Genomic DNA, 286,632 nt, shown 5'->3' on the forward strand with positions numbered 1-286,632 from the left:
GCTGAGGGGGTGCCGCCCTGTCGGGGTGTCAGCGCTGAGGCTGTGGGCACTGTTGGAGGGTCAGTGCTGAGGGAGTGCTGCACTGTCAGAGGGTCAGTGCTGAAGGAGTGGGCACTGTCGGATTGTCAGTGCTGAGGGAGTGGGCACTGTCGGAGGGTCAGTGCTGAGGGAGTGGGCACTGTCGGAGGGTCAGTGCTGAGGGAGTGCCGCACTGTCGGAGGGTCAGTGCTGAGGGAGTGGGCACTGTCGGAGGGTCAGTGCTAAGGGAGTGCGGCACTGTCGGGGGGTCAGTGCTGAGGGAGTGGGCCCTGTCAGAGGGTCAGTGCTGAGGGAGTGGGCACTGTCGGAAGGTCAGTGCTGAGTGAGTGGGCACTGTCGGAGGGTCAGTGCTGAGGGAGCGGGCACTGTCGGAGGGTCAGTGCTGAGGGAGTGGGCACTGTCGGAGGGTCAGTGCTGAGGGAGTGCGGAACTGTCGGAGGGTCAGTGCTGAGGGAGTGCGCACTGTCGGAGGGTCAGTGCTGAGGGAGTGCGCACTGTCGGAGGGTCAGTGCTGACGGAGTGGGCACTGTCGGAGGGTCAGTGCTGAGGGAGTGGGCACTGTCGGAGGGTCAGTGCTGAGGGAGAGCTGCACTGTCGGAGGGTCAGTGCTGAGGGAGTGGGCACTGTCGGAGGGTCAGTGCTGAGGGAGTGGGCACTGTCGGAGGGTCAGTGCTGAGGGAGTGCCGCACTGTCGGAGGGTCAGTGCTGAGGGAGTGCGGCACTGTCGGGGGGTCAGTGCTGAGGGAGTGGGCCCTGTCGGAGGGTCAGTGCTGAGGGAGTGGGCACTGTCATAAGGTCAGTGCTGAGGGAGTGCCGCACTGTCGGAGGGTCAGTGCTGAGGGAGCGGGCACTGTCGGAGGGTCAGTGCTGAGGGAGTGGGCACTGTCGGAGGGTCAGTGCTGAGGGAGAGCTGCACTGTCGGAGGGTCAGTGCTGAGGGAGCGGGCACTGTCGGAGGGTCAGTGCTGAGGGAGTGGGCACTGTCGGAGGGTCAGTGCTGAGGGAGCCCCGCACTGTCGGAGGGTCAGTGCTGAGGGAGCGGGCACTGTCGGAGGGTCAGTGCTGAGGGAGTGGGCACTGTCGGAGGGTCAGTGCTGAGGGAGAGCTGCACTGTCGGAGGGTCAGTGCTGAGGGAGCGGGCACTGTCGGAGGGTCAGTGCTGAGGGAGCCCCGCACTGTCGGAGGGTCAGTGCTGAGGGAGCGGGCACTGTCGGATGGTCCGTGCTGAGTGTGTGCCGCACTGTCGGAGGGTCAGTGCTGAGGGAGTGCCGCACTGTCGGAGGGTCAGTGCTGAGGGAGTGGGCACTGTCGGAGGGTCAGGGCTGACGGAGTGGGCACTGTCAAAGTGTCAGTGCTGATGGGGTGCCGCACTGTTGGAGGGTCAGTGCTGAGGGAGTGGGCACTGTCGGAGGGTCAGTGCTGAGGGAGTGCGGCACTGTCAGGGGGTCAGTGCTGAGGGTGTGGGCACTGTTGGAGGGTCAGTGCTGAGGGAGTGGGCACTGTCGGAAGGTCAGTGCTGAGGGAGTGGGCACTGTCGGAGGGTCAGTGCTGAGGGAGTGGGCACTATCGGAGGGTCAGTGCTGAGGGGGTGCCGCCCTGTCGGGGTGTCAGCGCTGAGGCTGTGGGCACTGTTGGAGGGTCAGTGCTGAGGGAGTGGGCACTGTCGGAAGGTCAGTGCTGAGGGAGTGGGCAGTGTCGGAGGGTCAGTGCTGAGGGAGTGGGCACTGTCGGAAGGTCGGTGCTGAGGGAGTGGGCACTGTCGGAAGGTCAGTGCTGATTGAGTTCGGCAATGTCGGAGGGTCAGTGCTGAGGGAGTGGGCACTGTCGGAGGGTCAGTGCTGAGGGAGTGGGCACTGTCGGAGGTTCAGTGCTGAGAGAGTGGGCACTGTCGGAGGGTCAGTGCTGAGGGAGAGCTGCACTGTCGGAGGGTCAGTGCTGAGGGAGTGGGCACTGTCGGAGGGTCAGTGCTGAGGGAGTGCCGCACTGTCGGAGGGTCAGTGCTGAGGGAGCGCCGCACTGTCGGAGGGTCAGTGCTGAGGGAGAGCTGCACTGTCGGAGGGTCAGTGCTGAGGGAGTGGGCACTGTCAGAGGGTCAGTGCTGAGGGAGTGGGCACTGTCGGAGGGTCAATGCTGAGGGAGTGCCGCACTGTCGGAGGGTCAGTGCTGAGGGAGTGCCGCACTGTCGGAGGGTCAGTGCTGAGGGAGTGGGCCCTGTCGGAGGGTCAGTGCTGAGGGAGTGGGCACTGTCGGAAGGTCAGTGCTGAGGGAGTGCGGCACTGTCGGAGGATCAGTGCTGAGGGAGTGGGCACTGTCGTAGGGTCAGTGCTGAGGGAGTGGGCACTGTCGGAGGGTCAGTGCTGAGGGGGAGCTGCACTGTCGGAGGGTCAGTGCTGAGGGAGTGGGCACTGTCGGAGGGTCAGTGCTGAGGGAGTACCGCACTGTCGGAGGGTCAGTGCTGAGGGAGCGGGCACTGTCGGAGGGTCAGCGCTGAGGGAGACCCGCACTGTCGGAGGGTCAGTGCTGAGGGAGCGGGCACTGTCGGATGGTCCGTGCTGAGTGTGTGCCGCACTGTCGGAGGGTCAGTGCTGAGGGAGTGCCACACTGTTGGAGGGTCAGTGCTGAGGGAGTGGGCACTGTCGGAGGGTCAGTGCTGACGGAGTGGGCACTGTCAAAGTGTCAGTGCTAATGGGGTGCCGCACTGTTGGAGGGTCAGTGCTGAGGGAGTGGGCACTGTCGGGGTGTCAGTGCTGAGGGAGTGCGCACTGTCGGAGGGTCAGTGCTGAGGGAGTGGGCACTGTCGGAGGGTCAGTGCTGAGGGAGTGGGCACTGTCGGAGGGTCAGTGCTGAGGGAGAGCTGCACTGTCGGAGGGTCAGTGCTGAGGGAGCGGGCACTGTCGGGGGGTCAGTGCTGAGGGAGCCCCGCACTGTCGGAGGGTCAGTGCTGAAGGAGTGGGCACTGTCAAAGTGTCAGTGCTGATGGGGTGCCGCACTGTCGGAGGGTCAGTGCTGAGGGAGTGCGGCACTGTCGGGGGGTCAGTGCTGTGGGTGTGGGCATGTCGGGGGGTCAGTGCTGAGGGAGTGGACACTATCGGAGGGTCAGTGCTGAGGGGGTGCCGCCCTGTCGTGGTGTCAGCGCTGAGGCTGTGGGCACTGTTGGAGGGTCAGTGCTGAGGGAGTGGGCACTGTCGGAAGGTCAGTGCTGAGGGAGTGGGCACTGTCGGAGGGTCAGTGCTGAGGGAGCGGGCACTGCCGGACGATCAGTGCTGATTGAGTTCGGCAATGTCGGAGGGTCAGTGCTGAGGGAGTGGGCACTGTCGGACGTTCAGTGCTGAGGGAGAGCTGCACTGTCGGAGGGTCAGTGCTGAGGGAGCGGGTACTGTCGGAGGGTCAGTGCTGAGGGAGCCCCGCACTGTCGGAGGGTCAGTGCTGAGGGAGTGGGCACTGTCGGATTGTCAGTGCTGAGGGAGTGGGCACTGTCAGAGGGTCAGTGCTGAGGGAGTGGGCACTGTCGGAGGGTCAGTGCTGAGGGAGTGGGCACTGTCGGAGGGTCAGTGCTGAGGGAGTGGGCACTGTCGGAGGGTAAGTGCTGAGGGAGTGCGGCACTGTCGGGGGGTCAGTGCTGAGGGAGTGGGCCCTGTCGGAGGGTCAGTGCTGAGGGAGTGGGCACTGTCGGAGGGTCAGTGCTGAGGGAGTGCGGCACTGTCGGAGGATCAGTGCTGAGGGAGTGGGCACTGTCGGAGGGTCAGTGCTGAGGGAGTGGGCACTGTCGGAGGGTCAGTGCTGAGGGGGAGCTGCACTGTCGGAGGGTCAGTGCTGAGGGAGCGGGCACTGTCGGAGGGTCAGTGCTGAGGGAGACCTGCACTGTCGGAGGGTCAGTGCTGACGGAGTGGGCACTGTCGGAGGGTCAGTGCTGAGGGGGTGGGCACTGTCGGAGGGTCAGTGCTGACGGAGTGGGCACTGTCGGAGGGTCAGTGCTGAGGGGGTGCCGCACTGTTGGAGGGTCAGTGCTGAGTGAGTGGGCACTGTCTGTGGGTCAGTGCTGAGGGAGTGGGCACTGTCGGATGGTCAGTGCTGAGGGAGTGGGCACTGTCAGAAGGTCAGTGCAGAGGGAGTGGGCACTGTCGGAGGGTCAGTGCTGAGGGAGTGGGCACTGTCGGAGGGTCAGTGCTGAGGGAGTGCCGCACTGTCGGAGGGTCAGTGCTGAGGGAGTGCGGCACTGTCGGGGGGTCAGTGCTGAGGGAGTGGGCACTGTTGGATGGTCAGTGCTGAGGGAGTGCGACACTGTCGGGGGGTCAGTGCTGAGGGAGTGGGCATGTCGGGGGGCCAGTCCTGAGGGAGTGGACACTGTCAGGGGGTCAGTGCTGAGGGGGTGCCGCCCTGTCGGGGGGTCAGTGCTGAGGGAGTGGGCATGTCGGAGGGTCAGTGCTGAGGGAGGGGCACTGTCAGAGGGTCAGTGCTGAGGGAGTGGGCACTACCGGAGGGTCAGTGCTGAGGGAGTGCGTCACTGTCGGAGTGTCAGTGCTGAGGGAGCGGGCACTATCGGAAGGTCAGTGCTGAGGGGGTGGCACTATCGGAGGGTCAGTGCTGAGGGAGTGGGCACTGTCGGAGGGTCAGTGCTGAGGGAGTGCGGAACTGTCGGAGGGTCAGTGCTGAGGGAGTGCGCACTGTCGGAGGGTCAGTGCTGACGGAGTGGGCACTGTCGGAGGGTCAGTGCTGAGGGAGTGGGCACTGTCGGAGGGTCAGTGCTGAGGGAGTGGGCACTGTCGGAGGGTCAGTGCTGAGGGAGTGCCGCACTGTCGGAGGGTCAGTGCTGAGGGAGTGGGCACTGTCGGAGGGTCAGTGCTGAGGGAGTGGGCCCTGTCGGAGGGTCAGTGCTGAGGGAGTGGGCACTGTCATAAGGTCAGTGCTGAGGGAGTGCCGCACTGTCGGAGGGTCAGTGCTGAGGGAGAGCTGCACTGTCGGAGGGTCAGTGCTGAGGGAGCGGGCACTGTCGGAGGGTCAGTGCTGAGGGAGCCCCGCACTGTCGGAGGGTCAGTGCTGAGGGAGCGGGCACTGTCGGATGGTCCGTGCTGAGTGTGTGCCGCACTGTCGGAGGGTCAGTGCTGAGGGAGTGCCGCACTGTCGGAGGGTCAGTGCTGAGGGAGTGGGCACTGTCGGAGGGTCAGGGCTGACGGAGTGGGCACTGTCAAAGTGTCAGTGCTGATGGGGTGCCGCACTGTTGGAGGGTCAGTGCTGAGGGAGTGGGCACTGTCGGAGGGTCAGTGCTGAGGGAGTGCCGCACTGTCAGGGGGTCAGTGCTGAGGGTGTGGGCACTGTTGGAGGGTCAGTGCTGAGGGAGTGGGCACTGTCGGAAGGTCAGTGCTGAGGGAGTGGGCACTGTCAGAGGGTCAGTGCTGAGGGAGTGGGCACTATCGGAGGGTCAGTGCTGAGGGGGTGCCGCCCTGTCGGACGTTCAGTGCTGAGGGAGTGCCGCACTGTCGGAGGGTCAGTGCTGAGGGAGTGGGCACTGTCGGAAGGTCAGTGCTGAGGGAGTGGGCACTGTCGGAGGGTCAGTGCTGAGGGAGTGGGCACTGTCGGAAGGTCGGTGCTGAGGGAGTGGGCACTGTCGGAAGGTCAGTGCTGATTGAGTTCGGCAATGTCGGAGGGTCAGTGCTGAGGGAGTGGGCACTGTCGGAGGGTCAGTGCTGAGGGAGTGGGCACTGTCGGAGGTTCAGTGCTGAGAGAGTGGGCACTGTCGGAGGGTCAGTGCTGAGGGAGAGCTGCACTGTCGGAGGGTCAGTGCTGAGGGAGTGGGCACTGTCGGAGGGTCAGTGCTGAGGGAGTGCCGCACTGTCGGAGGGTCAGTGCTGAGGGAGCGCCGCACTGTCGGAGGGTCAGTGCTGAGGGAGAGCTGCACTGTCGGAGGGTCAGTGCTGAGGGAGTGGGCACTGTCAGAGGGTCAGTGCTGAGGGGGTGGGCACTGTCGGAGGGTCAATGCTGAGGGAGTGCCGCACTGTCGGAGGGTCAGTGCTGAGGGAGTGCCGCACTGTCGGAGGGTCAGTGCTGAGGGAGTGGGCCCTGTCGGAGGGTCAGTGCTGAGGGAGTGGGCACTGTCGGAAGGTCAGTGCTGAGGGAGTGCGGCACTGTCGGAGGATCAGTGCTGAGGGAGTGGGCACTGTCGGAGGGTCAGTGCTGAGGGAGTGGGCACTGTCAGAGGGTCAGTGCTGAGGGAGTGGGCTCTGTCGGAGGGTCAATGCTGAGGGAGTGCCGCACTGTCGGAGGGTCAGTGCTGAGGGAGTGCCGCACTGTCGGAGGGTCAGTGCTGAGGGAGTGGGCCCTGTCGGAGGGTCAGTGCTGAGGGAGTGGGCACTGTCGGAAGGTCAGTGCTGAGGGAGTGCGGCACTGTCGGAGGATCAGTGCTGAGGGAGTGGGCACTGTCGTAGGGTCAGTGCTGAGGGAGTGGGCACTGTCGGAGGGTCAGTGCTGAGGGGGAGCTGCACTGTCGGAGGGTCAGTGCTGAGGGAGTGGGCACTGTCGGAGGGTCAGTGCTGAGGGAGAGCTGCACTGTCGGAGGGTCAGTGCTGAGGGAGCGGGCACTGTCAGAGGGTCAGTGCTGAGGGAGCCCCGCACTGTCGGAGGGTCAGTGCTGAGGGAGCGGGCACTGTCGGAGGGTCAGTGCTGAGGGAGTACCGCACTGTCGGAGGGTCAGTGCTGAGGGAGCGGGCACTGTCGGAGGGTCAGTGCTGAGGGAGCCCCGCACTGTCGGAGGGTCAGTGCTGAGGGAGCGGGCACTGTCGGATGGTCCGTGCTGAGTGTGTGCCGCACTGTCGGAGGGTCAGTGCTGAGGGAGTGCCACACTGTTGGAGGGTCAGTGCTGAGGGAGTGGGCACTGTCGGAGGGTCAGTGCTGACGGAGTGGGCACTGTCAAAGTGTCAGTGCTAATGGGGTGCCGCACTGTTGGAGGGTCAGTGCTGAGGGAGTGGGCACTGTCGGAGGGTCAGTGCTGACGGAGTGGGCACTGTCGGAGGGTCAGTGCTGAGGGAGTGGGCACTGTCGGAGGGTCAGTGCTGAGGGAGAGCTGCACTGTCGGAGGGTCAGTGCTGAGTGAGCGGGCACTGTCGGGGGGTCAGTGCTGAGGGAGCCCCGCACTGTCGGAGGGTCAGTGCTGAGGGAGTGGGCACTGTCGGAGGGTCAGTGCTGACGGAGTGGGCACTGTCAAAGTGTCAGTGCTGATGGGGTGCCGCACTGTCGGAGGGTCAGTGCTGAGGCAGTGCGGCACTGTCGGGGGTTCAGTGCTGAGGGTGTGGGCATGTCGGGGGGTCAGTGCTGAGGGAGTGGACACTATCGGAGGGTCAGTGCTGAGGGGGTGCCGCCCTGTCGGGGTGTCAGCGCTGAGGCTGTGGGCACTGTTGGAGGGTCAGTGCTGAGGGAGCGGGCACTGCCGGACGATCAGTGCTGATTGAGTTCGGCAATGTCGGAGGGTCAGTGCTGAGGGAGTGGGCACTGTCGGACGTTCAGTGCTGAGGGAGAGCTGCACTGTCGGAGGGTCAGTGCTAAGGGAGCGGGTACTGTCGGAGGGTCAGTGCTGAGGGAGCCCCGCACTGTCGGAGGGTCAGTGCTGAGGGAGTGGGCACTGTCGGATTGTCAGTGCTGAGGGAGTGGGCACTGTCAGAGGGTCAGTGCTGAGGGAGTGGGCACTGTCGGAGGGTCAATGCTGAGGGAGTGCCGCACTGTCGGAGGGTCAGTGCTGAGGGAGTGGGCACTGTCGGAGGGTAAGTGCTGAGGGAGTGCGGCACTGTCGGGGGGTCAGTGCTGAGGGAGTGGGCCCTGTCGGAGGGTCAGTGCTGAGGGAGTGGGCACTGTCGGAGGGTCAGTGCTGAGGGAGTGCGGCACTGTCGGAGGATCAGTGCTGAGGGAGTGGGCACTGTCGGAGGGTCAGTGCTGAGGGAGTGGGCACTGTCGGAGGGTCAGTGCTGAGGGGGAGCTGCACTGTCGGAGGGTCAGTGCTGAGGGAGCGGGCACTGTCGGAGGGTCAGTGCTGAGGGAGACCCGCACTGTCGGAGGGTCAGTGCTGAGGGAGTGGGCACTGTCGGAGGGTCAGTGCTGAGGGGGTGGGCACTGTCGGAGGGTCAGTGCTGACGGAGTGGGCACTGTCGGAGGGTCAGTGCTGAGGGGGTGCCGCACTGTTGGAGGGTCAGTGCTGAGTGAGTGGGCACTGTCTGTGGGTCAGTGCTGAGGGAGTGGGCACTGTCGGATGGTCAGTGCTGAGGGAGTGGGCACTGTCAGAAGGTCAGTGCAGAGGGAGTGGGCACTGTCGGAGGGTCAGTGCTGAGGGAGTGGGCACTGTCGGAGGGTCAGTGCTGAGGGAGTGCCGCACTGTCGGAGGGTCAGTGCTGAGGGAGTGCGGCACTGTCGGGGGGTCAGTGCTGAGGGAGTGGGCACTGTTGGATGGTCAGTGCTGAGGGAGTGCGACACTGTCGGGGGGTCAGTGCTGAGGGAGTGGGCATGTCGGAGGGTCAGTGCTGAGGGAGGGGCACTGTCAGAGGGTCAGTGCTGAGGGAGTGGGCACTATCGGAGGGTCAGTGCTGAGGGAGTGCGTCACTGTCGGAGTGTCAGTGCTGAAGGAGTAGGCACTATCGGAAGGTCAGTGCTGAGGGGGTGGCACTATCGGAGGGTCAGTGCTGAGGGAGTGCCGCACTGTCGGAGGGTCAGTACAGAGGCAGTGGGCACTGTCGGGGGGTCAGTGCTGAGGGAGTGGGCACTGTCGGAGGGTCAGGGCTGTGGGAGTGGGCACTGTCGGAGGGTCAGTGCTGAGGGAGTGGGCACAGTTGGAAGGTCAGTGATGAGGGATTGCGGCACTGTCGTAGGGTCAGTGCTGAGGGAGTGGGCACTGTCGGAGGGTCAGTGCTGAGGGAGTGGGCACTGTCGGAAGGTCAGTGCTGAGGGAGTGGGCACTGTCGGAGGGTCAGTGCTGAGGGAGGGACATTGTCGGAGGGTCAGTGCTGAGGGATTGGGCACTGTCGGAAGGTCAGTGCTGAGGGAGTGCTGCACTGTCGGAGGGTCAGTACTGAGGGAGTGCTGCACTGTCGGATGGTCAGTGCTGAGGGAGTGCCGCACTGTCGGAGGGTCAGTGTTGAGGGAGTAGGCACTGTCGGAGGGTCAGTGCTGAGGGAGTGGTCACTGTTAAAGAGTCAATCCTGAGGGAGCGCCATACTGCGGGAGGGTCAGAGCTGAGGGAGTGCCGGACTGTCAGAGGGTCAGTGCTGAGGGGGTGCCACACTGTCGGAGGGTCAGTGCTGAGGGAGTGCCGCACTGTCGGAGGGTCAGTGCTGAGGGAGTGGGCACTGTCGGATTGTCAGTGCTGAGGGAGTGGGCACTGTCAGAGGGTCAGTGCTGAGGGAGTGGGCACTGTCGGAGGGTCAGTGCTGAGGGAGTGGGCACTGTCGGAGGGTCAGTGCTGAGGGAGTGGGCACTGTCGGAGGGTCAGTGCTGAGGGAGTGCGGCACTGTCGGAGGATCAGTGCTGAGGGAGTGACGCACTGTCGGAGGGTCAGTGCTGAGGGAGTGGGCACTGTCGGAGGGTCAGTGCTGAGGGAGTGCCGCACTGTCGGAGGGTCAGTGCTGAGGGAGTGGGCACTGTCGGAGGGTCAGTGCTGAGGGAGTGCGGCACTGTCGGAGGATCAGTGCTGAGGGAGTGGGCACTGTCGGAGGGTCAGTGCTGAGGGAGCGGGCACTGTCGGAGGGTCAGTGCTGATTGAGTGCGGCAATGTCGGAGGGTCAGTGCTGACGGAGTGGGCACTGTCGGAGGGTCAGTGCTGAGGGAGTGGGCACTGTCGGAGGGTCAGTGCTGAGGGAGAGCTGCACTGTCGGAGGGTCAGTGCTGAGGGAGCGGGCGCTGTCGGAGGGTCAGTGCTGAGGGAGCCCCGCACTGTCGGAGGGTCAGTGCTGAGGGAGCGGGCACTGTCGGAGGGTCAGTGCTGAGGGAGTGGGCACTGTCGGAGGGTCAGTGCTGAGGGAGCCCCGCACTGTCGGAGGGTCAGTGCTGAGGGAGCGGGCACTGTCGGAGGGTCAGTGCTGAGGGAGTGGGCACTGTCGGAGGGTCAGTGCTGAGGGAGCGGGCACTGTCGGAGGGTCAGTGCTGAGGGAGTGGGCACTGTCGGAGGGTCAGTGCTGAGGGAGTGCCGCACTGTCGGAGGGTCAGTGCTGAGGTAGTGGGCACTGTCGGAGGGTCAGTTCTGAGGGAGTGCGGCACTGTCGGGGGGTCAGTGCTGAGGGAGTGGGCACTGTCGGAGGGTCAGTGCTGAGGGGGAGCTGCACTGTCGGAGGGTCAGTGCTGAGGGAGTGGGCACTGTCGGAGGGTCAGTGCTGAGGGAGAGCTGCACTGTCGGAGGGTCAGTGCTGAGGGAGCGGGCACTGTCAGAGGGTCAGTGCTGAGGGAGCCCCGCACTGTCGGAGGGTCAGTGCTGAGGGAGCGGGCACTGTCGGAGGGTCAGTGCTGAGGGAGTACCGCACTGTCGGAGGGTCAGTGCTGAGGGAGCGGGCACTGTCGGAGGGTCAGTGCTGAGGGAGACCCGCACTGTCGGAGGGTCAGTGCTGAGGGAGCGGGCACTGTCGGATGGTCCGTGCTGAGTGTGTGCCGCACTGTCGGAGGGTCAGTGCTGAGGGAGTGCCACACTGTTGGAGGGTCAGTGCTGAGGGAGTGGGCACTGTCGGAGGGTCAGTGCTGACGGAGTGGGCACTGTCGGAGGGTCAGTGCTGAGGTAGTGGGCACTGTCGGAGGGTCAGTGCTGAGGGAGCCCCGCACTGTTGGAGGGTCAGTGCTGAGGGAGCGGGCACTGTCGGAGGGTCAGTGCTGAGGGAGTGGGCACTGTCGGAGGGTCAGTGCTGAGGGAACGCCGCACTGTCGGAGGGTCAGTGCTGAGGGAGTGCCACACTGTTGGAGGGTCAGTGCTGAGGGAGTGGGCACTGTCGGAGGGTCAGTGCTGACGGAGTGGGCACTGTCAAAGTGTCAGTGCTGATGGGGTGCCGCACTGTTGGAGGGTCAGTGCTGAGGGAGTGGGCACTGTCTGTGGGTCAGTGCTCAGGGAGTGGGCCTGTCGGATGGTCAGTGCTGAGGGAGTGGGCACTGTCGGAAGGTCAGTGCTGAGGGAGTGGGCACTGTCGGAGGGTCAGTGCTGAGGGAGTGGGCACTGTCGGGGGGTAAGTGCTGAGGGAGTGGGCACTGTCGGAGGGTCAGTGCTGAGGGAGTGCCACACTGTTGGAGGGTTAGTGCTGAGGGAGTGCCGCATTGTCGGAGGGTCAGTGCTGAGGGAGTGCCACACTGTCAGACAGTCAGTGCTGACGGAGTGTCACACTGTCAGAGGGTCAGTGCTGAGGGAGTGCCGCACTGTCGGAGGGTCAGTGCTGAGGGAGTGGGCACTGTCGGAGGGTCAGTGCTGAGGGAGTGGGCACTGTCGGACGATCAGTGCTGAGGGAGTGCGGCACTGTCGGGGCGTCAGTACTGAGGGAGTGGGCACTGTCGGAGGGTCAGTGGTGAGGGAGTGGGCACTGTCAGAGGGTCAGTGCTGAGGGAGCGGGCACTGTCGGAAGGTCAGTGCTGAGGGAGTGCGGCACTGTCGGAGGGTCAATGCTGAGGGAGTGGGCGCTGTTGGAAGGTCAGTGCTGAGGGAGTGGGCACTGTCGGAGGGTCAGTGCTGAGGGAGCGGGCACTGTCGGAGGGTCAGTGCTGAGGGAGTGCCGCACTGTCGGAGGGTCAGTGCTGAGGGAGAGCTGCACTGTCGGATGGTCCGTGCTGAGGGAGCGGGCATTGTCGGAGGGTCAGTGCTGAGGGAGCGGGCACTGTGGGAGGGTCAGTGCTGAGGGAGTGGGCACTGTCAGAGAGTCAGTCCTGAGGGAGCGCCATACTGCGGGAGGGTCAGAGCTGAGGGAGTGCCGGACTGTCAGAGGGTCAGTGCTGAGGGGGTGCCACACTGTCGGAGGGTCAGTGCTGAGGGAGTGCCGCACTGTCGGAGGGTCAGTGCTGAGGGACTGCCGCACTATCGGAGGGTGAGTGCTGAGGGAGCGACGCACTGTCGGAGATTCAGTGTTGAGGGAGTGGGCACTGTCGGAGGGTCAGTGCTGAGGGAGCGACACACTGTCGGAGGGTCAGTGCTGAGGGACTGCCGCACTGTCGGAGGGTCAGTGCTGAGGGAGCGACGCACTGTCGGAGGGTCAGTGTTGAGGGAGTGGACACTGTCGGAGGGTCAGTGCTGAGGGAGTGCCACACTGTCGGAGGGTCAGTGCTGAGGGACTGCCGCACTGTCGGAGGGTCAGTGCTGAGGGAGCGACGCACTGTCGGAGGGTCAGTGTTGAGGGAGTGGACACTGTCGGAGGGTCAGTGCTGAGGGAGTGCCACACTGTCGGAGGGTCAGTGCTGAGGGACTGCCGCACTGTCGGAGGGTCAGTGCTGAGGGAGCGACGCACTGTCGGAGGGTCAGTGTTGAGGGAGTGGATACTGTCGGAGGGTCAGTGCTGAGGGAGTGGGCACTGTCAGAGAGTCAGTCCTGAGGGAGCTCCACACTGTGGGAGGGTCAGTGCTGAGGGAGTGGGCACTGTCGGAGGGTCAGTGCTGAGGGAGCGACGCACTGTCGGAGGGTCAGTGCTGAGGGAGTGGGCACTGTCGGAGGGTCAGTGCTGAGGGAACGCCGCACTGTCGGAGGGTCAGTGCTGAGGGAGTGCCACACTGTTGGAGGGTCAGTGCTGAGGGAGTGGGCACTGTCGGAGGGTCAGTGCTGACGGAGTGGGCACTGTCAAAGTGTCAGTGCTGATGGGGTGCCGCACTGTTGGAGGGTCAGTGCTGAGGGAGTGGGCACTGTCTGTGGGTCAGTGCTCAGGGAGTGGGCCTGTCGGATGGTCAGTGCTGAGGGAGTGGGCACTGTCGGAAGGTCAGTGCTGAGGGAGTGGGCACTGTCGGAGGGTCAGTGCTGAGGGAGTGGGCACTGTCGGGGGGTAAGTGCTGAGGGAGTGGGCACTGTCGGAGGGTCAGTGCTGAGGGAGTGCCACACTGTTGGAGGGTTAGTGCTGAGGGAGTGCCGCATTGTCGGAGGGTCAGTGCTGAGGGAGTGCCACACTGTCAGACAGTCAGTGCTGACGGAGTGTCACACTGTCAGAGGGTCAGTGCTGAGGGAGTGCCGCACTGTCGGAGGGTCAGTGCTGAGGGAGTGGGCACTGTCGGAGGGTCAGTGCTGAGGGAGTGGGCACTGTCGGACGATCAGTGCTGAGGGAGTGCGGCACTGTCGGGGCGTCAGGACTGAGGGAGTGGGCACTGTCGGAGGGTCAGTGGTGAGGGAGTGGGCACTGTCAGAGGGTCAGTGCTGAGGGAGCGGGCACTGTCGGAAGGTCAGTGCTGAGGGAGTGCGGCACTGTCGGAGGGTCAATGCTGAGGGAGTGGGCGCTGTTGGAAGGTCAGTGCTGAGGGAGTGGGCACTGTCGGAGGGTCAGTGCTGAGGGAGCGGGCACTGTCGGAGGGTCAGTGCTGAGGGAGTGCCGCACTGTCGGAGGGTCAGTGCTGAGGGAGAGCTGCACTGTCGGATGGTCCGTGCTGAGGGAGCGGGCACTGTCGGAGGGTCAGTGCTGAGGGAGCGGGCACTGTGGGAGGGTCAGTGCTGAGGGAGTGGGCACTGTCAGAGAGTCAGTCCTGAGGGAGCGCCATACTGCGGGAGGGTCAGAGCTGAGGGAGTGCCGGACTGTCAGAGGGTCAGTGCTGAGGGGGTGCCACACTGTCGGAGGGTCAGTGCTGAGGGAGTGCCGCACTGTCGGAGGGTCAGTGCTGAGGGACTGCCGCACTATCGGAGGGTGAGTGCTGAGGGAGCGACGCACTGTCGGAGATTCAGTGTTGAGGGAGTGGGCACTGTCGGAGGGTCAGTGCTGAGGGAGCGACACACTGTCGGAGGGTCAGTGCTGAGGGACTGCCGCACTGTCGGAGGGTCAGTGCTGAGGGAGCGACGCACTGTCGGAGGGTCAGTGTTGAGGGAGTGGACACTGTCGGAGGGTCAGTGCTGAGGGAGTGCCACACTGTCGGAGGGTCAGTGCTGAGGGACTGCCGCACTGTCGGAGGGTCAGTGCTGAGGGAGCGACGCACTGTCGGAGGGTCAGTGTTGAGGGAGTGGACACTGTCGGAGGGTCAGTGCTGAGGGAGTGCCACACTGTCGGAGGGTCAGTGCTGAGGGACTGCCGCACTGTCGGAGGGTCAGTGCTGAGGGAGCGACGCACTGTCGGAGGGTCAGTGTTGAGGGAGTGGATACTGTCGGAGGGTCAGTGCTGAGGGAGTGGGCACTGTCAGAGAGTCAGTCCTGAGGGAGCTCCACACTGTGGGAGGGTCAGTGCTGAGGGAGTGGGCACTGTCGGAGGGTCAGTGCTGAGGGAGCTCCACACTGTGGGAGGGTCAGTGCTGAGGGAGCGAGCACTGTCGGAGGGTCAGTGCTGAGGGACTGCCGCACTATCGGAGGGTGAGTGCTGAGGGAGCGACGCACTGTCGGAGATTCAGTGTTGAGGGAGTGGGCACTGTCGGAGGGTCAGTGCTGAGGGAGCGACACACTGTCGGAGGGTCAGTGCTGAGGGACTGCCGCACTGTCGGAGGGTCAGTGCTGAGGGAGCGACGCACTGTCGGAGGGTCAGTGTTGAGGGAGTGGACACTGTCGGAGGGTCAGTGCTGAGGGAGTGCCACACTGTCGGAGGGTCAGTGCTGAGGGACTGCCGCACTGTCGGAGGGTCAGTGCTGAGGGAGCGACGCACTGTCGGAGGGTCAGTGTTGAGGGAGTGGACACTGTCGGAGGGTCAGTGCTGAGGGAGTGCCACACTGTCGGAGGGTCAGTGCTGAGGGACTGCCGCACTGTCGGAGGGTCAGTGCTGAGGGAGCGACGCACTGTCGGAGGGTCAGTGTTGAGGGAGTGGATACTGTCGGAGGGTCAGTGCTGAGGGAGTGGGCACTGTCAGAGAGTCAGTCCTGAGGGAGCTCCACACTGTGGGAGGGTCAGTGCTGAGGGAGCGAGCACTGTCGGAGGGTCAATGCGGAGCGGGCGCCGCACAGTCGGAGGGTCAGTGCTGAGGGCGCCACACTGTCAGAGAGTCAGTGCTGAGGGAGCGCCGCACTGTTGGTGGGTTAGTACTGAGGGAGTGCCGCATTGTCGGAGGGTCAGTGCTGAGGGAGTGCCACACTGTTGGAGGGTTAGTGCTGAGGGAGTGCCGCACTGTCGGAGGGTCAGTGCTGAGGGAGCGGGCACTGTCGGAGGGTCATTTCTGTGGGAGCGTCGGACTGTGGGAGGGTCAGTGCTGAGGGAGTGCTGCACTGTCGGAGGGTCAGTGCTGAGGGAGTGGGCACTGTCGGAGGGTCAGTGCTGAGGGAGCGGGCACTGTCGGAGGGTCATTGCTGTGGGAGCGTCGGACTGTGGGAGGGTCAGTGCTGAGGGAGTGCCGCACTGTCGGAGGGTCAGTGCTGAGGGAGCGGGCACTGTCGGAGGGTCATTGCTGTGGGAGCGTCGGACTGTGGGAGGGTCAGTGCTGAGGGAGTGCCGCACTGTCGGAGGGTCAGTGCTGAGGGAGTGCTGCACTGTCGGAGGGTCAGTGCTGAGGGAGCGGGCACTGTCGGAGGGTCATTACTGTGGGAGCGTCGGACTGTGGGAGGGTCAGTGCTGAGGGAGTGGGCACTGTCGGAGGGTCAGTGCTGAGGGAGCGGGCACTGTCGGAGGGTCATTGCTGTGGGAGCGTCGGACTGTGGGAGGGTCAGTGCTGAGGGAGTGCCGCACTGTCGGAGGGTCAGTGCCGAGGGAGCGGGCACTGTCGGAGGGTCATTGCTGTGGGAGCGTCGGACTGTGGGAGGGTCAGTGCTGAGGGAGTGCCGCACTGTCGGAGGGTCAGTGCTGAGGGAGTGCTGCACTGTCGGAGGGTCAGTGCTGAAGGAGTGGGCACTGTCGGAGGGTCAGTGCTGAGGGAGCGGGCACTGTGGGAGGGTCATTGCTGTGGGAGCGTCGGACTGTGGGAGGGTCAGTGCTGAGGGAGTGCGGCACTGTCGGAGGGTCAATGCTGAGGGAGTGGGCACTGTTGGAAGGTCAGTGCTGAGGGAGTGGGCACTGTCGGAGGGTCAGTGCTGAGGGAGCGGGCACTGTCGGAGGGTCAGTGCTGAGGGAGAGCTGCACTGTCGGATGGTCCGTGCTGAGGGAGCGGGCACTGTCGGAGGGTCAGTGCTGAGGGAGCGGGCACTGTCGGAGGGTCAGTGCTGCGGGAGCGGGCACTGTCGGAGGGTCAGTGCTGAGGGAGTGGGCACTGTCGGAGGGTCAGTGCTGACGGAGTGGGCACTGTCAGAGGGTCAGTGCTGAGGGGGTGCCGCACTGTTGGAGGGTCAGTGCTGAGGGAGTGGGCACTGTCAGAGGGTCAGTGCTGACGGAGTGGGCACTGTCAGAGGGTCAGTGCTGAGGGGGTGCCGCACTGTTGGAGGGTCAGTGCTGAGGGAGTGGGCACTGTCGGAGGGTCAGTGCTGACGGAGTGGGCACTGTCAGAGGGTCAGTGCTGAGGGAGTGCCGCACTGTTGGAGGGTCAGTGCTGAGGGAGTGGGCACTGTCGGGGGGTCAGTGCTGAGGGGGTGCTGCACTGTCGGGGGGTCAGTGCTGAGGGAGTGGGCACTGTCGGGGGGTCAGTGCTGAGGGGGTGCCGCACTGTCGGAGGGTCAGTGCTGAGGGAGTGCCGCACTGTCGGAGGGTCAGTGCTGAGGGAGTGGGCACTCTCGGATGGTCAGTGCTGAGGGAGTGGGCACTGTCGGAGGGTCAGTGCTGAGGGAGTGGGCACTGTCGGAGGGTCAGTGCTGAGGGAGTGGGCACTCTCGGATGGTCAGTGCTGAGGGAGTGGGCACTGTCAGAGGGTCAGTGCTGAGGGAGTGCCGCAGTGTTAGAGGTTCAGCGCTGAGGGAGTGGGCACTGTCGGAGGGTCAGTGCTGTGGGAGTGGGCACTGTCGGGGGGTCAGTGCTGAGGAAGTGGGCACTGTCGGGGGGTCAGTGCTGAGGGGGTGCCGCACTGTCGGAGGGTCAGTGCTGAGGGAGTGCGGCACTGTCGGGGGGTCAGTGCTGAGGGAGTGGGCACTGTCGGAGGGTCAGTGCTGAGGGAGTGGACACTGTCGGAGGGTCAGTGCTGAGGGAGTGCCGCACTGTCGGGGGGTCAGTGCTGAGGGAGTGCCGCACTGTCGGAGGGTCAGTGCTGAGGGTGTGGGCATGTCGGGGGGTCATTGCTGAGGGTCTGGGGACTGTCGGAGGGTCAGTGCTGAGGGAGCGCCGCACTGTCGGAGGGTCAGTGCTGAGGGAGGGGCCACTGTCGGAGGGTCAGTGCTGAGGGAGTGGGCAGTGTCGGAGGGTCAGTGCTGAGGGAGGGGCCACTGTCGGAGGGTCAGTGCTGAGGGAGGGGGCACTGTCGGAGGGTCACTGCTGAGGGAGTGGGCAGTGTCGGAGGGTCAGTGATGAGGGAGTGGGCACGGTTGGAAGGTCAGTGCTGAGGGAGTGGGCACTGTTGGAGGGTCAGTGCTGAGGGAGTGGGCACTGTTGGAGGGTCAGTGCTGAGGGAGTGGGCACTGTCGGAGGGTCAGTGCTGAGGGAGTGCCGCACTGTCGGAGTGTCAGTGCTGAGGGAGTGGGCACTGTCGGAGCGTCAGTGCTGAGGGAGTGCCGCACTGTCGGAGGGTCAGTGCTGAGGGAGTGGGCACTGTCGGAGGGTCAGTGCTGAGGGAGTGGGCACTGTCGGAGGGTCAGTGCTGAGGGAGTGCGGCACTGTCGGAGGATCAGTGCTGAGGGAGTGGGCACTGTCGGATGGTCCGTGCTGAGGGAGTGGGCACTGTCGGAGGGTCAGTGCTGAGGGAGTGGGCACTGTCGGAGGGTCAGTGCTGAGGGAGTGCGGCACTGTCGGAGGGTCAGTGCTGAGGGAGTGGGCACTGTCGGAGGGTCAGTGCTGAGGGAGTGGGCACTGTCGGAGGGTCAGTGCTGAGGGAGTGGGCACTGTAGGAGGGTCAGTGCTGAGGGAGTGGGCACTGTCGGATGGTCCGTGCTGAGGGAGTGGGCACTGTCGGAGGGTCAGTGCTGAGGGAGTGGGCACTGTCGGAGGGTCAGTGCTGAGGGAGTGCGGCACTGTCGGAGGGTCAGTTCTCAGTAACATCCCCCGGATTGTCTGAACTCATTTCTCTCTCTTTGTCGATCGAATCGTTGTGACATTATTTGAAGTTCGGACTCTGTTCACAGCCATGATCCTTTTGAATGGAGTCAATGTTGTGATATCTGGTTAAATATTGACTGTCATGAGGCAGGTTAGCTTCTGGGATGTGGATATGGTCAGTGGGCATCGTGAAGAATTAGTGTTGTTTTCTGTCAGTGCAGTCTTGATGGGCCGAAGGGCCTGATTGTACTTTTTTTTAGAATAGATTACTTACAGTGTGGAAACAGGCCCTTCGGCCCAACAAGTCCACACCGCCCCACCGAAGGGCAACCTCACGCTATGGCCAATTTAGCATGGCCAATTCACCTGCACATCCTTTGGACTGTGGGAGGAAACCAGAGCACCCGGAGGAAACCCACGCAGACACGGGGAGAACGTGCAAACTCCACACAGTCAGTCGCCTGAGGCGGGAATTGAACCTGGGTCACTGTGCCACCGTGCCGCCCACAAACACGGTGTACTATGTGATCCCATGAACATGTATGAGACAGAGCATAGACAGGAATGTGCTGCGAACATTTCTCTGGTCACTCAGTGTTGACAGTAATGTACCTGTGCTCAGATCGTCACAGCTCCTGACATCTAATCAAAAACTCAGCAGGAAATCAAACATGAAATCAAATGATTCCATAAACTGTGCCGACTAAGATTCCACGTGCTGCGACTGTCATGTTAAACATGTTCTCATCAGGTTTGAAGGTGAGAGTATGGAGTAATCTGATACTCAACTGATGCTGTCCCTGTCCTGGGAGTGTTCGATCGGGGACAGTGTAGAGGGAGCTTTACTCTGTATCTAACCCCGTGCTGTCCCTGTCCTGGGAGTGTTCGATCGGGGGACAGTGTAGAGGGAGCTTTACTCTGTATCTAACCCCGTGGTGTCCCTGTCCTGGGAGTGTTCGATCGGGGACAGTGTAGAGGGAGCTTTACTCTGTATCTAACCCCGTGCTGTCCCAGTCCTGGGAGTGTTTGATGGGGACAGTGTAGAGGGAGCTTTACTCTGTAGCTAACCCCATGCAGTCCCTGTCCTGGGAGTGTTTGATGGGGGGACAGTGTAGAGGGAGCTTTACTCTGTATCTAACCCCGTGTTGTCCCTGTCCTGGGAATGTTTGATGGGGACAGTGTAGAGGGAGCTTTACTCTGTAGCTAACCCCGTGCTGTCCCTGTCCTAGGAGTGTTTGATGGGGGGACAGTGTAGAGGGAGCTTTACTCTGTATCTAACCCCGTGCTGTCCCTGTCCTGGGAGTGTTAGATCGGGGGACAGTGTAGAGGGAGCTTTACTGTGTAACTAACCCCGTGCTGTCCCTGTCCTGGGAGTGTTCGATCGGGTGTCAGTGTAGAGGAAGCTTTACTCTGTATCTAACCCCGTGCTGTCCCTGTCCTGAGGGTGTTTGATGTGGACAATGTAGAGAGAGCTTTACTAGGTATCAGCGGAGATGAGGTGGGGTGAAGTGAGTGAAAGTGTGGGAGGTGTGAGCAGGTGAGGTGAGAGGCGGTGTGAGGAAATGAGGGAGGTGAGGTGGTGGGGAGGTGTGTGAACATGAGGGGAGTGGAGTGATGAGGTGTCATGAGGTTGGAAAGGGAAAGGAAGGTGGGGAGGTGTGGGGAGGGGAGGTGAGGGTATGGGAGGTGAGCTGGGGGAGGAGAGCTGAGGTTATCACTGACCATGGGACCTGTTAATAATTGCACATGGAACTGATTATATCACGTTGTAAAGTCACAAGCCCCAGTTCCTGAGTGGGTGACCAAACCCTGAGTTCACCCAGACACAGCCGCCTCATGTTGACTGACATTGATTGCAGGGTCAGGAATTTGAATGACCCCCCCCCCCCCCCCCTCTCTCTCTCTCTCTCTCAGAGACTGCCATCTCGTCACATACACAGGGGCTTGTTATCTCTCAGTTCAGAACGTCATTCACTCTCTCTGAAAGGTACAAAACACACCTTCAACTTCATTACACAGGCCAGCTTCAGACAGCACCTTCCCAACCCATGGCCACTTCCATCTAGAAGGACAAGGGGCAGCAAATACACAGGAACACCACCCTCTGCACGTTCAAGCCCCTCAGCTTTTCCCATGTCCCAGAATTCCCAAAACTATTGGCTTTGACCTGGAATCTGATCAATGCTGCACCATTGACCAGTGCCTGGGACAGAGAATTCCAACAGTTCCCAATCCTGAGTGAGGAACATTCTCCTCATCTCCATCTGCCTGACATCCCGAGGCCATGTGTTGCTGAAACCTGGCCTCAGATTGTTTTTGTAAATGTTTGCCTGTTTGTGTTTGATTCTGGATTTCATCAGGCTTTTGCCCGAAACGTTGATTTCGCTGCTCCTTGGATGCTGCCTGAACTGCTGTGCTCTTCCAGCCCCACTGATCCAGAATCTGGTTTCCAGCATCTGCAGTCATTGTTTTTACCCTGTTTAGTTTGGTTGTGAACATACCAGATTCACACACTTGCCTTAACTGGTCATGTCCATGGCTGTATAAGGAGCAGAAAATGTGTTGCTGAAAAACGCAGCAGGTTAGGCAGCATCCAAGGAACAGGAGAATTGACGTTTCGGGCATAAGCCGAAACGTCGATTCTCCTGTTCCCTGGATGCTGTCTGACCTGCTGCGCTTTTCCAGCAACACATTTTCAGCTCTGATCTCCAGCAACTGCAGCCCTCACTTTCTCCTCCTGTATAAGGAGCAGTAAGCACAGTCTCTCCCACAGTGCTCTGGAAAACAGGAATGTGAATTCTGAAGGATTTGGACTAAACTAAAATCCCCCAAATCAAACTGGTGACTCTTCTTGAGAGTTCAAAATCCAGCCTGGGGTATCGACAGGGAGGCAGGGGAGGGGAGGAAAAGGAAGGACATCTTTCACCTGAAGGATATTGGAATGTTCACGAAGTAACAGCTGTTACAAAACGGCAGTGAATCCCCCACTAATTAAACCAAACCCCCAGTAAAGCTCATTTCACCTCATAATCTGTTAAAATGAGTGACAGAGAACTCTCCAAATTCTACTATTTAAAGAAAATAATCTCAATTTATTCCTTAACTTTAAAAGTGAACATGAAACAACAACTATTCACAACTCTATCCCCCCATTCTCGTATTATCTGTCTCCAATTCTATAGGAATATACTGTTCCAATAAAACACTTATTAAAATTACATCAATTTAATTTCAGAGCCACACAGCGGCTATCATCTTCAGGGTCTTTTTTCTGGCTGAAGACTTCCCTGGGTCAACTTCTTTCGTTTTACTGCGAGTATGTTTCATATGAAATGGTCCCTTTTATAGAGAGCGTTTCCTACTTTCTTCGAGAGCAGGATGTTACCTCTCCCTACAATTTTCTCTCTTAATGGCAGTTGCTCTCTGACCACTTTTCAAAATGTCTGCATTTTATAGCCCCCCCACATCGCATCATTTCATTGGTTCGATGTTGGCAAAACAATAAATTCAAACCCATTTGGGTTTTAGCATCCTGGGGCATAATTTAAACTGATTGGCTAAATTCAAATTGTTGTCAAAACAGCAACAACTCATTTCACAGCCAAATATTATATATTTTCAATTTTCCAGTACACTCCGAGACTGCCATCTAGTCATATACACAGGGGCTTGTTACCTCTCAGTTCAGAACAGCATTCACTCTCTGTTAAAGGTACAATACAGGCCTTCAACTTCATTACACAGGCCAGGGACAGACAGCACCTTCCTAACCCACGGCCACTTCCATCTCGTAGGACAAGGGGCAGCAGGTACATGGGAACACCACCCCTTGCAAGTTCCCCTCTAAGCCATTCCCCATCCTGACTTGTAAATATCTCACCGTTCCTTCAGTGTCACTAGGTCAGAATCCTGGAATTCCCTCCCTAAGGGCATTGTCGATCTATGTACAGCACATGGACTGCAGCGATTCAAGGTGGCAGCTCACCCCCACCTTCTCAAGGTGGTATCTGGGGATGAGTAATATATACTGGCCACATCCCGAATACCCACCGTGCCGCCCACCGTGTGGGCGGCACGGTGGCATAGTGGGCGGCACGGTGGCACAGTGGTTAGCACTGCTGCCTCACAGCGCCTGAGACCCGGGTTCAATTCCCGCCTCAGGCGACTGACTGTGTGGAGTTTGCACATTCTCCCTGTGTCTGCGTGGGTTTCCTCCGGGTGCTCCGGTTTCCTCCCACAGTCCAAAAGATGTGCAGGGTCAGGTGAATTGGCCATGCTAAATTGCCCGTAGTGTTAGGTAAGGGGTAAATGTAGGGGTATGGGTGGGTTTCGCTTCGGCGGGTCGGTGTGGACTTGTTGGGCCGAAGGGCCTGTTTCCACACTGTAATGTAATCTAATCTACCCCACATCCTGAAAAATAATTGTTAAAAATGCTTCTGTAACCTGAGATTGAATTGTGGATGTGACCCTCTGCAGTGATTGTAATAAGGTCAGTCAGGTGGAGAACTTACAATATGAGATCCCTGATTGGGGCTGTTAATCTGGTCCAATCAGGGAGCCCAGGCTGATAGATATAAACAGGAGTGTCAGAAGTTCTGTTCACTGGGAGTTGGCTCTTAGCTAGCTGGACAGGACTCTATTGCTGGGTATGTGTGAATGAAGGATGGCTCACTAATGGGATACTGGCCTCAATGGAGTTACTTCACCCTCTCACTGACATTGAGGACTCTTTGATTTGGAACGAAATTCCATGGGAATTTTCACATGGGAAGAAAAGGCAGCCACAGTGTTAAGGGTTTAGACGGAGAGGAATTTGTTAAGTGCGGTCAAGACAATTTTCTGATTCAGTATGTGGATGTACCAACGAGAGAAGGTGCAAAACTTGACCTACTCTTGGGAAATAAGGCAGGGCAGGTGACTGAGGTGTCAGTGGGGAGCACTTTGGGGCCAGCGACCATAATTCTATTAGATTTAAAATAATGATGGAAAAGGATAGACCAGATCTAAAAGTTGAAGTTCTAAATTGGAGGAAGGCTAATTTTGACGGTATATGGGAAGAATTTTCAAAAATTGATTGGGGGCAGATGTTCGCAGGTAAAGGGACGGCTGGAAAATGGGAATCCTTCAGAAATGAGATAACGAGAGTCCAGAGAAAGTATATTCCTGTCAGGGTGAAAGGGAAGGCTGGTAGGTATAGGGAATGCTGGATGACTAAAGAAATTGAGGGTTTGGTTAAGAAAAAGAAGGAAGCATATGTCAGGTAAATACAGGATAGATCAAGTGAATCCTTAGAAGAGTATAAAGGGCAGTAGGAGTATACTTAAGAGGGAAATCAGGAGGGCAAAACAGAGACATGAGATAGCTTTGGCAAATAGAGTTAAGGAGAATCCAAAGGGTTTTTACAAATACATTAAGGACAAAAGGGTAACGAGGGAGAGAATAGGGCCCCTCAAAGATCAGTAAGGCGGCCTTTGTGTGGAGCCGCAGGAGATGGGGGAGATATTAAACAAGTATTTTGCATCAGTATGTGGGGAAATAGATGGTGACATCTTGAAAAATGTCCATATTACAGAGGAGGAAGTGCTGGATGTCTTGAAATGCATAAAAGTGGATAAATCCCCAGGACCTGATCAGGTGTACCCTAGAACTCTGTGGGAAGGTAGAGAAGTGATTGCTGGGCCTCTTGCTGAGATATTTGTATCATCGATAGTCACAGGTGAGGTGTGGAAGACTGGAGGTTGGCAAACATGGTGCCACTGTTTAAGAAGGGTGGTAAGGACAAGCCAGGGAACTATAGACCGGTGAGCCTTACGTCAGTGGTGGGCAAGTTGTTGGAGGGAATCCTGAGGGACAGGATGTACATGTATTTGGAAAGGCAAGGACTGATTCGGGATAGTCAACATGGCTTTGTGCGTGGGAAATCATGTCTCACAAACTTGATAGAGATTTTTGAAGAAGTAACAAAGAAGATTGATGAGGGCAGAGCAGTAGATGTGATCTATATGGACTTCAGTAAGGCGTTCGACAAGGTTCCCCATGGGAGACTGATTAGCAAGGTTAGATCTCAAGGAATACAGGGAGAACTAGCCATTTTGATACAGAACTGGCTCAAAGGTAGAAGACAGAGGGTGGTGGTGGAGGGTTGTTTTTCAGACTGGAGGCCTGAGACCAGTGGAGTGCCACAAGGATCGGTGCTGTGTCCTCTACTTTTTGTCATTTACATAAATGATTTGGATGTGAGCATAAGAGGTCCAGTTAGTAAGTTTGCAGATGACACCAAAATTGGAGGTGTAGTGGACAACGAAGAGGGTTACCTCAGATTACAACAGGATCTGGACCAGATGGGCCAATGGGCTGAGAAGTGGCAGATGGAGTTTAATTCAGATAAATGTGAGGTGCTGCATTTTGGGAAAGCAAATCTTAGCAGGACTTATACACTTAATGGTAAGGTCCTAGGGAGTGTAGCTGAACAAAGAGACCTTGGAGTGCAGGTTCATAGCTCCTTCAAAGTGGAGTCACAGGTAGATAGGATAGTGGAGAAGGCGTTTGGTATGCGTTCCTTTATTGGTCAGAGTATTGAGTACAGGAGTTGGGAGGTCATGTTGTGGCTGTACAGGACATTGGTTAGGCCACTGTTGGAATATTGCATGCATTTCTGGTCTCCTTCCTATTGGAAGGATGTTGTGAAACTTGAAAGGGTTCAGAAAAGATTTACAAGGATATTGCCAGGGTTGGAGGGTTTGAGCTACAGGGAGAGACTGAACAGGCTGGGGCCGTTTTCCCTGGAGTGTCAGAGGCTGAGGGGTGACCTTATAGAGGTTTACAAAATTATGAGGGGCCTCCAACATACACCCGTGCTGGCCTCTTCCCCTCCCTTGACCTCTTTATCGCCAATTGCTGCTGTGGCATTGACTGCCTGAACCTTCCCACCCCTCTCCCCCACTCCAACCTCTCAATATGCAGCCCTCCAGTCCCTCTGCTCCAACCCAACCTCACCATTAAACCGGCTGACGAGAGGGACGCAGTGATACTGTAGCACACTGATCTCTACCTTGGCGAAGCCAGACGCCAACTCGCATATACCTCCTCCTACCACCCCCCCCTGACCACAACGCCACCTCCCATCATCATCTCCTACACCATCCTCAACCTCATCACCTCAGAGGATCTCCCATCCACAGCCTCGAACCTCCTCATTCACCAGCCCTGCACCACCAGATTCTACCTCTCACCCAAAATCCACAAACCGGATTGCGCAGCTTGACTGATTGTCTCCACCTGTTCCTGTCTCACCAAACTCATCTCCTCATATTTCAACTCCGTCCTGTCCCCCCTTGGTCCAGGACCTGCCCACAGATGTTCGGGACACCACCCACACCCACCACCTTCTCCATAACTTTCGATTCCCTAACCCCTTACACCTCACCGTCACCATGGACATCTAGTCCCTATACACATCCATCCCCCCTGACCAAAACCTACAAGCCCTCTGTTTCTTCCTCTCCTGCCAAACCAACTAGTCCCCCTCCACTGACACTCTCAATCAATTGGTGGAACTGGGCCTCACCCTCAAAAACCTGTCCCTCGAATCGTCCCACTTCCTCCAAACCAAAAGGGTAGCCATGGGCACCCACATGGGCCCCAGCTATGCCTGCCTCTTTGTCAGCGACGTGGAACAGTCTAGCTTCCAAAGTTATACCGGCACCACCCCCCACCTTTTCCTCCGCTACATCAATGGCGCCGCCTCATGCTCCCACAAGGAGGTTGAACAGTTCTGGATGTAAGTTTGCTCGCTGAGCTGGAAGGTTCATTTCCTGATGCTTCATCACCCTAACTAGGTAACATCTTCAGTGGGCCTCAGGTGAAGCACTGCTGAAAATGCCTGCTTTCTATTTATATCTTTGGGTTGGTGATGTCATTTCCTGTGGTGATGTCATTTCCTGTGGTGATGTCATTTCATGTGGTGAAGTCACGTCCAGTTCCTTTTCTCAGGGGGTGGTAGATGAGGTCTAACTCGATGTGTTTGTTGATAGAGTTCTGGTTGGAATGCCATACGTCTAGGAATTCTCGTGCGTGTCTCTGTTTGGCTTGTCCTAGGCTGGATCTGTTGTCCCAGTCGAAGTGGTGCCCTTCCTCATCTGTATGTAAGGATACTAGTGGTTGTAGGTCGTGTCTTTTTGTGGCTAGTTGATGTTCATGTATCCTGGTGGCTAGTTTTCTGTCTGTTTATCCAATGTAGTGTTTGTTACAGTTCTTGCACGGTATTTTGTAAATGACATTAGTTTTGCTCATTGTCTGTATAGGGTCTTTCAAGTTCATTAGCTGCTGTTTCAGTGTGTGGTGGGCTTGTGGGCTACCATGATGCCAAGGGGTTCATCAACTTCACCAACACATTTCACCCCGACTTTAAATTTACCCGGATCATCTCAGACACCTCCCTCTCCTTCCTGGACCTCTCCATCTCCACTAACAGTGACTGACTCAACACTTACATCAACTTCAAACCCAACGACTCCCACAACTACCTGGACTAGACCTCCTCCCACCCTCCCTCCTGTAAAAATGCCATTCCTTATTCCCAATTTCTCCACCTCTGCTGTATCTGCTCCTGGGAAGAGCAATTCCACCATAGAACACCCCAGATGGCCTCCTTGTTCAAGGACTGCAAATTCCCCTCCCACATGTTCGACGATGCCCTGCAGAACATCTCCTCCACTTCCTGCACCTCCGCCCTCGAACCTCACCCCTCCAATCGCAACAAGGTCAGATCACCCCTGGTCTTCACCTTCCACCCCACCAACCTCCGCATACAAACATCATTTCCACCACCTACAAACAGACCACACCACCAGAGATATATTTCCCTCCCCACCCCTATCCGCATTCCGCAGAGACCATTCCCTGAGTGACTCCCTTGTTAGGTCCATAGCCCCCACCAACCCACCCTCCACTCCTGACACCTTCCCCTGCCACCGCAGGAAGTGCAAAAGCTGTGCCCACACCTTCTCCCTCACCTCCATCCAAGGCCCCGAAGGATCCTTCCACAACTGAGAGATTTCCTGTACTTCCACCCGCATCATCTACTGTGTCTGTTGCTCTCGATGTGGTCTCCTCTACATCGGGGAGATAGAATGCCAACTCGCGGAACGTTCAGGGAACGTCTCTGGAACACATGCACTAACCAACCCTCCGCCCTGTGACTGCACACTAACTCCCCCTCCCACTCCGCCAAGTCCTGGGCCTCCTCCACCGCCAAACTCTTGCCAGCCGACGCCTGGAGGAAGAATTCCTTATCTTCCACCTTGGGACCTGCCAAGCACACAGGATTAATGTAGATTTCACCAGTTTCCTCACCTTCCCTCCCACCACCTTATCCAACATTCCAACTTGGCACTGCCCTCTTGAACTGTCCCATCTGTCCATCTGCCTTCACATCTATCTGCTCCTCCCTCTGCTCTGACCTGTCACCATCACCCCGCCCCCCCCACCTCCACCCACCTATCGCACTTCCAACTACCTTCCCCCAAGTCCCCCCTCATCCCCCTATTAATCTCTCAGCCCCTTACCAATAGAAGAGGGTAACCCTCCAATGACACAGTTAGTATCCATGGAAACTGACATCAATCACAGTCAATGTGCAAACAGCTCCAGTTAACCCTTTCACTACAATCCTTATAAGTCACAATAATACTTGGTCTGGTTGGGATGTTGACATCGCTATTGGGCTAATAGCATCATCTCCAATTGTAAAGTTAGAGGTGATGCAGAGAGATGGTACTTTCTATTCACTAGCTCGATAATCCTACTATGTTTTGGCCGGGTCAGAATTGCTGGGCTCCCAAGGCCGGCTGTGTCTGATAACCAGGCCTGCTGCATCCTTTCGTTTTATTTATTTATGTTTAACTTTGACATTTATCTTACCATCGTTTAATGGCTTAGGTGGGGTTAGGCATTTTTGAGAGGCTCCTACAGTGCCATAAATAGTGTAGATAGAGTCCATTCCTTGTGGTCCTTGTAGCTGCGGCCTGGTCCTGTGGAGTGATGGCCAAGCTGTCACAGAAGCAGGATTCTTCGTTTTACCTTTCCCCAGTTATTGCTGGGGTCTCAGCAGGATTGGGGTGCTGGAAATCTCTCATGGCTGCCACACTCTCTCTGAGATTTTTTCTCAGAATTGTCTTTTGATGTTCTTTCCTCCTGGATTGGAGAACTGCATGTGAGACAATCTGTTTCCTGAATTTGTTTTTTGACAAGTGTCTGTTTATAGGATGTTACCTGATGAGGAGCTTATGCCTGAAATGTCGATTCTCCTGCTCCTCGGATGCTGCCTGACCTGCTGCGCTTTTCCAGCACCAACTCTTCAACTCTGATCTCCAGCATCTGCAGTCCTCACTTCCTCCTCAGATTAGGTTGAGACTCTGCCCTCTGTACAGGAATCAATGATGTGGCCTCTATGTGGTGGGAATGTTTCAAAGACGGGTTTGTTCATTGGAATAGACCCCTACTCCTGAAAACTTTATCCATACTGTCCTGTATCAAGCTCCACCTTGATCCCACCCCCTCACTAATAGCTTTATCTTGTATAAATGTCCTCTTTCCTTCCTTCCTTGTTTGCCTTATCAACGTTTCCTCTGCCTCAAAAGAATTATTTTGCCTTTTCAGTGAGTTGTGGGTATTGTTGGGTATGTCAGTGTTTACTGCACGTTCCGTAATGGCCTGGAGAAGGTTAACGTGCTAAAGGTGCTCTCTCAGTCTCACGTGGATCAGAAAGCTTGATGAACAAAGATCCAATAATTTAATTTCAAAATAATATCAGATAAATACTTCAGGTGGGAGAAAATGGCAGGGCTCTGGAGAAAGGGCAGGGGGAGTGTGACTATTCGGAGAGCTTTTCAAAGAAGCAACGATGGGTCAAATGGCCTCCCCCTGGGCTGAATGATTTTGTTACAGTTCAACTTCCAGGCCTGTAGCTTTAAGATACGATAGAGGCATTTTAAGGGACATTTAGATAAGCACAGGGACATGGATTAAGACCCGGAAAAAGGTATGTGTTTCATTTCAAGACATATTCAGCACAACATTGTGGGCCGAAGGGCCTGTTCCTGTGCTGCACTGTTCTGTGTTCTCTGTTCTAAGACAGTTCCACAATTAGTACAATGTGATGTCTAACTTTGTTCCTTTAGTTTTCCAGTCGATATTAAGAAGGACTTTAATGTTAACTATTGCCTGATTTATTTGCTTTTCTACTCTTTCTATGAAGGTAATGCTTAACTTTTTTAACTTTGTCCCTAAGTTTTTTGTAACTTAGACGGCACCAGGTGGTGACATTAGACACTTTTCACTATAATCCTGTAATCATGACAATAAAATCTAAATCTGCAATCTAAATAGAAATGTTCTGGTATAACGATCAGCACATTGCCTTCAGGCACTCTGTCTAATGGGGGATGTGTACAAACAGTTATAGGGCCAAACAAAACTAGAGTGATATTGACAAAATGTCACGTTTTGGAGACAGGAAGGGAACGTACTGTAGCCAATTTACAAACAACACGAAAATAGGCAAGTTACAACCAGGATGTACGTAGCTAAAAATATTCACATGCTAAATGTAAGGGGTGAACATATTGGCAAAAGGAGTATAGAATCCTCTACAGCGTGGCAGTAGGCCATTCGGCCCATCGAGTCCACACCACCCCTCTGAGCAGAATCCCATCCAGACCCACTCCCTTAGCCTAACCCCTGCATTTCCCACAGCCTGACCTGCACATCTTTGGACTGTAGGAGGAAACTGGAGCACCCGGAGGAAACCCACACAGACACGGGGAGAACGTGCAAATTCCACACACAGTTCCACGAGGGTTGAATTAGACTCAGGTCGAATTAGACTCCGGTCCCTGGCGCTGAGGGGCAGCAGTTTTAGACACTGTGAGACCCCCAAATAGACATATAATGTGGGAAACTATGGAGTTGTTCAGTTTGGAAGGGAAACAAAACACCAGGAGTATTATTTAAACAGAGAAAGACCACAGAAAGCTGCAGCACAGCAGGACTTGGAGGGACATGTGCATGAAACACAGAAAGCTAGCACACGGGGGCAGCAGGGAATCAGCAAGAGTCATGGAATGTTGACCCTTATTTCAGGAGCTAAAAATGTGTTGCTGGAAAAGCGCAGCAGGTCAGGCAGCATCCAAGGAACAGGAGAATCAACGTTTCGGGCATAAGCCCTTCTTCAGGAATGAGGAGGGTGTGCCAAGCAGGCTAAGATAAAAGGTAGGGAGGAGGGACTTGGGGGAGGGGGGTTGGAAATGCGATAGGTGGAGGGAGGTTAAGGTGAGGGTGATAGGCCGGAGTGGGGTGGGGGCGGAGAGGTCAGGAAGAAGATTGCAGGTTAGGAAGGTGGTGCTGAATTCGAGGGATTTGACTGAGACAAGGTGGGGGGAGGGGAAATGAGGAAACTGGAGAAATCTGAGTTCATCCCTTGTGGTTGGAGGGTTCCCAGGCGGAAGATGAGGCGCTCTTCCTCCAACCGTTGTGTTGCCATGGTCTGGCGATGGAGGAGTCCAAAGACCTGCATGTCCTTGGTGGAGTGGGAGGGGGAGTTGAAGTGTTGAGCCATGGGGTGGTTGGGTTGGTTGGTCCGGGTGTCCCAGAGGTGTTCTCTGAAACGTTCCGCAAGTAGGCGGCCTGTCTCCCCAATATAGAGGAGGCCACATCGGGTACAGCGGATGCAATAGATGATGAGTGTGGAGGTGCAGGTGAATTTGTGGCGGATATGGAAGTATCCCTTGGGGCCTTGGAGGGAAGTAAGGGGGGAGGTGTGGGCGCAAGTTTTGCATTTCTTGCGGTTGCAGGGTAAGGTGCCGGGAGTGGAGGTTGGGTTGGTGGGTGGTGTGGACCTGACGAGGGAGTCACGGAGGGAGTGGTCTTTTCGGAACGCTGATCGGGGAGGGGAGGGGAATATATCCCTGGTGGTGGGGTCCGTTTGGAGGTGGCGGAAATGACGGCGGATGATATGCTGTATATGGAGGTTGGTGGGGTGGTAGGTGAGGACCAGTGGGGTTCTGTCCTGGTGGCGGTTGGAGGGGCGGGGCTCAAGGGCGGAGGAGCGGGAAGTGGAAGAGATGCGGTGGAGGGCATTGTCGACCACGTCTGGCGGGAAATTGCGGTCCTTGAAGAAGGAGGCCATCTGGGTTGTACGGTTTTGGAACTGGTCCTCCTGGGAGCAGATGCGGCAGAGACGAAGGAATTGGGAATATGGGATGGCGTTTTTACAGGGGGCAGGGTGGGAGGAGGTGTAGTCTAGGTAGCTGTGGGAGTCGGTCGGTTTATAGTAAATGTCCGTGTTGATTCGGTCGCCCGAGATAGAAATGGAAAAGTCTAGAAAGGGGAGGGAGGAGTCTGAGACGGTCCGGGCGAATTTGAGGTCGGGGTGGAAGGTGTTGGTAAAGTGGATGAACTGTTCAACCTCCTCGTGGGAGCACGAGGCAGCGCCGATACAGTCATCGATGTAGCGGAGGAAAAGGTGGGGGGTGGTGCCAGTGTAGCTGCGGAAGATGGACTGTTCCACATATCCTACGAAGAGGCAGGCATAGCTGGGGCCCTTGCGGGTGCCCATGGCTACTCCTTTGGTTTGGAGGAAGTGGGAGGATTGGAAAGAGAAGTTGTTCAGGGTGAGGACCAGTTCAGTCAGTCGAAGGAGGGTGTCTGTAGAAGGGTACTGGTCGGTACGGCGGGAAAGGAAGAAGCAGAGGGCTTTGAGTCCTTCGTGATGGGGGATGGAGGTGTACAGGGACTGGATGTCCATGGTGAAGATAAGGCGTTGGGGACCGGGGAAGCGAAAATCATGGAGGAGGTGGAGGGCGTGGGTGGTATCCCGAACGTAGGTGGGGAGTTCATGGACTAAGGGGGACAGGACCGTGTCGAGGTATGCGGAGATGAGTTCGGTGGGGCAGGAGCAGGCTGAGACAATGGGTCGGCCGGGGCAGTCAGGTTTGTGGATTTTGGGCAGGATTTTGGGTAGGTGAGGACCACAAACCTGGTCCTCACCTACCACCCCACCAACCTCCATGTACAGCGTATCATCCGCCGTCATTTCCGCCACCTCCAAACGGATCCCACCACCAGGGATATATTCCCCTCCCCTCCCCGATCAGCGTTCCGAAAAGACCACTCCCTCCGTGACTCCCTCGTCAGGTCCACACCCCCCATCAACCCAACCTCCACTCCCAGCACCTTCCCTTGCAACTGCAAGAAATGTAAAACTTGCGCCCACACCTCCCCCCTTACGTCCCCAAGGGATCCTTCCATATCTGCCACAAATTCACCTGCACCTCCACACACATCATTTACTGCATCCGCTGCACCCGATGTGGCCTCCTCTATATTGGGGAGACAGGCCGCCTACTTGCGGAACGTTTCAGAGAACACCTCTGGGACACCTGCACCAACCAACCCAACCATCCCGTGGCTCAACACCTCAACTCCCCCTCCCACTCCACCAAGGACATGCAGGTCCTTGGACTCCTCCATCGCCAGACCATGGCAACACGACGGCTGGAGGAAGAGCGCCTCATCTTCCGCCTGGGAACCCTCCAACCACAAGGGATGAACTCAGATTTCTCCAGTTTCCTCATTTCCCCTCCCCCCATCTTGTTTCAGTCCCAACCCTCGAACTCAGCACCGCCTTCCTAACCTGCAATCTTCTTCCTGACCTCTCCGCCCCCACCCCACTCCGGTCTATCACCCTCACCTTGACCTTCCTCCACCTATTGCATTTCCAACGCCCCTCCCCCAAGTCCCTCCTCCCTACCTTTTATCTTAGCCTGCTGGACACACTTTCCTCATTCCTGAAGAAGGGCTTATGCCCGAAATGTCGATTCTCCTGTTCCTTGGATGCTGCCTGACCTGCTGCGCTTTTCCAGCAACACATTATCAGCTCTGATCTCCAGCATATGCGTCCTCATTTTCTCCTTATTTCAGGAGGTTTGGAATATGAGAGTAGAGGCTGTAGAAGGAGCTGGGGAGACAATACCTGGAATACTGTGAGCAGTTGTGGTCCCCTTATTTAAGGAAAGATTTCATTGGAGGCAGCTCAGAAAAATGTTCATTCAGATGATCCCTGGTATGGAGGGATTGTCTTAGGGGCAAAGTCACTGAGGCATAGAGATGTACAACACAGAAACAGACCCCTTTGGTCCAACACATCCATGCCAACCAGATATCCTAACCTAATCTAGTCCCATTTGCCAGCACTTGGCCCATATCCCTCTAAACGGCACAGTGGTTCAGTGGTTAGCACTGCTGCCTCACAACACCAGGGTCCCAGGTTCGATTCCAGCCTTGGACGACTCTCTGTGTGGAGTTTGCACATTCTCCCCGTGTCTGTGTGGGTTTCCTCTGGGTGCTCCTGTTTCCTCACACAGTCCAAAGATGTGCAGGTCAGGTGAATTGGCCATACTAAATTGCCCGTAGTGTTAGGTGCATTAGTCAGAGGGAAATGGGTCTGGGTGGGTTACTCTTCAGAGGGTCGGTGTGGACTTGTTAGGTCGAAGGGCTTGTTTCCACACTGTAGGGAATCTAATCTAATCTAAACCCTTCCTATTCATATACCCATCCAGATGCCTTTTGAATGTTATAATTGTACCAGCCTCCACCACTTCCTCTGGCAGCTCATTCCATACACGTACCACCCTCTGTGTGAAATAATTGACCCTCAGATCTCTTTTATATCTTTCCCCCTCACCCTAAACCAATGGGACTAGATGAATTTAGGATATCTGGTCAGCATGGAAGAGTTGGACCGAAGGGTCTGTTTCTGTGCTATACCTGTTTCTGACTAAAACATAGTACTGCCCCACCAACCTTCGAATCCAACGGGTCATTCTCCGACATTTTGGCACCTACAATCAGACCCCACCACCCAAAAGATATTTCCTTCCCATTCCGTCAGTTTTCCGTGAGGAACATTCACTCTGTGACTCCCTTGGCAGCTCTACACCCCCACCAACGTGTACACCCCACCCAGTACCTTTCCCTGCGACCACAGGAGGTGCAGCACCTACCCCCACACCTCTGCCCAAGACCCCAAACAATCCTTCCAGATCCGACAGAGATCCACCTGCACATCATCCAACCTCATCTATTATACCCGCTGCTCCCGATGTGGTCTCCTCTATATCGAGGAGACCAAACGCAGGCTCGGGGACTGGTTCATGGAGCATCTGCGCTCCACACTCATTAACCAACCCGACCTTACAGTTGCCATCCATTTTAATTCCCTTTGCCACTCCCCTGGCGACATGTCCATCCTTGGCCTCCTCCACTGTCAGACTACAAACAAACTACAGACCAAACAAGCTAGAGGAACACCACCTTATATTTCCCCTGGGAAGTGTACAGCCCAGTGGCCTCAACATCCACTTCACCAGCTTCAAAGTCCCTCCTCCCCCAGCCTTACCCCATGTTCAGCCCTCCCTGTCCCTCCTCACCTCCCTGACCTGCCCATGTTCCTACTCACCTAGCTGCTCCACCCTTCCCACTGACCAATCACAATAACCCCCTGCCTGCATCCACCAATCACCATCCCAACCAACCTTCCCACCCACCCCCCAGCCACACCCCCTCCCCCTATATACCTCTGGGCTCCCCTGCCCCTCCCCACTCCTGACGAAACATTGATGTTCCTGCTGCTCGGATGCTGTCTGACCTGCTGTGCTTTTCCAGCTTCACATCTATCAACTCTAACATAGAAAACTACGATTCGGAGGTGCCGGTGTTAGATTGGGGTGTACAAAGTTAAAAATCACACAACACCAGGTTATAGTCCAACAGGTTTAATTGGAAGCACACTAGCTTTCGGAGCGACGCACCTGATGAAGGAGCGTCGCTCCGAAAGCTAGTGCTTCCAATTAAACCTGTTGGACTATAACCTGGTGTTGTGTGATTTTTAACATAGAATCTCATGGCATTTGTAGTTTTCTATCAGCTAATTTTGTATTTAAGAATTGTTGTAGCCCACCCTTTAGCCCCAGAAACTGAAGGCTTCTGTCTTACCATATCCCATCCATTTCTAACATTATACAGGCCTGTCACGTCACCCTGCCTTACTCTGATGAATGAAGAGGGGTTTTAACCTTTTCCCAAATTCTCCTCCCAGGGAGTAGTGTTACCTCCCCACCCTGTACCAAGCCTGTAACATGAACTGTGTCACATGTGAAAGGAGCAGACGTTCAGAGGCATTGCTAACTTGAGTTAAAAGTCTTTATTTTTGAAACAAGTACAGGACAGAGAACTGCGAAGCAAGATCTTTCAATCCTTCTGACCCTCCACACCCTGTCTTTTGTTAAAATGCTCAATCGGCTCTCTCTCAAGGTGTTTACCCACCACAACAATGAAAACAATTAATACAAGTTCCCAAAAACATCAGGGACCAATATCAAATAGCTTAAGGTGAGGCAGGAATATAAAACACCTAATTAAAAAGTGATCCTTGCAATTAGAAGGTAGTTTAAGATTAAATTCAGCCGAGTCATGCTGATGTGACACTGATTTTGAAACTACACGCCTATTGCACCAACCCTACCAGAGACAGAAGTGAAAACTGGCCCCAGCGATGACTAAGACTGCTCTGTGTGGACACAATACACCCCCAAATGTACTTGGTACAGGACAGATTTTGAGCAGTGATTGGGAACATTAGCTGTTCTCCACTCTCCTGACTGGAGTTGCTCCAGCACACTCTGCGTTTATTTTGGACTAACAGCAGCTTATCTACTGCCTCTTGCTTTCAGACTAAATGAACTCTCCTCGGATTAGGTCTCTATTGATTATCGTGTGAGACAACAAAGCCAATTCAAGTTAAACAGCTCCATTTTGGAAATCCACCACAAATACTGCTGTCGCTGCTCGCTGTTCACAACCAACAGAGAGAGAAAACAGAACTTAGCCAAGGCACTCAGGGATTGATCCTCAAACCTGGTGGATACATCTGAAAATAAAGGCTTCATGAAGAATGATGGTGTTCAGGATTAATCCATTGGTTCATTCAGGGTCACAGCATGTCTCACAGACAATCAACACCCCCCTTAGTAAATCTCATCATAAGACCAACTCTCCCATATGGCATCCATGACCTCTGACCTGGGGCATGACCCAAGATGAGCTGTGAATCTTGGTCAGGAATGGGTCAGTTAGACTCCAGATTGGTCCCGTAGGTTTGGAGTGGTTGTTATATTAGCTTCCCTTGTGTCTCCCGTGAAGTGAAATTCCATTGCTGTTTTGGACTTTCAGATAAAGGGGAGGTCGCCAGTTCATGGTGTTCCCCTTGTGCACCAAACATGACATGGGAGTGTGTCCAGCTCACCCAATCCAATCAAGGAGCAGAACTACACAAGGGAGCTGTGTTCCATACAACCCGAAGGTGAGTTGGTAACTGGGAGGCTTCACGTTAGGGTACTGACTGACTGACCCACTGCTCTTGTGAATTACAGAAGTTTAACTGCATTCGTTTTGTGTCTATCTTGTGTTCTGAGTACCACCACAGTCAGAAGGTTGGCTGTTAATGTCACTCAGTGGCACAACTGGAATATCAGCAGCTTCTCACCCTTCACCCAGGCACACCGCCAGGAACACCGTCAGGAACACCTATAGGCACTCCGACAGGAACACAGACAGGAACACCTATAGGCACTCCGACAGGAACACCTACAGGCACTCCGACAGGAACACCTACAGGAACACCTATAGGCACTCCGACAGGAACACCTACAGGTGCTTGGACAGGAACACCTATAGGCACTCCGACAGGAACACCTATAGGCACTCCGACAGGAACACCTATAGGCACTCCGACAGGAACACCTACAGGAACACCTATAGGCACTCCGACAGGAACACCTATAGGCACTCCGACAGGAACACCTACAGGAACACCTATAGGCACTCCGACAGGAACACCTACAGGTGCTTGGACAGGAACACCTATAGGCACTCCGACAGGAACACCTATAGGCACTCCGACAGGAACACCTACAGGCACTCCGACAGGAACACCTATAGGTGCTTGGACAGGAACACCTACAGGCACTCCGACAGGAACACCTACAGGCACTCCGACAGGAACACCTACAGGCACTCCGACAGGAACACCTATAGGTGCTTGGACAGGAACACCTACAGGTGCTTGGACAGGCACGCTGCTGGTTCTCCGGGCTCAGGATCAGAAATCTTGGCTCTAATCCTCTGGCACTGAGGCCTGTTGTCTTGCTCCCACCTCTTTGTTGAGGATTGGCCATGTCTGAACTCCTAGCTTTTAACCCAAGTCTGAATCATTGCTTAAAACTGGTAACTTTGGACAGTACCGGCGAAAATCCTCAACGACAATTAATATTTAATTCTGCAATTTCCTTGGTCCTGATGCAGAATATTAATGTAAAGTCCAAGATGAGATTGTTCACAGAGGGAGCGATCCCCTCAACGAGGATCACAGAAAATTGCTCCTGTTGCAGATACAGACCATGAGGAAATCAGACAGTTCCAATTACTTCATCCTAACTTTGAGATTATTGCATTGTTAACATTATAGAGAATCATCTTAGATGGTTTTCTTGATCATATCTGTCCCTTCCCTCCCATTCGTTATCCCTTCACCTAACGATGTGTTTGATTGGTTCTAGGGCAGATCATTTGTTTTATTGATTTGCATTGCACCCCCCCCCCGCCTCCCTTGCTGAAACATCGAGATGTACACTGTATGTGTGTACGTTCCTATTGCTAGCACATTTGATAACCTGACAGGTTTGTCCCTGTGCACTCCCGCAGGGCATGGAGTTGGGGACAGACTCTGATGGTTAGGAATACTGTTGGGTGAATTCCTGGTAGAATTTCTTCAGCTTGCTTAGAAGCACCTTCAGCTTCTCAGTCTTGGGGAGGATGGTCATCCTGTGAAGGAGCAGAAATACAGCAAAGGACAAAGAGAATCAAAACCAAAGGGAATACTCCAGCGAAACACCCAAACCCAACCATCGCCACCACAATCATCGCATTACAGTGTTCACCCTTCCATATCCTCATCCCACTGCCCCATTTCTCTATCTGCCTGTACAAATCCAGAGTGCGGTTCCCTGATAATCCACTCGCATTGCTGCACGATCAGTGGCAGTGCTTTCAACAGCCTGGCTCTGAGCTCTGCAAACTCTCTGACCCTCTTTCTTCCTCAATGATACTCCTCAAAATCTACCCCTCAATAAAGAAGGCCTTTGGCCATTGGTACAAATACATATATCGTTTTGCATTCTCATGACTTACAGTCATTGTGTTACAGAGATGTACAGCATGGAAACAGACCCTTTGGTCCTACCCGTCCATGCCGACCAGATATCCCAACCCAATCTAGCCCCACCTGCCAGCACCCACCAACCCCTTCCTATTCATATACCCATCCAGATGCCTTTTAAATGTTGCAATTGTACCAGCCTCCACCACATCCTCTGGCAGCTCATTCCATACACGTACCACCCTCTGCGTGAAAAAGCTGCCCCTTAGGTCTCTTTTATATCTTTCCCCTCTCACCCTAAACCTATGCCCTCTAGTTCTGGACTCCACCATCTCAGGGAGAAGACCTTGTCTATTTATCCTATCCATGCCCCTCATAATTTTGTAAACCTCTATAAGGTCACCAGTCAGCCTCCAACGCTCCAGGGAAAACAGCCCCAGCCTGTTCAGCCTCTCTCTGTAGCTCAGATCCTCCAACCCTGGCAACATCCTTGTAAATCTTTTCTGAACCCTTTAAGTTTCACAACATCCTTGGACATCTCATTACATTGCAGGTGTTGCAAAAGTTGTTGGAATATTGTACTTGCTTTCAATTTTGCTATTTCTAAACTTGATCTAACTCTGGATTGCTGGGAACACTAATGTCCCAGCCACTCCCTATCCTGACTTGGGAAATATCTCACCGTTCCTTCACTGTCACTGGGTCAGAATCCTGGAATTCCCTCCCTCAGGACATTGTGGGTCAACCCACAGCACACGGACTGCAGCGGGTCAGGAAGGCAGCTCACCCCCACCCTCTCAAGGGGGCAACTAGGGACAGGCAATAAATGCTGAATGAATGAATGAAAGTGGGTCGGTTGCTGTAACTCAGACAGAACTCTGAGTGAAGCTAGCTCTCTCGTCAAGGAGGTTGTTGGATTCACACAATGAAGTTACATTGTATTCTCCACATTGTCAGTCAAAGCCAAATCCTTGATTAAATAATGAACTAACTAGCTTCCAAAACAGCACCCAGTGAACCTCACCAAAGCTCCTGACATCACTGTAAAGCCTCCCTTACTCTCGCACTCAGTGTCCTCGAAGTAAACAGGAATATAACCGATCCTTCTGTACTGTTTGCTCAGCCTGTTTACTTTGCCAACAAGGACACACCAATTCCTCAAATAGGAACATTTACCCACTCCCTCACTGTTTCAAACAGATCCTGACTTTTTTTTTATTTTTACAAGAGGAGAACCTCACACATAAAACCATAGGACTATAAGAACCAGAAGGAGGCCATTCGGCCCCACCAACATGTTCTGCCATTTGACAGGCTCATGGCTGATCCCACAATCCTCACGTCCCCTTTCCTGCCCTTTCTTCTCAATTCCCCGACTGATCAGGAATCTCGGTCTCAGCCTAAAATATCCACAAGGACTCTGCCCCCACAGCTCCCTGTGACGGGGAGTTCGGAGAGAAGGGATTCCCTCCCCACCTCAGCCTCCAGTCGGTGCCTCTTTATTCTGAGCCAGTGCCCACTGGCCCTCGACTCTCCCATGAGGGGAGACACCCTCTCAGCATTGACCCTGTCAAGCCCCTCAAGAATTGGGCATGTTTCAGTGAGATCCCCTCTCATTTTTCTCCAGCCAGCAGAGTCCCAACCTGTTTAACCTTCGCTAATAAGACAATCCCCCCCCCCCCCCCATCCTAGGGACCATCCAAGTGAACCTCCTCTTCTGAAAGAACATCTCTCCTTTAATAAGGGGAACAAACTGCCCAGTAGGTGTGCTCTCCCCAGCTCCTTGTACAGCTACAGTAAACCTCCCTAGTTTTATACTCCGACCCCTTTGAAAAAAGGCCCAACATTTTGTTACCCTTCCTGATTACCTGCTACCCATGTGCTAGCTTTCTGTGTTCCAAGTCTCCCCCCCAAGTCTTTGTGTGTTGCAGCTTTCTGCAATTCTTCTCCATTTCAATAATACTTCCTTAAAACTGAACAACTTCACTTGAGCGTGTATCAGACTCCAGTTGCTAACTTTCACCCACTTACGTAACCCATCAATTTCGTGGTTTCCTAACCTGTCTTTCAACCATTCCGCTTATCCACATGATCCTCTGTCTCGCTTACTCTGTCTATATGTCTTTGCTGCCAGTCTCACCTATCTTTACTCCATTAACAAACACGGATATATTACTGAGTCTTCACCCAAGCCATCAATATAGATTGCATACAGCCAAGGTTCCAGCACCAATCACTGCAGCACCCACTGGGGCACAGCCTCACACCTCGAAAATAACCCATTTATTCCCAGCAACCCTCAAACTGGGCAAATAGTTTACCCTCATTCCCACTGGCCCTGAAACGAGTAAGTGGTGATCAAAGACATTTTCACACTCTGCCCAACAGGCTAAGGGTGAGGGGATGGGGTGTGAAACAGACAGATTTCAAGCAGCTGTGCAAGGAGTGCAGTGAGTGGGGGGCCAGAGGAGGTCAGGTGTCACATCCAGACACTAGGCCCCAGTCAGTCAAACCCAGACTGGTCAAAGGTCAGACAGAAAGGACCTCATCACCCTGTTCTTGTAATGCAGAAGGAATTTAAATTTAACAGTGACAGGCATGTTCATGGGATTTGAATACAGGATATCAACAGTCAAGTCAAACATTCATCCACATGCTACTGACAAACAGCAGAAAACAGACCACGAGAAAGAGAGGAGAGCACAGCTCTCTGCTCAGATTCACAAATTTCTGGCTTCAATCCCAACTTCACAGCCACGTGCAGGTAATTCAGACTAACACCCCAGTGCATTGCCAAGGGAGCGCCGCACTGTCAGAGGGTCAGTGCTGAGGGAGTGTGCACTGTCAGAGGGTCAGTGCTGAGGGAGCGCCGCACTGTCAGAGGGTCAGTGCTGAGGGAGTGCCGCACTGTCAGAGGGTCAGTGCTGAGGGAGTGTGCACTGTCAGAGGGTCAGTGCTGAGGGAGCGCCGCACTGTCAGAGGGTCAGTGCTGAGGGAGTGCCGCACTGTCAGAGGGTCAGTGCTGAGGGAGTGCCACACTGTCAGAGGGTCAGTGCTGAGGGAGTGTGCACTGTCGGAGGGTCAGTGCTGAGGGAGTGCCGCACTGTCGGAGGGTCAATGCTGAGGGAGTGCCGCACTGTCGGAGGGTCAGTGCTGAGAGAGTGCCGCACTGTCGGAGGGTCAGTGCTGAGGGAGTGCCGCACTGTCGGAGGGTCAGTGCTGAGGGAGTGTGCACTGTCGGAGGGTCAGTGCTGAGGGAGTGCCGCACTGTTGGACGTTTCAGCCTTAGGTGAGCTAAGCTATGATTTGAGCTCTCAGATCGATATTAAGGTTTCCATAGTTATTGTTTGGAAGAAAAGTATGGAGTATGTTCCCTTGTGCCCTGAAGCCTCTCTAATAATTACCAAAACTGCCGATAGGTGCCGCCTGTTTGAGCTTGCTGTGCATAAATTACTTGTCCCAATTCCAGCCATGACTACGTTACAGAGGTATGTTACATCCCTAACTTATGATAGGTGCTATAGAAATGTAAATTCTCTCTCCTTGTACCTGAAATGATGAGTGTCCTCTTTCTGTCCAAAGCCACTCCCTGGAACCACACAGATGCCAGTCTCCTCCAGCAGCTTCATACAGAAGAACATGTCTGGGGTCTGCCCTGCAGCCTGGTGGGGAAGGACACTGGGGTTACTGCATGTTCATTACAGGGTTCGGGTATCTCATCCAGGGACCCCTCACTGGCTTACGGGATCCACTGAGGTCTGATTCCATCTGGACAGTTCGAGAATCTGAACTCTGTTAAAATAATCAGGATATAAAACACTAGTGTCATTCAACGTGATCTTTAGCTGACATAGAACTCCAAAGTGATCTTTTGCTTAGAACATGACCGGTCTTACCCAGTCTGACCTGGATCAGACTGCGGACATGCAGAAAGGTGATCAGCTCTTTTGTGCCCTGTGAAATAACCCAGCAATCCATTCAATCGGCTCTGTCAGAACTAATCGTTGTGATGGCTTTACCTTCATTGCCTTGTATATGGCCTTGAATTTGAAGGGTTGTGTAGAAGGTTAAGACCTGATTGAAGTCTTCAAGATATTAACAGGAAAGGACAGGGTAGAGATAGTTTGTCTTTATCCACCGGTTGGGGATTCTAGAACAGGATGTGAGAATTAGGGACAGTCTGTTCAGGAGAGATGTTGGGAAGCACTTGTACACACACAGGGTGGGACAGGTTTAGAACTCTTTTCATGGACGTTCGACAAGGTTCCCCATGGGAGACTGGTTAGCAAGGTTAGATCTCACGGAATACAGGGAGAACTAGCCATTTGGATACAGAACTGGCTCAAAGGTAGAAGACAGAGGATGGTGGTGGAGGGTTGTTTTTCAGACTGGAGGCCTGTGACCAGTGGAGTGCCACAAGGATCGGTACTGTGTCCTCTACTTTTTGTCATTTGCATAAATGATTTGGATGCGAGCATAAGAGGTATAGTTAGTAAGTTCGCAGATGACACCAAAATTGGAGGTGTAGTGGATAACGAAGAGGGTTACCTCAGATTACAACAGGATCTTGACCAGATGGGCCAATGGGCTGAGAAGTGTCAGATGGAGTTTAATTTAGATAAATGCGAGGTGCTGCATTTTGGGAAAGCAAATCTTAGCAGGACTTATACACTTAATGGTAAGGTCCTCGGGAGTGTTGCTGAACAAAGAGACCTTGGAGTGCAGGTTCAAAGCTCCTTGAAAGTGGAGTCACAGATAGATAGGATAGTGAAGGCAGCGTTTGGTAAGCTTTCCTTTATTGGTCAGAGTATTGAGTACAGGAGTTGGGAGGTCATGTTGCGGCTGTACAGGACATTGGTTAGGCCACTGTTGGACTATTGCGTGCAATTCTGGTCTCCTTCCTATCGGAAAGATGTGAAACTTGAAAGGGTTCAGAAAAGATTTACAAGGATGTTGCCAGGGTTGGAGGATTTGAGCTATAAGGAGAGGCTGAGCAGGCTGGGGCTGTTTTCCCTGGAGTGTCGGAGGCTGAGGGGTGACCTTATAGAGGTTTACAAAATTATGAGGGGCATGGATAGGGTAAATAGGCAAAGTGAGTGGTTAGTGTTTGGAACACACGTCCCGAGAGTGCTTTGGAGACAGGTCCAACTGAATGGGACTGGCATCTGCACCATTATGGGGAGAAGGGAGGAATAGCATGAAATGAGGAGCTCCTTCAGAGAGCTTACAGGCTGAATGTCCTCCTTCTGTCCTGTAACCTATCTCTGCTGCGTTCCAGTTCCAGGATGGACTCTTCAACAATGAGAGCAGCACTGTTCAGTGATAAGTTCAGGTTACAGTTCCTTAAAGAAAAGACAACAAATTTGGAACCAATCATTTCATACAGCCATGATTTAGAAACACCTCTACTCAGATCGAATGCAGACATTTACAACATGGTCATAGGTTCATAGAGATGTACAGCACGGAAACAGACCCTTCAGTCCAACCTGTCCATGCCGACCAGATATCCCAATCTAGTCCCACCTGCCAGCACCCGGCCCATATCCCTCCAAACCCTTCATATACCCATCCAAATGCCTTTTAAATATTGCAATTGTATCAGCCTCCACCACTTCCTCTGGCAGCTCATTCCATACACGTACCACCCTCTGAGTGAAAAAGTTGCCCCGTAGGTCTCTTTTATATCTTTCCCCTCTCACCCTAAACCTATGCCCTCCAGTTCTGGACACCCCGACCCCAGGGAAAAGACCTTGTCTATTTACCCTATCCATGCCCCGCATGATTTTATAAACCTCTATAAGGTCACCCCTCAGCCTCCGACGCTCCAGGGAAAACAGCCCCAGACTGTTCAGCCTCTCCCTATCATTCAAATCCTCCAACCCTGGCAACATCCTTGTAAATCTTTTCTGAACCCTTTCAAGTTTCACAACATCTTTCCGATAGGATGGAGACCAGAATTGCACGCAATATTCCAACAGTGGCCTAACCAATGTCCTGTACAGCTGCAACATGACCACCCAACTCCTGTACTCAATACTCTGACCAATAAAGGAAAGCATACCAAACGCCTTCTTCACTATCCTATCTACCTGCGACTCCACTTTGAAGGAGTTATGAACCTGCACTCCAAGGTCTCTTTGTTCAGCAACACTCCCTAGGACCTTACCATTAAGTGTATAAGTCCTGCCCTCATTTGCCTTTCCAAAAAATGCAGCAGCTCGCATTTATCTAGATTAAACTCCCTCTGCCACTCCTCATAACACAGAATGCAATATTTCACACAATTCGAGGCTGCTATCAAGGTTGGGTTAGATTTCAGGAGTTTACCTCAGCTGCCTCAATGGCTTTGGGTGGGATAGCAATCCTGGGAAATGAGTACATTGCTCCTTGCACTGGGTTACACCGGATTCCTGGAGTGTCATTGAATATTTCCTCCGTCAGACGCGCCCTCTCTGCCAAACAGTTCAGCACATTTCGCTTCTCCTGCACACAGAGAAAGGAAGAAACAGAACATCCTCAACATATGGCCTCACTGACTGAGAACGCATTAGGAATAATAGGACCAATGTTAGGTACAGAGTAAAGCTCCCTCTACACTGTCCCCCGATCGAGCACTCCCAGGACAGGGACAGCACGGGGTTAGATACAGAGTAAAGCTCCCTCTACACTGTCCCCCGATCGAACACTCCCAGGACAGGGACAGCACGGGGTTAGATACAGAGTAAAGCTCCCTCTACACTGTCCCCCGATCGAGCACTCCCAGGACAGGGACAGCACGGGGTTAGATACAGAGTAAAGCTCCCTCTACACTGTCCCCCGATCGAGCACTCCCAGGACAGGGACAGCACAGGGTTAGATACAGAGTAAAGCTCCCTCTACACTGTCCCCCGATCGAATACTCCCAGGACAGGGACAGCACGGGGTTAGATACAGAGTAAAGCTCCCTCTACACTGTCCCCCGATCGAGCACTCCCAGGACAGGGACAGCACAGGGTTAGATACAGAGTAAAGCTCCCTCTACACTGTCCCCCGATCGAGCACTCCCAGGACAGGGACAGCATGGGGTTAGATACAGAGTAAAGCTCCCTCTACACTGTCCCCCGATCAAACACTCCCAGGACAGGGACAGCACGGGGTTAGATACAGAGTAAAGCTCCCCCTACACTGTCCCCCCATCAAACCCCCCCAGCTATAGCATAGGTTATGAAGTGAAGAAATAGTAGTGAGCCGTTGATGTTGATAATAATTTAGGAGAATCTTATTGTGATTTCACTTACATTACTATTTGGACTTTTAGACTAGATTTAGACTAGATTTCCCTACAGTGTGGAAACAGGCCCTTTGGCCCAACAAGTCCACACCGACCCTCCGAAGAGTAACCCACCCAGACCCATTCCCCCCTGACTAATTCACCTATCACTATGGGCAATTTAGTATGGCCAATCCACCTGACCTGCACATCTTTGGACTGTGGGAGGAAACCCACGCAGACACGGGGAGAATGTACAAACTCCACACAGTCAGTTGCCTGAGGCTGGAATCGAACCTGGGACCCTGGCGCTGTGAGGCAGCAGTGCTAACCACTGAGCCACTTAATTTGAAATTCTAATGGAAACAAAGATGGCAGGATCTGGAGTAGGCCTATTGGCTCCTCAGGCCTGCTCTACTATTCAATAATGATCATGACCGATCATCCAACTCAGTTTCTTATCCCTGCCTGCACGCAGACAGTTTGATCACTTTAGTCTGGAGAACATTCGGGTTTGATAGGGCTCCTGATCCCAAGGAAGATTAGCTGCTGTTGGAAAGTCACTCACTCTCATGAACCTCTCATATGAGGGTTCTTCGGGCCGAGGAGGGTCTGTGATCACTCCGAGCACTGCCTGCCCCGACACTGGGGGGCAGAGACGGACAGAGACCAGTTTGATCAACTGCATCCTGACCTCAGGATCCAGGTTGACGAGTTCCACGTAGCCCCCCCGGTAACCACACCTACAGAGAGAAAGGAAAACAAACACTAACATTAGGAACATAGGAATGGAGGCAGGCCATCCAGCCTGTCCAGACTCTTCCACCATTCAATAAGATCAGGGCTGATCTGTGGCCTAACTCCATACATCTGCCTTTGGCCCATAACCCTTAATACTTCTGCTTAACAAAAATGTATCTCTCTCAGGATTAAAATTAACAACTGATCCAGTACCTATGACCATTTTTGGAAGAGAGTTCCAAACCTCTCCCATCCTTTGTGTGTGGAAGTGCTTCCTAACATCTCTGCTGAACGCTCTGGCCCCTAATTCTCGGAATCTGTGACCTAGTTCCAGAATCCGCAACCAGTAAAAATTGTTTATCTTTATCTACTCTGTCTTTTCCCATTAATTGGGAAGATTTCGATAAAATCACACCTTGACCGTCTAAATTCTAGAGACAACAGAGGCCTAATTTGTATAATCTCCCCTCATAACTTAGCCCCTGAAAACCAGGTGTCGTTCCTGCAAACTGACTCTGAACTCCCTTCCAAGACCATTCCAGGCTTCTGGAGGTGGTAGTGACCAGGTCTGCTGCAGAGGAAAGTGGGCTCGAACCAAGGGTTCGGTATTTCAGCAGCATAACCACTGTTTTCTTTGTACTCCAGTGCTCTAGATAGAAAGGCCACCATTCCATTAACTGTCTGGATTAGTTTCTACACCTGACTGTGACAGTTTAAAGATCGAGGCACCTAGACCCCCAAGTCTCTCTGGGCACCCATTATATTTAACTTCATACCATCTGGAAGTTTTTTAAAAAAATCATTCACAGGATGAGGGAGTCACTAGCTAGGCATCATGTATTGCTTGTCCTGAATTACCCAGAGGGCAGTAAAGAGTCACCCACATTGCTGTGGGTCTGCAAGTCACGTGTAGGCCAGACCGGGTAAGGGTGACAGTTTCCTTCCCTCAAGGATATCAGTGACCCAGATGGGGTTTCCGACAATCGACAATAGATCCAAGGCCATCATTAGACTCTTTAATTCCAGATTTTTATTGAACTCGAATTCCACCTTCTGCCATGGCAGCACTCAAACTGGGGTCCCTGGAACATTAGGAGAAAGTGAGGACTGCAGATGCTGGAGATCAGTCGAGAGTGTGGTGCTGCAAAAGCACAGCAGGTCAGCCAGAATCCGAGGAGCAGGAGAATTGACATTTCGGGCAAAAGCCCTTCATCAGTCATTTCCTGATTCATTAAGACTCATTCATAAAGTCAGGAAGTATGGGACACAGGGAGATTTGGCTATCTGGATTCAGAATTGGTTGGCTGACAGAAGGCAGAGAGTGGTTGGAGATGGAAAGTATTTTGCCTGGAGGACAGTGTTGAGTGGGGTCCCGCAGGGCTCTGCTCTTTGTAGTTTTTATAAATGACTTGGATGAGGAGGTTGAGGGGTAGGTTAGTAAATTTGCAAATGTCACAAAGGTTGGAGGTGCCGTTGATAATATAGAGGGCTATTGCAGGCTGCAGCGCGACATAGACAGGATTCAGAGCTGGGCTGAGAAATGGCAGATGGAGTTCAACCTGGATAAATGTGAAGTGATCCATTTTGGAAGGTCAAACTCAAATGCTGAATATAGGATTAAAGACAGGATTCTTGGCAGTCTGGAGGAACAGAAGGATCTGGGTGTGCAAGTACATAGATTCCTCAAAGTTGCCACCCAAGTGGATAGGGTTGTTCAGAAAGCATATGGTGTTTCGGGTTTTACTAACAGGGGAATCGAGTTTAAGAGCCGCGAGGTTTTGCTGCAGCTCCACAAGACCCTGGTGAGACCACACTTGGAATATTGTGTCCAGTTCTGGTCACCCTACTATAGGAAAGATACAGAGGCTTTGGAGAGGGTGCAAAGAAGGTTTACCAGGATGCTGCCTGGACCGGAGGGCTTGCCTTATGAAGAAAGGTTGAATAAGCTCGGACTTTTCTCGCTGGAGAGAAGGAAGAAGAGAGGAGACCTGATCGAGGTGTACAAGGTAATGAGAGGCATGGATAGAGTCAATAGCCAGAGACTTTTCCCCAGGGCAGGATTGACAGGTATGAGGGTCATAGTTTGAAGATATTAGGAGGAAGGTATAAAGGAGATGACAGAGGTAGGTTCTTTACACAGAGAGTTGTGAATGCATGGAATGCGTTGCCAGCGGTGGTGGTGGAAGCAGAGTCATTGGGGACATTTAAGTGACTGCTGGACATGCACATGGATAGCAGTGAGTTGAGGGGTGCGTAGGTTAGGTTATTTTATTCTAGATTAGGATTAAACCTTGGCACAACATCGTGGGCCAAAGGGCCTGTTCTGTGCTGTACTTTTCTATGTTCTACGTTCTAGAACACCTCCCTAGAACATTACCTGGGTCTCTGGATAAACCATTAGGCCAAAATGTGACCTCAGTCCAATATGGATAAACTCACACTTGCTTACATTGAACTCCATCTGCTACAGTTTTGCCCATTCACTCAATCTATCAATATCCCTTTGGAATTGTATGCTGTCATCTACATTGTCTTTAATGTTACCCAACTTTGTGTCACCAGCAACTTCAGATACATAACTTACTACTCTTTTGAAATAAAAAAAAGCTTCCTTGACTTTCCTAACTGAAAATAAAATCTGTATTCCTCTGGGGAAAACAAAAATAAACAAACAAAACATGGCTCTCCCTTGACTCTATTACCAGGGGCAGGGGCCATAATGTTAAATAAACCTTCCTCGACTCATTAAAAAACAAAGGAAATGGAAAAATAAATCCCCTCTGCTCTGTCCCCATCCTGATGGTCCTGAGACAGGGTCAACAAGGGTTTCAAGTCCAAAGAAAAATTCCTCTAATCATTTCAACTAAAAATAGAATTCCCCTCACACTGACCCCATGAAGCACATCTGGGACAGGGACAGTCCGGGGGTGAAACTACCCCCCACCCCTGACCTTCCAAAGGGTCCAAATCAATACCAAAGGAAAATAAAACAGCCCTTTTCTGACCAGAAAACCAACAACAAACACAAAGTTAAACCATCAAACAGGAACTTCATTCAACTAGAATATCATTGTCCAAACTGATAATGCCCTCCAGCCCCCCACTGGTCACGAGAGGTCTCCACGGAATCTTGGAGCACTGTGCTCTCCTTCTCTTGGGATATCCGAGCAGGGATGTAACCGGGAAAGAGGGGCATTCCGAGCTCCACGACTACCTGGTGAGGGATGCACTAAAGCTTGGACAGTGGGGAAACAGCACCGCCTCAGGTCCTTCTGTCAAAGTTTAAGGGAAGTCTGTTCAGTTATCAGACCCTCGCATTGCCTTGATGTATAAAAACACGCTCCGCCATGAATTAGAATTGCCTTGGGACATCTGTGGGGAACTTCAAATTCCAGTGTTTGTTTTCCTGTACAGACTGTACAGAATTGTTACAATACCGGTGAGTGTTGACAAAAATATTTTTAATTAAAGTTTACTTTTGCAACAGAATAAAGCCCTGGGTGAAGGGAGGGTCAAAGTCAATACACATAACTTGGAAGGATGGATGGGTTACCAGGGAGCAGGCAATTGTCCCATTCACTGAAGGTGCCTCACCCTTGCCCTTCCACTCCCCTCCCTGGCCCAGTGACCCATCTTCATTCCACACACCTCATCCAATCCACCCAACGTTCATACTCCTGCGTCACTCAGTGTACTCACTCTCCCATATAACCCTTGGAGATGGAGTGGAACGAAGCCAATTCAACAATGTTGGAATACTCAGGACCCATCTCAAACAAAACCTTCTTAAAGGAATGGAACTGACAGCCCTCAGCGTAGACATTGTCCTGATAGACCTGTTGGAAGAAAAGGTAACAGGTTTGGAGTCAGAATACGTCTGCTGCTCACTATACTAATACGCACACACCAGCACATGGCAATCCTTTCATCATAAAAACCCACTTTAATTCTTGCCCACATTCCTCATCTGTTTCTTTACAGAGTATCCCTCAGGAAGCCAACTACCACTCCAAAACCACCCCCCCCCCCCGCCAAGCACTCTCCCTCCAAAATCTTCCCCCTCCCCCCAAATCCCCCCTCCGCCTGAAGTCCTCCCCGTCCCCCTCACCACCCTCCCCCAAAATCCTCCCCCTCCCCCCCAAACCACCCTCCTCCCCCTCCCCCTTTGGTGAAGTTCTGCAGTGCATCTTTCGAAGTGTACAGAAGAGGCCCTTTGGCCCATCGAGTTGGCACTGAGAAATCTACTGAATTATAATCTCACTTCCCTGGGCTAGAACGATGAACAGTCCAGCACAGGAACAGGCCCTTCAGCTCTCCTAGCCTGTCTCGACACAAGACACCTTCCTAAACGATATCCTTTTGCCTCTACTCAGTCCATATCCCTCTATTCCCTGCCTTGTAATGTCTCTGTCGAGATGCCTCTTAAACATTGCTATTGTATCTGTCTCCAGTACACTCCAGGCACTTCCCATCCTCTCTGTGTGTAAAAGACCCTGCCTCTCACATTGCCTTTAAACTTACCCCCTTTTACCTTAAACCTGTGTCCCCTCCTCATTGACATTTCTACCCTGGGAGAAAGGCTCTGACATTAACATACAGATGGATCTGGGCGTGCAGGTCCACAGGTGGCCAAGGTGATGAAGGCACAGGGCATGCTTGTCTTCATCAGGTGGAGCAGGGACTACAAGACTTGGCAAACCATGCGACAGTGATATAAAACCCTTGTTAGGCCGCATTTGGAATATTGTGTACGGTTTTGGTCGCCACACTACCAGAAGGACATGGAAGCTTTGGAGAGAGTGCAGAGAAGGTTCACCAGGGCGTTGCCTGGTCTTGAGGGCATTGGCCAATGGGGAAAGGTTAAACAGACTGGGATTGCTTTCACTGGAAAGACAGCGGCTGAGACAAGACCTGATAGAGGTCTACACAATTATAGAGGCAGAGATAGGGTGGATAGTCAGAGGCTATTTCTCAGGGTTGACGTTTCAATTACACGGGGTCACAGGTTCAAGGTGTGTGGGGGGAAAGTTTAAGGGAGATGAACAAGGGAAGACTTTCATGCAGAGAGTGGTAGGAGGCTGGAACACACTGCCAGTAGAGGTGGTGGAAGCAGGCACGGTGAAGAGGCATCTGGATGGTTACAGGTACAGGGAGGGAATAGAGGGATACGGACTGAATAAAGGCAGAAGGTTTGTTTATTAGTTCAGTTAGAGCATGATGATCGGCACAGGCTTAGAGGGCCGAAGGGCCTGTTCTTGGGCTGTATTTCTGTTTGCTCTTTTCTCCATTCTATCCACGCTTCTCCCAATTTTGTAATCTTCTGCTAGGTCACCCCTCATCCTTCGACGTTCAAGTGAAAAACAAAACAAGTTTGTCCAATCTCCCCTCATAACCAACACCCTCCAAATCAGGCAACACCCTGGTAAACCTCTTCTGTACCCTCTCCAAAGTCTCCACCTCCTTCAGGTAGTGTGGTGACCAAAACCGTACACAATATTCCAAATGCGGCCTAACTAAATGTGGCCGATACAGCTAGTCCCATATTTGAAGTGTTCTGCCACTTCAAGTGCTCACCCTGGTTTTTTTTTTAAAAAAAGATTGCGAAGTTTCTCACCAGACCGACCCTCCCAGGCAGTGCATTCGAGACCCTCACCCCTTTTGGGTCCAAAAAACATAATAAACTTGGCAGTAAATAGTTGGCACACGCTGCTGCGACTGAGGGTGTGGAGGGAGTGGGTCTTTGTGGATCGGGTACCAATCGAGTGAGCTGCCTCCTCCTGGATGGTGTTCAGCTCCTTGATTGTTGTAGGAGCTGTCCCCACAGGAGGACCATTCTGCTGCTGTAGATGGCCCACGGTGCCTCATGGATGCCCAGTCTTGAGTTGCTAGATCTGTTCAATTTCTGTCCCATTTAGCATGGTGACAGTGCCATACAACACAATGGAGGGTATTCTCAATGTGAAGGCAGCACTGTCCCTACAAGGACTGTGTGGTGGTCAAACTTACCATTTGCAGATGACACCAAAATTGATAGTGTAGTGGACAACGAAGGTGGTTGCAATGGGACCTTGGTCAGATGGGCAAATGGGCCGCAGAGTGTCAGATGGAGTTTAATTTAGATAAATGTGAGGTAATGCATTTTGGAAAGGCAAATCAGGGCAGGACCCATACACTTAATGATAAAGTCTTGGTGAGTGTTGCTGAACAAAGAGAACTTGGAGTGCAGGTTCATAGCTCCTTGAAAGTGGAGTCGCAGGTAGATAGGATAGTGAAGAAGGCGTTTGGTATGCTTTCCTTTATTGGTCAGAGTATTGAGTACAGGAGTTGGGAGGTCATGTTGCGGCTGTACAGGACATTGGTTAGGCCACTGCTGGAATATTGCGTGCAATTCTGGTCTCCTTCCTATCGGAAAGATGTTGTGAAACTTGAAAGGGGTTCAGAAAAGATTTACAAGGATGTTGCCAGGGTTGGAGGATTTGAGCTACAGGGAGAGGCTGAACAGGCTGGGGCTGTTTTCCCTGGAGCGTCGGAGGCTGAGGGGTGACCTTACAGAAGTTTACAAAATCATGAGGGTCATGGATAGGGTAAATAGACAAAGTCTCTTCCCTGGGGTGGGGGAGTCCAAAACTAGAGGGCACAGCTTTAGGGTGAGAGGGGAAAGATATAAAAGAGACCTACGGGGCAACCTTTTCATGCAGAGGGTGGTACGTGTATGGAATGAGCTGCCAGAGGATGTGGTGGAGGCTGGTACAATTGCAACATTTAAAAGGCACCTGGATGGGTATATGAATAGGAAAGGTTTGAAGGGATATGGGCCAAGTGCTGGCAAATGCGACTAGATTAGGTTAGGATATCTGGGTCAGCATGGAGGAATTGGACCGAAGGGTCTGCTTCCGTGCTGTACATCTCTATGACTCTATGACAGATGTACCTGCAGCTGGCAGCCTGGTAAGGATGAGACTAAGTATGTTTTTGCCACTTGTTGGTTCCCTCACCACCTGCCACAGTCAAGCAGCTATGTCTTTTAGGACCTGACCAACTCAATCAGTTGTGTTCATGCTAATCCCCTCTTGGTAATAGTCATTAAAAATCCCCCAGCTTTCATTACAAGGTGAAGTTGGACAAGCTGGAGCTCCTGGGATGGTCAAGGTTACTAGGCTCAGTGTTAGTCAGGGGTGGAGAAGCCTAACTCATCACCGAACCCTCTCCAGCAGCTTCTCAAGAACAAACCCAGAATTCCCAAAGATCCAGGGGCTAGTATATGGCCATTCACTCCACCCAGAATTCCCAGAGCTCCAGGGGCTAGTAAATGGCCATTCACTGAGCAGAGTTGCCCAATAGCAGCGACTTGCAGGAAATTACCTCGTCTGCCATCAGGAAAAGACCCTCTTCAGCAGCGAATCGAATCACATCTTCGATAACCTGCCGGCTCTGGACCTGGCCTATAGGAAAAGAACAAAGAATGGATGAGTTAACAGGAGGTGGAGGAGTAGGTGGGGAGGAGGAGGACGAGGAGAGTGAGGAGGAATCCCCTCCCCCCATTTCCCCCCCCGACCCCTTCACTGACCCAACATCCCTCCCTGTGCCTGAAGCCCCACCTCTAAACCTCTCCCCAACTTGAACCCCAAATCCCTCCTCCTCTTTCTCAACCCAAACCCACCCCATGAGATGAACCCCCTTGACCCTGAACTCCACCCCAACCCCTGACCTGAATTTTCTGTCCCCATTGAAGCTGGGAAATTGTTTACCACAGAGGGCTGTCGAGGCTGGGTCCTTCAGTATGTTTCAGGCTGAGACAGACAGAGTTTTCATCAGGAAGTGGACTGAGGGTTACGGGGGAAAACGCAGGGAAGTTGGGTTGAGGGCTATCAGATCAGCCCTGAAGGGCAGAACAGACTTTATGTGCTGAATAACCTACCTCTGCTCCTTGTAGTCTTCAAGAGAGACCTTGATCCAGATTCCAGCCGAATGAGGAGATCGTGCCCTGACCAACCCACATCCCAATCACAGCAACAGGAATGACCACTTGCTGACTATCCCTAACTCGCCCCACCCATCCTGCCTGGCTGTGCCTTTATTTACCTGTGGGGTTCCCAGGGTTAATAGCACAAAGTACTTTTGGGGTGCAGTAGCTCCTGGCTTCATTGAGTGCCCTTCGGAGCTCATCGATGTTCAGTGCCCAGCAGTTCTCCTCATCGAGGTAGTAATTGACCTGGACTCCATTCAGCTCTGCAATCGCTGCTGAATAGAGCGGGTACTGTGGGATGGGGATCATTATTCCAGTCCTTGACCGCCCCTCGCCAGATACCAGGAGTTTCAGAGTGGTCTGTGAAGAGAGAAATGTTACAAATGCTGGGCTTTCAAAGGTAGTTGATTTAAGGATGAATGGAATACTCTGAAAGAGGGTTTGGGATCTGCCTGGGGACAAGCCCATGTAATGTTCCCGTACACACACCACCCTCTGTGTGAAAATGGTGCCCCTTAGTCTCTTTTATATCTTTCCCCTCTCACCCTAAACCTATGCCCTCTAGTTCTGGACTCCCCCACCCCAGGGAAAAGATTTATCCTATCCATGTCCCTCATAATTTTGTAAACCTCCATAAGGTCACCCCTCAGCCTCCGACACTCCAGGGAAAACAGCCCCAGCCTGTTCACAGCCTCTCCCTCTCAACATCTTTCCGATAGGAAGGAGGCCAGAATTGCACGCAATATTCCAACAGTGGCCTAACCAATGTCCTGTACAGCCGCAACATGACCTCCCAACTCCTGTACTCAATACTCTGACCAATAAAGGAAAGCATACCAAACGCCTTCTTCACTATCCTATCTATCTGCGACTACACTTTCAAGGAGCTATGATTACGCTCAGGAGGTTAAATAAAGGCAATTTGTTTAAGACGCTAAGATTCACTCTGACCAGGACAGTGATCATGTGATATCTGGGAGAAACTTTGTCAATCATGATCTCAGTGAACGGTGGATGAATAGATTCATACAGAGGCTCTGTGACCCCTCCAGTCTGCACCAACGTAACCACCATTAAAAATGCACTAATCCCAATTCCCTGTAGTTGATCCATTTCCTTGAATGTTACGATATTTGAAGCTCATCCAAAATTTATTTTCAAAGTTGTAAGACTTCCAGCTTCCACAACCTTCCCAGGCTGTGCATTTCATTAGGCTCGAGGGACTGAATGGCCTACTGTTCCAATGTTCTTCCATCCGAAACAGAAGATGAGTGATCCATGAAGAATGTGTGCAGTATATACACGTGTGGTTTCCGCGCTGTAAGCTTTAGGGGAAGCAGTGTTCCAGTGGCTTTGTGTTTGAGGTGCCCACAAAATAATGCTTGGTCAATGCTGGTGTGTGTTTACTGCAGCCAGTCTTCAAACTGGATTAGCTTGCCTTCTTCATTGTTTGCATCAGGCATGGAGGAATTCACTCCTTTTACAACACATCAATCTCCAAAAGTACAATGACAAATTGGGAATTCCTGCAGGATATAAATCCAGTGACAGGGAACCAGTACAATGGAATTTGCCAAATTGAAATAGAAAATTCACAACTATTCAACCTCTAACAGATAGACAAACAGAGAGAGAGAGAGAGAGAGAGAGAGTGCACATCAGACAGGGAGACAGAGGGCGAGACGGGGAGACAGTGAGAGAGAGGAGAGAGAGATAGAGAGAGAGAGACAGACAGAGGGCGAGATAGGGACACGGGAGACAGAGGGGGAGATGGGGAGACAGAGGGCGAGACGGGGAGACAGTGAGAGAGAGAGGTAGTGAGACAGTGAGACAGAGAGAGAGAGAGAGAGAGAGAGAGAGAGAGAGAGAGAGTGAGAGAGAGAGAGTGAGAGAGTGAGAGAGTGAGAGAGTGAGAGAGTGTGAGAGAGAGAGTGTGTGAGAGAGAGAGAGAGAGTGTGAGAGAGAGAGAGAGAGTGTGAGAGAGAGAGAGAGAGAGAGAGAGAGAGAGAGAGAGAGAGAGAGAGAGAGAGACAGACAGAGGGCGAGATAGGGACATGGGGAGACAGAGGGGGAGATGGGGGAGACAGAGGGCGAGACGGGGAGACAGTGAGAGAGAGAGGTAGTGAGACAGTGAGACAGAGAGAGAGAGTGTGAGAGAGAGAGAGTGTGAGAGAGAGTGAGAGAGTGTGAGAGAGAGAGAGAGAGAGAGAGAGAGAGAGAAGAGAGAGAGAGAGAGCGAGCGAGCGCGAGATAGGGAGACGGGGGAAGGACGAGATGGGAGATAGGGAGACAGTGAGAGAGAGAGATATAGAGAAAGAGAAAGAGAGCGAGATAGGGAGACGGGGAGGGACGAGATGGGGAGACAGTGAGAGAGAGTGAGAGAGAGAGAGAGAGAAAGAGAGAGAGAGAGAGAGAGAGAGAGAGAGAGAGAGAGAGAGAGAGGCTGAGACAGGGAGACGGGGAGGGGCGAGACAGGGAGACAGTGAGAGAGAGACAGACAGACAGACAGAGAGACAGAGGGTGAGATAGGGAGACGGGGAGGGGCGAGACAGGGCTGAGATGGGGAGACAGAGGCGAGATGGGGAGCGAGACAGAGACAGAGAGGGCGAGACGGGGGGGGGGGGGGGGGGGGGGTGGGGCTCGATATGGGGAGACAGGGAGACAGGACCTGTGTGCACATGTCTTGCAGTTGACTGGATTAGATAGAAATGGGTGCAGAGGAACTTGGAATAAAACCAAAAATAAGGCAGACAGCATTGGAGCAATCCCTCAATACCTAAAAACACGAGGGAGGCAAACCATGATGATGATAATAACACTCAGACCTGAATTAACTGCAATTTAGCTGCAAACAAAACAGCTGGAAATGGAGAAACAATATTTTAAAAATGTAACAGAAGAGAGAGAGTAAGAGGCGAAATTTGAACTTGTAGTCTAAAGTGCAAGGGAAAGAAAAACTTCAAGCTGCAGGGGATTAGAGAGAAAAAAAGCAGAAGATAGAACAAGGGAAAGAAAGTAAAAACATGAATTTCAAAAAGAGAGAGAGACTGGAATGAAAAACCGAGAAAGGAAGTATAAAACTGGACTGTTGACGTAAACTTTTGGCAGGAACAGAGGCTGATGATTCAGATTTAATTCCCAGTTTTGCTTTGTGATGAAATCTTCACCAACATCTAAAAGGAGAGAGGAAGAATGGAATTGTGAAACTATAATAAACTGAAAACTATAATAAAGCTGCAATGGCCAGAGGAGAGCTACACTTCCCTCCTGAGAAAAATCGTAGTCTCACACCAATCTTACTCCAAAGCAGCTCAGTGCAGAAGGCCCTCAGAATTTTACTCAACTCTGTGGGAAGATGACACTGTGAACAAGACAATTAAAGGGTTAAAGCTGCTTTTCCCAATGCAGGGTTATGGAGCGGAAAGCAGAGACTTAAGGAAGAGATAGTTCCTTGTGCAGTTTGCAAGGGAAAGGAAATGACATGTAAGTGGCACAGCTGGTTTTTCAAAGATTATAAGAAACAGGTGCAGGAGTCAGTAACTCCAAAGCTGGTAGATACCAAAAATAGAGGAAATATAGGAATAAAGGCCCCACTTTGATTACCTGTAATACTGACCCTCCAATAGTGCGGCATTCCCCTCAGCACTGACCCTCCGACAGTGCCTACTCCCTCAGCACTGACCCTCCGACAGTGCGGCGTTCCCTCAGCACTGACCATCTGACAGTGTGGCACTCCCCTCAGCACTGACCCTCCGACAGTGTGGCACTCGCCTCAGCACTGACCCTCCGACAGTGTGGCACTCCCCTCAGCACTGACCCTCCGACAGTGCGGCACTCCCTCAGCACTGACCCTCCGACAGTGTGGCACTCCCTCAGCACTGACCCTCCGACAGTGCCCACTCCCTCAGCATTGACCCTCCGACAGTGCTGCACCTCCTCAGCACTGACCCTCCGACACTGTGGCACTCGCCTTAGCACTGACCCTCCGACAGTGCCCACTCCCTCAGCACTGACCCTCCGACAGTGTGGCGTTCCCTCAGCACTGACCCTCCGACAGTGCCTACTCCCTCAGCACTGACCCTCCGACAGTGCGGCACTCCCTCAGCACTGACCCTACGAACAGTGTGGCACTCCCCTCAGCACTGACCCTCTGACAGTGCCCACTCCCTCAGCACTGACCCTCCGACAGTGTGGCGTTCCCTCAGCACTCCCCCTCCGACAGTGTGGCGTTCCCTCAGCACTGACCCTCCGGCAGTGTGGCACTCCCTCAGCACTGACCCTCCGACAGTGCGGCACTCCCTCAGCACTGACCCTCCGACAGTGCGGCACTCCCTCAGCACTGACCCTCCGACAGTGCAGCGCTCCCTCAGCACTGACTGACAGTTCTGAGGAAGGGTCACTGGACTGGAAACTTTAACTTTGATTTCTCTTAACAGATGCTGCCAGACTTGCTGAGCTTTTCCAGCAATTTCTCTTGTTGTTCCATATGGACAACTCTGGTGGAAGGATTGTTGAGAATACTTCACCCTTCTCTTTTGCACTGATGTGCTGGCCTCTTCCATCATTAAGGATGGGGATATTTGTGGAGACTCCTCCTCCAGTGAATTGTTTCATTGTCCATCACCATTCCCAGGACTGCAGAGGTTTGATGTGATTGTTTAGATGTTTCACTGCAAATCGAGAGGGAGAGGGAGAGCAGACAGACAGTGTGATGTACAGAAAGAGTGAGTGCATTAAAAGAGAAGGGAGACAGAGAGAGAGAGGACAGTACTATCATTGTTTGAATGCAGTCACATCTCAGTTGACAGTAGTTGAGTCTTGCTGCCAACATATGAACAATGATTCCTGTGTTTTCATGGCCTTGGCAGATTCTGACCAACTCCGGGAAGCTCGCAGGAACACCTGAGCTTCCCACGTATCTGCAGCTTGGCCCAGATGGAGTTAACTCTTTCACAACACAGCATCACTAATTCATTGGGAGCTACACAATGTGTCTGGAGCACATCTGCACAAAATCTGATGTTTTCTCACAATGCAATTAATTTCAGTCAAATAACAAACCGAGAACAAAGAAAATCAAGTGTTCCCAATGTGACACTAAACAATAGGACTTGAACCACAGGAGTGATTGGACTGGCAACTAACTGAAGGGTTCAGTGTGGTTTATATTCAGAATAACAGTTACCCGGGAGGGAGGTACACACTGGAATCTCCAAAGTCTATCAGGGTAACAGAGCAGAGTGCAGAATACATTGTTACGGCCACAGAGGACGTGCAGAGAGAGATCAGAAGTAATATTTGAGATGTCCAATCAAAAGTCTGATAACAGCACAAAAAATGCTGTTCTTGAATCTATTCGTATGTGTATTCAAATGTTTGCATGTGCTGCCTGACGGAAGAGATTATAACCGGGGTGGGAGGGTCTATGATGATGGCTGCTTTCCCTCGGCAGTGGGAAGTATAGGCTGAGGCAACGGATGGAAAGCTGGTTATCCTGATGGACTGGGCTGGGTTCACACCTCTCTGGTTTGTCGTGGTCTTGGGAAGTTGCCATACCGTTCTGTGATTCATCTGGTATGGATCCTTTCTATGGTGCATCTGTTAAAAAGGGGTCAGAGCCCCTGTGGAAATGTTGAATTTCCTCAGCCTCCTAAGGGAGTAGAGGTGTTGTGCTTTCTTGACAATAGTATCAAATGTGGGTGGTGCTGAAAATGTGTTGCTGGAGCTGAAAATGTGTTGCTGGAAAAGCACAGCAGGTCAGGCAGCATCCAAGGAGCAGGAGAATCGACATTTTGGGCATGAACCCTTCTTCAGGAATGAGGAGAGTGTGCCAAGCAGGCTAAGAGGGTGGGCCAGGGCAGGCTGTTGGTGATGGTCACTCCCAGGAACTTGATACTCACGACCATCTCCACCTCAGCCCCATTGATCCAGACAGGGACGTGCCCTCCACTCCACTTCCTGAACTCAGTGACCAGCTCCTTCCTTTTGCTGACATTGATGGGGAGAGTTTTTATCTTTACACGATGCTGCTAATCACTCCACCTCCTCCCTGTACTCCGTGTCATTGGTGTTTCTGATCTGACCCACGGCAGTAGCATCGTCAGCAAGCTTGTAAATGGAGTCGGTGTGGGATTTGACCACATGGTTATGTGTGCATCAGGTGTATAGCAGGGGGCTGAGTACATACTCTCTGGGGCACCGCTGTTGAGGATTACCATGGAGGAGGTGTTGTCCCCTATCCTCACTGATGGCGGACTATGGGTCAGGATCCATTTCCAGAAGGGGGGAGCTGAGACCGAGGTCTCAGAGTTTGGGGATGAGTTTGTTTGGAATGATGGTTTTGAAGGTGGAGCTGTAGTCACTAAACAGGAGCATGATGTAGGTGTCCTTGTTGTCCAGATATGAGTATAGGGTCAGGGAGATGGCATCTGCTGTGGACCTGTTGCAACGGTAAGTGAATTGCAAAGGATCAACGCAGGTTGGGAGGCTGGAGATGATGTGAGCCATGACCAAACTCTCAAAGCACTTCATAGTCACATAATGATGGAGGTGAGAACCACCAGGCACGTTGCATGTTTTTTTCTTTGGCACTGGGATGATGGTCGTTTCCTTGAGGCAGGTGGGAATGTCAGATCAGAGGAAGAAGAGGTTAAAGATGTCAGTGAATACTCCCACCGGCTGGTCCATGCAGGACCTGAGTGTACGGCCAGGGTCTCCATCTGGGCCTGTCCCTCTCTGTGGGTTCACCCTCAGGAAGGCTGATCTGACTGTGGGTCCAGGGCACCTGGGGCTATTGGGGCAGGTGACATCATTTCACTGAGCTTCTGTTCAAAGTGAGCACAGAATGGAATGGTCTCATTGGGGAGGGATGTACCATTGAACTCATTGGGGAGGGGGGAATGTACCATTGAGCTCATCATGGAACACATCCATCCTGGGACAGGCTAAACAGAGACATGCACAGGAATTCCTCGAAAATTCAAACCCAAACTCCATCAATAAACACATCAATTTGGACCCCATTTACCATCCTCTGAGAAAAAGAACCGGAAGTGATACCACCCACCATAACAGACCAAGATACATAAACAGAAAGTGGTACAGAATACCAGCACTTCACCAGAGGCTCACCGATAATGTTCCCTAGTACAGTGACAGAACATCAGAGAACAAATCTACCAGCTCAGCAAGCAAACGTACAACTTAAGGGGGAATTGGTTGAATTGACATTGAAGCTTTATTGATGACTGGTTCACCACTGGTTTGAAGAATATGTTTGCTGTAAATACCTTGTTAGTTTAGAATCTATTGAGAAACCTGGTCACAGTCCCTTCTCTTCACCGGAGACTCTCACTGATGATGTTACCTTGTCATGGTGACGAAACATCTGAAAACAAACCTTCCAGCTCAGCGAGCTAGCTTACATACTTATCATTAACCTGAGCTACAAATCTTCTCAAAACTTGCTGACACACTCTTCTATAAGAGATATACGCTGATCATTCTTGGTGAGTGAACAAGATTGTTGCACATTTGCTATGGCTCAACCGGTGATGGGATTGGATTCCCATTTGTCACCGTTCCTTCACTGTTGCTGGGTCAGAATCCTGGAATTACCTCCCTCAGGGCATTGTGGGTCAACCCACAGCACATGGACTGCAGCGGTTCAAGAAGAAAGCTCACCCCCACCTTCTCAAGGGGGCAATGAGGGAGGGTCAACAGATGTTGGCCAGCCAGTGATGTCCAAAACCCATCAGTGAATAAAACAAATCCAGTGTCTCCAACTGTCTCTTAATATCACATGGAGTGAATCGAATTGGCTGGAGACTGGTATCTGTGACGCTGGGATCACTGGAGGAGGCCAAGATGGATCATCCACTCGACACTTCTGACTGAAGATTGCTGTGAAAACTTCAGCCTTGACTTTTGCCCTGATGTGCTGGGCTCTTCCATCATTGAGGATGGGGAGCCTCCTTCTTCAGTGAGTTGGTTAATTGTCCATCACCATTCACGGCTGGATGTGGAAGGACTGCAGAGATTAGATCTGATCCATTGTTTGTGGGATTGTTTAACTCTGTCTATCTCTTGCTGCTTATGCTGTTTGACATGTAAATAATCCTGTTTGGTATCTTCACCAGGCTGCCACCTCATCTCCAGGTCTCCCTGGTGCTGCTCCTGGCATGTCCTCCTGCAGCTGGTTGCCAATAATCACCATTGGGGTAGCTTTTGAATTTCGGGCTTTGTTCAAGTTTCACCATCTGCCACGGGAGGATCCAAACCCATATCCCCAGTATATTTCTGAACAAGAATTGAGAATTAACTCTATTTCTCTACCAACCGATGCTGCAGGCCTGCTGAGTTTCTCCAGCATTTCCTGCTTTAATACCCCAGAATTCTGGATTACTGGCCCAGTGACCATAGCAGTGCAGCACTTCTCCAAGTTTGTAAACTGTTAACTATACTCACTACAGTAGCAGGGTCAGCAATATTCACAGCCCCAGCAGTACTCACCGCATGTCAGCAGTTGTCAAGGTGTGACACCCTGCTGAATGTCACCACAGGAGCAGACACGCTTTGGTGCAGTTTACAGTAGTGGGATTTTAGACGATCAATTCCTTACTGGCAAACCGCCCGGGAAGTACTGAAAACTTTCAAGGGAGGACTGTGTAACTTGCTCGAGGCAAGACGTGGACACAATTACTGACACAACCAGCTCAGGCCCAGCCCTTCATTCAATCTTGCAGCTTTCTCACTGCAACAGATTGTATGCAAAGTCCATCAGAGGAGGAAATGTTGAAAACATAAAACATTCTGGATGTCATACAATGACTCTGCAAACAGATACCATTCTCCCCAGTGCCTTGCTGTGTGTTAACCCTCTCCAACTCAACACTGCCCCCAAAAATAACCACTTCCCATTGACAGCTTATTCCCCTCCTCCTTCCCCATTATACTCTGTGGGGACATGGTGTTACTCCCCCAGAGAGTCAGAGCTTCAGATATTCAAAACAATGACCTAGAGCAACTCTTCCTCTGGGTACCAAGGTGAGGGGTGGTGGGGGCTTTGGGGGTGACACTGAGTGGGAGGGCTACCGGGCAATCTGAGGTGCCATCTGCTCAGAGAGTAGGTACACAGTATTGAAGGAGAGAGTGCCTATAGATATAGACCATCTGGTCACGATTACATTCCCGATTGTGTTCCCTACATTACAGGAGGAGCTACCTTCCCGAGGTATTTCTATCAGCCTGTGAAGATCATCAGGAGATGTTAACGACGCTGTACTCACCACAATGGCGTCGCTGGCTCCAGTCGAGAGGAAGATGTTGTTCGGATCAGCAGGGATTCCTCCATCTCGAGTCTCTATGTATTTAGCCACAGTCTGTCGAACACACTCCAGACCCTGACTGGCCGTGTAGGCACCTGGGTGAAGACATTGAGAATGTTCAGTCGGGCTGTGATTGGCTCCCAGACTAAAGCACGGTGATTACAGGATCCCGATCCCACTCCTGTATTGGTGTCTTGGAAGCTGAGGTACACTATTCTCTGACAATCTGATGTCTTGTTATTAGATCCCCGTAGCACAGTGGGTAGTGTCTGTGCCTCTGAGTAAGAAGCTCTAGATTCAAGTCCCATCTCAGTGGCCAAGCAAGGGGTGTTAATAACACCAGCCGAAAAGCAGCCGGTCAGGCAACATCTGAGAAGCAGAAGAGTCGACATTCTGGGCATAAGCCCTTCATCACGAATGTGGAGGGAGAAGAGGGATGAGAGATAAATAGGGGGTGGGGTGGGGTGGGGCTAGGGGGAAGGTAGTTGGGAAGGCAAGAGGTAGGTGGGGGTGGGGGTAATGGTGATAGGTCAGTGGGGAGATTGCAGTGGATAGTTGGGAAGGAAGATGGACAGGCAGGACAGATCATGAGGGCAGTGCCGAGTCAGAGGGTTGGATCTCGGATGAGGTGGGGAGAGGGGAGATTTGGAAACTGGTGAAGTCAATATTAATGCTGTGTGGTTGGAGGGTCTCAAAGCGGAAGATGAGGCGGTTTTCCTCCAGTTGGCAGGTTGCTTGGATTTAGCAGTGGAGGTGGCTCAGGACTTGTATGTCCTTGGGGGCATGAGAGGGGCAGTTGAAGTGGTGAACCACAGGGCGGTGGGGTTGGTTGATGTGTGTTCCAGAGATGTTCCCTGAAATGCTCCAGGGAATGCCCTGTCTCCCCGATGTTGAGGAGACCACATGCAGAACAACAGATGAGGTGGATGTGCACCAATTCATGCCAACGGTGGGCGGTGGGAGTGGGTGGGACTTTTGCCTGGCCATGTGATGGAAGCAAAGCTTTGCACATTCTCCCCATGGTCTGTGTGGGTTTCCTCCGGGTGCTCCGGTTTCCTCCCACAATCCAAACAAAATGTGCAGGTTAGGTGAATTGGCCGTGCTAAATTGACCGTAGTGTTAGGTGAAGGGGTAAATGTAGGGGAATGGGTCTGGGTGGGTTGCGCTTCGACGGGTCGGTGTGGACTTGTTGGGCCAAAGGGCCTGTTTCCACACTGTAAGGATTCCTGAAGAATGGCTTATGCCCGAAACTTCGATTCTCCTGTTCCTTGGATGCTGCCTGACCTGCTGCGCTTTTCCAGCAACACATTTTCAGCTATTTCACCTTTCTGCCCATCGACCCTGCCACCATTTAATGACGTGTCCAGTCAGAACAGAGCCATTTGGTTCCTCGAGCCTGTGATGGCTCTTTGAAAGAACGTATTTTGTTTGTCCCATTCTCCTCTCAGAGTCATACAGCATAGAAACAGATCCTTCACTCCAACTCTTCCATGCCGACCAGATATCCCAACCCAATCTAGTCCCACCTGCCAGCACCCGGCCCAAATCCCTCCAAACCCTTCCTATTCATATACCCATCCAAATGCCTCTTAAATACTGTAATTGAACCAGCCTCCACCACTTCCTCTGGCAGCTCATTCCATACACATACCACCCTCTGCGTGAAAAAGTTGCCCTTTACGTCTCTCACTGTAAACCTATGCCCTCTAGTTCTGGACTCCCATACCCCTGGGAAAAGACTTTGTCTATTTATCCTATCCATGCCCCTCATAATTTTGTAAACCTCTATAAGGTCACCGCTCAACCTCCGTCGCTCCAGGGAAAACATCCCCAGCCTGTTCAGCCTCTCCCTGTAGCTCAAATCCTCCAACCCTGGCAACATCCTTGTAAATCTTTTCTGAACCCTCTCATGTTTCACATCATCTTTCCGATAGGAAGGAGGCCAGAAGTGCACACAATATTCCAACAGTGGCCTAACCAATGTCCTGTACAGCCGCAACATGACCTCCCAACTCCTGTACTCAATACTCTGACCAATAAAGGAAAGCATACCAAACGCCTCCTTCATTATCCTATCTACCTGCGACTCCACTTTCAAGGAGCTATGAACCTGCACTCCAAGGTCTTTGTTCAGCAACACTCCCTAGGACCTTACCATTAAGTGTATAAGTCCTGCTAAGATTTGCTTTCCCAAAATACAGCATTTCGCATTTATCTGAATTAAACTCCATCTGCCACTTCTCAGCCCATTGGCCCATCTGGTCCAGATCCTGTTGTAATCTGAGGTAACCCTCTGCGTTGTCCATTACACCTCCAATTTTGGTGTCATCTGCAAACTTACTAACTGGACCTCTTATGCTCATATCCAAATCATTTATATAAATGACGAAAAATATGGACCCAGCACCGATCCTTGTGGCACTCCACTGGTCACAGGCCTCCAGTCTGAAAAACAACCCTCCACCACCACCTTCTGTCTTCTACCTTTGAGCCAGTTCTGTATCCAAATGGCTAGTTCTCCCTGTATTCCGTGAGATCTAACCTTGCTAATCAGTCTCCCATGGGGAACCTTGTCGAACGCCTTACTGAACTCCATATAGATGACATCTACCGCTCTGTCCTCATCAATCCTCTTTGTTACTTCTTCAAAAAACTCAATCAGGTTTGTGAGACATAATTTCCCACACACAAAACCATGTTGACTATCCCTAATCAGTCCTTGCCTTTCCAAATACATGTACATCCTGTCCCTCAGGATTCCCTCCAACAACTTGCCCACCACCAATGTCAGGCTCACTGAGCTATAGTTCCCTGACTGAAGGGAACTCTGAACTCTGAAGATGGACAAGGGAGATCCAGTGGATATAGTGCACCTGGACTTTCAGAAAGCTTATGATAAAGTCCCACATAGGAGGTTAGTGAGCAAAATTAGGGTGCATGGTATTGGGGGCAAAGTACTAACTTGGATTGAAAATTGGTTGGCTGATAGGAAACAAAGAGTTGATAAATGGCTCCATTTCGGAATGGCAGGCAGTGACCAGTGGGGTACCGCAGGGATCAGTGCTGGGACCGCAGCTTTTTACAATATATATTAATGATATAGAAGATGGTATCAGCAATAACATTAGCAAATTTGCTGATGATACTAAGCTGGGTGGCAGGGTGAAATGTGAGGAGGATGTTAGGAGATTACAGGGTGACCTGGACAGATTAGGTGAGTGGTCAGATCCATGGCAGATGCAGTTTAATGTGGATAAATGTATGGTCATCTACTTTGGTGGCAAGAACAGGAAGGCAGATTACTACCTCAATGGAATCAATTTATGTAAAGGGGCAGTACAGAGAGATCTGGGTGTTCTTGTACAGCAGTCAATGAAGGTAAGCATGCAGGTACAGCAGGTAGTGAAGAAGACTAATAGCATGCTGGCCTTCATAACAAGAGGGATTGAGTATAGAAGCAAAGAGGTTCTTCTGCAGCTGTACAGGGCCCTGGTCAGACCATACCTGGAGTACTGTGTGCAATTCTGGTCTCCAAATTTGAGGAAAGACGTTCTGGCTATTGAGGGAGTGCAGCGTAGATTCACGAGGTCAATTCCTGGAATGGCGGGATTACCTTACACTGAAAGACTGGAGCGACTGGGCTTGTATACCCTTGAGTTTAGAAGACTGAGAGGGGATCTGATTGAGACGTATAAGATTATGAAAGGATTGGACACTCTGGCAGCAGGAAACATGTTTCCGCTGATGGGTGAGTGCCGAACCAGAGAACACAGTTTAAAAATACGGGGTAGACCATTTAAGACAGAGATGAGGAGAAACTTTTTCACCCAGAGAGTGGTGGCTGTGTGGAATGCTCTGCCCCAGAGGGCAATGGAGGCCCAGTCTCTGGATTCATTTAAGAAAGAGTTGGATAGAGCCCTCAAGGATTGTGGAATCAAGGGTTATGGAGATAAGGCAGGAACAGGATATTGATTAAGGATGATCAGCCATGATCATATTGAATGGTGGTGCAAGCTCGAAGGGCAGAATGGCCTACTCCTGCACCTATTGTCTATTGACTTGTCCTTACCTCCTTTCTTAAACAGTGGCACCACGTTAGCCAACCTCCAGTCTTCCGGCACCTCACCTGTGACTATCGATGATACAAATACCTCAGTAAGAGGCCCAGCATTCACTTCCCTAGCTTCCCATAGAGTAGAAGGGTACACCTGACTAGGTCCGGGGGATTTATCCACGTTTATGTGTTTCAAGACATCCAGCACTTCCTCCTCTGTAATATGGACATTTTTCAAGGTGTCACCATCTATTTCCCCACATTTTATATCTTCCATATCCTTTTCTGCAGTAAATATTGATACAAAATACTCGTTTAGTATCTCCCCCACCTCCTGCGGCTCCACACAAAGGCAGCCTTGCTGATCTTTGAGGGGCCCTATTCTCTCCAGAGTTACTATTTGTTCTTCAGGTATTTGTAAAAACCCTTTGGAGTCCATGCTGAATATAATCCCAAACTCAACTGGTTCCAGCGGCCTGCTCCTGGTCCATATCCCTCCAAATTGTTCCTATTCATGGACTTATCCAAATGTCATTTTAACTCTAATTGTAACAACATCCACCATTTCCTCAGGAAGTTCATTCCCCATGCAGACCACCCTCTGTGTAAAAGATTTGTCCCTCATGTATTTTTAAAATCTCTCTCCTCTCAGCTTAAAACTATAGCCCCTAGTCTTGAAATTCCCCTAGGGAAAAGACAACTCCCATTAACTGACCCATACCTTTCGTGATTTTATAAACTTCTGTAAGGCCTCCTCTCGACCTCCTACATCCCAGCCCATCCGACCTCTCCTTATAACTCAAACCCTCCATTTCCAGCAAGGTCATGGGAAATCTTTCCTGAACCCTCTCCAGTTCAATAATGCCCAAAATTGGACACAGTATTCCAGAACAGGTCTCACCAATGTCTTGTACAACCTCAGCATTGAAAACTTTCTCTCAAACTACTCCTTCCAAAAAGTGTACCACCTCACACTTTTCAGGGTTAAATTCTTTCTGCCACTTATCTGCCCATTTGACCATCCCTTTTATATCTTCTTGTGGCCCAAGATACCGAAACTCATTGTTAACCACCTGACCAAACTTTGGGTTAATCTTACTAATCCAATCCCTGACAGAGTCATCTATATCATTTATATAAGTGATGAATAACAGGGGACCCAGCACAGATCCCTCTGTCACGCCACTGGACACCAGTTTCCAATCACTAAAGCTGCCTTCTGTCAACACTCTCTCGGTCTCCTACAACTGAGCCAATTTTGAATCCACTTTATCGAATGACCCTGTATCCCATGTGCATTGGCCTTCTTGATAAGTCGCTTAGGGGGACCTCACCAAAGACTTTTAACTACATTTCAACTCCACTTACCCGCATTCTCCCCGTAGCCCTTAATTCCTTGTGACATCAAGAATTTATCAATTTCTGCCTTGAAGACATTTAGCGTCCCAGCCTCCACTGCACTCCGCGGCAATGAATTCCACAGGCCCACCACTCTCTGGCTGAAGAAATGTCTCCGCATTTCTGTTCTGAATTTACCCCCTCTAATTCTAAGGCTGTGTCCACGGGTCCTAGTCTCCTCGCTGAAAGGAAACAATTTCCTAGCGTCCACCCTCTCCATCACCTCCGCTTTCTTAAACTCCACCCCATTCTTTCTGTACTCCACTAATGCCTCTGCTATTTGCTCCTCTTGTACCTGCTAAAAGTGTCTCTTTTCCTTCTCATTATATCCGGACCATCATTGGGCTTGTCACTCCTTCTGATCACCCTAAGAGGGAGCAAGCGGAGTTTGCTCATTCCCTCCCCATTTCCTTTTCGAAGCCCTTCTGTAGACTTCCCCACTAGCAGCTGTTCTCAGGCTGCCTTGTCTTACTAAAATCTGCTCTCCCCACTCCAAAATGTGGTTTTGCCTTGTCTATTTCTTTGTCCATAAGAAGTTTAAATTGTACCGTGTTGCCATCACTATCACTAAAATGCTCCCCCTCCTCCTCCACCACCATCACCTCAACTGCCTGTTCAGTTTCATTCCCAGAGTTAGGTCCAAAACATCTCTGTCCCTTGTTGGACCCTGCACATATCGCCCTGAAATGTTCTCCTGTACACATTTCTGGGATATCCAGGCCCTAAACACTATGTCTATTTGCTTGCCCTGCCTCTCAGACTGCACATTCCAGATCACAACAATTTCAAATCTAAACAAACCTTTCCCCTTGTCATCGCTGGCTCTTTTCCTAATTATCAAGCCTCCTGCTACGGATGACAGCTTTCCCATTATAATCTATCCAAACCCTTCGCCATTTCAAAGATTTCTGTTCATGTTTCTCTTAACTTTCTCGGGTTCACAAGGAACTATCCTAGCTTCTCTCATCTCACTCAGCATTTTCAACAAAGGTTAATCCCTTTTTGGTACCTCCCCATGCTATCCCTGAATGACTCCTTCTCCAGGGTGTAGGAATCACTGATGCTTACAAATCAGGGCTTATCTTTCTCTTCCTATTTCGGGAATAATTGATACACGTTGACTGATTGTTGATTTGTCTCAGAGTACAAGAGATGTACATAAGTGGGAGGATAACTCCAGCGTGAGAAAGCTTTCTCAACACTGCCACAAAGCTACCTCAGAATGACTAGTTCTCTGTACAAGAGGGGTCAGGGTTGGTGGACATAGTAAAGAGGTATACAGAGAACAGAAGAGAGAGAAAGGGAGCTGAAAGGAAGAAGGAGACGAGGTGAGACAGGTTGGCAGAGGAAGTGGGTGCAAGGATGATGAGGGAGACAGAGCAAAAAAACACAGGACAGAAGTAAGAAGAGGAATGGGAGTGGCAGGGAAATGGGGATAGTGAGTAAATGGGGATAGTGAGTAAATAGGGATAGTGAGTAAATGGGGATGGGAGAAGAGGAACTGAAATAGTGACAAAGTTGAAAAGCAGCAGGGAGCTTACAGAAGAGAGCGAGAAGAGAGAGGAGAGAGACAGAGAGAGAGAGACAGAGAGAGAGAGAGAGAGACAGAGAGAGAGGGAGAGAGAGAGAGAGACAGAGACAGAGAGAGAGACAGAGACAGAGACAGAGACAGACAGAGAGAGACAGAGAAAGAGTGAGAGAGACATAGAGAGAGGGAGAGAGAGAGTGAGAGACAGACACAGAGAGAGAGAGAGACAAAGACAGAGAGAGAGAGAGAGACAGAGGCAGAGAGAGAGAGAGAGAGAGAAAGAGAGAGAGAAAGAGAGAGAGAAAGAGAGAGAGAAAGAGAGAGAGAAAGAGAGAGAGAAAGAGAGAGAGAAAGAGAGAGAGAGAGAGAGAGAGAGAGAAAGAGAGAGAGACAGAGAGAGAGACAGAGAGAGAGAGACAGAGAGAGAGACAGAGAGACGGAGAGACAGAGACAGAGAGAGAGAGAGAGTTGAGAAGTGAATGAGGGACAGAGGTAGATTGTAAGTGTGTTAACAACGGAACAGCATCACCTCATTTCATACTTTTTATACTCCCATTGATATTATCAGCTGCATGTTTCAGATAAAATATTTCCGAACCCTCCTGTAGATTTGAACAAGCAAGAAGGGAAGGAAATGGCCTAGTGGTATTATCACAGGACTGTCAATCTAGACCCAGATATTGTTCTGGGGGTGGGCTTGAAACCTGCCAGAGCAGATAATGGAATTTGAATTTAATTTTAAAAATCTGGAATGAAGAATCTAACGGTAAACCATGAATCTATTGTCGATTGTCGGGAAACCCCATCTGGGTCACTAATGTCCTTTAGGGAAGGAAACTGCCATCCTTCCCTGGTCTGGCCTACACGTGACTCCAGACCCACAGCAATGTGGCTGACTCTTAACTGACCTCTGGGCAATTAGGGACGGGCAATAAATACTGGCCTAGCCAGTGACACCCTCATCCTGTGAATGGATAGAAAGAAAAGGTGGCCTTTGTGTCAGCTTCAAAAGTATCTCTGATTCCATGCATTTCCAATGTTGGCTTTTAGTGAAGAGGAGAATGTGTGAGAAAGGCTGTTTGCCATTGAAAAATCAAGCTTACCAATAGATTTTCCTCCACATGCATCTAAAATTCTCTTTGCTCTGCTTTTGGCATCTTCAGGCACACTGTGGTCACAGAGAAGGTTTGGATTTGTACAGATAGTGAGAACCTGGGAGACAGGAGACCTGCTTAATGCATCAACCAGGACAACAAATAACACGCATTTACCGAAAATAAAATGCTGCAGATGCTGGAAATCTGAAATAAAAACACAAAGCTCACTATGTAGTGAGCAGGTCTGGCAGCATCTGTGGAGAGAGATACTGAGTGAGTGTTTCTGGACAATGACCTTACACCTGAACTCAAAAATTAGAAATAGGTTGATTTTGCTAAAATGACAGAAACAGCTTTACCTCCTGAACCAATCAAGTCAAGAATGAGAGAATCAGATGTGGAGAAAGGAACACTGGTTTACCCAGCATGGCAACAGCTTGCTGATTGGATGGGCCTTTGTTAACATGGAGATGTAGCAGGGACAGTTAACTACATCTGGAGTTCTCAGACCAGGTGGTCAGGGGGTTGCTATAGGAATGCAGCAGAGATCAATAGCTTTCATGATTGCTATTTTTGTGTAATGCTGGTGAAATTCCTTTACCCCCACGACCCTGTGTTAATAAACCAGCTTCACACAGAGCCTGACAAAAACCTTAAACTGGTTTTGTTCTTGTAATTCTTAGCACCGTCTAGATTTCTGAATGAATGATTTCCAAAGTCAGAGACACAAGTGACTTTTTTGGAAGTCGAAACCAGAATGGAAATCGGGCACTGTTATGGTGCTAAAATACCAGAAGAGAATTGCAATTTGGAAAGATCTAGTGACATACCCTTTTTTGAACTGCATGAGCTACTGCAGAAAATACGGAGATATGGCATTGAGGGTGAGTTGGAGGTTTGGATTAGGAATTGGCTGGATGGAAGAAGACAGAGGGTAGTAGTTGATGGCAAAGTTTCTTCATGGAGTGCCGTCACTAGCGGTGTTCCGCAAGGATCTGTTTTGGGACCATTGCTGTTTGTCATTTTTATAAATGACCTGGAAGAGGGGTTAGAAGGTTGGGTGAGCAAGTTTGCGGATGATACGAAAGTCGGAGGAGTTGTTGACAGTGAGGAAGGATGTGGCAGGTTACAGCAGGATATAGAGAAGCTGCAGAGCTGGGCAGAAAGGTGGCAAATGGAATTCAATGTAGCTAAGTGTGAGGTGATTCACTTTGGGAAGAATAACAAAAAGATGGGGTACTGGGCTAATGGTCGGATACTTGGTAGTGTGGATGAGCAGAGGGATCTTGGTGTCCATGTACACAGATCTCTGAAAGTTGCCACCCAGGTAAATAGTGCGGTGAGGAAGGCATATGGCGTACTGGCTTTTATTGGTAGAGGAATTGAGTTCCGGAGTCCTGAGGTCATGATGCAGTTGTATAAGACTCTGGTGCGGCCGCATCTGGAATATTGTGTGCAGTTTTGGTCGCCATACTATAGGAAGGATGTGGAGGCACTGGAACGGGTGCAGAGGAGGTTTACCAGGATGTTGCCTGGTATGGAAGGAAGATCGTATGAGGAAAGACTGAGACACTTGGGGTTGTTTTCATTAGAGAAAAGAAGGTTTAGGGGTGACTTGATTGAGGTGTACAAGATGATTAGGGGGTTAGATAGGGTTGACAGTGTGAACCTTTTCCCGCGTATGGAGTCGGGTATTACAAGGGGGCATAGCTTTAAATTAAGGGGGGGTAGATATAGGACTGAAGTTAGGGGTAGGTTCTTCACTCAGTGAGTCGTAAGTTCATGGAATGCCCTGCCAGTAGCAGTGGTGGACTCTCCCTCTTTATGGGCATTTAAGCGGGCATTGGATAGGTATATGGAGGATAGTGGGTTAGTATAGGTTAGGTGGGCTTGGATCGGCGCTACATCGAGGGCCAAAGGGCCTGTACTGCGCTGTATTCTTCTATGTTCTATGTTCTATGAGTGGGATGTTGCATGGTTGCTGGCTGGATCTGTATTTATTTCCCCATCTCTAATTGGCGTTAGCTGTAGACTCTTTCACTAATGGGGTAGCTGGACTTTAGCAGCAATGTTCATCAGATTGTTAAGTTGGCGCCTGAGAGACCAATTGGTTACGTGGAAGTGAAAGGTCCCACCAACATCATCAGATTGAACAGAGTGAGAATTGGTTAGTGCTGGCTCAGAGATACCGTTGAATATACAGAACTGGACAGGAAAGTAAACCAACTGTGGAAACTGCAGAGCTTCCAAGTTCTGTGTGTTAACTTTTTTCTCCTGCTCTTAAATACCAGGCACTGTCTGCCCCTTAACCCAGCCTCCAGCCACTATGAAAGAGAACGTACCTGTCGGATGAAGGTGATTGGCTTCTGTCCCATGGCATGTGCATCTCCGATATTCGCTTTGATAACCTCAGAGAAGGGTTTGCTCACACCCTGTGGGGGAGGACAGAGAAACAGTCTGAGTGAGAGAGTGAGAGGTTGAGTGAGATTGCAATCAGAAAATCTTACTGGGCCTCTGATTCCCTTCCAATGTATTGTACACTCATGGTACCATCAACCAAGAGTTGGCTAGTCCTCTCATAGTGCAATAGTATGTTGCAGCCAGTAACTCAGCTCCTGGCTCTCCAGGGCCTGCCCACCACTGAGAAAGCAACACTTCAGGAAATGTACAATGGAGAATTCTACATCAATGTTTAAAATGGTGTTGTTGCACATGCAACACTGGAAACAAGAGGCAATGAAGGCGGCAAAAGATTACACTATTTGCTTGTGAATTTTCCATTTTTATTTTCATTACAAATTGTTTTGCAATTTAAAAGAGACTAAGTGAGGAGGGATGTCCCCGTCATTACTTTCTGCTGCGATGTGAATCCCAGGGTTTGTGCATGCCAGCAGCTTTTGGAAGCAGAAACCATTCATTGGAATGGCAATCACTGTCGGTGCAGCTTCCCAGTGGCTCTGCAGCTCAGGAGGAAACACTGGTCTTCCTGAACCACTCCACTCCATGTGCTGTGGGTTGACATCCCTGAGGGATTCCAGGATTCTGACCTAGCTACAGGGAAGGAACCAGGTGGTGTGTGGTTCGGAGGAGAACTTGCAGGGGGTGGTGTTCCCATGTATCTGCTGCCCTTGTCCTTCTAGATGGAAGTGGTGGTGGGTTTGGAAGATACTGTCTGAGGATCTTTGGTGAATTTCTGCAGTGCACCTTGTAGATGGTACACACTGCTGCTACTGAGTATCGGTGGGGGAGGGAGGGGATGCAGCTGCTTTGGCCTGGACATTCATACAGTCAGAGATGTACAGCACAGAAACAGACCCTTCGGTCCAACCTGTCCATGCCAATCAGAAATCCCAACCCAATCTAGTCCCACCTGCCAGCACCCGGCCCATATCCCTCCAAACCCTTCCTATTCATATACCCATCCAGGTGCCTTTTAAATGTTGCAATTGTACCAGCCTCCACCACATCCTCTGGCAGCTCATTCCATACACGTACCACCCTCTGCGTGAAAAAGTTGTCCCTTAGGTCTCTTTTATATCTTTCCCCTCTCACCCTAAACCTATGCCTTCTAGTTCTGGACTCCCCCAACTTGGATATAAGCTTAAGAGGTACAGTTAGTAAGTTTGCAAATGACACCAAAATTGGAGGTGTAGTGGACAGCGAAGGTTACCTCAGATTACAACAGGATCTGGACCAGATGGGCCAATGGGCTGAGTAGTGGCAGACAGTTTAATTTAAATAAATGCGAGGGGCTGCATTTTGGGAAAGCAAATCTTAAACACTTAATGGTAAGGTCCTAGGGAGTGTTGCTGAATAAAGAGACCTTGGAGTGCAGGTTCATAGCTCCTTGAAAGTGGAGTCACAGGTAGAAAGGATAGTGAAGAAGGCGTTTGGTATGCTTTCCTTTATTGGTCAGAGTATTGAGTACAGGAGTTGGGAGGTCATGTTGCGGCTGTACAGGACATTGGTTAGGCCACTGTTGGAATATTGCGTGTAATTCTGGTCTCCGTCCTATCGGAAAGATGTTGTGAAACTTGAAATGGTTCAGAAAAGATTTACAAGGATGTTGCCAGGGTTGGAGGATTTGAGTTACAGGGAGAGGCTGAACAGGCTGGGGCTGTTTTCCCTGGAGCATCGGAGGCTGAGGGATGACCTTATAGAGGTCTATAAATTCATGAGGGGCATGGATAGGATAAATCATTTGTATAAATGACAAGTAGTGGACCCAGCACCGATCCTTGTGGCACTCCACTGGTCACAGGCCTCCAGTTTGAAAAACAACCCTCCACCACCACCCTCTGTCTTCTACCTTTGAACCAGTTTTGTATCCAAATGACTAGTTGTGTCAAGCTTCTTGAGTGTTGTTGGAGCTGGCCCTATCCAGGCAACTGGGGAGTATTCCATCACACTCCTGACTTGTACCTTGTGTTATGAAATCAAAAGTGTGTATATTCACTTTGAGAGAGTGTGTTCTGAATATTGAAGTAAACTTGATGTGCAGGCTCAGCTGCTGAAATGGAAAGGCTGTTCCAAAATAGGTACGTGTAATAGTTGGCTGTTAAATAGATAGGTGAAAGTGCAGACTGCAGATACTGGAGATCAGAGTCAAGATTAGAGTGGTGCTGGAAAAGCACAGCAGGTCAGGCAGCATCCGGCAGGAATGAGCATTCCTGGTGAAGGACTTTTGCCTGGAACATCGATTTTCCTGCTCCTCGGATGCTGCCTGCCCCTGCTGTGCTTTTCCAGCACCACTCTAATCTTGATTGTTAAATGGATACCTGAGTTTTGGTTGCTGTTTTGACAACAACTCAAATTTAACCAAATACTTTAAAGTATGCCGAGGATACTAAAACCCAATCGAGTTTGAAATTATTGTTTTGACAACATTGGACCAATGACAGGAAACCATGTTGGGGGGGTATAAAAAACAGGAGCATTTTGAAAATTGGACAGAGCAACTGCCGTCGAACCGGAGAGCTAACTGCCCATCTAAAATCTTGCTCTCAAAGAAATTAGAAGGCACTGTATACTAAAATGTACCTTTTCCTGTGAAACATACTGGCAGTAAAAAGAAAGATGGCTCAGAGGGACCAACAGATTGATGACAGCGGAGAAGACAGAGACTGTGGACTTGAGATTAAGTTAATGTAATGTTTAATAAGTGTGTTATTGGAACATCATGTTAATAGGATTATGTTCAGTTAGGGGAAAGAATGTTCAGTTTGTTAATAGTTTTGTTTCGTGTTCTGTACGGAAAATAAATTGTGATTTATCTCTTTCACTCCCTCTCACTTCTATCAGATTACAAGGCAAGGCGAGCTTTTCTGGGTGTTTGGTTTTAATTAGCAGAGAGATTTGACCTCCGTCTCGTAACATTTGTAGATGGTGGACATGCTCTGGGAAGTCAGGAGGTGAGTTAATTGCTGAACTGTTCAGTCTCTGACCTGCTCTTGTTCTCTCTTTACCCACATGGCTAGTCTCGTTTCTGAGACACCCTCCAGGGAATTCTCCTACTGTCTCCCACAAACCTTCCCTCAGTGGTCAGTGAACACATGGGGATACCTATGGTTCCACGTGCTGTAAGAATGATCTGATCAGAATCTCTAAACTGAGGCCCAGGCCGTTTGTTCTCTCTGTGATTTGATGCTGAAAGCCACCCTTGGGATCATGGCTATTCCGATTGGAGCATTCCTCATGGACACTGCACAGACTCATGGAAGCCCCTAAGTGGTCACACCTCATTCTGAAAAGGACCCAATCTAATTCAAAATAAGATAGTGGCTGGAAATGTGAAACAAAACAAAATTCTGGAGAAACTCAGGAGATCTGGGGAGAAAACCAGGGTTTAAAGTTTTCAAGTCCAGTGATCCTTCTTATGTTTGGAAGGTCACTGACCTTGAAATGTTAACTTTGTCTCTCCTGTCACAAATACTGCCAGCTCTGATAGTCTCCCCAGAACTATGCTTTTCTCTTGTTCCAATCTACGTCAGCTTACCCTGGAGGTTATAGGCCTAAACAACATAACGAGATACAAAATGAAGCAGACCAAGATGGCGAACAAAAACACATCCCTCCCTGCTGCGCTCAATGCTTTTTATGCTGGGGTTGAGCAGAATGCCAGCTGTGCTGTGTCACCCAACTCGACAGCCCCAGATGCACCTGTTTCCTCCATCACCGCTGCAGATGTCAGATCGGTCTCCCTGAGAGTCAACCCAAGGGTGACAGGGTCCCCGGCCATGCACTGAGATCTTGTGTGGACCTGTTGGCAGAGGTACTCACTGACATCATCAACCTCTCCCTCCTCCAAGCTGAAATCCCCCACCTGCTTCAAGAAGACCACCATCATCTCAGTCCCAGAGAAAGAACATGTAATGTGCATTAATGACTACCACCCGGTGGATCTGCTCTCTCTAACCAGGAAGTGCTTCGAGAGGCTGGTCATGGCCCACATCAACTCAAGCCTCCCAGCCTGCCTCGATCCGCTGTAATTTGCCTACCTGCACAACAGGTCCAAAACAGATACCATTTCCTTGGCCCTGCACTCATTCCTGGATCATCAGATCCCTGCACATTGACTACAGCTCCACCTTCAACACCATTATCCCCTCCAGACTGATCTCAAAACTCTGCGACCTTGGTCTCAGCTCCGCCCTCTACAACTGGATCCTCAGCTTCCAGATCCACTGCAGTTGGTAAAGATAGACAACAGGACCTCCCCCACAATAACCCTCAACACTACAGCCCCCCAAGGATGGATTCTGAGCCCCCTACCATACCCCCTGTACACCCACACTGTGTAACCTAATCCCAAACAAACACCACCTCCAAGTTCACTGATGACATCACCATGGTAGGACGGATATCTAACGACGACGAGTCAGAATACAGAAAGGAGATCCAGGGCTTGGTGACGCGGTACAACAGGAACTACCCGTCTCTCACCGTCGGTAAAACTAAAGAACTGATCATTGACTTCAGGAAGAAAGGAGGACATACCCCCATCTACATCAACGGAGCGGAGGTGGAGAGGGTGGAGAGGGTCAAGTCCCTCAGAGTGACGGGAACTGACAACCCGTCCTGGCCTTCCCACGTAGGTGTGACAGTCAGGAAGGTACAACGACACCTCTTCCTCCTCAGGCAGCTCAGGAAATTCAGTGTGTCCATAACGATCATCACCAACGTCTCCAGGTACACCATTGAGAGCATACTGTCCAGGTGGATAACGGCCTGGTACGGTAACTGCCCTGCCCAGGACTGTAAGAAACTACAGAAGGTTGTGTGCACAGCCCAGACTATCACAGAAGCCAACCTTCATCCATGGACTCCATTTACACAGCTCACTGCCGCAGAAAGGCTGCCAACATCATCAAAGACCCATCGCACCCTGGTAATGATCTCCCACACCCTCTTCCATCAGGCAGAAGGTACAGAAACCTGAACACACGCACCAACAGGTTCAGGAACAGCTTCCTCCTGGACTCTCTAGTCACCAATGCTGACCGAGATAACATGCTCTCGCCTAATGCACACCCTGTCCAATGTAACAGTATACCTCTGTCTCAGTCTCTGATCCATCCAGCCTTGTTTACTATGACCTGCCTGTACTGCTCACAAACAAAGCTTTTCACTGTATCTCGGTACACGTGACAATAAATCAATCAATTGATCGTAAACCTTTCATAGAGTCATCAAGATGTACAGCACGGAAACAGACCCTTTGGTCCAACCCGTCCATGCCGACCAGGTATCCCAACCCAATCTAGTCCCACCTACAGCACTTGGTCCATATCCCTCCAAACCCTTCCTATTCATATACCCATCCAGATGCCTTTTAAATGCTGTCATTGTACCAGCCTCCACCACTTCCTCTGGCAGCTCATTCCACACATGCACCACCCTCTGTGTGAAAAAGTTGCTTCTTAGGTCCCTTTTATATCTTTACCCTCTCACCCTCAGCCTATGCTCTCTAGTTCTGGTCTCCCCCACCCCAGGGAAAAGACTTTGTCTATTTACCCTACCCATGCCCCTCATGATTTTATAAACCTCTATAAGGTCACTCCTCAGCCTCCGATGCTCCGGGAAAACAGCCCCAGCGTATTCAGCCTCTCCCTATAGCTCAAATCCTCCAATCCTGGCAACATCCTTGTAAATCGTTCAGCAACAGGTATAGCTTCTTCCCTCCATCGTAAGGTCTGAAGTGGGGATGTTCGCTGATGATTGTACAACATTCAGCACCATTCACGACTCCTCAGGTACAATATTCAAATGCACCATTATCTGGATAATTTCCAGGCTTGGGCTGACAAGTGGCAAGAAACATTCCCACCACACAAATGCCAGATAATGACCACCTTCAATAAGAGACAATCTAACCAACACCCCTTGGCATTCAATGGTGTTACTATTAACATCCTGGGGATTACCATTGACCAGAAATTTCAACATAAACGCAGTGGCTACAAGAGCAGGCCAAAGGCTAGGGACACTGCAGTGAGTAACCCACCTCCTGACTCCCAAAGCCTATCCACCATCTAAAAGGCACAAGTCAGTTGCCTGGACGGGGGCAACTCCAACAACACTCAAGAAGCTCAACACCATCCAGGACAAAGCAGCCGCTTGATTGGCACCACATCCACAAACATCCCCTCCCTCCCCCACCGATGCTCGGTAGCAGCAATGTGTACCATCTACAAGATGCACTGCAGAAATCCTCAGACAGCACTTTCTAAACCCACGACCACTTCCATTTAGAAGGACAAGGGCAGCAGATACAAGTTCCCTTCTGAGCCACTCAGCATCCTGACTTGGAACTATATCGCCGTTCCTTCACTGTCACTGGGTCAGAATCCTGGAATTCCCTCCCTCAGGGCATTGTGGGTCAACCCACAGCACATGGACTGCAGCGGTTCAGGAAGGCAGCTCACCACCACCTTCTCAAGGGGGCAACTAGGGACGGGGCAACAAAAACTGGGCTCAGCCAGTGACACCCAGGTCCCACAATTTAATAAGAAAACCTGCTAATCATCATTAATTGGTGCTTTCTCTATAGCCATGAGTTTGATTGGAAGTGATGTTGCCAATCAGTACTCTCCTTTCATGCAGAATAAAAGTGGATTTTCCCATGGAATTAATGTGCTTGCAAACATGTACTCTTGACGAGTCAAGATAAAAAAACTGCAACAAAACGTATCTCTTTTCATCAAAGTAAATTTGTTCTGACCCTGAGCTAATTGTTAGTTGTGTTTACTGGGCAGTAGTTCGGGGAGCTATGAGAGACTGACCAGGAAGACGAACCATGTCTAACAGTCTTTGGCAAGACCAAGGCCACAATCAACAAGCATTTCATCATTCTGTTCCAACTCAAGGATTGGTCAGTTTCGACTTCTCGTCCATTTAGTAAGTCAGACAGTTGAATAGCATGAGTGCAAACGACAGGATTACTGAATGCCTGTAGTACTGAGCGAAATAATAACTGATGGACACGTATGTTAAAACGCACAACACACAAGGAACAGTCAGGGGTCACATAGAGGAGGCTGTGTATCTAACCCCGTGCTGTCCCTGTCCTGGGAGTGTTTGATGGGGGGACAGTGTAGAGTGAGCTTTACTCTGTATCTAACCCCGTGCTGTCCCTGTCCTGGGAGTGTTTGATGGGGGACAGTGTAGAGGGAGCTTTACTCTGTATCTAACCCCGTACTGTCCCGGTCCTGGGAATGTTTGATGGGGACAGTGTAGAGGGAGCTTTACTCTGTATCTAACCCCGTGCTGTCCCTGTCCTGGGAGTGTTTGATGGGGACAGTGTCGAGGGAGCTTTACTCTGTATCTAACCCCGTACTGTCCTTGTCCTGGGAGTGTTTGATGGGGACAGTGTCGAGGAAGTTTTACTCTGCATCTAACCCCATACTGTCCCTGTCCTGGGAGTGTTTGATGGGGACAGTGTTGAGGGAGCTTTACTCTGTATCTAACCCCATGCTGTACTGGTCCGGGGTATATTTGATGGGGACAGTGCAGAGAGAACTTTACTCTGTATCTAACCCTCTGGGGTACTGGTTTCAGAGTTTTACTGTGCCTTAATTGTCTGTTATTAAAGTAGAGAGTGCTGAAGCTGAGCTGACAGTGAGGCCACATTGAAAATCCTACACAAACATCCCCTGTCTTGGTCTCAATAATTTCAAGCATTGAAATGGACATTATCCAGTGTTTCAGTCAGTGTGGTAACTGCATTTACTGATGGATGGTCCACCCTCCAGAAACTGTATATACCTGTCCACCCCATTAGCACAGAGACATTAAAATTCAGTCGTGTCAGTCAGCCATCACAGGATAGGCAGCACATGCTGGCTTCAGTCAGCCACGGTCTAGGTCCAGTTCCTGGTTAGAGGCAGCTCACTCACATATGCCCTCAATAAGCAGTAATTCAGGACGCTTTATTGGCAATGTCTGCAACATTCCTCAACCCCAGCACGGGGAACCATGACTGCACTATCTACTGCGTACAGGAACATGTCCAGGGTTATAGACAACACCTTTGGAAGTTGAAAGCTAGCAGAGAGGCTGTAGGATACTGAATGCTCATTAGCATGGAGAACGAGGCACCTACACAAGAGGTGAGCTAACAGCCACCACCTGACTCAATGTTACACTGACATCACAGCGAGTTGTACATTAATATTATCCTGGTACTTTCCCCCTCTCTCTCTCTCTCTCTCACACACACTCTCAGTACAGGAATCCTGCCAAATCATTAACACATTGACAGCCTGGTTCTGAGTGAGCTCTGATTGCAATAAACAAAGCATTGCCACAACAACTGAGGGCATTTAGAGTCAGCCAGACCAACAACAAACCAGAGACCAGCCTGCAGGGAAACAGTGTGGCTAATTCACACAGCACAGAAAAAGCCCTTCAGCCCATCAAATCCGCAATGACATAATTATCACATAGGCTCACTAATCCCGATTCCCTGCACTTGTCCCATATCCTTGGATGTTATGATATTTCAATTGCTAATGAAGATATTTGTTAAAGGCTGTACTGTTTCCAGCCTCCAATACCTTCCCAGGCAGTTGATTTGGATATCACTTTATCACAGTCCGTACGGAATAACAGGGCTGAATAGTCTCCTTTAGTAATGTATAATTCTAAGACAGAGAAAACCTAGAGGACAGGCTGAGAGGAAACAATAACTCACCTTTAAATGATTTTTGACTTTATTTGTGAGCGAGCACATGGTGAGCATGCAGCACCGTGTTCAGACAGGCCCAGGAGACTGGGACTGAGTGCAACAAGATTCAATCCAGAAGGTGTGTAAGGGGACAGGAGCTGAGCGGGCTGGGGGAGGGGGGTTCAGAGGCATGGTGATTACTGAGGATCTGTAGATATGACCACACATGCACATACACACACACACACACACACACACACACGTCCTGGAACCTGTGGCTATTTAACTGCAGGAATGATGTGGTTCCTTTGTCCTGGACGATATTTCTCCCCCGTCCAACATTACCACAGCGGATTAGCTGTTCATTCCCCACCTCAGTGTTGTGGGATCTTGCTGTGTGCAAATTAGCTGTCCTATTCCCTACATTCCAACAGTGAATAAACTTCAAGGGGCAACATTTAAAAGGTATTTGGACAAATACTGGATAGGAAAGGGTTAGAAGGATATGGCCCAAGAGCAGGGAAATGGGGTTAGTGCGGACGGACATTTTGGTCAACGTGGACCAGTTTGGGCCTAAGGGCCTGTCTCTGTGCTGTACGACTCTATGACTCCACGACTTCAAACAGTATCTTATTGGCTGCAGAATGGTTTCCAATGTCCTGAGGAGCTGAAAGATCCCAATAAAGTTCTTTGATTCTGAAAGATTTACACTTTCATGACAGCCGTGATTAGGGATTTGTTCATTCAGAGTTTCTGTGGCTGTACATGTGACTGCAGGATGGTAGGTTGCCTCTCTGGTGACAGGGTCAGGGCCGGCTGCAGGACACTCTCCTGTGGGAGACAGTGGTCATTCGGAGGTCATGGTCCACATCAGTACCAACATCGATAAGAGGAGTTGGGAGCTAGGTAGAAAGTTAGCAAGCAAGCCCACAAATGTAGTAATTGCCAGATTACACCCAGTGACGCAAGTGAGTGCAGAAATAGCAGCATAAGGCAGAGGAACAGTAGAGCTGTAGAGAGGGCTTTAGAACCTCAGGACCCTGAGACTGGCTCTGGGGAAGAGGATGGCACCTTACAAGCCAAACAGGTTACACCTGAACAGAACTGGGACTGGGGTCAATAGACAATAGATAATAGACAATAGGTGCAGGAGTAGGCCATTCTGCCCTTCGAGCCTGCACCACCATTCAATATGATCATGGCTGATCATTCCTAATCATTATCCTCTTCCTGCCTTATCTCCATAACCCTTGATTCCACTATCCTTGAGAGCTCTATCCAACTCTTTCTTAAATGCATCCAGAGACTGGGCCACCACTGCCCTCTGGGGCAGAGCATTCCACACACCCACCACTCTCTGGGTGAAGAAGTTTCTCCTCATCTCTGTCCTAAATGGTCTACCCTGTATTTTTAAGCTGTGTTCTCTGGTTCGGCATTCACCCATCAGCGGAAACAGGTTTTCTGCTGCCAGAGTGTCCAATCCTTTAATAATCTTATATGTCTCAATCAGATCCCCTCTCAGTCTTCTAAACTCAAGGGTATACAAGCCCAGTCGCTCCAGTCTTCCAGTGTAAGGTAGTCCCACCATTCCAGGAATTGACCTTGTGAACCTACGCTGCACTCCCTCAATAGCCAGAATGTCTTTCCTCAAATTTGGAGACCAGAATTGCACACAATACTCCAGGTGTGGTCTCACCAGGGCCCTGTACAGCTGCAGAAGAACCTCTTTGCTTCTATACTCAATCCCTCTTGTTATGAAGGCCAGCATGCTATTAGCCTTCTTCACTACCTGCTGTACCTGCATGCTTACCTTCATTGACTGGTGTACAAGAACACCTAGATCTCTTTGTACTGCCTCTTTACCTAAAATGAATCCTTTTAGGTAGTAATCTGCCTTCCTGTTCTTGCCACCAAAGTGGATAACCATACATTTATCCACATTAAACTGCATCTGCCATGCATCTGACCACTCACCTAATCTGTCCAGGTCACCCTGTAATCTCCTAACATCCTCATCACATTTCACCCTGCCACCCAGCTTAGTATCATCAGCAAATTTGCTAATGTTATCACTAATACCATCTTCTATATCATTAACATATATTGTAAAAAGCTGCGGTCCCAGAACTGATCCCTGCGGTACCCCACTGGTCACTACCTGCCATTCCGAAAGGGAGCCGTTTATCACTACTCTTTGTTTCCTGTCAGAGTCTCTTGGGGTATTTGTCTCATACTATTGCAGGGAGTTTAAAATAACTGAGCAAGGTCTTAAGAATCAGGGCAAGATATTAAACAGGGTGCACAAAATACAGGGAAATGCAGGCAGCTGAAGAATAGAGAACAAATTAATAAATGGAGTTAGAGAGAGGGAGAAGGTAATAAAGTGTCAATCCAGGTTCTACTGTTTATGTGTAAATATACAGAATGCAGTAAATAAGGTTAGGGAGTTACAGGCACAGATTTCCTTGGGGAAACATGATGTTGTGGTGATAACACACTTGGCAGAAGGAACAGCAAGTCTGGGTATGAAACATTCCTGATTACAAGGCTTTCAGGAAAGGAAGAAAAGGAGATGGACAGCAGTAAGTTGAGGGGTGTGTAGGTTAGGGTGATCTTAGATCAAGATAAATGTTTGGCACAACATTGTGGGCCGAAGGGCCAGTACTGTGCTGTACTATTCTACGTTCTATGGTCTTGGTTAACAGAGAAACAGGATATTTCAGAACGTCCAAGGACGGAATCCTTTTGACTTGAGCTAAGGAACAAAAAGGTGCAAAGACATTGCTCACTGTAGTCTATAGATTAGTGGAAAAGATGTAAGAAACTAATCTGCAAGGAAATTTCAGAGAGGTGCAAGCATTATAGGCTAATTATAAAGGGGGGGGGGCTTCAATTTCCCAAAACTATATATTGGGATAGTGGTAGTGGGATTGTGAATTACGACTCCTAAGTCCCCTTGTGCTTCAGATTGCCAAAACCTTTTCCCATCCAGAAAATTAGGAGAAAGTGAGGGCTGCAGATGCTGGCGATCAGAGCTTAAAAATGTGTTGCTGGAAAAGCGCAACAGGTCAGGCATCAAAGGAGCAGGAGAATCGACGTATTGGGCAGAAGGGCTTATGCCCGAAACATTGATTCTCCTGCTCCTTTGATGCGGCCTGACCTGCTGCGCTTTTCCAGCAACACATTTTTGAGCGGCACGGTGGCACAGTGGTTAGCACTGCTGCCTCACAGCGCCAGAGACCCGGGTTCAATTCCCGCCTCAGGCGACTGACTGTGTGGAGTTTGCACGTTCTCCCCGTGTCTGCGTGGGTTTCCTCCGGGTGCTCCGGTTTCCTCCCACAGTCCAAAGATGTGCAGGGTCAGGTGAATTGACCATACTAAATTGCCCGTAGTGTTAGGTAAGGGGTGAATGTAGGGGTATGGGTGGGTTTCGCTTCGGCGGGTCGGTGTGGACTTGTTGGGCCGAAGGGCCTGTTTCCACACTGTAATGTAATCTAATCTAATGTAATCTAATCTAATTTTTAACCATCCAGAAAATTGTCTTCACCTCTATTCTTCCAACCACAGTGCATAACTTCACATGAGCATGTCCAGGAACCAGATTTACAGTGGTGTGCTAAAGAAGCAAGGATGATGTGAGAGAAACCTTTTTCATGGAGTAGTCAGGGTCAGGGTCTGGTAACCTGATGGATACAGCTTCAGATGAGGCATTCGGGAGGGGCATTGGATGATTATTTGGATAGAAATGGTGTGTGGGGGTAAAGTTAGGAGATTTGCGCCAAATTAAAATGTTCAGAAAGCTGGTACACATGCTGGGTGGAATGAGCTGTTTCAGTGCTGTAACAATTCTATGATTCAGTGATGAAACCAGCCACAGCTGAACAACGAGCTAAAGCAGAGCATCGGGACAGAGGCACTGTCACACTCCCCACCCCTGGACCTACAAGAGAACCTCATCCCACTGACAACAGGACACAGCATTGGGGATTAGAAAAACAATATTGACAACAAATACTTAGTGCACTTGCTCGAAGAGTTTGTCAGCACAAGCAGGAAGCAGTGTCAGCGCAATCGCAGATTGAGGAAGCGAACTTTGCAAAGCAGTAGAATGACGAGGCAGAGTCAGCTGTTGATTCCACGGCAACCACCATCAACAAGGAGCCCGCAAGGCTTGGCACTGGATGACAGGGGTCAGTGCCTGACCCAGGGGTGACATGATACTGTGCGGGGAAACTCCCTTGCCCACTGTGCTAGCTGGTCTCTCACGGGATGTGAGTGGTCACCCTGAGATGGGGCCTTTTGTTCGCAAGGAGCATGAAGAAAGGGACTTTGATTACTTTTTCTCGTTCACGCTTTGAGGGGAACGAACATTCCCTTTTTACAAACAGCTCTAACCTGCATGTCTGCGTGGAGACTCAACCCAACCCTTTTAACCCTTGCCCAGACGAGATGGTAAAGAGTAGCAGCAGAAACTTTTGTTACTGATCTAACATCCAGGGGACATCAGTTCACATCCCACTCCTGAAGAGCGTGTTGTTGGAAAAGCACAGCTGGTCAGGCAGCATCTGAGGAGCAGGAGAGCTGATGTTTCAAGCATAAGTAGCATGGTGGCTCAGTGGTTAGCATTGCTGCCTCACAGCGCCAGGGACCCGGGTTCAATTCCAGCCTTGGGCCACTGTCTGTGTGGAGTTTGCACATTCTCCCCGTGTCTGCGTGGGTTTCCTCCGGTGCTCCAGTTTCCTCTCACAGTCCAAAGATATGCAGGTTAGGTGAATTGGCCATGCTAAATTGCCCACAGAGTTAGATGCATTAGTCAGGGGTAAATGGGTCTGGATGGGTTACTCTTCAGAGGGTCGGTGTGGACTAGTTGGGCCGAAGAGCCTGTTGCCACACTGTAGGGAATCTAATCGAATTAGGAATGAGGCTTGTGGTCCAAGGGGGCTGAGAGATAAAATGGGAGGAGGGTGGGGCTGGGGGGAAGGTAGCTGGGAAGGCGATAGGTAGATGAAGGAGGGTGGAGCAGATAGGTGGGAAGGAAGATGTACAGGTAAGAGAGGTCATGAGGGTGGTGCCGAGTTGGAAGGTTGGATCTGGGATAAGTTGGGGGTGGAAAATGAAGCAACTGGTGAAATCCACATTGATGCTGTGTGGTTGGAGGGTCCCACAGCAGAAGATGAGGCATTCTTCCTCCAGGCATCGGTGGCTAGAGTTTTGTCTTTGACTCTGACCTTCAGCATCTGCAGTCCTCTCTTTCTCCTCACATCCCACTCTGCCAATCTCAGATCAGTTGGAAATGAGAGACTGAAGTCAGCAATGAGATTACTGAAAAAACCCAACTGTGCCTTCGATGATGTCCTTTCAGTTCTTCTCTTCCAGTGAGAGGGCAGGCCATGAGCTGGGAGGCAGGGTGAGGAATGGACCCAAGCCCCCGGATGGGGCTGGTGCTGGAGCTGGAGCTGGTGGGGGGAGGGAAGGTAGCACCAGTCAAGGTAGGGAAGAATTAGAAGGTGAGTCACAATTTTTTGTAGGTGGGGAAATTGGTCAGGGTGGCGTTAATAGTGAGTTTATTCACCATGTGTGTATCGCAGAATGACTGACAGGAAGCAGATGTTCAACTCAGTGAGTCGGTCTTGATTTTCTATAAAGCTGTTTAAAACATTCTTTACCCATGAGCACTACTTCATTTCACCCAAGGTTATAATTTATCTAGTGTTACGTAATGTTCCAATTTGCAGATCACTAATCTACTCAAAAAGAACATGCAAACATGGGAAAGAGGAGCAGGAAAATGCCGTTCTGCCCGAGTCTATCCCACAAGTCTATGTGATCATTGCTGATCTGCCCTCGTCCTCAATGCCTCATTCATGACAACCTCTCATAGCCCACAACTCCTCAATATTTATATAGTCTGTTTACCTCCTCTTCCAATACTTGCAGTGATCTAGCCTCCACAACTCTCTGGGTGAGATCTAGGAACACAGGAACAGAAGTAGGCCATTCTGTCACTCCACCATTGGTCTATATCCCTTAATATCTTTGCTTATCAAAAATGTATCTACCTCAGATTTAAAATTAACAAATGATCCAGCATTCACTTCCTTCTGTGGAAGAGAGCTCTCCCACCCTGTGAGTGTCGAAGTGCTTCCTAACATCTCTCCTGAATGGTCTGGTCCTCTTTCTGAAATATTGCCCCTAGTTTTAGAACCTCCAATCAGCAGCAATAGTTCATCTTGACCTACTCTGTTTTTTTCCTGTTAATATTTTGAAAATTTTGATTAGACCAACCCCCTTAAACCTTCTCAATGCTAGAGCACACAGGCCTAATTTGTATAATCTCTCATCATATCTCCATCCCTGAAGGCTGAGTTTCATTATTGTAAATGTGTTCCTTCTAATCTAAAGTGAGATGCCTCAATCTGTTCACAGTACTCCAAGTGAGGTCTAACCAGGATTTTATATAACTGCAGCATAACCTCTGCATCCTTGTACTCTCGTCCTCACGATTTTAAGGTCAGCATTCCATTTGCCGCCTGGATTATTTTCTGCACTTATTTCTAACCTTTTAAATATCTGTCCACCTGAATTCCTAAGGTTCTTTGGACATCCACTGAGTTTAACGTCACGGCATCTAGAAGGTACCCTGGTCAATCCTTTTTCAGTACAAAATGGACAACCTCAGAATTGATTATACTGAACTTCATCTGCTGTGCTTTTTGCCCATTCGCATAGCCTATCAATATCACTTTGTAATTTTATGTTATCATCCACATTGTCAACAGTGCCATCTAACTTTGTGTCATCCGCAAATTTAGATATATGATTTCCCATGCCATTATCAAAGTTGTTAGTAAATAATGTGAATAATTGAGGCTCTAACACCGATTCTTGTGGGATATTGTAGGATCCTTGTGGAACATACTAGTCGGCATATTCTGCCGATTTGAGAACTACCCATTGTTCCTCCTTTCTGGAACCCCCGACTGAGTCAATTTCCCACCCATGTCAGTAATATGCCGGAATTCCAGACATTCAGTGCCCTGTGGGAGAAAGAAATTCTCTTGTGTCGCAGTATTAAATATGCGTCCCCTTATTCTGTAATTCTGTCCTAGTGTGTGACAGCTCCAATAATGAAAAGTCCCACCTCCTCAACATCTAATACATCCATCCACCCCAGAATCTTGTATGATCCTTCAATTAAACTGTTTTGAGAATTACAAACATAAATAAAAAGGAATTATACCTCATGGACAACCTACAAGTCACAGAACAGTCACTTTAACTTCAGTGGTGGGGATACTTTCCGAAACAATTATTTAGGACAGAATTAACAACTACATGGAAAATGGTGGGTTAATTTGGAAGAGTCAGCATTGCTTTCATAGCCACGGGCTTCAGTCAACTCAATTCACTCCACATGATATCAAGAAACAACTAAAGGCACTGGAGACTGCAAAGGCTACGGGCCCTGACAACATTCCAGCAATAGTACTGACGATATGTGCTCCAGAACTTGCCGTTCCCCTAGCCAAGCTGTTCTAGTACTGTTACTACACTGGCATTTACCCGACAACGTGGAAAATTATCCAGGTATGCTGCATGGACAAAAAACAGGACAAATACAACTCAGCAAATTCCTGCCCATCGGTCTAATCTCGGTCAGGGATGGGAGGCATCATCAACAGTGCTATCAAGCAGCACCTGCTCAGCAATAACCTGCCCCAGATATCTCTGCAGGGGTTCCTTAGGATACTGCCCTACGCCCAACCATCTTCAACTGCTTCATCAATGACCTTCCCTCCATCATAAGGTCAGAAGTGATGATTGCACAATGTTTAGCACCATTCCTGACTCTTCAGATACTGAAGCAGTCCATGTTCAAATGTGAGAGTGGTGCTGGAAAAGCACAGCAGGTCAGGCAACATCTGAGGAGCAGGAGAATCAATGTTTCGGGCATAAACCCTTCATCAGGAATGAGACTTGTGGGCCGGGGGCTGAGAGATAAATGGGAGGGGGGTGGGGCCAGGGGGAAGGTAGCTGGGAATGTGATAGGTAGATGAAGGTAGGGGTGAGGGGAGGGGGAGGTGATAGGTCAGAGAGGAGGGTGGAGTGGATAGATTGGAAAGACAATGGACAGGTCAAGAGGGTGGTGCTGAATTAGAGAGTTGGGACTGGGATAGGTTGGGGGGGGGAGGTGGAGGGGAAATGGGAAATTGGTGAAATCCACATTGATCCCGTGTGGTTGCAGGGTCCCAAGACTGAAGATGAGCCATTCTTCCTCCACGCATCGGGTGGTAAGGGTTTGTCTTGGTGGAGTGGGAGTGGGAGTCGCCCTCCAGCGCATCACCTCCACCTCTGACCTTGAATCCCACCCTTCAATCGCAACAAGGACAGAACTCCCCTGGTCGTCACCTTCCACCCCATCAACCTCCAGATACATCTCATCATCTTCCACCATTTCTGCTACCTACAAACAGACCCCACCACTAGGGATACGTTTCCCTCCCCACCCCTGTCTGCGTTACAGACAGACCATTCCCTCCGCGATTCCTTTGTCAGATCCACACTGCCCACCAGCCCACACCTGGCACCTTACCACCGCAAGAAGTGCAAACCCGGTGCCCACAGATACGTGGGAACACCACCCCCTGCAAGTTCCCCTCTGAGCTACTCACCATCCTGAGTTGGATATCTCACCATTCCTTCAGTGTCGCTGGGTCAGAATCCTGGAATTCCCTCCCTCAGGGCATTTTGGGTCAACCCACAGCACATGGACTGCAGTGGTTCAAGAAGGCAGCTTACCCCCACCTTCTCAAGGGGGCAACTAGGGACAGGCAATAAATGCTGCCTAACCAGTGACATTCACATCTCATGAGTGAATTTTTAAAAATTAGTATGTATATGGGGTGGCAAGATCGCTCAGTGGTTAGCACTGCTACCTCACAGCGCCAGGGAATCGGGTTCGATTCCTGCCTCGGGCGACTGTCTGTGTGGAGTTTGCACATTCTCCCCATGTCTGCATGGGTTTCCTCCGGGTGCTCCGGTTTCCTCCCACAGTCCAAAGATGTGCAGGTTAGATGGGTTGGCCACACTAATTTGCCCGTAGTGTCTAGTGATGTGCAGGCGAGGAGGATTAGCCATGGGAATTGCAGGATTGTTGGGGTAGGGTTGGGGTCTGGCTGGGATGCTCTTCGGAGGGACAGTTTGGACTCAATGGGATGAATGTCCTGCTTCCACGCTGTTGGGATTCTATGATTGCCCAGTAAACCACTGCAAGGACGTTGGCACATTGCTGGTCATTGCCCAAGGAACACATTTTTCACTTCATTCCCAGAATAAGGGCCAGCATTTATTGCCCATCCCTAATTACCGAGAGGGCAGTTAGGAGTCACCCACATTGCTGTGGGTCTGGAGTCACATGTAGGCCAGACCAGGTAAGGATGCTAGTTTCCTTCCCTAAAGGTCATTAGTTTTTCCCCGACAATCGATAATGGATTCAAGATTATCATTCGATTCTTAATTCCAGATTTTTATTGAATTCAAATTCCACCACCTGCCATGGCAGGATTCAAACCCAGGTCCCAAGAACATGACCTGGGTCTCTCGATTAACAGCCCAGCGATAATACCACTAGGCCATCACCCACCCCTGAGAGGCATGATATTCATGGTGGTTGGTTGAGCCACTTTAGCTCACACTGTGATGGGTCCCACTGCTGTCACTGTACACCTGCTGTGGGAGGGAACGAATCATTGCGCTTTGATTTCCTGGTAGGCAAATGTTTTGCCTTATTGTATGGAAAGGAATAGACATCACCCCCTTTACCAATACAGCTAAACCACAAACTCCATTGAATGTCAGACGTGTGCACTCCTCTTTCCAATCCAAACATACTCTGGAATTAATCACTGCAACTCAAAGTGTTTTACAATTTCACTGTGCTCGATCCAGAACTAACCGAATGTTCAACCTGATCTCACCTCCCCCACTCATGACTGAACAAGGCAAAGGGGCCATGTTCTCTTTTCATGGTCCTGACCCAGGTCAGAATGGTAAACCAATATGCTTTGGGGGGGGATGAAGAACAAGACCAATAAAAATGACCATAAGGAGCAGAATTTAGGCCGTTCAGCCCATCGAGTCCACTCCATCATTCAATAGTCACAAAGCTGGTCTCTTTTTTCTAAAAGCTGTTCCTTTTCTCAAGGATACCGTGTCCTTGGGTTTTTTCAGTGGGATCATAAAACTCTCCCAGTTCTGATTAGACTGGTTTGGTACAGAGATTAAAGGGTAATGAGAGGCATTTTTGTTTATATAGTATCATAGAATCCCTACAGTGTGGAAACAGGCCCTTCAGCCCAACAAGTCCACACCGACCCTCCGAAGAGTAACCCACCCAGACCCATTCTTCTACATTTAACCCTGACTAATGCACCTAACCTACACATCCCTAAACACTATGGGACAATTTAGCATGTCCAATCCACCCTAGCCTGCACATCCCTGGGCACTATGGGATAATTTAGCATGGCCAATCCACCCTGAGACTTCAGGCCAAAATGATCATGTTTTAGAAGTGACCTGTACAATGGAAGGGGAGTGGTCAGCTCTCTAGCTGAGCAGTTCAGTCCAGGACTGTTTGGGAGTTCAGCTGTGGACTATGTGAACAGGCTATCTCTCTCTCTCTCTCCTTTTGCCCTTCTAACTTCAACCTGTAAGCATTTGTTCCTTTTGTACTGTTCTTTAAGGGGGGTTTGTTTATTGGGACTATTGTGTATATTTGGAACAGTATAATTAAGTCTAGTTTGGACAGACTGAGCTCTGTAGGGGTTCTTTATTCTGTTTTTTGTTTCCATTGTGTAATTTGTGACTACATTTTTGTCTGTTTTAAAACCTGGTAATCAACCTCGCTAACTTACTCCGGGTAATTTTCACTGAACACTTACCGAAACAGATCGCAAAGTTATGGTCTGGGCTGCCTGCTTAAGAATGTTTTGAGTGGTATGGCCTAGTCCATAACACAACCATGGCTGACAAGTTTCTCAACCCCACTGTCTTGCTTTCACCCTGTAACCTTTGATCCCCTTGGCAATCACAAACTTATCTATATCTGTTTTAAATATACTCAATAACCTGGCCTCCACAGCCTTCTATGGCAGTGAATTCCACAGATTCCCCACTCTCTGGCTAAAGAGGGTTCTGTTTATCTCTTTTCTAAAAGCTCTTCCCTTTACTCTGAGGCTGTGCCCTCAGGTTCCTGTTTCTCCTGCCACTTTCCCAAATTGTATTCCATCTGACACTTCTTTGCCCACTCTCCTGTCTAAATCTTTCTTCAGCCTCCCCGCCTCCCCAATGCTACCAGTCCCTCTACCCATCTTTGTATCGTCTGTAAACTGAGCCAGAATGCCTCAGTTCCTTCATTGAGATCATTAATGTATAAAGTGAAAGGTTGTGATCCCAACACTGAGCCTTGCGGAACACCACTTGTCGCCGGCTGCCATCCTGAGAAGGACCCTTCCAACCCCACTCTCTGCTTCCTGCCAGAAGGCCAATCCTCTATCCACGCTAGCACCTTGGCTCTCATACCAGAGGCCCTTATCTTACTCAGCAGCCTCCTGTGCGACACCCTGTCAAAGGCCTTCTTGAAGTCCAGGTAGACAACACACTTTGGCTCTCCTTGGTCTAACCTGCTCATTGCTTCCTCAAAGATCTCTGGGGTGGAGTCCATCTGGTCCAGGTGATTTATCCACCTTCAGGCCATTCAGTTTTTCTAGCACCTTCTCCTTGGTGATGGCCACCAGACTCAGCTCTGACCCCTCTCTCTTTAATCTTTGAGATATTTAATCTTCTTCCTCCTTATTTTGTTTTTTGTTGCCCTCTGTTGGTCTTTGTAAGCTTCCCAATCCTCTGGGTTCTCACTGCCCTTCACCACATTATCTGCTTCCCCTTTTGTTTTTATGCTGACCCTGACTTCCCCAGTCAGCCACGGTTGCCTCATCCTCCCTGTACCTTGATTTCTTTTCCTCGGGATGAATCCCTGCTGTGTCTCCTGAATTGCTCCCAGAAACTCCTGCCATTGCTGTTCCACTGTCTTTCCTGCTGGGCTCCTCTCCCAGTCAATTCTACCCAGCTCCTCCCTCATGCCTCTGGAGTTGTGTTTATTGAGGCTGCAATGGTATGTCTGGGTGAACATTGCCAGGCAGTCACAAGTAAAATTACCACTGGCAGCATGACCCCTTTTGTCAATTGTACCTCATCCACTTCAGACACACTTCTCCAACACGCACTCCCCATGCTGGGTCATATGTGAGGAAGTCATTCTCTGCTATTCCTAACCCTATCAGCCACTCTGTCTTACACATGTTCCTGTATAAAACGCCCAGCCACTTCATCAACGCCCCCTTTACTTATACACAATCAAACAAAGAATCGCAAATGCTTAAGATCTGAAATAAAAGCAGAGAGCACGGGAGAAACTCAAAAGAGGAGTCACTGGACTTGAAATGTGAACTCACTTTCTCTCTCCACAGATGCTGCCAGACCTGTTGAGTTTTTCCAGTGCTCTCTGCTTTCATTTCTCCTTTCATGCTTATCTTTCTTGTTGAGAACAAAGTGAACTCTTTTACTGAAAGCAGAAGTTGATATCTCTCAGGGAGTCAGATTATAATCCAACAAGGATTTTTACATATACCTCAGTGCTGTGTGGGTAAAGCTACCCTCAGGACTGTAGCCTGTTGGCCAGGAAACCCGCGAGGAAGGGGACTGTGACACTATGTGGTGACAAGAGGTTCCCTCTGCTTGGCAGGCAGTCAGGAACATTAAAGTGGTCGGTTTTAAAGGAACACTGGTCATGGCCTCTTGTATCAGTCACTGGCATTCCCCTTGGAGATTGGTTTGGGAATGGAGTTCTGACCCATCTCTTGTTTTTCAGTGGAATCAGATCTGCGTATGCAGCCAAATATTTATACAGCACCTTTACATAATGAAATGTTTACAAGAACTTCACAGCAGCAAGTATAAAGTGAAATCTGACACCAAGACACACAACATACTAGGGCGGATGGCCAAATACTTTGTTAAAGGACTAAGCTTTAACAAGTTTCTGAAAGGAGGGAAGTGAGGTAGAAATGGAGAGGGGCAGCAGTGGGGTAGGCAGGGTGTGGGAGAAAACAGTGGTTTAGGGAGAGAAGTTTTTTTTTAATACATTCACAGGATGAGGGTGTCACTGGCCAGGCCAGCATTATTGCCCATCCCTAATTACCCCGAGGGCAGTTAAGAATCAACCACATTGTTGTGGGTCTGGAGTCACATGGAGGTCAGTCTAGGTAAGGATGGCAGCGTCCTTCCTCAACCTCAAAGGACATCAGTGAACCAGATGGGGTTTTCCTGACAATCGGGATTTTGAAAACACAATTTTAATAACCAATATTTGCTTGACTGGGAGCCAGCTGGAGGTTAGCAATTTCCTGACATTGTCACACTCTTAGTTTAATGATTATTAAATTCAAATTCCACCACTTGCCAAGGGGAATGACATGGCGGGATTCAAACCCGAGACCCCAGAACATGGGGTCTCTGGATTAACACATCGTTCATAAGACTAAGAGGCCATCATTTAGTCAGACGTTGAATCCAGACAGCGGAAGAGAAACTCATCAAAGGAGCAATTAAAATCAGAGGTACATCCGGCCAGAATTGGAGGGTGCAGATATCTTGAAGGTGGAGAGAGGCTGGACGAGTTTCCAGAGATAGGGAAGGATGCAGGGGTTGAAGGGAGTTATCAGTTTGGCATTATCGAAGTGACTGGTGAAGTATGCTCAAGAGGTCTCTTCCTTAGGCTAAGTCCAATGTTCATCTGTTCAAAACCTGTTATAATAAACTTATAATGATTGCACTAGAAATGGAGATGGGCAGCATTATAGAGATCATTTCCAACTTGTCCAAATTGATTGTGATTCATGCTAACCACACTGCATCTGTAGACAGCTCTTCACATACCCATAAATCCCTTTGGGAAGGTCATGATGTAGTGGCAGTGTCACTAGACTAGACCCAAACTAATGCATGGAGGTCTCAGGTTCAAGTCACACCCCAGCACCACCTTAAAATAGTACTTTCAAACTCACAGCCACTTCCATCTTGAAGGACAAGGGCAGCAGATACATGGGAACACCACCCCCTGCAAGTTCCCCTCCAAGCCACTCACCGTCCTGACTTGGAAATATATCGCCGTTTCTTCACTGTCACTGGGTCAGAATCCTGGAATTCCCTCCTTAATGTCATTGTGGGTCAACCCACAGCACACGGACTGCAGCGGTTCAAGAAGACAGCTCACCCCCACCTTCTCAAGGGGCAACTAGGGACAGGGCAATAAATGCTGGGCCCAGCCAGAGACACCCACAAACCATACAATCCACTTGGTCTATATCAAAGCTCACATTACAGCAAATCCATGGCTTGTGTATTTAGTCCTTTGTGTCTCAACTTGATCTCAATTCCTTACTTAGCATCCTTACACAGTTTATTCTGTGTACATGTATGTGTGGAACATATGGAAACCAGAGCGTGTGTAGATAAACTACCTCGAGTGTACAGAAAATACCACACATACACGACCCCCTCAGAATCCTTGCTAACATGCAATTCTTAGAATCTGTGGAGACATTGGGTCAGACCTATCGAGGAGTGGGAATCTCGCTCAGGTTCTCACATTGGCCCCTCTTTTTTAAACATAAGGAAGAGCTCAGTGTTTCTCGGAGGAAATTCCACTCAGGCCTCCCTCAGGAATCCAGCACTGTACTTTCATTCTGATATTTCACACTAACACAGAGCTGTCGGGGGTGGGGGAAGGGCGGGGGTGGAGGGAAACCACATCCCCTTTTCCCCAGCAGTCAGCTGCTGTATTCTGACGAGTCCAAAATCTCAGGCAGTCACTTTGACAGCTGGCTGTTAAACATTAAATATATCAAGTAAGTGTGAGGTTAGAGTGCTGGGAGAGTGGGGTACCAGTGGGAGGATGCCACAGAATGCTGTCAGGAGTGTGATGGAATACTCCCCACTTGCTCTGGATGGGGGCAGCTCCAACAACACTTGAGAAGCTCGACACCATCAGGACAAAACAGCCGTTTGATTGACACCAAATCCACAAGCATCCACTCCCTCCACCACCCACACTCAGTAGCAGCAGTGTGCACCATCTACAAGATGCACGCAAGAAATTCACCAAAGATCCTCAGACAGCATCTTCCAAACCCATGACCACTTCCATCTAGAAGGACAAGGGCAGCAGATACATGGGAACACCACCCCCTGCAAGCTCCACTCCGAGCCCCTCACCATCCTGACTTGGAGATATATCACTGCTCCTTCAGTGTCACTGGGTCAGAATCCTGGAATTCCCTCCCTAAGGGCATTGTGGGTCTACCACAGCACATGGACTGCAGTGGATTAAGAAGGCAGCTCACCCCCACCTTCGCAAGGGGCAACTAGGGATGGGCTATCAATGCTGGGCCCAGGCAGTGTCACCCATGTCCCTTGAGTGAATATTAATACAACAGGAGGGTGTCAGGTCAGATGAAAGATGACAAGAGTCCAGATAAATGAAGCAGTGTACAGGGTAGGTCGTAGTGAGTGGGATACAGGGTCAGGTGGGGAGGGGGGAAGAGAGGAATGGAGTCAGGCATGGAATGGGGTGGGAGAAAACAGAGTTAGGAGCAGAGTGGGGGGTGGAGTTGGGTCAGGCATAGAATGAGGGTAAAAATGGGGTAAGGTGGGGAGTGGGGGGGAATGGGGCTCTGGAAGGTGGAGGAGACAGTTTCAACTGAGAGATTCAAGATGGCATTGGATGGTTATTTGGTGTGTAAAGATTTGGCAACAGGGCAGGTGACTGGCCCTAGGAAATTACTTGTTTGTGAGCCAGTATACATGTAATGTGCTGAATGGCCTTTTCCTGTGCCCTCACACTTCTGTCATTCTGTGTGCATGCATATGCACTCACTCCTCCACGCATATACACACTGCTTGGCGTGTTTGAGCACACTGCTCTGTGTATGCGCCCCACTGTGTAAATGCAGTCTTTGCTTTGGGTACATGCAAACCACTCCATATACATTGATGGATTTATTTATTGTCATGTGTACCTAAGTACAGTGAAAAGTTTTGTTTGTCAGCAGTACAGGCAGATCATACTAAGCAAGGACATACAGACCATAGGGTGAAAAAAGCATTCGGTGAATAAGCATACAGGTCACACAGCACCGGATGTGTGCAAGGCAAGATCAACATGCACTCTTTGTTTCATTTTAGGTGCACCGCTCCATGTATATGTACACACACCACCCCAGGTATATACATACTGCCCTGCGTATACACACACTGCCCTGCATAAATACACCGCCCTGGGTATACACACACTGCCCTGCTTTTACACACCACCCTGTGTATACATGCACTGCCCTGCAGAAACACACCGTCCCAGGTATATGCGCACTGCCCTGTGTATACACACCACCCTGCGTATACGTATACTGACCCACGTATACATGCACCACCCTGCGTATACATGCTGCCCCACATATACACGCACTGTCCTGCATAAACACACTGCCCCATGTACACATGCACCACCCTGCATATTCACACCGCCCTGGGTATACACGCACTGACCTGTATATAGACGCACTGCCCTGGGTATACACACTGGTCAGTGTACTGTACATACATGGAGAGTTGGGGAAGGGGGAGACAGAAGGGGCTCCTACCTGTTGCAGCTCTTTCTCGATCTCCATGGCCCGGAGCACAATGGGGCCCCTCACTGCATACTCCACCTTCTTGATCTGTTGGTTCATGGACTCGAGAGTGAGCACCTTGTTGGGGCCACGGGCCACCCCGTTCAGCTCCTCACTGGCCATGCTGTCCTTGTGAGAGGACTGCTCCCTGTGGAGAAGGAAGAGAGAGCTGAGCAGAGGGCTCCTCCGGGGAGTGAGCAGGCGAGAACAGGGGGAGAGAGGGAGCATCGGAGCCTGGGGGAGAGAGAGAGAGACCTCAGAGAGTGCCCCGTGGCATCAGCTGGGGCTGAGCTGGAGGAGGAGGAGAGAGTTCAAGACTGATTCCAGAAAGTGCACTGACACTCCTGGGGGTGTGGGGGTGTGTTCAGGGCTGTCGGGATGTTGTTGGCAGTACACACGGACCTTGAACTAAGTCCAGAGTCTGAGGGATTTAAAAAAAACAGGACACGTCAGAATATTGTTGGGGGGGGGAATGAGGAGACCAGAGGATGAACACGTCCCTGCAACTTCCCAACCAGGACAACTTTCCAGTTTATAGCCAGTGTGTTCTGCTCTAGTCTGGGGGGGTTTGGAGAGAGAGGGAGGGGAGGGGAGGTAGTTTAGACCAGGGCACCCACCTCTGGCTTCCTCACAGACCGGGACACACGAGCTGCTGGGAAATGAGTGCCTCTTCCTAAAACCAGCTGGGAACAGCTCACATCTAACCACAGCGCTGCACTTCGCAATTGGTTCCCAGCGGGACCTGATGTGTCCCCACCCCACACACACACACACACACACACACACAGAGGAGTCGATGAAATTTATCAGAAAGACAGAGAGAGCCAGCCCCTGGCTCTTGGCTCGGACTCAGGTGAAAGTCACCTCCCGGAGTTGGGGAGGTGTCTCCTTAACTTTGGGGGGGGGGGGGGGCTGGGTTACAGACAAACCGGGACGGGACGGACCGGGAAAACGTCAGCTCTTAAACGGGAAATGATAGCCCGAGAGAAGAGTGTGAAACAGCGACCTGTCTGTGGGCTATACCCTGGTAACAACTCACCAGAGGGGGGACTGGGGGAATCTGGCATTTATGACCCCCCTCCGGGATGGTAGTGTCTACTGAGGTGGCCACTTGAACAGGATCACTGAGGAGAGAAAGCATTCAGCCCATCATGCCAGCACTGGCTCTAGTACACGGTGCTGATATCCTGACTTTTCCCATATCCCTGCACACTGTTCCCATTCACACCATACAATCCCGAGCGTGCAGGAAGAAGCTGTTCAAGCCCATCAGTCCATCTACATAACCCACAGAGGGTTTATAACCATGGCTAACCCACCTAGCCTGCACATCCCTGAACACTACGGGCAATTTAGGACGGCCAATCCACCCTAACCAGCATATCTTTGGACTGTGGGAAGAAACCAGAGCACCCAGAGAAAACCCACACAGACAGTCGCCCGAGGCTGGAATCAAACCTGAGTTCCTGGCACCGTGAGGTGGCTGCGGTAACCACTAGAACATAGAACATTACAGCGCAGTACAGGCCCTTTGGCCCTCGATGTTGCACCAGCCTGTGAAACCAATCTGAAGCCCATCTAACCTACACTATTCCATTTTCATCCATATGTTTATCCAATGACCATTTAAATACCCTGAAAGTTGGCGAGTCTACTACTGTTACAGGCAGTGTGTTCCACGCCGCTGATACTCTCTGAGTAAAGAAACCATCTCTGATATCTGTCCTATATCTAACACCCCTCAATTTAAAGCTACGTCCCCACGTGCTAGCCATCGCCATCAGAGAAAAAGGCTCTCCCTGTTCAAAGTTTGTGCGAAGATTTGTAGCTCGGGTGCTCGTTGTTGTGGTTCTGTTCGCCGAGCTGGAAGTTTTTGTTGCAAACATTTCGTCCCCTGACTGATGATGTCACCTAGCCAGGGGACGAAACACTCTCCCTGTCCACCCTATCTAACCCTCTGATTATCTTCTATGTCTCTATTAAGTCACCTCTCAATCTTCTTCTCTCCAACAAAAACAGCCTCAAGTCCCTCAGCCTTTCCACATAAGACCTTCCCTCCATACCAGGTAACATCCTGGTAAATCTCCTCTGCACCCTTTCCAAAGTTTCCACATCCTTCTTAATAATGTGGTGACCAGAACTGTACACAATACTCCAAGTGCGGCTGCACCAGAGTTTTGTACAGCTGGAATGTGATCTCATGGCTCTGACATGCAATCCTGCTACCAATAAAAGCTATGCCTTCTTACAACCCTATCAACCTGGCTGGTAACATCCTAGTAATCTATGTACTTGGTCACCGAGATCTCTCTGCTCATCCACACTGCCAAGAATCTTACCATTAGCCCAGTACTCTGAATTCCTGTTGCTCCTTCCAAAGTGAATCACCTCACACTTTTCCGCATTAAACTCCATTTGCCACCTCTCAACCCAGATCTGCATCTTATCTGTGTCCCTCTGTAACCTGCAACATCCTTCAGCACTATCCACAACTCCATCGACCTTAGTATCATCTGCAAATTTACTAACCCGCCCTTCTACCTCCGTGTGCAGATGATTTATAAAAGTGACAATCAGCCACCCCATCTAATAACCATCCTCTACCTCTTGGGGGCCCTGCAGCCCTCCAAACTCAAGTTCAATCATTTTAAGGCCTGAACTCTCCCATGTCCTAGCCCACTACCCTAAGCACCAAGCCTCGTTACCACACAGTTAGCCACTAACCGTCTCCGTGATCAGTGATTGACCATCCCAGCCGGATCATTATTCATTCCTTTGTCTGTCCAACTGTTCTCTCTCTTTAGGCTCTGTTTATTCCTCACCCCAACCTGACCTTCTGTATATAAATCTACATTTTCCTAGCTACCATCAGTTCTGAGGAAGGGTCACCGGACCCTAAACATCTGATTTCTCTCCCCAGATGCTGCCAGACCTGCTGAGCTTTTCCAGCAGTTTCTGTTTTTGTTTGTGATTTACAACATCCGCAGTTATTTTGGTTTTTAATCTCATGAGTGCCTCTATTGAACCTGCTTCCATCATATTTCAAGGCAGTGCACTCCAGACCCTAACTACTGACTGAGTGAAAATTTTTTTTTCACATATTACTTCCTGCGCCTTTTGTAAGTCACTTTAAACCGATTGCCCCTCTTGATCTTGTTGTTTGACTGAGCAGGAGCAGCTTCCCCCATCTATTTTGTTCAGTCTCACTCATAACTTTCGAAATCTCTATCAGGTGGAAACATAGAAACTAGGAGCAGGAGGAGGCCATTCGGCCCCTTCAGGTCTGCTCCACCATTCAATACAGTCATGGCTGATCGTCCAGCTCAGACCCCTGCTGCCAATTTCTTCCCATACCCTTTGAACCTTTTAGCCCAAAGAACTATATCTAACTTCTTTGTAAAAATATTCAATGTTTTCTGAGGCAGTGAATTCCCCAGGCTCCCCACTCTCTGAGGGAAGAGTTTTCTCTTCATCTCATTCCTAAATGGACCGAGATTTGTAAACATAAGTGGGGAATTACAGGAGCAGATTCCACGACATTGTTGTGGTGATGAGAGGGCAAGATGCGTGTTAAATATTCCTGGCTATTTTGTATTCATTCACGGGCTGGGGGCATTGTTGACCAGGGCAGTGTGCCCATCCCAAATTGCCCCTATCATTAGACTGTGACCCCTGGATCGGAACTCCCTGGTTATCAGGAACACTCTTCCCTGCCAAGTCCTGTTAGAATTTTATGGGTTTCTATATGGTTCCCCTTATTTTTCTAAACATCAGTGAACTTAGTCCTAACCAATCCAGTCTCTCTTCATACCTCAGTCCTGACATCCCAGGGATGAGTCTTACAGCATAGAATTGTTCGGCTCACGATGCTGTGCCAAACATGATGCCAAATGAAACTAAACCTTTCTGCCTGCCCTTGGTCCAAATCCCTGCATCCCTTTCATATTCATGTGTTTAGGTTAGATTACCTACAGTGTGGAAACAGGCCCTTCGGCCCAACAAGTCCACACCGACCCTCCCAGACCCATTCCCCTACATTTACCCCTTCACCTAATACTATGGGTAATTTAGCGTGGCCAATTCACCTGACCTGCACATTTTGGATTGTGTGAAGAAACTGGAGCACCCGGAGGAAACCCACGCAGACACAGGGAGAACGTGCAAACTCCACACAGACAGTCGCCTGAGGTGGGAATTGAACCCGGGTCTCTGGTGCTGTGAGGCAGCCGTGCTAACCACCGAGCCACTGTGCCACCCAAAACTAAAAGCCCCAAAACCCCCCCTTGTCGTATCTGCCTCCATCACCAGCCCTTGCAGCATGTTCCAGTCTCCTACCACTGTGTGTGTAAAAACCTTGTCCCTTTGAACTATCCCCCCCCATAATAAAGTGTTGATCCTGTCTCGCACACCTCCTGTGCTGTGTAACCTGTATGCCTTACTCTGTACAAGTTTCCTCTTCACCTTATTATCTGTATTTCCGAGCTTACTCTGATCTGCCTGTACTGCTTGTAAACAAAGCTTTTCACTGTACTGTGGTACACATGACAATAAATCAACTCAAATGAAATCAAATGCTGCCTAGTATTAGACATTTCAACTCTGGGGAAAAACATCTCATAATTTTACAGACTTTGATCAAGCCTTCCTTCAGCCTCTGCATCTCCAGGGAAAACAACCCGAGTTTTTCTAGCCTCTCCTTATAGCTCAAACCCTCTAATCCAGGCAGCACCCTGGTAAACCCCTTCTGTACCCTCTCCAAAGCCTCCACATCTTTCCTGTAACGAAGGACTGGAATTGAACGCAATTCTCAAAGTGCGGCCTAACCAAAGTCTTAGAAGGCTGCATCATGACATTCTGACTCTTGGACTCAATGCCCTGACTAATAAATGCAAGCATGCTATACGCCTTCTTTACCACCCTATCTACTTCAGTGGCCACTCTCAGGGAGTTATGAACTTGAACCCCAAGATCTCTCTGCGCATCAATGCTGTTCAGGATCCTGCCATTAATTGTTTACTTTTCCTTAACATCTGATCTCCAAGGGTGCAGCACCTCACACTTACCCGGATTAAACTCCATCTGCCATTTCTGCAACTGATCCAGATTCTGCTGTATCCTTTGACAACCTTCTAGACTATCCACAACTGCAATGATCTTTGTATCGCCTGAAAACTTACTAACTTGCCCATCTACGTTTTCATCCAAATAATGTGGTTGTGTCTTAACTGACCTTGGAGCAATTTGGGATGGGCACACTGCCCTGGCCAACAATGCCCCCAGCCCGTGAATGAATACAAAATAACCAGGAATATTTAACACGCGTCTTGCCCTCTCATCACCACAACAATGTCGTGGAATCTGCTCCTGTAATTCCCCACTTGTACTTACAAATCTCCGTGCTTTCACACGGTTGCTCACAATGACTCAGATTTAACTTCATTTCATTCTTTCTGACGTTGACTTTGATTAACTTGTCATCTTACCGGCTTAATGAACAGATACACAGGTTCAGATCCCACCCCAACAGCTGAGGTCAACCACATTGTCAGGTGTTACACACACATCAGGCTGGATAAAGATGGCAGATTTGAACTCATTTTTCCAGAGCATTAACTGAGTAATATGGGCATAATTTAACATCCCCAACCACCTCTAACAGCATAATGCTCCCAAAACACTGACACTGCCCGCTCCCTCCGCACTGACCCTCCAACAATGCGGCGCTCCCTCAGCACTGACCATCTGACAGTGCGGCACTCCCTCAGCACTGACCCTCCGACAGTGCCCACTCCCTCAGCACTGACCCTCTGACAGTGCGGCACTCCCTCAGCACTGACCCTCCGACAGTGCGGCACTCCCTCAGCACTGACCCTCCGACAGTCCGGTGCTCCCTCAGCCCTGACCCTCCGACAGTGCGGCACTCCCTCAGCACTGACCCTCCGACAGTGCGGCACTCCCTCAGCACTGACCCTCCGACAGTCCGGCGCTCCCTCAGCACTGACTCTCCAACAGTGCGGCGTTCCCTCAGCACTGACCCTCCAACAGTGCGGCACTACCTCAGCACTGACCCTCCGACAGTGCGGCACTACCTCAGCCCTGACCCTCCGACAGTTCAGCACTCCCTCAGCACTGACCCTCCGACAGTGCGGCACTCCCTCAGCACTGACCCTCCGACAGTGCGGCACTCCCTCAGCACTGACCCTCCGACAGTGCGGCACTCCCTCAGCACTGACCCTCCAACAGTGCGGCGTTCCCTCAGCACTGACCCTCCGACAGTGCGGCACTCTCTCAGCACTGACCCTCCGACAGCACAGCACTCCCTCAGCACTGACCCTCCGACAGTGCGGCACTCCCTCAGCACTGACCCTCCAACAGTGCGGCGTTCCCTCAGCACTGACCCTCCGACAGTGCGGCACTCCCTCAGCACTGACCCTCCGACAGTGCGGCACTCTCTCAGCACTGACCCTTCGACAATGTAGTGGTCCCTTCATCACCAGCCTGTCTGAAATCCAATTGGGGTTCAAAAACATCGCCCATTTAAAGATCATTGTTCGGTTTGAATCTGGATATGTTTTCCATGTACATAAAGAGCTGGTTGTTTTCAGATGCTGAACCAGTGCCTGCCCCCTCCACAAACATCATTGGCATCATCACTGGCTGTTCCTTCTTTGAAATCTTGAAAGCCCGCAGTGTTCATTCCCTAACTACAATTCCATTGATATTATCTTACACACAACATCTTGGCTACTTCCACATGTCCCCAATAAATCAAAGTACGAACAGGAGAAGGCAATTCAACCTCTCCAGCCTGTTTGCCTGACACTTACTTCAATCATGGCTGATCTGTGGCCTACCATGTATCTGCACCTCTTGTGCCTGCATCCCTTAATATCTTTGCTTGTCAAAACTTATCTCTCTTAGACTTAAAGCAAACAACTGATCCTGCACTCACTGATGTTTGTGAAAGAGAATTCCAACCCTCTCCCATGCTCCCAAAGTGCTTCCTAACATCTCTCCTGAGTGGTCTGGTCCTCAATCTCAGACTATGGCCCTATTTGTAGAATCCCCAACCCATGGAAATAGTTTACCTTTATCTACCCTGTCATTTCCTGTCAGTATCATGATGACCTCGATCAACTCACTCTTTAACATTCTCAATTCCTAGGCCTAATTTGTAATACATCTCCACATAACTTAACCCTTGGAGTCCAAATATCACTGCTGTAAACCTATATTCTGGTCCCTCCAAAGTCATTTTTCCTTTGTGTGGTGCTCAGACCTACTCACAGTATTCCACGTGAGGTCTAAGCAGGGTTCTGTATAAATGCAGCATAACCTCTGCATCCTTGTACTCCAGTCGGCAAGTTAAAATGGCCACCATTCCATTAGCATTCTTCATTATTTTTGTGCGTCGGTTTGTAACATTTTAAAGATCTTTGCACCTAAACCTCCTACTCTCACAGTTGCTAGTCTTTGGCCAATACAATTCATCCCATGTGATATCAAGGAACAGTTGGGTGGCACGGTGGCACAGTGGTTAGCACTGCTGCCTCACAGCGCCAGAGACCCGGGTTCAATTCCCGCCTCAGGCGACTGACTGTGTGGAGTTTGCACGTTCTCCCCGTGTCTGAGTGGGTTTCCTCCGGGTGCTCCGGTTTCCTCCCACAGGCCAAAGATGTGCAGGTCAGGTGAATTGGTCATACTAAATTGCCCGTAGTGTTAGGTAAGGGGTAAATGTAGGGGTAGGGGTGTGGGTGGTTTGCGCTTCGGCGGGGCGGTGTGGACTTGTTGGGCCGAAGGGCCTGTTTCCACACTGTAAAGTAATCTAATCAGACCTACTCACAGTATTCCACGTGAGGTCTAACCAGGGTTCTGTATAAATGCAGCATAACCTCTGCATCCTTGTACTCCAGTCGGCAAGATAAAATGGCCACCATTCCATTAGCATTCTTCATTATTTTTGTGCGTCGGTTTGTAACATTTTAAAGATCTTTGCACCTAAACCTCCTACTCTCACAGTTGCTAGTCTTTGGCCAATACAATTCATCCCATGTGATATCAAGGAACAGTTGGGCGGCACGGTGGCACAGTGGTTAGCACTGCTGCCTCACAGCGCCAGAGACCCGGGTTCAATTCCCACCTCAAGCGACTGACTGTGTGGAGTTTGCACATTCTCCCCGTGTCTGCGTGGGTTTCCTCCGGGTGCTCCGGTTTCCTCCCACAGTCCAAACATATGCAGATTAGGTGAATTGGCCACGCTAAATTGCCTGTAATGTTAGGGGCAGGGGTAAATGTAGGGGAATAGATCTGGGTGGGTTGCGCTTCGACGGGTCGGTGTGGACTTGTTTCCACACTATAGGGAATCTAATGATGTTGTGGCCGTAACAGAGACCTGGGTTTCTCAGGTGCAGGAATGGTTGCTGGATTTAGAGCATGGTTTAGAGCATTTAAGAAGAATAGGGAGGGGGACAAAGAGGAGGGAGTGTAGCACTACTAATCAGAGAGGGTATCACAGCTACAGAAGCTTCCATTGTCAAGGAAGATCTGCCTACCGAGTCAGTATGGGTGGAAATTAGGAACAGCAAGGGAGCAGTCACCTTGTTAGGGTTTACTACAGGCCCCCCCAATAGCAGCAGGGAGATGGAAGAAAGCATAGGTCGGCAGATTTTGGAAAAGTGTGGACATAGTAGGGTTGTTGTAATGGGTGACTTTAACTTTCCCAATATTGATTGGAACCTCCTTCGAGCAGAAGATTCGAATGGAGCTGTTTTTGTAAGGTGTGTTCAGGAGGGTTTCCTAACTCAGTACGTTGACAGGCCGACGAGGGGAGAGGCCATTCTAGACTTAGTGCTCAGAGCTGGGGCAGGTATCAGATCTTGTGGTGGGAGAGCATTTTGGTGATTGTGACCACAACTGCCTCACATTCTACATAGCTATGGAGAAGGAGAGGATTAGGCAAAATGGGAGGATATTTAATTGGGGAAGAGGAAACTATGATGCGATTAGACATGAGTTAGGAAGCATGGATTGGGAGCAATTGTTCCATGGTAAAGGCACTATAGACATGTGGAGACTGTTTAAGGAACAGTTGTTGCGAGTGATGAATAAATATGTCCCTCTGAGACAGGCAAGAAGGGGTAAGATAAAGGAACTTTGGATGACGAGAGCGGTGGAGCTTCTCGTCAAAAGGAAAAAGGTAGCTTACGTAAGGTGGAGGAAGCTAGGGTCAAGCTCAGCTCTACAGGATTGCAGGCAGGCGAGGAAGGAGCTCAAAAATGGTCTGAAGAGAGCCAGGAGGAGGCACGAGAAAGGCTTGGCAGAACGGATTAGGGAGAACACAAAGGCATTTTACACTTATGTGAGGTATAAGAGAATGGTCAAAGAAAGAATAGGGCCAATCAGGGATAGCATAGGGAATTTGTGTGTGGAGTCTGAGGAGGTAGGGGAAGCCCTAAATTAGTTTTTTGCTTCTGTCTTTACAAAAGAAATGAACTTTGTAGTGAATGAAACCTTTGAAGAGCAGGTGTGCATGCTGGAATGGATAGAGATAGAGGAAGCTGGTGTGTTGAAAATTTTGTCAAGCATTAAAATTGACAAGTCGCCAGGCCCGGACCAGATTTGTCCTCGGCTGCTTTGGGAAACGAGAAATGCAATTGGTTCACCAATCCTCGCTCTCCACCGGAATCGTACCTGAGGACTGGAGGGAGGCAAATGTAATTCCTCTCTTCAAGAAAGGAAATAGGGAAATCCCAGGCAATTACAGACCAGTCAGTCTCACGTCTGTCGTCTTCAAGGTGTTAGAAAGGATTCTGAGGGATAGGATTTATGACCATCTGGAAGAGCATGGCTTGATTAAATGCAGTCTACACGGCTTTGTGAGAGGCAGGTCATGCCTCACAAACTTTATCAAGTTCTTTGAGGATGTTACTAGACAAGTTGATGAGGGTCGAGCTGTGGATGTGGACTTCAGCAAGGCATTTGATAAAATTCCCCATGGTAGGCTCATTCAGAAGGTCAGGAGGAATGGGATACAGGGGAACTTAGCTGTCTGGATACAGAATTGGCTGGCCAACAGAAGACAGCGAGTGGTAGTAGAAGGAAAATATTCTGCCGGGAAGTCAGTGGTGAGTGGTGTTCCACAGGGCTCTGTCCTGGGGCCTCTACTGTTTGTAATTTTTATTAATGACTTGGATGAGGGGATTGAAGGATGGGTCAGCAAGTTTGCAGACGACACAAAGGTTGGAGGTGTCGTTGACAGTATAGAGGGCTGTTGTAGGCTGCAGCGGGACATTGACAGGATGCAGAGATGGGCTGAGAGGTGGCAGATGGAGTTCAACCTGGATAAATGCGAGGTGATGTATTTTGGAAGGTCGAATTTGAAAGCTGAGTACAGGATTAAGGATAGGATTCTTGGCAGTGTGGAGGAACAGGGGGATCTTGGTGTGCAGATACACAGATCCCTTAAAATGGCCACCCAAGTGGACAGGGTTGTTAAGAAAGCATATGGTGTTTTGGCTTTCATTAACAGGGGGATTGAGTTTAAGAGTCGTGAGATCTTGTTGCAGCTCTATAAAACTTTGGTTAGACCGCACTTGGAATACTGTGTCCAGTTCTGGTCGCCCTATTATAGGAAAGATGTGGATGCTTTGGAGGGGGTTCAGAGGAGGTTTACCAGGATGCTGCCTGGATTGGACGGCTTATCTTACGAAGAGAGGTTGACTGAGCTCAGACTTTTTTCATTGGAGAAAAGGAGGAGGAGAGGGGACCTAATTGAGGTATACAAGATAATGAGAGGCATAGATAGAGTCGATAGCCAGAGACTATTTCCCAGGGCAGAAATGGTCATAGTTTTAAGCTGGTTGGAGGAAAGTATAGAGGGGATGTCAGAGGTGGGTTCTTTACACAGAGAGTTGTGAGAGCATGGAATGCGTTGCCAGCAGCAGTTGTGGAAGCAAGGTCATTGGGGACATTTAAGAGACATGCATAAGGTCACAGAAATTTGAGGGTGCATACATGAGGATCAGTGGTTGGCACAACATCATGGGCTGAAGGGCCTGTTCTCTGCTGTACTGTTCTATGTTCTATGTTCTATGTAGAAGTGGGGAAGTCAACTGATGACTGAGCAATGTTTAGCATCATTCATGATGCCTCAGATACAGTAGCGGTTCATGCCCAAATGAAACAGGATCTGGACAATATTCAAGTTTTGGTTGAAAAGTGGCAAGTAACACTTACACGACATAAATGCCAGGCAATGGCCATCTCTAACAAGAGACAACCTAACCAGCTCCCCTTGATGTTCGAGGGCCTGACCATTATTGAATTTCCCACCATCAACAATTGGGGGGTTACTATTGACCAGAAACTGAAATGGACTCATCACATTGCTCCGAGCCACATAAACCTGACATCAGTTGTCCGTAAACTAGTGGATAAAATTCTGAAGGAGAGAATTAATCTTCATTTAGAGAAGCAAAGTTCAATTAGAAACAGTCAGCATGGGTTTGTCAGAGGGAGATCATGTGTAAGAAATCTGTTTGAATTTTTTGAAGAGGTGACCAAGTGTGTAGATGAGGGTATCACAGTCAATGCTGAATCATAGACTCACAGAGTCACAGAAACAGGCCCTTCAGCCCACCATGTCTATGCTGACCGACAAACACCAAACTGCACTAATCCCATTTACATTGCTGAGCGTGCCCTGGCATTTTAAGTGCGCGTCCATTTTAATACAAGTTAAAGGTTGTGAGAGTACCTGCCTCTACCTGTGTTTCAGGTAGCATGTTCCATACATCCACCCACCACTGTGTGTGAAAGTACATTTCCTCAGATCTCATTTCAACTATTTACTCCTTCACTTTAAACAAATATGTGCTGACGATCCCTGATCAAGCCTGACTTTCCAAGTTTTGATTAATCCTGTCCTTCAGAACTTTTTTCAACAATTTCCTGAACACTGACATCAGACTAACCAGTCTGTAATTATCTGCCTATCCCTGCAGCCCTTCTTGTCCAAAGGAACCACATTAGTCACCCTCCAGTCATCTGGCACTTCACCTGTGGCCAGCAAAGTCTTAGAAATCTCCACTGGGCCCCAGTAATCTCCTCCCTTGCCTCCCATAGCAGGCTGGGTTACATCTCATCAGGTCCCCGGGATTTACACACCTTTACGCCCGTAAAACAGGTCATACCTCCTTCTTTTTAATCTTAAATTCTAGAACCTCACTACCCCAACTGAAATCACAGAGACAGGCCCTTTGGCCCAAACTGCTCCATGCCGACCAAAACGTCCTTCCACACTAACCCCATTTCCCAGCACTCGGTCCATATCCTTCTAATCCTTTCCTATCCGTGTATTTGTCCAAATGCCTTTTAAATGTTGTTAATGTACCCGCCTCAACCACTTCCCCTGGCAGCTCATTCCATATGCGTACCACCCTCTGTGTAAAAAACGTTGCCCCTCAGGTTCCCTTTAATTCTTTCCCCTCTAACCTTAAACTGATGCCCTCTCGTCCTCGATTCCCCAACCCTGGGAAAAAGACTGAGTACATTCACCCTATCCATGCCTTTCATGATCTTATACACCTCTATAAGTTTCCCAAACCCCCACCCCTCAGTCTCCTACGCTCTAAAGAGAAAAGTCCTAGCTTGTCCCACCTCGCCCTATAGCTCTAACCATTGAGTCCTGGCAACATCCTTGTAAATTTCTTCTGTACTCTTTCCAGTTTAATAACATCCTTCCTACAGCAAGGTGACCAAAACTGAACACAATACTCCAAGTGTGGCCTCACCAATGTCCTGTACAACTGCAACATAACTTCCCAATTTCTATACTCAATGCTCTGACTGATGAAGGCCAATGTGCCAAAAGCCTTCTTCACTGCCCTGTCTACCTGGGACTCCACTTTCAGAGAACCGTGCACCTGAACTCCAAGGTCCCTCTGTTCCACTACACTCCTTAAGGCCCGAACATTCACCATGAAACTCCTACCTTGATTTGACTTTCCAAAATGCAAGACCTCGCACTTATCTATTTAAAGTCCATTTTAATGTTGTGCCTTTATTTAAGAAAGGCTTTTTGAAGCAGCCTGGGAACTATAGACTGGTCAGCCTGATAATGAGCTGTAGGTAATTTGTTGCGGTAGATTCTGAGATATTGGATTCTCATTTGGAGAGGCAAGGACTAATTAGGGATAGTTAGCATGGCTTTGTGTGTGGGAAATAGTCTCTCAAACTTGACTGAGCTTTTTTGAGGATGTAATCAAAAAGACTGAGGGCAGGATGATTGACGTTGTCTACATGGACTTCAGTATAGTCTTTTACAAGGATCCACGTGGTAGACTGAATAGTAAAGTCAGATCACATAGGAGTCAGGGAAAGCCTGTAGATTGGACACAAAATTGGCTCAATAGTAGGAGATAGAGGGTGGTGAGGAAGGGCTGTTTTTCAGACTAGAAGCCTGTGCCATGGTGTTCTGCAGGGATTGGTGATGGGTCCACTGTTTGTTTTATCATTTATACAAAACATTTGGATGAGAATTTAGGAGGAATGGTTAATAAATTTGCAGATGGTACTGTTAACAATGAAGAAAATCAAAGATTACAGAGGAATCTTTAGCAAATGGGCCATTGAGCTGAGAAATGGCAAATGGACTTTAATTTGGATAAATGTGAGATGTTGCATTTTAGTATAGCAAACAAGGGCAGGACCTATAGCATACAAGTTATGGTGGGGCCCTGGTAGCATTGTCAAATGGAGACAACCAGGGGTTCAAGACATAGTTCTTTGAAAGTTGTGTTAAAGGGAGACAGGTTGGTTAAGATGACATTTATCATTGCTTCATTGCTCAGGCCTTTGAGTATAGGAGTTGGGATATCATGTTAAGGTTGTACAAGTTGTTGGTGAGGCTACATTTGGAGTATTTTGTGCAGTTCTGATTGCCCTGCTGTAGGAAGGATATTAAATTAGATCTCGGTGTCCAAGTACATCGATCCCTGAAAGTTGCTACACATAGGTTTGTTAAGAAGGCATACAGTGTGTTAGCTTTTATTGGTAGAGGGATTGAGTTTCAGAGCCATGAGGTCATGTTGCAGCTGTACAAAACTCTGGCATGGCCGCACTTGAAATATTTCATACAGTTCTGGTCACCGCATTATAAGAAGCTTTGGAAAGGGTTCAGAGAAGATTTACTAGGATGTTGCCTGGTATGGAGGGACGATTAAGGGACCTGAGGCAGTTTTCGTTAGAGAGAAGAAGGTTGAGAGATGACTTAATTGAGACGCATAAGATAATCAGAGGGTTAGATAGGGTGGACAGGGAGAGCCTTTTTCCTCGGATAGTGATGGCTAGCACGAGGGGACATAGTTTCAAATTGAGGGGTGATAGATATAGGACAGATGTCAGAGGTAGTTTCTTTACTCAGAGTAGTCGGGGCGTGGGATGCTCTGCCTGCAACAGTAGTAGACCCGCCAACTTTAAGGGCATTTAAATGGTCATTGGATAGACATATGGACGAGAATGGAATAGTGTAGGTTAGATCAGCTTCAGATTGGTTTCACAAGTCGGTGCAACATCGAGGGCTGAAGGGCCTGTACTGTGCTGTAATGTTCTATGTTCTATCAGGACTGATACTACCTGATCTGCAGTGCCTTTTCCAGCTCCACACTTTATTCACTCTGATCCACCTGACTGACCTTGTTACAATCACTATAACCACCTCAGGATCTTTCTCACTAATGTAACTATCCTCAACTAATGCTTTTCTGAAGGATCATTTTATACCTATTGTGACAAAGTTTAAAAATATAAAATGATAATTTATGCACTGAATTGCTTTGTACCAATTGAACTGTAAGATATATTTGGTTTTGGAAAATCATATTTGATTAAAGGCAGTCAGCATGGCTCCGTGAGGGGCAGGTCATGTCTCACAAACCTTATTGAGCTCTTTGAGGATGTGACGAGACAAGTTGACGAAGGTCGAGCAGTGGATGTGGTGTATATGGATTTCAGTAAAGTATTTGATAAGGTTCCCCACAGTAGGCTCGTTCAGAAAGTTAGGAGGTATGGGATACAGGGAAATTTGGCAGTTTGGATACCGAATTGGCTGGCCGATAGAAGACAGCGAGTGGTAGAGGATGGAAAGTATTCTGCCTGGAGGTCAGTGACAGGGATATGTTCTTGCATCTCTGAAATAGAATTAGAATTCCTACAACATGGAAACGGGCCCTTCAGCCCAACAAGTCCACACCACCCCTCCGAAGAATATCCCATCCAGACCCATTATCCTACATTTACCTCTGACTAATGCAACTAACCTATACATCCCTCTACACTGTGGACAATTTAGCATGGCCAATTGACCTAACCTGCACATCTTTGGACCATGGGAAGAAATCGGAGCACCCAGAGGAAACCCTCACAGACTTGAAGAGAACATGCAAACTCCACACAGACAGTCGGCCGAGGTTGTAATCGAACCCGGGTCCCTGGTGTTGTGAGGCAGCAGTGCTAACCACTGAGCCACCATGCCGATCCTCTGCTTTTTGTAATTGTTATAAATGACTTGGATGAAGAAGTGGAAGGTTGGGTTAGTAAGTGTGACGATGACAGTGGTGTTATAGATAGTGTTGAGGGCTGTTGCAGATTTAGACAGGATGCAGAGCTGGGCTGAGAAGTGAAAGATGGAGTTCAACCTGGATAAATGAGAAGTGATTCATTCTGGAAGGTCACATTTCAATGCTGAATACTGGATTAAAGACAGGATTCTTGCAGTGTGGAGGAACAGTGGGATCTTGGGGGTCCACGTATGTAGCTCCATCAAAGTTACCACCCAAGTTGATAGGGTTGTTAAGAAGGCATATGGTGTTTTGGCTTTCATTAGCGGGGGATTGAGTTTAAGAGCCGCGAGGTTTTGCTGCAGCTCTATAAAACCCTGGTGAGACCACACTTGGAATATTGTGCCCAGTTCTGGTTGCCTCATTAGAGGAAGACGATGCTTTAGAAAGGGTGCAGAGGAGATTTACCAGGATGCTGCCTGGATTGGAGGGCTAGCCTTATGAAGAGAGATTGAGAAAGCTCAGGCTTTTCACTCTGGAGAGAAGAAGGAAAAGAGGTGACTGGATAGAGGTGTACAAGGTAATGAGAGGCACAGAGAGTAGATAGCCAGAGACTTTTCCCCAGGGCAGAAATGGCTGTCACGAGGGGTCACAATTTTAAGGTGATTAGAGGAAGGTATAGGGGAGATGTCAGAGGGAGGTTCTTTACTCAGAGAGTGGTGGGTACAGGGAATGCACTGCCAGTGGTGGTGATAGAGTCAGAGACATTAGGGACATTTAAGTGATTGCTGGACATAGACGGCAGTAAATTGAGGGGTGTGTAGGTTAGGTTGATCTTAGATTAAGATAATCCTCGGCACAGCATTGTGGGCTGGAGAGCCTGTAGTCTGCTGTACTGTTGTATGTTATATATCAATTTTTAAAAATTCTTATATGATAATATTATTCAAAATTAGCTTCATTACTTTTGAATATCAGAAATACAAATGATGAGCTGGATTTTTCAATGTACTCAAGTCTTATTTTTATATCCATTTATGAAACTGAAGTGTAACGTTCATGAATAAAAGTCTACATTTGATTCATGACGAGCAATTCAGTGAAAACGCGCAACATGTTTCTCTGACACTCGCCAAGCATTTCTGAGTTTATCGTTTTAATTCCATTTTATAACCGTCTATTTTCTTCAAGCACCACTTAATCCGAAAGTTTGGGTCATGGCCATATTGTCTCTATTTATAGCTCCATCTTTCCCTGCCCTTTTGACCTCCCAAAATGTATCTCCTCACGCTTGTCCAGATTAAACTAAATTAAGCTCAGAGACTCGGAATAGTTGTTATGGGGGACTTTAATTTCCCCAGTATTGACTGGGAATACTAGAGTTCAACTAGTTTAGATGGGTCAGTTTTTGTCCAATGTGTACAGGAGGGTTTTCTGACACAGTATGTAGACAGGCCAACAAGGGGCAATGCCATATTGGATTTGGTACTGGGGAATGAACCAGGCGAGATGTTAGATTTGGAGGTAGGTGAGCACTTTGGTGATAGTGACAACAATTTGGTTATGTTTACAGTAGCAATGGGCAGGGAAAGGTATATACCACAGTGAAAGAGGTATAACTGGGGGAAAGGCAATTATGATGCGATTAGGCAAGATTTAGGATGCATAGGATGGGGAAGGAAACTGCAGGGGATGGGCATACTTGAAATGTGGAGCTTATTCAAGGAACAGCTACTGTGGGTCCTTGATAAGTATATACCTATCAGGCAGGGAAGTAGTTGTCGAGAAAGGGGGGCCATGGTTTACTAAAGAAGTTGAAGCTCTTGTCAAGGAGAAGAAGAAGGCTTATGTGAGGATGAGGCGTGAAGGTTCAGTTAGGGGGCTTGAGAGTTATACGTTAGCCAGAAAAGATCTAAAGACAGGGCTAAGAAGAGCCAGGAGGGGACATGAGAAGTTGTTGGTGGATAGGATCAAGGCAAACCCTAAGGCCTTCTATAGGTATATCAGGAATAAAGAATGATTAGAGTAAGATTAGGGCCAATCAAAGGCAGTAGTGGGAAGTTGTGTGTGGAATCTCAGGACACAGGGGTAGAGCTTAATGAATACTTTTCATCAGTATTCACATTGGAAAGGGGCAATGTTAGTGAGAATATGGAGATACAGGCTACAAGATTAGATGGGATTGAGGGTGACAAAGGGGAGGTTTTAGCAATTTTGGAAGATCTGAAAATAGATAAGACCCCGGAATCGGATGGGATTTATCCTCGGATTCTCTGGGAAGCCAGGGAGGAGATTGCTGAGCCTTTGACTTCGATCTTTGTCATCGCAGTCAACAGGAGTAGTGCCAGAAGACTGGAGGATAGTAAATGTTGTTCCCTTGTTTAAGACGGGTGTAGGGCCAACCCTGGAAATTATAGGCCAGTGAGCCTCACTTCGTTTGTGGGTAAGGTGTTGGAAAAGGGTATAAGAGATAGGATTTATAATCATCTGGAAAAGAATAATTTGATTCGGGATAGTCAACACGGTTTTGTGAAGGGTAGGCCGTGTCTCGCAAACCTTATTGAGTTCTTTGAGAAGGTGACCAAACAGGTGGATGAAGGTAAAGTGGTTGGTGTGATGTATATGGATTTCAGTAAGGCATTTGATAAGGTTCCACACGGTAGGCTACTGAACAAAATACGGAGTTTCGGGATTGAAGGTTATTTAGCGGTTTGGATCAGAAATTGCGCTGAAAGAAGACAGGGTGGTGGTTGATGGGAAATGTTCATCCTGGAGCTCAGTTACCAGTGGTGTTCTGCAAGGATCTGTTTTGGAGCTACTGCTGTTTGTCAATTTTATAAATGATCTGGATGTGGGCGTAGAAGGATGGGTTAGTAAATTTGCAGATAACACAAAGGTAAGCAGAGTTGTGGAACATACCAAAGGAAGTTGTGGGTTACAGAACGACATAAATAAGATGCAGAGCTGGGCTGAGAGGTGGCAAATGGAGTTTAATGCGGAAAGGTATGAGGTAGTTCATCTCGGAAGTAACAGAAATGCGGAGCACTGGGCTAATGGTAAAATTCTTGGCCGTGTAGAAGAACGGAGGAATCTCGGTGTCCAGGTGCATAAATCTCTGAAAGCTGCCACCCAGGTGATAGGGTTGTTAAGAAGGCATATGGTGTGTTGGTGTTTATTGGTAGGGGGATTGAGTTTCGGAGCCACAAGGTCATGCTTCAGCTGTACAAACACTGGTAAGGCCGCACCTGGAGTATTGCATACAGTTCTGGTCACCGCATTAGATTAGAATCCCTACAGTATGGAAACAGGCCCTTCGGCACAACAAGTCCACACCGACCCTCCGAAGAGTAACCCACCCAAACCCATTCACCGTGCATTATAGGAAGGATGTGGAAGCTTTGTAAAGGGTTCAGAGGAGATTTACCAGGATGTTGCCTGGTATGGAGGGGAGGTCTTAAGAGGAAAGGCTGAGGGACTTGAGGCTGTTTTCTTTGGAAAGAAGGTTGAGAGGTGACTTAATTGAGACGTGTAAGATAACCAGAGAGTTAGATAGGGTGGACAGGGAGAGCCTTTTTCCTCGGATGGTGAAGGCTAACACGAGAGGACATAGCTTTAAATTGAGGGGTGATAGATTTAGGACAAATATCAGGGGTAGTTTCTTTACTCAGAGAGTAGTAGGGGTGTGGAATGGCCTGCCTCCAACAGTAAGACTTGCTGATATTGAGGGCATTTAAATGGTTATTGGATCGACATATGGATAATAATGGAATGGTGTAGGTTAGATGGGCATCAGATTAATTTCACAGGTCGGTGCAACATCCAAGACTGAAGGGCCTGTACTGCGCTGTTCTAATGTCAGGAGGGTGATGGAATACTCCCCACTTGCCCTGGATGGGGGCAGCGCGAACAACACTCAGGAAGCTTGACACCATCCAGGACAAAGCAACCCGCTTGATTGGCACCACATCCACAAACATCCCCTCCCTCCCCCACCGACGCTCAGTAGCAGCAGTGTGTACTATCTACAAGATGCACTGCAGAAATTCACCAAAGATCCTCAGACAGCACCTTCCAAACCCACGACCACTTCCATCTAGAAGGACAAGGGCAGCAGATACATGGAAACACCACCCCTTACAGGTTCCCCTCCGAGCCACTCACTATCCTGACTTGGAAATATATTGCTGTTCCTTCACTGTCGCTTGGTCAAAATCTTTGAATTCCCTCTCTCATGGTGTTGTGGGTTTACCCCACAGCACGTCAACTGTCGTCTCAGGGAAATATAAATGATCCCATGGCACTATTTTGACAGGGGGGGTGAATTATCCGTCTTGTCCTGGTCACACTGCTTTTCATCATTTATATAAATGATTTGGATGTGAATATAGGAGGTACGGTTAGTAAGTTTGCAGATGACACCAAAATTGGAGGTGTAATAGACAGCAAAGAAGGTTACCTCAGATTACAACAGGATCTGGACCAGATGGGCCAATGAGTGGTATATGGAGATTAATTTAGATAAATGTGAGGTGCTGCATTTTGGGAAAGCAAATCTTAGCAGGACTTATACACTTAATGGTAAGGTCCTAGGAAGTGTTACTGAACAAAGAGACCATGGAGTGCAGGTTCATAGCTCCTTGAAAGTAGAGTTGCAGGGTAGATAGGATAGTGAAGGCGGCGTTTGGTATGCTTTCCTTTGTTGGTCAGAGTATTTGAGTACAGAGGTTGGGAGGTCATGTTGTGGCTGTACAGGGCATTGGATAGACTACTTTTGGAATATTGTGTGCAATTCTGATCTTCCTTCTATAGGAAGGATGTTGTGAAACTTGAAAGTGTTCAGAAAAGATTTAAAGGATGTTGCCAGGGTTGGAGGGTTTGAGCTACAGGGAGAGGCTGAACAGGCTGGGGCTGTTTTCCCTGGAGCATCGGAGGCTGAGGGTGATCTTATAAAGGTTTATAAAATCATAAGGGACACGAATAGGGTAAATAGACAAAGTCATTTCCCTGGGGTCAGGGAGTCCAGACTTGAGGGCATAGGTTTAGGGTGAGAGGGGAAAGATTTAAAAGGGACCTAGGGGGCAACGTTTTCACACAGAGGGTGGTGCGTGTGTGGAATGAGCTGCCAGAGGAAGTGGTGGAGGCTGGTACAATTGCAACTGGATGGGTATATCAATAGGAAGGGTTTGGAGGGATATGGGCCAAGTGCTGGTAGGTGGGACTAGATTGGGGTCAGCATGGACCTGTTGGGCCGAAGGTTCTGTTTCCGTGCTGTACGTCTCCATAGCAGCATGTTTATCCGGTCATATCAGATTACTGATTGCAAATGAGTTGTTACTTGTTCCACGTTAGAAAAGGCCAGCCCATCCCGCCACTGTGACCACCTACAGTTCAGTAGCTTGAGGCTGGGATAGAATGAGTTGTTTCGGGGCCAGCAAGCACAGTGGGCCGAATGGCCTCACGTTGTGCCTTCTGCTCAGACCCGTAGCCCAGAGAGGGAGGGAGCTGGAGGTTGGAGCAGGGGTGAAGGGTAACAGCGGGCTTTCACTGACCTGTTCTGGCCCCACTCGGGACAGCGGAGGTCGGAGCGCAAGGGCCGGCGGGCTCCGGGACATTAGTGTCCGATCCGCTGGTGCCAGCTCCCCATTCACTTCAGCGCAACCAGCAGCGCCCTCAGAGCCGCCCCACAGCGCGTCACAAACACCAAATACCCATGGGCTGGGCTGGGCTGGACAGGGCTGGACAGGGCTGGGCTGGGCTGGACAGGGCTGGGCTGGGCTGGACAGGGCTGGGCTGGGCTGGACAGGGCTGGACTGGACTGGACAGGGCTGGGCTGGACAGGGCTGACCATCAGGTCACCAGCTCAGAGACAGAGAGAGAGCTGGGCAAATGCAGAGACTTTGGGAGGGCGGGGGGTGTGGGCAGTGGGCTCCCATTCGGAACGGTCTCTGCAGGGTGGGCTCCTGTTGGAAGAGTCTTTGGAGAGTGTGTTTCTGGTGGGAGTGGTCTCGGGGGGGGGGTGGGTTTCTGGTGGGAGGGGTCTCAGGGGGGTGGGTTTCCGGTGAATGGGATCTCACGGAGTGATTTTCTGGTGGGAGGGGTCTCAGGGGATGGGTTTCTGGTGGGAGGGGTCTCAGGGGATGGGTTTCTGGTGGGAGGGGTCTCAGGGGGTGGGTTTCTGGTGGGAGGGGTCTCAGGAGGTGGGTTTCTGGTGGGAGGGATCTCAGGGGTTGGGTTTCTGGCAGGAGGGGTCTCAGGGGGTGGGTTTGTGGTGGGAGGGATCTCAGGGGGTGGGTTTCTGGTGGGAGGGGTCTCAGGGGGTGGGTTTCTGGCAGGTGGGGTGTCAGGGGGTGGGTTTGTGGTGGGAGCTATCTCAGGAGGTGGGTTTCTGGTGGGAGGGGTCTCAGGGGGTGGGTTTCTGGTGGGAGGGGGGAGTGGGTCAGGGGAGTGGTGTCTGATGGGTGGGTTCCAGGGGATGGGGGAAACTGAACAAGTGGACTCATGACTTAGTGCTGCATGAGATGAGCTTACAGAACTAAATGCAACTTTTCAGAGTTTTGTGGGTCCTTGGTGCAGGCTTGAAAGAAAGTGATTGTTTTTTTTACTCCAATATTTGGAACACTTGGTGTTAGCTCAGTGCAAGTTTGAGAGCTGAAAAAGAACACAAGAAACTAAGGGGAGATGTAAGGGTAGACTACAAGGTAACAGCAACGTTACAAAGTCACATTCAGGTCATTAAAATAAAACACATTGGTAGGTTCTTGACAGGAGGATGGTGAAATCACAAGTGACACTGAGCATTTGAAGAAGGTGGTAAATCACAAATGAACAAAAGTTGGATTAAAGAGGAAGGTTTTAAGGAGTGACTTAAAAGAATTGGAGATGCTGGACAGAGAGTAGTGAGGGGAAGCAACCACGGAAGGTTCTGGGAGAGGCCAAACCATTGAGTGTAGGTTCTTGATTGATAAGGGGATCAAGGGTTATGGGGAAAAGGCAGGAGAATGGGGTTGAGAAACATATCAGCCATGATGGAATGGTGGAGCAGAATCGATGGGCTGAATGGTCTGATTCTGTTCTGACATCTTCTGGACTTATTGATTCACTCACCATGACCAGGAAGCCATGATGTGGAGGAGCTGGTGTTGGACTGGGGTGGAGAAAGTTAAAAATCACTCAACACCAGGTTTATTTGCTTCCAAATAAACTATAACCTGGTGTTGTGTGATTTTTAACCTTGACTGAGAAGGGGATTGCAAAGGACACAGTGTCAAAGATCATGCCAACAATCCAAATGGTCTGTTGCTACATGGGTGCAAAGGTTTGGGACATAACGGAACAACTGGATAAACTTCTGGGAAGGGATAGTGAACAACTAGTTGTTGTGGTTCATGTGGGAACCAACATCAGGGGGGACTTAAAGAATCAGTTTCAGGGCTTGGGAGTAGGTTAAAGTTCAGGACCTCCATGGTAAGAATCTCAGAAATACTACCTGTGCCATGAGCTTCATCATTCAGGTACATCAGGGAGTTAAACGTGCGGCTTGAGGAGTGGCCCTAAAGGGGAGGAGTTTAGATTTTTGAGACATTGGGATCACCTTTGAGAAAGAGGAAAGCTGTTCAGGAGAGATGGGTTTCATCTGAACAGAAATCAAACTAATCTCCTCGCTGAGAGAGTAAATACAGAGTGGGGGTAGATTTAAACTTGTGATACAGGGGCAGAGAGGTGCAATGTGACTACTGGGAGACACTGAGGTCTGCACATGCTGGAGATCAGAGTTGAGTGTTGCTGGAAAAGCACAACAGGTCAGACAGCATCCGAGGAGCAGGGGAATCGATGTTTTGGACCGGAGCCCTTCATCAGGTTGACTAATGGGGCCTAGTTTTGGAAATACCAGAGACAGAAAAAGAAAGAAGATAGATAACAGGGTAAAGGAAGTGAGGGAAGGCTTGAGTGTTGACAGTGAACAAAGAAATGGTTGCTTTCCAATGGACAAGAAAGAGATAAGGACAGGGCTAAATTGTGTACTTAGTTTTCCATATCCGTGAGGGTTCTGTTCCTGAGGATTCCCAAAAATGATGAAATTCACGAGTGCAGAGTTTGCTAAAAATATGTTAAAATATTTTAAAATATTGTGGATATGCGATTTTTGCCTGCAGATGGTGATCTTTGTTACTTTTTTTGGTGAATTTGTGATTTGTGATTTTGCAGCTACAGAGGATTATGGAGGCTGAGTGTCAGTTCTCAGGTATCTCCTCCTATGGCCTCCTGGCCCATGACCCCATCATGGAACACTACGCCAACACTCACGAATCTAATTTCATCCAGCGATCTCCCCTCTGCCTCCTGGATCATCATCAGAGAGTCATACAGAATGGAAGCAGACCCTTCAGTCCTGCTAGTCCATGCTGACCTGTTCCCAAAGTCATCTAAGCTGCATGTGGCTCATTATCTCTCCAAATCTTTCCTATTTATGTAATTATCCAAATGTCATATAAACTTTATAACTGTACCTGCATTTACCACTTTCTCTGGCAGTTCCACAAACTGAAGGGTATGTAGGTTATCTGATCTTAGAATAGGATAAAAGGCTGGCACAACACCGAGGGCCGAAGGGTCTGTACTGTGCTGGACTGTTCTATGTTCTATGTTCTATGTTCAAACCCCTGTAAAACAGTTGTCTCTCATGTCCTTTTCCTTTCCGCTGAGAAATATGTCCCCTAGTTTTGAACTTCTCCAACCTTGGGAAAAGACCCTTGCTATGCACCTTATCCTTGCCCCTCGTGATTTTATAAACCTCTATAAGGTCACCCCTCAGCCTCCTATCCTCCAGTAAGAAAATCCCAGCCTATTTTTATAATTAAAACCCTCCATTCCTGGCAACATCCTGATCAATCTTTTCTCTTCAATTTAATAATATCCTTCCTAAAGCAGGGCGCCCAGAAATGTACATAATATTCCAGCACAGGCCTCACCAACATCCTGTACAACCTCAACATGAAGTCCCAACCCCTATACTCAAAGGTCTGAGCTATGAAGGCAAGCATGCTAAACGTCTTCTTAACCACCCTGTCTATCTGTGATGCAACTTCCAAAGAATTATGTACCTGAACCCCTAGGTCTGTCTGTTCTACAACACTACCCAGGGCCCTACCATTAATTGTATAAGTCCTGCCCTTGTGTGTTTTACCAAAATGGAATACCTCACATTTATTCAAAGTAAACTTCATCTGCCACTCCTCAGCCCATTGACCCAATTGATCAAGATCTCTTTGTAATCTTAGATAACCTTCTTCACTGTCCACTATATCAGTCTCCCAACCCATCACAGCTAATTTCTACCTCCTTCTCAAAATCTACAAACATGATTGCTCAGGCAGACCCATTGTTTCTGTCTGCTCCTGCCCCAAAGTAATCATCTCTACCAACCTCAAGTTGTGATTCGGAGATGCCGATGTTGGACTGGGGTGTACAAAGTTAAAAAATCACACAACACCAGGTTATTGTCCAACAGGTTTAATTGGAAGCACATTAGTTTTCGGAGCGACGCTCCTTCATCAGGTGGTAGCTGTTCGACTATAACCTGGTGTTGTGTGATTTTTAACCTCAAGTTGATTTTTTATCCCCTTGTCCAGTCCCTTTCCACTTTTGCCTCTGATTCTTCTCACACTTTACATCAGTTTCAGAATTTCCAGTTTGCGGGCTCCAGCCACCTTCTCTTTCCAATAAATGTGCAGTCCCTTTACATGCCCATCCCCTATCAGGATGGTCTCAGGGCTCTGCGCTTCTTTAGCCTGAACCTTTGGTGTGACCACATCCCTGAAACTCCTCTCGATAAAGCTTCCTGCCTCCTATATGCTCCTCAGTGGATCCACCTGCTGCTACAGCTAATCCACACAGTTTGTGAAGAGTAACAGGTGGACACAGGAAGAGTAACAGGAACAGTTCACTGCTCCCTGATCTCCCACATCTCACAGGAGAAGCATTCTACTCCACTCAGTGCCATTAGTACCCCTCTAGTAACAATTGGATTAAAATAAAAGGAACAACTTTATCTTAAGGTGGCACGGTGGCTCAGGGACCCACATTCGATTCCAGCCTCGGGTGACTGTCTGTGGAGTTTGCACATTCTCCCCATGTCTGTGTGGGTTTCCTCCAGATGCTCCAGTTTCCTCCCACAGTCCAAAGATGTGCAGATTAGATGAATTGGCCATGCTAAATTGCCCGTAGTGTAGGTTAGGTTTTAAATTACTAACAGTGTGGAAACAGGCCCTTCGGCCCAACAAGTCCACACCAACCCTCTGAAGAGCAGCCCACCCAGACACATTCCCCTACGTTTACCCCTTCATCTACCACTATGGATAATTTATCATGGCCAATTCACCTAACCTGCTCATTTTTGGACTGTGGGAGGAAACCGGAGTACCCGGAGGAAACTCACGCAGACACGGGGAGAATGTGCAAACCCCACACAGTCAGTCGCCTGAGGCGGGAATTGAACCTGGGTCTCTGGCGCTGTGAGGCAGCAGTGCTAACCACTGTGCCACCGTGCTGCCCACTAGTCAGGGGTAAATGTGGAGTAATAGGGTAGGAGAATGGGTCTGGGTAGGTTACTCTTTGGAGAGTTGGTGTGGACCTGTTGGGCTGAAGAGCCTGTTTCCATTTGGTAGGGATTCTCTGATGCTTAACACTGTTTACACTCCTCAGTGAAGCCAACACTTCAACATGACTACTTAGGCTCTGCTGTTTGTAAGCTACAACCAATTAGACCACTCTCTGTCTCTGTCTCTCTCTTATTTTTCTGGATTAATCCATCAAAGGTTTCTTAGAAACAAGAGTGACCCATTTCACTGCGGTCTGGTGAAAAATGACTTATTTTCTATACTTAAAATGTAGTCAGGTGAATTCAACACCCAAAACCAAATATCGAGGTTGATGCAGGATTCCCTTGAAGAGGTGGTTTTCAGCAGGCCAGCATGTCATCTGCTTGTTGTCTGATCATAAGCAGGTTGGGTTTCTGTCCAGGGAACTCACAGACGAAGATGCTTGGCCACATCATGATGTTGCAGTCTCTCGTCTCGAGGCTGAGCATTTTAGCTGTTGCTGTTTCTCGTGTTGTTTACAGTCTGAGTTGTTTCTTCCTGGGTGTTTGGACAATACTTCTATTGCACACTTAGAAGGATTTGAAATTTGATCTCCGTTACTTCACTGTGGGAGATGGATGTGGCCATTCACAGGTTTCTGTACAGCAGCCTTTGTTAAGGTTTGGGCTTAGAGACAGGGAGACCGGGAGTCCCAAGGTGATCCGTTTTGGGTATTCAACAAAAAAATAGGGAGTATGACTTCCTTAAATTAATATTGGTCTTAGTTTCCATTCAAGGAGTGGAGGTGCCCCTCACATGGTCACTCAATTAAGAATATTCTGGTGACTTGAGTTAGTCTTTGCAGACATTTCAGAGGTTCTCTGACCAACTGCAACCATCAGCTATTTAATGTTTATTTTTAAAAGGTAAGGAAGTTTCTGAAGGTTCTCCTGAAAGATGCACAGTCCAGTTTTGTTTGCTGTCCTTCATTGTAATTTGAGCTCCATGCTGTGTACTACCATGTGGACAAACGTGAGCTCTGTCTCCACCAGCACAGGGACACCATATTTCAAAGTTTACCTGGAGAGCCAATTGCATTCATTCTTTTCCAACACCTTTACAAGGTGTTTCCTGGTGTGCTGGAAAATCCCAGCACTGCTTTTATTCCTGAAAATTCTGTACTGATATGAAGACCACATTTTAATTTTTTTCTGTATTTTTGATTGAGGACTAAAATCACAAAATTACAGAATTGTGACAGCGCAGAAGGTCATTTAGTCTATCTTTCCTGTACCAGCTCATTAAATAAGTATCATTGCTTAGGGCCAATCTCCTGCCATTTTCCCCACAGCATTTCCATCCAAATAACCATCCAATTCCCTCTTGGATGTTTCCATTGAACCTGCCTCCACCATAGTTCCAGGCTGTGCCTTCCAGACCCGAGCTACTCACTGTGTGGGAAGGTTCTTTCTCACATCACCCTTGGCTTGTTTGCAAATCATGTTAAATCTGTGCACTCATGTTTTTGTTCCTTTTATAAAGGGGGACTGTTTCTCCCTGTCTGCTCTGTCCAGCTCTGCTCCTGGCTTTGAAAACCTCGATCAGACCTCTCTCCCAGCCACCCTCTCTCTGGGGAGAACAGTCCCAACACCTTCAATCCCCCCCCCCATCCCTGAAGTTTCTCATTCCGGAAACCATTCCTGTAAATCACTTCCTGCACTCTCTCCAATGCATTCCCATCTTTCCTATAATGTGGGGCCCACACCCTGTACACAATACTCCAGCTGAGGAACAACAAGGGTCCTGGACAAGTTCAACATCACCCCCCTGCTATTGTACTCTCTGCCCCGGTAATAAAGCCGAGGATACTGTCTGCTTTATTAACTGCTCTCTCCCCCCGGTCCTGCCACCTTCAGTGATCTGTGACGTATACTCCCCAGCTCCCTGTGCTCCTGCACCCCCTTTACAATTATACCCCCAACTGTATATTGTCTTTCAATGCTCTTCTGTTCAAAATGCAGCACCTGACACTGCTCTACATTAAACCCCAGCTGCCTCCTCCCATATAAAGCGCTGAAAATGTGTTGCTGGAAAAGCGCAGCAGGTCAGGCAGCATCCAGGGAACAGGAGAATTGACGTTTTGGGCATAAGGAGAAAGTGAGGTCTGCAGATGCTGGAGATCAAAGTTGAAACTTTATTGCTGGAACAGCACAGCAGGTCAGGCAGCATCCAGGGAACAGGAGATTCGACGTTTCGGGCACAGGCCCTTCTTCAGGAATGAGCAGAGAGTGTTCAGCAGGAGAAGATAAAAGGTAGGGAGGAGGGACTTGGAGGAGGGGAGTTGGAAATGTGATAGGTGGAAAGAGGTCAAGGTGAGGGTGATAGGTCGGAGTAGGGTGGAGGCGGAGAGGTCAAGAAGAAGACTGCAGGTCAGGAAGGCGGTGCCGGGCTGGAAGGATCCGGCTGAGACAAGGTGGGGGGAGGGGGGATGAAGAAACTGGTGAAGTCCAAGTTCATCCCCTGCGGTTGGAGGGTTCCCAGTCGGAAGATAAGACGCTCCTCCTCCGACCGTCGGGTTGTTGTGGTTTGGCGGTGGATGAGTCCAATGACCTGCATATCCTCGGTGGAGTGGGAGCCCTTCTTCAGGATTGCCTGACCTGCTGCGCTTTTCCAGCAACACATTTTCAGCTCTGATCTCCAGCATCTGCAGCCCTCACTTTCTCCTCCCATATAAAGTACTTTTATAAAGAGTGGAGGCTGAGAATATGGGAGAGTAGGAAAGCATATCAGGAGTGAGGGGCTCTTGCCCGAAATGTTGACTCTCCTGCTCCTTGGATGATGCCTGATCCACAGCACCACACTCTCAACTCTGACTCTCCAGCATAAAAGGGAGGATGTAATAAAAGGCATGTTGATGCAAGGAAAGTTGTTGGTGGGACAATGTAAGAAACAGAAGGTGGTATCAGAAGATCGAAATAAGAGAAGAATCATTGTCTAAAGTTAATGGAGTTTTTTGAAGAGATAACAGAAAAGCTCAATGAGAGTAACACTTGGATTTCCAGCAAGTGTTGGATAGGGTGCCATACAACTGATTTGTTAAGAAAGTTATAGATCACGGTATAAAAGGGACAGTAGCAATGTGAATACAAAATTACCTTCTGAGAACCATCTGTGGGTGTGAATGGTATTTGCAGAAAATCACAGAAACATAGAAATTAGGTGCAGGAGTTGGCCATTCGGCCCTTCGAGCCTGCCCCACCATTCAATATGATCATGGCTGATCATGCAATCTCAGTATCCCACTTTCACCCTCTCCCCATCCCCCTTGACCTCTTCAGCCACAAGGACCATGTCCAGCTCCTCCTTGAATATTTCCAATGAACTGGCTCCAACTGCTTCCTGTGGGAGAGAATTCCACAGGTTCCCAACTCTGAGAGTAAAGAAATTCTTCCTCATCTTAGTCCTGAATGGATTATCCCTTATTCTTAGACTGCGACCCCTAGTTCCGGACCTTCCCAACATTGGGAACATTCTTCCCATATCTTGCTTATCCAGTCTGGGAGAGGGGTGGGTCTGGGGAGAAGATAGCTAAGAGTACAATGGGTGGATGGGGCTGGGGATAGAGGTGATAAGTCAGAGAGGAAGGTGGAGTAGATAGGTGGGAAAGGAGATTGGCAGGTGGGACAGGTCATGAGGACAGTGCTGAGCTGGCAGGTTGGAACTGGGGAAAGTTGGGAGGAGGGGAAATGAGGAAAGTGGTGAAGACCCCCTCTCATTTATCTCTCCACCCAGGAGGCTCCCTGCCTTCATTCCTGATGAAGGGCTTTTGCCCGAAATGTTGATTTTCCTGCTCCTTGGATGCTGCCTGACCTGCTGTGCTTTTCCAGCGCCACTCTAATCTTGACTCTGATCTCCAGCACCTGCAGTCCTCACTTTCACCATCTCCGGAATCAGTCTGGTGAACCCTCAGTGGACTCCCTCAGTAGCAAGAATGTCCTTCCTCAGACTAGGAGACTGAAACTGCACACAATACCCAAGGGGTGGCCTCACCAAGGCCCTGTGTAACTGCAGCAAGACATCCTAACTCTGATACTCAAATCCTCTCACTATGAACGCCAGCATGCCATTAGCTTTCCTCACTGCCTGCTGTACCTGCATGCCCCACCTTCAGCGACTGTTCCACATGACACCCAGGTCTCGCTGTATCTCACCTTTTCCTAAACTGCCACCGTTCAGATCATAATCTGCCTTCCTGCTTTTGTGACCAAAGTGAATAACCTCTCATTTATTCACATGATATTGTATTAGCCCACTCAGCCAGTCTGTCCAAGTCACCCTGCAGTCTCCTAGCATCCTCCTCCCAGCACACACTGCCACCCAGCTTAGTGTCATCTACAAATGTGGAGATACTGCATTCAATTCCTTTATCCAAATGGATAATGTATATTGTGAACAGCTGGAGTCCCAGCACTGAACCCTGCAGTACCCCACTCATCACTGCCTCCCACTCGGAAAAGGATCAGTTTATTCCAACTCCCTGCCAACCAGTTCACTATCCATGTCAATACATTACCTTTAAATCTCCCTACTAACCTCTTGTGTAGGACCAGATACACAACACTTGACTGGTCACATCCTCAACAAATTCCAGAAGATCTGTTGAACATGATTTCCCTTTAGTGAATCCGTGCTGACTAGGATCGATTCTGTCACCACTTCCCGAATACTCAGTTATTACATCCTTAAAGATTGACTCCAGCATTTTCCCTGCCACCAAGGTCAGGCTAACCGGCCTGTGATTCCCCATTTTCTCTTTCTGTCCTTTGGAAGTACCCTCCCCCAACAGCATTGTAGATCCACATCGCAGCACATGGATTGTAGCAGTTCAAGGAGGTAGGTCATCACCGTTTTGTCAAGGGCAACTAGTGATGGAAATTAAATGCTGGCTCATTTAGCAATGTCCATGTGAATAGAAATAAAAGCAGAAGCCTTCAGACCTACAGGAGAGGAGTTTTTCTCTCACCCTCTCTCGCTTTCTCTCTCTCAAGTAAATTATCCAAAGCTCTGAAGAAATTTAGATTATTTATCCTCACCAGTTGCTTTTAACCAGTAACTAAGAGACTTTGTAGTTCATGTACCGATCACCCATGCCTCCTGTAAAGAAGTGGAAACACTGGGCAGAAAACGATTGAGAAGCAGCAAGATCCTGTGAAGCCAAGAGGCTTTCCGAAAGCTAGTGTGCTTCCAATTAAACCTGTTGGACTATAACCTGGTGTTGTGTGATTTTTAACTTTGTACACCCCAGTCCAACACCGGCACCTCCAAATCATCTCAAAACCTTGTATACCTCGATCAGGTCTCCTCTCTTCCTCCTTCTCTCCAGAGAGAAAAGTCCGAGCTTATTCAACCTTTCTTCATAAGGCAAGCCCTCCAGTTCAGGCAGCATCCTGGTAAACCTTCTTTGCACCCTCTCCAAAGCCTCTGTATCTTTCCTATAGTAGGACGATCAGAACTGGACACAATATTCCAAGTGTGGTCTCACCAGGGACTTGTAGAGCTGCAGCAAAACCTCGCGGCTCTTAAACTCGATTCCCCTGTTAATGAAAGCGAAAACACCATATGCTTTCTTAACAACCCTATCCACTTGGGTGGCAACTTTGAGGGATCTATGTACTTGCACACCCAGATCCCTCTGTTCCTCCACACTGCCAAGAATCCTGTCTTTAATCCTATATTCAGCATTTGAGTTTGACCTTCCAAAATGGATCACTTCACATTTATCCGGGTTGAACTCCATCTGCCATTTCTCAGCCCAGCTCTGCATCCTGTCTATGTCGCGCTGCAGCCTGCAATAGCCCTCGATACTATCAACGGCACCTCCAACCTTTGTGCCATTAGCAAATTTACTAACCCACCCCTCAACCTCCTCATCCAAGTCATTTTTAAAAACTACAAAGAGCAGGGGCCCAAGAACAGAGCCCTGCGGGACCCCACTCAACACTGACCTCCAGGCAGAATACTTTCCATCTACAACCACTCTCTGCCTTCTGTCAGCCAGCCAATTCTGAATCCAGATAGCCAAATCTCCCTGTGTCCCATACTTCCTGACTTTATGAATGACTGTTCAGTGATTGTTCCATCATGATACCCAGGTCTTTTTGCACCTCATCTTTCCCTATACATACAAACATACACACAGAGACAAAACACAAATATTATGGGTGGAGAAGGAATTTAAAAAGTCACTGAAGCAGAATTCTGCCACTATAGAGTCATAGAGATGTACAGCATGGAAACAGACCCTTCGGTCCAACCCATCCATGCCGACCAGATATCCCAACCCAATCTAGTCCCACCTGCCAGCACCCGGCCCATATCCCTCCAAACCCTTCCTATTCATATACCCATCCAAATGCCCTTTAAATGCTGTAATATAACCAGCCTCCACCACATCCCCTGGCAGCTCATTCCATACACCTACCACCCTCTGCGTGAAAACGTTGCCCCTTAGGTCTCTTTTATATCTTTCCCCTCTCACCCTAAACCTATGCCCTCCAGTTCTGGACTTCCCCACCCCAGGGAAAAGACTTTGTCTATTTACCCTATCCATGTCCCTCATGATTTTATAAACCTCTATAAGGTTATCCCTCAGCCTCCGACGCTCCAAAGAAAACAGCCCCAGCCTGTTCAGCCTCTCCCTGTAGCTCAAATCCGCCAACCCTGGCAACATCCTTGTTAACCTTTCCTGAACCCTTTCAAGTTTCACAACATAGTCCAGATTACAGTCCACTCCTGTTTCCTTTGACTCTTCGAGAAGGATATGATGTTATGAACACATTGATTCTCAATCATTCATTCACCCTTTTCTTGTCTTTGGAGGTGTTTTTCCCTTTTGCTTTTCAAGAGCAACTACCAAAAAAGAGAGAGTCCACCTTGGAACGTTCTTTTATTTCTCCACTCACAAAGGCTGAGAGAGAAAAAGAGAGAAATGTTTTCCCCTTCAGGGTGGATGTTCGAAACACAAAGCTATGGCTGCTCATCTAGGAACCAATCAAGAAGTTGTTACTATGCTGTGTACGCTCTCTCACACTGACACAGACACACACACACATACACAGACACACACAGACACACACAGACACACATACAGACACACACACAGACACACTCACATAGACACAGACACAATCAGCAATGGATTCATGGTCTTGACTGAAAAGTCAGTCAAAAGTCTGTAACTGGGTAAAACTGTCCTGAACACACGTGCACACACACACACAGATACAGACACACATACAGACATGGACACACACACACACACAGAGATACAGACACACATACAGACATGGAAACACACACAGATACAGACACACATACAGACATGGACACACACACACACAGATAAAAATCACACAACACCAGGTTATAATCCAACAGGTTTAATTGGAAGCACGCTAGCTTTCAGAGCGCTGCTCCTTCATCAGATGGTAGCTATCACCTGATGAAGGAGCGTCACTCCGAAAGCTAGTGTGCTTCCAATTAAACCTGTTGGACTATAACCTGGTGTTCTGGATTAGTGGTGCTGATGAAGGGCTTTTGCCCGAAACGTCGATTTTACTGCTCCTTGGATGCTGCCTGAATTGCTGTGCTCTTCCAGCACCACTGATCCAGAATCTGGTTTCCAGCATCTGCAGTCATTGTTTTTACCTATAACCTGGTGTAGTGTGATTTTTAACTTTGTACACCCCAGTCCAACACCGGCATCTCCAAATCACACACAGATATACACACACACATACAGACATGGACACGCACAGATACACACACACATACAGACATGGACACGCACAGATACAGACACACATACAGACACCGACACACAAACAAGCACACACATACAGACACACACACATAGATACAGATACACACATTTCAAAATATTTCATCACAAAGTTTATTATATAAAGACAAGAAAACATAAAACGTACATCCATTTATCTTCATTCATCCCTTTCACAAGTCTGATATATTCTTCATCATCTCTCTTAATTTCTTAACATTTGCTATCATTTTCCCATACTGGATGATCCATCCATTATCACATCAATTTTACCAGCAATGGGAATATGCTTCACATTGAATGGTTACATCAGTAAACTCCAATTGAATGGTCTTGCATTTTGAGTTTTAAATGATTCAGTGAATACTAGTAGATTATGGTCAGTAAAGATTAATGTATCACTGAAACCCTGTCAGAAATTGCCTTCAAAATCTCAAAAATACTTCAAAGGCTCCTTTTCTCCATAGAATACTTCCTCTAATACTGATTTAAAGCCTTAGGAAGTTACTGCCACTCTTGTCTGTATTCCTGATATCAACTTGCAATAAGACTGCACCTTCCCCAAGTCACGAGCATCATTTATCATTGTAAAGTTTTAATAAAGAGAGGTTGAATTATTAGGACTGCCTTTGGCTTCTCAGAACTGCTTGGTTGGTTCAGGTCATTTCTGCCTGTTCCTGCAACAAATTTCAGATAAAACCCACACATTCCTAAAAATCTCAGCTTGTCCTGTTCAGTTTTAGGATTGGAGAATTTGATCAGAGCCTTTATTTTTGCCATTCTTGGCACCGCTTGCCTCTACCCTGCAACGTGTCCCAGGTCAGTTCTCCTCAATTTGGCAGATTCACATTTTGGAGAGGTTTATTAGTAGGTCACTGAACTAGTGCCTAAACAGGTCCTTTGTTTGCCTTACGCTCTCTTCCCATGTGTTACATCATTCAAATAAATACACAGTTAGGTATTTCAGTGATATAAGTGTTCAGAACGTAGCTACATCATTTTCTAACAGATGTTTTTTTCCCAGGGTAGGTGAGTCCAAAGCTACAGGGCATTGGCTTAAAGTGTGAGGGGAAAGATTTATAAAGGGCCTGAAGGGTAGTTTGTTCGCACAGAAGATGGTCTGTGTATGGAATGAGGTGCCAGAGAAAGTGAGGGAAGTACCTGGATGGATATTTAAGGTAGGGTGATTATAGTTTTCAGTTCTTTTTTCTCAGGTTGGTAAATGGAGTCCATATTGATGGAGTTCCAGTTGAATGCCAGGCATCTAGGAATTCCTCATGTATGTCCCTGTTCGGCCTGTCCCAGAATGGATGTGTTGTCCCAGTTGAAGTGGTGTTCTCCTCCGTCTGTGTGTGGGGATGCTGGTGATAGTTGTCGTGTTTTTTTGGTGGCTAGTTGGTGCTTGTGTGTCCTGGTGGCTGGTTTTCTGCCTGTTAAAAATGGATAAATTCCCAGCACCTGATCAGGTGTACCCTAGAACTCTGTGGGAAGTGAGGGAAGTGATTGCTGGGCCTCTTGCTGAGATATTTGTATCATCGATAGTCACAGGTGAGGTGCCGGAAGACCGGAGGTTGGCAAACGTAGTGCCATGGTTTAAGAAGGGTGGTAAAGACAAGCCAGGGAACTATAGACCGGTGAGCCTTACGTCGGTGTTGGGCAGGTTGTTGGAGGGAATCATGAGGGACAGGATGTGCAAGTATTTGGAAAGGCAAGGACTGATTAGGGATAGTCAACATTGAGTTGATTGAGTTTTTTGAAGAAGTAACAAAGAGGATTGATGAGGGCAGAGCAGTAGATGTGATCTATATGCTCTTCAGTAAGGCGTTTGACAAGGTTCCCCATGGGAGATTGGTTAGCAAGGGGTGGCAGGGTGGCTCAGTGATTAGCACTGGGTTCAATTCCGACTCAGGTGACTGACTGTGTGGAGTTTGCACACTCTCCCGTGTCTGCATGGGCTTCCTCCAGGTGCTCCGGTTTCCTCCCACACTCCAAAGATATGCATGTTAGGGTGGATTGGCTATGATAAATTGTTCCATAGTGTTCAGGGATGCACAAGTTAGGTGCATAAGTCAAGGGTAAATATAGGATAATAGGGTGGGAAAATAGGTCTGGGTGGGTTACTCTTCGGAAGATCGGTGTGGACAAGTTGGGCCAAAGGGCCTGTTTCCACACTGTAGGAATTCTAGGATATATGAATAGGAAGGGTTTAGAGAGATATGGGCCAAATAGGACTAGATCGGTTTAGGATGCTTGGTTGGCACGGACAAGGTGGATTGAAGGGTTTGTTTCTGTGCTGTGCCGCTCTATGACGATATGATATGGCATCACCTGATGTTGACATAACTCCTTTGGTGCGACAAAGGCTGATATGTCTTTAGTATTTGATGTTAGTGATACCTACCAATACCCTTTTAACAGATCAGTTAAGAAATGAGGCACAGCCAAGTCTATTGATATAATCTTCTAACCAGGGAATTGGACAGGAATCTGTTTATATGACTGCATTTACCATTCATCTGTGTAGAATTGAGTTGATCCATCTAGTTTAGGAAATATTCTAACTGCTTTCACCAGGTTCAATCCAGTAGTTTCTCATTGAGTGCATAATCTCTGTTTCCACCTGAGCTTGTTTTATTGGGTTTAACTGATAAGGATGTGTTTTATCGATCCTGACTCTCCTATGTTCACATCATGTTAAACTAATGTAGTACACCCAGATGCATTCTGCAGGTATCTGTGACAGTTTGAGAGGCTGCTGGTACCTCTCCATAGCTCCCTATGTTTGTGGACGATAGGTGGGAAACTTCAGTTGTTTCATCCCTACATTACTCACTATGTCCTGTAACTCTGATCAGACGGTATTTCAACTGGTAGCCCATAATGGGTAAAAATTTGAGTTAACGTCTACTCTGACTTTGCTGTAATGTCCTTAAAGGAAAAGCTTCTGTCATTACCCATTGTGAGGATACACTACGTTTTCTATGTTCCAATGTCTCCTGCCATAGGAACCTGATGTTCTGCTGTGTTACCTCCTGACCATACCTGGGTGGTACCACCATCCGATAAACAATTGCCAAAAGAACAAAAAAGACCAAAGAACAATCCAGCACAGGAACAGATCCTTCGGCCCTCCAAGCCTGCGCTGTCATGTTTTGCCCTTCCATACTAAAACTGTCTTCACTTACAGGATCCGTATCCCTCTGTTCCCTTCCCATTCATGTATGAGTGCTGAAAATTCTGAAAAACATAAGGATAGATAAATCCCCTGGGCCAGATGGGATATACCCAAGGTTACTACAGAAGTGAGGGCAGAGATTGCTGCGCCTTTGGTGATGATCTTTGCATCCTCACTGTCCGCTGGAACAGTGCCAGGTGGTTGGAGGGTGGCAAGTGTTGTTTCCTTGTTCAAGAAAGGGAACAGGAATAATCCTGAGAATTACACACCAGTCAGTCTTATGTCAGTGGTGGGCAAAGTATTGGAGAGGAATCTGAGAGACAGGATTGATGATTACTTGGAAAACCATAGTTTACTATAGATAGTCAGCAAGGCTTTGTGAGGGTTGGGTCATGCCTCACAAACCTTATTGAATTCTTTGAGGATGTGACAAAACACATTGATGAAGGTAGAGCAGTGGTTGTGGTGTACATGGATTTTAACAAGGCGTTTGATAAGGTTCCCCCGGTAGGCTCATTCAGAAAGTAAGGAGATATGGGGTACAGGGAAATCTGGCTGTCTGTATATAGAATTGGCTGGCCCATACAAGATAGAGGGTGATGGTAGATGGAAAGTTTCAGCCTGGAGCTTGGTGACCAGTGGTGTTCCGCAGGGATCTGTTCTGGGACCTCTGCTCTTTGTGATTTTTATAAATGATTTGGATGAGGAAATGGGAGGGTGCGTTAGTAAGTTTGCCAATGGCATGGAAGGTTGGTGGACCTGTGGATACTGTGGAGAGCTGTTGTAGGTTGCAACAGGACAATGACAGGATGCAGAACTAGGCTGATAAGGGCAGATGGAGTTCAACCTGGAAAAGTGTGAAGTGATTCACTTTGGAAGTTTGCATTTGAGTGCAGATTACAGGGTTAAAGGCAGGATCCTCGCAGTGTGGAGGAACAGAGAGATCTTGGGGTCCATGTCCATAGATCCTTCGAAGTTGCCACCCAAGTTGATAGGGTCATTAAGAAGGTGTACGATGTGTTGGTTTTCATTAGCAGGGGATTGAGTTTAAGAGCTGCTAGGTTATGCTGCAACTGTATAAATTCCTAGTTGGACCATACTTGGAATATTGTGTTCACCTCATTATAGAAAGATGTGGAAGCTTTAGAGAGGATGCAGAGGAGAGATTTACCAGGATGCTGCCTGGGATGGAGGGCATGTCTTATGAAGAAAGGCTGAGGGAGCTAGGGCTTTTCTCATTGGAGCGAAGAAGGATGAGAGGTGACTTGATAGAGATGTACAAGATGATGAGAGGCATTGATAGAGTGGATAGCCAGAGACTTTTTCCCAGGGCGGAAATGTCTATCACGAGAAGGTATCATTTTAAGGTGACTGGAGGAAGGTTTAGGGGAGATGTCAGAGGGAGGTTCTTTACACAGAGGGAGGTGGGTGTGAGGAATGCACAGCCAGCAGTGGGAGTAGAGTCAGAGACATTAGGGACATTTAAGCGACTCTTGGATAAGCACATGGAAGATAGTACAATGAAGGGTATGTAGGTTCGTCTGATCTTAGAGTACGATAAAATGCCACCACAACATGGAAGGCCAAAGGGCCTGTGCTGTACTGTTCTATGTTCATGTATTTGTCCTTGTGTTTCTTGAATGCTGCTATAGTGTCTGCATCCGCCCCTTCCTCTGGCAGCACGTTTCAGGCACTCACCACCCTTTGTGTGAACAACCTGCCTCACACATCTCTTTTAAACCCCCTCGCACCTTGAACTTGTGTCCACTAGTCATAGACCCCCCCTCCCCACTTTGGGAAAAAGCCTCATACTTCCCACCATATCCATGCTCTTATAAACTTCCGTCAGGTTGTCCCTCAACCTCCCGTGTTCCACTGAAAACAAACCTAATCTATCCAACCTTTATTCATAGCTATTTCCGAGCAACATCCTGGTAAATCTTTTCTATACCCATTCCAAAGCATCTGCATCCTTCTAGAAGTGTGCAGAACTATATGCAACATTCCAAGCATGGCCTGTAAAGTTGTATAAAGCCGCAGCATGACTTGTCTATCCTTATACTCAATGCCCCTTCCAATGAAGGCAAGCGTGCCATAGGCACTGCCACCTCCAGTGATCTGTGGACCTATTTCCACCTGAACTTGATGTTCCAAAATGCATCACCTCACTTTTATCCGTATTAAACTCCATCTGCCATTTTCCTGCCCATGTCTCCAACTGAGCTATATCCTGCTGTATCCTCTGACAATCCTCCTCACTGTCAGCAACTCCACCAATCTTTGTATCGTCCACAAACTTACTAAATAGACCAGCTATATTTTCCTCCAAATCATTTATGTAAATCATGAATATTTATCATCTGCAGGTCTGTGAGGATGCCAGAGTTGTGCTTTTATTAAAATAACACACTGAAACTCCTTCATTTGTGCTCACTTACCTCACTCTGGAAATGCTTCCTGGCCTCAATTAATGGAAGCCATGACAAACACCTCTTTTCAACTATCTTCATTTGTGGGGTGTCAGTGTCCCTAATATTTGGTTGTGGTACGACTCTGCCGATAGACATTGCTCTGATCACTACACATGGTGGAAAATTACCTGACTCTCTCTCTGCAACTCTCGATCTTTTTAGCCTCAACTGGACTTTTTGTAATTATGTGAAAGTTTTCACTCCTGCTTTATAATGGAACCATAGAATTCCTACACTGCTAAAGAGGCTATTTGCCTGATCCTGACCCACATTAGCCCCATAACCCTGCATTTCCCATGGCCAATCCACCTGACCTGCACATCTTTGGACTGTGGGAGGAACCTGGAGCACCCGGAGGAAACCCACGCAGACACGGGGAGAATGTGCAAACTCTACACAGTCAGTCGCCTGAGGGTGGAATTGGACCTGGGTCCCTGGTGCTGTGAGAACCACTGAGCCACAGTGTCACCCAGAAGTAAATCAACACCATCCAGGTAATTTATTAACTACCCTGACTATCACTGGTCCCAATAACAACTCACACTCCATTTCTATAGTGGAACCAGGATACAGTCATTCATTACACTTTGGCTGTCAGTGAACTCTTTGAGGTTTTGCACAGATGTGTGGTGAAATATTGAGTGTACCTCTTTGGTAACTGCCAACTGCACATTCCCCAGACTCCTAAATCATACATAGACTATCCCACTCTCTTCACCCCCACCCTCCTCAAAACAGCTGGTAACTGACATGTTACTAATTCTGAAACACTTAAAACCCAGGGTCTGATACTCCCCAGCCCCTGAGACCCATCACAACATCTCCCCAAGCCTACACCTGCTTTTCCTCATGTACACGATACACCCTGTGCTCCTCATCTGACTCAAACTTTACGTTCTCCACAGGATCCCTTACCATCCTTTACACCACACCACTTTCCTCCCCTCGTGTCTCTGCCTCGCTTCCAGGAGCCTACGTTCCCTACTCTCTGTCCAACCCGAGTGGTCTCAGAGTGGCTGTGTTTGCTGTTGGACATTCTCTGAAGCCACCTGTAGTTCATCACCACTTTCTCAAGGGCAGCTAGGGATGGACAATAAATGCTGGCCTACCCAGCGATGCCCACCTCCCGTGAGTGAATAGAGAAAAGAATACAGCAACTACTGCCCTGAGAAAGAGATTGTGGCTTCCTTTAGAACAAAGAAAATTTACCCTGTCTATACCCTCCATGATTTTGTAGACCTCAATCAGGTGCCCCCTCAATCTCCTTTTTTCTAATGAAAACAAACCTAACCTTCTCAACCTCTCTTCATAGCTAGCACCTTCCATACCAGGAACATCCTCGTAAACCTTCTCCGCACCCTCTCCAAAGCGTCCACATTCTTTTGGTAATGTGCTGACCAGAACTGTATACAGTATTCTAAATGCGGCCGAACCAAAGTCTTGTACAATTTTAACATGACTTGCCAGCTCTTATACTCAATACCCCATCCGATGAAGGCAAGCATACTATATGCCTTCTTGACCACTCTATCCACCTGTGCAGCCACCTTCAGGGTACAATGGACCAGAACTCCCAGATCACTCTGCTCATCAACTTTTCCCAAGGCTCTTCCGTTTACTGTATAATTCACTCTAGAATTAGACTTCCCAAAATGCATCACCTCACATTTAGCTGGATTGAACTCCATCTGCCACTTCTCTGCCCAACTCTCCAGTCTATCTATATCCTCCTGTATTCTCTGACAGTCCCTTATGCTTTCTGCTACTCCACCAATCTTTGTGTCATCTGCAAACTTGCTGATCATATCAACAATGCCCTCTTCCAGATCATTGATGTCTACCACAAGCAACGGTGGCCCCAGCACTGACCCCTGTGGGACACCACTGGTCACCTTTCTCCATTTGGAGAAACTTCCTTCAACTACTACTCTCTGTCTCCTGTTGCTCAACCAGTTCTTTATCCACCGAGCCAGAACACCCTGCACACCATGTGACTTCACTTTCTCTATTAGTTTACCAGTTTCTCAGACTGTTCTGTGCCATGATTTAAAACAGTTGGAGCAAATTGCTGCAGATTCTAGAATTTGTACTAAAAATAATAAATGCTGGAGATCACAGTGGGTCAGACAGCATCCAAGATACAGCTCTAATGAAGAGTCATCTAGACTCGAAACATTAACTTGTTCTCCCTCATTGGATGCTGCCTGACCCGCTGTGATCTCCAGCATTTGATGTTTTCAGGACATGAAGGGGATTGTGAGGAGTTAATGGATTCTGTTGGGGATTGGAGTTTTGGGATACAAGTCAAGAGCTGACAATTACCCTGATCCAAGCCACGCTGGAAACTGGTTCTGATCCAAATTGGATCTATCTGACAAAGGAAAACTTCAAAGAACATTAAAAGTCAAAATTGGTCTTTATTGGAGAAAACTGCTCAACCTATTCAGCAAAGATGAATCAAGCTCTTACCCCAAGTTCAGAAAGTTTGTATTCATAAAGGAGCTTCTTGTAGGCGTAGAAAGTGGACATGACTTTGGATTTTTAAATAAACTAAAAACAAATCATTGATTAAAGATTTTGTATGACTTGAAAATAATGTAAATAATAATGTAATAAAGCAAACTTTATTTTAACTGGCATCGTATGAACTCTTAATAAACTGGAAAAATTTTGAAGTTAAAAATCACACAACACCAGGTTATAGTCCAACAGGTTTAATTGGAAGCCCTAGCTTTCGGAGCGACGCACCTTCATCAGGGGGTTGTGTGAGGAGCTGCACTCCGAAAGCTAGTGCTTCCAAATATACCTGTCGGTCTATAACTTGGCATTGTGTGATTTTTAACTTTGTACACCCCAGTCTCCGGCATCTCTAAATCAGGAAAAATTATACACCTCAAATACCACAAATTTACTATATTATCCTGTCCGAATAATATTAGTTGTTTCCATTTATTTACTTCAATGTAAATATTCTTGTTATTCAAACAAATGGCCACACGAAATATCAACAGTTGATACAATTTCAAGTCAGCTCTGAACTCCGCTCCTTCATCAGGTGTTAGTCACCTTATGTAGGAGCAGCGCTCTGAAAGCTAGAGCTTCCAATTAAACCTGTTGGACTTTAACCTGGTGTTGTGTGATTTTTAACTTTGTCCACCCCAGTCCAACACCAGCACCTCCAAACCAGCCCAAAATGTGCATGTTCACAGAAAATGTATTGCAGTTCTCTGAGGAAAAGGCGTCCAACACTGCCCTCTGGTGGTGTCACATTTTCATATGCATGTAATTAAACCAAACTTCAGTGATAGAACTGCGTTCTGCCAAGACATCACAACACAGACAGTGCAGCACTCCTGCAGTACTGACCCTCCATTAGTGCAGCACTCCTGCAGTACTCACCTTCCAATAGTACACAACTCCCTCAGTACTGACCCTCCAATAGTACAGCACTCCCTCAGTACTGACCCTCCAATAGTACAGCACTCCCGAAATACTCACCCTCCAATAGTACAGCACTCCTGCAGTACTGACCCTCCGACAGTGCAGCATTCCCTCAGTACTCAGTGAGCAGGGTGAGGGTGGGAGCAGTGAGCAGGGTGAGGGGGGTTGCAGTGAGTAGGGTGAGGGTGGGTGCAGTGAGGAGGGTGAGCGGGGAGCAGGGAGGAGTGAGGGGGAACAGTGAGTAGGGTGAGGGGGGTGAAGTGAGGAGGGTGGGGGGGAGCAGTGAGGAGGGCGAGGGGGGAGCAGTGAGGAGGATGAGGGGGGTCAGCAGTGAGGAGGGTGAGGGGGAGCCGTGAGGAGGGTGAGGGAGGAGCAGTGAGGAGGGTGAGGGGGGAGCAGTGAGGAGGGTGGAGGGGAGCAGGGAGGAGTGAGGGGGAGCAGTGAGGAGGGTGAGGGGGGAGTTGTGAGGAGGGTGAGGGGTGTGCAGTGAGGAGGGTGAGGGGGGAGCAGTGAGGAGGGTGAGAGGGGTGAAGTGAGGAGGGTGAGGGGGAGCAGTGAGGAGGGTGAGGAGGGGAGCAGTGAAGAGGGTGAGGGGGAGCAGTAAGGAGGGTGGGGGGAGCAGTGAGGACGGTGGGGGGGGAGAAGTGAGGAGGGAGCAGTGAGGAGGGTGAGGGGGGATCAGGGAGAGAGGTGAGCAGTGAGGAGGGAGGGGGGTGAGGGGGGAGCTGTGAGGAGGGTGAGGGGGGAGCAGTGAGGAGGGTGAGGGGGGAGCAGTGAGGAGGGTGAGGGGGACAAGTGAGGAGGGTGAGGGGGGAGCCGTGAGGAGGGTGAGGGAGGAGCAGTGAGGAGGGTGAGGGGGGAGCAGTGAGGAGGGTGGAGGGGAGCAGGGAGGAGTGAGGGGGAGCAGTGAGGAGGGTGAGGGGGGAGTTGTGAGGAGGGTGAGGGGTGTGCAGTGAGGAGGGTGAGGGGGGAGCAGTGAGGAGGGTGAGAGGGGTGAAGTGAGGAGGGTGAGGGGGAGCAGTGAGGAGGGTGAGGAGGGGAGCAGTGAAGAGGGTGGGGGGAGCAGTGAGCACGGTGGAGGGGGAGAAGTGAGGAGGGAGCAGTGAGGAGGGTGAGGGGGACAAGTGAGGAGGGTGAAGGGGGAGAAGTGAGGAGGATGAGGGGGGAGCAGGGAGGGGGGTGAGGGGGGAGCTGTGAGGAGGGTGAGGGGGGAGCAGGGAGGAGGGTGGGGGGGAGCTGTGAGGAGGGTGACGGGGGAGCAGGGAGGACAGTGAGGGGGAGAAGTGAGGAGAGTGAGGGGGAGCAGTGAGGATGGTGAGGGGGGTGAAGTGTGGAGAGTGAGGGGGGAGCAGTGAGGGGGGTGGAGGGGGAACAGTGAGGAGAGTGAGGGGGGAGAAGTGAGGAGGGTGAGGGGGGAGAAGTGAGGAGGGTGAGGGGAGGAGCAGTGAGGAGAGTGGGGAGGAGCAGTGAGGAGGGTGGGGGGGAGCAGTGAGGAGGGTGAGGGGGAGCAGTGAGGAGGGTGAGGGGGGAGAATTGAGGAGGGTAAGGGGTAGAAGTGAGGAGGGTGAGGGGGGAGCCGTAAGGAGGGTGAGGGAGGAGCAGTGAGGAGGGTGAGGGGGGAGCAGTGAGGAGGGTGGAGGGGAGCAGGGGGGAGTGAGGGGGAGCAGTGAGAAGGGTGAGGGGGGAGTTGTGAGGAGGGTGAGGGGTGTGCAGTGAGGAGGGTGAGGGGGGAGCAGTGAGGAGGGTGAGAGGGGTGAAGTGAGGAGGGTGAGGGGGAGCAGTAAGGAGGGTGGGGGGAGCAGTGAGCACGGTGGAGGGGGAGAAGTGAGGAGGGAGCAGTGAGGAGGGTGAGGGGGGAGCAGGGAGAGAGGTGAGGGGGGAGCAGGGAGGGGGGTGAGGGGGGAGCTGTGAGGAGGGTGAGGGGGGAGCAGTGAGGAGGGTGAGGGGGGAGCAGTGAGGAGGGTGAGGGGGACAAGTGAGGAGGGTGAGGGGGGAGCAGTGAGGAGGATGAGGGGGGAGCAGGGAGGGGGGTGAGGGGGGAGCTGTGAGGAGGGTGAGGGCGGAGCTGTGAGGAGGGTGAGGGGGGAGCAGGGAGGAGGGTGAGGGGGGAGCTGTGAGGAGGGTGACGGGGAGCAGGGAGGACAGTGAGGGGGAGAAGTGAGGAGAGTGAGGGGGAGCAGTGAGGATGGTGAGGGGGGTGAAGTGTGGAGAGTGAGGGGGGAGCAGTGAGGGGGGTGGAGGGGGAACAGTGAGGAGAGTGAGGGGGGAGAAGTGAGGAGGGTGAGGGGAGGAGCAGTGAAGAGGGTGAGGGAGGAGAAGTGAGGACGGTGAGGGGGGAGAAGTGAGGAGGGTGAGGGGAGGAGCAGTGAGGAAGGTGGGGGGGGAGCAGTGAGGAGGGTGAGGGGAGGAGCAGTGAGGAGGGTGGGGAGGAGCAGTGAGGTAGGTGGGGGGGGAGCAGTGAGGAGGGTGAGGGGGAGCAGTGAGGAAGGTGGGGGGAGCAGTGAGGAAGGTGGGGGGGAGCAGTGAGGAGGGTGAGGGGGAGCAGTGAGGAGGGTGGGGAGGAGCAGTGAGGAGGGTGGGGGGGAGCAGTGAGGAGGGTAAGGGGGGAGCAGTGAGGAGGGTGAGGGGGAGAATTGAGGAGGGTGAGGGGAGGAGCAGTGAGGAGGGTGGGGGGGAGCAGTGAGGAGGGTGAGGGGGAGCAGTGAGGTGGGTGGGGGGGAGCAGTGAGGAGGGTAAGAGGGGAGCAGTGTGGAGGGTGAAGGGGAGAATTGAGGAGGGTGAGGGGAGGAGCAGTGAGGAGGGTGGGGGGGAGCAGTGAGGTGGGTGGGGGGGAGCAGTGAGGAGGGTGAGGGGGAGCAGTGAGGTGGGTGGGGGGTAGCAGTGAGGAGGGTAAGGGGGGAGCAGTGAGGAGGGTGAGGGGGAGAATTGAGGAGGGTGAGGGGAGGAGCAGTGAGGAGGGTGGGGGGGAGCAGTGAGGTGGGTGGGGGGGAGCAGTGAGGAGGATAAGGGGGGAGCAGTGAGGAGGGTGAGGGGGAGAATTGAGGAGGGTGAGGGGAGGAGCAGTGAGGAGGGTGAGGGGAGGAGCAGTGAGGAGAGTGGAGAGGAGCAGTCAGGAGAGTGGGGGGGAGCAGTGAGGAGGGTGAGGGGGGAGAATTGAGGAGGGTGAGGGCGGAGAATTGAGGAGGGTGAGGGGAGGAGCAGTGAGGAGGGTGGGGGGGAGCAGTGAGGAGTGTGAGGAGGGAGAATTGAGGAGGGTGAGGGCGGAGAATTGAGGAGGGTGAGGGGGGAGAATTGAGGAGGGTGAGGGGAGGAGCAGTGAGGAGGGTGGGGGGGAGCGGTGAGAGGGAGCAGTGAGGAGGGTGAGGGGGGAGCAGTGAGGAGGGTGAGGGGGAGCAGGGAGGAGGGTAAGGGGGGAGCTGTGAGGAGTGTGAGGATGTGAAGTGAGGAAGGTGAGGGCGAGCAGTGAGGAGGGTGAGGGGGGAGCAGTGAGGAGGGTGAGGGGGGAGCAGTGTGGAGGATGAGGGGGGTGAAGTGAGGAGGGTGAGGGTGGAGCAGTGAGGGGGTGAGGGGGAGCAGTGAGGAGAGTGTGGGGGAAGCAGTGTGGAGGGTGAGGGAGGAACAGTGAGGGGGGAGCAGTGAGGAGGGTGAGTGGGGAGCTGTGAGGAGGGTGAGGGGGGAGCAGGGAGGAAGGTGAGGGGGGACCAGTGAGGAGGGTGAGGGGGAGCAGGGAGGAGGGTGAGGGGGGAGAATTGAGGAGGGTGAGGGGAGGAGCAGTGAGGAGGGTGGGGGGGAGCAGTGAGGAGGGTGAGGGGGAGCAGTGAGGAGGGTGAGGGGGGAGAAGTGAGGAGGGTGAGGGGGGTAGCAGTGAAGAGGGTGAGGGGGAGCAGGGAGGAGGGTGAGGGGGGACCAGTGAGGAGGGTGAGGGGGAGCAGGGAGGAGGGTGAGGGGGGAGAATTGAGGAGGGTGAGGGGAGGAGCAGTGAGGAGGGTGGGGGGGAGCAGTGAGGAGGGTGAGGGGGAGCAGTGAGGAGGGTGAGGGGGGAGAAGTGAGGAGGGTGAGGGGGGTAGCAGTGAAGAGGGTGAGGGGGAGCAGGGAGGAGGGTGAGGGGGGACCAGTGAGGAGGGTGAGGGGGAGCAGGGAGGAGGGTGAGGGGGGACCAGTGAGGAGGGTGAGGGGGAGCAGTGAGGAGGGTGAGGGGGGAGAAGTGAGGAGGGTGAGGGGGGTAGCAGTGAAGAGGGTGATGGGAGCAGGGAGGAGGGTGAGGGGGGACCAGTGAGGAGGGTCGCGGGGAGCAGTGAGGAGGATGAGGGGGAGCAGTGAGGAGGGTGAGGGTGTAGCAGTGATGAGGGTGAGGGGGAGCAGGGAGGAGGGTGAGGGGGGAGCAGTGAGGAGGGTGAGGGGGAGCAGGGAGGAGGGTGAGGGGGGAGCAGTGAGGAGGGTGAGGGGGGAACAGTGAGGAGGGTGAGGGGGAGAATTGAGGAGGGTGGTGGGGAGTAGCAGTGAGGAGGGTGGGGGGGAGCAGTGAGGAGGGTGAGGGGGAGCAGTGAGGAGGGTGGGGGGGAGCAGTGAGGAGGGTGAGGGGGAGCAGTGAGGAGGGTGAGGGGGGAGCAGTGAGGAGGGTGAGGGGGGAGCAGGGAGGAGGGTAAGGGGGGAGCTGTGAGGAGAGTGAGGGGGAGTAGTGAGGAGGGTGAGGAGGTGAAGTGAGGAAGGTGAGGGGGGAGCAGTGAGGAGGGTGAGGAGGAGAAGTGAGGAAGGTGAGGGGGGACCAGTGAGGAGGGTGAGGGGGATCAGGGAGGAGGGTGAGGGGGGGAGCTGTGAGGAGGGTGAGTGGGGAGCTGTGAGGAGGGTGAGGGGGGAAACAGGGAGGAGAGTGAGGGGGAGAAGTGAGGACGATGAGGGGGGAACAGTGAGGAGAGTGAGGGGGAGCAGTGAGGGGTGAAGGGGGAGCAGTGAAGAGGGTGAGGGGGGAGAAGTGAGGAGGGTGAGGGGGGGAGTAGTGAAGAGCGTAAGGGGGGAAAAGTGAGGAGGGTGAGGGGAGGAGCAGTGAGGAGCGTGGGGGGGAGCAGTGAGGAGGGTGAGGGGAAGCAGTGAGGAGGGTGAGGGGGGAGCAGTGAGGAGGGTGAGGGAGGAGCAGTGAGGAGTGTGAGGGGAGGAGCAGTGAGGAGGGTGAGGGGGGAGAATTGAGGAGGGTGAGGGGAGGAGCAGTGAGGAGGGTGGGGGGGAGCAGTGAGGAGGGTGAGGGGGAGCAGTGAGGAGGGTGAGGGGGGAGAAGTGAGGAGGGTGAGGGGGGTAGCAGTGAAGAGGGTGAGGGGGAGCAGGGAGGAGGGTGAGGGGGGACCAGTGAGGAGGGTGAGGGGGAGCAGGGAGGAGGGTGAGGGGGGACCAGTGAGGAGGGTGAGGGGGAGCAGTGAGGAGGGTGAGGGGGGAGAAGTGAGGAGGGTGAGGGGGGTAGCAGTGAAGAGGGTGATGGGAGCAGGGAGGAGGGTGAGGGGGGACCAGTGAGGAGGGTCGCGGGGAGCAGTGAGGAGGATGAGGGGGAGCAGTGAGGAGGGTGAGGGTGTAGCAGTGATGAGGGTGAGGGGGAGCAGGGAGGAGGGTGAGGGGGGAGCAGTGAGGAGGGTGAGGGGGAGCAGGGAGGAGGGTGAGGGGGGAGCAGTGAGGAGGGTGAGGGGGGAACAGTGAGGAGGGTGAGGGGGAGAATTGAGGAGGGTGGTGGGGAGTAGCAGTGAGGAGGGTGGGGGGGAGCAGTGAGGAGGGTGAGGGGGAGCAGTGAGGAGGGTGGGGGGGAGCAGTGAGGAGGGTGAGGGGGAGCAGTGAGGAGGGTGAGGGGGGAGCAGTGAGGAGGGTGAGGGGGGAGCAGGGAGGAGGGTAAGGGGGGAGCTGTGAGGAGAGTGAGGGGGAGTAGTGAGGAGGGTGAGGAGGTGAAGTGAGGAAGGTGAGGGGGGAGCAGTGAGGAGGGTGAGGAGGAGAAGTGAGGAAGGTGAGGGGGGACCAGTGAGGAGGGTGAGGGGGATCAGGGAGGAGGGTGAGGGGGGGAGCTGTGAGGAGGGTGAGTGGGGAGCTGTGAGGAGGGTGAGGGGGGAAACAGGGAGGAGAGTGAGGGGGAGAAGTGAGGACGATGAGGGGGGAACAGTGAGGAGAGTGAGGGGGAGCAGTGAGGGGTGAAGGGGGAGCAGTGAAGAGGGTGAGGGGGGAGAAGTGAGGAGGGTGAGGGGGGGAGTAGTGAAGAGCGTAAGGGGGGAAAAGTGAGGAGGGTGAGGGGAGGAGCAGTGAGGAGCGTGGGGGGGAGCAGTGAGGAGGGTGAGGGGAAGCAGTGAGGAGGGTGAGGGGGGAGCAGTGAGGAGGGTGAGGGAGGAGCAGTGAGGAGTGTGAGGGGAGGAGCAGTGAGGAGGGTGGGGGGGAGCAGTGAGGAGCGTGAGGGGGAGCTGTGAGGAGGGTGGGGGGGAGCAGTGAGGAGGGTGAGGGGGAGCAGTGAGGAGGGTGAGGGTTGAGCAGTGAGGAGGGTGAGGGGGAGCAGGGAGGAGGGTAAGGGGGGAGCAGTGAGGAGGGTGAGGGGGAGCAGGGAGGAGGGTAAGGGGGGAGCTGTGAGGAGAGTGAGGGGGAGCAGTGAGGAGGGTGAGGAGGTGAAGTGAGGAAGGTGAGGGGGAGCAGCGAGGAGGGTGAGGGGGGAGCAGTGAGGAGGGTGAGGGGGGTGAGGTGAGGAGGGTGAGGGTGGAGCAGTGAGGAGGGTGAGGGGGGAGCACTGAGGAGGGTGAGGGGCGAGCAGTGAGGAGGGTGGGGGGGAGCAGTGAGGGGGGTGAGGGGGAGCAGGGAGGGCGTTGAGGGGGGAACAGTGAGGAGGGTGAGGGGGGAGCAGTGAGGAGGGTGAGGGGGGATCAGTGATGAGGGTGGGGGGGAGTACTGAGGGGTAGCAGTGAGGGGGGTGAAGGGGGAGTAGTGAGGGTGGAGCAGTGAGGAGGGTGAGGGGGAGCAGTGAGGAGGGTGAAGGGGAGCACTGAGGAGGGTGAGGGAGGAGCAGTAAGGAGGGTGGGGGGAGCAGTGAGGGGGGTGGGGGGGAGCAGTGAGGAGGGTGAGGGGGGAGCAGTGAGAAGGATGAGGGGGGAGCACTGAGGAGGGTGAGGGGGGAGCAGTGGGGACGGTGGGGGGGAGCAGTGAGGGGGGTGACGGGGAGCAGGGAGGTGTGTGAGGGGGGAGCAGTGAGGGGGTGAGGGGGAGCAGTGAGGGCGTGAGGGGGGAGTAGTGAGGGGGGAGCAGTGAGGAGGGTGAGGGGGGAGCAGTGAGGAGGGTGAGGGGGGAGCACTGAGGAGGGTGAGGGGGGAGCAGTGGGGACGGTGGGGGGGAGCAGTGAGGGGGGTGACGGGGAGCAGGGAGGTGTGTGAGGGGGGAGCAGTGAGGGGGTGAGGGGGAGCAGTGAGGGTGTGAGGGGGGAGTAGTGAGGAGGGTATGGGGTGAAGTGAGGAGGGTGGGGGGATCAGTGAGGAGGGTGAGGGGGAGCAGTGAGAAGCGTGAGGAGGGAGCGGTGAGGAGGGTGAGGGGGGTGATGTGAGGAGAGTGAGAGTGAGCAGTGAGGGGGAGCAGTGAGGAGGGTGAGGGGGCTGAAGTGAGGAGGGTGAGGGGGCTGAAGTGAGTAGGGTGAGGGGGGAGCAGTGAGGGAGTGTGGGGGGGACAGTGAGGAGGGTAGGGGGGAGCAGGAAGGGGGTGATGGGGGTGCAGTGAGGTGGTGGAGGGGAGCAGTGAGGAGGGTAGGGGGCAGCAGTGAGGATAGTGAAGGAGGAGCAGTGAGGGGGTGAAGGGGGCAGCAGTGAGGGCGGAGGGGGTAGTAGTGAGGAGGGTAGGGGGGCAGCAGTGAGGGGGGTGAGGGGGGAGCAGTGAGGAGGCTGAGGTGGGGGAGCAGTGAGGATAGTGAGGGGGGTGCAGTGAGGTGGGTGAGGGGGGAGCAGTGATGAGGGTGAGTGGGGGAGAACTGAGGGGGGAGCAGTGAGGGGGGTGAGGGGGAGCAGTGAGGATGGTGAGGGGGAGCAGTGAGGATGGTGAGGGGGGAGCAATGAGGAGAGTGAGGCGGAAGCAATGAGGGCGGTGAGGGGGGAGCAGTGATGAGGAGGAGGGGGAGCAGTGAGGACGGTGAGAGGGGAGCAATGAGGAGGGTGAGGGGGAAGCAGTGAGGAGGGTGAGGGGGGAGCAATGAGGGCGGTGAGGGGGGAGCAGTGATGAGGGGGAGGGGGAGCAGTGAGGAGGGTGAGGGGGGAGCAGTGAGGACGGTGAGGGGGAGCAGGGAGGTGTGTGAGGGGGGAGCAGTGAGGAGGGTGAGGGGGGAGGACTGAGGAGGGTGAGGGGGAGCAGTGAGGGGGGCGTAGTGAGGGGGGAGCAGTGAGGAGGGTGAGGGGGAGTAGGGAGGGGGTTGAGGGGGGAACAGTGAGGAGGGAGAGGGGGAGCAGTGAGGATGGTGAGGGGGGAGCAGTGAGGGGGGCGTAGTGAGGGGGGAGCAGTGAGGAGGGTGAGGGGGGAGCAGTGAGGAGGGTGAGGGGGAGCAGTGAGAAGTGTGAGGAGGGAGCAGTGAGGAGGGCTAGGGGGGTGAAGTGAGGAGGGTAGGGGGGAGCAGTGAGGGGGTTGAGGGGGGAACAGTGAGGAGGGTGAGGGGGAGCAGTGAGAAGTGTGAGGAGGGAGCAGTGAGGAGGGTGAGGGGGGTGAAGTGAGGACGGTGGGGGGGAGCAGTGAGGAGGGTGAGGGGGGAGCAGTGAGGACGGTGGGGGGGAGGAGTGAGGGGGGTGAGGGGGAGCAGGGAGGTGTGTGAAGGGGGAGCAGTGAGGGGGTGAGGGGGAGCAGTGAGGAGGGTGAGGGGTGTGAAGTGAGGAGGGTGATAGTGAGCAGTGAGGGGGAGCAGTGAGGAGGGAGAGAAGGCTGAAGTGAGGAGGGTGAGGAGGTTGAAGTGAATAGGGTGAGGGGGGAGCAGTGAGGGAGTGTGGGGCGAGGCAGTGAGGAGGGTGAGGGGAGAGCAGTGAGGAGGGTGAGGGGGGAGCGGTGAGGAGGGTGAGGGGTGGAGCACTGAAGAGGGTGAGGGGGGAGGAGTAAGGAGGGTGAGGGTGGGAGCAGTGAGGAGGGTGAGGGGCGAGCAGTGAGCAGGGTGGGGGGGAGCAGAGAGGGAGGTGAGGGGGGTCAGTGACGGGGGTGAGGGGGGTCAGTGAGGGGGGTGAGGGGCGAACAGTGAGGGGGGCGAGGGGGGAGCAGTGAGGAGGGTGGGGGGAGCAGAGAGGGAGGTGAGGGGGGGTCAGTGACGGGGGTGAGGGGGGTCAGTGAGGGGGGTGAGGGGCGAACAGTGAGGGGGGCGAGGGGGGAGCAGTGAGGAGGGTGAGGGGGGAGCATTGAGGAGGGTGAGGGGGAAGCAATGAGGGCGGTAAGGGGGGAGCAGTGAGGAGGGTGAGGGGGTGCAGTGAGGAGGGTGAGGGGGGAGCAGTGAGGATGTTGAGGGAGAGCAGTGAGGAGGGTGAGCGGGGAGCACTGAGGAGGGTGAGGGGCGAGCAATGACGAGGGTGGGGTGGAGCAGTGAGGGGGGAGGGGGTAGTAGTGAGGAGGGTAGGGGGAAGCAGTGAGGGGGGTGAGGGGGGAGCAGTGAGGATGCTGAGGTGGGGGAGCAGTGAGGATAGTGAGGGGGGTGCAGTGATGAGGGTGAGGGGAGAGCAGTGATGAGGGTGAGGGGGAGCAGTGAGGAGGTTGAGGGGGAGCAGTGAGGACGGTGAGGGGGAGCAGTGAGGACGGTGAGGGGGAGGAGTGAGGGGGGTGAGGGGGGTGAGGGGGAGGAGTGAGGGCGGTGAGGGGCGAGCAGTGAGGACGGTGAGGGGGAGGAGTGAGGGGGGTGAAGGGGGAGCACTGAGGGGGTGAGGGGGGAGCAGTGAGGGGGTGAGGGGGGAGCAGGTAGGAGGGTGAGGGGGAGCAGTGAGGACGGTGGGGGGTAGCAGTGAGGATGGTGAGGGGGAGGAGTGAGGGGGGTGAGGGGGAGCAGTGAGGATGGTGAGGGGGAGCAGTGAGGACGGTGAGGGGGAGGAGTGAGGGGGGTGAGGGGGAGGAGTGAGGGGGGTGAAGGGGGAGCAGTGAGGGGGTGAGGGGGGAGCAGTTAGGAGGGTGAGGGGGAGCAGTGAGGACGGTGGGGGGGAGGAGTGAGGGGGGTGAGGGGGAGCAGGGAGGTGTGTGAAGGGGGAGCAGTGAGGGGGTGAGGGGGGAGCAGTGAGGGGGTGAGGGGGGAGCAATGAGGGGGTGAGGGGGGGGCGTAGTGAGGGGGGAGCAGTGAGGAGGGTGAAGGGGGAGCAGTGAAGGGGGTGAGGTGGGAGCACTGAGGAGGGTATGGGGGGTGAAGTGAGGAGGGTAGGGGGGAGCAGTGAGGGGGGTGAGGGGGAGCAGGGAGGGGGTTGAGGGGGGAACAGTGAGGAGTGTGAGGGGGAGCAGTGAGAAGTGTGGGGAGGGAGCAGTGAGGAGGGTGAGGGGGGTGAAGTGAGGAGGGTGAGAGTGAGCAGTGAGGGGGAGCAGTGAGGAGGGAGAGGGGGCTGAAGTGAGGAGGGTGAGGGGGCTGAACTGAGTAGGGTGAGGGGGGAGCAGTGAGGGAGTGTGGGGGGAGGCAGTGAGGAGGGTGAGGGAAGAGCAGTGAGGAGGGTGAGGGGGGAGAAGTGAGGAGGGTGAGGGGAGGAGCAGTGAAGAGGGTGAGGGAGGAGAAATGAGGAGGGTGAGGGGGGAGAAGTGAGGAGGGTGAGGGGAGGAGCAGTGAGGAGAGTGGGGAGGAGCAGTGAGGAGGGTGGGGGGGAGCAGTGAGGAGGGTGAGGGGGAGCAGTGAGGAGGGTGAGGGGGGAGAATTGAGGAGGGTAAGGGGTAGAAGTGAGGAGGGTGAGGGGAGGAGCAGTGAGGAGGGTGAGGGGGGAGCAGTGAGGTGGGTGAGAGGGAGCAGGGAGGAGGGTAAGGGGGGAGCTGTGAGGAGTGTGAGGATGTGAAGTGAGGAAGGTGAGGGGGCAGCAGTGAGGAGGGTGAGGAGATGAAGTGAGGAAGGTGAGGGGGGAGCAGTGAGGAGGGTGAGGAGATGAAGTGAGGAAGGTGAGGGGGGAGCAGTGAGGAGGGTGAGGGGGAGCAGTGAGGGGGGTGAGGGGGAGCAGTGAGGAGAGTGAGGGGGAAGCAGAGAGGAGGATGAGGGAGGAACAGTGAGGGGGGAGCAGTGAGGAGGGTGAGTGGGGAGCTGTGAGGAGGGTGAGGGGGGAGCAGGGAGGAGGGTGAGGGGAGAGAATTGAGGAGGGTGAGGGGGGTGAGGTGAGGAGGGTGAGGGTGGAGCAGTGAGGAGGGTGAGGGGGGAGAATTGAAGAGGGTGAGGGGGGTGAGGTGAGGAGGGTGAGGGTGGAGCAGTGAGGAGGGTGAGGGGGAGCAGGGAGGAGGGTGAGGGGGGAGAATTGAGGAGGGTGAGGGGGGTGAGGTGAGGAGGGTGAGGGTGGAGCAGTGAGGAGGGTGAGGGGGGAGCAGTGAGGGTGTTGAGGGGGGAGCAGTGAGGAGAGTGAGGGGGAAGCAGTGAGGAGGGTGAGGGGGAGCAGTGAGGAAGGTGAGGGGGGAGTGGTGAGGGGGTGAGGGGGGAGCAGTTAGGAGAGTGAGGGGGAAGCAGTGAGGAGGGTGAGGGGAGAGCAGTGAGGAGGGTGAGGGGGGAGTGGTGAGGGCCGAGCAGTGAGGGGGGTGAAGGGGGAGCAGTGAGGGGGGTGAGGGGGGAGTAGTGAAGGGGGAGCAGTGAGGAAGTGAGGGGGGAGCAGTGAGGAAGTGAGGGGGGAGCAGTGAGGAGGGTGAGGGGGGAGCAGTGAGGAGGGTGAGGGGGGAGCAGTGAGGAGGGTGAGGGGGGAGCAGTGATGGGGTGAAGGGGGCAGCAGTGAGGGGGGAGGGGCGGAGCAGTGAGGAGGGTAGGGAGAAGCAATGAGGAGGGTGAGGGGGGAGCAGTGATGAGGGTGAGGGGGGAGTACTGAGGGGGGAGCAGTGAGTGGGGTGAAGCGGGAGTAGTGAGAAGGGTGAGGGGGGAGCACTGAGGAGGGAGAGGGGCAGCAGTGAGGGGGTGAGGGGGAGCAGGGAGGGGATTGAGGGGGGAACAGTGAGGATGGTGAGGGGGGAGCAGTGAGGACGGTGGGGGGGAGCAGTGAGGGGGGTGACGGGGAGCAGGGAGGTGTGTGAGGGGGAGCAGTGAGGGGGTGAGGGGGGAGCGGTGAGGGCGTGAGGGGGGAGTAGTGAGGGGGGAGCAGTGAAGGGGTGAGGGTGGAGCAGTGAGGAGGGTATGGGGTGAAGTGAGGAGGGTGGGGGGAGCAGTGAGGGGGGTGACGGGGAGCAGGGAGGATGTTGAGGGGGGAGCAGTGAGGAGAGTGAGGGGGAAGCAGTGAGGAGGGTGAGGGGGAGCAGTGAGGAAGGTGAGGGGGGAGTGGTGAGGGGGTGAGGGGGGAGCAGTTAGGAGAGTGAGGGGGAAGCAGTGAGGAGGGTGAGGGGAGAGCAGTGAGGAGGGTGAGGGGGGAGTGGTGAGGGGGGTGAGGGCCGAGCAGTGAGGGGGGTGAAGGGGGAGCGGTGAGGGGGGTGAGGGGGGAGTAGTGAAGGGGGAGCAGTGAGGAAGTGAGGGGGGAGCAGTGAGGAAGTGAGGGGGGAGCAGTGAGGAGGGTGAGGGGGGAGCAGTGAGGAGGGTGAGGGGGGAGCAGTGATGGGGTGAAGGGGGCAGCAGTGAGGGGGGAGGGGCGGAGCAGTGAGGAGGGTAGGGAGAAGCAATGAGGAGGGTGAGGGGGGAGCAGTGATGAGGGTGAGGGGGGAGTACTGAGGGGGGAGCAGTGAGTGGGGTGAAGCGGGAGTAGTGAGAAGGGTGAGGGGGGAGCACTGAGGAGGGAGAGGGGGAGCAGTGAGGGGGTGAGGGGGAGCAGGGAGGGGATTGAGGGGGGAACAGTGAGGATGGTGAGGGGGGAGCAGTGAGGACGGTGGGGGGGAGCAGTGAGGGGGGTGACGGGGAGCAGGGAGGTGTGTGAGGGGGAGCAGTGAGGGGGTGAGGGGGGAGCGGTGAGGGCGTGAGGGGGGAGTAGTGAGGGGGGAGCAGTGAAGGGGTGAGGGTGGAGCAGTGAGGAGGGTATGGGGTGAAGTGAGGAGGGTGGGGGGAGCAGTGAGGGGGGTGACGGGGAGCAGGGAGGATGTTGAGGGGGGATCAGTGAGGAGGGTGAGGGGGAGGAGTGAGAAGCGTCAGGAGGGAGCGGTGAGGAGGGTGAAGTGAGGAGGTTGAGAGTGAGCAGTGAGGGGGGAGCAGTGAGGAGTGTGAGGGGGCTGAAGTGAGGAGGGTGAGGGGGCTGAACTGAGTAGGGTGAGGGGGGAGCAGTGAGGAAGTGTGGGGGGGACAGTGAGGAGGGTGAGGGGGAGCAGGAAGGGTGTGAGGGGGTGCAGTGAGGGGGGTTGGGGGGGAGCAGTGAGGAGGGTAGGGGGCAGCAGTGAGGATGGTGAGGGAGGAGCAGTGAGGGGGTGAAGGGGGCAGCAGTGAGAGGGGAGGGTGTAGTAGTGAGGAGGGTAGGGGGGCAGCAGTGAGGGGAGTGAGGGGGGAGCAGTGAGGAGGCTGAGGTGGGGGAGCAGTGAGGATATTGAAGGGGGTGCAGTGAGGAGGGTGAGGGGGAAGTAGTGAGGATAGTGAGGGGGAGCAGTGAGGATGGTGAGAGGAGAGCAGTGAGGAGGTTGAGGGGGGAGCAATGAGGGCGGTGAGGGGGAGCAGTGATGAGGGGGAGGGGGAGCAGTGAGGACGGTGAGTGGGTAGCAATGAGGAGGGTGAGGGGGAAGCAATGAGGGCGGTGAGGGGGGAGCAGTGAGGAGGGTGAGGGGGAGCAGTGAGGAGGGTGAGGGCGAGCAGTGAGGATGGTGAGGGGAGAGCAATGAGGAGGGTGAGGGCCGAGCAGTGAGGAGGGTGAGGGGGAGGAGTGAGGACGGTGGGGGGGAGGAGTGAGGGGGGTGAGGGGGAGCAGGGAGGTGTGTGAAGGGGGAGCAGTGAGGGGGTGAGGGGGGAGCAGTGAGGGGGTGAGGTGGGAGCAGTGAGGGGGGTGGGGGGGAGCAGTGAAGAGGGTGAGGGGGGAGTACTGAGGGGTAGCAGTGAGGGGGGTAAAGTAGGAACCAGTGAGGAGGGTGAAGGGGGAGCTGTGAGGAGGGTGAGGGGCGAGCAGTAAGGAGGGTGAAGGGGGAGCACTGAGGAGGGTGAGGGGCGAGCAGTAAGGAGGGTGGGGGGGAGCAGTGAGGGGGGTGGGGGGGAGCAGTGAAGAGGGTGAGGGGGGAGTACTGAGGGGTAGCAGTGAGGGGGGTGAAGGGTGAGTAGTGAGGGTGGAGCAGTGAGGAGGGTGAGGGGGAGCAGTGAGGAGGGTGAAGGGGGAGCACTGAGGAGAGTGAGGGGCGAGCAGTAAGGAGGGTGGGGGGAGCAGTGAGGGGGGTGAGGGGGGGAGCAGTGAGGAGGGTGAGGGGGGAGCAGTGATGGGGTGAAGGGGGCAGCAGTGAGGGGGGAGGGGCGGAGCAGTGAGGAGGGTAGGGAGAAGCAATGAGGAGGGTGAGGGGGGAGCAGTGATGAGGGTGAGGGGGGAGTACTGAGGGGGGAGCAGTGATGAGGGTGAGGGGGGAGTAGTGAGGGGGGAGCAGCGAGGAGGGTGAGGGGGAGCAGTGAGAAGGATGAGGGGGGAGCAGTGAGGAGGGTGAGGGGGGAGCACTGAGGAGGGTGAGGGGGAGCAGTGAGTGGGGTGAGGGGGAGCAGGGAGGGGATTGAGGGGGGAACAGTGAGGATGGTGAGGGGGGAGCAGTGAGGACGGTGGGGGGGAGCAGTGAGGAGGGTGACGGGGAGCAGGGAGGTGTGTGAGGGGGAGCAGTGAGGGGGTGAGGGGGAGCGGTGAGGGCGTGAGGGGGGAGTAGTGAGGGGGGAGCAGTGAGGAGGGTGAGGGGGAGCAGTGAAGGGGTGAGGGTGGAGCAGTGAGGAGGGTATGGGGTGAAGTGAGGAGGGTGGGGGGAGCAGTGAGGGGGGTGAGGGGGAGCAGGGAGGGTGTTGAGGGGGGATCAGTGAGGAGGGTGAGGGGGAGCAGTGAGAAGCGTGAGGAGGGAGCGGTGAGGAGGGTGAGGGGGGTGAAGTGAGGAGGGTGAGAGTGAGCAGTGAGGGGGGAGCAGTGAGGAGTGTGAGGGGGCTGAAGTGAGGAGGGTGAGGGGGCTGAAGTGAGTAGGGTGAGGGGGGAGCAGTGAGGGAGTGTGGGGGGGACAGTGAGGAGGGTGAGGGGGTAGCAGGAAGGGTGTGAGGGGGTGCAGTGAGGGGGGTTGTGGGGGAGCAGTGAGGAGGGTAGGGGGCAGCAGTGAGGATGGTGAGGGAGGAGCAGTGAGGGGGTGAAGGGGGCAGCAGTGAGGGGGAGGGTGTAGTAGTGAGGAGGGTAGGGGGGCAGCAGTGAGGGGAGTGAGGAGGGAGCAGTGAGGAGGCTGAGGTGGGGGAGCAGTGAGGATATTGAAGGGGGTGCAGTGAGGAGGGTGAGGGGGGAGCAGTGATGAGGGTGAGGGGGGAGAACTGAGGGGGGAGCAGTGAGGGGGGTGAGGGGGAAGTAGTGAGGATAGTGAGGGGGAGCAGTGAGGATGGTGAGGGGAGAGCAGTGAGGAGGTTGAGGGGGGAACAATGAGGGCGGTGAGGGGGAGCAGCGATGAGGGGGAGGGCGAGCAGTGAGGAGGGTGAGCGGGGAGCAATGAGGACGGTGGGGGGAGCAGTGAGGACGGTGGGTGCAGCAGTGAGGAGGGTGAGGGGGAGCAGGGAGGTGTGTGAGGGGGGAGCAGTGAGGAGGGTGAGGGGGGAGCACTGAGGAGGGTGAGGGCCGAGCAGTGACGAGGGTGGGGGGGAGCAGTGAGGGGGAGTAGGGAGGGGGTTGAGGGGGGAACAGTGAGGAGGGAGAGGGGGAGCAGTGAGGATGGTGAAGGGGGAGCAGTGAGGAGGGTGAGGGGGGAGCAGTGAGGAGGGTGAGGGGGAGGAGTGAGGACGGTGAGGGGAAGGAGTGAGGGGGGTGAGGGGGAGCAGGGAGGTGTGTGAAGGGGGAGCAGTGAGGGGGTGAGGGGGGAGCAGTGAGGGGGTGAGGTGGGAACAGTGAGGGGTTGGGGGGGAGCAGTGAAGAGGGTGAGGGGGGAGTACTGAGGGGTAGCAGTGAGGGGGGTAAAGTAGGAACCAGTGAGGAGGGTGAAGGGGGAGCAGTGAGGAGGGTGAGGGGCGAGCAGTAAGGAGGGTGGGGGGAGCAGTGAGGGGGGTGGGAGGGAGCAGTGAAGAGGGTGAGGGGGGAGTACTGAGGGGTAGCAGTGAGGGGGGTGAAGGGTGAGTAGTGAGGGTGGAGCAGTGAGGAGGGTGAGGGAGGGCAGTGAGGAGGGTGAAGGGGGAGCACTGAGGAGAGTGAGGGGCGAGCAGTAAGGAGGGTGGGGGGAGCAGTGAGGGGGGTGGGGGGGAGCAGTGAAGTTGGGTGAGAGGGAAGCAGTGAGGAGGGTGAGGGGGGAGCAGTGAGGAGGGTGAGGGGGGAGCAGTGAAGGGGGTGAGGGGGGAGTACTGAGGGGTAGCAGTGAGGGGGGTGAAGGGGGAGTAGTGAGGGTGGTGAAGGGGGAGCAGTGAGGAGGGTGAGGGGGGAGCAGTGAGGAGGGTGAGGGGGAGGAGTGAGGACGGTGGGGGGGAGGAGTGAGGGGGGTGAGGGGGAGCAGGGAGGTGTGTGAAGGGGGAGCAGTGAGGGGGTGAGGGGGGAGCAGTGAGGGGGTGAGGTGGGAGCAGTGAGGGGTTGGGGGGGAGCAGTGAAGAGGGTGAGGGGGGAGTACTGAGGGGTAGCAGTGAGGGGGGTAAAGTAGGAACCAGTGAGGAGGGTGAGGGGCGAGCAGTAAGGAGGGTGAAGGGGGAGCACTGAGGAGGGTGAGGGGCGAGCAGTAAGGAGGGTGGGGGGAGCAGTGAGGGGGGTGGGGGGGAGCAGTGAAGAGGGTGAGGGGGGAGTACTGAGGGGTAGCAGTGAGGGGGGTGAAGTGTGAGTAGTGAGGGTGGAGCAGTGAGGAGGGTGAGGGAGGGCAGTGAGGAGGGTGAAGGGGGAGCACTGAGGAGAGTGAGGGGCGAGCAGTAAGGAGGGTGGGGGGAGCAGTGAGGGGGGTGGGGGGGAGCAGTGAAGTTGGGTGAGAGGGAAGCAGTGAGGAGGGTGAGGGGGGAGCAGTGAGGAGGGTGAGGGGGGAGCAGTGAAGGGGGTGAGGGGGGAGTACTGAGGGGTAGCAGTGAGGGGGGTGAAGGGGGAGTAGTGAGGGTGGAGCAGTGAGGAGGGTGAGGGGGAGCAGTGAAGGGGTGAGGGTGGAGCAGTGAGGAGGGTATGGGGTGAAGTCAGGAGGGTGGGGGGAGCAGTGAGGGGGGTGAGGGGGAGCAGGGAGGGTGTTGAGGGGGGATCAGTGAGGAGGGTGAGGGGGAGCAGTGAGAAGCGTGAAGAGGGAGCGGTGAGGAGGGTGAGGGGGGTGAAGTGAGGAGGGTGAGAGTGAGCAGTGAGGGGGGAGCAGTGAGGAGGGTGAGGGGGCTGAAATGAGGAGGGTGAGGGGGCTGAACTGAGTAGGGTGAGGGGGGAGCAGTGAGGGAGTGTGGGGGGGACAGTGAGGAGGGTGAGGGGGGAGCAGGAAGGGGGTGAAGGGGGTGCAGTGAGGGGGGTGGGGTGAGCGGTGAGGAGGGTAGGGGGCAGCAGTGAGGATGGTGAGGGAGGAGCAGTGAGGGGGTGAAGGGGGCAGCAGTGAGGGGGGAGGGGGTAGTAGTGAGGAGGGTAGGGTGGCAGCAGTGAGGGGGGTGAGGGGGGAGCAGTGAGGAGGCTGAGGAGGGGGAGCAGTGAGGATAGTGAGGGGGGTGCAGTGAGGAGGGTGAGGGGGGTGCAGTGAGGAGGGTGAGGGGGGAGCAGTGATGAGGGGGAGGGGGAGCAGTGAGGAGGTTGAGGGGGGAGCAATGAGGGCGGTGAGGGGGGAGCAGTGAGGAGGGGTAGGGGGAGCAGTGAGGACGGTGAGGGGGGAGCAGTGAGGAGGGTGAGGGGGAAGAATTGAGGAGGGTAAGGGGTAGAAGTGAGGAGGGTGAGGGGAGGAGCAGTGAGGAGGGTGGGGGGGAGCAGTGAGGAGAGTGGGGGGGAGCAGTGAGGAGGGTAAGGGGGGAGCAGTGAGGAGGGTGAGGGGGAGAATTGAGGAGGGTAAGGGGTAGAAGTGAGGAGGGTGAGGGGAGGAGCAGTGAGGAGGGTGGGGGGGGGAGCAATGAGGATGGTGAGGGCCGAGCAGTGACGAGGGTGGGGGGGAGCAGTGAGGGTAGTAGGGAGGGGTTTGAGGGGGGAGCAGTGAGGAGGGAGATGGGGAGCAGTGAGGATGGTGAGGGGGGAGCAGTGAGGAGGGTGAGGGGGGAGCACTGAGGATGGTGAGGGCCGAGCAGTGACGAGGGTGGGGGGGAGCAGTGAGGGTAGTAGGCAGGGGGTTGAGGGGGGAGCAGTGAGGAGGGAGAGGGGGAGCAGTGAGGATGGTGAGGGGGGAGCAGTGAGGAGGGTGAGGGGGGAGCAGTGAGGAGGGTGAGGGGGGAGCAGTGAGGAGAGTGAGGGGGAGCAGTGAGGAGGGTGAGGGGGGAGCAATGAGGGGTAGCAGTGAGGGGGGTGAAGGGGGAGTAGTGAGGGGGAGCAGTGAGGAGGGTGAAGGGGGAGCAGTGAGGTGGGTGAGGGGCGAGCAGTAAGGAGGGTGGGGTGAGCAGTGAGGGGGGTGGGGGGAGCAGTGAGGGGGTGAGGGGGGAGTACTGAGGGGTAGCAGTGAGGAGGGTGAAGGGGGAGCAGTGAGGAGGGTGAATGGAGAGCAGTGAGGAGGGTGAAGGGGGAGCAGTGAGGAGGGTGAGGGGGGAGTACTGAGGGGTAGCAGTGAGGGGGGTGAAGGGGGAGTAGTGAGGGTGGAGCAGTGAGGAGGGTGAGGGGGAGCAGTGAGGAGGGTGGGGGGAGTAGTGAGGGGGGTGGGGGGAGCAGTGACGGGGGGTGAGAGGGAAGCAGTGAGGAGGGTGAGGGGGGAGCAGTGAGGAGGGTGAGGGGGGAGCAGTGATGAGGGTGGGGGGGGGGAGTACTGAGGGGTAGCAGTGAGGGGGGTGAAGGGGGAGTAGTGAGGGTGGAGCAGTGAGGAGGGTGAGGGGTAGCAGTGAGGAGGGTGAAGGGGGAGCACTGAGGAGGGTGAGGGGCGAGCAGTAAGGTGGGTGGGGGGAGCAGTGAGGGGGGTGAGGGGGAGCAGGGAGGGGGTTGAGGGGGGAACAGTGAGGAGGGAGAGGGGGAGCAGTGAGGATGGTGAGGGGGGAGCAGTGAGGGGATTGAGGGGGGAGCACTGAGGAGGGTGAGGGGGGAGCAGTGGGGACGGTGGGGGGGAGCAGTGAGGGGGGTGACGGGTAGCAGGGAGGTGTGTGAGGGGGGAGCAGTGAGGGTGTGAGGGGGAGCAGTGAGGGCGTGAGGTGGGCGTAGTGAGGGGGGAGCAGTGAGGGGGGTGAGGGGGGAGCAGTGAAGGGGTGAGGGTGGAGCAGTGAGGAGGGTATGGGGTGAAGTGAGGAGGGTGGGGGGAGCAGTGAGGGGGGTGAGGGGGAGCAGGGAGGGTGTTGAGGGGGGATCAGTGAGGAGGGTGAGGGGGAGCAGTGAGAAGCGTGAAGAGGGAGTGGTGAGGAGGGTGAGGGGGGTGAAGTGAGGAGGGTGAGGGGGCTGAACTGAGTAGGGTGAGGGGAGAGCAGTGAGGGTGTGTGGGGGGGACAGTGAGGAGGGTGAGGGGGGAGCAGGAAGGGGGTGAGGGGGATGCAGTGAGGGGGGTGGGGGGAGCACTGAGGAGGGTAGGGGGCAGCAGTGACGATGGTGAGGGAGGAGCAGTGAGGGGGTGAAGGGGGCAGCAGTGAGGGGGGAGGGGGTAGTAGTGAGGAGGGTAGGGGGGCAGCAGTGAGGGGGGTGAGGGGGGAGCAGTGAGGAGGCTGAGGTGGGGGAGCAGTGAGGATAGTGAGGGGGGTGCAGTGAGGGGGGTGAGGGGGAAGTAGTGAGGAGGGTGAGGGGGGAGCAGTGAGGAGGTTGAGGGAGAGCAGTGAGGATGGTGAGGGGGGAGCAATGAGGGCAGTGAGAGGGGAGCAGCGATGATGGGGAGGGGGAGCAGTGAGGAGGGTGAGGGGGGAGCACTGAGGAGGGTGAGGGGCGAGCAGTGACGAGGGTGGGGGGGAGCAGTGAGGGGGTGAGGGGGAGTAGGGAGGGGGTTAAGGGGGGAACAGTGAGGAGGGAGAGGGGGGAGCAGTGAGGAGGCTGAGGGGGAGCAGTGAGGACGGTGGGGGGGAGGAGTGAGGGGGGTGAGGGGGAGCAGGGAGGGGGTGAGGGGGGAGCAGTGAGGGGGTGAGGGGGGAGCAGTGAGGGGTGAGGGGGGCGTAGTGAGGGGGGAGCAGTGAGGAGGGTGAGGGGGGAGCAGTGAAGGGGGTGAGGGGGGAGCAGTGAGGAGGGTATGGGGGGTGAAGTGAGGAGGGTAGGGGGAGCAGTGAGAAGTGTGAGGAGGGAGCGGTGAGGAGGGAGAGGGGGCTGAAGTAATAGGGTGAGGGGGGAGCAGTGAGGGAGTGTGGGCGGAGGCAGTGAGGAGGGTGAGGGGGCAGCGGTGAGGAGGGTGAGGGGGGAAGCAGTGAAAAGGGTGGGGGGGAAGCAGTGAGGAGGGTGAGGGGGGAGGAGTAAGGAGGGTGAGGGTGGGAGCAGTGAAAAGGGTGGGGGGGAAGCAGTGAAGAAGGTGGGGGAGGAGCAGTGAGGGGGTGAGGGGGGAGCTGTGAGAGGGGTGAGGGGGGAGAAGTGAGGAGGGTGAGGGGCGAGCAGTGAGCAGGGTGGGGGGGAGCAGAGAGGGAGGTGAGGGGGGTCAGTGACGGGGGTGAGGGGGGTCAGTGAGGGGGGTGAGGGGCGAACAGTGAGGGGGGCGAGGGGGGAGCAGTGAGGAGAGTGAGGGGCAGCAGTGAGGATGGTGAGGGGGAGCAGTGAGGGGGGTGAGGGGGAGCAGGGAGGTGTGTGAGGGGAGAGCAGTGAGGAGGGTGAGGGGGGAGCAATGAGGGCGGTGAGGGGGGAGCAGTGATGAGGGGGAGGGGGAGCAGTGAGGAGGGTGAGGGGGAGCAGTGAGGCCGGTGGGGGGAGCAGTGAGGAGGGTGAGGGGGAGCAGTGAGGATGGTGAGGGGGAGCAGTGAGGATGGTGAGGGGGAGCAGGGAGGCGTGTGAGGGGGGAGTAGTGAGGAGGGTGAGGGGGGAGCAATGACGAGGGTGTGGTGGAGCAGTGAGGGGGGTGAGGGGGAGTAGGGAGGATGTTGAGGGAGAGCAGTGAGGATGGTGAGGGGGAGCAGTGAGGATGGTGAGGGGAGAGCAGTGAGGAGGGTGAGGGGGAGCAGTGAGGACGATGGGGGGAGCAGTGAGGAGGGTGAGGGGGGAGCAGTGAGGAGGGTGAGGGGGGAGCAGTGAGGATGTTGAGGGGGAGCAGTGAGGATGGTGAGGGGTAGCAGTGAGGATGGTGAGGGGAGAGCAGTGAGGAGGGTGAGGGGGGAGCAATGAGGGCGGTGAGGGGGGAGCAGTGATGAGGGGGAGGGGAGCAGTGAGGAGGGTGAGGGGGAGCAGGGAGGTGTGTGAGGGGGGAGCAGTGAGGAGGGTGAGCGGGGAGCACTGAGGAGGGTGAGGGGCGAGCTGTGACGAGAGTGGGGTGGAGCAGTGAGGGGGGTGAGGGGGAGTAGGGAGGGGGTTGAGGGGGGAACAGTGAGGAGGGAGAGGGGGAGCAGTGAGGATGGTGAGGGGGGATCAGTGAGGAGGTTGAGGGGGGAGCAGTGAGGAGGGTGAGGGGGAGCAGTGAGGACGGTGGGGGTGGAGGAGTGAGGGGGGTGAGGAGGAGCAGGGAGGTGTGTGAAGGGGGAGCAGTGAGGGGATGAGGGGGGAGCAGTGATGGGGTGAGGGGGGCGTAGTGAGGGGTAGCAGTGAGGAGGGTGAGGGGGGAGCAGTGAAGGGGGTGAGGGGGAGCAGTGAGGAGGGTATGGGGGGTGAAGTGAGGAGGGTAGGGGGGAGCAGTGAGGGGGTGAGGGGGAGCAGGGAGGTGGTTGAGGGGGGAACAGTGAGGAGGGTGAGGGGGAAGTGAGGAGGGTGAGGGGGCTGAAGTAAGTAGGGTGAGGGGTGAGCAGTGAGGGAGTGTGGGGGGAGGCAGTGAGGAGGGTGAGGGGAGAGCAGTGAGGAGGGTGAGGGGGGAGCGGTGAGGAGGTTGAGGGGCGAACAGTGAGGGAGGGCGAGGGGGGAGCAGGGAGGGGTGTGAGGGGGGTGCAGTGAGGAGGGTGATGGGGAGCAGTGAGAAGGGTGAGGGGCGAGCAGTGAGGAGGGTGGGGGGTAGCAGTGAGGGGGGGTGAGAGGGGAGCAGAGAGGAGGGTGAGGGGGGAGCAGTGCTGAGGGTGAGGGGGGGAGTATTGAGGGGTAGCAGTGAAGGGGGTGAAGGGGGAGTAGTGAGGGTGGAGCAGTGAGGAGGGTGGGGGGGAGCAGTGAAGGGGTGAGGGGGGAGCAGTGAGGAGGGTGATTGGGAGCAGTGAGAAGGGTGAGGGGCGAGCAGTGAGGGGGTGAGGGGGGAGCAATGAGGGCGGTGAGGGGGGAGCAGTGATGAGGGTGAGGGGGAGCAGGGAGGTGTGAGAGGGGGGAGCAGTGAGGAGGGTCGGGGGGGGAGCACTGAGGCGGGTGAGGGGCGAGCAGTGACGAGTGTGGGGGGTAGCAGTGAGGGGGTGAGGGGGAGTAGGGAGGGGGTTGAGGGGGGGGAGGAGTGAGGATGGTGAGGGGGGAGCAGTGAGGAGGGTGAGGGGGAGCAGGGAGGTGTGTGAAGGGGGAGCTGTGAGGGGGTGAGGGGGGAGCAGTGAAGGGGGTGAGGGGGGAGCAGTGAGGGGGGTGAGGGAGAGTAGGGAGGATGTTGAGGGGGAGCAGTGAGGATGGTGAGGGGGGAGCAATGAGGGCGGTGAGTGGGGAGCAGTGATGAGGGGGAGGGGGAGCAGTGAGGACGGTGGGGGGAGCAGTGAGGAGGGTGGGGGAGCAGGGAGGATGTTGAGGGGGAGCAGTGAGGAGGGTGAGGGGGGAGCAGTCAGGACGGTGAGGGGGGAGCAGTGAGGAGGGTGAGGGGGAGCAGTGAGGACGGTGGGGGTGGAGGAGTGAGGGGGGTGAGGAGGAGCAGGGAGGTGTGTGAAGGGGGAGCAGTGAGGGGGTGAGGGGGGAGCAGTGAGGAGGGTGATAGGGAAGCAGTGAGGAGGGTGGGGGAGCAGGGAGGTGTGTGAGGGGGGAGCAGTGAGGAGGGTGAGGGGGGAGCAGTGAGGATGTTGAGGGGGAGCAGTGAGGAGGGTGAGGGGAGAGCAGTGAGGAGGGTGAGGGGAGAGCAGTGAGGAGGGTGGGGGGAGAGCAGTGAGGAGGGTGAGGGGAGAGCAGTGAGGAGGGTGGGGGGAGAGCAGTGAGGAGGGTGAGGGGAGAGCAGTGAGGAGGGTGAGGGGGGAGCAGTCAGGACGGTGAGCGGGGAGCACTGAGGAGGGTGAGGGGCAAGCTGTGACGAGGGTAGGGTGGAGCAGTGAGGGGGGTAAGGGGGAGTAGGGAGGGGGTTGAGGGGGGAACAGTGAGCAGGGAGAGGGGGAGCAGTGATGATGGTGAGGGGGGAGCAGTGAGGAGGGTGAGGGGTGAGCAGTGAGGACGGTGGGGGTGGAGGAGTGAGGGGGGTGAGGAGGAGCAGGGAGGTGTGTGAAGGGGGAGCAGTGAGGGGGTGAGGGGGGAGCAGTGATGGGGTGGGGGGGGGCGTAGTGAGGGGTAGCAGTGAGGAGGGTGAGGGGGGAGCAGTGAAGGGGGTGAGGGGGGAGCAGTGAGGAGGGTATGGGGGGTGAAGTGAGGAGGGTAGGGGGGAGCAGTGAGGGGGTGAGGGGGAGCAGGGAGGTGGTTGAGGGGGGAACAGTGAGGAGGGTGAGGGGGAGGAGTGAGAAGTGTGAGGGGGCTGAAGTGAGGAGGGTGAGGGGGGAGCAGTGAGGGAGTGTGGGGGGAGGCAGTGAGGAGGGTGAGGGGAGAGCAGTGAGGAGGGTGAGGGGGGAGCGGTGAGGAGGGTGAGGGGCGAACAGTGAGGGGGGGGGGGCGAGGGGGGAGCAGGGAGGGGGGTGAGGGGGGAGCAGTGTGGGGGGTGATGGGGGAGTAGTGAGGGGGGAGCAGTGAGGAGGGTGATGGGGAGCATTGAGAAGGGTGAGGGGGGAGCAGTGAGGAGGGTGAAGGGGAGCACTGAGGAGGGTGAGGGGCGAGCAGTGAGGAGGGTGGGGGGTAGCAGTGAGGGCGGGGTGAGAGGGGAGCAGAGAGGTGGGTGAGGGGGGAGCAGTGCTGAAGGTGAGGGGGGAGTATTGAGGGGTAGCAGTGAAGGGGGTGAAGGGGGAGTAGTGAGGGTGGAGCAGTGAGGAGGGTGGGGGGGAGCAGTGAAGGGGTGAGGGGGGAGCAGTGAGGAGGGTATGGGGTGAAGTGAGGAGGGTGGGGGGAGCAGTGAGGGGGGTGAGGGGGAGCAGGGAGGGGGTTGGGGGGGATCAGTGAGGAGGGTGAGGGGGAGCAGTGAGAAGCGTCAGGAGGGAGCGGTGAGGAGGGTGAGGTGGGTGAAGTGAGGAGGGTGAGAGTGAGCAGTGAGGGGGAGCAGTGAGGAGGGTGAGGGGGCTGAAGTGAGGAGGGTGAGGGGGCTGAAGTGAGTCGGGTGAGGGGGGAGCAGTGAGGGAGTGTGGGGGGGACAGTGAGGAGGGTGAGGGGGAGCAGGAAGGGGGTGAGGAGGGTGCAGTGAGGGGGGTGGGTGGGAGCAGTGAGGAGGGTAGGGGGCAGCAGTGAGGAGGGTGAGGGAGGAGCAGTGAGGGGGTGAAAGGGGCAGCAGTGAGGGGGCAGGGGGTAGTAGTGAGGAGGGTAGGGGGCAGCAGTGAGGGGGTGAGGGGGGAGCAGTGAGGAGGCTGAGGTGGGGGAGCAGTGAGGATAGTGAGGAAGGTGCAGTGAGGAGGGTGAGGGGGGAGCAGTGATGAGGGTGAGTGGGGGAGTACTGAGGGGGGAGCAGTGAGTGGGGTGAGGGGGAGCAGTGAGGATGGTGAGGGGGGAGCAATGAGGGCGGTGAGGGGGGAGCAGCGATGAGGGGGAGGGGGAGCAGTGAGGAGGGTGAGGGGGGAGCAGTGAGGACGGTGGGGGGGAGCAGTGAGAGGGGAGGGGGAGCAGGGAGGTGTGAGAGGGGGGAGCAGTGAGGAGGGTGGGGGGGAGCAGTGACGAGTGTGGGGGGTAGCAGTGAGGGGGTGAGGGGGAGCAGAGAGGGGGTTGAGGGGGGGAGCAGTGAGGACGGTGGGGGGGAGGAGTGTGGGGCGGTGAGGGGGAGCAGGGAGGTGTGTGAAGGGGGAGCAGTGAGGAGGGTAGGGGGTAGCAGTGAGGGGGTGAGGGGGAGCAGAGAGGGGGTTGAGGGGGGAACAGTGAGGAGGGTGAGCGGGGAGCACTGAGGAGGGTGAGGGGCGATCAATGACGAGGGTGGGGTGGAGCAGTGAGGGGGGGTGAGGGTGAGTAGGGAGGATGTTGAGGGGGAGCAGTGAGGATGGTGAGGGGGAGCAGTGAGGATGGTGAGGGGAGAGCAGTGAGGGCGGTGAGGGGGGAGCAGTGATGAGGGGGAGGGGGAGCAGTGAGGAGGGTGATAGGGAAGCAGTGAGGAGGGTGGGGGAGCAGGGAGGTGTGTGAGGGGGGAGCAGTGAGGAGGGTGAGGGGGAGCAGTGAGGAGGGTGGGGGAGCAGGGAGGTGTCTGAGGGGGGAGCAGTGAGGAGGGTGAGGGGGGAGCAGTGAGGATGTTGAGGGGGAGCAGTGAGGAGGGTGAGGGGAGAGCAGTGAGGAGGGTGAGGGGGGAGCAGTGAGGACGGTGGGGGTGGAGGAGTGAGGGGGGTGAGGAGGAGCAGGGAGGTGTGTGAAGGGGGAGCAGTGAGGGGGTGAGGGGGGAGCAGTGAGGGGGTGAAGGGGGGCGTAGTGAGGGGGGAGCAGTGAGGAGGGTGTGGGGGGAGCAGTGAGGGGGTGAGGGGGGGCGTAGTGAGGGGGGAGCAGTGAGGAGGGTGTGGGGGGAGCAGTGAAGGGGGTGAGGGGGGAGCAGTGAGGAGGGTATGGGGGGTGAAGTGAGGAGGGTAGGGGGGAGGAGTGAGGGGGTGAGGGGGAGCAGGGAGGGGGTTGAGGGGGGAACAGTGAGGAGGGTGAGGGGGAGGAGTGAGAAGTGTGAGGAGGGAGCAGTGAGGAGGGTGAGGGGGGTGAACTGAGGAGGGTGAGAGTGAGCAGTGAGGGGGAGCAGTGAGGAGGGAGAGGGGGCTGAAGTGAGGAGGGTGAGGGGGCTGAAGTGAGTAGGGTGAGGGGGGAGCAGTGAGGGAGTGTGGGGGGAGGCAGTGAGGAGGGTGAGGGGAGAGCAGTGAGGAGGGTGAAGGGGAGCACTGAGGAGGGTGAGGGGCGAGCAGTGAGGAGGGTGGGGGGAGCAGTGAGGGGGGGGTGAGAGTGGAGCAGTGAAGGGGGTGAAGGGGGAGTAGTGAGGGTGCAGCAGTGAGGAGGTGAGGGGGGAGCAGTGAGGAGGGTATGGGGTGAAGTGAGGAGGGTGGGGGGAGCAGTGAGGGGGGTGAGGGGGAGCAGGGAGGGGGTTGAGGGGGGATCAGTGAGGAGGGTGAGGGGGAGCAGTGAGAAGCGTCAGGAGGGAGCGGTGAGGAGGGTGAGGTGGGTGAAGTGAGGAGGGTGAGAGTGAGCAGTGAGGGGGAGCAGTGAGGAGGGTGAGGGGGCTGAAGTGAGTCGGGTGAGGGGGGAGCAGTGAGGGAGTGTGGGGGGGACAGTGAGGAGTGTGGGGGGGAGCAGGAAGGGGGTGAGGGGGGTGCAGTGAGGGGGGTGGGTGGGAGCAGTGAGGAGGGTAGGGGGCAGCAGTGAGGAGGGTGAGGGAGGAGCAGTGAGGGGGTGAAAGGGGCAGCAGTGAGGGGGCAGGGGGTAGTAGTGAGGAGGGTAAGGGGCAGCAGTGAGGGGGTGAGGGGGGAGCAGTGAGGAGGCTGAGGTGGGGGAGCAGTGAGGATAGTGAGGAAGGTGCAGTGAGGAGGGTGAGGGGGGAGCAGTGATGAGGGTGAGTGGGGGAGTACTGAGGGGGGAGCAGTGAGTGGGGTGAGGGGGAGCAGTGAGGATGGTGAGGGGGAGCAGTGAGGATGGTGAGGGGGGAGCAATGAGGGCGGTGAGGGGGGAGCAGCGATGAGGGGGAGGGGGAGCAGTGAGGAGGGTGAGGGGGGAGCAGTGAGAGGGGAGGGGGAGCAGGGAGGTGTGAGAGGGGGGAGCAGTGAGGAGGGTGGGGGGGAGCAGTGAGAGGGGAGGGGGAGCAGGGAGGTGTGAGAGGGGGGAGCAGCGATGAGGGGGAGGGGGAGCAGTGAGGACGGTGGGGGGGAGCAGTGAGAGGGGAGGGGGAGCAGGGAGGTGTGAGAGGGGGGAGCAGTGAGGAGGGTGGGGGGGAGCAGTGACGAGTGTGGGGAGTAGCAGTGAGGGGGTGAGGGGGAGTAGGGAGGGGGTTGAGGGGGGGAGCAGTGAGGATGGTGGGGGGGGAGCAGTGAGGACGGTGGCGGGGAGGAGTGAGGGGGGGTGAGGGGGAGCAGGGAGGTGTGTGAAGGGGGAGCAGTGAGGAGGGTAGGGGGTAGCAGTGAGGGGGTGAGGGGGAGCAGAGAGGGGGTTGAGGGGGGAACAGTGAGGAGGGTGAGCGGGGAGCACTGAGGAGGGTGAGGGGCGATCAATGACGAGGGTGGGGTGGAGCAGTGAGGGGGGGTGAGGGTGAGTAGGGAGGATGTTGAGGGGGAGCAGTGAGGATGGTGAGGGGGAGCAGTGAGGATGGTGAGGGGAGAGCAGTGAGGGCGGTGAGGGGGGAGCAGTGATGAGGGGGAGGGGGAGCAGTGAGGAGGGTGAGGGGGAGCAGTGAGGAGGGTGGGGGAGCAGGGAGGTGTGTGAGGGGGGAGCAGTGAGGAGGGTGAGGGGGGAGCAGTGAGGATGTTGAGGGGGAGCAGTGAGGAGGGTGAGGGGAGAGCAGTGAGGAGGGTGAGGGGGGAGCAGTCAGGAGGGTGAGGGGGAGCAGTGAGGACGGTGGGGGTGGAGGAGTGAGGGGGGTGAGGAGGAGCAGGGAGGTGTGTGAAGGGGGAGCAGTGAGGGGGTGAGGGGGGAGCAGTGAGGGGGTGAGGGGGGCGTAGTGAGGGGGGAGCAGTGAGGAGGGTGTGGGGGGAGCAGTGAGGGGGTGAGGGTGGGCGTAGTGAGGGGGGAGCAGTGAGGAGGGTGTGGGGGGAGCAGTGAAGGGGGTGAGGGGGGAGCAGTGAGGAGGGTATGGGGGGTGAAGTGAGGAGGGTAGGGGGGAGGAGTGAGGGGGTGAGGGGGAGCAGGGAGGGGGTTGAGGGGGGAACAGTGAGGAGGGTGAGGGGGAGGAGTGAGAAGTGTGAGGAGGGAGCAGTGAGGAGGGTGAGGGGGGTGAACTGAGGAGGGTGAGAGTGAGCAGTGAGGGGGAGCAGTGAGGAGGGAGAGGGGGCTGAAGTGAGGAGGGTGAGGGGGCTGAAGTGAGTAGGGTGAGGGGGGAGCAGTGAGGAAGTGTGGGGGGAGGCAGTGAGGAGGGTGAGGGGAGAGCAGTGAGGAGGGTGAAGGGGAGCACTGAGGAGGGTGAGGGGCGAGCAGTGAGGAGGGTGGGGGGAGCAGTGAGGGGGGGTGAGAGTGGAGCAGTGAAGGGGGTGAAGGGGGAGTAGGAGGGTGCAGCAGTGAGGAGGGTGAGGGGGGAGCAGTGAGGAGGGTATGGGGTGAAGTGAGGAGGGTGGGGGGAGCAGTGAGGGGGGTGAGGGGGACCAGGGAGGGGGTTGAGGGGGGATCAGTGAGGAGGGTGAGGGGGAGCAGTGAGAAGCGTCAGGAGGGAGCGGTGAGGAGGGTGAGGGGGCTGAAGTTAGTAGGGTGAGGGGGGAGCCGTGAGGGAGTGTGGGGGGGACAGTGAGGAGGGTGAGGGGGGAGCAGGAAGGGGGTGAGGGGGTGCAGTGAGGGGTGTGCAGTGAGGGGGGAGGGGGTAGTAGTGAGGAGGGTAGGGGGCAGCAGTGAGGGGGGTGAGGGGGGAGCAGTGAAGAGGCTGAGGTGGGGGAGCAGTGAGGATAGTGAGGGGGGTGCAGTGATGAGGGTGAGTGGGGGAGTACTGAGGGGGGAGCAGTGAGTGGGGTGAGGGGGAGCAGTGAGGAGGTTGAGAGGGGAGCAATGAGGGCGGTGAGGGGGGAGCAGCGATGAGGGGGAGGGGGAGCAGTGAGGAGGGTGAGGGGGGAGCAGTGAGGACGGTGGGGGGAGCAGTGAGGGGGTGAGGGGGAGCAGGGAGGTGTGTGAAGGGGGAGCAGTGAGGGGGGTGAGGTGGGCGTAGTGAGGGGGGAGCAGTGAGGAGGGTGAGGGGGGAGCAGTGAGGAGGGTGCGGGGGAGCAGTGAGGACGGTGGGGGGGAGGAGTGAGGGGGGTGAGAGGGAGCAGGGAGGTGTGTGAAGGGGGAGCAGTGAGGGGGGTGAGGTGGGCGTAGTGAGGGGGGAGCAGGGAGGAGGGTGGGGGGGAAGCAGTGAAGAAGGTGGGGGAGGAGCAGTGAGAGGGGTGAGGGGGGAGAAGTGAGGAGGGTGAAGGGGGAGCAGTGAGGAGGGTGAGGGGCGAGCAGTGACGAGGGTGGGGTGGAGCAGTGAGAGGGGTGAGGGGGGAGAAGTGAGGAGGGTGAAGGGGGAGCACTGAGGAGGGTGAGGGGCGAGCAGTGACGAGGGTGGGGTGGAGCAGTGAGGGGGGTGAGGGGGAGTAGGGAGGGGGTTGAGGGGGGAACAGTGAGGAGGGAGAGGGGGAGCAGTGAGAATGGTGAGGGGGGAGCAGTGAGGACGGTGGGGGGGAGCAGTGAGGGGGTGAGGGGGGAGCAGTGAGGGGGTGAGGGGCGGCGTAGTGAGGGGGCAGCAGTGAGGAGGGTGAGGGGGGAGCAGTGAAGGGGGTGAGGGGGGAGCAGTGAGGAGGGTATGGGGGGGTGAAGTGAGGAGGGTAGGGGGAGCAGTGAGGGGGTGAGGGGGAGCAGGGAGGGGGTTGATGGGGGAACAGTGAGGAGGGTGAGGGGGAGCAGTGAGAAGTGTGAGGAGGGAGCAGTGAGGAGGGTGAGAGTGAGCAGTGAGGGGGAGCAGTGAGGAGGGAGAGGGGGCTGAAGTGAGGAGGATGAGGGGGCTGAAGTGAGTAGGGTGAGGGGGGAGCAGTGAGGGAGTGAGGGGGGAGCGGTGAGGAGGGTGAGGGGCGAACAGTGAGGGGAGGCGAGGGGGGAGCAGGGAGGGGGTGAGGGGGGAGCAGTGTGGGGGGTGAGGGGGGAGCAGTGAGGAGGGTGATGGGGAGCAGTGAGAAGGGTGAGGGGGGAGCAGTGAGGAGGGTGAAGGGGAGCACTGAGGAGGGTGAGGGGCGAGCAGTGAGGAGGGTGGGGGGGAGCAGTGAGGGGGGGTGAGAGGGGAGCAGTTAGGAGGGTGAGGGGGGAGCAGTGAGGAGGGTGAGGGGGGAGCAGTGATGAGGGTGAGGGGGGAGTACTGAGGGGTAGCAGTGAAGGGGGTGAAGGGGGAGTAGTGAGGGTGGAGCAGTGAGGAGGGTGAGGGGGAGCAGTGAGGAATGTGAAGGGGGAGCACTGAGGAGGGTGAGGGGCGTGCAGTGAGGGGTGTGGGGGGAGCAGTGAGGGGGGTGAGGGGGAGCAGGTAGGGGGTTAAGGGGGGAATGGTGAGGAGGGAGAGGGGGAGCAGTGAGGATGGTGAGGGGGGAGCAGTGAGGAGGGTGAGGGGGAAGCAGTGAGGAGGGTGAGGGGGGAGCAGTGGGGACGGTGGGGGGTAGCAGTAAGGGGAGTGAGGGGGAGCAGGGAGGTGTGTGAGGGGGGTGCAGTGAGTGCGTGAGGGGGGAGTAGTGAGGGGGGAGCAGTGAGGAGGGTGAGGGGGGAGCAGTGAAGGGGTGAGGGGGGAGCAGTGAGGAGGGTGAGGGGGAGCAGTGAGAAGCGTGAGGAGGGAGCGGTGAGGAGGGTGAAGTGAGGAGGGTGAGAGTGGGCAGTGAGGGGGGAGCAGTGAGGAGGGTGAGGGGGCTGAAGTGAGGAGGGTGAGGGGGCTGAAGTGAGTAGGGTGAGGGGGGAGCAGTGAGGGAGTTGGGGGGGACAGTGAGGAGGGAGAGGTGGAGCAGGAAGGGGATGAGGGGGGTGCAGTGAGGGGGGTGGGGGGAGCAGTGAGGATGGTAGGGGGCAGCAGTGAGGAGGGTTAGGGAGGAGCAGTGAGGGGGAGAAGGGGGCAGCAGTGAGGGGGGAGTAGTGAGGAGGGTAGGGGGGCAGCAGTGAGGGGGGTGAGGGGTGAGCAGTGAGGAGGCTGAGGTGGGGGAGCAGTGAGGATAGTGAGGGGGAGCAGTGAGGAGGGTGAGGGGGGAGCAGTGATGAGGGTGAGTGGGAGCAGTGAGGACGGTGAGGGGGGAGCAGCGATGAGGGTGAGTGGGAGCAGTGAGGATGGTGAGGGGAGAGCAGTGAGGAGGGTGAGGGGGAGCGGTGAGGAGGGTGAGGGCTGGAGCAGTGAAGAGGGTGAGGGGGGAGGAGTAAGGAGGGTGAGGGTGGGAGCAGTGAAAAGGGTGGGGGGGAAGCAGTGAAGAAGGTGGGGAGGAGCAGTGAGGGGGTGAGGGGGGAGCTGTGAGAGGGGTGAGGGGGGAGAAGTGAGGAGGGTGAGGGGCGAGCAGTGAGGAGGGTGGGGGGAGCAGAGAGGGAGGTGAGGGGGGTCAGTGAGGGGGGTGAGGGGGGTCACTGAGGGGGGTGATGGGCGAACAGTGAGCGGGGGCGAGGGGGGAGCAGTGAGGAGGGTGAGGAGGGAGCAGTGAGGATGTTGAGGGGGAGCAGTGAGGATGGTGAGGGGACAGCAGTGAGGAGGGTGAGGGGGGAGCAATGAGGGCGGTGAGGGGGGAGCAGTGATGAGGGGGAGGGGGAGCAGTGAGGACGGTGGGGGGAGCAGTGAGGAGGGTGAGGGGGAGCAGGGAGGTGTGAGAGGGGGGAGCAGTGAGGAGGGTGAGGGGGAGCAGTGAGGAGGGTGAGGGGCGAGCAGTGACGAGGGTGGGGTGGAGCAGTGAGGGGGTTGAGGGGGAGTAGGGAGGGGGTTGAGGGGTGAACAGTGAGGAGGGAGAGGGGGAGCAGTGAGGATGGTGAGGGGGGAGCAGTGAGGAGGGTGAGGGGGGAGCAGTGAGGAGGGTGAGGGGGAGCAGTGAGGACGGTGGGGGTGGAGGAGTGAGGGGGTTGAGGGGGAGCAGGGAGGTGTGTGAAGGGAGATCAGTGAGGGGGTGAGGGGGGAGCAGTGAGGGGGTGAGGGGGGGCGTAGTGAGGGGGGAGCAGTGAGGTGGGTGAGGGGGGAGCAGTGAAGGGGGTGAGGGGGGAGCAGTGAGGAGGGTATGGGGGGTGAAGTGAGGAGGGTAGGGGGGAGCAGTGAGGGGGTGAGGGGGAGCAGGGAGGGGGTTGAGGGGGGAACAGTGAGGAGGGTGAGGGGGAGGAGTGAGAAGTGTGAGGAGGGAGCAGTGAGGAGGTTGAGGGGGGTGAAGTGAGGAGGGTGAGAGTGAGCAGTGAGGGGGAGCAGTGAGGGAGTGTGGGGGGAGGCAGTGAGGAGGGTGAGGGGAGAGCAGTGAGGAGGGTGAGGGGCGAACAGTGAGGGGGCCGAGGGGGGAGCTGTGTGGGGGGTGAGGGGGGAGCTGTGAGGTGGGTGAAGGGGGTAGCAGTGAGCGGGGTGAGGGGGGAGCAGTGACGAGGGTGGGGGGACGAGCAGTGAGGAGGGTGAGGGGAGAGCAGTGAGGAGCGTGAGGGGGGAGCAGTGAGGAGGGTGAGGGGGGAGCAGTGAGGAGGGTGAGGGGGGAGCAGTGAAGATGGTGAGTGGGGGAGCAGTGAGGAGGGTGAGGGGGGTGCAGTGAGGAGGGTGAGGGGGGAGCAGTGAGGGGGGTGAGGGGAGAGCAGTGAGGAGGAGGAGCAGTGAGGAGGAGGAGCAGTGAGGAGGGTGAGGGGGAGCAGTGAGGGGGGTGAGTGGGTGAGCGGTGAGCGATTGAGGGGGTTAGCGGTGAGGGGGGTGACGCGGGTATCTTGAGTGGGGGGAGCAGTGTGGAGGCGGAGCAGTGAGGAGGGTGAGGGGAGAGCAGTGCGGAGTGGGAGGAGGGGGAGCAGGGAGGAGGGTGAGGGGGGTAGCAGTGAGGAGGGGGAGCAGTGAGGACATTGAGGGGGGAGCAGTGAGGAAGGGGGAGGGGGGAGCAGTGAGGAGGGTGAGGGGCGAGCAGTGACGAGGGTGGGGTGGAGCAGTGAGGGGGTTGAGGGGGAGTAGGGAGGGGGTTGAGGGGTGAACAGTGAGGAGGGAGAGGGGGAGCAGTGAGGATGGTGAGGGGGGAGCAGTGAGGAGGGTGAGGGGGGAGCAGTGAGGAGGGTGAGGGGGAGCAGTGAGGACGGTGGGGGTGGAGGAGTGAGGGGGTTGAGGGGGAGCAGGGAGGTGTGTGAAGGGAGATCAGTGAGGGGGTGAGGGGGGAGCAGTGAGGGGGTGAGGGGGGCGTAGTGAGGGGGGAGCAGTGAGGAGGGTGAGGGGGGAGCAGTGAAGGGGGTGAGGGGGGAGCAGTGAGGAGGGTATGGGGGGTGAAGTGAGGAGGGTAGGAGGGAGCAGTGAGGGGGTGAGGGGGAGCAGGGAGGGGGTTGAGGGGGGAACAGTGAGGAGGGTGAGGGGGAGGAGTGAGGAGTGTGAGGAGGGAGCAGTGAGGAGGTTGAGGGGGGTGAAGTGAGGAGGGTGAGAGTGAGCAGTGAGGGGGAGCAGTGAGGGAGTGTGGGGGGAGGCAGTGAGGAGGGTGAGGGGAGAGCAGTGAGGAGGGTGAGGGGCGAACAGTGAGGGGGGCGAGGGGGGAGCTGTGTGGGGGGTGAGGGGGGAGCTGTGAGGTGGGTGGGGGGAGCAGTGAGGAGGGTGAAGGGGGTAGCAGTGAGCGGGGTGAGGGGGGAGCAGTGACGAGGGTGGGGGGACGAGCAGTGAGGAGGGTGAGGGGAGAGCAGTGAGGAGCGTGAGGGGGGAGCAGTGAGGAGGGTGAGGGGGGAGCAGTGAGGAGGGTGAGGGGGGAGCAGTGAAGATGGTGAGTGGGGGAGCAGTGAGGAGGGTGAGGGGGGTGCAGTGAGGAGGGTGAGGGGGGAGCAGTGAGGGGGGTGAGGGGAGAGCAGTGAGGAGGAGGAGCAGTGAGGAGGAGGAGCAGTGAGGAGGGTGAGGGGGAGCAGTGAGGGGGGTGAGTGGGTGAGCGGTGAGCGATTGAGGGGGTTAGCGGTGAGGGGGGTGACGCGGGTATCTTGAGTGGGGGGAGCAGTGTGGAGGCGGAGCAGTGAGGAGGGTGAGGGGAGAGCAGTGAGGAGAGTGAGGGGGGAGCAGTGAGGAGGGTGAGGGGAGAGCAGTGCGGAGTGGGAGGAGGGGGAGCAGGGAGGAGGGTGAGGGGGGTAGCAGTGAGGAGGGGGAGCAGTGAGGACGTTGAGGGGGGAGCAGTGAGGAAGGGGGAGGGGGGAGCAGTGAGGAGGGTGAGGGGGAGAGCAGTGAGGAGGTTTAGGGAGGGAGCGGTGAGGGGGGTGAGGGGGGAGCGGATGGTGAGGGGTGGAGCAGTGAAGAGGGTGAGGGGGGAGGAGTGAAAAGGGTGGGGGAGGAGCAGTGAGGGGATTGAGGGGAAGAGCAGTGAGGGGGGTGGGGGGGCGTGAGGATGGTGAAGGGGAGCAATGAGGAGAGTGAGGGTGGAGCAGTGAGGGGGTGGGGGGGGAGTAGTGAGGAGAGTGAGGAGGGAGCAGTGAGGAGGGTGGGGGAGAGGAGGGAGGGGTGTGAGCAGTGAGGGGGGTGAGGGGGGGAGCCGTGAGGATGGTGAGGGGGAGCAGTGAGGAGAGTGAGGGGCGAGCAGTGAGGGGGGTGAGGGGGAGCAGTGAGGGGGGTGAGGGGCGAGCAGTGAGGAGGGTGGGGGGTGTAGTGAGGGGAGTGAGGGGGAGCAGGGAGGGAGGTGAGGGGGATCAGTGGGGGGGGTGAGGGGCGAGCAGTGAGGGGGGTGAGGGGGGAGCAGGGAGGGGGGTGGGGGGTGTAGTGAGGGGAGTGAGGGGGAGCAGGGAGGGAGGTGAGGGGGGGATCAGTGAGGGGGGTGAGGGGCGAGCAGTGAGAGGGGTGAGGGGGTAGGAGTGTGGGGGGTGAGGGGGGAGCAGTGTGGGGTGTGAGGGGGGAGCAGTGAGGAGGGTGGGGGGGCGAGCAGTGAAGAGGGTGAGGGGGGAGCAGTGAGGAGGGTGGAGGGGGAGCAGTGAGGAGAGTGAGGGGGGAGCATTGAGGAGGGTGAGGGGGAGCATTGAGGAGGGTGAGGGGGAGCAGTGAAGAGGGTGAGTGGGGGAGCAGTGAGGAGGGTGGGGGGGAGCAGTGAGGTGGGGGAAGTTGGTGCAGTGAGGAGGGTGAGGGGGGAGCAGCGAGTAGGGTGGGGGTTAGCAGTGAGGGGGTAAGGGGGGAGCAGTGAGGAGGTTGGGGGGAGGAGTGGTGGGGGAGCAGTGAGGAGGGGGAGTAGTGAGGGGGGTGAGGGGGGGAGCAGTGAGGGGCGAGCAATGAGGAGGAGGAGCAGTGAGGAAGGTGAGGGGGAGCAGTGAGGAGGGGAGGAGGCGGAGCAGGGAGGAGGGTGAGGGGGGAGCAGTGAGGGGGGTGAGGGGGTGAGCGGTGAGGGATTGAGGGGGGGAGCGGTGAGGGGGGTGACGGGGGTAGCATTGAGCGGGGGGAGCAGTGTGGAGGAGGAGCAGTGAGGAGGGTGAGTGGGGAGAAGTGAGGAGGGTGAGGGGGGAGCAGTGAGGAGGGGGAGGAGGGGGAGCAGGGAGGAGGGTGAGGGGGGTAGCAGTGAAGAGGGGGAGCAGTGAGGAGGGTGAGGGGGGAGCAGTGAGGAGGGTGAGGGGGAACAGTGAGGAGGGTGAGGGAGAGCAGTGAGGGGGTGAGGGGGGAGCAGTGAGGAGGGTGAGGGGGAACAGTGAGGAGGGTGAGGGGGAGCAGTGAGGAGGGTGAGGGGGAACAGTGAGGAGGGTGAGGGGGAGCAGTGAGGGGGTGAGGGGGGAGCAGTGAGGAGGGTGAGGGGGAACAGTGAGGAGGGTGAGGGGGGAGCAGTGAGGAGGTTTAGGGAGGAAGCAGTGAGGGGGGTGAGGGGGGAGCAATGAGGAGGGTGAGGGTGGTGCAGTGAGGAGGTTGCGGGGGGAGCAGTGAGGAGGGTGGGGGGGAGCAGTGAGGAGGTTTAGGGAGGGAGCAGTGAGGGGGGTGAGGGGGGAGCAGTGAGGAGGTTGAGGGAGGGAGCAGTGAGGAGGTTTAGGGAAGGAGCAGTGAGCAGTGGGAGAGGGGAGCAGTGAAGGGGGTGAGGGTGGGAGCAGTGAGGAGGGTGAGGAGGGAGCAATGAGGGAGGTGAGGGGGGGAGCAGTGAGGGAGGTGAGGGTGGGAGCAGTGAGGGGGTGAGGGGGAGAGCAGTGAGGGAGGTGAGGGTGGGAGCAGTGAGGAGGGTGAGGGGGGAGCAGTGAGGGAGGTGAGGGGGGGAGCAGTGAGGGAGGTGAGGCGGGGAGCAGTGAGGGGGGGTGAGGGGGGGAGCAGTGAGGGAGGTGATGGGGGAGCAGTGAGGGGTGTGAGCAGTGAGGAGGGGGAGCAGCGAGGAGCGGGGAGCAGTGAGGGGTGTGAGGGGGCTCAGTTCAGGAATGTTTTTTGGAGCAGCTATGAGGTGGATTGGAGCGGACTGGGATTTGGACCGGAGTGGTGATGGTTGTGGGACTGGGGGCTGCTGCAGATGGTCAGACCACGTGTGCCAGCTGAGCTGCTGCAATGTATGGTTTATTTGAAACTTTTTTTTACCCGTAATGTCAATCCTCTGACTCTGTCTTATTTCGAACTTATTTTTTAAACTCTGTAAAGTCATGCAACTATATTTCTTTTTGTCCCTCCTTTGTATCTCAGACCTGTACCTAGGTACTTGTACCTAAGATGACGCCATACAGGTGACATAAAACTTTTCACTGTAACTTCTGTCCTTGAGTACACGGGGCAAGGAAGGATATTCTCAATCTAATTCTGAAACTGCCCACAGTGTTCCAGATGTGGTCTGACCAAATGTCCTGTATAATTACATTAAGCAATCCCAGCTCCTGTATTGTAAAATCTTAGAGTCATAGAGTCATACAGCACGGAAACAGACCCTTCGGTCCAACCAGTCCATGCAGAATATAATCCCAAACTAAACTAGTCCCATCTGCCTGCTCCTGGCCCATATCCCCCCAAACCTTTCCTATTCATTATCCATCCACATGTCTTTTTAAACATTGTAATTGTACCTGCATCCACTTCCTCATTCCACACTCAACCCACCCTTTGAAAAAAGTTTGCCTCTTACATCTTTTTAAAATTTCTCTCCTCTCAGATTAAAAAAGTGCCTCCTAGTTTTGAAATTCCCCATTTTAGGGAAAAGACAACTAACTCAACTCTATCTTTACCTCTGATTGTTTTAGAAACTTGCTCTGAAATCCAACATACTACTTGCCTTCTCCACCACCTGCTGCACCAGAGTACTGGTTCACCATGACATCCCTGACCTGTCGCATCTCCCCTTCTCCCAATCTATCCCCATTCAGATAATAATCTGCATTCCTGTTTTTCCTCCCTCAGTGGATAATCTCATACTATCCACATTCTACTGCATCTGCTACACACGTACCCACTCACTCAGCCTGTCCAAATCACACTGAAACATCTGTATATCCTCCTTACGGTTCACCCTCCCACCCAGCTTCAGTGGATAAATATGAGAACTACATTTAGGCGACCAAACAAGTAGATGAGAGTAAACCGGTTGATGTGGTGAATATGGATTTCAGCAAGGCGTTCGATAAGGTTCCCCACAGTAGGGTATTCATACCCCCCACCATCACACCCACTCCATCCACCCCCATTCCCCCCACCATCACACCCACTCCAGGTCCACCCCCATTTCCCCCACCATCACACCCACTCCAGGTCCACCGCTATTCCCCCCACCATCACACCCACTCCAGGTCCACCGCCATTCCCCCCACCATCACACCCATTCCAGGTACTGGCTCCAACCCCACTCCCAGCTCTACACCCACACCAGATCCCCGCTCCCAGCCCTGCTGAGTTTTCACCATCCCTCCAGACCTCCCACTCACTGAGGACGAACGATCAGTCCTCAGCAAAGGACTCCCTTCATCCCCCTCTGTCCACGCATCAACGAATTTAATACACGCCGTGACATCAAACAATTCTTCCGCAGCCTCCGCCTCCGAGCTTACTTTCACAATCAGGATTCCCGCCCACCTTCCGAGGATCCCTTCGCCCACCTCTAACACACTGCATCCACCTGGACACCCCGCGCTGGCCTATTACCTGCCCTCAACCTCTTCATTTCCAACTGCCGCTGGGACATTAACCGCCTCAATCTGTCGACCCCCCTCCCCCACTCCAACCTCTCACCCTCACAACGCGCAGCCCTCCAATCCCTCTGCTCCAATCCTAACCTCACCATCAAGCCAGCGGACAAAGGGGGCGCAGTGGTAGTCTGGCGCACTGACCTCTACATCGCTGAAGCCAAACGCCAACTCGAGGACACCTCTTCCTACTGCCCCCTTGACCATGACCCCACCCCCCATCACCAAACCATCATCTCCCAGACCATACACAACCTCATCACCTCAGGAGATCTCCCACCCACAGCTTCCAACCTCATAGTCCGGGAACCCCGCACTGCCCGGTTCTACCTCCTTCCCAAGATCCACTAGCCTGACCACCCTGGCCGACCCATTGTCTCAGCATGCTCCTGCCCCACTGAACTCATCTCTACCTACCTCGACACTGTCCTATCCCCCCTAGTCCAGGAACTCCCCACATACGTTCGAGACACCACCCACGCCCTCCACCTCCTCCAAGACTTCCGTTTCCCCGGCCCCCAATGCCTCATCTTCACCATGGATATCCAATCCCTCTACACCTCCATCCGCCATGACCAGGGCCTCCAAGCCCTCCGTTTTTTCCTCTCCAGACGTCCCCAACAGTACACTTCCACCGACACTCTCATTCGTTTGGCCGAAATGGTCCTCACCCTTAACAATTTCTCCTTTGAATCCTCCCACTTCCTCCAGACCAAAGGGGTAGCCATGGGCACACGTATGGGCCCCAGCTATGCCTGTCTCTTTGTTGGCTACGTAGAACAGTTGATCTTCCGTAATTACACCGGCACCACTCCCCACCTCTTCCTCCGCTACATTGATGACTGCATTGGCGCCACCTCGTGCTCCCGTGAGGAGGTTGAGCAATTCATCAACTTCACCAACACATTCCACCCTGACCTTAAATTTACCTGGACCATCTCTGACACCTCCCTCCCCTTCCTGGACCTCTCCATCTCCATCAGTGACGACCGACTTGACACTGACATTTTATACAAACCCACCGGCTCCCACAGCTACCTGGATTACACCTCTTCCCACCCTACCTCCTGCAAAAATGCCATCCCGTATTCCCAATTCCTCCGCCTCCACCGTATCTGCTCCCAGGAGGACCAGTTCCACCACAGAACACACCAGATGGCCTCCTTCTTTAGAGACCACAATTTCCCTTCCCACGTGGTTAAAGATGCCCTCCAACGCATCTCGTCCACATCCTGCACCTCCGCCCTCAGACCCCACCCATCCAACCGTAACAAGGACAGAACGCCCCTGGTGCTCACCTTCCACCCTACCAACCTCCGCATAAACCAAATCATCCGCCGACATTTCCGCCACCTCCAAACAGACCCCACCACCAGGGATATATTTCCCTCCCCAGCCCTTTCCGCCTTCCGCAAAGACCGTTCCCTCCGTGACTACCTGGTCAGGTCCACGCCCCCCCTACGACCCACCCTCCCATCCTGGCACTTTCCCCTGCCACCGCAGGAACTGTAAAACCTGTGCCCACACCTCCTCCCTCACCTCCATCCAAGGCCCTAAAGGAGCCTTCCACATCCATCAAAGTTTTACCTGCACATCCACTAATATCATCTATTGTATCCGTTGCTCCCGATGCGGTCTCCTCTACATTGGGGAGACTGGCCGCCTCCTAGCAGAGCGCTTTAGGGAACATCTCCGAGACACCCGCACCAATCAACCAAACTGCCCCGTGGCCCAACATTTCAACTCCCCTTCCCACTCTGCCGAGGACATGGAGGTCCTGGGCCTCCGTCACCGCCGCTCCCTCACCACCAGACGCCTGGAGGAAGAACGCCTCATCTTTCGCCTCGGAACACTTCAACCCCAGGGCATCAATGTGGACTCCAACAGCTTCCTCATTTCCCCTTCCCCCACCTCATCCTAGTTTCAAACGTCCAGCCCGCACTGTCCCCTTGACCTGTCCGGACTTGTCCGACCTGCCCAGCTCCTTTTCCACCTATCCACTCCACCCTCTCCTCCCTGACCTATCACCTTCATCTCTTCCCCCACTCACCTATTGTAATCTATGCTACTCTCTCCCCACCCCCACCCTCCTCTAGTTTATCTCTCCACGCTTCAGGCTCACTGCCTTTATTCCTGATAAAGGGCTTTTGCCCGAAACGTCGATTTTGCTGCTCGTCGGATGCTGCCTGAATTGCTGTGCTCTTCCAGCACCACTGATCCAGATATTGGAAAGTGATAGGCCATTGGAAAGTTGCCTTCTGACAGTTCATTTCCAACAGTAGCCATAAGGCTCTGGGTCACTGAATATGTTCACTCCTCTTTCTGCCTGAAAGGTTCTACCAGAAGACATGCCTGTGTCAAGGGGGTGGGACTGGACCAGGCAAATACCTCAATACACCATATTGTTTAGCCTGGGCAGATGTGGTGCACTTGTGAACATTATGACTTGGAGGTGCCGGTGTTGCACTGGGATGTACAAAGTTATTGAGGTATACAAGGTAATGAGAGGCGTAGATAAAGTCGATAGCCAGAGACTATTTCCCAGGGCAGAAGTGACTAACACGAGGGGTCATAGTTTTAAGCTGGTTGGAGGAAAGTATAGAGGGGGTGTCAGAGGCGGGTTCTTTACACAGAGAGTTGTGAGTGCATGGAATGCGTTGCCAGCAGCAGTTGTGGAAGCGAGGTCATTGAGGACATTTAAGAGACTCCTGGACATGCATATGGTCACAGAAATTTGAGGGTGCATACATGAGGATCAGTGGTCGGCACAACATCATGGGCTGAAGGGCCTGTTCTGTGCTGTACTGTTCTATGTTCTATATACAAAATGTGGAGGAATGGGATTGTGGGAGATATAGCAGTTTGGATCAGTAATTGGCTTGCTGAAAGAAGACAGAGGGTGGTGGTTGATGGGAAATGTTCATCCTGGAGTTCAGTTACTAGTGGTGTACCATAAGGGTCAGTGTTGGGTCCACTGCTGTTCGTCATTTTTATAAACTACCTGGATGTGGGTGTAGAAGGGTGGGTTAGTAAATTTGCAGACGACATTAAGGTCAATGGAGTTGTGGATAGTGACGAAGGATGATGTAGGTTACAGAGAGACATAGATAAGCTGCAGAGCTGCAGAGCTGGGCTGAGAGGTGGCAAATGGAGTTTAATGCAGACAAGTGTGAGGTGATTCACTTTGGTCGGAGTAACTGGAATGCAAAGTACTGGGCTAATGGTAAAATTCTTGGTAGTGTAGATGAGCAGAGAGATCTCGGTGTTCAGGTACACAGATCCTTGAAAGATGCCACCCAGGTTGACAGGGTTGTTAAGAAGACATACAGTGTTTTAGCTTTTATTAATAGAGGGATCGAGTTCCAGAACCATGAGGTTATGCTACAGCTGTACAAAACTCTGGTGCGGCCGCACTTGGAGTATTGTGTACAGTTCTGGTCACCGCATTATAAGAAGGATGTGGAAGCTTTGGAAAGGGTGCAGAGGAGATTTACTAGGATGTTGCCTGGTATGGAGGGAAGGCTGAGGGCCTTGAGACTGTTTTTGTTAGAGAGAAGAAGGTTGAGAGGTGACTTAATAGAGACATATAAGATAATCAGAGGGTTAGATAGGGTGGTCAGGGAGATCCTTTTTCCAAGAATGGTGACGGTGAGCATGAGGGGACATAGCTTTACATTGAGGGGTGACAGATATAGGACAGATGTCAGAGGTAGTTTCTTTACTCAGAGAGTAGCAAGGGTATGGAATGCTTTGCCTGCAACGGTAGTAGATTCACCAACTTTAAGAACATTTAAGTCGTCATTGGACAAGCATATGGACGTACATGGAATAGTGTAGGTTAGATGGGCTTCAGATTGGTATGACAGGTCGGTGCAACATTGAGGGCTGAAGGGCCTGTACTGCGCTGTAACGTTCTATGTTCTCTCAACGAAATCATTCATATATATTATGAATAGCTAAGGTACAGAAACCTGAACACACGCACCAGCCGGTTTCATAACAGTTTTTACACTACTGTTGCTAGAAAACTGAAAGGACTCACAAACTCTTAGCATTCGCCTGTACCTGTGTTTTTGTTTTTGCTGCTGTTTACCTATTATTTCCTTATCGATGCTACATAACTCTGTGATCTGCCTGTATTGCTCGCAAGACAAAGCTTTTCACTGTGCCTTGGTACACGTGACAACAAATTCAATTCAATTCAAACACTGATTCCTGTGGTCCCTCACTAGTCACTAGCTGCTATTTGGAAGAAGTCCTATTTATTCCTTCTGTTTCCTGTCTGCCAATCAATTTTCTATCTATCTCAATACACTACCTTCAATCCCGTACATTTTAGTTTTACATGTTAACCTCTTCTGTGGGATTTTGAATAAAGCCGTCTGAAAGTCCAAGTAAACCACATGCACTGGCTCCACTGGATCAACTTTACTAGTTATATCCTTGAAGAATTCAAATAATGAGGGGTGATAGGTTTAAGACAGATGTCAGAGGCAGGGTCTTTACTCAGAGAGTGGTAAGGGCATGGAATGCACTACCTGCCAATGTAGTTAACTTAGCCACATTAGGGAGATTTAAACAATCCTTGAATAAGCACATGGATGATGATGGGATAGTGTAGAGAGATGAGCTTAGATTAGTTCACAGGTCAGCACAACAACGAGAGCTGAAAGGCCTGTTCTGTGCTGTAATGTTCTTTGTTCTATGTTCTGTAAGTAGATTTGTCAATGCTGATTTCCCTTTTATAAATCCATGCTGTCTCTGTCCAATCCTTTCACGGCTTTTCAAGTGTTCCGCTGTTATATCTTTTGTAAAGGACTCTAGCATTATTCTTCCCAAGCTAACCAGGCTTTAATATGGCTCTTGTCGCCCAAAGGTAGTGTCCCTCCCTTTGAGCCAAGAGGCTTCGCTACAGCTCCCACCTGCTCCAGAGGTATGTAATAACATCCCTGAACAAGTTGATCGGGAAAATATCTAGCTTGTGTATACTTTGCTGTTCTCTCTCTGCCTCCCTTTTTAAATGGTGGGCTTTTATTTTGTTGGAATGGTGTTGGTTTTTCAGATCTCTCCCCCTCTTCAGGAGTAAGCATTGCTGGGGTGGCCTATTTTCCTGGGCAGCAGCCCTGCCCTGGGTGATAGTGACTCTTCCAAGGAGCTCATCGACCTCCTCATCATTACAGATTGCAAGCTGCAGCTGAGGATGGATAAGATAGCTCTTCTTATTGTCCTGGACCCTGTTGTCCACCAACTTGTGGATCTCTGTGGTCAGGTACTTGATGGTCCAGACCCAAAAAGGGAGGAACAGGTCTAGGCCCTAGCCCTGCCTTTCACTCCAGGTTTACTGTAACCATCACTCTTCGATATTGTTGAGACTCACGAAACCCATCAACAACTTCTGCTCCTCCCCAATCCATAGGAATTGTCCCAGAATCAATTGAATGTCAGGAGATGACCACCAATGCACCATTATTTCTAGAGTCACTTCTTTAAGTACACTAGATGATGGGGATTTATCTGCCTTTAATCCCATTAGTTTCCTCAACACCAATTGGCCACTAATATTATTTTTTTCTTGTTCCAGTGGTCTGCCAGAATTTTGGGATGTTATTTTGTGTCCTCTTTAGTGAAGACAGAAACTGAAGTATGTACTTAATTCAAACAAAAATGGAAATTGCTGGAGAAACTCAGCAGATCTGGCAGCATCTGGGGGAAGAGAGCCAATATTTCGAATCCTGAATTTCTTCATCAGAGCTCACATAATTAATTGGTCTGCCACATCTTTGTTCCAGATGATAACTTCCCCATTTCTGACTGTAGGGGACCTATATTCATTTTAATAATCATTTTTCCTGTACAATACCAACAGGAGATTTTGCAATCTGTTTGCATGCTGGAAATGAAACTGACTCCAATCCACTGGTCTGTTGGGTTTTTTTTTGGCCAATTTGTATAGCTCTTCCTTGGATTTAATAATATCCAGAACATCCATTGTGAGCCATGGGTTTTCTGTGTTTTCTGTTTTAGTTTTACACCAGATTAGAATGAATAGCCATTGGAGTTCCCCCATCTGCTCTGTAACTGTTTGCCATTGTGTTTCTACCTTTTAGATAAAGGTCCCCATACACAAGTCACACCTTACAACATCCTTTATTTAGTTCAGGACCATAGTCTCAGAAACAACGACACCACTCTCCACCTTAATGAAGAATTCTGTGATATTATGGTCACTCTCCCTGAAGGGCCTAAGACAAAGAGGATTATGGATTATTCCTCATTTGTTAGACAATACCCATTCACAACCTATTTTCCCAGATAGTTCCTCAACATATTGATTCATAAAACTATCCTGTGAACACTCACTCACACCATTTGCTTGCACTGATCCTTTGACAATGTGGTATTATCTTGTTCTGACCCTCCAAGACCGTCCCTCAGCACTGACCCTCCGACAGTGCGGCACTCCCTCAGCACTTACCCTCCGAAAGTGCTCACTTGCACTGACTCTCTGATAATACAGCGTACCTTTAGCATTGACCCTCCGACAGTGTGGCACTTTCCCGGCACTGACCCTCCGACAGTGCGGTGCTCCCTCAGCACTGACCCTCCGGCAGTGTGGCACTCACTCAGCACTGACCCTCCGACAGTGTGGCACACCCTCAGCACTGACCCTCTGACACTCCCTCAGCACTGACCCTCTGAAAGTGCTCACTTGCACTGACTCTCCGACAATACAGCGTACCTTTAGCACTGACCCTCCGACAGTGTGGCACTCCCTCAGCACTGACCCTCCGACACTCCCTCAGCACTGACCTTCCCACAGTGCAGTACTCCCTCAGCACTGACCCTCCCACAGTGTGGCATTCCCTCAGCACTGACCCTCTCACAGTACAGCACTCCCTCAGTACTGATCCTCCGACAGTGCGGTGCTCCCTCAGCACTGACCCTCTCACAGTGCAGCATTCCTTTGTCCCCGACAGCATAACAGCACACAAACCAACAGCCACTTTCAGACAACAACTCACCAGGACAAAGGACCCGATACCCAGCATGAGCAAAACTAATGTAGTGTACAAAATCCCATGCAAGGACTGCACAAAACACTATATAGGACAAACAGGAAGACAGCGAACGATCCGCATCCATGAACATCAACTAGCCACGAAACGACACGACCAGCTATCCTTAGTAGCCACACACGTGGATGACAAGCAACATGAGTTCGACTGGGACAACACTACTATTCTAGGACAAGCCAAACAGAGAACAGCCAGAGAATTCCTAGAGGCATGGCACTCATCCACAGATTCAATCAATAAGCACATCGACCTGGACCCAATATACCGGCCACTGCAACGGACAGCTGGAACTGACAACCGGAAGCGGCAGATTCAAACCACTATAAACACCGGAGGAAACACTACAGAAGCGCTTCACAGGAGGCTCCCAAGCACTGAGGATGTCACCTAGACAGGGGACGAAATGTCTGCAACACAAATTCCCAGCTCGGCGAACAGAACCCCAACAATGACTGCTTCTTGACAAAGGTGTGCTGATTTTGCCGTACTTTACAATACACTTCCAAGTACTCCACAATCTCATTCTTAATAATGGACTCTGAAATATTACCAACAACCCCCAGGATATCATTTTCTGACTTCTGCCTCCCTCCCTTCTTAAATAGGGACATATACGTTAGCCATTTTCCAGTCCTCTGGAACCCTCCCTGGCTCCAGTGATTCCTGAAAGATCACACAATGTCTCTTCATGTAGGGGGTGGTACGTGTATGGAATGAGCTGCCAGAGGAAGTGATGGAGGCTGGTATAATTGCAACATTTAAAAGGCATTTGGATGGGTATATGAATAGGAAGGGTTTAGAGGGATATGGGCCGGGTACTGGCAAATGGGACTAGATTGGGATTTCTGGTCGGCATGGACGGGTTGGACTGAAGGGTCTGTTTCTGTGCTGTATATCTCTATGACTCTGTGTATCTCCTTTAGAACCCCAGGGTGTAGTTCATCTGATCGGGGTAATTTATCCACCTTCAGACCTTTCAGCTTCCCCAGCACCTTCTCCTACACTCACCTCTATCCCTGACTCTTTGGAAGATCTGGGATGCTGCTGGTGTCTTGCACCATCACGACTGATGCAAAGTACCAGCTCAGTTTCTCCACCATTTCTTTGTTCTGCATTTATATTTTTCCAGCATCATTTTCCAGCGGTCCAATGTCCACTTGTGTCTCTCCCTCACCTTTTATATATCTGTAAAAACTCTTGAAATCATCTCTTACATTTCTAGTTAGATACCCCTGAATTTCACCTTCTTCCGACTTACTGCGCTTTTAGTTATCTTCTGCTGTTTTAAAGGCATCTCATTGCTGTGGCCTCCCAGTAACCTTCACCACATTGTATACCTTTACTTATGCACTTACGCCGTCCAGACTTCCCTTGTCAGCCATAGTCACCTCATCCTCCCCTCAGGATCTTCCTTCTAACCTGGGATCAATTTCTGCTGTGCCTCCCAAATTACCCCAGAAACTCCTCCCTCATGTCTCTGTAGTGACCTTTACTCACCTGTAATACCGGTACAGCTGATTCCAGCCTCTCCCTGTCAAACTGCAGAGGAATTCGATCATATCATGGTCACTCCCCCCTAGGGATTCCTTCACCTTAAACTCCCCAATCAGGTCTGCCTCATTACACAGCACCAAATCTAGAATTGCCTGTTTCCTAGTGGGCTCTACCACAAGCTGCTCCATAAATCCATCTTGTAGACATTCCATGAATTGCTTTTCTCGGGAGCCACTATCAACCTGCTTTTCCCAGTTCAGTTGTATACTAAAGGATCTCTTACTTACCTTTTCTATCTCCTGATTTATTTTCTTCCCCACATTTATTCCAAGATGGCGATGCAGTGGGTCCCCTGTGCTGCAACTCGTTGACTCCGTCCATTTCTTTTCTTTACTTCTTTTAATTGTTGCATTTATTTTCCATTTTATCTCCTGTTCTCAGGCAGCATCATCTTGGGTGAAAGCTTACACAGATTCCCTTCCTCAGCGTGTACCCCGGCTCCTGGCCTCAGTGTGTACCCGGCTCCCGCCCTCAGTGTGTACCCGGCTCCCGCCCTCAGTGTGTACCCCGGCTCCTGGCCTCAGCGTGTACCCGGCTCCCGCCCTCAGTGTGTACCCGGCTCCCGCCCTCAGTGTGTACCCCGGCTCCTGGCCTCAGCGTGTACCCGGCTCCTGGCCTCAGCGTGTACCCGGCTCCCGCCCTCAGTGTGTACCCCGGCTCCCGTCCTCAGTGTGTACCCCGGCTCCTGGCCTCAGCGTGTACCCGGCTCCCGCCCTCAGTGTGTACCCCGGCTCCTGGCCTCAGCGTGTACCCGGCTCCTGGCCTCAGCGTGTACCCGGCTCCTGGCCTCAGCGTGTACCCCGGCTCCTGACCTCAGCGTGTACCCCGGCTCCTGGCCTCAGCGTGTACCCCGGCTCCCAGCCTCAGTGTGTACCTGGACTCCCAGCCTCAGTGTGTACCCGGCTCCCAGCCTCAGTGTGTACCTGGACTCCCAGCCTCAGTGTGTACCCGGCTCCCAGCCTCAGTGTGTACCTGGACTCCCAGCCTCAGTGTGTACCCGGCTCCCAGCCTCAGTGTGTACCTGGACTCCCAGCCTCAGTGTGTACCCGGCTCCCAGCCTCAGTGTGTACCCCGGCTCCCGGCCTCAGTGTGTACCCCGGTTCCCGCCCTCAGCGTGTACCCCGGCTCCTGGCCTCAGCGTGTACCCGGCTCCCAAGCCTCAGCGTGTACCCCGGCTCCTGGCCTCAGTGTGTACCTGGACTCCCAGCCTCAGTGTGTACCCCGGCTCCCGGCCTCAGCGTGTACCCCGGCTCCCAAGCCTCAGCGTGTACCCCGGCTCCCAGCCTCAGTGTGTACCTGGACTCCCAGCCTCAGTGTGTACCCCGGCTCCCGGCCTCAGCGTGTACCCTGGCTCCCGCCCTCAGCGTGTACCCCGGCTCCTGGCCTCAGCGTGTACCCAGGCTCCCAAGCCTCAGTGTGTACCCCGGCTCCCAAGCCTCAGTGTGTACCCCGGCTCCTGGCCTCAGCGTGTACCCAGGCTCCCAAGCCTCAGCGTGTACCCTGGCTCCCAGCCTCAGCGTGTACCCAGGCTCCCAAGCCTCAGCGTGTACCCTGGCTCCCAGCCTCAGCGTGTACCCAGGCTCCCAAGCCTCAGTGTGTACCCCGGCTCCCAGCCTCAGCGTGTACCCCGGCTCCCAGCCTCAGCATGTACCCAGGCTCCCAGCCTCAGCGTGTACCCAGGCTCCCAGCCTCAGCGTGTAACCTGGCTCCCAGCCTCAGCGTGTACCCTGGCTCCCAGCCTCAGCGTGTACCCAGGCTCCCACGTCTCAGTGTTTACCTGGATTCCCGGCCTCAGTGTGTACCCCGGCTCCCAGCCTCAGCGTGTACCCCGGCTCCCAGCCTCAGCGTGTACCCTGGCTCCCGCCCTCAGCGTGTACCCCGGCTCCCGGCCTCAGCGTGTACCCGGCTCCTGGCCTCAGTGTGTACCTGGATTCCCAGCCTCAGCGTGTACCCCGGCTCCAGGCCTCAGTGTGTACCTAGACTCCCAGCCTCAGTGTGTACCTGGCTCCCCGGTCTCAGTGTGTACCTGGACTCCCAGCCTCAGCGTGTACCCAGACTCCCAGCCTCAGCGTGTACCCCGGCTCCAGGCCTCAGTGTGTACCTTGACTCCCAGCCTCAGTGTGTACCTCAGCTCCCGGCCTCAGTGTGTACCTGGACTCCCAGCCTCAGTGTGTACCTCAGCTCCCGGCCTCAGTGTGTACCTGGACTCCCGGCCTCAGTGTATTCCCCGGCTCCTAGCCTCAGCCTGGACTCGCACTCACGACCTTGCTGTGGATTTGGATTCACGGCCTTAGCCTGGATTCGGACTCATGGCCTCAGTGTGGACTTGAGATCTCGGCCTCAGTGTGGACTCAGACTCCCGGCCTTTGCCTGGACTCAGACTCACGGCCTTAGCCTGGACTCAGACTCACGGCCTCAGCATGGACTTGAGCTCCCGGCCTCAGTGTAGACTCAGACTCCCGGCCTCAGCGTGGACTTTTAGCTCCCGGCCTCAGTGTGGACTTGAGCTCCCGGCCTCAGTGTGGACTCAGACTCCCGGCCTCAGTGTGGACTTGAGCTCCCGGCCTCAGTGTGGACTCAGACTTCCGGCCTCAGTGTGGACGCAGACTCCCGGCCTTAGCCTGGACTCAGACTCACGGCCTTAGCCCGGACTTAGACTCCCGGCCTCAGCATGGACTTGAGCTCCCGGCCTCAGTGTGGACTCAGACACCCGGCCTCAGTGTGGACCCAGACTCACGGCCTTAGCCTGGACTCAGACTCCCGGCCTCAGTGTGGACTTGAGCTCCCGGCCTCAGTGTGGACTCAGACTCCCGGCCTCAGCATGGACTTGAGCTCCCAGCCTCAGTGTGGACTCAGACTCCCGGCCTCAGCATGGACTTGAGCTCCCGGCCTCAGTGTGGACTCACTCCCGGCCTCAGTGTGGACTCAGACTCCCGGCCTCAGCATGGACTTGAGCTCCCGGCTTCAGCGTGGACTCAGATTCCCGCCCTCAGTGTGGACTCAGACTCCCGGCCTCAGCGTGGACTTGAGCTCCCGGCTTCAGCGTTGTCTCAGACTCCTGGCCTCAGTGTGGACTTGAGCTCCCGGCCTCAGTGTGGATTCAGACTCCTGGCGTCAGCGTGGACTCAGACTCCCGGCCTCAGTGTGGACTTGAGCTCCCGGCCTCAGTGTGGACTCAGACCCCCGGCCTTAGTGTGGACTTGAGCTCCCGGCCTCAGTGTGGATTCAGACTCCTGGCGTCAGCGTGGACTCAGACTCCCGGCCTCAGCGTGAACTTGAGCTCCCGGCCTCAGCGTGAACTTGAGCTCCCGGCCTCAGCATGGACTCAGACTCCCGGCCTCAGTGTGGACTCAGACTCCCAGCACTCCTGGGATCAAAGTGAAGCCTGATGCAGTCTGGGTTGGAAGGACTGTTATTCTAAACTCTTATTTTTCTATTTTTCTCATTTATTGCTGCACATAGAACATAGAACAGTACAGTACAGCACAGTACAGGCCCTTTGGCCCAGGATATTGTGCCAATCATTTATCTTAATCTCAGATCAACCTAACCTACACACCCCTCAATTTGCTGCTGACCATGTGCTTGTCCAGCAATCGCTTAAATGTCCCTAATGTGTATGACTCTATTCCCATCACTGGCAGTGCACTCCACGCACCCACCACTCTCTGTGTAAAGAACCTGCCTCTGACATCTCCCCTAATCCTCCTGTAACATTTGGCTGTGAAACAGATACCTGAGTTGGTGTTTATGACAAAAATTTGAATTTAATCAATCAGTTTAAATTATGACCCAGGATGCTAAAATCCAATCGAGTTTGAATTTATTGTTTTGCCAACATTGAACCAATGAGATGATCTGATGTTGGGGATATAAAAAAGGCATTTTGAAAATCAGACAGAATAACTGCCATCGAGAGCCAAGAAATTAGGAAACACTCTCTATCAAAGGTATGTTTTCATATAAAACATATTCACAATAAAAGAAAGTAGACGACCCAGGGAAGTCTTAAGCTGGAAGAAGAAAGACTCTGAAGATGACAGCTGTTATATGGTTTTGAAATTAAGTTGATGTAATTTTAATAATTGGAACAGTATTTTATTATAGAGTTGGAGGCAGATAATAGGCAGTTAAGAGAAAGGGGGTTTAGAGTTGTGAATAATTGTTGTTTAATGTTCAGTTTTAGACGTAAAAAATAAATTGATATTATTTTCTTTAAATAGTGGAATTTGGGGAGTTCTCGGTCACTCATATTTTAACAGATTACGAGGTGAGGTAAGCTTTTCTGGGGCTTTGGTTTAATGAACAGAAGGGTTCACCCCCATGTCATAACACATAATAATCCAGAGGTTGTTACCTTTTTGGTTCCGCTTTTTAATTTAGCCCCGAACTGCTGATATTCCCTCAGCCAAACCTCATTCTACCGATATCATTGGTACCTATGGGGACCACAACAACTGGATCTTCCCCCCTCCCACTCCACTTCCTCTGCAGCCCAGGTGGGATATCCCGAACCCAGGCACCAGGCCGGCAGCACAGCCTCGGGACTCGCGATCCTGGTCACAGAGAACAGTGTCTATTCCCCTGGCTATACTATCCCTGATTCCAACTCCATTTCTCTTGCGAATGCTGCCTGTATCACAGTGTTATGGCCAGTTTGCTCACATTCCCTACAACTCCCGCCCTCATCCACACACGGAGCAAGGATCTCCAACCTGTTGGACCTGTTGGGCTGAGGGTCCTTCAGCACTACCTCCTGGACCCCTTTACCTGCCTCACTCAGAGCCACACCCTCCTGTCCCTAACCACTGACTGAATTCGAAGTCATTAACCTACCGGGTGTGACTGCCTCCTGAAACACAGCGTCCCAGGTAACTGACTCTCTGACAGAGTAGTATTGCCTCAGTACTGACCCTCCAACGGTGCACCACTCACCTGCACTAACCTTCCAACAGTCCAGCACTCCCTTAGCACTGACTCTCTGACAGTGCAACACTCCCTCAGCATTGATCCCGCGACAGTGCCGCACCCCTTCAGGACTGACTCTCCGACAGTGCGGTGCTCCCTCAACATTGGCCCTCCAACAGTGCGGCACTCCCTAAATACTGACCCTCCGACAGTGCGGTGCTCCCTAAATACTGACCCTCCGACAGTGCAGCGCTCCCTCAGCACTGACCCTCCGACAGTGCAGCGCTCCTTCAGCACTGACCCTCCGACAGTGCGGCACTCCCTCAGTACTGACCTTCCGACAGTGCAGCGCTCCTTCAGCACTGACCCTCTGACAGTGCGGCACTCCCTCAGCACTGACCCTCCGACAGTGCAGCGCTCCTTCAGCACTGACCCTCCGACAGTGCGGCACTCCCTCAGCACTGACCCTCTGACAATGCAGCACTCCCTCAGCACTGACCCTCTGACAGTGCGGCACTCCCTCAGTACTGACCCTCCGACAGATTTTCAAAAATGTATTCAGTTTTTGGATTGTGGGTGTCACTGGCATGGCCCAGTATTTATTACCCGTCCCTAGTTGCCCCTTGAGAAGGTGGGGGTGAGCTATCTTCTTGAATCACTGCAGTCCATGTGCTGTGGGTAGACCCACAATGCCCTTAGGGAGGTAATTCCAGGATTCTGACCCAGTGACACTGAAGGAACAGCAATATACTTCCAAGTCAGGATGGTGAGTGGCTTGGGGGGGAGATTGCAGGGGGTGGTGTTGCCATGTGTCTGCTGCCCTTGTCCTTTTAGATGTAAGTATTTGTGGGTTTGGAAGGTGCTGTCTGAGAATCTTGCTACTGTTGCTGCTACTGAGCTTTGTCCTGGATGGTGTCAAACTTCTTGAGTGTTGTTGGGGCTGTTCTCATCGCGGCAAGTGGGGAGTATTCCATCACCCTCCTGAACTTGTTCCTTATAGGTAGTGGACAGAGTTTGGGCAGTCAGGAGGTGAGTTACTCATCGCAGTATTCCTAGCCTCTGACCTGTTCTTGTAGTCATTATGTTTAAGTTCAGTTGAGTTTCTGATCAATAACCCCCAGGATGTTGAAAGTGGAGTATTCAGTGACGGTAACACCATTGAATGTCAAGGGGAAGTGGTTAAATTGTCTCTTATTGGTCTTGGTCATAGCCTGGCATTTGTGTGGCGCAAATGTTCCTTGTCACTTGTCAGCCCAAGCCTGGACATTGTCCAGATCTTGTTGCATTGGAGCACGGACTGCTTCAGTATCTGAGGAGTCGCGAATGGTGCTGAGCACTGTGCAATCATCGGCAAACATCCCCACTTCTGACCTTATGGCAGAGGGAAGGTCATTGATGAAGCAGCTGAAGATGGTTGGGCCTAGGACACTACCCTGAGGGACTCCTGCAGAGATGTCCTGGGGCTAAGATGACTGATCTCCAAAACTTGGTCGAATCCAGCCTTGATGTCAAAGGCTGTCCCTCTCCCCTCCCCTCCCCTCTGGAATCCAGCTCTTTTGTCCATGTTTGACCCAAGGCTGTAATGAGGTCAGGAGCTGAATGGCCCTGGGGGAATCCAAACTGGGCGTCACTGAGCAGGTTATTGCTGAGCAGGTGCTGCTTGGTAGCTCTGTTACTGACACCGTCCATCACTTTACTGAGGATCGAGAGGAGACTGATGGGGCGGTAATCGGCTGAGTTGGATTTGTCCTGCTTTTAATGTCCAGGACATACCTGGGCAATTTTCCATTGTCCAGTAGATGCCAGTGTTGTAGCTGTATTGGAACAGCTTGTGTAGGGGAACGACAGGTTCTGAAACACAGCTCTTCAGTCCTATTGTCGGAGTGTTGTCAGGGTCCATGGTCTTTGCAGTATCCAGTGCCTCCAGCTGTTTCTTGATATCACGTGGAGTGAATTGAATTGACTGGAGACTGGTATCTGTGACACTGGGGACCACTAGAGGAGGCCGAGGTGGATCATCCACTCAGCATTTCTGGCTGAAAATTGACACGAAAGGTTCAGCCTTATCAATTGCCCTGATGTGCTTGGGTTCCTCCATCATTGAGGATGGGGATATTTGTACAGCCTCCTCCTCTAGTGAGGTACATGATTCATCACCATTCCTGACTGGATGTGGCAGGACTGCAGAGCTTAGATCTAATCCATGAGTTGTGGGATCACTTAGCACTGTCTGTCACTTGCTGCTTATGCTGTTTGCCATGCAAGTAATCCTGTTTGGTCGCTTCACCAGGCTGACACCTCATCTTCAGGTATCCCTGGTGCTGCTCCTGGCATGCCCTCCTGCACTCTCCATTGAACCAGGGTTGATCCTGGTTGAGTGGGGGATATGCCGGGCCAAGAGGTTACAGATTGTGCTGCTGTTGATGGCCCACAGTGCCTCATGGATGCTCAGTCTTGAGTTGCTAGATCTGTCCCATTTAGCACGGTGATAGTGCCACACAACACGATGGAGACTATTTTCAGTATGAGGATGGGACTTTGTCTCCACAAGGATTGTGTGGTGGTCACTCTTACCGATACTGTCATGGACAGATGCAGCCGCAGAAAGCTGATGGGTAAGGATGAGGTCAAGTTATGCTTTTCCCTCTTGTTGGTTCCCTCCCCACCTGCCGCACCCCCAGTCTCGCAGCTATGTCCTTTAGGACCTGACCAGCTCCATCAGTAATACTGCTACTGAGCCACTCTTGGTGGTGGGCACTGAACTCCCCCACCCAGAGTACACTCTGTGCCCCTGCCATCCTCAATGCTTCCTGTAAGTGTTATTCAACATGGAGGATACTAATTCATCAGAGATGGAGGATGGTACCATAAGACCATGAGACATAGGAGCAGGAATTAGGCCATTCAGCCCATCGAGTCTGCACTACCATTCAATCATGGCTGAGAAGTTTTTCAACCCTATTTTCCTGCTTTCTCCCCTTAACTTTTGATCCTCTTGGCAATCTAGAACTTATAGAGTCATAGATATGTACAGCATGGAAACATTGAACTCTTCCATGCTGACCAGATATCTCATCCCAATCTAGTCCCACCTGCCAGCGCCCGGCCCATATCCCTCCAAACCCTTCCTATTCATATACCCATCCAGATGCCTTTAAATGTTGCAATTGTACCAGCCTCCACCACTTCCTCTGGCAGCTCATTCCATACACGCCCCACCCTCTGCATGAAAAAGTTGCCCCTTAGGTCTCTTTTATATCTTTCCCCTCTCACCCTAAACCTATGCCCTCTAGTTCTAGACTCCCCCACCCAGGGAAAAGACTTTGTCTATTTACCCTATCCATGCCCCTCATGATTTTATAAACCTTTATAAGGCCACCCCTCAGCCTCCGACACTCCAGGGAAAACAGCCCCAGCCTATTCAACCCTTCCCTATCACTCAAATCCTCCAACCCTGGCAACATCCTTGTAGATCTTTTCTGAACCCTTTCAAGTTTCACAACATTTTTCTGATAGGAAGGAGACCGAAATTGCACAGAATATTCCAGCAGTGACCTAACCAATGTCCTGTACAGCTGCAACATGACCTCCCAACTCCTGGACTCAATACTCTGACCAATAAAGGAAAGCATACCAAATGCCTTCTTCACTATCCTATCTACCTGCGACTCCACTTTCAAGGAGCTATGAACCTGCACTCCAAGGTCACTTTGTTCAGCAACACTCCCGAGGACCTTACCATTATGTGTATAAGTCCTGCTAAGATTTGATTTCCCAAATTGCAGCACCTCGCATTTATCTGAATTAAACTCCATCTGCCACTTCTCAGCCCATTGGCCCATCTGGTCCAGATCCTGTTGTAATCTGAGGTAACCCTCTTCGCTGTCCTCTACACCTCCAATTTTGGTGTCATCTGCAAACTTACTAACCGTACCTCTTATGCTCACAACCAAATCATTTAAATAAATGATGAAAAGTAATAGACCCAGCACCGATTCTTGTGGCACTCCACTGGTCACAGGCCTCCAGTCTGAAAAACAACCCTCCACCCACCCTCTGTCTTCTACCTTTGAGCCAGTTCTGTATCCAAATGGCTAGTTCTTCCTGTATTCCGTGAGATCTAACCTTGCTGATCAGTCTCCCATGGGGAACCTTGTCGAACTGAAGTTCATGTAGATCACATCTACTGCTCTGCCCTCATCAATCCTCTTTGTTACTTGTTCAAAAAACTCAATCAAGTTTGTGAGACACGATTTCCCACGCACAAAGCCATGTTGACTATCCCTAATCAGTCCATGCCTTTCCAAATACATCCTGTCCCTCAGGATTCCCTCCATCAACTTGCCCTCCACCGAGGTCAGGCTCACTGGTCTGTAGTTCCCTGGCTTGTCCTTACCACCCTTCTTAAACTATGGCACCACATTAGCCAACCTCCAGTCTTCCGGCACCTCACCTGTGACTATCGATGATACAAATATCTCAGCAAGAGGCCCAGCAATCACTTCTCTAGCTTCCCACAGAGTTCTAGAGTACACCTGATCAGGTCCTGGGGATTTATCCACTTTTACGCATTTCAAGACATCCAGCACTTCCTCCTCTGTAACCTGGACATTTTTCAAGATGTCACCATCTATTTCCCCACATTCTATATCTTCCATGTCCTTTTCCACAGTAAACACTGATGCAAAATACTTGTTTAGTATCTCCCTAATTTCCTGCGGCTCCACACAAAGACTGCCTTGCTGATCTTTGAGGGGCCCTACTCTCTCCCTAGTTACCCTTTTACATAGAACATAGAAAAATACAGCGCAGTACAGGCCCTTTGGCCCTCGATGTTGCGCCGATCCAAGCCCACCGAACCTACACTAGCCCACTAACCTCCATATTCTGGATTAGTGGTGCTGGAAGAGCACAGCAATTCAGGCAGCATCCGAGGACAGGCAAAATCCGAGGACAGGCAAAATCGACGTTTCGGGCAAAAGCCCTTCATCAGGAATAAAAGCAGAGAGCCTGAAGCGTGGAGAGATAAGCTAGAGGAGGGTGGGGGTGGGGAGAGAGTAGCATAGAGTACAATAGGTCAGTGGGGGAGGAGATGAAGGTGATAGGTCAGGGAGGAGAGGGTGGAGTGGATAGGTGGAAAAGGAGCTGGGCAGGTCGGACAAGACAAGGGGACAGTGTTGAGCTGGAGGTTAGAAACTAGGATGAGGTGGGGGAAGGGGAAATGAGGAAACTGTTGAAGTCCATATTGATGCCCTGGGGTTGAAGTGTTCCGAGGCGGAAGATGAGGCGTTCTTCCTCCAGGCGTCTGGTGGTGAGGGAGCGGCGGTGGAGGAGGCCCAGCACCACCATATCCTCGGCAGAGTGGGAGGGGGAGTTGAAATGTTGAGCCACGGGGCGGTGTGGTTGATTGGTGCGGGTGTCCTGGAGATGTTCCCTAAAGCGCTCTGCTAGGAGGCGTCCAGTCCCCACAATGTAGAGGAGACCGCATCGGGAGCAACGGATACAATAAATGATATTAGTGGATGTGCAGGTAAAACTTTGATGGATGTGGAAGGCTCCTTTAGGGCCTTGGATGGAGGTGAGGGAGGAGGTGTGGGCACAGGTTTTACAGTTCCTGCGGTGGCAGGGGAAAGTGCCAGGATGGGAGGGTGGGTCGTAGGGGGCGTGGACCTGACCAGGTAGTCACGGAGGGAACGGTCTTTGCGGAAGGCGGAGAGTGGTGGGGAGGGAAATATATCCCTGGTGGTGGGGTCTTTTTGGAGGTGGCGGAAATGTCGGCGAATGATTTGGTTTATGCGGAGGTTTGTAGGGTGGAAGGTGAGCACCAGGGGCGTTCTGTCCTTGGGGAGGGAGGTGTCAGAGATGGTCCAGGTAAATTTAAGGTCAGGGTGGAATGTGTTGGTGAAGTTGATGAATTGCTCAACCTCCTCGCGAGAGCACGAGGTGGTGCCAATGCAGTCATCAATGTAGTGGAGGAAGAGGTGGGGAGTGGTGCCGCTGTAATTATGGAAGATCAACTGTTCTTCGTAGTCACCAAAGAGACAGGCATAGCTGGGGCCCATACATGTGCCCATGGCTACCCCTTTGGTCTGGAGGAAGTGGGAGGATTCAAAGGAGAAATTGTTAAGGGTGAGGACCAGTTCGGCCAAACGAATGAGAGTGTCGGTGGAAGGTTACTGTTGGGAACGTCTGGAGAGGAAAAAACAGAGGGCTTGGAGACCCTGGTCATGGCGGATGGAGGTGTAGAGGGATTGGATATCCATAGTGAAGATGAGGCGTTGGGGGCCAGGGAAACGGAAGTCTTGGAGGAGGTGGAGGGCGTGGGTGGTGTCTCGAACGTATGTGGGGAGTTTCTGAACTGGGGGGATAGGACAGTGTCGACGTAGGTAGAGATGAATTCCGTGGGGCAGGAGCATGCTGAGACAATGGGTCGGCCAGGGTGGTCAGGCTTGTGGATCTTGGGAAGGAGGAAGAACCGGGCAGTGCGGGGTTCCCGGACTATGAGGTTGGAAGCTGTGGGTGGGAGATCTCCTGAGGTGATGAGGTTCTGTATGGTCTGGGAGGTGATGGGGGGGTGGGGTCATGGTCAAGGGGGCGGTAGGAAGAGGTGTCCTTGAGTTGGCGTTTGGCTTCAGCGATGTAGCACTATCCTCCATATGCCTATCCAATGCCTGTTTAAATGCCCATAAAGAGGGAGAGTCCACCACTGCTACTGGCAGGGCATTCCATGAACTCACGACTCGCTGAGTAAAGAATCTACCCCTAACATCTGTCCTATACCTACCACCCCTTAATTTAAAGCTATGCCCCCTTGTAATAGCTGACTCCATACGTGGAAAAAGGTTCTCATGGTCAACCCTATCTAAACCCCTAATCATCTTGTACACCTCTATCAAGTCACCCCTAAACCTTCTTTTCTCCAATGAAAACAACCCCAAGTGCCTCAGCCTTTCCTCATACGATCTTCCTACCATACCAGGCAACATCCTGGTAAACCTCCTCTGCACCCGTTCCAGTGCCTCCACATCCTTCCTATAGTATGGCGACCAAAACTGCACACAATACTCCAGATGCGGCCGCACCAGAGTCTTATACAACTGCAACATGACCTCAGGACTCCAGAACTCAATTCCTCTACCAATAAAAGCCAGTACGCCATATGCCTTCTTCACCACACTATTTACCTGGGTGGCAACTTTCAGAGATCTGTGTACATGGACACCAAGATCCCTCTGCTCATCCACACTACCAAGTATCCGACCATTAGCCCAGTACCCCGTCTTTTTGTTACTCTTACCAAAGTGAATCACCTCACACTTAGCTACATTGAACTCCATTTGCCACCTTTCTGCCCAGCTCTGCAACTTATCTATATTCTGCTGTAACCTGACACATCCTTTCTCACTGTCAACAACTCCACCGACTTTCATATCATCCGCAAACTTGCTCACCCAACCTTCTAGCCCCTCCTCCAGGTCATTTATAAAAATGACAAACAGCAATGGTCCCAAAACAGATCCTTGCGGAACACCGCTAGTGACGGCACTCCAAGATGAACCTTTACCATCAACTACTACCCTCTGTCTTCTTCCAGCCAGCCAATTCCTAATCCAAACCTCCAACTCACCCTCAATGCCATACCTCCGTATTTTTTGCAGTAGCCTACCATGGGGAACCTTATCAAACGCCTTACTAAAATCCATATACACCACATCTACCGCTTTACCCTCGTCCACCTCCTTAGTCACCTTCTCAAAGAATTCAATAAGGTTTGTGAGGCACGACCTGCCCTTACAAAACCATGCTGACTATCCTTGATCACATTATTTCTATCCAGATGTTCATAAATCCTATCCCTTACAATTCTCTCTAAGACTTTGCCCACAACAGAAGTGAGACTTTCCGGCCTATAGTTACTAGGGTTATCCCTACTCCCCTTCTTGAACAAGGGAACCACATTTGCTATCCTCCAGTCTACTGGCACTATTCCTGTAGACAACGAGGACATAAAAATCAAGGCCCTTTTGTCCTTAATGTATTTGTAAAAACCCTTTGGATTCTCCTTAACTCTATTTGCCAAAGCTATCTCATGTCCCCTTTTTGCGCTCCTGATTTTCCTCTTAAGTTTTCTCCTACTGCCTTTATACTCTTCTAAGGATTCACTCGATCTATCCTGTCTATACCTGATATATGCCTCCTTCTTTTTCTTAACCAAACCCTCAATTTCTTTCATCATCCAGCATTCCCTGTACCTACCAGCCTTTCCTTTCACCTCTATCTCTGTTTTAAATAGACTCAAAGAACTGGCCTCCACAGCCTTCTATGGCAGTGAATTCCAGAGATTCACCACTCTCTTGCTAAAAAAGGTTCTCCTTATCACTTGTAAAAGGCCTTCCCTTTACTGTAAGGCTGTGCCCTTGGGTCAGTGCCTATCCTGCCAATGTAAACATCTTCCCAATGTCCACTCTGTCCAGGCCAACCAGTATTCTGTAAGTTTCAATTAGATCTCCCTCATCCTTCTAAACTCCATGAGTATAAACCCAGAGTCCTCAAATGTTCCTCATGTGTTAGGCTTTTCATTCCTAGGACCATTCTCCTGAACCTCCTCTGAACACGTTCCAGGGCCAGTACATCCTTCCTGAGAGATGGGACCCAAAACTGCGCACAATACTCCAAATGTGGTCTGACCAGATCCTTATAAAGCCGCAGAAGTACTTCCCCGCGTTTCTTTTCTAGTCCTCTCGAGATGAATGGCAACATTGTATTTGCTTTCCTAACTTAGCGTGCATGTTTATCTTAAGAGAATCCTGGTGTGGAACTCCTAAGTCTCTTTGTACTTCTGATTTCTGAATTTTCTCCCCATTTAGAAAATAGTCCATGCCTCTATTCTTCCAACCAAAGTGCATCACCTCACACTTTCCCACGTTGTCCTCCATCTGCCACTTCTTTGCCCACTCTACTAACCTGTCCAAGTCCTTCTGCAGCTTCCCCACCTCCTCAATGCTACCTGTCCTCTACCTGCCTTTTTATCATCTGCAAACTTAGCCAGAATGCCCTCAGTACCTTCATCTAGATCATTAATGTATAAAGTGAAATGTTGTGGTCCCAACACTGAGCCTTGCGGAACATCACTTGTCACTGGCTGCCATCCTAAGAAGGACCCTTTTATCCCCACTCTCTGCTTCCTGCCAGAAGGCCAATCCTCTATCCATGCTAGCATCTTGCCTCTGACACCGTGGGCCCTTATCTTACTTAGCAGCCTCCTCTGTGGCACCTTTCAAAAGCCTTCTGGAAGTCCAGATGGATAACACCCTTTGGCTCTCCTTGGTCTAACCCTACTCACTATCTCCTCAAAGAATTCTAGCAGATTTGTCAGGCATGACCTCCCCTTGGTGAAACCATGCTGACTTTTCCCTATTTTACCATGCACTTCCAAGTATTGAGAAATCTCATCCTTCACAATGGATTCCAGGATCTTACGAATGACTGAGGCCAGGTTAATCGGCCTAACATTTCCCATTTTTTGCACTGCTCCCTTCTGAAACAGGGTAACCAGCAGGAGGTTTTCTTGTCCATGTTTAACCTAAAGCCATGAGACTTCATGAGGTCTGGAGTCAATGTTGAGGACTCCCTGGACAACTCCCTCCCGACTGCATCCCACTGTGCCACCCTCTCTGCTGGGTGTGTCCTGTCAGTGAGACAGGAGATATCCAGGGATGGGGATGGTGGGCTCTGGAATATTGACGGTAAGGTATGATTCCATGAGTATAATTATGTCAGACTGTTGCTTGAGTAGTCTGTGAGACAGCTCTCTCAATTTTGGAAGGAGGACATTTCTAGGATGACAGGGCTGTTTCTGCCATTATCTTTTCTGTTTTTTGAGGTCGATGCCAGGTGATCCGTCCAGTTTCCTTTCATTGAGACTTTGTCACGATTGGTACAACTGAATGGCTTGCTAGGGCATTTCAGAGGGCAATTGAGAGTCACCCATATTGCTGTGGGTCTGGAGTCACATATAGGCCAAACCAGGTAAAGATGGCAGCTTCCTTCCCGAAAGGACGTTAGTGAACCAGATGGGTTTTTCAACAATCAACAATGATTTCATGATCATCAGTAGATTGTTAATTCCAGATTTGTTTTAATATAAAATTCAAATTCCACGATCTGCTATGGCAGGATTCAAACCCAGGTGTCCAGGATATTATCTGGGTCTCTGAATTAATAGTCTAACAATAATACCACTCAGGCATCGCCTAGTGCAGCAGTCCTTCAGTACTGAGCAACTTCTCAATCTCTTCTTTTCTCCATTTAGTTAAATCCGTTTGGATTATTGGGAAGGCTTTCATCGACTGTGTCACTGGATAGGTTTTAACAGTTGTCCTTTTGTCCTTCTCCTGTTATGATGTGACCCCAGTATGTGTGACAGCTGTGTGTTATTTCAGTTAGCAATAAAATAAAGATCAGAGCTATTGCTGTTTCATTGGGGTAATTTGAATATACTTTGTGCAATGTGACATTGTCAGAGAGGAGAGTGAAAGGACTTGCATTGTATGGATTCTAACTCACAGTCAGTGTCAAAGGTAAATATTAGAACTAATATTAGAATATAAATCTCCTGGTTGAGTTTTCTGAGCAAGGTGCACACTATTATAAGAAACCTGGAATTAGAATTCCTACAGTGTGGAAACAGGCCCTTCAGCCCAACCCGACTCTCCAAAGAGTATATTTTACCTACCCTATATTTACCGCTGACTAATGCCCCTAACCTACACACTACGGGCAATTTAGTATGGCCAATTCACCTGACCTGCACATCTTTTGGATTGTGGGAGGGGAGAGCAGAGGAAACCCAGGCAAACTTGGATCATGGGGGTATGTTTTGTGGTAAGCATAAATGCTACAAGAGAGACGGTTTGCACCTTAATAGGTTGGGGACCAGCATTCTGGCAGGCAGGTTTGCTACTGCAACACCGCTATGTTTAAACTAAGTAGCAAGGGGGAGGGGACAAACTGGATGTTTAAGAAGGAAATTGAAGGGAAAGTTAGAACAAGGGAAGTCAAGAAAGACAATGGTATCAATGAAGCAGAAAACTCAGAAAGGGATCATGCTGTAAGATTGAGTAAAATAGGAGTTGATGGGAAGGGTGAGGGCAGTAAATAATTAAAAATACTATACATGAATGCACGAAGCATTAGAAATAAGATGGATCAGCTTGAGGCTCATTTGGAAATTGGCAGATAGCATATTGTGGGGATAACTGAGACGTGGCTTCAAGTGGACAGGGCCTGGGAAATGAATATTCAAGGCTATACATGCTATCGTAAGGACAGATTGACGGCCAGAGGGGGTGGGGTGGCCACATTGGTAAGGGATGACATTCAGTCCCTTGCGCGGGGGGACCTAGAATCAGGGGATGTAGAGTCAGTGTGGATAGAGCTGAGAAATACTAAGGGTAAAAAGACTCTCTTGGGAGTTATCTACAGGCCCCCAAACAGTAGTCTGGATGTCGGATGTAAGTTGAATCAGGAGCTGAAATTGGCCTGTCGCAAAGATGTCACTACATTTGTTATGGAGGATTTTAACGTGCAGGTAGACTGGGAGAATCAGGATGGTATTGGACCTCAAGAAAGAGACTTTGTGGAGTACCTCCGAGATGGATTCTTAGAACAGCTGGTGTTGGAGCCTACCAGGGAGAAGGCAATTCTGGATCTGGTATTGTGTAACGAACCAGAATTGGTCAGGGACCTCGAAGTGAAGGAGCCATTAGGAGGTAGTGACCATAATACAATAAGCTTCAATCTGCAATTTGAGAGGGAGAGGGGACAATCAGAAGTGACAATATTTCAGTTGAATAAAGGGAACTATGGAGCTATGAGGGAGGAGCTGGCCAAAGTTCAATGGTGCAATACCTTAGCAGGGATGACAGTGGAGGAACAATGGCAGGTATTTCTGGGTATAATGCAGAAGATGCAGGATCAGTTCATTCCAAAAAGGAAGAAAGATCCTAAGAGGAGGCAGGAGTGGCCGTGGCTGACGAGGGAAGTTAAGAAACATATAAAGTTAAAAGAGAAAAAGTATAACATAGCAAAGATAAGTGGGAAAACGGAGGACTGGGAAGCTTTTAAAGAACAACAGAGGATTTCTAAGAAGGAAATATGCAGAGAAAAAATGAGGTACGAAGGTAAACTGGCCAATTATATAAAGGAGGATAGTAAAAGCTTTTTTAGGTATGTGAAAGGCAAAAAAATGGTTAAGACTAACATTGGGCCCTTGAAGACAGAAACAGGGGAATATTTTACGGGGAACAAAGAAATGGCGGAAGAATAGAATTGTTACTTCAGATCTGTGTTCACTGGGGAAGACACAAGCAATATCCCTGAGGTAACAGTGGCTGAAGGACCTGAACTGAAGGGAATTTATATTTGCCAGGAATTGGTGTTGGAGAGACTGTTAGGTCTGAAGGTTGATCAGTCCCCGGGACCTGATGGTCTACATCCCAGGGTACTGAAGGAGGTGGCTCGAGAAATCGTGGATGCGTTGGTGATTATTTTCCAGAGTTCGATAGATTCGGGATCAGTTCCTACGGACTGGAAGGTGGCTAATGTTGTACCACTTTTTAAGAAAGGTGGGAGAGAGAAAGCAGGAAATTACAGACCAGTTAGTCTGCCCTCAGTGGTGGGAAAGATGCTGGAGTCTATTATAAAGGATGAAATTACGACACATCTGGATAGCAGTAACAGGATAGGTCAGAGACAGCATGGATTTATGAAGGGGAAATCATGCTTGACTAATCTTCTGGAATTTTTTGAGGATGTAACTCTGAAAATGGACGAGGGAGATCCAGTAGATGAAGTGTACCTGGACTTTCAGAAAGCCTTTGATGAAGTCCCACATAGGAGGTTAGTGAGCAAAATTAGGGCGCATGATATTGGGGGCAAAGTACTAACTTGGATTAAAAGTTGGTTGGCTGACAAGAAACAAAGAGTAGTGATAAACGGCTCTATTTCGGAATGGCAGGCAGTGACCAGTGGGGTACCGCAGGGATCAGTACTGGGACCGCAGCTTTTTACAATATATGTTAATGATATAGAAGATGTTATTAGTCATAACATTTGCAAATTTGCTAATGATACTAAGCTGGGTGGCAGGGTGAAATGTGATGAGGGTGTTAGGAGATTACAGGGTGACCTGGACAAGTTAGGTGAGTGATCAGATGCATGGCAGATGCAGTTTAATGTGGATAAATGTATGGTTATCCACTTTGGTGGCAAGAACAGGAAGGCAGATTACTACCTAAATGGAATCAATTTAGGTATAGGGGCAGTACAGAGAGATCTGGGTGTTCTTGTACACCAGTCAATGAAGGTAAGCACACAGGTATAGCAGGTAGTGAAGAAGGCTAATAGCATGCTGGCATTCATAACAAGAGGGATTGAGTATTGAAGCAAAGAGGTTCTTCTGCAGCTATACAGGGTCTTGGTGAGACCACACCTGGAGTATTGTGTGCAGTTTTGGTCTCCAAATTTGAGGAAAGACATTCTGGCTATTGAGGGAGTGCAGCGTAGGTTCACAAGGTCAATTCCTGGAATGGTGGGGTTACCTTACACTGAAAGACTGGAGCGACTGGGCTTGTATACCCTTGAGTTTAGAAGACTGAGAAGGGATCTGATTGAGACATATAAGATTATTAAAGGATTGGACACTCTGGAGGCAGGAAACATGTTTCCGCTGATGGGTGAGTGCCGAACCAGAGGACACAGCTTAAAAATACGGAGTAGACCATTTAGGACAGAGATGAGGAGAAACCTCTTCACCCAGAGAGTGGTGGCTGTGTGGAATGCTCTTCCCTAGAGGGCAATGGAGGCCCAGTCTCTGGATTCATTTAAGAAAGAGTTGGATAGAGCTCTCAAGGATAGTGGAATCAAGGGTTATGGAGATAAGGCAGGAGCAGGATACTGATTAAGGATGATCAGCCATGATTATATTGAATGGTGGTGCAGGCTCGAAGGGCAGAATGGCCTACTCCTGCACCTATTGTCTATTGTCAAACATGGAGAGATTGTGCAAACTCTACACAGACCGTCGCCCGAGGCTGGAATTGAACCTGGGTCCCTGGTGCTGTGTGGCAGCAGAGCTAACCACTGAGCCACTGGGGATGAGAGAACTTGTCTGACTATTTTGAACCCACCCTCTGAATTGCATAAACCTTTCTCCACTTCACTGATCCCAAGGTGACACCCCCAGCCCTCTATCGGCTCTTCAACAACAGTAGCTGGCATGATCCAAAACTCTTTATGCCACCCTGTGGTAAAACCTTTGGTTCATCAGGATTGTGCTAGTCCTCTGAAAGAGCTAGCAAATTGACAACATGACCCTCAAATAAAAGCAAAGTATCCTGGATGCTAGAAATCTGAAATAAAACAGAAAATACTGGAGAAACTGAGCAGATCTGGCAGCATGTGTGGAGAGAAACAGTTAACATTTTGTATCTAATCTGGAATGTCTCCAGCACCTTCCGTAGCCACACATCCCTGCTGTTAAAACACCACCCTGATCTGTCTCTTCAAACAGTCCCACTCACGTTTGAGAGTTATTCCTGAATCTGCTTCCACCAGGTGTTCAGACAGGGCATTCCATAATATAACACATCGCGTATAAACAACTGTCTTCATCACTCTCTCTGGTTCTTTTCACAATAATGGTCAATCTGTGTCCCTCGAACCACAAACAGTCTTGATCAGGAAACTATATTTTCTTCCTTACTATATCAAAACTTCTGCAAGAATTTCCCAGAACTTTCCCTACTCTGAGGAAAACAATTCTAGCTTCTTCCATTTGGTCTTCCCCTCCACGCCATCTCCTTTTGATATCCAACCCAAACTGCAGAAATTAGAATTGGACACAGTTCTCGAGCCTGGAGAAAACCATTGTTTCTTAAAGGTTAAAGCTTTGTAATTTTTTAAGGCCTCAGGATATCAAGCTAGGTACATTCCTTTCAATTCCTCATCAATTACCTTGAGGTTTCATTTTAGATTAAATTAGATTCCCTACAGCGTGGAAACAGGTCCTTCGGCCCAACCAGTCCACACCGACCCTCCGAAGAATAACCCACCCAGACCCATTCCTCTCTGACTAATGCACCTAACACTATGGGCAATTTAGCATGGCCTGACCTGCACACCTTTGGATTGTGGGAAGAAACCCACGCAGACCCAGGGAGAATGTGCAAACTCCACACAGGCAGTCACCTGAGGCTGGAATCAAACCTGGGACCCTGATGCTGTGAATTAGCAGTGCTAACCACTGAGCCACCATGCTACCCCACATAATTTTAACATTATGTTTGAAATAAAGACCTGAAGAACTGACGTTCCGACAGTGCAACATTCTCTCAACCCTGGATACACCACTTCCCTCTCTCACTGCTGCAGATGTCAGACTGCCTAGGTCTCAGCTCTGCCCTCTGTAATTGGATCCTTAGCTTCGTCACCCACAGACCCCAATCAGTAAAGATCGACAACAGTACCTCCTCCATGATAATCCTGGCGCCCTACAAGGATGCGTTCTCAGCCCTTACTATACTCTCTGTAAACTCACGACCATGTGAGCAAACTTCATCCAAGCACCATCTACAAGTTTGCTTCCAACACCACCTTCCTCGGGCCAGATATCAAACAATGACAAGTCAAAATACAGGAATGTTTGGTGTCATGGTGCAAAGAAGACAATCTCTCCCTCAATGTCAGTGAAACTAAAGAACTGATCATTGACTTTAGAAAGAAAGGCAGAGGACGTGCCCCCATGTACATCGATGGAGCTGAGGTGGACAGGGTTGAGAACGTCAAGTTCCTAGGAGTAATGATAACCAACAATTTCCAACTTTTACAGATGTACCATAGAAAACACTCTGTCTGGGTGCAGCACAGCCTGGTCTGGCAACTGCTCTGTCCAGGACCATAAGAAACGAAAGGGAGTTGTGAACCCAGCCCAGACCATCACGCAAGCCAAACCCCATCTATGGATTCCATCTACACTTCTCATTGCCACAGAATGGCTGCCAACATCATCAAAGACCCCTCCCACCCTGGTTATACTCTCTTCCAACCCCTTCTGTCAAACAAAAGATACAGAAGCTTAACACATACACCAACAGGTTAAGACCAGCTTCTCCCCTGCTGTTATCTCTAACTTCAAATCTAATGTCGCTTTTGTGAACCTCAAAGAACAAAAGAACATAGAAAATTTACAGCCCAGGAACAGGCCCTTCGGCCCTCCAAGCCTAAGCCGATCCAAATGTACTGTCTAAACCTGTCAGTCAATTCTTAAGCATCTGTAGGAGAAAGTGAGGACTGCAGATGCTGGAGATCAGAGCTGAAAATGTGTTGCTGGAAAAGCGCAGCAGGTCAGGCAGCATCCAAGGAGCAGGAGAATCGACGTTTCGGGCATGAGCCCTTCTTCAGGAATGAGGAGGGTGTGCCAAGCAGGCTAAGATAAAAGGTAGGGAGGAGGGACTTGTGGTAGGGGCTTTGGAAATGCGATAGGTGGAAGGAGGTTAAGGTGAGGGTGATAAGCCGGAGTGGAGGTGGGGGCGGAGAGGTCAGGAAGAAGATTAGGAAGGTGGTGCTGAGTTCGAGGGATTTGACTGAGACAAGGTGGGGGAAGGGGAAATGAGGAAACTGGAGAAATCTGAGTTCATCCCTTGTGGTTGGAGGGTTCCTAGGCGGAAGATGAGGTGTTCTTCCTCCAACCGTCATGTTGCCATGGTCTGGCGATGGAGGAGTCCAAGGACCTGCATGTCCTTGGTGGAGTGGGAGGGAGACTTGAAGTGTTGAGCCACGGGGTGGTTGCGTTGGTTGGTCTGGGTGTCCCAGAGGTGTTCTCTGAAACGTTCCGCAAGTAGGCGGCCTGTCTCCCCAATATAGAGGCCACATCAGGTGCAGCGGATGCAGTAAATGATGTGTGTGGAGGTGCAGGTGAATTTGTGGCGGATATGGAAGGATCCCTTGGGGCCTTGGAGGGAAGTAAGAGGGGAGGTGTGGGCGCAAGTTTTGCATTTCTTGAGGTTGCAGAGAAGTGCCGGGAGTGGAGGTTGGGTTGGTGGGGGGTGTGGACCTGATGAGGAGTCACGGAGGGAGTGGTCTTTTCGGAACGCTGATAGGGGAGGGGAGGGAAATATATCCCTGGTGATGGGGTCCGTTTGGAGGTGGCGAAAATGACGACAGATGATACGATGTATCTGGAGGTTGGTGGGGTGGTAGGTGAGGACCAGTGGGGTTCTGTCCTAGTGGCGATTGGAAGAGTGGGGCTCAAGGGCGGAGGAGCGGGAAGTGGAGGAGATGCGTTGGAGAGCGTCGTCGATCACGTCTGGGGGGAAATTGCGGTCTTTGAAGAAGGAGGCCATCTGGGTTGTTCGGTGGTTGGTCCGGGTGTCCCAGAGGTGTCCCAGAGGTCCAATACCCAACAACCCAGATGGCCTCCTTCTTCAAACACCGCAATTTCCCCCCAGACGTGATCGACGATGCTCTCCACCGCATCTCTCCAGACGCCCACCACCCTCTGTGTGAAGTACTTGCCACGTGTATCCCCTTCAACTTTTCACCTCTTATCTTGAAAGCGTGACCTCTCATTATTGAATCCTTCACCGTGGGAAAAAGCTTGTGTCTATCCACCCTGTCTATACCCTTCGTGATTTTGTAAACCTCAATCAGGTGCCCCCTCAATCTCCTTTTTTCTAATGAAAATAAACCTAACCTACTCACCCTCTCTTCATAGCTAGCACCTTCCATACCAGGCAACATCCTCGTAAACCTTCTCTGCACCCTCTCCAAAGCTGAAAATGTGTTGCTGGAAAAGCGCAGCAGGTCAGGCAGCATCAAAGGAGCAGGAGAATCGACGTTTCGGGCATGAGCCCTTCTTCAGACGTCGATTCTCCTCCTTTGATGCTGCCTGACCTGCTGCGCTTTTCCAGCAACACATTTTTCAGCTCTGATCTCCAGCATCTGCAGTCCTCACTTTCTCCTACCCTCTCTAAAGCGTCCACATCCTTTTGGTAACGTGGCGACCAGAACTCTACACAGTATTCTAAATGCAGCCAAACCAATGTCTTGTACAATTTTAACATGACCTGCCAGCTCTTATACTCAATACCCCGTCCAATGAAGGCAAGCATATGATATGCCTTCTTGACCACTCTATCCACCTGTGCAGCAACCTTCAGGTACAATGGACCTGCACTCCCATCAACTTTTCCCTCCTACAGGATGTAACCTTATATGCCTCTATCTAAGCACCCTATGATCTGTATGTCCTTGTATGTTATCATCTGCCCCTAATGCATGCAAAATAAAACTTTTCACTGTACTTAGGTATATGTGACAATAAATCAAAATCAAATCAAATCTCTGTTGCACTCCCTCTATGGTAATTACAACCCTCCTTAGACAAAGAGACCAAAACAGTACACTTCAGGTCCCACCAAAGCTCTGTACAACTGCAACAGGATATCTTTATTGCTGGTCTCTAACCCCTGGAAATAAATAACAACATTTTGTTTACTTTCATAATTTCTCACTCACTGTGCAGCTTCTGAGCTTGGAGTTGAGTTTAGTTGGAACTTGTTTGATGCTTGAAGTGAAGACAGTCACTGACGAGAAACACTGAATAGATCACTGCCGAGGGAGAGGATGGTTCTCTTTGCAGTTGTTGATCCTTTGAGTCTCTAACTGGTCAAACTGTTTCCCACACCATTTATTTCATTACTTTTTTCTCTATGGGTCACCCAGCATGTATTGCAGGCAGATGTAGTTGGATGGTTATATGCATTTTCATGCCTTCACTTGAGCATATGCCAAACTTGTTTGCATGTCTTCGATATTCCATTAACCTTTTGAGAGCTCTCGAATGATCTCTCCCTTCAAATAACTGTAATACAGTACATTCATTGGCACGGTCACAACGTGGGCACCACATGCATGGTATTCCTAACCATCACTATTGTTGCTGCCTGACTCATTTTGAATTGTGTAATAGCAACAACAGTATGTTGCATTTAGGTTGTTAAGTCGATATTTTAATATAATTCACTTAGAGTTTGGGTTTTGAATTAGTGGCATGTGAGTTTTAGTCTGAGTGTCTGAAAACATTTAATGATTAATTTGTAAGAAATTTTGTAGCCATGCTGATTTCTTCTTAATACACAGGCATAGTTTGTAGATACTATTAGTAAATTGTTTGCCTTGTGAGAGAGAGAGAAAACAATTGAAAGGCAATCATGCACTAGACTTTCTGACAGAAGATTCTGGAATTAGTTTTGGCTTAGGAGAAGCACTAATAGTTTTTAAGTTTCAGTTTGACAGTTTTATAGAAGTTTAGGCTGAAGCTGGTGTGTAAAACAGTAAAATCTCCTGAGAAAGGAAAGTAGCTCAGGACTGTTAAGAAATAGCTTACCTCAGTTTGAATAAAATTAAAAATCACACAATAGCAAGTTATAATGCTTCCAAATAAACCTGTTGGACTATAACCTGGCGTTGCATGATTTTTAACTTTGTTGACCCCAGGCACCTCCACATCAGTTTGAATAGACAAGTTTAAAAGTTCCAAACCTGAAGGAGTTAATTGAAATGGAGAAAGTTTAAGCTCAGTTGTATGGTTAAATAAAATAAAAATAAATATCCATCAAGCCAGACCTCAGTCTGTAAAATGACACTTGCTGTAAATCATCAACGGGAATCATGACAGTATCACATTTTACAAAATAAGATGTCACAAGGCACTTCACAGGATTGCAACCAAACCGAATCTGACATGGATCACATAAAGCTGAGTGGTATTATCACTAGACTATTAATCCAGGAACATGGATAATGTTCTGGGGACCTGCTACGGCAGATAGTGGAATTTGACTTCTATAGAATATCTGGAATTAAGAGTCTAATGGTGACCATGACACCATTGTTGATTGTTGTAAAAAGCCACCTGGCTCAATAATGTCTTTTAGGGAAGGAAATCTACCCTCCTTATCTAATCTAGACAAGCAGGAGGCTGGAAGAACACAGCAAGCTAGGTAGCATCAAGAGCGGATGAAGTTGACATTTTGGGTATATCCTTTCTTCAGGTTACCCCCGAAACATCGACTTCTCCACCTCCTGTGGCTTACCTACCATTTGGCATGTATGACACATACGGCAAAAGTTAACCATATCCTTATGCAGTCCAGGCCAAAAATGTTTTTGTACCTTAGCCTGAGTCTTTTGTACCCCTAGGTGACCTCCTATAGATAGTTCATGTGCTACCCGTAATATCTCCTGTCTTTATGCTCCCAGCAACGCAATCTGGTGCACTTCAGCCCATTTCTCCTCTGAACTAACCTGCCATGGTCTCCATTTTCGTCTGAGGATTCTAACTATAAGATAATAACCATCAAGAATACATTCTGATTCCATTTCTGAGTATGCATCAACATATATATCTTTTATCGTCTTGTCTTTCTGTTGCAAGTCCCGTACCCTTTCAGGACTAAACACTTCTGTCTGGCCCACTGCCTGTTCAGGTTTTTCCTGCACCATTACATAAATCAGGGTGCCCACTAACTGAACTTTAACTCCTTCACCTTTCTCTTTAGTTTTTGCTTCTTGTTGTGACTTACGATATTGGGATCTTGTCACTACACAGTCTGGAAAAATTCCAGAGCACGTTCCTCATTTTCCTGGTCTTCCTGGGCTTCTCCACAATAAGGGATGTCACTCCCACCTTGGACCCTGCTAAATCATTCCCAAGAATAAACTTGATTCCTGGAACTGACACTCTGTCAATCACTCCCACTCTTACTTCCCCAGTCTTGAGATGACTCTCCAACCTGACCTTATATAGGGGAACACTAAATTTCTGTCCATCTATTCTACAAATTACTACACTCTTGGGTAATGTCAGAAAGAATGCAAATACATTCATCTCTTACTGTCAGAGACTGGTTAGATCCTGTATCTCTCAAAATGATAACTTCTTTCTCTTCTCCCCTTGTCCTTCCTGAGTAAACCTTATCCATAAGGGCAAAGTCTTATGATAGTGGGATCTTGTTACTACACAGTCTGGGAAAATACCATGATATTTTTCTTTTAACTCCTCAGTTTCCTGGTCTTCCTTAGGCTTTTCCACAACAAGGGGTGTCACTCCCACCTTGGACCCTGCTCAATCATTCCCAAGAATGAACTGGATTCCTGGAACTGACACTCTATCAATTACTCCCAGTGTTACTTTGCCAGTCCTGTGTTGGCACTCCAACCTGATCTTCCATAGGGGAAAGCTAAATTTCTGCCCATCTATCCCTCAAATTACCACACTCTCGGGTAACAGGTCAGAAAGAGTGCAAATTCATTAATCTCTTACTATTAGAGACTGGTTAGATCCTGTATCTCTCAAAATGATAACTTCTTTCTCTTCTCCCCTGTTCTTTCTGAGTAAACTTTACCCACAGAGGCAAATTCTTTGTAGAGATCAGGCAGTAACTCCGTATTCAGCCTCTGCCTAGGCTGTGCATGCTCCTACAGCTTCTTGGCTTTTCTTGGGGTTTCCTTTCCTACTTTCACTAATGCCACTGGCTTAGCTTCTTTTACCACATCTTTTCCCACAGTGGTTTTCTTTAATGACCAGCACTATGACTTTACGTGCCCCACTTTACCACAGTGGAAACACTAAAGGCCCTTCTCCTCCTTTTCACCCTCTTGGTCTTCATTTTTAACCTGTGCTAAACTATTAGTGTGCTCTACTCTTTGTTTTGTATGGTTAAACAAAATAAATAAACATATCCTTCAAGCCAGACCTCAGTCTGTAAAAGGACACTTACAGTAAATCATCAACTGGAATCATGACAGTATAACATTTTACAAAATAAAATGTTACAAGGCACTTCACAGGATTGCAACCAAACTGAATCTGACATGGATCACATAAAGCTGAGTGGTATTATCACTAGACTATTAATCCAGGAACACAGGTAATGCTCTGGGGACCTGCGTTCAATCCTACTAAGGTAGATAGTGGAATTTGACTTCAATAAACTATTTGGAATTAAGAGTCTAATGATGACCATGGCACCATTGTCGATTGTTGTAAAGGATTTCCCCTTCTCCCAATTTCTATGCCTCTCAGGATGAAGTTCTTGCTGGAAGCTAAATTTCACCTTATGCACCAATGTGTATTCATCTGCTATCTCTGCTGCTCTTCTCACTTCTTGAACTTTCTGGTCATCCATGTGAATTCTGGAAGTGTTTTTAAACTCCTCCAGCAGAATAATCTCTCTTCGAGACTCATAGGTCTTATCTCTTTTTAAGGCTGCACCCATCTATCAAAATGAATATGTTTAATTCTTTCAAACTTAACGTAAGTCTGACCTGGTTCCTTCTTTGTGTTTCTGAACTGCTGTCTATAAGCTTCTTGTACCAATTCATAAGCACTTAAAATAGCCTGTTTAACCTCTTCGTAATCTCTTGACCCCTCATCTGACAGCACGGTAAACACCTCACCAGCTCTGCCACCAACTTAGTCTGAACTACCATTACCTACATGTTCTCTGACAACTCCATTTGCTGAGCCAATTTTTCAGATGAAATAAAGAAGGCTTCGACATCTTTCTCATCAAATGTGGCAATGTTTTAACATATTTGTACACATCACTACCTTATCCAGCTTTGGGCAACTGTCTGTGTGGAGTTTGCACAATTCCCCAGTGTCTGCGTGGGTTTCCTCCGGGTGCTCCGGTTTCCTCCCACAGTCCAAAGAAGCGCAGGTTAGATGAATTGGCCATGCTAAATTGCCCCTAGTGTTAGGTGCATTAGTCAGAGGGAAATAGGACTGGGTGGGTTACACTTCGGAGGGTCGATGTGGACTTGTTGGGCAGAAGGGCCTGTTTCCACACTGTAGTGAATCTAATTAAATCTAATCTCTTCATGTCCATCCTGTTAACTTCACTTTCTAACTAATTCACAACTTCTGAAGTTCAAATTCTCTCTCCCTTTCTCTCTCTCTCTTTGGTCAGCCAAGAACCTTCTCTCTCTTTTTCCTCTCTCTTTTTCTTCTCTCTTTCTCTTTCTTCTCTCATTGCTCTTCTTTCCCTTTCTTTATCGTTTAACTCCATTTCACCTCAATTGCAATTTAAGTTTTTTTCTATACTGCACTTGTCTGTTTCTCTGATACACCTAAGTGCTTGACTAACTCCATTACAATTTCAGCTTTCCCTTTGTCCCTGGTTAAACCCAATTCTAACCTATTTGCTAATTCTAAAAGTATTTCCTTTTTCTGTCTTTCTAAACTTTCTTGGAAAATTTAGGAAGCATCTTCAAACCCCACTACCTCTTTAACAATTCTAAGAGCAATTTCTCTCACTTTTAATTTAACCAACCACAAGTAACCAAAATTAAACAAATTGTCTCACCTACGTTTTAAAGATCTAGGACACTAATTGGCAAGTGTTTAAATCTGCTGGGATCTTTCGTATGCCAAATCTCTGACTAGATCTGACTAAACCCGTCCAAATCTTGGACCTGACCCCCAAACTTTTATGAAATGGGGTGAACCCTCTGTTAATTAAGCCAAACACCCAGAAAAGCTCAACTCCCTCTTAATCTATTAAAGTATGAGTGACAGAGAACTCCCAAATTTCACTATTCAAGAAAGTAATATCAATTTATTCCTTAACTCTAAAAGTGAATATTAAACAACAATTATTCACAACTCTAAGCACCCCTTTCTCTTAACTGCTTATTACCTGCCTCCTACTCTATAATGACATACTATTCCAATAAAACACTTACTAAAATTACATCAATTTAATTTCAAAACCATACAGCAACTGTCATTTTTGCTGTCTTTCTTCTTCTGGCTGAGCATCTCCCTGGGTTGTCTTCTTTATTTTTACTGTGAATATGTTTCAGATGAAAAGGTACCTTTGATAGAGTGTTTCAATATCTTGGGTCTCTCTCAATGGCAGTTGCTCTGTCTGATTTTCAAACTGCCTGCCTTTTTTATATCCCCAATATTGGATCATCTCATTGGTTCTTTGTGTCAAAATAATAATTCAAACTTGATTGGGTTTTAGTATCCTGGGGCATAAATTAAACTGATTGGTTGAATTCGAATTGTTGTCAAAACAGCAACAAACAAATTTTCTAGTCCACTCTGAGACTGCTCTTGTAAGCTCTCAGTGCAAAACAGCATTCACTCTCTCTTAAAGGTACAGTAGAAGCCTTCAACTTCATAACAGGGGCAGATTCTGACCTACTGTTGGGAAATAGAGCAGGACAGGTGATGAAGGTGACAGTGGGGGAGCTCTTTGGGACCAGTGACCATAGTTCTATTAATTTTAAAATAACTACAGAGAGGGACAAAACTGATCTACAGGTTTATGTTCTAAACTGGGGCAAAGCGAATTTTGATGGACAGATATCAGAGATAGTTTCTTTACTCAGAGAGTAGGTGGGGCGTGGAATGCACTGCCTGCAACAATAGTAGACTCGCCAACTTTAAGGGCATTTAAACGGTCATTGGATAGACATATGGATGAAAATGGAATAGTGTAGGTTAGATGGGCTTCAGATTGGTTCGACAAGTCCGTGCAGCATTGAGGGCCCAAGGACCTGTACTGCGCTGTAATATTCTGAACTCTACTCTAGGTGTTGTGCTTTTTGAAACTTGCAAATGAGTGCTTTATGCTGAATGGAGTTATATTTATATTTGTGTTGTAAATCTTTGATTTATCAGAAAATTTATTGGTTCCTTCAATTTTATCTTTATTTATTTTGTTTAAGAAACCTCTGTTTTATTGTAAACCAAAATCTGCATTATTATTGGCGTATGTTTCAGTGAGAGGTCTTCTTGTTAAAACCAACACAAAACAAATTATAATCTATCAAGCCAGATTTCTGTTTGGGATCTGACTGGTCTAGTTGGGTTTCAAACATCAGTTGGGTTTCAAACTGTAGGAAGGGAGTAAAAATATTGATTCTGGATCAGTGGTGCTGGAAGAGCACAGCAGTTCAGGCAGTATCCAAGGAGCAGCGAAATCGACATTTCGGGCAAAAGCCCTTCAACAGGAATAAAGGCCTGAAGCGTGGAGAGATAAGCTAGAGGAGGGTGGGGGTGGGGAGAAAGTAGAGTACAATGGGTGAGTGGGTGAGGGGGTGAAGATAATAGGTCAGGGAGGAGAGGGTGGAGTGGATAGGTGGAAAAGGAGATAGGCAGGGAGGACAAGTCCGGACAAGTCATGGGGACAGTGCTGAGCTGGAAGTTTGGAACTGGGGTGAGGTGGGGGAAGGGGAAATGAGGAAACTGTTGAAATCCACATAGATGCCCTGGGGTTGAAGTGTTCCAAGGTGGAAGATGAGGCATTCTTCCTCCAGGCATCTGGTGGTGAGGGAGTGGTGGTGAGGGAGCGGCGGTGAAGGAGGCCCAGGACCTCCAGGTCCTCGGCAGAGTGGGAGGGGGAGTTGAAATGTTGGGCCACGGGGCGGTGTGGTTGATTGGTGCGGGTGTCCTGGAGATGTTCCCTAAAGCGCTCTGCTAGGAAGCGCCCAGTCTCCCCAATGTAGAGGAGACCGCATCGGGAGCAACGGATACAATAAATGATATTAGTGGATGTGCAGGTAAAACTTTGATGTATGTGGAAGGCTCCTTTAGGGCCTTGGATAGAGGTGAGGGAGGAGGTGTGGGCGCAGGTTTTACAGTTCCTGCGGTGGCAGGGGAAGGTGCCAGGATGGGAGGGTGGATTGTAGGAGGGCGTGGACCTGACCAGGTAGTCATGGAGGGAACGGTCTTTGCGGAAGGCGGAAAGGGGTGGGGAGGGAAATATATCCCTGGTGGTGGGGGTCTTTTTGGAGGTGGGAGAAATGTTGGTGGATGATTTGGTTTATGCGAAGGTTGGTAGGGTGGAAGGTGAGCACCAGGGGCGTTCTGTCCTTGTTACGGTTGGAGGGGTGGGGTCTGAGGGCAGAGGTACAGGATGTGGACGAGATGCGTTGGAGGGCATCTTTAACCATGTGGGAAGGGAAATTGTGGTCTCTAAAGAAGGAGGCCATCTGGTTTGTTCTGTGGTGGAACTGGTCCTCCTGGGAGCAGATACGGCAGAGGCGGAGGAATTGGGAATACAGGATGGCATTTTTGCAAGATATAGGGTGGGAAGAGGTGTAATCCAGGTAGCTGTGGGAGTCGGTGGGTTTGTAGAAAATGTCAGTGTCAAGTCGGTCGTCGTTAATGGAGATGGAGAGGTCCAGGAAGGGGAGGGTGGTGTCAGAGATGGTCCAGGTAAATTTAAGGTCAGGGTGGAATGTATTGGTAAAGTTGATGAATTGCTCAACCTCCTCGCGGGAGCACAAGGTGGCGCCAATGCAGTCATCAATGTAACGGAGGAAGAGATGAGGAGTGGTGCCGGTGTAATTATGGAAGATCAACTCTTTTACGTAGCCAACAAGAGACAGGCATAGCTGGGGCCCATACGTGTGCCCATGGCTACCCCTTTGGTCTGGAGGAAGTGGGAGGATTCAAAGGAGAAATTATCGAGGGTGAGGACCAGTTCGGCCAAACAAATGAGAGTGTTGGTGGAAGGATATTGTTGGGGACGTCTGGAGAGGAAAAAATGGAGGGCTTGGAGGCCCTGGTCATGGCGGATGGAGGTGTGGAGGGATCGGATATCCATGGTGAAGATGAGGCGTTGGGGGCCGGGGAAACGGAAGTCTTGGAGGAGATGGAGGGCGTGGGTGGTGTCTCGAACGTATGTGGGGAGTTCCTGGACTAGGGGGGATAGGACAGTGTTGAGGTAGGTAGAGATGTGTTCAGTGGGTCAGGAGCATGCTGAGACAATGGGTCGGCCAGGGTGGTCAGGCTTGTGGATCTTGGGAAGGAGGAAGAACCGGGCAGTGCGAGGTTCCTGGACTATGAGGTTGGAAGCTGTGGGTGGGAGATCTCCTGAGGTGATGTGGTTCTGTATGGTCTGGGAGATGATGGTTTGGTGATGGGAGGTGGGGTCATGGTCGAGGGGGCAGTAGGAAGAGGTGTCCTCGAGTTGGCGTTTGGCTTCAGCGGTGTAGAGGTCAGTGCGCCAGACTACCACTGCGCCCCCTTTATCCGCTGGCTTGATGGTGAGGTGGGATTGGAGCAGAGGGATTGGAGGGCTGTGCGTTGTGAGGGTGAGAGGTTGGAGTGGGGGAGGGGGGTCGACAGGTTGAGGCGGTTAATGTCCCGGCGGCAGTTGGAAATGAAGAGGTCGAGGGCAGGTAATAGGCCAGCGCAGGGTGTCCAGGTGGATACAGTGTGTTGGAGGTGGGCGAAGGGGTCCTCGGAAGGTGGGCGGGAGTCCTGATTGTGAAAGTAAGCTCGGAGGCGGAGGCGACAGAAGAATTGTTCGATGTCACGGCGTGTATTAAATTCATTGATGCGTGGACGGAGGGGGACGAAGGTGAGTCCTTTGCTGAGGACTGATCGTTCATCCTCAGTGACGGGGAGGTCTGGGGGGATGGTGAAAACTCGGCAGGGCTGGGAACTGGGATCTGGTGTGGGTGTGGAGCTGGGAGTGGGGGCGGAACCTGTAACTGGAGTGGGTGTGGTTGTGGGGGGAATGGGGGTGGAGTCATGAGTAGGGGTAGTGTTCCCCTCGGGGTTCTGGGGGGTGAGGATAGTGACAGTGGGGTCTGTGGGGGGCATGTCAGCAGAATGCAGGCGAGTGGCGCTGGTGGGGGCAGAAGTGGTGGTGACCACGGCAGTAGGGGTGGCGGAAGTCACTGAGCGTGTAGCATCAGCGATGATGTGAGGGGCGGAAGTGGCTGGGGGAGTGGCGTGATGGGGGCGGAAGTGATGTCATCAATCAGCGTGGGGGTGGCAGCTGCATCAGCCGCATGGCTAATGGTGTTTCCGAGGCCAGGGGAATCTTCTGGAACGTTCGAGGAGCGCTGGTTATGGAGGTGGGTAGATAAAAGTTTGTTGTACTTACAGTTTTTGATGTTTGAGATGGAATTGAAATACTGTTTGTTGAGAGTATGGATTCTCCTGAGGATGTAGTACAGAGTGGGCCCTTTGCAATTCTGAGAGAGTGTGGCCCTCAGCTGAGGCAGGGCTGACTGTAGAGAGGTTAGGTGCCGGCGCATTGCTGCAAGCGTGGAGCGGATGATCTTGAAGGAGAACCGTTGCTGGTGTTTTTGAATCTGTAGTCTGTACTGTTTGTCCTGTTCGGGTCCGAACTCTGCTGGTTTAAAGGTGGTCCGGAGTCCGTGTGGGATGAGTTGGTTACGGAGGCAGGTACTGAGGAAGCAAATGTGGCTGTGATAGCGAGTTTGTTTCATGACATGGTTGAAGAGCTTCAGGGCAGAGGAAATGACCTGGGAGTTGCAGTGAGAGAGAGACTCCCTGAGATTCTTGTAGAGAGAGGAGGAAAACTTCTTCAAGGCAGGCATCCTTGCAAGAGGATTCGCAGTAGGGTTAAAATCAATGAGGTAAAAACAATGACTGCAGATGCTGGAAACCAGATTCTGGATTAGTGGTGCACAGCAGTTCAGGCAGCATCCGATGAGCAGCGAAATCGACGTTTCGGGCAAAAGCCCTTCATCAGGAATAAAGGCAGTGAGCCTGAAGTGTGGAGAGATAAGTGAGAGGAGGGTGGGGGTGGGGAGAAAGTAGCATAGAGTACAATGGGTTCGTGGGGGAGGAGATGAAGGTGATAAGTCAGGGAGGAGAGGGTAGAGTGGATAGGTGGAAAAGGAGATAGGCAGGTAGGACAAGTCCGGACAAGTCATGGGGTAGTGCTGAGCTGGAAGTTTGGAACTGGGGTGAGGTGGGGGAAGGGGAAATGAGGAAACTGTTGAAATCCACATTGATGCCCTGGGGTTGAAGTGTTCCGAGGCGGAAGATGAGGCGTTCTTCCTCCAGGCGTCTGGTGGTGAGGGAGCAGCGGTGAAGGAGGCCCAGGACCTCCAGTCCTCGGCAGAGTCGGAGGGGGAGTTGAAATGTTGGGTCACAGGGCGGTGTGGTTGATTGGTGCGGGTGTCCCGGAGATGTTCCCTAAATATTGAATTGAATCCAGGTAAACCTTCATAATCAGAATGTAGAAAGCGCAACAAGAGAAGGGCCTGTTCTGGACCTAACATTCAGAAATGAACCCTGGCAGGTGGAAGGTGTATCAGTAAGGGAACAGTGATTATAACTCAGTTAGATTTAATCTAGTTATGGAAAAGAATGAGGATAGGTGAGGAATAAACATTCTAAACTAAGGAAAAGCTAATTTGTGAATAAGACCATGTCTCAGCCTCCGGGGCTCCAGGGAAAACAGCCCCAGACTGTTCAGCCTCTCCCTATAGCTCAAATCCTCCAACCCTGGCAACATCCTTGTAAATCTTTTCTGAACCCTTTCAAGTTTCACAACATCTAATATCAGAAGAACATACAGAGTGTGGGAGGAAGTACTATATTGTCGTGGACAATGTTGGAACAACATAGGTAAGGAGAGAAAAGCGAACTTGTTGGGGATTATCAAGCACCAGGAACCAAATTAAGGAGCAGCTCCTTAAAGGTTATAATCTCCAGATTACTGCCAGAGCCATGTGCGAATTGGCTTAGGGATAAGAAAATTAGGGAATTAAACACTTAGCTAAAGGAGTGCTGTGGGAAAGAGGGGTTCTATTTCATGGGGCATTGGCATAAATGTTGGAACAGGAGAGATTTGCACCGATGGGATGGTCTCCACCTGAACTGGAGACATGGTCTTATTCACAAATTAGCTTTTCCTTAGTTTAGAATGTTTATTCCTCACCTATCCTCATTCTTTTCCATAACTAGATTAAATCTAACTGAGTTATAATCACTGTTCCCTTACTGATACACCTTCCACCTGCCAGGGTTCATTTCTGAATGTTAGGTCCAGATCTGGAACTAGTCTTCTAGTAAAAAGGATAAATAGGTGGTCACTAGCACTTTAAACAAATGATTCGGGAGGAAGGAAATGAGAAAACGACAAGAAGTAGGATGGTAAAGAGAAAGGTAAGCAGCAAGTTAGCATGTGTGCAGGAGGGTTTAACTACAGGGCAGACTGTGAAAGAAATTAAAAGGAAGGATAACTCAGGAGATACTGTTAATGGAGATGTTAGAATTCATAAAGAACGTACAAAAACTAGCAGAAGGACACTTTACCTGAATGCTCATAACATTGGTAACAAAGTAGATGAGCTGACGGCACAAATCATTGTGAATGAATGTGACTTAGTAGCCATTATGGAGACATGGTTGCGGGATGGTAATGACTGGGAGTTAAATATCCAGGGGTATCAGACTATTCGGAAGGACAGACAGAAAGGTAAGGGAGGTGGTGTAGCTCTGATATTCAAGGACAACATCAGGGCGGTGCTGAGAGATGGTATAGGTTCTCTGCAGAATAAGGTTGAATTCATTTGAACAAAGAACGAAGAAAATTACAGCATAGGAACAGGCCCTTTACCATATAGCTCGCTCTTGAATTGGATCTTCCAAAATACATCAACTCGCATTTGCCTGGATTGAACTCCATCTGCCATTTCTCCACCCAACTCTCCAATCTATCTATATTATGGTGCATTCGCTGACAGTCCCATTCGCTATCTGCTACTCCACCAATCTTAGTGTTATCTGTAAATTTGCTAATCAGACCGCCTATACCTTCATCCGGATCATTTATGTATATCACAAACAACAGTGGTCCCAGCACGGATCCCTGTGGGACATCACTGGTGCATGTTTCTCTGAAAGTGGAGTCACAGGTGGACAGGGCAGTGAAGAAGGCTTTTAACACACTAGCCTTCATCAGTCAGGGCCTCAAGACTACCTTGATTTGACTTTCCCTGACCCTCCCCACTGCTGAGTGATTGGATTGTAATTTCCTGGTCTATCCCTTCCTCCCTTGTTTAATAATGGGATAGTATTAGCAGTCCCCCACTCCAGTAGTAGCTCGTGTAGCCAAAGAGGATTGGAAATGACTGCCAGGACCCCAGATGTCTCCTTCCTTGCCTCTCTCAACAGCCTGGATACATCTCAAGACGGCCTGCAGATTTATCCACTTTTCAAGGTGATAAACCCAGTCATAAGAACATAAGAACGAGGAGCAGGGGCAGGCCATCCGGCCCTTCAAGCCTGCTGCGCCATTCAGTTAGATCATGGCTGATCTTGGTGTGGTCTCAGCACCATTTACCATATCCGTTAATTCCTTTATTATTCAAAAAGGTATCTATTAGCTTTCAGACCGTCGCTCCTTCACTGTTTAAGATGGTAAGGCAAAGCCAGGGAACTATAGACTGGTGAGCAAATTATTGGAGGGAATCCTGCATAACATGATTTACATGTATTTGGAAAGGCAAGGCCTGATTAGGGATGGTCAGCATGGCTTTGTGCATGGGAAATCTTGTCTCACGAATTTGATTGAGTTTTTTGAAAAAGTAATAAAGAGGATTGATGAGGGCAGAGCAGTAGATGTGATCTATATGGACTTCAGTGAAGTGTTCAACAAAATTCTTCATGGGAGACTGGTTAGTAAGGTTAGATCTCAAGGAATACAGGGATAACTAGCCATTTGGATACAGAATTGGCTCAAAGGTAGAAGACAGAGGGTAGTGGTGGAGGGTTGTATTTCAGACTGGAGACCTGTGACCAGTGGTATGCCATAAGGGTTGGTGCTGGGTCCACTACTTTTCATCATTAATATAAATGATTTGTGAACATAGAAAGTATAGTTAGTAAGTTTGCAGCTGACACCAAAATTGGAGGTGTAGTGGACAGTGAAGAAGGTTACCTCAGATTACAACAGGATCTTGATCAGATGGGCCAATGGACTGAGGAGTGGCAGATGGAGTTTGATTTAGATAAATTTTATGTGCTGCATTTTGGAAAAGCGAATTAGAACAGGAGTTATGCATTTAATAGTAAGGTCCTGGGGAGTGTTGCTGAACAAAGAGACCTTGGAGTGCAGGTTCATAGCTCCTTGAAAGTGGAGTCACAGGTAGAGAGGATAGTGAAGAAGGCGTTTGGTATGCTTTCCTTTATTGGGTCAGAGTATTGAGTACAGGAGTTGGGAGGTCATTTGTGACTGTACAGGACATTGGTTAGGCCACTAGAACATAGAACATTCCAGCGCAGTACATGCCCTTCAGCCCTCAATGTTGCGCCGATCCGTGAAACCGATCTGAAGCCCATCTAACCTATACTATTCCATTATCATTCATATAATTATCCAATGACCATTTAAATGTCCTTAAAGTTGACGAATCTACTACCATTGCAGGCAAAGCATTCCACACCCTTACTACTCTCTGAGTAAAGAAACTACCTCTGATATCTGTCCTATATCTATCACCCTTCAATTTAAAACTATTACCCCTCGTGCTAGCTATCACCATCTGAGGAAAAAGGCTCTCCCTGTCCACCCTATCTAACCCTCTTATTATCTTGTATACCTCTATTAAGTGTCCTCTTAACTTTCTTCTCTCGAATGAAAACAGCCTCAAGTCCCTCAGCCTTTCCTCATAAAACCTTCCCTCTATACCAGGTATTACGACACGGGGTAAACTCCTCTGCTAATTTAAACCCGATACTCAGAGAAGCTCACCTCGCGCCGAAATCTGTTGAATTTGTAGACGTCACTATTTAAAGTAAAAATTAACAAGACCATGGCAACACGACGCCTGGAGGAAGAGCGCCTAATCTTCCGCCTGGGAACCCTCCAACCACAAGGGATGAACTCAGATTTCTCCACATTCCTCATTTCCCCTCCCCCCACCTTGTCTCAGTCCCAACCCTCGGACTCAGCACCGCCTTCTTGACCTACAATCTTCTTCCTGACCTCTCCACCCCACCCCCTCTCCGGCCTATCACCCTCATCTTAACCTCCTTCCACCTATCGCATTCCCAACCCCCCTCCCCCAAGTCCCTCCTCCCTACCTTTTATCTTAGCCTGCTTGGCACACCCTCCTCATTCCTGAAGAAGGGCTTATGCCTGAAATGTCGATTCTCCTGCTCCTTGGATGCTGCCTGACCTGCTGCGCTTTTCCAGCAACACATTTTTCAGCCCTGATCTCCAGCATCTGCAGTCCTCACTTTCTCCTAATTTTATTCTTTACGTCAAACAGAGAATATTAAAATAACAGCTATTTACAATTCCTTTCTCTTAAATCTATCCTTTACCTCCCAGTCTACAACACTGGTCCGATTAAAAAAATCCCAATTAAGATTTACAGAAAAACCATGTTTCAACACCAGCCAGCTTTGTAGATTTTCCTCTGTATTTTCCTGGGTCGTCTCTTCTTCGCTCTTCTGCTGCACATCTTTCCCCTATGGGCAGGTACCTTTCAGAGAGCTGTTCGGCTAGCAGTCTGTACTTGTTGGTGTTCTTTGTGGTTCTCCCCAAACTGTTCAAAATGTCTGGTTTTATACCCCAAAACATCGATCATTTCATTGGCTTGATGTCATCTCAAACAGTAAAATTCAAATTCAATTGGATTTTGGTCTCGAGGGCATAATTTAAACTGATTGGCTTATTTTGAATTTGTTTTTGTTCCATGGCAACGCAACTCCAGCTATTTGTTTCAACCAAATGTTATATTTTTAAACTGTTCAGTATTCTCTGTGTGTTCAGTCAGTCCTGCCCGCTTCCCCTCTCTTAAAGGTACAGTACACTCCTATGCCTTCATAACACCTCCCCCACTTCAGGAAAAATGAACCATCATTATGAAAAGATGGCTTCTTTTGTTTCTATTCCTTAATCATATTATCATGACAGGCATATAACTTCAATTATATGACAGACATATAAGTTCATATTAACTTCTTCCCACAAAAATATTACATTGAATAGATACCAATTTCATCTATACTTTATCAGTTAAATCCATGATGATACATCTGCGATTCCATTCTTGCGACCCGCAACATGTATGATTTTTTTAGATTAGATTCCTTACAGTGTGGAAACAGGTCCTTTGGCCCAATAAGTCCACACTGACCCACTGAAGAGCAACCCATCCAGACCCATTCCCCTACATTTACCCCTAACTAATGCACCTAACATTACAGGCAATTTAGCGTGGCCAATTCACCTGACCTGCACATTATTGGACTATGGGAGGAAACCGGAGCACCCGGAGGAAACCCACGCAGACACGGGGAGAATGTGCAAACTCCACACAGACAGTTCCCAAGGCGGGAATTGAACCCGGGTCCCTGGCGCTGTGAGGCAGCAGTGCTAACCACTAAGCCACCATGCCGCCCGTGAATTTGTAAATTAAAAGTCTGTAACGTAAGACTCCAACGAAATAGTCTCATATTCTTATCTTTAAAGCACCAAGAATGAAAGCAGATTGCGAACCGCGTACACACTCGGTTCCGACACATTGTTCACATTAAAATGGTGTAAGGATGGAGCATCTAAGATGGTGGCGATCTAGGAGGATCGCATTGCAGAGCTCTGCACTGCTGCACAAGCGGGATGGACTTCTAACCCACCCAACCCGGACCATCACGATATCCTGGGACCCTGGAAAGGTCATGGAGTCCCAGGAAATTGTGAAAAATCAACTTACTCGTGTTTTGCCATTCAGGGATGCTGAAGAAGAGAGGAGGAGCGTCCAAGGCTGGGCCCGTGCAGGATCCTCAGACTCGATTACCCACAAGGCCCTGGTGAATGAGCTCGCGAAATGTCACGAGATGTTGGGTGAGTAAATAGAGGAGAAGCTGGCCCAGTCTCTATCATGCTGCAGAAGCATGAACAACAACTGGGAGACCTGCAAAAAAGGACCGATGAGGTAGAACACTAAGTCACAGTAATGGAAGTTGATACCAGTTCCTTCCAGGATAGGATCTAAGGCAGGTCCGTAATTTGCACGACCAAGTGGATGATCTTGAGGAAAGGGGCAGGAGAAAAAATATTCGGATCGTCAGTCTGCCAGAGGGTGAGCGGCTGGTGGAATATATTGAGGACTGGTTGCCAAAATTCTTTATCTTGGAGGCTGGAATGAGAGGCTTGAAGATTGAGAGGGCTGACCAAGTCATGGCATGGAGGTCAAGTCTGGGTCAATGTCCACGTCCTTTCCTGGTGTGGTTTCATCATAATAGATATAAGGAGAGAATCGTGGAAGCTTCCAGAATCCAGGGGAAGGATCCAAAGGCCCTAATTTATGACGGCTCTAAGATCATATTCTTCCAGGACATTTCAGCAGCAGCAATCCGGAAAAGAAACTCCTGTGATGGTGTCAAGAGAAGACTGAGGGAGCTTGGGATCCAATATTCTCTGAGGTGCTTCAAATCCCCTTAGATGGATCCATACACCTCTTTGACATGTCAGAGAAGGCAAGAGTCTTTGGGGACAAATTAACCTAATTTGAACAATTTCGCGTGTACAAACAGTAGTGTTGTTTGGGCATGTCTTTGTTTATTCTTTAAAAAAACAGCAAAAGCCTGGTTGGGGCTTTCTTTTCCTTTTTTTTATTGGTAATAATCTGGTTTAAGTTATGTTTGGCGGTGGTTGAGATGTGTACTCTCAGTTTCTAAGTTATACCAAAGGATGGGTGGGGTATTTACCCTCCTTTTAAAAAAATCATGTTTCTTTATTTACATTGCTATTCCATGGTTTATTCTCTTTCTTTTCTGCTTGTATTTGCGGTGTGGCTCTCGCTGAGAGGAGGGAAAATGGTTGATGGCTGGATGCCTACTTACAGGCAGTTCATACCCGGTTCAGGGATTTAAATGCCCGGGCTGCAGTCTTGGTAACGGGATGGGAAATTGGGTTTTGGGATGGGTAAATGCCCCCTTTGGGCAGGGAATGAGTTCCCCTATTAAACGCCTTTGCCAATTTATGTGTTGGTTTGTTTTTTGGTTTTTGTTGTATATAGTCTTTGATAGCTTTGTAGGTTTGTTAATTGTAGTGGTTTTAGTTTATGTAGTGTTTATGTTTGATGGATTTTGTGACACTAAGGCTCAGCGATTTGTAATTCAAGTTCCTCCTCTCTGGAATTTAAATGTTACTGCAGAAGGTTATGGCTAATGACTTGATTAAATAGTGTACCTGGAATATCAAGGGAAGTCACTCACCAATTAAGAGGAAGAAGGTACTTATGAGTCTTAGAAAGGAAAAAGTGGATATTGCTTTCTACAGGAGACACAGGTGAATGATAGGGAGCATTTGAAACTACAGCAGAATGGCTTTGATCGGGTTTACTTTTCATCTTTTAATCCCAGAAGTAGAGGAGTGGTTATATTCATTAGGAGGAATTTCCCATTTAAGTTACGAGAGTGTGTTAAAGACACACATGGGAGGTTTGTAATTCTCAAAGCCCTGATAAATAGGGAAGAATATGATGTTTTAAATATTTATTACCCTCCAGCCCATCCCCTCAAATGTTTGGTACATGCTTTCTCTAAACTGATCAGTCTCGAGTCCCGGCATAACATTTGTGGGAGATTTTAACTGTCTCATGGATCCCACAGTAGACAGGTTGCCCAAAGGCCCTCCTGCTGCCCTCTGTATCATTTAGTGGATCTGTGTGTGGAGTTAGCGTTGGTGGATGTCTGGAGGCATCTCCATCCTACAGGCAGGGATTTTATGTTTTTTTCCAATCTGCACAGGTGTCACACTAGGATTGATTTATTTTTTTCTGACCCCCATGGCAACCCTAGACTTGGTGGCATATTGTACAATTGGTAATATTATCATCTCTGATCATGCTGCAGTGTACCTGTTGGTTAAGATTAAGAGTTCAATGCACTGGCGAATGGATGCCTTTATCCTCAAGGATAATAGGTTTGTGGAGTATTTCTCTAGGGAGTTTCAGGCATTCCTAGACATTAACTCAGGCTCAGTTAGTAGCCTATCCATTCTTTGGGAAACTGCCAAAGCCTATGCCAGCTGGTTAATTATTCCTTACTCTGGCAGTAAGAGTGGCAGAAGGGTGAGCAGCAACGTCTCCTCGAAGCACGGTTGAAGGCAGCAGAGAAGGCTTACTTTGACATACCCTCATTGGTCAAGCCACAGAGGATTACAACGCTGCGGTCTGCATTGAATTCTGTGCTCACACAGACAGCAAAGGAGGAGCTTACTTTTGCAAAGCAAAGGTTATGTGAGCATGGTGACAGACCAGGCAAATACTTAGCATATCTTGCCAGGAAAAGGAGTGCTCAAGCCATTACGGTAATTACGGAAGAGTCTGGGAACCTAACGTATGATTCCAAAAAGATTAATGTGGCATTCCTGAGATTTTACTCTGAATTATACCAATCTGAGGGTTGGGCCAAAATGGAGTCCTTTTTCAAGGATCTGGAACTCCTGGACGTGACCCCCAAGCACGAGTCTTTTGTCAACGTCCCCTTATCAAAGCCAGAGATGCAGGAGGCTGTGAAGCAGCTGCAGAGTGGAAAGGCGCCCAGTCTTGACGGACTTCCCAACGAATTCTGTAAGGAATTTACAAACATAATGTCAGGCCCGATGCTCAATATGTGTAATGATTCATACAGTCATGATCGTCTCCCGCCATCTCTGAGAGAGGCCAATATTTCACTTATCCTTAAAAAAGGGAAGGTCCCAGAGGACTGTGCTTCATACAGGCCCATTTCAATCTTAAATATGGACTTCAAAATCCTCTCTAAGACTCTTGCGTTAAGGCTGGAAACTATGTTACCTTCTATTGTTAAAGAGGACCAGACGGGCATCATAAAGGTCTGCAGATCCTCCAATAATGTTAGGAGGCTGCTTAATGTAATTCAAGGGTATCAACAACAGTCAATACAGGGATTGGTGATTTCTCTAGATCAGTATTTCTCAACCTTTCCGTATTCAATGCCCCCTTCTTATCCTTGAAATCATGCAACGCCCCCAAATCACCAAAGTCTGCTTTTGCACATATAACTGCAATACACTGCAGTGCTGAAAATGGAAAGCTTTTGTGAAATATGTTTTATATACAACAAAAAATAAAAGTTATCATTTATTACTATTCTTACTGTCCACCTCACTCTGTATAAAATTTAGTCTGTGATAGCAAGATAGTCAATGCAATCCTTGTGGTTCATGTTGTCTTGCTAAATCATACACATCTGGTTCAATCAAAGCAATCTCAGGTCCCCACGCTGAACAACATCCATGCGATTGTGGGTCTGATCTTGTATTCTGGCGACGGCACTGAATCCTTTCCCAACCAAATAAGGGGTATGAAATGGTAGTGCAAACCGCTTTGCCTCTTCGATTAACAGCGGGAAACGACATCAGGTGGCATCTTGAATCCCATAAAGGGGCTTGTTTGCGAAAACCGAATTTTTATTGCAGTGTCATTTTGGAGCTCTATCGTTTTTTTTTCCTGAAGGCGAATGTCCATTTCTTCTGCACATGAGATAAAGGGGTCAGTCAGCCATGTAGGGATCTCCAAATCGGTAAGATCAGCAAATCATATTTTCATATCATCCTGCAGTGTATGAATGTGAGCTGAGTAGATTAGTAACTGATCATCAGTAACATCTTCCACGATATTGTTTAAACTCGGGAACTGGTAAAACTCACAACGACTGACATTCCGATGAAAGAGATCAAGTTTCGCAGTAAAAGATGTTACAGCATTCCTTGCTTTTATGAAACTCACGTTATCTCCTTGTATCTGCATGATCAGCGAATTGCACTTATCGAATATATCCGCGGGATATGCACAGTCATGTTTTACGGTTTCGGCTTTCATACAAAGGTTTTCATTATTTCTGTGAAGGAATTCGATGATAGAATCAAACAGTTCATGGAAACGATTGAGGCATTTTCCTTTCGAGAGCCATCTCACTTCTGTGTGTAGCAGTAATTGCAGAGATTCATCTTCATTATCTTTACAGAGTTGGTGGAGAAGTCGTTCATTCAGAGCATGTCTCTTTATATAATTTACCACATCTATCACCACTTGTAGAGAATGGTTGCGGGCTTCACTGAGTTTCTTTGCAGCCAGGTGCTGCTGGTGGATAATGCAGTGTACTGTGAAAACATGTGGCATTTCTCTCTTTAATAATGCGACAAATCCCCGATGTTGGCCAGCCATAGCGTGCACGCCATCCGTAGCACAAGCAACAATGTTTTTGAGGGGAACAGACTTTTTATCAAAATAATCCTTGATACAGTCGAAGCTAGTCTTACCTTTGGTATCTGTTGGTAGTTCCAGAGCAAAAAGTAGTTCTTCTCGTATTTCACTTTTGTCGATGAAATGTATGTATCCCAAATGTAAAGCTTGATTTCCGCATATAGTACTTACATCAATTAGTAAGGTGATTTCTTTCGATATCAAAAGGGAACATAATTTATCCTCAACATTTGAGGCCATTTCATCAATGCGCCTTCTCACGGAATCGTTGCTAAGAGGAATACGCTTGATAGTCATTGATGGTTCCTGATGTAGCACGGTTGATAATACTTCGGCAATAGCTGGAAGCACCAACAATTCACCCACTGCAATCAGCTTCGCTATGTTGTATGATGCCACAAGGCCATCTTTGAAAAAGCAGTGGCAATCGTTGGTCGCTGATTGAATTTATTCTTTAGTGTTTGAAAATATGCCAAATCTTTGTCCTTTTTGTCACTGTGTTTCTTTTCAAAAGTTTAATAAGATGGGAAGGCTTCATGGCCTCGTTGGAAAAACTTTGTTCACAGAGCAAGCACAGTGGTAACTGCTTATTAGATGGAGATTGAATAAAGCCATATCGCAAATAGTCCATGCTATACTGCCTGCACTTTTTCTTACTCAATGAGGCCATTTTTACACTGTTGCTCAAACACCCTGATGGAATCATGGGTTTTACCTTATCACGATAATTTTAAGATGCTCAGACAAGTAGCAACATTTGATTGGCTAATTAGCTGTAATGTGCATTCATTCTGCCACCCGGTAGAACAGTTGAAAAGCTGCATTTCGTCTTCCTAGAAGCGACAAGAGTTAGGTGATATTGATCTCAGCAGTAGAATCAGTGCCAACTGTGAACGAGTTCAAATGGTTTGCCATTTACAGAGAAGACTATCAATAATGGTGCAGCAACCAATCAAAGTGCACGCCTCAATGTGTGTAGGGAAAATAACAGACTTGCGTTATGTGACTATCCATCTGCACACAGCAATGTCCTTCAAGGACACGGCAGTCTTCCAAGTGATTGGTAAGCTCTCTACAAAGTTGTTCAGTGCTCCCTTGCTGCCCCCTTTGATTTCAACACCCACTGAAGGAAGGCAAATGCCCCTCAGGGGGTGCTTCTGCCCCCCGTTGAGAAACACTGCTCGAGACGCAGAGAAGGCATTTGATTGAGTTCAGTGACCATACCTCTTCTATACTTCGAAGCGGTTTGGTTTGTGCGAAATCTTTATAAGATGGGTAAAGGTTCTCTACAGTGACCCTCTCACTGCGGTCATCACCAATGGGGTGCGATCCATCAATTTTAACATTTTTAGGGGCAGCCGGTAGGGCTGACCCCCTTCACCATTGCTTTTTACATTGGTGATCAAACCATTGGTGGAGGCTATTCGTAGGGATCAGCTCCAAAAGTGGGGTCAAAATTGCATAAGATTCTGATGTAAGCGAACAATGTCCTTTTTTTGTCAAATCCAGCAGTTTCGGTGCCTCGCCTGCTACAATGCACCTTTTCGGGTACAAGATTAATCTTACAAAATCAGAGGCTAGGCCCATGGGTGGTCTTACGAAGGTGCGAGGTCTTGAGGGCAAAAACGATTCCCACTTAAGTGGTCACAGCGGGGTTTTGTGTATTTGGGCATATTCATTACTCCAGTTCTGGATCGGCTATTCAAAGCCAATTGTGTTCACTTATTTGACAAAATTAAACAAGACCTTCAAAGATGGGAGGTGCTTCCAGTCTCGTGGTTGGGTCAGATAGTCCGTATTAAGATGAATATTCTCCCTCGTTTGCTATACCCTATATGGATGCTTCCACTGATTTTTGATAAGCATACATTCAGGAGACTGAATGGCTGGGTCAACTCTTTTATTTGGCATTGTAAGCGACCCTTTATTAGAACATAGAACAAACCCTTAGGCCCACGATGTTGTGCCAAGATTTAATCCTAATGCAACATATAGTAACTTAACCTACACACCCCTCAACTCACTGCTATCCATGTGCATGTCCAGCAGTTGCTTAAATGTCCCCAATGACTCTGTTTCCACCACCACAGCTGGCAATGCATTCCATGCATTCACTTCTCTCTGCGTAAAGAACCTACCTCTGATGTCTCCTTTATACCTTCCTCCTAATATCTTCAAGCTATGACTTCTCGTATCAGTCCATCCTGCCCTGGGGAAAAGTCTCTGGCTATTGACTCTATCCATTCCTCTCATTATTTTGTACACATCGATCGGGTCTCCTCTCTTCCTCATTCTCTCCAGAGAGAAAAGTCCGAGCTTATTCAACCTTTCTTCATAAGGCAAGTCCTCCAGTCCAGGCAGCGTCCTGGTAAACCTTCTTTGCACCCTCTCCAAAGCCTCCATATCTTTCCTATAGTAGGGCAACCAGAACTGGACACAATATTCCAAGTATGGTCTCACCAGGGATTTGTAGAGCTGCAGCAAAACCTTGCGGCTCTTAAACTTGATCCCCCTGTTAGTAAAACCCGAAACACCAACTGCTTTCTTAACAACCCTATCCACTTGGGTGGCAACTTTGAGGGATCTATGTACTTGCACACACAGATCCATCTGTTCCTCCACACTGCCAAGAATCCTGTCTTTAATCCTACATTCAGCATTCGTGTTCAACCTTCCAAAATACATCACTTCACAGTTATCCAGAGTGACCCCCATCTGCCATTTCTCAGCCCAGCTCTGCATCCTGTCTATGTCGTGCTGCAGCCTGCAAGAGCCCTCTATATTATCGACGACACCTCCAACCTCTGCAAATTTACTAACCTACCCCTCAACCTCCTCATCCAAGTCATTTATAAAAACTACAAAGAGCAGAGGCCCAAGAACAGAGCCCTGCGAGACCCCACTCACCACTGACCTCCAGGCAGAATACTTTCCATCTACAACCACTCTCTGCCTTCTGTCAGCCAACCAATTCTGAATCCAGATAGCCAAATCTCTCTGTGTCCCATACTTCCTGACTTTATGAATGAGCCTACCATGGGGAACCCTATCAAATGCCTTGCTGAAGTCCATATACACCACATCCACTGCTCGACCTGTCTTGACACCTCCTCAAAGAACTCAATAAGATTTGTGAGGCATGACCTGCCTGTCACAAAACCATGCTGACTGCCTTTAATCACACTATGCTTTGCCAAATAGTTATAAATCCTATCCCTCAGAATTCTTTCCACAACTTTGCTGACCACAGACGTAAGACTGACTGGTCTGTAATTGCCTGGGATTTTCCTATTCCCCTTCTTGAAAAGAGGAACAACATTCGCCTCCTTCCAATCCTCCGATATGACTCCCATAGAAAGTGAGGAGGCAAATATCCTCGCCAACAATTTAGCAACCTCCTTTCTCGCTTCCCGGAGCAGCCTGAGATAAATCTGGTCTGGCCCTGGGGACTTATCAATCTTAATGTTTTCCAAAATTTCCCGCACATCATCTTCATCAATCTTGCTCTGGTCAAACCTGTATCCCAGCTCCTCAAAGTTCTCATTCACAACAAGGTCCCTTTCCTTAGTGAGAACTGAAGCAAAAAACTCATTCAGGGCTTCCCCTATCTGCTCAGACTCCACGCACAAGTTCCCTACGCTATCCTTGACCGGCCCTAACTTCTCCCTGATCATTCTCTTATTCCTCACGTATGAGTAAAATGCCTTTGGGTTCTCCCTAATCCTTCTTGCCAAGTCGTTTTCATGCCCCCTCCTGGCTCTCCTCAGTCCATTTCTGAGCTCCTTTCTAATAAGCCTGTAATCCTCTAAAGTTGTGTAGACCCTAGCTTCCTCCACCTTACGTAAGCTGCCTTCTACCTGTTGATGAGAAGTTCCTCTGTTCTCGTCATCCAAGGTTCCTTAACCTTACCCCTTCTTACCTTTCTCAGAGGAACAAATTTGTGCATCACTTGCAACAACTGCTCCTTAAATAGTCTCCTCATGTCTGCGGTGCCCTTTCTATGGAACATTTGCTCCCAGGCTGTACTTCCAACTCCTGTCTGATAGCGTCATAATTTCCTTTTCCTCAATTAAATATCTTGCTTCAGTAACTCTGCCTTTCACTCTCCAAGGCTATGGTAAATGTGAGGCAGTTGTGATCACTTTCACCAGTGCTTTCCCACCATGAGATCTGACACCTGTCCTGGCTTGTTGCTGAGCACCAAATCCAAAATGGCCTCTCCCCTCGTCGGCCTGTCTACATACTGAGTAAGGAAACCCTCCTGAACACACCTGACAAAAACGGCTCCATCCAAACCATCTGCACTTAGGAGGTTCCAGTTGATATTGGGAAAGTTGAAATCACCCATAACAACAACACTACTACTTTTGCATTTTTCCAGAATCTTCCAGCCTATGCGATCTTCAACCTACTGCTATTAGGTGGTCTGTAGAAAATCCCTAGTGTGGTTGACAGAAAGTGTACGCTTAGCATGGGTAATTTATTTGAGGGAGACACAATGATGTCCTTTAATCAGTTAGCACGGAAACATGAGCTATCTAACAGGAACCTCTCATTTTTTCAAGTTAGGGATTTTATTCAAAAAAAGACTACACTTTGACTGATCCATACAAATCTGACATAGCTCAGTGCTAAGCGTACACTTTCTGTCAGCATTTTATATCATTAATTGGGGGGTGCCCCCTCAGATGAGTTTGATTGACTCTGCAGGGTGTGGGAGAGAGAGCTAGGTGTTGAAGTCTCCTCAGAGGAGGGGGAAGATATTTGGGAAAACAGAAGAAAGCTATCAATTTGCAATAGGACCCATGCTTTATACTTGAAGATTCTCCACAGCGTCCACTTGTCTCTGGACCATTTGTCAAAATTTAAACCAGGGGTATCTTCAGCATATCCCAAGTGCAAGGTTGGTACGGGCACTCTTATCCATTGTCTCTGGTCTTGTGGTAGGCTCCAAACATACTGGAGTGCTGTGGCGGGTGCAATGGAGAGGATTTTGGGTGTAAGGGTGGAGAAGGACCCGATTTCTCATCTTCTGGGCCTGCCCAGTGTGTTCCCTGCAGATACGCATAAGAAAAAACTTTTCAACATCCTCACTTTCTGCGCAGGAAAGAACATTTTGCTAGGTTGGGTATTTGAAACCCTCCCCCCGGCTCTGTCGAGTTGGTGGAAGATTGTTATGGAGCATATCCCCTTGGATTTTCTCACAAGTATGGTACACCACAAAACTGAGAATTTTTAATAAGACATGACAATCATTTTTGGAATACGTGGACACAGATTGGTCTGCCACACTAATAAAGGCTTTCATATAGCCATAACAATTGTGCTTTACGAGTCCGTATCCAAGGAGGAGAACTGCAAACGTATGACTGTATTGTTTGGCTGAGTTGAGTAACGACTATTTATTAGTTTGTTATTGTCTATTATTTATTTAGTTGAGTAGTTAGTTGATTTTTTTTTAAATATATAGTTTTCTACATATATTTATAATTTGTACATGAAGGTGGGTTGAGTTCTTTCTTTGCATTGTTTTGAATTGTATTGTCTTGTATTTGTTGCAATATTTTTAAAAAATCTATTTTTCAATAAAAATATATTTTAAAAAAATGTTGTAAGGCCAGTACCAAACTCAATAGTTCTTTTTCGGTCATGGAGTATTTCCTCTGGAAGATGTTGAGTCTCTTCGAAAAGTAACCAACTGGCAGTTCAATCCCTTCCTCATCTTCCTGTTGGAGTACAGCTCCAACTCCGATGTCACTACCATTGATGGCAATTTTGAAGGATCTTGAAGTTTAGTGTAGCTAAAACTGGTGCGGTGGTTAATATTACTTTTAAATGGTTGAATGCCTCCTGGCATTGTTCTGTCCACCGAAACTTTGTGTTCTTCTTCAGCAAATCTGTTAACGGTGCCACTACACTGCAGAAGTTCGGAACAAACTTCCGATGGAATCCACTGAGTCCTAAACATCTTTCTTCAAGGTTGGTCGTGGAAATTCCTCGATAGCCTTCATCTTTGCGTTCCAAGGGGTCAACCTTCCATGACTGAATAATGTCCCAAGAACATCACCTCTGCTTCTGTGAATTCTGTTTTATTTAAATTTATCACCAGTTTTGCTTCTCGTAGTCATTCAAAGAGCTCTGCCAAATGTACCATGTGATCTTTCCAGGGCTTACTAAAGATCACTACACTGTTCAAATAGACTGCACAGTTTGTTAATCCAGCCACAACTCTGTTCATGAGTCTTTGGAATGTGGCGGGTGCGTTCTTCATTCCAAAAGGCATCACTTTGAATTGATATAGCCCATTCGGGGTTACAAATGCAGAAATTTCTTTCACCCGTTCTGAAAAAGGTACCTGCCAATAACCACGCAAGAAGTCCAGCTTAGTGATGTAACTGGCTTGTCCAACTTTCTCCAAACTCAGTATTGGATATGAGTTCAATTTTGTAACGGAGTTGACCTTCTGATAATCCATGCAAAATCATTGAATCCCATCCGGTTTGGGAACTAAGATAATTGGTGAACTCCATTTGTTCTGAAATGGAATGGAATTTATTGTTACATGTACTGAGGCACAATGAAAAGCTTTGTCCAAAATGGTTGGACTATAAAAGCACTGTTGTGCTACTGAGACTTTATAAAGCCCTGGTTAGGCCCCATTTGGAATACTGTGTCCAGTTTTGGTCCCCACACCTCAGGAAGGACATACTGGCACTGGAGCGTGTCCAGCGGAGATTCACACGGATGATCCCTGGAATGGTAGGTCTAACATACGAGGAACGGCTCAAGATCCTGGGATTGTATTCATTGGAGTTTAGAAGATTAAGGGGAGATCTAATAGAAACTTACAAGATAATACATGGCTTGGAAAGGGTGGACGCTAGGAAATTGTTTCTGTTAGGTGAGGAGACTAGGACCCGTGGACACAGCCTTAGAATTAGAGGGGGTAAATTCAGAACAGAAATGCGGAGACATTTCTTCAGCCAGAGAGTGGTGGGCCTGTGGAATTCATTGCCGCGGAGTGCAGTGGAGGCTGGGACGCTAAATGTCTTCAAGGCAGAAATTGATAAATTCTTGATGTCACAAGGAATTAAGGGCTACGGGGAGAATGTGGGTAAGTGGAGTTGAAATGCCCATCAGCCATGATTGAATGGCAGAGTGGACTCGATGGGCTGAATGGCCTTACTTCCACTCCTATGTCTTATGGTCTTATGGTCTTGCAAGCAATGCAGCCAGTTCACATAGTTAAGTGGCATAGATAGTAAATAATAAGTAAGCAATAATGGCTCAGTTCGATGATATCCTCATTCGTGGACACATGCATCTCCATCAAAGATGGGCACCTCAGCACCACACTCTACCGCAAACCCACAGACAACCTCACAATGCTACACTTCTCCAGCTTCCACCCTAAACATATTAAAACAGCCATCCCCTATGGACAAGCCCTACGTGTGCACTGGATCTGTTCAGATGAGGAGGAATGTGACAGGCACCTGGAAATACTCAGGGATGCCCTCATAAGAACGGGGTACGATACTCAACTCATCGACTGCAAGCTCTGACATGCCACAGCAAGGAACTGTAATGACTTCCTCAGGAGACAGACAAGTGCTGCAACAGACAGGGTCCCCTTCGTTGTTCAGTATTTCCCAGGAGCTGTAAAACTACGCTATGTTCTTTCTGACCTGCAACACATTATCAATGAGGATGAGCACCTCGTCAAGACCTTCCCCACATCTCCACTACTTGCCTTTAAACAACCACCAAACCTCAAACAGATCATTGTTTGTAGCAAGCTGTCCGGCTCTCAGGATAACTCGATACAACCCTGTCACGGTAGGCGCTGCAAGACGTGTAAGAGTGTGGACATGGATACCACCATTATCCGTGGGGACACCTCCCCCCCACGTACGTGGCAGGTACCCATGTGACTCAGCCAACGTGTCTATCTCATACGTTGCAGGCAAGGATGCTCGGAGGCATGGTACCTTGGGGAAACTGAACAAAGGCTACGACAACGGATGAATGGGAACCGCACAACAATCAACAGACAGGAGGGTTCCCTCCCAGTTGGGGAACACTTCAGTGGTCCAGGACATTCAGCCTTGGACCTTCGGGTGACCATCCTCCAAGGCGGACTTCGGGACAGGCAACAGCGAAAAGTTGCCGAGCAGAGACTGAAAGCTAAGTTCGGTACCCATAGGGAGGGCCTCAACTGGGACCTTGGGTTCATGTCACATTACAGGTGACCACCATTGCACTATACACACACATAAACACTCTCTCTCACACACACACACACACCTATACACACACACGGACACATATATTACACAGACATGCACACAAACATTCGCACACACCCTTACAGGCACACACACTCCCACACTCACACATGTATTGTCTCACAGTCTTCAATCACTCTACACACACACACATATACACTCTCTCTCACGGACACTCACAATCCCCCACCTCAGACACACACACACAGACTCCTATACTCACACATGCACCTCCACACAGACTTAGACACTCTACACTCACATACACACACATATACACTCTCTCTCACACTCACAACCCATCACCCCAGACAGATAGACAGACACACACATATACATTTACGTTTGTGGGGTGAATTTGTACTTGCAGAGTTACATTGTACTTTGTTCAAAAACTGCATGAATCCATGTAAGACTCTGTTAACTCACTTTTTAGATTAGAATCTGTTTAAACATTTTAGCACAGATAGAGAACACAGGGGGCTAACACCTTCAACATTATCTGGCTAACACCAATTGTTACAGTTAGAGTCATAGAATCATAGGGATGTACAGCATGGAAACAGACCCTTCGGTCCAACCTGTCCATGCCAACCAGATATCCCAACCCAATCTAGTCGCCCCTGCCAACACATGGTCCATATCCCTCCAAACCCTTCCTATTCATATACCCATCCAGATGCCTATTAAATGTTGCAATTGTATCAGCCTCCACCACATCCTCTGGCAGCTCATTCCATACATGTATCACTGTCAGTGTGAAAAGGTTGCCCTTTAGGTCTCTTTTATATCTTTCCCCTCTCACCCTAAACCTATGCCCTCTAGTTCTGGACTCCCAGATCCCAGGGAAAAGACTTTGTCTATTTATCCTATCCATGCCACTCATAATTTTGTAAACCTCTATAAGGTCACCCCTCAGCCTCCGACGCTCCAGGGAAAACAGCCCCAGCCTGTTCAGCCTCTCTCTGTAGCTCAGATCCTCCAACCCTGGCAACATCCTTGTAAATCTTTTCTGAACCCTTTCAAGTTTCACAACATCTTTCCGATAGGAAGGAGACCAGAATTGCACGCAATATTCCACCAATGGCCTAACCAATGTCCTGTACAGCCGCAACATGACCTCCCAACTCCTGTACTCAATACTCTGACCAATAAAGGAAAGCATACCAAATACCTTCTTCACTATTCTGTCTACCTGTGACTTCACTTTCAAGGAGCTATGAACCTGCACTCCAAGGTCTCTTTGTTCAGCAACACTCCCTAGGACCTTACCATTACATGTATAAGTCCTGCTAAGATTTGCTTTCCCAAAATGCAGCACCTCGCATTTATCTGAATTAAACTCCATCTGCCACTTATCAGCCCATTGGCCCATCTGGTCCAGATCCTGTTGTAATCTGAGGTAACCCTCTTCGTTGTCCACTACACCTCCAATTTTGGTGTCATCTGCAAACTTACTAACTGTACCTCTTATGCTTGCATCCAAATCATTTATGTAAATTACAAAAAGTAGAGGGCCCAGCGCCGATCCTTGTGGCACTCCACTGGTCACAGGCCTCCAGTCTGAAAAACAACCCTCCACCACCACCCTCTGTCTTCTACCTTTGAGCCAGTTCTGTATCCAAATGGCTAGTTCTCCCTGTATTCCGTGAGATCTAAGCTTGCTAATCAGTCTCCCATGGGGAACCTTACTGAAGTCCATTTAGATCACATCTACTGTTAACCTGAGAATGTAACTTCTAAAAAAAAGTTTTGTGATTTACATATAGAAGATGTGAAACTATCATGGTCATTCTAATAGATGAAAGACTCAACAAACAATCAAGTATTTTTCAATGTATAATTTCAATTACATCACACTGTAAACTTTTGCTATAAATTCTGTGTCTTACAATTGTGTCCTCCACAACCACCTGATGAAGGAGCGACGCCCCGAAAGCTAGTGCTTCCAATTAAGCCTGTTGGAATATAAACCAGGTGTTGTGATTTTTAACTTTGTATACCCCAGTCCAACACCGGCATCTCCAAATCAAGTTGTGAAACTTGAAAGGGTTCAGAAAAGATTTACAAGAATGTTGCCAGGGTTGGAGGATTTGAGCTACAGGGAGAGGCTGAACAGGATGGGGCTGTTTTCCCAGGAGCGTTGGAGGCTGAGATTTACGAAATCATGAGGGGCATGTATAGAGTAAATAGACTTGGGCTTTTCCCTGGGTTCGGGGAGTCCAAAACTAGAGGACATAGGTTTAGGGTGAGAGTGCAAAGATATAAATAGGGGCCTAAGGGGCATCTTTTTCACACAGAGGGTGGTGCGTATATGGAATGAGCTGCCAGAGGAAGTGGTGGAGGCTGGTATAGTGACAACATTTAAAAGGCACCTGGATGCGTATATGAATAGGAAGGGTTCAGAGCAACATGGATCAAGTGCTGGTAAATGGGACTAGATTAGGTTGGGACATCTGGTCGGCATGGACGAATTGGACCCAAGGATCTGTTTCAGTGCTGTATATGTCTATGACGGTATGACTATAACTCTCCCTCCCACTCCAATATCCTTTCATGGCGGGTGAAGGTGTCATTCCAGTTAAATTTGTCGGCCTTGAGCATTGGCCTGAATTTTTATTTCCCACTTTGTTTCAGCTCCCTCACCACCTCACTCTGCTCTCCCAGCTTAGTGTCTCAGCTTAAGAATAAATACACATTACTCCCTTAATGACATGCTGCTAACACAAAGAACAAGTTCTCAAGCATGCTGGAAATTCTCTACAAGTCTTGGAGAATTGCTATGGAAATGATTAGCTCTTTCCATGAACAGTCCTTTCTTTCCAGAGGCTTGATACTAAGCCTTTCTGGTACTAGCTGTCTTATACAACCGTAGTCACAGATATTCAGGAGAAACTGCTACACACAGTGGAGAGATAGCAGCATTCACTATATTAAGGCATGATGAGGTAGATCACACAGATACACAGAAGGGGAAGGTGATCATCACCTGAGGGAGAAAGGAATGTGTTGATGTGCTGAGATGGAATGAAATAGCAGCAGCGAGCTCTACATTCTACAACCACAAGCATCTGATTGAAAGGGATTGAAACAGACATGACCCTGAGTGAAAGGGAGTGGGTGGTGTCTACCCAGGAAAACATCCACAGATCAGAGATTTCTGCTCTTTGGCATTGAGAAAACCATTTGTGTTGTTCTTCAGATTATTACCTTAGATTGTGCTGAGAGAATTTGGAGATTGTTGTGAAAGAACTTTGTTTAATTGTTCTTCAAAGTGAATGATTACCTTGAATGATGTTCATGAAAAGTTCCAAGAAACTGGGATGGTGTTTAATATGTTAACAATAAATTTGAATGCATGATCTTTGGAGAGGGCATTTAAACTAATGCAGCAGAAAGATGGGAACCCAAATTGTAGTTCCAATGTTCAGGAGGTTGAGGGTAGTGAGGTCAGGGATAGGTTTACAAGGTCGTGAGAGGGCACTAGCAACCAGGATGTTGGTTTGAAATGTGTGTACTTCAATGCCGGTAGCATCCGGAATAAGGTGGGTGAACTTGCAGCATGGGCTGGTACCTGGGATTTCGACTGTGGCCATTTCAGAGACATGGATAGAGGAGGGACAAGAATGGTTGTTGCAGATTCCGGGATTTAAATGTTTCAGTAAGAACAGAGAAGATGGTAAAAAGGGGGTTGGAGGGTGGCATTGTTAATCCAGGATTGTATTACAGCAGCTAAGGTAACTTTTGAGGACTCATCCACTAAAGTAGTTTGGGCTGAGGTTAGAAACAGGAAAGGAGAGGTCACCCTGTTGGGAGTTTTCTATAGGCCTCCAAATAGTTCCAGGGATGTAGAGGAAAGGATAGTAAAGATGATTCTCGATAGGAGTGAGAATAAAAAGGTAATTGTTATTGGGGACTTTAACTTGCCCAATATTGACTGGGAATACTATAGTACAAGTAGTTTAGATGGGTTAACTTTTGTTCAATGTGTACAGGAGGGTTTTCTGACTCAGTATGGAGACAGGCCAACAAGGGGTGATGCCATATTGGATTTGGTACTGGGGAATGAACTCGGCCAGGTGTTAGATTTGGAGGTAGGTGAGCACTTTGGTGATAGTGACCACAATTCGGTTATGTTTACAATAGCAATGGACAGGGATAGCCATATATTGCAGGGAAAGAGGTATAGCTGGGGGAAAAGCAATTACGATGCAGTTAGGCAAGATTTAGGATGCATAGGATGGGGAAGGAAACTGCAGGGGATGGGCACATTAGAAATGTGGAGCTCATTCAAGGAACAGCTACTGTGGGTCCTTGATAAGTATATACCTATCGGGCAGGAAGGTAGTTGTTGAGAGAGGGAGCCATGGTTTACTAAAGAAGTTGAAGCTCTTGTCAAGAGGAAGAAGAAGGCTTATGTGAGGATGAGGCGTGAAGGTTCAGTTAGGGGGCTTGAGAGTTATAAGTTAGCCAGAAAAGATCTAAAGAGAGGGCTAAGAAGAGCCAGGAGGGGACATGAGAAGTTGTTGACGGTTAGGATCAAGGCAAACCCTCAGGCCTTCTATAGGAATATCAGGAATAAAAGAATGACTAGAGTAAAATTAGGGCCAATTAAAGACAGTAGTGGGAAGATGTACATGGAATCTGAGGACATAGGGGAAGGGCTTAATGAATACTTTTGTCAGTATTCACATTGGAAAAAGGCAATGTTCGTGAGAATACGGAGATACAGGCTACTAGATTAGCCTGTAGATAGACAGTCAGAAACTTTTTCCCCGGGTACAACAGAGTGTTACAAGGGGACATAAATTTAAGGTGAAGGGTGGAAGGTATAGGGGAGATGTCAGGGGTGGGTTCTTTACCCAGAAAGTGGTGGGGGCATGGAATGCGCTGCCCGTGGGAGTGGTAGAGTCGGAATCATTGGCGACCTTTAAGCGGCATTTGGATAGGTACATGGATGGGTACTTAATCTAGGTTAGAAGTTCGGCACAACATCGTGGGCCGAAGGGCCTGTTCTGTGCTGTATTGTTCTATGTTCTATGTTCTAGATTAGATGGGATTGAAGATGACAAAGAGGAGGTTTTAGCAATTTTGGAAGATCTGAAAATAGATAAGACCCTGAAGTCGGATAGGGTTTATCCTCGGATTCTCTGGGAAGCCAGGGAGGAGTTTGCAGGGCCTTTGGCTTTGATCTTTATGTCGTCATTGTCAGCAAAAGTAGTGCCAGAAAACTGGAGGATAGCAAATGTTGTTCCCATGTTCAAGAAGGGGAGTCAGGCCAACCCCGGTAATTAAAGAACAGTGAGCCTTACTGCAGTTGTGGGTAAGATATTGGGAACGGTTATAAGAGATAGGATTTATAATCATCTGGAAAGGAATAATTTGATTAGGGATAGTCAACATGGTTTGTGAGGGTACAGAGATAAGCTAGAGGAAGGTGGGGTTGGGGAGAGAGTAGCATAGAGTACAATGGGTGAGCGGGGGAGGAGATGAAGGTGATAGGTCAGGGAGGAGAGGATGGAGTGGATAGGTGGAAAAGGAGTTAGGCAGGTAGGACAAGTCCGGACAAATCAAGGGGACAGTGCTGAGCTGGAAGTTTGAAACTAGGATAAGGTGGGGCAAGGGGAAATGAGGAAACTGTTGAAGTCCACATTGATGCCCTGGGGTTGAAGTGTTCCGAGGCGGAAGATGAGGTGTTCTTCCTCCAGGCGTCTGGTGGTGAGGGAGCGGCGGTGAAGGAGGCCCAGGACCTCCATGTCCTCGGCAGAGTGGGAGGGGGAGTTGAAATGTTGAGCCACGGGGAGGTTTGGTTGATTGGTGCGGGTGTCTCGGAGATGTTCCCTGATGCACTCTGCTAGGAGGCGCCCAGTCTCCCCAATATAGAGGAGACCGCATCGGGAGCAACGGATACAATAAATGATATTAGTGGATGTGCAGGTAAAGCTTTGATGGATGTGGAAGGCTCCTTTAGGGCCTTGGATAGAGGTGAGGGAGGAGGTGTGGGCACAGGTTTTACAGTTCCTGCGGTGGCAGGGGAAAGTGCCAGGATGGGAGGGTGGGTGGTAGGGGGGCGTGGACCTGACCAGGTAGTCACGGACGGAACGGTCTTTGCCGAAGGCCGAAAGGGGTGGGGAGGGAAATATATCCCTGGTGGTGGGGTCTTTTTGGAGGTGGCGGAAATATCGGCGGATGATTTGGTTTATGCGAAGGTTTGTAGGGTGGAAGATGAGCACCAGGGGCGTTCTGTCCTTGTTACGGTTGGAGGGGTGGGGTCTGAGGGCGGAGGTGCGGGATGTGGACGAGATGCGTTGAAGAGCATCTTTAATCACGTGGGAAGGGAAATTGCGGACTCTAAAGAAGGAGGCCATCTGGTGTGTTCTATAGTGGAACTGGTCCTCCTGGGAGCAGATACGGCGGAGGAGGAGGAATTGGGAATACGGGATGGCATTTTTGCAAGAGGTAGGGTGGGAAGAGGTGTAATCCAGGTAGCTGTGGGAGTCGGTGGGTTTGTAAAAAATGTCAGTGTCAAGTCGGTCGTCACTAATGGAGATGGAGAGGTCAAGGAAGGGGAGGGAGATGTCAAAGATGGTCCAGGTAAATTTAAGGTGAGGGTGGAATGTGTTGGTGAAGTTGATGAATTGCTCAACCTCCTCGCGGGAGCATGAGGTGGCGCCAATGCAGTCATCAACGTAGCAGAGGAAGAGGTGGGGAGTGGTGCCGGTGTAATTACGGAAGATCAACTGTTCTACGTAGCCAACAAAGAGACAGGCATAGCTGGGGCCCATACGTATGCCCATGGCTACCCCTTTGATCTGGAGGAAGTGGGAGATTTCAAAGGAGAAATTGTTAAGGGTGAGGACCAGTTCGGCCAAACGAATGAGAGTGTTGGTGGAAGGGTACTGTTGGGGACGTCTGGAGAGGAAAAAATGGAGGGCTTGGAGGCCCTGGTCATGGCGGTTGGAGGTGTAGAGGGATTGGATATCCATGGTGAAGATGAGGCGTTGGGGGCCGGGGAAACGGAAGTCTTGGAGGAGGTGGAGGGCGTGGGTGGTGTCTCGAACATATGTGGGGTGTTTCTGGACTAGGGGGGATAGGACAGTGTCGAGGTAGGTAGAGATGAGTTCAGTGGGGCAAGAGCATGCTGAGACAATGGGTAGGCCAGGGTGGTCAGGCTTGTGGATCTTGGGAAGGAGGTAGAACCGGGCAGTGCGGGGTTCCCGGACTATGAGGTTGGCAGCTGTGGGTGGGAGATCTCCTGAGGTGATGAGGTTGTATATGGTCTGGGAGATGATAGTTTGGTGATGGGGGGTGGGGTCATGGTTGAGGGGACAGTAGGAAGAGGTGTCCTCGAGTTGGCGTTTGGCTTCAGCGGTGTAGAGGTCAGTGCGCCAAACTACCACTGTGCCCCCTTTATCTGCTGGCTTAATGGTGAGGTTGGGATTAGAGCAGAGGGATTGGAGAGTTTCGCGTTGTGAGGGTGAGAGGTTGGAGTGGGGGAGGGGGGTCGACAGGTTGAGGCGGTTAATGTCCCGGCGGCAGTTGGAAATGAAGAGGTCGAGGGCAGGTAATAGGCCAGCGCGGGGTGTCCAAATGGATACAGTGTGTTGGAGGTGGGCGAAGGGGTCCTCGGAAGGTGGGCGGGAGTCCTGATTGTGAAAGTAAGCTCGGAGGCGGAGGCGACGGAAGAATTGTTCGATGTCACGGCATGTATTAAATTCATTGATGCGTGGATGGAGGGAGATGAAGGTGAGTCCTTTGCTGAGGACTGATCGTTCGTTCTCAGTGAGTGGGAGGTCTGGAGGGATGGTGAAAACCCGGCAGGGCTGGGAGCTGGGATCTGGTGTGGGTGTGGAGCTGGGAGTGGGGGCGGAACCTGTAACTGGAGTAGATTGTGCTTCACTGACCTGATTGAGTTCTTCAAATAAGTGACAAAACAGGTGCATATGGATTTCAGTAAGGCATTTGATAAGGTCCTCCAAGGTAGGCTATTGTACAAAATACAGAGCTTCAGGATCAAAGGTGTTTTGGATCAGAAATTGGCTAGCTGAAAGAAGTCAGAGAGTGGTGGTTGCTGGGAAATGTTCATCCTGGAGCTCAGTTATCAGTGGTGGTGCTGCAAGGATCTGTTTTGGGACCATTGCTGTTTGTCATTTTTATAAATGATCTGGATGTGGTCGTAGAAGGATGGATGACACTCAGGTAGGCAGAATTGTGGATAATGCCGAAGGATATTGTGAATTACAGAGGGACATAGATAAGATGCAGATCTGGGCTGAGAAGTGGCAAATGGAGTTTAATGCGGATAAAATATGAGGTAGTTCACTTCGGAAGAAGTAACAGGAACGCAGAGTACTGGGCTGATGGTAAAATTCTTGGCAGTGTAGATGAACAGAGAGATCTCGGTGTCCAGGCGCATAAATCCCTGAAAGTTGTCACTCAGGTTGATAGGGTTGTTAAGAAGGCATACAGTGTGTTGACGTTTTTTGGTGGGGCATATAGTTTTGGAGCCACAAAGTCATGCTTCAGCTGTACAAGACATTAGTAAGGCCGCACCTGGAGTACTGCATACAGTTCTCATCACCGCATTATAGGAAGGATGTGAAAGCTTTGGAATGAGTTCAGAGGAGATTTACTAGGATGTTTCCTGGTATGGAGGGAAGGTCTTACGAGAAAAATCTGAAGGAACTAAGGCTGTTTTCATTGGAGAGAAAAAGGCATGAAAAATCTTTGGCGGATAGGATCAAGGATAACCCAAAGGCATTTTATGCGTATGTGAGAAACCTGAGAATGACGAGAACGAGGGTAGGTCCGATCAAGGACAGTAGTGGGAGACTGTGTATTGAGTCGGAAGAGATAAGTGAGGTCTTGAATGAGTACTTTTCTTCAGTATTTACGAACGAGAGGGACTGTATTGTTGAAGAGGAGAGTGTGAAACGGACTGGTAAGCTAGAGGAGATACTTGTTAGGAAGGAAGATGTGTTGGACATTTTGAACAAATTGACAAGTCCCCCGGGCCTGACAGGATATATCCTAGGATTATGTGGGAAGCAAGAGAGGAAATTGCAGTACCGTTGGCAATGATCTTTTCGTCTTCACTGTCAACGGGGGTAGTGCCAGGGGACTGGAAAGTGGCGAATGTTGTGCCCTTGTTCAAAAAAGGGAATAGGGATAACCCCCGGAATTACAGGCCAGTTAGTCTTACTTCGGTGGTAGGCAAAGTAATGGAAAGGGTACTGAGGGATAGGATTTATGAGTATCTGGAAAGACACTGCTTGATTAGGGACAGCCAGCACGGATTTGTGAGGGATAGGTCTTGCCTTACAAGTCTTATTGAATTCTTTGAGGAGGTGACCAAGCATGTGGATGAGGGTAGAGCAGTGGATGTAGTGTACATGGATTTTAGTAAGGCATTTGATAAGGTTCCCCATGGTAGGCTTATGCGGAAAGTCAGGAGGCATGGGATAGAGGGAAATTTGGCCAATTGGATAGAAAACTGGCTAACCGGTCGAAGTCAGAGAGTGGTGGTAGATGGCAAATATTCAGCCCGGAGCCCAGTTACAAGTAGAGTTCCGCAGGGATCAGTTCTGGGTCCTCTGCTGTTTGTAATTTTTATTAATGACTTGGATGAGGGAGTCGAAGGGTGGGTCAGTAAATTTGCAGATGATACGAAGATTGGTGGAGTTGTGGATAGTGAGGTGGGCTGTTGTCGGCTGCAAAGAGACTTAAATATGATGCAGAGCTGGGCTGAGGAGTGGCAGATGGAGTTCAACCCTGCCAAGTGTGAGGTTGTCCATTTTGGAAAGACAAATAAGAATGCGGAATACAGGTTTAACGGTAGGGTTCTTAGTGAGGTGGAGGAACAGAGGGATCTTGGGGTCTATGTTCATAGATCTTTGAAAGTTGCCACTCAGGTGGATAGAGCTTGTAAGAAGGCCTGTGGTGTATTAGCGTTCATTAGCAGAGGAATTGAATTCAAGAGTCGTGAAGTGATGTTGCAACTGTACAGGACTTTGGTTAGGCCACATTTGGAGTACTGTGTGCAGTTCTGGTCGCCTCACTTTAGGAAAGATGTGGAAGCTTTGGAGAGGGTGCAGAGAAGATTTACCAGGATGTTGCCTGGAATGGAGAATAGGTCGTACGAGGATAGGTTGAGAGTGCTAGGCCTTTTCTCGTTGGAACGGCAAAGGATGAGGGGTGACTTGATAGAGGTTTTGTGATGATCAGAGGAATATATAGAGTAGACAGTCAGAAACTTTTTCCCCGGGTGCAACAGAGTGTTACAAGGGGACATAAATTTAAGGTGAAGGGTGGAAGGTATAGGGGAGATGTCAGGGGTGGGTTCTTTACCCAGAGAGTGGTGGGGGCATGGAATGTGCTGCCTGTGGGAGTGGTAGAGTCAGAATCTTTGGTGACCTTTAAGCAGCAATTGGATAGGTACACGGATGGGTGCTTAAGCTAGGACAAATGTTCGGCACAACATAGTGGGCCGAAGGGCCTGTTCTGTGCTGTATTGTTCTATGTTCTATGTTGAGAGGTGACTTAATTGAGACATATAAGATAATCAGAGGGTTAGATAGGGTGGACAGTGAGAGTCTTTTTCCTCAGATGGTGAATGCCAACACAAGAGGACGTAGCTTTAAATTGAGGAGTGATAGAATTAGGACAGATGTCAGGGGTAGTTTATTTACTCAGAGAGTAGAAGGGGCGTGAAACGCACTACCTGCAATAGTAGTAGACTCACAGCCGTTAAGGGCATTTAAATGGGCATTGGACATACATATGGATAATAATGGAACCGTGTACGATAGATGGACGTAAGATTAATTTCACAGGTAAGCACAACATCGAGGGCCAAAGGGCCTGTACTATGCTGTAACTTCTATATTCTATGAATCAGACTGGATTCACATAACTTGGATATTGAGCACAGATATCACAGACATTAACATCTCACACCTGCACAAACAGTTAAATGAAACATTTCATAAGCGGACTTTATACTCAGACATAAAATTACATTCATATTTGTCTTTCTTCAAAAAGGTATAAAAAGACTCTGCTCTGTAGTCAGTGCCATAGACAGAAAGACATCTGTCTTGGGTAGAAGGTACACAGAACTGATCATCTACTTCCACAGGAACTCTGAACAGGTTGTACATTTAATTCAGTTTATCAATGTTTTAAATTATGTGGCTCCCTCTCATTTGGGACCATATCTTCTCCTGAAACAGAAGCTTTACATGATCAACCTCAGCGAGTATTTTGCTGATATGGCAAATGTAGTAGACTGGGTGGTCAATGGTAATCCCCAGGAGGTTGATAGTGGGGGATGCAGTGTTGGTAACACCATTGAATGTCAAGGGGTGATTGTTAGATTCCACCTTGTTGAAGATACTCATTACCTTGAAGCTGTATGGCGTGAATATTTACCTGGCTATGGCCGGGTCTTGCTGCATTTGAAGATGAACCGCTTCAGTATGTGAGGAGTTGCAAATTATGCTGAACATTGTGTAATCATCAGTTAAAATCCCCACTTTTCACCTGATGATGGAAGGAAAGTCATTGATGAAGCAGCTGAAGATGGTTGGATCTAGGTCACTGCCCTGGTTAAAATATAACACCATTTTGAAGTACACATTGAGGACCAACAGAAACTGAAGTGACTTTATGGATTGGTGACCTCACAGCAAAGGGAGCTTCATTCATGACTGTTAGATACAATTAGAGCTGAGACAACTGAAGGACTTTGTAATGGCTGAAGGAATCCTGCAACAAAATTCTGTTGTAATGAGAAATAAAAGCTTTGTGTTTTAAAACAAAAAGTCCTTGAAAATGCTGCTGGTTAACAGTGACCACAACCTGATTGAGGTTAACATACAGTTTCAGGTTGATAGGCATGGTCCAAGACTAGTATTTTAAGTTGAAACAAAGGCAATTGTGAGGGTATGAAAGCTGAGCGAGCAAGGTCAGGTTAAGGATTAGGTCAATAGAGATGCAGGAGCAAACAGTTTAGTGCATATTCCAGATAGTGCAGAATGGATACACTCCAACAAACTAGAAAGTTTCTGAGAGATATACCTGTCATCCATGTCTCCCTGAAACAATTAAACAGAGTATCACACTCAAAGAAAAGTCAAATACAAGCTGCCGGTCAGAAGATTGGAGTGAATCTAAAAAGAAAAAGATATACTAGAGAGGAAATCGAAGTTATCACAGAGACATGGGTAAAAGAGGGATCGAATTGGCAGCTTAATGTTCTGTGATATCGATGTTTTAAATGAGAAAGAGGAGGAAGGAAAAGAGGTGGGGGTGATGCATTACTGGTGAGGGAGCGTATCACAGCTGTATTGAGGGAGGACACTTTGGGGAGGTCTTGTAGTAAGGCATATGTGTAGGGCTCAGGGATAGGAAGGCTGCAGTTGCAATACTGACCTCCCAGGAGCCAGTGGGAGATAGAGGAAAAGATATGCAATCAATATCTGGAGAGATGTGAAAATAGCAGGGTTGTTGTGGGGGTTGATTTAAATTTCTCACATGGAGATTGGGACTCCCTTAGTGCCAGGGATTTGGATGGGGAGCAATTTGTTAGGTATATTCAAGTGGGTTTTTTGAAACACTATGTGGATACCCCAACAAGGTAAGGGCTATACTTTCATTGGGAAATGAGCATGGCCACAATCAAAGTTTCAGTAAGGTGCATTTTGGGAAAAGTGACCCTAATTCTGGAAGTTTTCAGATACGTATGGATAAGGGGAAGTGTGGACCTGGGCTGAAGGTGTTAAATTGGGGAAAGGTCAGCAATAACCGAATTAGGCAAGAATGGGTGAATGTGGATTGGGAGTCTGACATTTGTGTGCTTCTTAAGGGCCAGTTGATTAAAGTGCAAGGACAGATATTTTCTGGTTAAAATTAAGGATAGGAACAGCTGGATTTGAGACCTAAGAATACAGGGGACATTATCAGCTTACTCAAAAAAAAGGAAGCATGTCTAAGGCTGGCAACTAAAAGCACACAAAGTTCTTGAATAAAATAGAAAAAGTAGGAAGGAGCTCAAACAGGGAATTAGGAGGGTCACAAGGTGCAATGAAATGTCCTTGGCCGGGCAAGGAGAGAGCTTACGTGTGGAGCCAGAGGAATTGTGTGAGATCCTTAATGAGTACTTTAAATCAGTGTTCACCAAAGAGAGGGATGTGAGGGATCTTGACATGAGGGAAAGGTGTATGATTACTCTTGGGCAGGTCAACATATGAAGGAGGAAGTGTTGGGTATCTTTAAATCCATTAAGGTAGACAAGTTCCAAGAGCCAGACTGAATCTTGCCCAGGATTCAGTGGAGGCAAGGGAGGAAATAGCTGGGGCATTAGCAGCCTCTTTGACCTCAGGCAGGGTTGGAGAATGGCCAATGTTGTTCCTTTGTTTAAGAAGGGAAACTGAGACAATCCAAGTAATGACAGGCCGGTGAGCCTGACGTCAGTGGTGGGGAAGTTCTTGGAGAAGATACTGACTGACAGGATTTATTCACATTTGGAAGTGAATGGACTTGTTAGTGATAAGCAGCATGGGTTTGTGCAGGTAACATCATGTCTCAACAACCTGTGGAAGCAACAAGAATAACTGATGAGGGAAGGGCAGTGTATGTCGGCTACATGGACTTTAGTCATGCAATAGACAAAGTACCTCGTGCCAAGCTGGTATAGACGGTCGAGCCTAATGGGATCTGGGTGAATGGGATCTGGTTACAAAACTGGCTTCGTCCAAGAAGACAGAGAGTAGCAGTGGAAGAGTGCTTTTTGGAATGGAAATCAGTAACTGGTGGTGTTCCAAAGGGACGAGTGCTGGGCTCTTTGTTGCTTGTAATATATATAAATGATCTGAAGGAAAATGTAGCTGATCTGATTAGTGAATTTTTAGATAACAACAAAATTGGCTGTGTTGCGGATAGTGAGGAGGATTGTCAAATGTTACAACACGGGATAAACACCCCTGTTTAATTTAAAGCAGCAACACAGAAAAGATTTATCCAGTGCAGTAATCTGTGAAAATTCAAGAGACCAATTATTATTGAAAGTAAACATTAACAACTTTATTTCTTAAAGTATAACAGAGAATAATTATCTAACAACTATTTACAACTCCTTCCTCTACCCTACCTTTCACTGTCCCTTCTATAATACTAGTCCGATAAAACCCCTGAGTAAGATTTACCAAAAGTTCAAATTTCAAAACCAGGCAGCTCTTGAATCTTCCCTGTGTATCTTCCTCTGTAGATTTTCTTCTTCTTCGGGATTTCTGTTTCTCAGGTCACTGATAGATAAAGGTACCTTTAAGAGAACTGTATTTTGGGCAGTCTGAACATGCTAGTGGCTTGGCAATTCTCCTCTCAACTGTTCAGGTTTTCCCGGTCTTATACCCCCAAAGCGTCGAATTGTGTCATTGGGTTTTAGTGTTGTCAATATACATTGAAGCTTGATTGGAGTTTGTTTAAACTGTATAATTTAAACTGATTGGCTGAATTTGAATGTCTTTTTGTATCCAGGCAACCAGCTAGTCTAGCTGCAGGACCACATGTTACATTGTAACTTCTCCAGCACTCTGTGTGTCTAAGTCTTTCACTCTCTTAAAGGGACAATACACTTCTATACCTTCACAACACAAAGGATACAGCGAGTATAGATAGATTGCAGATTTTGAAACTATTGTTACTCCAACATGGAACACAGCAACTGAATCCTCTCCCTCCCACTCCAATATCCTTTCAATGTGGTTGGAGATGTAATTTTAGTTTAATCTGCCAGCCCTGAGCTTCGGCCTTGAATTGTATTTCCTGTTTGGTTTCAGCCTCCTTCCCTGCTGGTTCCTCTCACTCTGCTCTCCCAGCTAGGTGTCCCAGCTTAAGGATAAATACACATTACTCTCTTAATGACATGCTGCAAACACAAAGAACAAGTACTCAAACACTGTGGAAATTCTCTGCAATTCTCGGAGAATTGCTATAGAACTGATTAGCTCTCTCCATGAACAGCACCTTCACACCCAAATAGCTTGATTGTAAGCCTTTCTGGAAATAGCTGCCTTACACAACAGGAGTCACTAGCAAATGCAATCAGAAATTTAGGAGAAACTGCTACGCACAGTGAAGAGATGGTGGCATTCTCTGTGTTAGGGAGTGGTTGACGTGAATCACACAGATGCTCTGAAGGAGAAGCTGAGTAACCACCTGAGGGAGAAAGGAATGTGTTGATGTGCTGAGATGGAATGAAATAGCAGCAGCAAGTTCTACATTCTACAACCACAAGCTTCTGATTGAAAGGGATTGAAACAGGCATGACCCTGAGTGAGAAGGTATGGTGTCTACCCTGGGAAAACATCCATAGAATCAAAGATTTCTGCTCTTCGGCATTCAGACAACCATATGTGCTTTTCTTCAGATTATTACCGCACATTGTGTTGATAGAATTTGGAGATTGTTGCGAAAGAACTTTGTTTAATTGTTCTTCAAAGTGAATGATTACCTTGAATGACGTTCATGAAAAGACCCGATAAGTTCCAAGAAACTGGGATGGTGCTTAATACGTTAACAATAATTAGAATGCATGTGAATCTGATTGGATTCACATAACCTGGATATTGAGCACAGATATCACAGACCATTAATATCTCACACCTGTACAAACAATTTATAAAAATTTCTTAAGCGGACTTTATACTCAGAAATGGAATTATATTCATATTTGTCTTTCCCCAAAAAGGTATAAAAAGACTCTGCTCTGTAGTAAGTGCCATTGATAGAAGAGCCGACTTGGACAGAAGTCGACTTGAATAGAAGCTACGCAGAACTGATCATCTACTTCCTCAGGAACTCTAAAAGGAACAGGTAGTATGTTTAATTCAGTTTATCAATGTTTTAAATTATGTGGCTCCCTCTCATTTGGGTCCATATCTCCTCCTGAAACAGAACATTTACATGATCAACCTCAGTGAGTATTTTGCTGATATGGCAAATGTGGTAGACTGGGTGGTCAATGGTAAACCCCAAGATGTTGATAGTGGGGGATGTAGTGTTGGTAACACCATTGAATATCAAGGGGTGATGGTTAGATTCCCTCTTGTTGAAGATACTCATTACCTTGAAGCTGTATGGCGTGAATATAACTTGCCACTTTTTAGCCCATGCCTGGCTATGGCCGGGTCTTGCTGCATTTGAAGATGAACCGCTTCAGTATGTGAGGAGTTGCAAATTATGCTGAACATTGTGTAATCATCAGCTAAAATCCCTACTTCTGCACCTGATGATGGAAGGAAAGTTGCTGATGAAGCAGCTGAAGATGGTTGGATCGAGATCACTGCCCTGGTTAAAATATAAGACCATTTTGAAGTACACATTGAGGACAAACAGAAACTGAAGTGACTTTATGGATTAGTGACCTCACAGCAAAGGGAGCTTCATTGCAACAAAATTGTCTGTTGTAATGAGAAATAAAAGCTTTGTGTTTTAAAACAAAAAGTCCTTGAAAATGCTGCTGGTTAACAGTGACCACAACCTGATTGAGTTTAACACACAGTTTCAGGTTGATAGGCATGGTCCAAGACTAGTATTTTAAGTTGAAACAAAGGCAATTATGAGGGTATGAAAGCCGATCGAGCAAGGTCAGGTTAAGGATTAGGTCAATAGAGATGCAGGAGCAAACATTTTAGTGCATATTCCAGATAGTGCAGAATGGATACACTCCAACAAACTAGAAAGTTTCCGTGAGACATACCTGTCATCCATGTCTCCCTGAAACAATTAAACAGAGTATAGCACTCAAAGAAAAGGCAAAGACAAGCAGCAGGTCAGAAGATTGGAGTGAACTTAAAAGAAAAAGACAAAGATATACTAGAGAGGGAATCGAGGTTGTTGCTATCACAGAGACATGGGTAAAAGATGATCGAATTGGAACTTAATATTTTAAATGAGAAAGAGGAGGAAGGAAAAGAGGTGGGGGTGTTGCATTACTGGTGAGGGAGCATATCACAGCTGTATTGAGGGAGGACACCTTAGAGAGGTCTTACAGCAAGGGATTATGGGGAGAGCTCAGGGAAAGGAAGGCTGCAGTTACAAGCTGGGACTGTACTACAGACCTCCCAGGAGCCAGTGGGAGATGCAGGAAGAGATATGCAGGCAATATCTGGAAAGATGTGAAAATAACAGGGTTGTTGTGGAGGTTGATTTTAATCTCCCACATGTAGACTGGGACTCCTTTAGTGCCAGGGGTTTGGATGGGGAGCAATTTGTTCGGTTTTTTCAGGTGAGTTTTTTGAAACACTATGTAGATAGTCCAATGAGAGAGGGGCTGTACTTTCATCGGGAAATAAGCATGGCCACAATCAAAGTTTCAGTAAGGTGCAGTTTGGGAATAGGGACTGTAATTCTGGAAGATTTCAGATACGTATGGATAAGGGCAAGAGTGGACCTCAGATGAAGATGTTAAATCGAGGAAAGTTCAACAATAACCGAATTAGGCAAGAATGGGCGAATGTGGATTGGGAGCGGTTGTTTGAGGATAAATCTACCTGACATGAGGGAGTCTTTTAAGGACCTGTTGATTAAAGCACGGACAGGCATTTTCCTGTGAAAGTTAAGAATAGGAATGGCAGGATTCAGGAACCTAAGAAAACAGGGGACTTTATCAACCTGGTTAAAAAAAAAGGAAGCATATCTCAGGTCTAGGCAACTAAAAGCACACAAAGTTCTTGAAGAAAACAGAAAAAGTAGGAAGGAGCTCAAACAGGGAATTAGGAGGGTCACAATGGGCTATGAAATGTCCTCGGTGGGGCAAGCAGGGAGGTTACGCATGGAGCCAGAGGAATTGTGTGAGATCCTTAATGAGTACTTTGCATCGATGTTCACCAAAGAGAGGGATGTGAGGGATCTTGACATAAGGGAAAAGTGTGTGATTACTCTTGGGCATGTCAACATAATGAAGGAAGACAGATTGGGCATCTTTAAATCCATTAAGGTAGACAAGTTTACAGAGCCAGACTGAATCTTGCCCAGGATACTGTGGGAGACTAGGGAGAAAATAGCTGAGGCATTAACAGACACCTTTGCAGCCTCTTTGACCTCAGGTGAGTTTGGAGAATGGCCAATGTTGCTCCTTTGTTTAAGAAAGGAAACTGAGATGATCCAGGTAAAGACAGGCCAGTGAGCCTGATGTTAGTATTGGGGAAGTTCTTGGAGAAGATACTGAGTGACAGGATTTATTCACATTTGAAAGCGAATGGACTTATTAGTGAAAAGCAGCATGGGTTTGTGCAGGTAATATCATGTTTCAACAACTTGATTGAGTTTTTTGACAACAATGATTGATGAGGGAATGGCAGTGTATGTCGGCTACATGGACTTTAGACAGGCAATAGATAAAGGTACCTCATGGCAAGCTGGTACAGACAGTCGAGCCTAATGGGATCTCAGTGAACTGGCTGGATGGCTACAAAACTAGCTTGGTCCGAGAAGACAGAGAGTAGCAGTGGAAGAGTGATTTCTGGAATGGAAATCAGTAACAGGTGGTGTTCCACAGGGATGAGTGCTAGGGTCGTTGTTGCTTGTAATATATATAAATGATCTGGAGGAAAATGTAGCTGGTCTGATTAGTGAATTTGTAGATAACAACAAAATTGGCTGTGTTGCGGATAGTGAGGAGGATTGTCAAATTTTACAACACGGGATAAACACCCCTGCTTAATTTAAAGCAGCAACACAGAAAAGATTTATCCTGTGCAGTAATCTATGAACTTTTGAGAGGCCAATTACTATTTAAAGTAAATATTAATAACTTTATTTCTTAAAGTATAACAGAGAATGATTATCTAATAACTATTTACAACTCCTTCCTCTAACCTATCTTTTACTTTCCCTTCTATAATACGAGTTCGATAAACCCCCGCCCCCCCAGTAAGATTTACCAAAAATTCATGTTTCAAAACCAGGCAGCTGTCGAATCTTCCCTGTGCATTTTCCTCTGTAGATTTTCTTCTTCTTAGGGATTTCTGTTTCATAGGTCACTGTAGATAAAGGTACCTTTAAGAGACCTGTGTTTCGGGCAGCCTGTACATGTTAGTGGCTTGGCAGCTCTCCTCTCAACTGTTCAGGTTTTTCCGGTCTTATACCCCCAAAGCATTGGATTGTTTCATTGGGTTTTAATATTGTCAATATACTACATTCAAACTCGATTGGAGTTTTTTTTTGGAAGGGGTATAATTTAAACTGATTGGCTGAATTTGAATTTCTTTTTGTATACAGGCAACCAACCACTCTAGGTGCTGGACCACATGTTACATGTTACATCGCAATCTATGTGCCTCTCTTAATCCTTCACTCTCTTAAGGGGATAGTACACTTCTACACTTTCATAACACAAAGGATACAGTGGGATATAGATGGATTGCAGATTTTGAAACTATTGTTACTCCAACATGGACCACAACAACTGGATCCTCTCCCTTGCACTCCAATATCCTTTCAAGGCAGTTGGAGATGTCATTCTACTAGTTTAATCTGTTGGCCTTGATTTTATTTACTGTTTGGTTTCAGCCTCCATCCCTGCTGGTTCCTCTCACTCTGCTCTCCCAGCTAGGTGTCTCAGCTTTAAAATATATACACATTACTCCCTTAATGACATACTGCTAACACAAAGAACAAGTACTCAAGCACACTGGAAATTCCCTGCAATTCTCAGAGAATTGCTGTGAAACTAGCTCTTTCCAGGAACACTCTTTTCTTTCCAGATGGCTTGATGGTAACCCGTTCTGGTAATAGTTGCCTTATACAACAGTGGACACTAGCAAATGCAATCAGAAATTCAGGAGAAACTGCTACACACAGTGGAGAGATGGTGGCATTCACAATATTAAGGCATGGTGAGGTAGATCACATAGCTACACTGAAGGGGAAGCTGAACACCACCTGAGGGAGAAAGGAATGTGTTGATGTGCTGAGATGGAATGAAATAGCAGCAGCGAGCTCTACATTCTACAACCACAAGCATCTGATTGAAAGGGATTGAAACAGACATGACCCTGAGTGAAAGGGAGTGGGTGGTGTCTGCCCTGGGAAAACATCCACAGATCAGAGATTTCTGCTCTTTGGCATTGAGAAAATCATGTGTGTTGTTCTTCAGATTATTACCTTACATTGTGCTGAGAGAATTTGGAGATTGTTGCGAAAGAACTTTGTTTAATTGTTCTTCAAAGTGAATGATTACCTTGAATGATGTTCATGAAAAGACCCGGTAAGTTCCAAGGAACTGGGATGGTGTTTAATATGTTAACAATAAATTAGAATGCATTTGAATCAGATTGGATTCAGATCAGCTGGGTACTGAGCACAGATATCACAGAACTATTAATATCTCACACCTGCACAAACAATTTTAAAAAGTTCATAAGCAGACTTTGCACTCAGATATGTTATTAGTTCATTGTATTTCTCCAAAAATGTAAAAAAAAGTGTGCTCTGCAGTCATACAGTCAGAGCCATAGAGATGACCAGCACAGAAACAGACCCTTCAGTCCAACTCATCCATGCCGACCAGATATCCCAACCCAATCTAGTCCACCTGCCGGCCCATATCCCTCCAAACCCTTCCTATTCATATACCCATCCAAATGCCTTTTAAGTGTTGCAATTGTACCAGCCTCCACCACATCCTCTGGCAGCTCATTCCATACACATACCACCCTCTGTGTGAAAACGTTGCTCTTTCGGTCTCTTTTATATCTTTTCCCTCTCAACCTAAACTTATACCCTCTCATTCTGGACTCCCACACCCCAGGGAAGAGACTTTGTCTATTTACCCTATCCATGCACCTCATGATTTTATAAACCCCTATAAGAGAAGAGAAAATGAGGTCTGCAGATGCTGGAGATCAGAGATGGAAATGTGTTGCTGGAGAAGCGCAGCAGGTCAGGCAGCATCTAGGGAACAGGAAAATCGACGTTTCGGGCATTAGCCCTTCTTCAGGAATGAGGAAAGTTTGTCCAGCAGGCTAAGATAAAAGATAGGGAGGAGGGACTTGGGGGAGGGGCGTCGGAAATGTGATAGGTGGAAAAAGGTCAAGGTGAGGGTGATAGGACAGATTGGGGTGGGGGCGGAGAGGTCGGGAAGAAGATTGCAGGTTAGGGAGGCGGTGCTGAATTTGATGGATTTGACTGAGACAGGCTGGGGGGAGGGGAAATGAGGAAACTGGTGAAATCCGAGTTCATCCCTTGTGGTTGGAGGGTTCCTAGCCGGAAGATGAGGCGTTCTTCCTCCAACCGTCGTTTCGCTGTGGTCTGACGATGGAGGAGTCCAAAGACCTGCATATCCTTGGTGGAGTGGGAGGGGGAATTGAAATGTTGAGCTACAGGGTGGTTGGGTTGGTTGGTCCGGGTGTCCCAGAGGTGTTCTCTGAAACGCTCCGCAAGTAGGCGGCCTGTCTCCCCAATATAGAGGAGGCCACATCGGGTACAGAGGATGCAATAGATGATATGTGTGGAGGTACAGGTGAATCTGTGGCGGATATGGAAGTTTCCTTTGGGGCCTTGGAGGGAGGTGAGAGGGGTGGTGTGGGCGCAAGTCTTGCACCTCCTGCGGTTGCAGGGGAAGGTGCCGGGAGTGGAGGTTGAGCCGCCGTCATTTCCGCCACCTCCAAACGGACCCCACCACCAAGGATATATTTCCCTCCCCTCCCCTATCAGCATTCCGTAAAGACCACTCCCTCCGTGACTCCCTCGTCAGATCCACACCCCCCACCAACTCAACCTCCACTCCCGGCACCTTCCCCTGCAACCGCAGGAGGTGCAAGACTTGCGCCCACACCTCCCCTCTCACCTCCCTCCAAGGCCCCAAAGGAAACTTCCATATCCGCCACAGATTCACCTGTACCGCCACACATATCATCTATTGCATCCTCTGTACCCGATGTGGCCTCCTCTATATTGGGGAGACAGGCCGCCTACTTGCGGAGCGTTTCAGAGAACACCTCTGGGACACCCGGACCAACCAACCCAACCACCCTGTAGCTCAACATTTCAATTCCCCCTCCCACTCCACCAAGGATATGCAGGTCTTTGGACTCCTCCATCGTCAGACCACAGCGAAACGACGGTTGGAGGAAGAACGCCTCATCTTCCGGCTAGGAACCCTCCAACCACAAGGCATGAACTCGGATTTCACCAGTTTCCTCATTTCCCCTCCCCCCAGCCTGTCTCAGTCAAATCCATCAAATTCAGCACCGCCTTCCTAACCTGCAATCTTCTTCCCGACCTCTCCGCCCCCACCCCAGTCTGACCTATCACCCTCACCTTGACCTCTTTCCACCTATCACATTTCTGACGCCCCTCCCCCAAATCCCTCCTCCCTATCTTTTATCTTAGCCTGCTGGACAAACTTTCCTCATTCCTGAAGAAGGGCTAATGCCCGAAACGTCGATTTTCCTGTTCCCTAGATGCTGCCTGACCTGCTGCGCTTCTCCAGCAACACATTTCCATCTCTAAACCCCTATAAGGTCACCCCTCAGCTTCCGACGCACCAGGGAAAACAGCCCTAGCCTATTCAACCTCTCCTTATAGTTCAACTCCTCCAACCCTTGCAACATCCTTGTAAATCTTTTCTGAACTCTTTCAAGTTTCACAACATCCTTCCTATAGGAGGGAGACTAGAATTGCATTCAACATTCCAATAGTGAACCAGGTCAGGTGTTAGATTTGGAGTTAGGTGAAGGAGCAGCGGTCCGAAAGCTAGTGCTTCCAATTCAACCTGTTGGACTATAGTCTGGTGTTGTGTGATTCCTAACTTTATACACCCCAGTCCAATACTGGCATCTCCAAATCATGCTGACCAATAAAGGAAAGCATACCAAACACCTTCTTCACTATTCTATCGACCTGCAACTCTACTTTCAAGGAGCTATGAACCTGCACTCCAAAATCTCTTTGTTCAGCAACATTCCCTAGACGTTACCATTAAGTGTCTAAGTCCTGCTAAGATTTGCTTTCCCAAAATGCAGTACCCTACATTTATCTAAATTAAACTCCATCTGCCACTTCTCAGCCCATTGGCCCAGCTGGTCAAGAACCCGTTGTAATCTGAGGTAACATTCTTCACTGTCTACTATACCTCCAATTTAGGTGTCATCTGCAAACTTACTAACTACAGTCAGCGCCATATATAGAAGAGCCGACTTGGTCAGAAGCCGACTTGAATAGAAGCTACGCAGAACTGATCATCTACTTCCACTAGAACGCCAAAAGGAACAGGTAGTATGTTTAATTCAGTTTATCAATGTTTTAAATTATGAGGCTCCCTCTCATTTGGGTCCATATATCCTCCTGAAACAGAACATTTACATGATCAACCTCAGTGAGTATTTTGTTGATATGGCAAATGTAGTAGACTTGGTGGTCAATGGTAAACTCCAGGATGTTGATAGTGGGAGATGCAGTGTTGGTAACACCATTGAATATCAAGGGATGATGGCTAGATTCCCTCTTGTTGAAGATACTCATTACCTTGAAGCTGTATGGCGTGAATATTACTTGCCACTTTTTAGCCCATGCCTGGCTATGGCCGGGTCTTGCTGCATTTGAAGATGAACCGCTTCAGTATGTGAGGAGTTGCAAATTATGCTGAACATTGTGTAATCATCAGCTAAAATCCCTACTTCTGCACCTGATGATGGAAGGAAAGTCATTGATGAAGCAGCTGAAGATGGTTGGATCTAGGTCACTGCCCTGGTTAAAATATAACACCATTTTGAAGTACACATTGAGGACCAACAGAAACTGAGGTGACTTTATGGATTGGTGACCTCACAGCAAAGGGAGCTTCATTCATGACTGTTAGATACAATTAGAGGTGAGACAACTGAAGGACTTTGTAATGGCTGAAGGAATCCTGCAACAAAATTCTGTTGTAATTAGAAATAAAAGCTTTGTGTTTGAAAACAAAAAGTCCTTGAAAATGCTGCTGGTTAACAGTGACCACAACCTGATTGAGGTTAACACACAGTTTCAGGTTGATAGGCATGGTCCAAGACTAGTATTTTAAGTTGAAACAAAGGCAATTATGAGGGTATGAAAGCTGAGCGAGCAAGGTCAGGTTAAGGATTAGGTCAATAGAGATGCAGGAGCAAACAGTTTAGTGCATATTCCAGATAGTGCAGAATGGATACAGGGTTTGGACGGGGAGCAATTTGTTAGTGTTTCAAAAAACCCACTTGGATATACCTATGTGGGTAGTCCAATGACGGAGGGGCTGTACTTTCATCGGGAAATGAGCATGGCCATAATCAAAGTTTCAGTAAGGTGCATTTTGGGAATAGCGACCATAATTAGAGTCATAGAGTCATCGAGATGTACAGTACGGAAACAGAACCTTCGGTCAAACTTGTCCATACTGACCAGATATCCTAACCCAATCTAGTCCCACTTGCCAGCACCCGGCCCATATCCCTCCAACCCCTTCCTATTCATATACCCACCCAGATGCCTTTTAAATGTTGTAATTGTACCAGCCTCCACCACTTCCTCTGGCAGCTCATTCCATACACGTACCACTCTCTGTGTGAAAAAGTTGCACCTTAGGTCTCTTCTTATATCTTTCCCATCACACCTAAACCTATGCCCTCTAGTTCTGTACTCGCTCACACAGGGAAGAGACAAGTCTCTTCCCTGTGGTGAGCGAGTAGAGATCCTATCCATGCCCCTCATGATTTTATAAACCTCTATAAGGTCACCCCTCAGCCTCCAACATTCCACGGAAGACAGCTTATTCAACCTCTCCCCATATCTCAAATCCTCCAACCCTGGCAACATCTTTGTAAATCTATTCTGAACCCTTTAAAGTTTTATAACATCCTCCGATAGGAAGGAGACAAGATTTGCACACAATATTCCAAAAGTGGCCTAACCAATGTCCAATACAGCCGCAACATGACCTCCCAACTCTTGGACTCAATACTCTGACCAATAAAGGAAAGCATACCAAATGCCTTCTTCACTATCTTATCTACCTGTGACTCCACTTTCAAGGAGCTATGAACCTGCACTCCAAGGCCTCTTTGTTCAGCAACACTCCCTAGGACCTTACCATTAAGTGTATAAGTCCTGCTAAGATTTGCTTTCCCAAAATGCAGCACCTCGCATTTATCTAAATTAAACTCCATCTGCCACTTTTCAGCCCATTGGCCCATCTGGTCAAGATGCCGTTGTAATCTGAGGTAACCTTCTTCACTGTCCACTACACCTCCAATTTTGTTGTCATCTGCAAACTTACTAACTATACCTCTTAGCTGAAAATGTGTTGCTGGAAAAGTGCAGCATGTCAGGCAGCATCCAAGGAACAGAAGAATAGACGTTTTGGGCATAAGCCCTTCTTCAGGAATGAGGAAAGTGTGTCCAGCAGGCTAAGATAAAAGGTAGGGAGGAGGGACTTGGGGGAGGGGCTTTGGAAATGCAATAGGTGGAAGGAGGTCAAGGTGAGGGTGATAGGCCGGAGTGGGGGTGGGGGGCGGAGAGGTCAGGAAGAAGGTTAGGAAGGCGGTGCTGAGTTTGAGGGATTTGACTGAGACAAGGTGGGGGGAGGGGAAATGAGGAAACTGGCGAAATCTGAGTTCATCTCTTGTGGTTGGAGGGTTCCTAGGCGGAAGATGAGGCGCTCTTCCTCCAACCGGCGTGTTGCTATGGTCTGGCGATGGAGGAGTCCAAGGACCTGCATGTCCTTGGTGGAGTGGGAGGGGGAGTTGAAGTGTACTATACCTCTTATGCTCACACCCAAATCATTTATATAAATGATGAAAAATAGTGGACCCAGCACAGATCCTTGTGGAACTCCACTGGTCATGGGCCTCCAGTCTGAAAAACAACCCTCCACCGCCATCCTCTGTCTTCTATCTTTGAGCCAGTTTTGTATCCAAATGGCGAGTTTGTCCTGTATTCCGTGTGATGTAACCTTGCTAATCAGTCTCCCATGGGGAAACCTGTCGAAAGTCTTACTGAAGTTCACATGGATCACGTCCATCACTCTGCCCTCATAAATCCTCTTTGTTAGTTCTTCAAAAATCTCTATCAAGTTTGTGAGACATGATTTCCCATGCACAAAGCCATGTTGACTATCCCTAATCAGTCCTTGCCTTTCCAAACACATGTACTTCCTGTTCCTCAGGATTCCCTCCAACAACTTGCCCACCACTGACGTCAGGCTCACTGGTCTATAGTTCCCTGGCTTGTCCTTACTACCCTTCTTAAACAGTGGCACCACGTTAGCCAACCTCCAGTCTTCCGGTACCTTACCCGTGACTGTCGATGATACAAATATCTCAGCAAGAGGCCCAGCAATCACTTCCCTAGCTTCCCACAGAGTTCTAGAGTACACCTGATCAGGTCCTGGGGATTTATCCACTTTTATGCATTTCAAGGCATCCAGCACTTCCTCCTCTGTAATATGAACATTTTTCAAGATGCCACTATCTATTTCCCCACATTCCACACCTTCCATGTCCTTTCCCACAGAAAACGCTGATGTAAAATACTCATTTAGTATCTCCCCCATCTCCTGCGGCTCCACACAAAGGCCGTCTCAAGAAGTTTCACAACATCTTTCCGATAGGATGGAGACCAGAATTGCACGCAATATTCCAACAGTGGCCTAACCAATATCCTGTACAGCCGCAACATGACCTCCCAACTCCTGTACTCAATACTCTGACCAATAAAGGAAAGCATACCAAACACCTTCGTCACTATCCTATCTACCTGCGACTCCACTTTCAAGGCGCTATGAACCTGCACTCCAAGGTCTCTTTGTTCAGTAACACTCCCTAGGACCTTACCATTAAGTGTATAAGTCCTGCTAAGATTTGCTTTCCCAAAATGCAGCAGCTCACAGTTATCTGAATTAAACTCCATCTGCCACTTCTGAGCCCATTGGCCCATCTGGTCCTGATCCTGTTGTAATCTGAGGTAACCCTCTTTGTTGTCCACTACACCTCCAATTTTGGTGTCATCTGCAAACTTACTAACTGTATCTCTTATGCTCACATCCAAATCATTTACGTAAATGACAAAAAGTAGAGGGCCCAGCACCGATCCTTGTGGCTCTCCACTGGTCACAGGCCTCCAGTCTGAAAAACAACCCTCCACCACCATTATCTGTCTTCTACCTTTGAGCCAGTTCTGTACCCAAATGGCTAGTTCTCCCTGTATTCCATGAGATCTAACCTTGCTAATCAGTCTACAATGGGGAACCTTGTTGAACGCCTTACTGAAGTCCATATAGATCACATCTACTGCTCTGCCCTCATCAATCCTCTTTGTTACTTCTTCAAAAAACTCAATCAAGTTTGTGAGACATGATTTCCCACGCACAAAACCATGTTGACTATCCCTAATCAGTCCTTGCCTTTCCAAATACATGTACATCCTGTCCCTCAGGATTCTCTCCAACAACTTGCCCACCACTGAGGTCAGGCTCACCGGTCTATAGATTAGATTAGATTACTTACAGTTTGGAAACAGGCCCTTCGGCCCAACAAGTCCATGCCAACCTGACAAAGCGCAATCCACCCAGGCCCATTCCTCTATACTTACCCCTTCACCTAACACTATAGGCAATTTAGCATGGCCAACTTCCCTGGCTTGTCTTTACCGCCCTTCTTAAACAGTGGCACCACGTTTGCCAACCTCCAGTCTTCTGACATCTCACCTGTGACTATCGATGATACAAATATCTCAGCAAGAGACCAAGCAATCATTTCTCTAGCTTCCCACAGAGTTCTCGGGTACACCTGATCAGGTCCTGGGGATTTATCCACCTTTAACCGTTTCAAGACATCCAGCACTTCCTCCTCTGTAATATGGACATTTTGCAAGATGTCACCATCTATTTCCCTACAGTTTAAATCTTCCATATCCTTTTCCACAGTAAATACTGATGCAAAATAGTCATTTAGTATCTCCTCAATTTTCTGTGGCTCTACACAAAGGCCGCCTTGCTGATCTTTGAGGGGCCCTATTCTCTCCCTAGTTACCCTTTTGTTCTTAATATATTTGTAAAACCTCTTTGGATTCTCCTTAATTCTATTTGCCAAAGCTATCTCATGTCTCTGTTTTGCCCTCCTGATTTCCCTCTTAAGTATACTCCTACTTTCTTTATATTCTTCTAAGGATTCACTTGATCTATCCTGTCTATACCTGACATATGCTTCCTTCTTTTTCTTAACCAAACCTTCAATTTCTTTAGTCATCCAGCATTCCCTATACCTACCAGCCTTCCCTTTCACCCTGACAGGAATATACTTTCTCTGGAATCTTGTTATCTCATTTCTGAAGGCTTCCCATTTTCCAGCCGTCCCTTTACCTGCGAACATCTGCCTCCAATCAGCTTTCGAAAGTTCTTGCCTAATACCGTCAAAATTGGCCTTTCTCCAATTTAGAACTTCAACTTTTAGATCTGGTCTATCCTTTTTATTAGGAGTTTCCTATAGCTCTTCCAATAACAACACAGACACAGAGGAGCAGAATGGGAGGCAGATTTTGGAAAGGTGTAGAAGTAATAGGGTTGTTGACATGGGTGACTTTAACTTCCCTAATATTGATTGGAACGTCCTTATTTCAAATAGTTTGGATGGAGCAGTTTTTGTCAGGTGTGTCCAGGAAGGCTTCCTGACACGTTATGTAAATAGGTGTACTAGAGGGGAGGCCATACTGGATTTGGTGCTTGGCAACAAACCGTGCCAGGTGTCAGTTCTCTGAGTGGGAGAGCATTTCAATGATAGTGAACACAACTCCATGACCTTTAGTATATTCTTGGAGAGCAATAGGAGCAGATGGTGTGGGTAAATATTTAATTGGGAGAGGGGAAATTACAATGCTATTACGCAGGAATGGCAGTGCCTAAATCGGGAACAAAGGTCCTCAGGGAAATGCATAACAGAAGAGTGGAGGTTGTTTTTTTCAAAGCATCTGCTGATTGTGCTGGACAGGTTTGTCTCACAAGGAAGGGATAGTAGGCTGAAAGAACCTTGGGTGACAAGGGATGTGGATCATCTAGTCAAGATGAAGAAGGAAGCCGACTTAAGGTTGAGGAGGTGAGGATCAGACAGGGATCTAGAGGGTTACAAGGAAAGAACTGAAGAATGGACTTAGGAGGGATAGAAGGGGACATGAAAAAGCTTTAGCGAGTAGGATTAAGTAAAATTCAAAAGTGTTCTACACTTTCGTGGCCAGAGTGAGGGTAGGGCCAATCAGGGATAGTGGAGGGAATTTGTGCCGAGAGTTGGAAGAGGTAGGCGTGGTCCTTAATGAATACTTTGCTTCAGTGTTCACTACTGAGAGGGACCTTGACATTTTTGAGGACAGCGTGAAATAGACTGATATGTCAAACAGGTTGATGTTAGAAAGGAGGATGTGCTGAAAATTTTGTAAAACATAAGGATAGATAAATCCCCTGGGCCAGATGGGATATACCCAAGGTTACTACAGGAAGTGAGGGAAAAGATTGCTGCGCCTTTGGTGATGATCTTTGTGTCCTCACTGTCCACTGGAACAATGCCAGATGATTGGAGGGTGATTTTCCCTTCCTCCAGAAAGTGAATAGGGATAATCTTGGGAATTACAGACCAGTGAGTCTTACGGCAGTGGTGGGCAAAGTATTGGAGAGGAATCTGAGAGACAGATTTATGATTACTTAGAAAACCAAAATTCGATTAGAGATAATCAGTATAAGGCCATGCCTCACAAATCTTATTGAAGTCTTTGAGGATGCAACAAAACACATTGATGAAGGTAGACCAGTGGATGTGGTGTACATGGATTTTAGCAAGGCAACTGATAATGTTCCCCATGCTAGGCTGATTCAGAAAGTAAGGAGGGATGGGATACAAGGAAATCTGTCTGTCTGAATATAGAATTGGCTGGCTCATAGAAGACAGAGGGTGGCGGTGGATGGAAAGCAGTCAGCCTGGAGCTCGGTGACCAGTGGGATCGGTTCTGGGATCTGTGCTCTTTGTGATCTTTATAATTGACTTGGATGAGGAAGTGGAAGGGTGGGTTAGTAAGTTTGCCGAAGACATGAAGGTTGGTGGAACTATGGATAGTGTGGAGGGCTGTTGTAGGTTGCAACGGGACATTGACAGAATGCAGAACTGAGCTGATAAGTGACAAATGGAATTCAACCTGGATAAATGAGAAGTCATTCACTTTGGAAGGTCGCATTTGAATGCAGAATACAGGGTAAAAGGCAGGATTCTTGGTAGTGTGGAAGAACAGAGGGTTCTTGGGGTGCATGTCCACAGATCCCTCAAAGCTGCCACCCATGTTGATAGAGTTGTCAAGAAGGTGTATGGTGTGTTGGCTTTCATTAGCATGGGTTTTGAGTTTAAGAGTCATAAGGTTCTGCTGCAGCTCTGCAGAGCCCTGGTTAGACAACACTTGGAATATTATGTTTAGTCGCCTCATTATAGGAAAGATGTGGAAGCTTTAGAGAGGGTGCAGAGGAGAGATTTACCAGGATGCTGCCTGGACTGGAGGGCATGTCTTATGAAGAAAGGCTGAGGGAGCTAGGGCTTTACTCATTGGAGCGAAGAAGGATGTGAGGTGACTTGATAGATGTTGAGAGGCACCGATAGAGTGGATAGCCAGAGACTTTTTCCCATGACAGAAATGTCTATCGTGAAGAGGCAGGTTTAAGGGAGATGTCAGAGGTAGGTTCTTTACACAGAGAGTGGTGGGTGTGTGGAATGCACTGCCAGCGGTGGTAATAGAGTCAGATACTTTAGGCACATTTAAGCTACTCTTAGATAGGCACATGGAAGATAGTACAATGAAGGGTATGTCGGTTCATCTGATCTTAGAGTAGGATTGAAGGCTGGCACAACATCGAGGGCCAACAGGCCTGTACTGTGCTGTACTGTTCTACGTTCCTACCATTAAGTGCATATGTCCTGCTGTGATTTGCCTTTGCAAAATGACATTTATCTAAATTAAACTCTATCTGCCACTCCTCAGCCCATTGGCCCATCTGATCATGATCCCATTGTACTCTGAGGTGACCTTCTTCGCTGTCCACAACACCTCCAATTTTGGTGTCATCTGCAAATGTACTAACCATACTCCTATGTTCACATGCAAATTATTATTTGTCCTTCCCATTATATAATTTGGTGGACAATTAAACAACTCACTGGATCCTCAATGATGGAGGAGCCCAGTACATGAGTGCAAAAGATAAGGCTGATGCATTCGCAACAATCTCCAGTGGATGATCCATTTCGGGCTCCTCCAGTGGTCCCCAGTATCACAGATACCAGTCTCCAGCCAATGTGAATCACTCCCTGTGACATCAAGAAATGGCTGGAGGCACTGGATATTGCAAAGGCAATAGGCCCCGATAACATTCCAGCAATAGTACTGACGATATGTGCTCCAGAACTTTCCGTTCCCCTAGCCAAGCTGTTCCAGTACAGTTACTACACTGGCATCTACCCGACAACGTGGAAACTTGCCCAGGTATGTCCTGTACACAAAAAACAGGACAAATCCAACCCGGCCAATTACTGCCCAAACAGTTTACTCTCGATCCTCAGTAAAGTGATGGACGATGTCAGTAACAGAGCTATCAAGCAGCACCTGCTCAGCAATAACCTGCTCAGTGACGCCCAGTTTGGGTTCCCCCAGGGTCACTCAGCTCCTGACCTCATTACAGCCTTGATTCAAACATGGACAAAAGAGCTGGATTCCAGAGGGGAAGGAAGAGGGACGGCCCTTGAAATGAAGGCTGGATTCGACCAAGTGTGGCATCAAGGAGCCTGAGCAAAACTGGAATCAATGGGTATCAGGCGGCAAGCACTTCTCTGGTTAGAGTCCTATCTCGCACAAAGGAAAATGATTGTGGTTGTGGAAGGTCAGTCATCTCAGCCCCAGGACATCTCTGCAGGAGTCCCTCAAGGTAGTGTCCTCGGCCCAACCATCTGCAGCTGCTTCATCAATAACCTTCCCTCTGTCATAAGGTCAGAAGTGGGGATGTTCGCTGATGATTGCACAGTGCTCAGCACCATTCGTGACTCCTCAGATACTGAAGCAGTCCGTGCCCAAATGCAACAAGATCAGGATAATATCGAGGCTTGGGCTGATAAGTGGCAAGTAACATTCGTGCCACACAAATGTCAAACAATGACCATCACCAATAAGTGCCAATCTAACCAATGCCCTTGATATTAGATTAGATTAGATTCCCTACAGTTTGGAAACAGGCCCTTCAGCCCAACAAGTCCACACTGACCCTCCGAAGAGTAACCCATCCAGAGTCATTTCCCTCTGACTAATGCACCTAACACTGTGGGCAATTTAGCATGACCAATTCACCTGTCCTGCACATCTTTGGACTGTGGAAGGAAACCAGAGCACCCGGAGGAAACCCACATAGACACGGGGAGAACATGCAAACTCCGCACAGACAGTTGCCCGAGGCTGGAATTAAACCTGGGACCCTGGTGCTGTGAGGCAGCAGTTCTAACCAGTGAGCCACCGGGCTGTTACTAAGTGAGATACACTTCCAAAAGAATCACTAAATATAACTTACTGCATCCTAAATACCTTGTAAAAATATTTTGAAATGTTAAATACCATCATTGAATCCCCTCACCATCAACATCCTTGGGGTTACCATTGACCAGAAACTCAATTGGACTCGCCACATAAACACAGTGGCAACAAGAGCAGGTCAGAGACTAGGGTTAATGTGGCCAGTAGCTCACCTCCTGACACCTCTCTGCATTCTGGAGGCTCCCTGCCTCTATTCCTGATGAAGGGCTTTTGCCCAGAACGTCGATTTTCCTGCTCCTTGGATGCAGCACCACTCTGATATAAACTCCTGACAGCCCAAAGTCTATCCACCATCTACAAGGCACAAATCAGGAGTGCAATGGAATATTCTCCACTTGCATGGATGTGTGCAGCCCCAACAACACTCAGGAAGCTTGACACCATCCAGAACAAAGCAACCCGCTTGATTGGCACCACATCCATAAACATTCAATCCCTCCACCACCAGCACTCAGTAGCAGCAGTGTATACTATCTACAAAATGTACAGCTGAAATTCACCAAAGATCCTTAGACAACACCTTCAAAACCTTAACCACTTCCATCTAGAAGGACAAGGACAACAGGTACTTGGGAACACCACCCCCTGCAAGTTCCCCTCCAAGCCACTCACCATCCTGACTTGGAAATATACTGCCATTCCTTCACAGTCGTCGAGTCAAAATCCTGGAATTCCCTGCCAACCGGCCTTGTGGGTCAACCCACAGCAAGTTCAAGAAAGCACTCACTACCACCTTCTCAAGGGCAAATAGGGATGGGCTAGCAATGCTGGCTAGCCAGCGATGCCCAAGTCCCACAAATAAATTTTAAAAATACACATAAATGATGATAATCAATGGATCCAGCACTAATCCTTGTGTCACACCACTGATCATAGGCCTCCAGTCTGAAAGGCAACCCTCCACCACCACCCTCTGTCTTCTACCTTCAAGCCAGTTCTGTATGCAAATGCCTTGCTGCATTTGGACATTGGCTGCTTCAGTGTGGAGCCAGGAATGGTGCTGAACATTGTGCAATCATCGACTCTTTAAAATACTTGCATTTTTCTCTTACTTGCAGGTTATACTCACACACTCTTTTTAGGATTCCTTCTAAAGTTTTAAAATCATGGATTTTCCAAAGAGAATCCAGTAATCAGAATATCATCCAGATCACACTGGATTCCTGGTAACCCACTCAATATTGATCCATGGTCCCCTGGAACATAGCCAGCACTGACATGATGCTAAAACCAAGCTGTTTGTAGGGGAAATGTTCCCAAGTATCAGTATCATCAGCGGTGGTTAAGACTCCTTTGGCCTGTGACAGATCCATTTTGAAAATTTCCATTCCCCATGTCAGTCCACTGGATATGTTACCTCCGAGTGGAAGGGGAGGTAATGATCCACTTTTAGGCCTGGTTGGCTGTGATCTTTTTGATCACCACAAATCCTCAGCTGTCATCTGTGTTTAAGTCCGGAATGATGGGAGTAGCAGATTTGGTTCCAACGCTCTCAGGTTCACCAGCCATTCCAGCTCCACCTTCACCTTAGGCCAGATGGCATCGGGTACCGGGTGCACCTTCAGACTCTTGGGATGAGGCTTCACCTGTAAATTAGTGTCAACTCCTTTCATTTCCTGCAGAGTTCCTTTGAAGACATCTTTGTACCTGTACAGGATCTCTTGCAAACTGATGTTCAAGTCCACCAATCTATCAACCATTCCTCAATTCAATCTTAATTTTTAGAACCTGGAGTATCCGAATAATGCAGGGTATTTGCCTTTAACTAGATAAAGTGGCAATTCTGCACCCTGGTCCCTTAACTGTACTTTCAGCAGTACATAGCCCTTCAGTGGCATAACTTGTTCCGTGTATACCCGTTGTATATACCTTGACAGGCTTCAACGACAGTGCTGTCCATTTCTCTCAACAGACCGATTTGGGAATCAGGGACACCACTGCGCCCGTATCCAATTTTACTGTCTCTCCCTCTACTTTAGGAAGAACCCTTGTGGGCGGACGGTGGCACAGTGGTTAGCACTGCTGCCTCACAGCGCCAGAAACCCGGGTTCAATTCCCGCCTCAGGCGACTGACTGTGTGGAGTTTGCACGTTCTCCCCGTGTCTGCGTGGGTTTCCTCCGGGTGCTCCGGTTTCCTCCCACAGTCCAAAGATGTGCAGGTCAGGTGAATTGGCCATGCTAAATTGCCTGTAGTGTTAGGTTAGGGGTAAATGTAGGGGTATGGGTGGGTTGCGCTTCGGCGGGGCGGTGTGGACTTGTTGGGCCGAAGGGCCTGTTTCCACACTGTAAGTAATCTAATCTAATCTAACCCAGAAATGATTGATTTCATCCTGCAGTGACACCCTAGAATCCTAGAACTCTTACAGTATGGCAACAGGCCATTTGGTCCAACAAGTACACAGCAACTCTTCAAAGAGCAGTCCACTCAGAATCACCCCTCCATCCTATCCCTGTAACCCTGAATTTCCTATGGCTAATCCATCTAACCTTCATATCCCTGAACAAAATGGATAATTTTATCATGGACAATCCACCCAACCGTCCACCTCGTAACAGGCTGTTGAACTGAAACTCTGCTGACATTAACTGCCTCAACCTGTTGACCCCACTCCACCACTCCAACCTCTCACCCTCACAACGCGCAGCCCTCCAATCCCTCTGCTCCAATCCTGACCTCACCATCAAGCCAGCGGACAAAGGGGGTGCAGTGGTAGTCTGGCGCACTGACTCCTACATCGCTGAAGCCAAACGCCAACTCGAGGACAACTCTTCCTACCGCCCCCTTGACCATGACCCCACCCCCCATCACCAAACCATCATCTCCCAGACCATACAGAACCTCATCACCTCAGGAGATCTCCCACCCACAGCTTCCAACCTCATAGTCCGGGAACCCCGCACTGCCCGGTTCTACCTCCTTCCCAAGATCCACAAGCCTGACCACCCTGGCCGACCCATTGTCTCAGCATGCTCCTGCCCCACTGAACTCATCTCCACCTACCTCGACACTGTCCTATCCCCCCTAGTCCAGGAACTCCCCACATACGTTCGAAACATCACCCACGCCCTCCACCTCCTCCAAGACTTCCGTTTCCCCAGCCCCCAACGCCTCATCTTCACCATGGATATCCAATCCCTCTACACCTCCATCCGCCATGACCAGGGCCTCCAAGCCCTCCATTTTTTCCTCTCCAGACGTCCCCAACAGTACCCTTCCACCGACACTCTCATTCGTTTGGCCGAACTGGTCCTCACCCTTAACAATTTCTCCTTTGAATCCTCCCGCTTCTTCCAGACCAAAGGGGTAGCCATGGGCACACGTATGGGCCCCAGCTATGCCTGTCTCTTTGTTGGCTACGTAGAGCAGTTGATCTTCCGTAATTACACCGGCACCACTCCCCACCTCTCCCTCCGCTACATTGATGACTGCATTGGCGCCACCTCGTGCTCCCGCAAGGAGGTTGAGCAATTCATCAACTTCACCAACACATTCCACCCTGACCTTAAATTTACCCGGACCATCTGACACCTCCCTCCCCTTCCTGGACCTCTCCATCTCCATCAGTGACGACCGACTTGACACTGACATTTTATACAAACCCACCGACTCCCACAGCTACCTGGATTACACCTCTTCCCACCCTACCTCTTGCAAAAATGCCATCCCGTATTCCCAATTCCTCCACCTCCGCCGTATCTGCTCCCAGGAGGACCAGTTCCAACATAGAATACACCAGATGGCCTCCTTCTTTAGAGACTGCAATTTCCCTTCCCACGTGGTTAAAGATGCCCTCCAACGCATCTCGTCCACATCCCGCACCTCCACCCTCACACCCCACCCCTCCAACCGTAACAAGGACAGAACGCCCCTGGTGCTCACCTTCCACCCTACCAACCTTCGCATAAACCAAATCATCCGCCGACATTTCCGCCACCTCCAAAAAGACCCCACCACCAGGGATATATTTCCCTCCCCACCCCTCTCCGCCTTCCGCAAAGACCGTTCCCTCCGTGACTACCTGGTCAGGTCCACGCCCCCCTATGACCCACCCTCCCATCCTGGCACTTTCCCCTGCCACCGCAGGAACTGTAAAAGCTGTGCCCACACCTCCTCCCTCACCTCCATCCAAGGCCCTAAAGGAGCCTTCCACATCCATCAAAGTTTTACCTGCACATCCATCAATATCATTTATTGTATCCGTTGCTCCCAATGCAGTCTCCTCTACATTGGGGAGACTGGGCGCCTCCTAGCAGAGCGCTTTAGGGAACATCTCCGAGACACCCGCACCAATCAACCAAACCGCCCTGTGGCTCAACATTTCAACTCCCCCTCCCACTCTGCCGAGGATATGGAGGTGCTGGGCCTCCTCCACCGCCGCTCCCTCACCACCAGACGCCTGGAGGAAGAACGCCTCATCTTCCGCCTCGGAACACTTCAACCCCAGGGCATCAATGTGGATTTCAACAGCTTCCTCATTTCCCCTTCCCCCACCTCATCCTAGTTTCTAACCTCCGCAACACGATCCCCTTGACTTGTCCGGACTTGTCCGACCTGCCCAGCTCCTTTTCCACCTATCCACTCCACCCTCTCCTCCCTGACCTATCACCTTCATCTCTTTCCCCACTGACCTATTGTACTCTATGCTACTCTCTCCCCACCCCCACCCTCCTCTAGCTTATCTCTCCACGCTTCAGGCTCTCTGCCTTTATTCCTGATGAAGGGCTTTTGCCCGAAACGTCGATTTTGCCTGTCCTCGGATGCTGCCTGAATTGCTGTGCTCTTCCAGCACCACTGATCCAGAATCTGCTGACTCTTAGCCTCCTGCTTCTCCCACAGACCAAGCTGACTCCCGGTCTACTCCCTGTCTGGCAGCATGTACCTTATGCCTTGGCCTCAGGATTGTTTCTTTCTGACTCCCTTTGTCTTATTTAATTTGTACCCAACTTGCACCTGCAGCACTAGGCCTCTCGAGTCCATTGCAGTAACTCCTTTGTGGCCATTCTGCCACATTAAGGACATTCTACAGTTGGTACCACACTCTGCTGAGTGTCCACTACTCTGTGCACTGGGGCATCGTCACTGTGTTCCTTCACTGGGGGCCAACTCCACCGGGACAGCAATTTCAAAAGCTGCCTTGAAATCCAGGTCTTTCCTGGTTAGTAGCTTCCGCTGGGTGGCTTCATGTCGTGGCCACAAACTAACTGGTCCTTATCTTGGAGGGACCCTCTAAATTTGCAATCTTCTGCTAAGGTCTTTAAGGCAGTCACATATTGGGCAATGGACTCTCCTTCGTGCTGTGCCCCTTTCTGAAAGTGAAAACAAATATCAACCGTTTTTGATGCTCCCCATAACTCTTGGAATGCCTTCCCTGTGGGGTTCTCCTTAAAATTGCAAATAACTTGCTCTTGATAGTTCTTAACAAAACTGGCACCATGATGTCCTCAGTCACTTTTAAGAACTAATTGAAATGTTTCATGTATAAAGGCAGTGGTAGTTTGGCGCACTGACCTCTGCACCGCTGAAGCCAAGTGCCAACTTGAAGACACCTCCTTCTACTGCCCCCTCGACCACGACCTCACCTCCCATCACCAAACCATCATCTCCCAGACCATCCACAACCTCATCACCTCAGAGGATCTCCCACCCACAGCTTCCAAACTCATACTTCAGGAACCCCTCACCGCCTGGTTTTACCTCCTACCCAAGATCCGCAAGCTTGACTACCCCGTCTGACCCATTGTTTCGGCCTGCTCCTGCCTGACCGAACTCATCTCCACATACCTTGATACTCTCCGATCTCTCCGTTCCAGGAACTCCCCACATATGTTGGGGACACCACCCACACCCTCCACCTCCACCAAGGCTTTCGTTTCCCTGGACCCCAATGCCTCATCTTCACCATGGGCATCCAGTCCCTCTACACCTCTATCCATCATGACCAGGGCCTCCATGCCCTCTGCTTCTTCCTCTCCCGACATCCCCACTGGTACCCTTCCACTGACACTCTCATTCATTTGGTGAACTGGTCCTCACCCTCGATAATTTCTCCTTCGAATCCTCCCACTTCCTCCAGATCAAAGGGGTAGCCATGGGCACCCACAAGGGCCCCAGCTATGCCTGTTCCTTTGTCGGTTATGTGGAACAGTCCATCTTCTGCAGTTACACCAGCACCATTCCCTAACTTTTCCTCCACTACATTGATGACTGCATTGGCGCCACCTCATGGTCCCACGAGGAATTTGAACAGTTCATCAACTTCACCAACACATTCCACCCTGACCTTAAGTTCACCTGGACCATCTCAGACATCTCCCTCCCCTTCCTGAACTTCTCTATCTCTATCAACAGTGACATCTTCTACAAACCGACCGACTCCCACGGCTATCTGGACCACACCTCCTCCCACCCTGCCTCCTGTAAAAATGCTATCCCTTATTATCAATTCCTCTGCCTCTGCCGCATCTGCTCCCAGGAAGACCAATTTCACCACAGAACATCCCAAATGGCCTCCTTCTTTAAAAACCACAATTTGCTCTCCCATGTTGCTGATGATGCCCTCCAGTGCATTTCATCCACTTCCCGCAACTCCACCCTTGAACCTCACCCCTCCAACCGCAACAAGGACAGAACACCCCCTAGTCCTCACCTTCCACCCACCAACCTCCATATACATCGCATCATCTTCTGCTATTTCAGCTACCTACAAACGGACCTCACCATCAGAGATATATTTCCCTCTCCAACTCCATCCGCTTTCCGTAAAGATCGTTTCCTCTGCGACTCCCTCGTCAGGTCCACGCCCCCCCACCAACCCACTCTCCTCTCCTGGCACCTTTACCTGCCACCATAGGAATTACAAAACTTGCGCCAACACCTCCCCCCTCATCTCCATCCAAGGCCCTAAAGAAGCCTTCCACATCCAAAGTTTCACCTGCACTTCCACACATCATTTACTGTATCCGTTGCTCCTGACGCAATTTCCTTTACATTGGGGAGACAGGACACCGACTCACACAGAGCTTCAGGGAACATTTCCAGGATGCCCACACCAACCAACCCCACCACCCCGTGGCCAAACACTTCAACTCCCCCTCCCACTCCGCCAAGGACATGCAGGTCCTGCACCTCCCTAACCACCTGACGCCTGGAGGAAGAATGCCTCATCTTCTGTCTTGGGACCCTCCAACCCCATGGTATCAATGTGGATTTCACTAGTTTCCTCATTTCCCCTCCCCCCCTACCTAATCCCAGTTCCAACCCTCCAATTTGGCACTGCCCTCATGACCTGTACCACCTGTAAATCTTCCTTCCCATCTATCCGCTCCGCCGTCCTTGCCGATCTATCACCTTTACCCCCCCCCCCCCAATTGCACTCTTAGCTACCTTTACCACAGCCCCTCCACCCTACAATTTATCTTGCCACCCTCTCGGCTCACAGCCTCATTCCGTATGAAAGGCTTTTGCCCGAAACATCGATTCTCCTGCTCCTTGACGCTGCCTGACCTGCTGTGCTTTTCCAGCACCACACTCTTGTCTCTAAACTCCAGCATCTACAGTTCTCACTTTTCACATCAGTGAGACTGTGTCTGGTATATTGCATACAATTTTGGTCTCCTTTTTATTTATTCATTTGTGGGAGATGGGCATCGCTGCCAGGCCAGCATTTATTGCCCATCCTGCGTTGTCCATGAGAAAGTGGTAGTGAGCTGAGGAGGGATGTAGTTGTATTGGAGTCAGTTCACAGGAGGCTCACTAGATTGATTCTAGAGATGAGGGATTCATCTTATGAAGGGAAATTAAACAGTTTGATCTTATACTGTCTGGAGTTTAGAAGAATGAGATGAGATCTTATTGAGGTTTATAAGCTGCTAAAGGGGATTGACAAAGATGCAGAGAGGATATTTCCTCACATGGGGCTATCTAGAATATGAGGTGATAGCTTTAGGATAAGGGGTAGCAGATTTAAAACAGAGATAGGGAGGAATTACTTTGCTCAAAGGGTCATGAATCCCTGGAATTCCAGAACGCGGTGGATGCTGGAACATGGAGTAAATTTGAGGAGGAGATAGAAAGATTTCTAATTAGTAATGGGTTCAAGGGTTATGGAGAGAAGCAGGAAAATGAAGTTGAGTTTAAGATGAGTTGAGCCATGATTCAAGGGGCTGAATGGCCTACTCCTGCTCTTGTTCTTATGGTCTTCACTCTCTCTGATACATTGTGGAGTCATAAATAACTTTTATCCGTTTTTTTCAGGGACAACTGAAGGAAACGACCATCCAAACACAGTGCTCAGCCCATCAGTATGGCAGGAACAGCAGTAGATTCCCTGGAACTGGCAAAAGCCAGCACCGAGGCTGCGACTGCAGTGGTTGCAGTGAGAAATGCGATGTCAATTGTTGAGAGTTTAGGAAAATTCGCCTCTGCAGCTGGAGTGGTAGGAGCTATCTTTGGGGTAGCAGCAGCAATTATTAAACTTGCTATGGGTAATGTGGAGAGTGAGGAGCTGAGATATATGAAGGAGCAGTTCCAGATAGTCAAGAATAAGCTGGATGTCATTTCAGGTCAGATTCAGCAAGTGCTTCAGGCTATCGACCAAAGCACAGTCAATAATCAGTACTTCCCTGCTGAAGAGAATCTGAAAAACCAATTCAGGAAGTACATGGACATCCTGAACACAAAACCGGAATTCCGGGAGAATGAGAAAGAAGAATTCCTCACACACTTCAATGAGACTAAAGGTGACCAGAACCTTCACACTCTCTATGATGCAGTGATGGGACATCCTGGCATCTTTGGCAAACCCATTCTGGAAACTGCCATGGAATATGACCAGAGGAACCGGCGTCTGATGGAAAAACTCTGCTGCAGTCTCAAGGAGCTCTTCTGCATTGGCCTGATTGCCCTGGTGGGTCACTCCGCTCTCACTGGGACCGATGTAGAGGCATTAAAGAGAGAGTGGAATGAGAAAATGGGCAAAGTAGAGAATAAAATGAAATCCATGATAGATAAGTGCATCAATGAGTTTGCTGAGCAGGCAAAAATAGATGTTGAGAAAATGATAACTGAAAAGGGTGGAAGAAATAACTGTGAATGTGTAAGTTACATAGCAAATGGCTTGATAAGTAAATACGACTGGGTAAAATGGTCTGTACGGGTCTATGACCCTGTCGGTGGGTTTGACAATCATTGTTTCATTGGCCCCAACTGTTTTCACTTTTTCAGACTCAATGGGGTTAATGCTGTTGTCTCCTATGCAATTGATCCAAAACCAATTAATGAAAGTTATATAAAGCAGTTAATGGAGGGGAAAGATGGCTGGTCTGATGCAAGAGCTGTTGCACAACATGTGTACAATAATCTTTCCTCTGGACATGTTGTACATGTAGTGAGACGCTACAAGGGTCTGTGGCTTCACAAGAACATTTCCAACGATTACCATTTCTGGGGAAATTATTCAGGTGTCACCCTGTGTGTGCATTCCACATAAAGATCCTCCTGAGTTTTCCAGTTCCTCCTCCCCTGAGTTGATGCTGCTGTCCTTCAGGGGATGAGGTTTTGATGTTGGATACATTACTTGATAATTCATTGCCACCTATTTCACCACAAACCAATGAATTCTGAAATTATTCTCTGAAGTTTGATTACACATTTGACCATTTATCTATCCCTGAATATTACATGCCTAACAGAGTGTTTGTTCATTTTGTCCCTTTGTGTTATTGGTAAAAAGCTATATGGCTTAATTTGATGATCTCTCCAAGATGACATTCCCTCCTCACTGTGATAATTGATTATTTGATCGATATTGTGAAACCTCCTTCCTCTTCTATCCCACTCTCTATTTTGTCAGAATGCCCAATGACCAGGAGAAAATGGGGATTGCAGATGCTGGACATCAGAGTCAAAAAATGTGGGACTGAAAAAGCACAGCAGGTCAAGCAGCGTCTAAGGAGCAGAAAAGTCAACGTTTCGGGCATAAGCCCTTCATCGGGAATGTGCCCTATAACCAGTAATGTTGAGCTGCCAGTCATGTCCATCTTTCAGCCAGGTCTCAGTTACAGGTACGATATAATCCTCTCATGTGCCTGTCTGTGCCCTCAGGTCACTGCTACATTCCTCAGGCACTTTGTATTAAAATATATTCCATTTAGCTTGCTAAACTCACTTCTTTCTTCTCTCGCCGACAATTTCTCTGCCTTCCAGGCTCACTTACTCACATTTTAACCTCCAATCCCATCTCAACTCCTCATCTGAACAATTTGTTAAGTTGCCATGCTCCAGAGGTTACTATCTTTGAAGATGTGCCTTTCAATTTCTGACCTAACTCCCTATGTCTACTTGCAGGACCTCATTTCTCTTTCTCCCTCTCTCATTGGTCCCAACATGGACCATACCTTCCAGCTGTTCACTGTACCCCTCCCAGTGCCTTTCAGCTATTCCATGACATATCAGGGTCTGGCACCCAGGAGGCAACACAACATTGACATGTCACGGCTTTGAAATGCCCTCAGAGGTGAATCCCCGATCACTACCGCCCTTCCACACTTCTTCCTCCCTCACCCTCACCTTGAGTATCTGGAACACCCACAATGCCATGGCATTGGCTCTGGCTGGGCTCCACAAATGAACCATCGCTCACCATTTTGGTGTGCATTTGAACTACACTTGGGGAATTCCCTCCTGACCTGCCTGATCCCCTTCTTCTGTCTGTCAGTCACCCATTCACCCTGTCCTGACATTTCCTTAAGCTGGGGGAGCGGGTGGGGGGTGACCACATCCTGAAATGTATTACCCACAATTTTTCCTCCTGGTGAAAGCCCCATGGTCCACCTGGCTGCTCCTGTCTCCGAAGCCTAGGGCTCACACTGCTCCAGTCAGAGGCACTTGCTGTTCATACTCACTCAGAGTATGAGATGCGTCTCGGATTTCAGGAATGGGATAACCATGAGGGGAGGGGGTGGGGACCCTGTGACAGTGTGACTGAGAGGAGGGGGTGGGGACCCTGTGACACTGTCACTGAGAGGAGGGGGTGGGGACACTCGGCTCCCCAGGCGTACATTAACAGAATAGAAAATTCCCGCCTCAGGCGACTGACTGTGTGGAGTTTGCACGTTCTCCCCGTGTCTGCGTGGGTTTCCTCCGGGTGCTCCGGTTTCCTCCCACAGTCCAAAGATGTGCAGGTTAGGTGAATTGACCATACTAAATTGCCCGTAGTGCTAGGTAAGGGGTAAATGTAGGGGTATGGGTGGGTTACGCTTCGGCGGGTCGGTGTGGACTTGTTGGGCCGAAGGGCCTGTTTCTACACTGTAATGTAATCTAATCTAATCTAAAAATCTTCCTCTTAAATTACACTTGTTCTTGAGGATAGATGAGAGAAATCCTATTCCTGTTTTTGCCCCAGTCCCACTCAGGTCTGCATTCAGTCTCTCTGCTCATCTACTAGGCTTCTCAACCCCTCCTCTCAGTCACACTGTCACAGGGTCCCCACCCCCTCCCCTCGGTGACACTGTCACAGGGTCCCCACCCCCTCCTCTCGGTGACACTGTCACAGTGTCCCCACCCCCTCCCCTCGGTGACACTGTCACAGGGTCCCCACCCCCTCCTCTCAGTGACACCGTCACAGTGTCCCCACCCCCTCCTCTCAGTGACAGTGTCACAGTGTCCCCACCCCCTCCTCTCAGTGACAGTGTCACAGGGTCCCCACCCCCTCCTCTCAGTGACAGTGTCACAGTGTCCCCACCCCCTCCTCTCAGTGACAGTGTCACAGTGTCCCCACCCCCTCCTCTCAGTGACACCGTCACAGTGTCCCCACCCCCTCCTCTCAGT

At 50.6% G+C, this 286,632-nt stretch overlaps 3 protein-coding genes across 18 annotated transcripts; 1 reads left to right on the plus strand and 2 right to left on the minus strand.

Annotated features, from left to right (window-relative positions):
• Positions 1–35,421: 35,421 nt before the first annotated feature.
• LOC122550354 (alanine aminotransferase 2-like) lies at positions 35,422–213,527 on the minus strand. 14 transcript variants are annotated; one of them, XR_015757297.1, is made up of 12 exons: positions 99,736–100,115; positions 74,157–74,246; positions 71,821–71,929; positions 63,699–63,832; positions 54,528–54,771; positions 53,808–53,887; positions 50,145–50,281; positions 46,273–46,447; positions 44,783–44,938; positions 42,002–42,114; positions 37,351–38,118; positions 35,422–37,278 (listed from the first exon to the last, which is right to left on the minus strand). XR_015757297.1 is itself a non-coding variant. In XM_087987702.1 (12 exons), the coding sequence occupies exons 2-12, from the start codon at positions 99,883–99,885 to the stop codon at positions 38,028–38,030; spliced, it is 1,479 nt and encodes a 492-aa protein (XP_087843828.1). In that variant the 5' UTR covers positions 99,886–99,910; positions 213,382–213,527; the 3' UTR covers positions 35,422–38,027. The 14 variants fall into 14 exon arrangements, 5 of the variants coding, with proteins under 5 accessions (XP_087843828.1, XP_087843829.1, XP_087843831.1 ...); XR_015757296.1 differs by having other exon boundaries at positions 35,422–37,302; XR_015757295.1 differs by having other exon boundaries at positions 35,422–37,074; positions 37,279–38,118.
• Positions 213,528–222,670: 9,143 nt separating this feature from the next.
• On the plus strand, positions 222,671–285,749 carry LOC122550218 (uncharacterized). 3 transcript variants are annotated; one of them, XM_043690977.2, is made up of 3 exons: positions 257,922–258,059; positions 265,335–265,463; positions 283,060–285,749. In XM_043690977.2, exon 3 carries the CDS (start codon positions 283,109–283,111, stop codon positions 284,291–284,293), a length of 1,185 nt encoding a protein of 394 aa, XP_043546912.2. In that variant the 5' UTR covers positions 257,922–258,059; positions 265,335–265,463; positions 283,060–283,108; the 3' UTR covers positions 284,294–285,749. The 3 variants fall into 3 exon arrangements, with proteins under 3 accessions (XP_087842997.1, XP_043546912.2, XP_087842998.1); XM_087986871.1 differs by lacking the exons at positions 257,922–258,059; positions 265,335–265,463 and adding an exon at positions 222,671–222,750; XM_087986872.1 differs by lacking the exon at positions 265,335–265,463 and having other exon boundaries at positions 257,925–258,059.
• Positions 233,230–234,195, minus strand: LOC122550358 (protein FAM200C-like). Its single transcript, XM_087987774.1, has one exon. It carries the CDS (start codon positions 234,193–234,195, stop codon positions 233,230–233,232), a length of 966 nt encoding a protein of 321 aa, XP_087843900.1.
• Positions 285,750–286,632: the final 883 nt, after the last annotated feature.

The sequence above is a fragment of the Chiloscyllium plagiosum genome, unplaced genomic scaffold (genome assembly GCF_037043375.1).
Source record: "Chiloscyllium plagiosum isolate Xiang-an unplaced genomic scaffold, Cpla_swu_hap1 HiC_scaffold_5, whole genome shotgun sequence".
Classification (NCBI taxonomy): domain Eukaryota; kingdom Metazoa; phylum Chordata; class Chondrichthyes; order Orectolobiformes; family Hemiscylliidae; genus Chiloscyllium; species Chiloscyllium plagiosum.

What these genes read in the sequence shown, in the direction of transcription:
- LOC122550354 (XM_087987700.1), bottom strand. Translation starts at nt 99,990, where the DNA reads ATGCTCCCTCTCTCCCCCTGTTCTCGCCTGCTCACTCCCCGGAGGAGC. An exon ending in TCGAGAAAGAGCTGCAACAG is followed by an intron (nt 74,247 to 99,735) that starts GTAGGAGCCCCT and finishes CCTCCCCCACAG; the next exon opens with GGTGTGAGCAAACCCTTCTC. An exon ending in CATATGAGAGGTTCATGAGA is followed by an intron (nt 44,939 to 46,272) that starts GTGAGTGACTTT and finishes CTCTGTGTGCAG; the next exon opens with GAGAAGCGAAATGTGCTGAA.
- LOC122550358 (XM_087987774.1), bottom strand. Translation starts at nt 234,195, where the DNA reads ATGACTATCAAGCGTATTCCTCTTAGCAACGATTCCGTGAGAAGGCGC.
- LOC122550218 (XM_087986871.1), top strand. Translation starts at nt 283,109, where the DNA reads ATGGCAGGAACAGCAGTAGATTCCCTGGAACTGGCAAAAGCCAGCACC.